The sequence below is a fragment of the Calypte anna genome, chromosome 5, assembly GCF_003957555.1.
Source record: "Calypte anna isolate BGI_N300 chromosome 5, bCalAnn1_v1.p, whole genome shotgun sequence".
NCBI lineage: Eukaryota > Metazoa > Chordata > Aves > Apodiformes > Trochilidae > Calypte > Calypte anna.
Genome location: NC_044250.1, coordinates 7631414 through 7902763, shown reverse-complemented (window position 1 = coordinate 7902763; position 271350 = coordinate 7631414). Strand labels below are relative to the sequence as shown.

The 271350-nt window shown below is 38.5% G+C and overlaps 5 protein-coding genes across 15 annotated transcripts; 3 read left to right on the top strand and 2 right to left on the bottom strand.

Moving 5' to 3' along the window:
• The first annotated feature begins 32783 nt into the window (after positions 1-32783).
• On the top strand, positions 32784-34133 carry RASSF10 (Ras association domain family member 10). The gene has a single exon (XM_030451386.1). It carries the CDS (start codon positions 32784-32786, stop codon positions 34131-34133), a length of 1350 nt encoding a protein of 449 aa, XP_030307246.1.
• Positions 34134-124159: 90026 nt separating this feature from the next.
• On the top strand, positions 124160-163289 carry ARNTL (aryl hydrocarbon receptor nuclear translocator like). Of its 3 annotated transcripts, XM_030451281.1 has the most exons (20): positions 124178-124231; positions 137409-137507; positions 140958-141079; positions 141794-141941; positions 144521-144541; positions 145545-145583; positions 145880-145921; positions 146746-146903; positions 148182-148261; positions 149181-149273; positions 150183-150300; positions 152459-152608; positions 152864-153110; positions 156432-156538; positions 156884-157034; positions 157579-157667; positions 158485-158593; positions 160297-160390; positions 161911-162013; positions 162584-163287. In XM_030451281.1, the coding sequence occupies exons 4-20, from the start codon at positions 141802-141804 to the stop codon at positions 162742-162744; spliced, it is 1902 nt and encodes a 633-aa protein (XP_030307141.1). In that variant the 5' UTR covers positions 124178-124231; positions 137409-137507; positions 140958-141079; positions 141794-141801; the 3' UTR covers positions 162745-163287. The 3 variants fall into 3 exon arrangements, with proteins under 3 accessions (XP_030307140.1, XP_030307142.1, XP_030307141.1); XM_030451280.1 differs by lacking the exon at positions 137409-137507 and having other exon boundaries at positions 124160-124231; positions 162584-163289; XM_030451282.1 differs by lacking the exons at positions 137409-137507; positions 144521-144541 and having other exon boundaries at positions 124160-124231; positions 162584-163289.
• A 296-nt stretch (positions 163290-163585) lies between these two features.
• Positions 163586-191552, bottom strand: BTBD10 (BTB domain containing 10). Of its 7 annotated transcripts, XM_030451356.1 has the most exons (10): positions 186270-186413; positions 184972-185017; positions 184132-184290; positions 172425-172618; positions 171507-171792; positions 169364-169466; positions 168520-168640; positions 167178-167375; positions 166132-166242; positions 163586-164698 (listed from the first exon to the last, which is right to left on the bottom strand). In XM_030451356.1, exons 3-10 carry the CDS (start codon positions 184230-184232, stop codon positions 164388-164390), a joined length of 1425 nt encoding a protein of 474 aa, XP_030307216.1. In that variant the 5' UTR covers positions 184233-184290; positions 184972-185017; positions 186270-186413; the 3' UTR covers positions 163586-164387. The 7 variants fall into 7 exon arrangements, with proteins under 7 accessions (XP_030307216.1, XP_030307215.1, XP_030307217.1 ...); XM_030451355.1 differs by lacking the exons at positions 184972-185017; positions 186270-186413 and adding an exon at positions 191431-191531; XM_030451357.1 differs by lacking the exons at positions 184132-184290; positions 184972-185017; positions 186270-186413 and adding an exon at positions 191431-191552.
• A 3656-nt stretch (positions 191553-195208) lies between these two features.
• On the bottom strand, positions 195209-196041 carry PTH (parathyroid hormone). The gene is made up of 2 exons (XM_008503926.1): positions 195956-196041; positions 195209-195476 (listed from the first exon to the last, which is right to left on the bottom strand). The coding sequence occupies exons 1-2, from the start codon at positions 196039-196041 to the stop codon at positions 195209-195211; spliced, it is 354 nt and encodes a 117-aa protein (XP_008502148.1).
• Positions 196042-225299: 29258 nt separating this feature from the next.
• On the top strand, positions 225300-259841 carry FAR1 (fatty acyl-CoA reductase 1). Of its 3 annotated transcripts, none has more exons than XM_030451364.1 (12): positions 225300-225373; positions 236011-236205; positions 240146-240321; positions 242518-242697; positions 244339-244516; positions 245570-245614; positions 245745-245863; positions 246343-246410; positions 247957-248128; positions 253347-253476; positions 255709-255836; positions 257831-259841. In XM_030451364.1, exons 2-12 carry the CDS (start codon positions 236017-236019, stop codon positions 257991-257993), a joined length of 1548 nt encoding a protein of 515 aa, XP_030307224.1. In that variant the 5' UTR covers positions 225300-225373; positions 236011-236016; the 3' UTR covers positions 257994-259841. The 3 variants fall into 3 exon arrangements, with proteins under 3 accessions (XP_030307224.1, XP_030307221.1, XP_030307222.1); XM_030451361.1 differs by having other exon boundaries at positions 245745-245872; XM_030451362.1 differs by lacking the exon at positions 225300-225373 and adding an exon at positions 225749-225777 and having other exon boundaries at positions 245745-245872.
• The last annotated feature ends 11509 nt before the right edge of the window (positions 259842-271350 follow it).

Below are 271350 nucleotides of genomic sequence, written 5' to 3'. Positions count from 1 at the left end.
GTTTTTCTAAACCATGTGTCCCCATCTAGCACTTGTACCTGACATGAAGAGAGGATGAAACAGGATCAACTTGCCTGCCACATTCCTGAAATAAAACCACTTAGCTAGGGGAAAAAAAAAAAAAAAAAAAAAAAAAAAAAAAAAAAAAGATAAGAGGCATATTCTAGTTGAACCAAAATCAATGGGAACATGACCAGGACTTCAGGACTTTGCAGAGGAAAAAAAAAACAAAACAAAAAACAAACTAAACATCTGGCTCATCTTCTGCTTCAAAAGGAGAACAGTGACTTTTGAATAAACCACAGGCCCATTCCACACACTCCAAGTCTCCTTTTGGGTGGCAGATGTTTCATTGCCATTTTTTAAATGCCAGAAGAGCACCCCCCCCATGCACAAGATAAATGGGTTGAGAGCAATACAAAGCCATCATCTGTTTTGACCCTGTTTTCTTTGCTCACCATTAAATATACATCTCCAGCCCTTTGAAGTGGGTGAGCTGTTTCAGAAGCAACCTGCTTCTTAATTAAGGTCTGCTTCTTAATTAATTTAGGTTAAAAAAAAAATAAATCTTCCACCTTTGGGAAAAATGTCTTGCAGCATTTGAGGCTGGGAGTCCCTGTGTAACGTCACACCATCAGTTCATTAACGAGCTGCCTTCAGCAGGAGAAACAGCCCCTCCTGACTAAGCAAAATCTGGTTTGTGTGAACACAGCAGCACGGTGAGGGAATGAAGAATCCAGACTGTGCCATTTTCTGATATGGATAATGCTGAACTTTAAGTGCACTACAGACTTTTCTGTGTTTGTGGTTTGGTTTTTTTAAGATACAAAGACAGAACACAATGCTCACAAACCCAAGAGTAAAAGGAGGGTCTGGTGCTATGCCGTGCCTTAGCAGACATGTACAGTTAGTTCCTGCACACAGCCTAGCTGGTCATCCCAACCCTCACCTTTCACATCTTTACTATTGTCTGGGGCCCTTTGAGCAGAAACAGCTGAACAATCTGTTCCACCAAACTGCAGTAGCTTAGCTCATAAATAATCATCTACCTTGTAGAGATGTATGACACTTAATTGGTTACTGGTTGTAAATTGTTATGCGATTGCTGGTTTGTGAGAGCTAGAGCTGTGTTGGCAATACTAGAAACTTGGTGAAGGTGGAAAGGGCAGGAGTGAGTAGAAAGGCTGCAGTAGGAGTGGAGGGATAAGGAAAATTGTAGAAACACAGAGTGCAAGTGACTGAAAAAATTAGTAGCAGGTTATTGATTTTCAAAGAAAATGAAAAGCTGAGGACAGGAGCAAATAGGAAGAAAGAAGGAAAAGGGTCAATTTGAAGACCAACAACAAAGTCCATCAGTAGAAGGAGAGAGAGCTAAAATTAAGAAAAAAGGCTACAACAAAACAAACATTCACTTTCTAGACCGCTGAAAAGAATTACTTCTGTTTTTTTCCCCCCTCTTCTTTCTTATTAGCCCTTTCCAGTTTTGAGACATATCTTCCTTAAGCTTAGGGGAAAGGACTGCTATAGTCCTACATTCTTGTGTGCCTTGCGTTTTGTTTGTTTTTTTCAAGATACTTTTTGTATCTTATCCTTTCACCTGTGATGAACTTTGTAGTGAGCATTATACTTGGCAAAATGTACAAGAACAGCATTCAGGATGTAACTATTCTCTTCAGTACATTATTAGAGCATCTCCTTTTTTTGAAGCAGTTCTACATTAATTGAAGGGAAGAGAGATGGGCAATACCTGTGCCTTTGCAACATCTGGCCTTTCTATTAGATCTCAGCAGAACACATAGCAAATTTGGGCAATGATGTACTAGCCCCATTGCACACATATTACATCATCCCATCACACAGAGAATTTGATGGCTTCATTATGGATTGGGTTTTAAAAAGGTTTTAATCAAAGCTTTACCATCAGAACACCGTGATGAGTGGAAGCTTGACAGTGTAGTTCACCTCCAGGATTTACAGTAACATGGAGACAGAACACTAGTCTCAGCAGGGTTTGCACTCCCCTATCTCCCCAAATAATCTCCTTTTTTGAGGGAGGTGGTGGTGAGTAATGCTTGGGAGGTGCCCCAAAACACTTCAGCAATAGGCTCTGAATAAGCGCAAAGGAACAGGTTGATGTGGTGCAGTAACAAGCAAACTCAAAGTTTTGGCTTTGCTGCCTGCTTTCACCCATCTCCCAGCCAAGAAAAGGATGTAACACCACATAGGCAGTGAACTATCACATGAACAGAGAGGGTCTCAAAAGCTGAGATCCCACATTTTTGCAAAATTTTTCTCCAGCTGCTCCCTTCTTTGAAAGGCTGTGACCTGAGGCTACCATCAACAGGCTCCCAATTGCTCTTCTATCTGGGTGAAACAGCACTATTTGGCATGCAGAGCACTCAAACACAACTATAGAACAAGAACATAGGTGCTGGAAGTGTCACAAAGCTCATGGCCACTCTGGCAGAGCAAGTCTAAGGGCTCAGGACACAGACCAACCAAACAGGACAGCCATGGGTGGTCAGACAGGCTCTCATGTGTCTTGCTTCAGGCCTGTGATTTCTCATCTTGACAGGAGGTGGGAAGAGAACTGACTACTCCTGCAAATTGTAGCACCAAGGGAAAAGGTACAAGCACAGTGGAGAAAGCCAGCTTGCAGGTATGTGAATACTAAGGGAAAGGAAGCATCAGCCCTAGGGATTAGCCATGACTTGAAGATGAAATTGTGCCTGGCCAGAGGTAGTGGAAAAGCCTTGTCTGCTGCATTTCTCTGAAACAGCCTTTACCCCAACTCCTGCTTCATCAAAAATCATCAACAAAACTCAATGATAACCAACTGGAGGAAGCTGGAAAAATGTTAAGAGAGAAATGAATACAGGACCAGATTGAGGAAAGCAGGGTATTCATTACCAGGCATTAATATGAATATGACCAGTAGCGTGGTAAGGAACCACTGAGTGGCAGAAAGAAGAACATAAGACAATCTCTGAAAGAATGAAAGACTGGGTACAGAGCTCTGTGTGTTCAAGTGGCTGAATAGTTGAGAGTGACCACTGCCAACATCAGAAGTTACTGCACTAATTAGGCTTTCTCAGGTGTGCCTGTGAGATGCATGGGAAAGTTGTGGATGCAGCAGTAGACAGATTTACAGATAAAAAGGATCTGGGAGGGGGTGTAGGGTTCAAGATCAGGGCTGCCTCACTAAACCTGTGTGGAAGGCAGATGGGAGGCTGAGGAGAGCAAGAAGATAACAGCCATGGAAATAGAGCTGTACAGTATGGACCTATGGAGCAGTTGTCAACTGCAGCAACTAGCTCTTCCTCACTGGAAGAGTGTGTGGTGATAGGAGGTGGTGTGGTGTGCTTGTGTCTGCAGAACAGGGGGAACAGGGAAGTGGTGAAACTAAAAGCTCTCCCTAAACACACACTCATGGCTGAAACAAACAACACGTCATCTGAATCTCATTTTTGGCTGCCTGTTGACAAGACAGACAAGTATTTATACGTAAGAGATGGTCATGATTACAAAGATCACTGATACCTCCACAATATAATCTAGAAATGTGTGGTGTGGATGGTTTGTTACTCTCATAGTCCCCCAAAAACTGAAACGTAACCATGAAATGGGGGGTTGTTCACTTTCTTTGACAAACAGAAAAGAGAAATTCTGTATAATATTTAAGCTGCTGTTCAAAGGTTAAGCACAAAGATGCTGTTCAGCCATTAGAAAGATACCTGATGAGAAGCTGAGATGACTCTGGGCTCAGAGAACATGCTGGAACACTCACCAGCCGCTTGCCTGGAAAACAGCCTCAGTACTGAGGAAATGCCACACTTACACAGCAAGACAAAGGTAAAAGGCAAAAGTAGAAACATCTTTGCCTGCAAGTAAATGAAAAAGCTTGGAAGTCTGACCAAGATACAACCCAAAAATGTCTTCTAAGGACACATTCATTCTTAGCTCCTTTCAACATTGTATCAATGCCTACAATACCTGGATTTAAGCTACCTCTATATGATAATAAAGTTTGGTTTTGTGTTTATACAAACTACCACTTTGTGATCTAAACATCTGAAAAAGTCCCTCAGCCAGGAGGTGGGGAGGCTCATGCACGTTGCAAATTTTCTCCTACACCCTGCAACTGAAGTAGCCCAGATCTTTGGGGATGTCCATGAGAAGCATATGGCCCTAAGACAACAGCCATGTCTTGAAGGATTCTCATGCTTGCAGCTGCAAGGCAGTCTAATGTAGAGCATGGGGCAGCAGGGAGTCTCATCAGGCTTTGCTGCAGCATGTCTCAATCTGTTTACCTGCAAGTACTAGGTATAATCAGGTTAGATAAGACCATTACCATGGTACATAACCTTTGGACTTTGGCTTGAGGCTTCTACTTTCCCTTCTGGGGAGAGCACGTCGTATTTCACTGTCTATTTTATTTCTTTCTCCTTTATTACAGTTGTGCTCAGTATCCTGCACAGATTGATTTTCCTGGAGGCACAAACAAGCAGATAGAATCTAGAGGATGTTTAAATAAAGGGAATCATTGTAAATGGTCTTTGAATTAATAAATATATATAAAGATAAATAAGAGACATAGAGATATATAGGACATATAGGTAGTACAAACAAATCATGAGTCATCTATCTGTCCAGTGTGCTCCGCTTACATGTGCACTCAGTGCTAGGATGGAAAAGCCTCTGTTCTTCAAGACAGGCCTGTGAGCCCAGCTGGGACATGAGAAATTTTCCAAAATCTCATGAGCGTTAAGGACGGGTCCATAGATAATATACTGTGCCTAATAGGAAGAGTTTACCCTAAAAGAATACCTAAAATGCACAGTCTACCTTCCTGTCTAACTGAATTTGAGCTGATAGAACATGTACTTCCACTGTAGCCCTTACTAATTAGCACAAGATAAAAGAACTACCAATTTAAACATGCTGGTGAACTGCAGGCAGAGAGGGTCACTGTTAGAAACAGAAACTTCTCCCTTTTCTTCCTCCTCCTATATTCCTGCCAGCCACTGACCTTCCTTTGATCTGCTGTAAATCTTGAAGATCATCTCCCTTCTACTTTCTGGATCTGTGTTCAGAAACAACAGCTGCAGCATTCATCATGAACTATGAACAGCTATTCCCTCTGAGTGTCCTTTAGAGATGGGCTGATCCCTTCCTGCCTAATTAAAAGAATTTGAAGTGGGACCTTCAGCACAAGGTGAGTAGGGCTTGGTAAGATACTTGGTTTTCTCAGTCTTCTCTAGTGCACATTCTGAATACACAATGTAGAAATGTATACATCAACATATATTAGGCACCAAGTTTGGAAAGATTAGATCCACCTGAACAATTAATGCAAAAAAAACCTGTTCATCCTCCTCCCCTTTCTCACTATGGTCTGGGTCAGCAACATAGTTTGGTACTTGTTTTTACTACCTTACCTATACATATTTTTAGGAAACTACTGACATATAAGCAAACATAATACATCGTAATTTCTGCTCATTCCTGAGACAGCAAAACTAACATTTAAAAAAACCCAAATGAAAAACCTCTCTCCTCTAAAAAGCCCCCGAAAGCCCCTCAACACCTCCCCCCCAAAATCAAACCCTCTCTAATTTTTAAGCATAGTTCAGGCTGTTTACTTATTTCTCTGTATTTCTTCACATCACTACCAATACAGCCATACAGTCTATTAGCTTGGTTCTGAATTCTCTATTGCCTGGCCTATGTGCTACATGGCACACAAAATAACAGAGGCCCAGTGTCTCCTGGAGACCTCTATGTACCTTTGGAGCAGCACAAATAGAAGTTTAAAGCACCAATTTACTTCCAGCCTTGCTTCCAGCTACTGCTGAAAGTAGGTCACTGAAGGAGACAGACTTGGTGTCTAGTTAGTCAGACTAGCCTTGAATCCCTCTACAGAAGATCAAGACCAAATGATACTGGCCTTGAAAGAGAAGCTCAGTGGCTTTGCCAGTGCATGAATACAGCTGTGCTACGATACATTGGCATGAGATGGTTTAAAAAACTGAGAGGCACCTCAATTGAGTTACACAGCTCAAGAGAAACTAAGATTATTAAGCATATAGAAACCATCTGACTCTCCATATAAAAGTTATTACTCAAAAAGCTTTTGTGCTTACCAAATAATCTAATCTCAGGTTACTGCAAAATGGTTTTCCTTCTCTCTTTGAACTAAATTTCAATGTGTCCTTGCATGAAGAACATAATCAAGTACATGCCTACGGCAAGTGCTGTTTAAAGCACTGTCATTTATTCCTAGAGACATTTCCAGGAAACACAAAGCTGCTGTATAAAGCACCCCCAGTTTTATCACAGACTCCCTCTTTCGCATCACGTTTTTGCTCAGGGGATGACACTTGGCTAGACTGGATTTAGCACAAACACAACCCAGCTGATCTGCCCCTCTCCAGCCAGGCATGTAGGAGTTCCACACTGCATGCTGCAGTGGAAGACAGACATGATGGGACCTGTAACCTGAAGGCAACACACAGCATTTTAGGAGAAAGGAGAACTGTAAGTTACAAATTCAGAGAACAACTCCTTCACCTGCCAAAGGTGTGCCTTTAAACGGGCAAAGAGAAACACCAAATAGACAGATCCCACTGCTGGTGACAATGCTGTAGAAATGTAACTGTCCAAGTTATAGAACAAAAGCTGATGAGGTTTTGTAACTTAAAAACTCTCACCTTCAGGGAAACGGGGCATTTCAAAGTGACTATCAGGCACACAGCTCATTCTCTGGGTGGCTGGGGACTCACCCTGGGTGTTTCTTGTGCAGCCTGAACAAAGCTTTACAGGAGAAATAAAGTAGCATTTTTGTATTTTTCTGAAGTGCTGTCCTGGAAATGTCTCATGTTACACGAATTCCAAATTGCTGTCCCCTTAGACACAAAAAGCTTTCCAGGCCCGGTGGTACCAGGCCACTCAAGACAAGGTGGCAACAGCGTGGGGCAGCTTGCCTGAGGGGGACAGACTCTTACTAACATCTCTCCCTCATGAGATCTCTGCCGCTCCTCCCTTGAGGCCCAGGGAGGCAGGACGATTTTTCCAGCTCTGCCTTTACTGAATAACCCAGTTTATAGCATCAGATGAAGCAGTGCTTTTCTGATGTTTGGCCAAGCTGTTAACATTGTGATTCTAGCACATTTTAACAAGTATAGACACGTCTGAGCATTAGTCATTTTTATACAGGCAGGTTTTTTTCTTGCCTCTTTTTTTCCCTTTTCTATCTTATCCACTTTACTGGACTTCAAAGACCTCAGTGGAAACAGATGTGTGAATGTTATAAAAAACATTGCTAAATCAAAGCTTTTTTCTTTTCTTTGACATACAACTTTATACAAATGATGCTACATTCAGGAGGGCCAACTGATCTGCTTTGAGGAAAGCTCCATGTTTGCACACCTTATTCTGCAGAGTACAATGTCCAAATGGATAGTGCTAGTGGCTTCAGTGATACTACTGAAAGCACAAATTTTCAATATCACATCTTCTTTTTAAATCACATCTTCATTGGTTAACAGGTGGCTCTAGTATCATTAACTGTATCCTGGATGATCTTTATGGTATGTGAATACTTCAGAGGCATGTATTTATTTTCCTGGAGCTTCTTTCAGAAGAAACTCAGCCTGCAATCCTCAGCAAGACTGTGAACACTCAAAAGGTTTCAGAGAAGTTCACAGCTTGAAAGACTTATATGTCTCCTAGATTTGAATTTAAGGGTGGTATATAGAGTTTCTGAAGAAGCTCTGGCAGCAACCTCTGTTTCTAAGCAAAGTATTGGACTGCTACTCTACCTTAACCTGCATGAGCTGTTCCTGTAAGAAGTACCTCAATTAACATAAGGAAGTATCCCATTTGTTTCCTTTGTGCAATTCAGACTGACTTGCAGTCTGAGATAAGTTTCTTAAGCATGATGCAAATACAATTTTAAACAATTAAGGAATAGGTATGGTTATGGACAAAAGAGCTGTGAAACTTGTCACCAGCACCAATCACTCCTGCTATGTGACTGATTCCTGCAAAGCAGCCCAGCTACCATACAGAGGTGTAGGGCTCTTAGAAGGCAGCAGAGCAAAGCACATCCCCGCAGCCTGCCTGCTCCTTTGTGGCCCGACAGGCTGCAACACATGTGACAGCAGGGCTTGCACTCGGCAGAGCAACAGATTGCAAAGCATCCGGCAATACCGGGACCACACTTACGTGGCAAAATGTGCTACAATATGAAGAGGAGCTGCCTGCTAAGGACAGCAAAGCAGATTGCATAGCATTAGCACTGGTGACAACAGGGCACTCATTGTGTGGGACAACAAGTCACACAGAGAATGTGCAAAGTGATTGGTTGGGCCCACTTAACATATGTACAGCAGAGTGACATATGGCAATTGGTGACTTTCCTGCCACAGATGCTGAAAGGCTTTGTTTCAGTACAGTGCATGGTGCAGACCCAGTGCAGGGTTTTCCCTTTGGCGGGGAGCAGTCTGAGTGCCAGCAGGGCTCACCCCCACCTCCAGGCATCACAGATTCCTGGTGCCACGAGTGCTTCTGGATATGCTGAGCAGACTTTCTGTTACTGAAACCCTTACCCATCAGCCAAAGCCTGGGCCATGCTGAGAAATGTTTAATGTAAGACCATGACAGAGATGGACTCCTGTTTCAGCTCCTTGTGCCCTTTTCATTTGGGTTTCTATTTGCATATATATATGATATTGCAGCCTGTAACAAAACATTTCCAGAAGCATTTATTTTTTTTCATGAGACCATTTGTTTTCAATAGTCTCTATTAACGACATGAACATATAATTAGATTATGATAGTGACTAACAGATTATTTTTCCAACTTTGTTAATAAAAAATTTAAATGGAGGTTTAAAAGGACAGAGCAAAATTAAATTTTCCTAGCCATGCCATGGGACTTAAAAAAATGGAAAATAGGGTGTATCAGCTTGTCCACACAGGAAAAAACACAGAATTGTATTGGAAGGGACCTTAAAGATTGTCTGGTTCCAACCCCCCAGCATGGGCAGAGGAAGATTCTGAAAGACGGAGGAAGATTTTGAAGTCCTGGCACAGGCTGTAACTCTGCTCACAGTCTGATAACAACAGCACCAGACTAGAGCTAAGGTACAGAGAGCAACTCTCATCTCTGCCACCAGCCACTTGTGTGACTACTGGAAAATCACTTCAGCTCATGCCTCAGAAATAAAGACATGATACTTATCCCAGTGCTCTGCTTTGCAATTGCCTGCTGGCTGCAGAGTGGAAGGCAAGGTAGGATCTAACCTTACAACACTGAACAATTTCACATGGGCCACAGAATACTCATCAGACAGTAATACCATCTACTAGGTTGACAACATGGAGTTCAAAACCTTTACATCTTATTCACTATTGCTGCCATTATCAGACTTTACTCATTTGTCATTTTATGTTTCCACGGTGAAGAGGAAACCGAATTACATAGATTTAAAATGCTTTGTATACAGACACACAGCCAGGGGCCAAGCAACCAAAGCCAGTTGATAACTAAACACATCTTGCAATGTGATGAGAGTTGATACAGACTCCGTCCTCCCCAGATTCCTGCTCAATGAGCCCATGAGATACAGAACGAGACTGGGGCATGGAGCTGGTAGCCACTGCCACCTCCCACAAATTTGAAAGCTGTCAGGTTGAGAGCAGTTTTCTTTGCTTTATGCTCCTTTTGTTTTTTAACATCTAGTGAAGGAAACATTGCTTTTCAGCTACAAATTTCCACTGGACTCAGAGCTCACAAGAGGGCTGAGGTATGCCAGTTCTACAATCCTCAAAGTAATTTGCCACTGTGGTCCTCAGTGGATCCCTGAGTTGCTGGATTTCCATGTGGAAATACAAGCATGAGTGTCAAGTCTGACTACTTCTGACTGTGTCATATTTACTGTGCAAGCACCAACCACCTGTGCAGCAACTGTACAATACATTCAAGGCTGCATCAGACCTTCTGGACCTGCACTAACTGCTGTTAGTGCACACATTTGAAGCACGTGGCTGCAACCTCTGGCTGACTGGCTCATCACTCAAAACTACTGTTTCACACAATTTTGTAACAAAGCCCCAAACAGTTCTCAAAGGGACTGGACTACAGTCATGTTGAGAAACAACCCAAGTTGTATTCAAGAAAAAAGGGATTTTCAGTAGTCCTATCTCTGAATACCTGAACAACCTGAAGGGATCTTATTGACTGACATGGAAAAGGAATACAAAAGTTTTACCTTGAGACCATCTCCCTCTGCAGCCTGATTTTCAGCACTCAGAACATGACATGTCTTTTTAGACAAACATTTTAAGTGCTACTAACAGCTAGAAGAACCTTCTGGAAATTACTGGAGTCAGCCTAGGAAATCAGTGCTCCCTCTCCTCATCAAGTTATTAGCTTGTCTTACACTTTCCAATGTCAAAGGGATGCTGGATAACTACCCCAGTGCTCCAGACTGAAAAGCAGTTTTCAATTCAAAATTATGTCCCTGAAAGAAATGTCACACCAAAAGCTCCTAAGGAGGTTGGAAACGAGGTATAATTTCTGAATTTCCTGGGATAATGGAGAGCAGAATATGGCCTCAAGAAACGGGCCACGCGAACACTTTTCAGCGCTTCATCCTTGTTCCCTGTTGCCGGTAAAAACCACTCCCGGTGAGCACTTTCGCAGAGCGGTGATGGGAACGTTACGCGCGGCTGCCCCGCAGTGCGGGCGCGGAGCGCAGCGCAGCCGCGGCCCCCGCGCGGCTCTCGCCCCTCCGCGGCCCCGCAGCGACACCCAGTGGCGGCTGCCGGGGGCTCCCGCCGGGCTCCCCGCACTGCTTCTGGGACGGGGAGTGCACCGAGCCCCGGCTCATAGCACGGGATCCCGCGGCGGGACGGCTCGGGGAAGGAGCCGGTCATCCTCTGCGCCTCCCCTCAGCGCTGCCTACCCCGCGCCTGCTCCTCGCCACACAGCCATTTGTCAAGACCTAAAAGGGAGCTGCCATCACTGGCAATGTTTAAATTGCAGTCGGACACTTCTCTAATAAACGATCTCATTGACGTACAGAGTGAGCACGAAGCAGGAATTAAGCCAGAGAAATTCCACAGTTTATATTATACAAAAAATTAGATTAGATTATCACTGTGGATCCTTCAGGGCTTAAACCTGTGAATCTGCTGGCAGGTTAACAGCTTCTCTATCTCCCCTTTTGAGAGTAAAAAGCTCCCTGTGTGGCTGAAAGACCTGCTTTTAAGCGCTCACTATCTTTATTACACAAGACACCATACCCGCTGGCCACCTTCCTCGGTTCTCATCTGCCTGGCACCTGGTACAAATCACACCGCTAGGAGAGGCAGCTAACAGATTCCCTGGCAGTGAGGTTGTGCTTCACCAGCCAGGTCAACAGGTGGGAGGCAGCTCCCCGTGTTAGTGTTTTTCTGCCTCAAAAGTCATCATGCCCAGTAGCATCACTTGTGTTGGGCATAAGCTGCAAGCCCATTGTGACTAGGCTAGTGCAACCCATTTGCCAAGACAATGATCAGAAAGCACCATGAAGTAACCTTGTGCTGCTAAATCAGTGATGCATCAGTGTGTAATGGAGCTGAGAGCTGCAGACATTGCCAAGGCAAACTCTGACATTACCACAGTATCACTGAAAACAGATGAATGCAGTACTGTCCTCTTCAGCCAGCCAGAAATCATCTAACACACACAAAAATCATGGAATAGAATTTTTACAAAGAATTATTTCAAGGAATTCTGCTTTTACCTTTTGGTGTTCCCAATCCTTTGTATTCAAGAGAGTGGAAAATATCCCTGTCCATAATTGTAAGACCTCTACATATCTCACACAATGCCCAGATGCTCTTAAACCAGCACTAAATATTGAGCCATATCATAAAACTGTGGGGATTGTCAGCACTGAACAGAATGCACATTTGCAGAGATAACCCCAATCAGACAGACACAAATCACCCCTCCTTCTTTGCTTGGACAGCTGCCAGTTTATCAGCAAGGGCCTCTTCCAAGCTCCAGACACAGTGCTGTGAGTAAGCATCAGCCCAGAGCAACAGTTGAAGTATAATGTGTCAATGCAACCAATACAAGAAATCACATTTAGTTGACTGTGTGAAGAGTTCAAAATACTTGCAAAGTTCAGAGCTCATATACGTATGCAATATCAAGAGCTCGTTTTTCTCTGTTTATGCTCTTCATTATTTGTGCCTGGCTATTGCAACAGCCACTCCTGAAGACTGAAAGAATGGTATGTTATGTACAGAAACCTCTAAGCTTGCTAAGAGTCAGAAAATAAACGGAGTAATCATTCTGAATGTTCAAAACACAGTCCACCAAGTAAAAGGGCTGCATCATGTCTCCCATAGAAGGAAAAACTATCTAGTAGCTTAAATTGCTTGTTTGCTGTAGAAAAATAGAAGTCAAACGGGTATAATACAAAAGCTAGTCCTGAACATGTAATCTCTATCTGCTGCCAATTATCAGTATTGGCTTTAGCAACCACACCTCATTCTCTCACACATCTCATCTGTTTCATCTGTAGATGCACTTATTAAAGCTAGGTGAAAACACACCTTTTCAGTGCCTCCCGTTAAGCGTAAAAGCTCATTAACAACATTGGGATACATTTTGCACACACTACCTTTTCCAGGCACAGAGGAAAGCTGACAAAAGGGTAAGACAAACAGTTACCTTGGGGTAACCACTGGCTACCGACTAAGCTGAACTTGATCACCAAACTACAAATTGGTACAAGCAAACTCAAAGCAGTCTGTCCAAGTTTGGCAGTCAAAAACTGCAAACAGACAGATAGGAAATTCCTTCTGTATAGGCTTCCTGTGCTGCAACTACTTGCCAGAAGATCCCATTCTCCTATAGTCCACCCTCAAAGGACAGCTGGAAAGAGTCCTGACCATCTGGAGAAATTTTTTTTAATGTTATTTGACATCGAAAAGCAAAACAGACTGGCAAAATATTAGCCTGTTTTTATGCCAATTCCCATTTGCTTTTCGTTATGTCTCTTGTGGAGCTACACATGAGCCTCCAAAAATCTAGGAATAAATCTTCAAGTTTGGCTCCTCCAGACAGGCCACCCCCAGTTACAGGTGGCCAGCTGGAGATTCTCAGCCAATTGGCTTCACTGCTTGATTTACTTCAAGGACAAGCCCATCTGCTGGCCTCAGTGGCCAGCCTTCTCCTGCCATGACTGCCTCATCTCTAGCACACAGAAAACATGCACCTGGGCTGGCAGCACATTTGTACATCTTCAGGCAGAGTGCTGCCATACAGCAGGAAGCTTGTAACAGACATTTTTAGACATGATGCAAAGCAGGAAGTAAACTTCTTGGACTTCCAAATACTGTGTATGAAGTCAAGACACTGGGCAGTCCAAGAAGCTTAATTGCATATCTTTGACACGAATAACTGTCCACAGCCATTAAAAACCACCTTGGCCTCTCCAGCAGACTGATAAACTCCACATGGAAAACACCTGCAATACCCCTACCATCATTTCCAGCTTCCTGTTCCTACTTCTGCTACTATTTTTCTTTTCTCTCAGCTATCGTTTTACAAACACAACATAGACCAATACATCACAAGCTTAAGTGTGTTGTGGTCTGGACTGAAAAGTGTTGCTAGATGCTTAAACAGAATGTTTGTAAGTAATTTAAATTTGGAAAACCAACCTAACTATGAAAAAATAATTCACCACTTCAATTGATAATTTCCCTGAAATTATGCTATCATTTCAGGTAAAGGTCTTACCATGTAGATGGCAAAATTCAAGAGAGCATATGCCAAAAGATGGTTTTTCAAAGAAAGCATTCTGTTCAGGATGTGCTACAAGTGAATTGCAGACTTAGGTCTCTCTCTATTGACAACAGAGCGTAAGATCACCTTTCTGTTACAAGCAGCAGAACCTGTTTGGAGGCTATCCATGAAACAGAAAAGAATTGTACCCAGTGACCAAAGTTTTCAAGTCCCTTGTTATTTTCCTTGTTTCAATCTTCTTCATTATCCCAGCCTCATTTTTTGAACTTTACATATCCACTACTGCTTGTGAAACTTCTGGAGGGATCCTTCTGTTCTGCAAACAGTTTATCTTCATGTAGACAGAGCAACAGACCACATTCAATAGAGTATGTACGCTTATCCTTCTAAACATGTCAGTAATTGTTTTGCCATTTTAATACAGATAGGTTGAAACAAAATCATTAGGTTCTGACTTCAAGTAAGCTAAATCCAGACAGAGATACAAACATCCAAATAATCTTACCTTTGGGTCTGAAGTTTGCTATTTCAGTTTCAAAAGTTTGTGGAGTTTTGATGCACTTTAGAATAAAACTGAACTGCCAGCTGAAAAATACCCTAAAACAAAAACAGAAGACTAAACAATCCCCCCAGTAAACTTCAAGAATGAATCCTGTGTATTTTCAAGAACTGCTTTGCTGTTTACAGCCATGCCCTCCAGCCAAGTGTGATCACAAGGATTTCCCCTCATAATCTCACATAAGAATGCTACAAAACAGGAAAAGGATTCAGCAAGTATGACTTCAGACTGTTACCTGAGATGTAAATTTATATTTCAAAATCAGTTATGTTTTCTGCCAAGCTCTACCAAGTGAAAATAGAACTGACAGAGTAGAGCAGTGATAATTAGAAAAGACACGCAACACTTGAACGAGAAATGCAAAATAGCTTCAAAAGAAAAAGGAAGGAACAGTAAGACATCAATCTCTGGCCCTTCTCCAGGACTTCTTTGCATCTTCTTTTATTGAAGAATAAAAGAAGAAATACCATCTCTTTCTGCATTCTTACAGCTCAACTGTGATGCAAGGCAGTTTCAGCAGTAATGTCAATCCAGGGAACTAAATTAAGCAATTCTAGCAGGATTGGCCCGGGGCCACTGCTTTCAATGGGAGCTGCTAGATGCCCAGCATGACTGACAGTTAGGTTCTTTGCGGATCAAAAATCACAATAATTTTGTTCCATCTGGCATTTTTCATGATCCCCACAGTGCCAAATATTGCAGTAACAACACCTTGTTTTTAAAAATCACCTCTCAGATAAAGGCATACAAAAATTAACAAGCAATTGGACAAGTAAAACAGTAGCAACAACCAAATTCTTATTACAATTATTTGGCACTTGGATACACAGTACTTAAACCTACATTTTGAGAAGTGAATACTTCAAATGTTCTTTGAAATAATTTATTCTTAGACTCCCCATATCACTGGTACCTAGAAAATGTAGATGAGTATTAAGCTGCTAAACTCTTTTCTAGGTCTCAATGTAAAAGATGTGCTAGATATCAACTGAGTTAGTATCTGAAGATGACCTAAAGGAAGTAGAAGTTAGCTGAGGCAGTAAAGAAGGCAAAAAATATGCCTTGACAGATAAAAACCCAAAGAGTGATAGAAACTGCAGGAAACAATGAGATAAGCTAAACTGAAGGAAATTAACTTTTAGACTAGAAAGATAAGAATTGCTGGACCTCAAAGCAGGATGCAGCCTAGTACCCTGTCTCCATGATTCTGAATGGCAGATGGAAGAGTAAGAGAGTGGAAGAAGAATGTAGCGATTTTCTCCTGATGAAGTCTCTCAGCTTTCAGAGATAAGTTGGTAATTTTTTTTGGCACGAGATATTGTAAAATTTGTGTTTAATAGCTTGTGGTGTTCACTTCCATAAACGAGTCTGGTCTGAATCTAGGTAAATTTTTGCATCAACAATACTCTCTGGCACCAAGGCTAACAGCATGCATGCATTGTGTTTGAAGAAGTATCGCAGTTTCTTTCAGATCTGCCATTTATTTCTTGAACTATGAGAAATGGTAAATGATGCTTTCCTAGTCACCATCTCTACTCCATGCATGATTTCTATACTTTTCTATCTCATCCCCACTCAGTCTAAGCTAAAACCTCATGTAATACTCAACAAAACCTCTAGTCATGCTCAACACAGAAGGTGGTTTGTATTTTTCACTACTCTATCTGCTTTTCTCTTTATTTTTTCTAGCTCTACTATTTTTCTTTGAAGGTGTGTCACAGTTTTAGAAAGTGGCTGGACAGTGACAGATGCTTTTTTTATTCCCAACTACCCCGCCATGGGAAAGAGCGGAATAAGGAAGACTTTAAATTTGAAAAAAACTTGAGTAGGTAGGAGGAGACCTGTCTTTGTAAATGATGTCCTTCTCCAGTGAGGAAACGAGAGCAATGGCAGGAGCAGTGACAGAAAGGCCTTAACCCAGCTAGCACATCAGCCAGAGAAGCCCCCAGAGAGCCATTTTCTACTGAGCACCATGAGAAGGAACACTGTGATTGGTTCATTGGGGTGACCTGACCCATCCTCTCCTCCCATAGGCTCAGCTGCTCTCCATTATAACTGCCACATCAACAGCCTGGGAGTTGCTGGTGGTGTCTCAGGCAGTTTTGGTTTTTTTCTGTCCTGGTCCTCTCAAACCAGGACAAGGTGAAATCTCATCAGTGATACAGTGGTAGAGGTAAAAGAATCTGAATTTATTTCAGCAATTTCCTTTGACTGCTCCTGAAAGCAACTCCTTGAAAGCAAATAGTAAGCATCAGAAGCACGATGACCTCCTCCCCATACCTCACACAAACTAAGAGTAGTATAAGCATCAGGTTCCAAGAAAGTATAAACAAAAGCATGGATGTTAACATAGAAATTATCTTCTTGCAGGCTCTCTGTCTTATTGCAGATGAGTCCTGTACAATGCAGTGAGCTCTGTGGAGTGCTCACTGTATAACCACTGTACTGTGTGCATGCATGCATGCAGTTAGCCTTTTGATTAGCTCTGAATTATTTGTGGCAAACAACAAGCCCTGCAAAGGTGTGTGGATGAAAAAAAAAAAAAAAAAAAAAAAAAGGGTAAAGATAATTGCAAGCTACAAGGAAAATACTGAAAATTCAGAAACACATAAAACAGGAAGACTCTGGAAAAAGAAAATTACCTCCAGATGGAGGATAGAAGAATGCCAAAAGTCTTGAAGATATTTTATTTTAATCCCAATTCCCTAAACATTGGCTGTTGTTTATAACACAAAGTTGCTTGTATTGTTTGTATGTTACTGCCTGATTTCTAAAGTGATGAAACAAGCTGTGGAAGCCACAGCAGGGTTCCCTTTCAAACATTAAATCAATGCACTACATCTGTTGAAATCCTGGAGAGCCTAAGGCAGCAATGCCAAATTCCAGAGTCTGTACTCAGCAGGAGCCGTGTGGTAAATGTCTGCATCTAGGTTCAAAGTTTGGCTTATTAGCTGTCATCCTCTGAAAACTCTTTGGAGGCTCTTCAGTCAAAATGTTGGAACTGAGAGTTGTCCCCTCCCATCTCCAGCAACATTTCTGATACAGTAGAGGCCATGGAAAGCCTTGAACTATATAACAGGGACAGTCAGTGAAGGAACTCAACTGAGCCCCATGGTTACTTCAGGACTTGATGATGGCACCATCACAAGACAGTGTGTTAATGTTTTTTCAGAGGCAAGTTTCTCATCTTTTTCTTCGTACTTAAAGACAGAAGTTCTCCTAGCTGACCAAACTGTACTGACATGAAACTTAAAGGAGTTAAAAGTCATGAAAAGCCACCAACATGCACATACAGATACACCTCGTGTTCAGAACTAAAGAAAGAGTTAAGAATTTTACTAAAGTCTTGATATGCCTTCAGTCTGTTTGTCCTCCCACTGTTTATGCACAAAGGAATGAATCAAGCTCGGAACAGAAAACCTACTAAAATACCATCAAAGGACTGTGCAACACTATGTTCAGTCCCATGTGACTTGGGGGCTCCTTCTGCTACTGCCCATTCAGACCTTTCCAGGAACACACATAAACATTTTCTATGTCTGCTTAGGTGCTATTAAATCCTCAGGTTTGTGCCTCATGGTAAAATACCCTGTCCCTTCCACAGACTGCCTGGGGGAGCACACAAAAAGAAGGGTTAAAAGGACATTCCTAGTTTCTAACCCTGAGATGTTGTAGGTTTTCAGTGGGTGACATCCTTTGCCATATTGCAGCCTGACTTCCTCAGTCTTGATTTCTAAAAGGGAAATGATATTCTTTTGTCCAGTGGGGGCGCTGAAAGAATGTATTAGTGAGTCATTCCTCCGTTCCTGGAATGAATTGTAAAAAACATGTCAGAAGTTCTTGCTTGATGACTGTGATGGAATACTATATTTTTTCTGAAGTAGTTATGATGAGAGTCAATAGCACCACACAGTGAGCATGACATAAATACTCCTCCATGCTGGACTTCCAAATGACTGTTTAAAACTAATGTACGGGCCACTCTCAGTTTGCCAGACATCTCATATGGTAGTGCATTTTCCCACTCTAGTGTGGAATACCAAATCTGACCTGAAATGTCAACCAGGCTACATTCTTCTCTTGTTTTCATAGCAATTGTCTGCTTTTCTGGATACTCAGTTTCCTGGCTTGCCAAGCATATGGCAAAGTGGCCACTGCAAACACACATGTGCAGGGATAAAGTGCAGAGGCAGACTGGTCAGATGATGTCTGTCTTGGGCTTTTGACTCATCTGAACAGATCTGCACAGGGGACTGTGCACCCATCCCTGAGTGATTTGTCTGCCTGGGACTGTAGAGGAATCCCCAGCTCTGGCTCTGATAAGGTACAATGTCAGAAAAAAAAGCAGAGAAAATATATTTCCTTTAGGATAGTTAGCAATTTTGTGTTATAATAAAACTGATTTTTCTGAATGAAGGAGACGTTATTGTCATGTGAGATAATTTTCACCAATGTAAAATTTCTACATTGATTTGCAGTGAGCTACAGACTTGTATGGAATGATTGCTTACATGAAGGAACATATAGTTCTCAGGATAACATTTCACTGCACTTTGTTTTTTAATGTAAAACAAAGTTTAATCTATTTCTACTTTCCATACTATATTTTACTCAGTGTGATCAGATACACCTTTCATAATAAAAATACACACAGATACACTGCCAAGCACTTTTCAGTTCTTAGTATCAACTGTGTTGCATCTGCTGGTATTCTTACCTGGTGTGATGTCCATGTAATGGGAGCCTGTGAACAAGTACTGCACTGAGACCAAGGCAACCCAGCAGGTATCTGCACCCTCAGAGAAGGCATCACCCTCAGTCAGGCATCCTCCTCCTGCTGGTTATAATGCAAATAACTTACCCGAATTGAAACCAAAAATGTGACCACTCTGAAAGGTAGCACTCTCTCGGTGCCACCTAATGCAAGGAAGTGAAGGGATGATGCACATGCTTACTGTATACAGGTGCATTTGCTACAGAGAAAGATGTTCAAAGTCTTGCCTAAACAAATAAACTTATTGACCAATCAAACAGAGGAGGACCTGGCTTTTGTGAGATGCCTCCATGTATGATCTTGACTGATATATTTTTCAATAGTTCAAATATGTACATTCTTAATGGCAGCTGTAGCTTCCAAAACTCATGCAGAAATTTCTTGCTGCTTAGTTGTTAAAGAGAGAGGGAGCAACCCTCAAGGCCTTTGCTTACTAGACCTCTTAGTAACACGAAGTTAGTTACATAGAAGCCAATGTAATTTAGACTGAGCCTTGTAACCTTTATGCCTCGAAGACCAAGAAGAGGGTGGGTGACTTTTTTGGCAGAGCAGATTGGTAAACCTGTAATGCAGATATTTTGGCTGCTTAGTCAGCTCCAATTCTATGTGCAGGTCTAGAGATTGAGCTGTGTGTGCAAATGTCTTAGTGGGTGGAGAGAAGGGGTTGGGAATAGAAAAAAATTAAATTGCTTACCAGAAATAGGAATAAATTAGTCAATGTTTATACAGCACTTTGAGATGAAAAGCAGAACATGAACCTAAATACTATTAAATAAATGAAGCTCTCTAAATGGCAGAATCATGAAATAACAGCAGGGATTTTTGTTGTCTATGTGTCTGACTATTAACTTGTTTTGCTTATATCTGGCCATTTGTGAAGTATTATGAAAAAAACACCCAGCAGAGTATCCAACAAAACCTGTGATTCAGAGCTGCTGATAAGACCATAGGCACACAAGCACGAGAGTTCTGTTTCAAATGCAAAGCTCTTTCAGGTTAAATATACTGTACAATACACATGAAATAAACACTTGTGCATCAGTGGATGAAATTCTGACCTCACATTCTCATTTAAGAATCTCTGTTCTGAAAAACTCCACCAGCCCTAAATTACATTGCTGTGAATCTCAGTGGAATATTCACTAAAGAAATTACTGGCACTGTCATATGTATCACAGAGGAAAAAAAGTAAAGCAAGTACAGCTCCAGTAGTCCTCACAATTACTGCAAACTCTTTAAAATACCAATAGTACCTTAAGCCAAAATTTCAAATGAACTAGCAAACATCTGCTGCTCTCAGTAATAAAAATGTGCACTTGTGAAGAAATCTTATAGCACGAAGTTAATTTCCTGAATTGCAAAATTAGTGAAAATCAATTATTTCAATAGCCTACTTTGAGTTAAAGGTGACACCTTGCTAAATGAGAATCAGTTCACCATCAAAGCAGTCTGCAACTGAACTTATAATCCACAGCAAAACTCAAGGTAAATTACTGTAAAAGATAAATGAATTTGCCTCACTTCTCAGTACTTTCATGAATGAATTCTCTCTTGCAATCATATTTACCACACTTAATTAGTTTTCCTCGGTTTACAATCCATTTAATTTAATTTTATTACCAGTAAAATTTATGCAAATCTGTCCACTTCCAGTGTGCAAGATGTGCTTCATGGAGCTGTGGGAACTTGCAGCTGATTTACTGAATGTGGGTGGACCCTGGTGCTAAGACCTGGCAGAGCTGGGCTCCAGTGCTGTAATGGTTGTCTTGACCTTTCCTTGTTACACACAGTGCTGCAGCCAGTTACCCATTCATACAAGGTCTCAAAATCAACTTCTTTGGTAAAGAGGTACGAGTTCAGATTAACATGTGCAGACCATGCTTTTTCAGTTAACTCTTGTGCCAACTAACCAAACAATTATCTGATGACAGCAGATAATGTGGTTCACGTTAAAGGTTTCTTTCAGTAATGTGAAGGTAAGACACATTAGACAAAAGATAGCTTTCAATTACCTTAAGTTTCTTCAGGCTGTCTTACAGAGGAAAACTGCTACAACAAAGAGCCTCCAAGCTGGTACGATTCCTGTTGGGGCCCTGTGATGAGAATCTAGCTCTGGAACTCCTCATCAGCCTCAGAGCACAAGCAAGAACCATTCTTGTCAAGTCATCTTTCTCTGTGTATCAGTTGATCCTCTGCCTTTCTCAGCCCCTGAATATGAAACGAAGAATTCATTGTCCTGTCAAGATCTGTGGAATCTGAGTGCAAAGCATATTCAAGAGCAAGGAAGGATAAGGAGTAAGGAAATTTCACGTCAGGAAATAATTCTTTCCTGTTTTGTTTTTTGGGTTTTTTTTTTAAGTAATCGGTAATTGCTGCAAAAATTCATATTAACACTGGTTCAGCTGGATGCAAAGCAGGCAACCTGTGCTCTGACCACACAAAAATAGGCTGTACTCCCATTGAGGGAAACCATAATGCCAGAAGCAGGGTTTTAGGTACGCAGGAAGTTATCCTGCAGGACATCCTGATACGAGCTCCAGTTTTTTGAGGAGACTGACAGCTTTTTACCTGAGTGAAAGCGCGAGCTGCGCAGAAACGCTGGTGAAGACCAAGACGCCCATGCACTTGGGCCGTCAAGGGTTTCCCGGCTGGAGCCCATAACCCCATAACGACTCAAAACCGCTCTCGCATCAGCGAGGCCACGGTCCCTCCAGAAGAGCCCCGGGCAAGTCGGAACGGCACTTCCGACGGCTGCCGTCCCGCTGTCCGCCCGGCAGGCAGCACCCCGGGGCACCGAGCCCTGAGATGACCGCGGCCTCAGCCCGGCTCGCGCTCCCCCCCCTCTCCCAACGGCTCCCAACGGCCGCCGCCGCGCGCCGGCAGGGGGCGCCACAGACCGGAGAGCAGCGGGGCGCAGGGCGGGCCGCACCTCCGGGGCTTGCGGAGCCCGGCACCAGCGGCGGGGCTGCCCCACACACCGCCCCTGCTCCGGGGACAGAAGCTAGAACGGGAAGACGTCGGGACCGTCCCGCACAGTGACCGGGAAGTGCACTTTAAGCCGCTCAGTCTCGTGAGAGACTCCGGTCATGTGTGAAAACGGGAGGGTCCCTGACGGTGGGAGAGTACGGACCGACACAGCCGTACAGCCGGTGTGACTCCGGTGTGACTACCGGCAGGCAGCAGCACAGCCCGCCCGTCACAGCTGCCAGGCTGCGGTAGCAAGCAGGGGGTCAGAAAGCATCTGACAGGGACCCTACAAGAGACTGGGCAAGGAGCTGCAGGCCGGAGACACAACTTGAGCAGAGGTCTGGAATTAGAGAGGTGGCGCTGTGCGCATCCAGAGACCTATCGCAGGCAATGCTGAGGAAATCAACAGGATCACAAGGACAGCAACTGAGTTACAGCTTTGTGCGTGAACTCATTTTGACACCTAAAATGGAACTATTTTTACCCATAGCAAGCCAATAATAAGAAAAAATTTAATAAAACAACCATGCAGTACATTTTTATGTTGCAGAAGGAGCTGAACAATGCAGAGCAGAGTAAGGTGGGACAAAGGCTCCAGGTCAGAGTGGAAGAGAGGAATGGGGAAATCCTTCCCCCCAGTACCAGAGTTAGGAAGGAGATTCTGTTACTTCACTGTGGGCCTAAATCTTAGTCCAAATCGTGCAAGCAGTTCAAATTAGAGGGAACTCTAATGATGTAAGAGACTCACAAAAAATTACTTCTACACAAAAAAGGACAGTAGGAGAGGTACTAGTGGAACGTGAAATAAGAAAATTAACAGCGTGCCTTCCTTTCCAGGAGGGAGGACTCATAAGTTACATTGCCACATTTTATAGCTAGAGCAAATCCAACTGGAAATGCCAAATAAGTGAGCAAATTAGTTAAACAGTGCATACGCACCCCTCAGCAAAAGATCACAGTTGAATTCCCAAGGAGGAATGTTCCCAGCAATACCTCATTCTTTGCCATTCTTTGGTTTTCTTTGATTTGTTTGTTTGTTTGTTTGTTTGGGTGGTTGTTTTTGTTTTGTGTACCCTTCACTTCTCGATTTACCAAAATCACAGCCACAGCATCACATTGTACTGAGCAGACAGCAAACTGTTCATTCCCCAAAGAGCCATCTCTTTTACACAGAACGCTGTCTCACTCCTCTTGATACAGCCAAATCTCTGACCTCAGCTGCCCCTGCTGTGACATGAAAGGAGCCCAGAACAGAGCCTGACAGTGAAAGCAAGCAGGAGTTTCTCAGAACAGAAGGCTAAGGCAGAAAAGCAAACGCACTCTGCCCCACTTGATCACTGTTGCTCCCTGCTACTGTGTGTTCTGAGAGGTTTTCACAAACTTAAAGAAATTAAAGAGGATTCAAACTTGACAGTGCTTTAACATTTGCCACAGCCCTGCAAATTTAGACTACAGAGAACAAATGAGATCCTGCCTAAGTACCAAGTATCAGTAAAGTCTTAGCTAAAAGCTACAACTGCCTGACAGGTTCTTGGGCGTTTGATCCCCAAAAATGTACCAAATGAACACAGAAGACCAGTGTTCTGTGTATCAGGCTGGAGTTCCTACATCTACAGCAGATGTCAGCTCAAGATACTGACTCTTGAGACTTTGCATAGCAGAGTAGCAGAGTCACCACAAAAAAAGGTGTTTTCAGTTTTTACACAAGTAAGTTACTCAAATTACTTTGAAAACATTTCCTTTAACTTAGGAGCATAGGAGATACATTAAATGCATGCAGCTCTCCTGCTGAATGACAGAGGCTCTGGAACGCTGAACTCATCATCACTTTGTAAAATTATATTCCTTTAAAAGAATTTTCTTTCTGTACTGATTGTACCTGTGTTGGTAGCAACATCGCCAAAACCAATGACTGATGCTGGTACAAGAGGGATAGAAATGAAACAGAAATTAAATACTGAAAAGAATTAAGGACCTGTGGGATAACAACACAGGATTTTAAATCTGTAGTTAACATTTTTTCAGTTCAAATAGTATCAGTTTATACAGGGCCTTCTACTTAAAAACAAGTACCTGACAAAGTTTTAGAGTTAAAAGTGCACTTAATCATGTAAAATGAAATCAAGTAAAATTTCCTTGCTAAAACAAAGTACACAGGATTCAAAGCTTGCTATGAATTTCCATCAAGAAGAAACTCCAGGTAATACAACTTCAGAAAGTGTCTGGACCATAACTTAAACTGACATAAGTAACCATAGCTTTAAAAAGTTAATTGACTTTAAGCTACTAAAAATACATTTATGATGAATATTCCTAGTAGAAGTAACAGATGAATTTGTGTTCTGCATATTAAAAAACACCTAAATTAACTTTATTATTATATGTGCTAATTAATGATACAGAAGTCTCAAGCTCTCACTAGATGTAAAATATATATCCTCCATTACAACAGAAGTCTTTCAAGTTGCTAAATATTAAATCATTAAAAATTTATGACTCTTCAGTCATTGATAGCCAGTCACCAGGAAGCACTGTTGTGGCTGTAAATGTGGCCTGCTGGTGTTATTTTTCCCACTTAATAGTCAGCTTTTGACAACTCACTTTACAAGTACACAGTAGAAATGTATGCAAGGCATCCAGAGTGCTGAACTACCAGCAGAATCTACACCCACCTCAGAAAGCCCATGAGACTCCCTGGGAATTGTTTATAAAGTAAAGGATAAGACTGAGGGCTTTTTACAATGACAAGAGAACTACAATGCAGTGGCCCACTGCAGCACAAGGAGCTGATGATGGATGGAGTATCCTTCTTCCCTGAGTGACAACTAAATGAGGAAGATACAATCTCACTTTTAATACAGCTGTCAATTTGTAAGTTATCCTGAAAAATCTCTTGTGCAAAAGCACAGCATTATACAGAATGGCAGGCACAACAGTGATGAGTCCTTTCACTTCTTGCATGTAATACCTACATGTTTTTGCAAGGATTCAGACCTTCTAAAAACTTGGTTGCCACTACACATCATGCAGGCTCTAGATACAGTCCTCATTTCTGCCAGGACACAGTGCTGTGTCAATTTTTTTTTTTTTTAACCCTGCTGCTGTCACTCCCTTTAAAACAAAATTCTAGAAACTGCTAGAAACTGACTTATTTTCTTTATATCCCTCAGTTTTTCTTTTTTTATTTCCCTTGCACAGCACCTGCTGCGCACTGTTTTCATTATGGTTTAATACTTACAGGTTAGCTAGGGATCATGCTATCTCATTAAAGCTGAAGAAAAGGATAAAGAAAAACAGTTTTTTATAGCAATGTAACAAGTGCTAAACAATTCAGGTGTCTCCTACAATGTAATTGTTCACATCTGTGATGGGCCATCCTGAGAGAAACTAAGCATTTCCTTAGATCACACCATCTTTCTGGGACTCTCAGGAAAGTGCTTCAAAGAATAACACACCCTATTTTCCTGCTGCACTCACCAAACTTTTTCCACATGACTAACTTAGGATCCTGTCTCACATTGTATATTACCACTCAAATTTTTCCATCACCTTAAGTTGCACCTAATGTTATTTTCTGTCCATGGAACCCATTCAGGACACATCTGCTCAAGGGAAAGAACTGAATTATTGAAACAATTTTCCTTTCTAAAGAGATTTTTGGCCTCAGGACCTAATCCAGTTGCCACTGTTAATGTCAGAGTAGGACTGGGGGCCACATGAATATACACAGTCTATATCTAGGTTTTAAGTACTTTTGTGTTATCTTTTGTTGAAATAATTTGTAAAGCATGAAGGATTTATTCATCTATGAATTTAATTTACTCACTTGAACTACTCATGAAGGGTTGGTTTTTGTTAGGCTGGTATCATGATGATCTACCTAGAATACAAAAGAAAAATGTTTAGAAAAGGGTAAAAGATACAACTACCTTAGGGTAATGATACAAAAGGCAAGAAGTAAGGCTTTGAGAATGTTTTCTCTAAAGAGTTAAAAAGATCACAATTAGACATAATGAGGCTTAAAAATCAAACAATTTCATGGTAATACTGAAAATACTGAAAGTTCTGTTCATTCCAACACTGAGAATTAATTTGTCCTCATTCTAAGGTTGTACTGTTGTCCCATTAAAGGCTGGACTTGATGATCTTGAAGGTCTCTTCCAACCAAAGACATTCTGTAATCTGTCTAAACATCTTACTGCAATAATACATCTTGATTTTATCAACTGTCACTTCAGGGTGGTTTCTGACACTTTTAGAAAGCTCATTGCAATATATTTCATTGGAGAAAAGGATATTTCTAAATCTAAGCACAAAAGAGATTCACACACAATATACAGACAACCACTACATTTGCACCCAAAACTTTTGATGTTTACAAGTTTCTGAATGGATGCGTTTGTAGGATGGTAGAATGAGAATATACACTTCATAGTCACAGACAGGAACGTATGTCACTAGCTGATCTCCAGCTCAAATAATCTATTAAATTCAAACCCTCTATTTGTATCTGCAAAAACTGCTTAACAGAAATGTAGTATATACAGTATTCCTGTGAGCACGTGAGATGGACACGCTTGCCAAAATGCAATGCCAAGGTTGATCTGGGGCCTCCTTCACAGCAGTTGTGTTGAGGAACCATATTACTCACAGCCAGCATGAAAACAGATGCTTGCTTCATGCCTGACTACAGTTTCCAACTATCAGCCCTCCAAGGTAAGCTCTCAGCAAAACTTTTGTCACTGGTCTCAGCAGACAGAGTGCAGCTCCTCTACAGAAAGCTCCTCTCCCCTGTACAGAAAAAAACAAGGGAACTTTTCACTAATCATCACCTCCATTAAGGCCAGAAAGCTCAAGGCCCTTCCATGCACATGAAACTGAACTGAGCACCTATACAAGAAATGTATCACCACTGTCACTGAGGTCGCCATTCTTACTTAGAAAGAAGAGGAAGGGTATTCTTATGAATGTTCTTAACTTAGTAGGGAAAAAAATCTGCAAGAATATTTTGGCACTAAAGTACTTAAAAAGCATTTCTGACAAATCGCAGTAAGATTATGAAAAGTCTAGTATGGGTGTTTTGAGCTTAGTGATCAAAAGTGAGGAAACAATGAGAGCCTCAGACACGTCTCAAGGGATAAGAAAACAGTTTAATGTAAAAGCAAGAAGCTACAAGTGCTAAATAATCAAAATTGCCATATTTGCCAAGGAAAGGAATGTCACTATACGTAATTCTTGATTCCTTTTTTGATCAATGAAGACAGAGTATTTAAGCAAAGGTTAAGCTATTAGAGTAGCACTAAGCCATTTTCAAATACATTTAACATTTTTTGGTTATAGGAAGGCTATAGCCTTTATCTGAGTCTGACCTTTCCCATATTTCCCCCCAAAGCACAGTAGTCAATGTCCACTGACTTACTTCAAACCAAAGCTTTGTGTATCTATCATGTGCATTGTAAAGAAAAAGTTTTCAGTTCTGTTCAATAATTTTTGTCCTTCTTCATTTATGCTAGATAGCATTCGGTATGAAATATAATCTGAAACATAAGATGTAAAATGAGAGGGTTTCTTTTCCAGCCTAAGAATCATAGGCACATAACAAACAAATAAACACAAGTTGTTAAAGACTCAGCTGAGCATGGAGAATCTGGAAATCAGTTTTCTTAGTACTGAACTTTGCAGTGTCACTAACCTGCTGCATGGCATTGGCTAAACCTCCCGGGCAGGGATAGTCCCTTCCCATGCACCCACATTGCTTCTAGCACATTAAGACTTCCAGTCTGTACTGTAACATAAATACACATCATCATAACTTTCTTTAATGGTAGCCTATAGATATATCAGCATTTTCAAAGCACTGCAGAGGGATTTACCCATGCAGCCCCACTGACTTTACTGGAAGAAAGTTTCCTCCTGACATATCTGTTTGTAGTTTGGGTGTGTGCATTTTAAAAAAGAAGAAGTTGGATAAAGTAGTCAAAGTAGTATAATTTATTATTCAAACAGACCACACCAGTCTTCCCAAATGGATCACACCAGCAGGTGAATGTTATCACCAGCACTGTGAAGCAAAGAATTAGTCCAGATTGTGTATGTCTACTATACTGGTCTCATAGGGGGCATTCAGAACCAAGACAGTAAGTCTCAGGTGCAAGAAACTGAAAGAAGCAGACCAAGAGTTCATAGAGTTTACAGCATACAGAAAGAAATCAAAAGTTCATTACTTGTGTTACAAGTCATCTCTATCAAAGGTGCCAGTTCTTCCAGTGGCTTCAACAGAAAACCTGCAAGTAAGAAGCTTTCTCTCCAACTGATACAAACCGAACAACTTTCTTTCAAATTAAAGTCTCAGTCTGCAAACTGATTTGACTAAAGTCTGAATATTCCTGATAATGGAGAGGTAGTTTTTCAAGTGCTTCATTCTATGCATGCTAACTAGGGATGATTTGGTTATTCACAACATGATTTGGTTATTCAGCTTTATACTTTCAGGAAAAAACAGGTTCAAAAGAAAAAAAGAAACCAACCATGAGAAAGTGACCGGCAAGCTCAAGTAGCCCCTTACCCTATTCATGTATCTGTAAAGGTAAGCAAGGACTGCAGAGGTTTGTAATCCTAACAGCCATATTATGTCCTAGACTTCATCAGTGTTTGTTGAAGTGAAACGTTAGAATGGAACAAGTATAAGGGACCACAAGCTAAACCTCACAAAATAAGATTAATAGGAACATAGAAAGAAGATAAAGGAAAGCAGCATTGGTGTTCAGCATCACAACAAAGAATAAATTTTCCAGACACTGATGGCTCAATAGATTACCAGTTGCAGCCTGCCTTTAGTCATCTCACTTAGGCTGTACTCTTTTGAACTGTAACCTCAGGAAAAATAGGTAAATTGTCCTGAGCGTGATCTAAGATGTAAAAGCAACTTCACTGTGGAAAAAAATTAAAAGTACCCTGAATCAGAATCCCTCTATTTTTTTCAATGTAAATATTTCCATTTAAACATTTTTTATGTATTTGTTTTAGAGCCAAAGTATTCAAGATAATGTCTTGTATCACTTTATTTATTAAAAATACCAGGGCTGCATGTCAGCTGAGCTGAAAAAAAAAAAAAATAGAAACAGACATCTCATATCCAACCCTATACTACAAAATACTGTTCTCCTAACAAAAGACTTGGTAATTTACTTGCATACCTTAACAAAAACGAAGGAAGAGAAAACTTCATGTGAAATGCCAGAATACACCTGATTTCCCAACACTCAGACTTGTAATTCTTCTGCAGCAGGTAAAAATAAACTATTTGCTACCTGGGACAACTTGAACTTTTCAATACAGCCTAATACGTTAAACTCATAAATCTCCTTTGAGAGGTTATGTAGCTGTTAAGAGTATGATTAACTTTGAATTTTTGCAATTAATGAAACAAATCCAAGAAATACATGGCATGCAGTGATGTTCTGGATGAAGTTCAGAAGCAGAGGCTGCTGACAGCTCTGCATTGACAGAGCAGTATATAAACAGCCTCTGTATTACAGAGCTTTAATCTGTGCATTTTTCCTTCAGAAATTACAGAAGACCTCATATATCACTGCACTATGGGGAAGAGAATGAAGAGAAGAACAGCTGTCCTTCCCTCCACTTTGATATTGTAGAGACATAGCTTCTTTATGTCACTGTTGAGGCTTGCAAGTTTGCAGACATAGTCAGCTGAAAGAGATTTGATGCCTGAAGTAGTCTGTATGCCACTGCCTCCCATGCCTCACCAGAGATGTACTGTCTGCTGAGTCTGCACTTTCATTTTATTATCATCTGTAGTTGAACTAATGCATATTTCCTCATCTCCCTTTCTAATGGAATAATTAAAAGAAGGAAAGAGAGGAAGGAGGCAGAGCACTAGACAGTCAAGTTCAGTGACTAGTGGCACTAGATTGAAGGAACCTGATTTGCTTTGTGACATTACTGCTGCTTTGCTATATAACCCAAGGCACTTGACTCCTTTATGTCATAACATTCTTATCTACAAAAATGAGATCATAACACTTTCTTCCTTTGTAGGATGCTTTGAGATCCTTGGAGGAAAGGTAAAGAGTTTCCTGTGTTCGGTTGCCTCTTGTCATTCAGCATGGTAGGGCCCAAAATTTGCTTCAGATAGGTGCTAATGTGCACTCAAACATCTGAGGCTTTGGTGGTGCTTTGCTGAGTCTGCAGACAGCTCCAAACAAAATTCCTGAGGGCTAAATTTGAGATCTAACAATGCACATTTCTAACGCTAGGTTTTTTGCCACAAATTATATACATACTCATCTGATACACTTAGCCTACCAAAGTCAAATGGCTGTCTCCTTCATCTTAATCTTACTGCTTACTTACTACTCCTTAATCTTAATCTTACTCCAACCAAACTGCTACCATCTTCCTTCTCTCTCTGGCAATGCTGCCTTTGGGGCTCTACTGTGGAGGCAAAGCCACTTCTTCATACACAGAGATGTGGTCAAGGTAAGGTGGAACAGTTGCCTTCCAATTTCATTGCACAAAGCCAGTCCTGAATGCTGGACAGATACAGGCAGTCAGACAAGTTGGAGCAGCTTGACCAGTGGGAAGCATTAAGATGTCTCTTCACATCACACCCTGCTCTTCCTGTATTGTTCTTTGCCAGAACAAAGTAGGTACAGACATTCCCATAGGAAAAACGTGTAAAATGAGATCAAAACTAAATGGCAAAGGCGAGGAACTGGTAAAGGAGTCAGACAATTTCTCACCATCTTGTTAACCCTTTTGCTGCACCTAATTCTGCAGAAGACAAGGAATGGTCTAAGATCCTGACAGCCAGATGAGAGCAGCAAAGTTTTTCTTCTCCTACTCTCCTGGAGTTTTTTTATCTTGGGCCTTTCAGAAGCAAAGCTTGTACAGCCCATTTTACTTGGGAATTGTACATCCCACTCCTCTTCAACATCCTATCATCCTGGGGGAGCATGAGCGGTCAAGTTTGTTCTAAAGTCTTTACGATCTCCTGTGTTAAGGTTATTTTGTTCTCTTACAGGACTGCCATTGCTGGGTCCACCTTCCTCTGCCCTGAGGTGACTGATGACTTTATGTGTAATAGCCACACTGAACAAAAAGACTGCACACCTTGGGAATAACCTTCCATCAGTAAATGCTTCTCTCTGTACACAGAAAGCATAGTGATCTAGCACCACTAACACATCACGAGAGGAAAATTAGCAGTGACAGGCTTTACCGTTGAACAGGAATACACAACTTTAATGTAAGGTGTCTGGGGTCAGGAAACAAATTCAGCCTGTTAACCAGCACCTGTCTTGCATGCCCCTAGTGCAACATGTAGTGACCACCTTGGTTTGGAATCATTTAACAGGAAAGGGATGTTAGAAGCAGGCACATGATCCATGTGATCTTCAGCTCCAGGAATGCTGGCATTTGGTGGTCTCTCAGCCCACTTCCTCAAGGGGCAGGAGGCTGCAAGAAAGAAACCACCACTGTTAATTAGCTGCCTTAGGCAGCCAAGAGTGGAAGGTTCCTGACGTCTCTAGCACTACTTCAGGTAAATACAGGACAGCCAGCATAGCAGCTGCCTACACTGAGCTTCTGTATTTCAGGGGACAGGAGGACATCAGGCTTCAGAACTGTTAACTCGGTATTTTGTGTGCCCCAACTTTGCTACTTCAAACAGCAGAATTACAGTAGTTAGTGTACAGTACTATAACTCTGTCCTGTTCCAGTGACTGGAAGATGAACCTTATTCATACAAAAATCCTCTCCACACAGCATACCAAATTTATTGGCTATAAAAATCCCCCAGAAGGGTGAGATCATCCCTCAGGTTCTGGAGAGTTCGCTCCATCTACGCAATTTAATACTTTCTAACCACACAGAAAATCATAGATTTGTGAACCCCCACAGTGCAAATGCACCATGAAAACCAGTGCCACAACCTGCGCTGTTACCATTTTTACATCTCCTTATTTTAATGTGTACTCAGAGACAAATCCTGTTCTCAAAGTACACAGCTAGCACCCATTAAAATCTGGCTCTGCTGGTATTTTAATAACACTTAGACATTCACGTCCTTTGCATATTTCATCTGCAAAGTGCTTTACAAACATGAATTTCCTAATTACAGGCGGATGATTTACTAAAACTGGAAATTCCTCACTAGTTCTGGCTTTCACTTTGAAGCTCCAGGACTCGCTCTTGTCCCTCGGCACTTTGGAAGATCCCTCGACTCCGCTCCTCCGCGGCAGAGGCAGGGCAGAGAGCAAGACGCGGAGACGACGGTGACCTGACTTAAAGTTTCCGCGCTGACGGATTTCTGCGCGCAGAGAGCCGCGGGGGGCGCCCACGTGGTGGGAGAGGAAAACCCAGCAGAGCGCGGGCGACGGAGCCCAGCAGAGCGCGGGCGACGGGAGCAGCGGTGGACTCCGCACCGAGCCGGCCCCTCCAGGCGGACCGCCGCGCCTCACCGGGCAGGAAGGGGTGGAGCGGGCGGCGGAGCGCACAGGCGGGGTGCGGCGAGTGGGTAGGCATCCCGGCCGTGCAGATGAAGCCGGACGGGCCGGCGGCGGCGCCGCGCCTCTCCTGAGCGCTCCCCATGGAGCGGCTGCCTGGCCAGCCCTGAGCCGGTGGCACCGTCCGCCCGTCCGCAGCCGCCCCCGATGGAGCCCGAGGAGCGGAAGATCTCAGTGTGGATCTGCCAGGAGGAGAAGCTGATCTCCGGGCTCTCCCGGCGAACCACCTGCTCGGACGTGGTGAGGGTGCTGCTGGAGGACAGCCACCACCGGCGGCAGCGGCCGGCGCTGCCCGAGCCCGGCGGCGGGATGCTGTCGGGGCCGCCTCACTCCTACTGCATCGTGGAGAAGTGGCGCGGCTTCGAGCGGATCCTGCCAAACAAGACGAAGATCCTGCGGCTCTGGGTGGCGTGGGGGGACGAGCAGGAGAACGTGCGCTTCGTGCTAGTGCGCAGCGAGGCTTCGCTGCCCAGCGCGGGGCCGCGCAGCGCCGAAGCGCGGGTGGTGCTCAGCAAGGAGCGCCCCGGCCACGGCCTGGGGGCGGCCCGCGCCAGCCTGGCGCTCACGCAGGAGCGGCAGCGGCGGGTGGTGAGGAAAGCGTTCCGCAAGCTGGCCAAGATCAACAAGAAGCGACAGCAGCCGCTGGCTCGGGAGGCCTCGGCGGCGGAGAGGATGGAGACGCTGGTGCACCTGGTGCTCTCGCAGGACCACACCATCCGGCAGCAGATCCAGCGGCTGCGCGAGCTGGACCGGGAGATCGACAGGTACGAGGCCAAGATCCACCTGGACCGCATGAAGCGGCATGGCGTCAACTACGTGCAAGACACCTACTTGGTGGGAGCCGGCGGCGGGGAGCCGGAGCCGGGCGGAACGGCCCAGCCCACCGCCGGCCGTCCCGAGGAGGACTACGCCAGGAAGTGCGAGGAGGTGCTGCAGTTGCAGGAGCAGCGGGCGCAGCAGGAGGAGCTGCTGGAGCACCTGGCCGCCGAGATCCAGGAGGAGCTCAACGAGCGCTGGATGAAGCGGCGACGGGAGGAGCTGGAGCTGGCGGCGGTGCCCGGGCTGTCCGACACGGACTGCGACACCACGGAGCTGAGCGGCGGCGGCGGAGAGGGTGAGCTGCAGCTGGAGCATGAACGGGTGAAGACCCAGCTGAGCACCAGCCTCTACATCGGCCTCAAGCTGAGCACGGACCTGGAGGCCATCAAAACCGACCTGGACTTCACGCAGCGGGCATGGGAGGACAAGGAGCGGGAGCTGCAGCGGCTGCTGGAGACGCTGGGCACCCTGGACGTGGCGGAGGCGCCGGCGGAGCCGCGCGGAGCAGGGGGCGGGGAGCGGCCGCCGGCGGCGCGGGGCACCGCAGCTGGCTGGGTGGAGCAGGCGCGGGCGCTGCGCAAGGACCGCGCCGACGACGACGAGGACTCGGACACGGGGCTGAGCTCTATGCACAGCCAGGACTCGGACTCGGTTCCCGTCTGCGAATCCCTCGTCTAGTGCCCGCCCGCTCCCGCAGCGGCAGGGGTAGAGGGCGGGCTCTGGCCGGGCTCGCAACGGCCAGGGTACGGGCTCTGCTCAGTGCCCCCCGGGGCGACTCGGCACGGGGTGGCCGGCGGTGCGGAGCTCGGTGGGAGCGGGGAGGGCGGAGCGAGGCTGCCGGGGCAGAAGGGGGTGCGGGACTGTGCGGGCAGGTGGGAAGGCTCCCGGTGCAGAAGGCAGTCACACCAAGGGAACATTTTAAATTTAGCTCTTGAGTTTGAACTTGTTCTAACTAGTCATCCGCGGGCCGCCCTTCTGCCGGCTCACCGGTGCTTTTATCTAAGGAAGAGAAACCCACAGCGTGTTTGTGTTTCATTCGCGTCTGGGTTTGCTCGTTCCTTAAATCCTGACGCCCGCTTCCCTCCGAAGGTTTTCTTGATGGGCCTTTAATCCTAGGGTTCCCCACTATATCCCCACTTTAGCATAGGCCACTCTGGCTAATCTTTGCGAGTAAAACGCTAGGACGCGCTCCGTAGGGTAAATCAGTTATCTCACTAACAGTTTCTCAGCATTGCAAAGTTAAATGGGGGGGTTATGCTGGCTGTCATTTACAAATACAGCCGGCTCCTTTACAGGCAAAAAGTCACTGAGACTAAAGCTGCTCATCATTTAAACACCGCAGAGGAGAGGTGGTGACAATACTACTGAAAGTGACACTGGGAGCTATCAGGGCACCAACTTTTGGAAGGCACTGCAGTTCTTTCTGGCAACAAAAAGGGGTAATAAATAATTAAAAAAACCACCAAAACTAAACAACCCCAAAACAAAACCAACCAAAACTGAAGTAAATAAAAATACAGATTAACAATAACTGCTCGTGGTAATGATTTTTCTTATGCATAGATAATGCTTAGTTTAAAGGCATACTAAGAAATCTCAGTGTTCTTCTGACAGTCATTGAAAGTAATCAGCAGTGCCTGTATGTACACAGCTTTCAACTTCATTTTTTTTCATAATGTTAGCTGGTATTTGGCTGAGCTTGGCTGTAGTTAAAGTATAGAATCAGCTTGAGCTACCATTTTTAATATAGTTCATGTCAGGCCAAGAGATAGAACGATGACTCAGGCCCTACCTGCACTACAGCTTAATCTTTTCAGTTATTCCAATTAAGGAAAAAACAAAAAAACCCAAAAAGCCACAAACCACACACACACAAAAAAACCCCCAGCAACAGCTGTAACATGCATTTCAATTAACTGCTAAATCTTCAGCTTAACTCTTACCAAAAATATATGATCTGCTCTTTCAATAAGAGACACTAATGATTCCTGTATTCCAGAATAATTGCAGGAACATCTTAAGCAGTGAGAGACCAGAGAATGTTTTGTCAGGTCCAACTGACAGTGTGAACTTTTTAAAGCTTCTGAGATTATTATTTATATAAGCCTATTTATGAAAGTTTTCATTTAACAATAAGAAAGTATAAAAAGTAGTATACCAATAGACCAATTCTTTATTTCTAATAAAATCCTTGCAGCTTTCTCTCCTAAAGACTAGATTCTGCTCTTTGACAGTGTTCTTGCTGGTAGGAATTCTGTTGAACAACAGAATAATAGACTGCAACTGGTGAGTTTGAAAGGAATCAGAGAAATACTGTCTGTGGATTTGTTGAGGCTGTACAATTCCCTTTATGCTATTATTCATGATAAGTGTTATTCCACTGAATGGGTCTCAATTATAACAAACTGGTTTATTTGAAACACTGGTTATATAATTGTTTTTCATATTTTAGTTAACCTTGAAAAATATTTAAGAACCTATTTTTAGAGCTAATAAAACTTTTAAGATGAAAAGAATGTTCTAAATCGAGTGTGATTTTTAAAATGCATATATCAGGTTTGAGATTTTGTTGTGTTATTTTGTGGGGTCATTTACCCTCTGGCAAAGCAGGTAGAAAGATGTATCATCTCAGACCTCTCCAGTTCATCTCGTAACAGCAGTGCCCCCTCACTTTCTGAAGGCATGAGAGGCTCCCTCAGGTAGAAGTAACATAGTGTGAATTCCTCAGATCAGTCACTGCAGGGATAAGGTAGTGGCATTTAGAAACAGTGGCACATGCCCAGAGTGAGGAATTTCACCCCACTTTGCAATTAAAATAGGGAAGTAGAGTTTAAGGGGGGTAAGGAGGGGACAAGCGGTTGGGGAGTCACATTGTTGCACTGTATTATACTAATCAGTGCAGATGTGATGGGAGGGTGAGGCAAGTATCTGTTGATAGCTTCTCCAGTGACTGATGTAAGCAATAAACCCAAAATTGCTTTACGTAAGTTCTCCCATTAGCCACACCAAGCAAATAAAAAGCAAGCACGTTACAGAAATAAGCTGCAACAAGCCATACATCATGCTACTGATACAGGTGTTGGGTATTTTATGAAGTGCCAAGTGTAAGAAGCCAGGAATTTAACATTGTAAAGCAAAGTTTGCCTACTCATCCTCAGCTAGGAAAAGCTTTAAAACCAAGACAGAAGCCCTTTTGCTGTAGGCTGCTGAGGGACCTCCTGGCAGGGCACTGTGCAGTGCTTGCTGAAGGCCTGTCAGTACCCTGTCAGATATGATGTACTATCTCATATTGAGCTGCAGGCCCCCGTCCCACAAGGCTGGGGTGAGAATGCTGCAGGTGGCACCGTAATCTCAAGGGTTTTGTGGGTCCCTTGTCACAAAACCCACAAACGTCACTGCAGTGACTTCCTATGAACACACGTTTTCCTACATTGTGGAGATGTAATTTGGTGTATTTGTTTGACATTTAAACAGTTACAAACACAATTGCAACAGGCTCAGGTTTTGCTCCTGCACATCGAGTTCAAACATTCCACAAATCTCCATCAAACCATTATTAAAACATTAGTGTACAAGAGGAAATCACTGTTTGCATTGGATCAGATGCTTCTCCCTTCCCATCCTCTTCTGAACTTGTATATCCTCACTTAGGTAAGTGAGCCATAGAATGCTTGGCTTTGACAGGAAATTTCACTCTGGGGTTTTGTTGGGCACAAAGCCAAGGGTTAGGAGAGCTGATTCAGAATCACAGGTAGAAGGGCAGAAATTTTATCTCCTTTCCAGTTACAAGAGAATGGTAGAGAGAGATAGCAGCAGAAAAAAACCACAACCCAATCAACGTCAACATAATGAGAAAATTCTTCCTTCTAACACCACCAGGACAGAGGTGAAAGTTTAAACCATCACCTCACATTTTCTGTTTTGTTTTTTTTTTACATCATTGTCTTCTATCTTCAAAAGTCAAGCCAAATCTAATCTTTCTCTCATCCTAAGATGAGGCAGATATAGATAGCCATTATTTAATAAAAAACCTAACAGCATTATTAACTATGTAAGATAAGTCTATGTATAGGAAGCCCTACATCGCTCTATTTATTCAACACCCTATATGCTTCCCAAAGCAACTATCAAGGACCAATACTGCCAGGCCTCTCTCAGACACAAGAAATACAGAAAGCAAAGGGAGTTTTGTCCAGGAGACATAATCAGAGTAGAATCAGGCCCTAGTTTCGGGTACCCTTTAAACAAGCATAATTGAGCACTACTATTACTACTTCCTGCCTGGTTGCTGCCTTTGTCCACATTTTTCTGACCCTGTATGAAACTTCTTTTTGTGCCTATGCAAGAGTTTGTGGAACCAAAGCATGAACCAGATCAGAAAAAAAACTGATGAGCTTTAATTTAGGTGAGTCCCTGATGTGGCTCAATGTACAGTCACACAAATAGTTCCACCACTGACAAGGTATGGTGGTAATAATGAGAAATGGAAGGCACTTGGAAAGGTGAACTCATTCTTTCAGCAGTGGGCACTGCCTTATACTGACTTGCATATTGGCAAAAGCTCCTCACAGTTTGAAGGGAAGGTTTCTGGTAGTAGACTAAGGCTGGAGCTGAAGCTTCATTGACATTACACTCACCTGTACTAAACCAAAGGTGAGTCAAGTAGTCCTGATTTTAGTCTTGACCTTGTTTCTGAAACCCAATACCAACAATGAAGGCTGTATCACATGTAAGAGATCTGCCAGTTTGAGTAAGCACTTTGTAGGGATATCATTTGATGCCTGAAATGGAGAGGGAAGGCAAGTACATTTACTGTAATGAACACCACTAACACGCAAAATGAATGACCTATTAATTAATGCTGTTTATTTTAAAGCAGCCAAATCAGAGTCTGCTTGATTTGCAGACAGATCCTTTTCCAAAGAAACTGCAGTCTTGGTTTCAGACAAGATATAGCAGAAGGAGGGAAGCAAGTAAGTGGGTGTGAGAGAAGCAAACCATGCCCTCAAACCTTATTATTGACTGCTTACAGGAAACGTATTTTCTAGGTTTACTTTAAAAATGGTCTCTATGTCCATGTAGAATCATAGAATGGTCTGGACTTGAAAAGGACTCTTAAAGATCAGCTAGTCCAACCTCATCTGCAATGGGCAGGGACACCTTCAATTAGATCAGGTTGCTCAGAGGTCCAACCTTACTTGGAATGTTTCCAGGGATGGGGTGTTTATCACCTCTTTGAGCAAGAGGTTCCTATGTTTCATCACCCCCACTGTAAAAAACTTCCTCCCTAGTCTAAATCAATCTTCCTTTAGTTTAAAACCATTAGTTCTTAACCAAAAGTCTGTCCACAGATGTGTTTGGAAAGATGAGCATACAGACCTCCCAGCTTCCAAATTTTTCTCTGCTTTGGGCTTCTGCCCCCCTTCTTCATTTGCACTGAGCTGAGACTGTAGCTCAATACATGAAAAGAGGAGCACAGACCTTGAAATAAAATAACAGGTCTGGTGAGCTATGCTGATTACTGAGTTGAAATACAAGCCATTGCAGATTGTTGGGAGCAGTTGTACTTTGAAGTCATTTGATATTATTGCTTCTGAGCACATGAAGTTTAGAGAAATGAGCATTGCAAAGTACGGAGAGTTTACATCAATGTTACTACTTTTATACATACTCACTGCTAAACGAACTTGGAAGCCTAACAGAAGTGGAAAATTTAATAAACTCAAAGCCAAATTTGGCTTCATATGCAAATTAACCAAATATATTCAAGCAGAACTGCCAAACAGTATTTTAAAAAATACTGCTCACACAATTTAATACACTACTTGTATAAATGCATCAGAGCCTTCCATGCAGGGTTGTCGCATCCTTTTCACACACTAAGTAACACTGAGTTGGCCATTGTTTTCTTACAGTGCACAGTACCAACTCTCACAGGTAATTTCTGCAGACTGCCTACATGTCAGTTAGTTTATACTTCTGTTTTGGTTTTTTTGTTTGTTTTTTTTTGTGGGAGGGGGATGTTTTTAATAAATCTGTTTACTTTTAAAAATGTTCCATAAACCCACTGATCTTCCACAAAAAAATAGTTTCCCCTCACAATAACTTCCCCCCCCCCCCAACCTAATCCTCTTCTGTTCATCAGTATCTGCTCTGAATTTCATGAACAGTCTCATTCAAATTGTGGGAATCCATGGATTCAGTATTAGGATCACATTTGGTAAGATACCCAAAGAAAGTAAGTTTCTTCCTACATCTTGGCAAATACTCACATGTGAAGTATGTGGCAACCTCAGTGGTATTTTTATAGTTCTTTAAGTAATAGCATATTATACAGATTAAGGACACACTTGGACCAGATGTTTTATGCCCTTCCTCTTCTTTACTACTTTAACAGCTCCAAGTTATCTTTCAAATGTTGCTCTTTTCTTAATTTGAAAGGCCAGTACCTCTCACCCAAGGAGGATGCATGTCTCAGATCATATTCTGGGGGCAACATTACTGTGGAGCACTGGGGTAGGGAGATACAGTTTCTGTTCCCGGGTGGAAGAATAAATTGAGTAATGAGTAATCCCTTAGAGCATAAGCTTTTGATGGAGATACTCACTGTGTGATTGTACACCATCTGGCAGGAGACCTAATCTACTGGAGGCCTTCTAGGTACTGTTATAATGAAAACATTAAACAGTTTCACTCTGTGTCTCAGTTCCCCTAATGCTGAAGTGCATGCATTTCCCTTTTCTCAATGGTTTCAAAGAATCTTTCCCATTTGATAGCTCAGTGAAACCACTGCAGGTTGATTGCAGAACATAATACTGCAAAGCCAATCTTGGGATTTTATAGAGTTTACCAGGGAAAAAAATTCCCCCCCTTCCGAACAATAATAATAATAATATTAAAAAAATCTGTGACTCAGAAACAGCTCTTATGTATGTGAAACATACTATCATCAGCTTACAAGCACTGCACTTCACATGACTTAATTATGTGGTTATTTTGTCTATTATCTCTAAAAGAAATACTTTTCAGCAGTCACTTGTGCTCATAAGCAGGTCTTTGAAAAATGTGTTAAAAGCCTTTAGGAATAATATTTAATCCCCATTGCAATTTAATGTAATCCACTTGTTTTAATCTCTTACAGTGTGGTTTTTTTACATGTAATCAGGCTATTAGTTTATGCATTTAATTACCAGTGTAGCCTAATATTTTTCCCCTGCCTTCCACAGGATCTCAACTTGATAGACTTATGTGAAGAACAGATGAAAAGTGAGACTTTGGAAATGAAGAGGGAAATGAAGAGAGATAAGGATCACCTTTTGAAAGTCTTGGTGCTTGCTTTTCCTACCCTTATCATAGAAGTAAATTATTTGCTTTCAGCTGCAAAATTCTAGTTTCTTTCTGTTCCCTTTTCTTTCACAGTTACACTTCATTTTCTCACAGCAAGGTCTCTCAGCTTAAAGTCAGGATTGTAATCTTTTTTTATAATCCTGTCCCTGCATGGTTTGTTTTTTTTGTGTCTATACTTTCCCTGCTTGATCTCAAAAAAAAATTACCCTGAGCAGGCAATAGAGGGTCAGGTACTCAAATTTGCCATCCTTCAAAGAAAGATTCAGCACACAGCTCCAGGTATCCTGTGCTGGTAACACACAGAAGGGTCACATGGCTGTGTGTAACCTACAGAAGGGAGCTGATGAGAAATGTCACTCATAATAAACAGAGAGCAGATTTAAAGCCAGGATATTCCAAATTACTTACTCTAAGTCCTGAAAGGGCCAACTAATGATCTTCAGCAGGTGATTCCAGTATGAAATAGAATAGCTTGAGTACATGGTTATTTCTAATTATTTTTTTACACATTTATTAACTTCAGGGTGTGGTTTTTTAAAAATAGTATCCCCCACTTAGTACCTGTCAGGGCTAGTTAGGCAAGAAAACACCATTATGACTGGTGAGATTTATAAACCAGTCAGGGAAGTAACAAGCATGGAACTTGCTTCTTTCTTTTCTGGCCTTTCCTGCCTCTGCACTGCCTGAATGACCTGGGGTTGAACCAGAATGAGAGACCAGAGAATGACAGTGTCAGAAGAGAATGGAACTGAGCCCAAGAAACAGGAAGCAGGGAGAAGACACCTGAAGGGAACACAAACTGAGCTGAAAGGACACAAACCAGCAAGAAGCTTTGACAATAGAAAAGCATAGCACAGCATGAATCAACTTCTGCATTGCAGCAAGGGAGAACACCAAGTCTCTGATAACCACTATGCATCTTGCAGCTTCAAGCTGTTTCATTACAACCACCCAACAGCACCTTGGGAGGGACAGGAGTCCAGGCCATGGTATCTTTGCAGCATCTCAACGCTGTAGCCAGGTGAACAGGAAGAAGAAGCAATCACTGAAAATCCTGCGATTTTCCTGAGGTTTTAAGTCAGCTACAAAGGCCAGTGACTGAAGAATTTGCAATAGGCCAGTATGCTAAGAATGTAAGGATGAAATGTCACTCAAGTTGCTTTTTACTTTCAGTTTTAACTCACACTTGGTAAATTCAGAGGACTGTTTCTCTAGAGGAAACGTTGTTCATCACAGTTTCACCTTACACTCCTGTCGTAATACACTAAGCCTTAGCTGCTGTTTTATGGTCCAGGATGCTGTCATGTTGCTTTAGGTGTTTCCCTTCGTGATTTGCCAAAAAAAACGGTGGCACAAAGTAAGCAGGGTATTTAGCTAAATTTAATAGGCAAGCTTAAGGTAAAAGCAAATCCAAAACTATTACTCCAGTTTACACAAACCAGCTTGCAAAGCATGTGCAATAGTATTTCTAAATATGTTTTGCAAACTAGTTTGTGTAAAACAAGCCAACTGAGCCACATTTAAATTTCAGTTGTGAAGTTTCTGGTCATGTGTCACTGAAGTGATTCACATGTAGATCACTTAATCTAGTTAATAAACACAATTACCATGTTTTGACAATATTAATTGGACCTGTACTAACACTCTGTTCTGCATTTCACCTTCATAACCACCTCCACAATTATCAACTCTCCAATAGCTCAAGTATGCCTAAAGGAATAGTTTACCTTTACAGAACATGGTTTCATTATTAAAGTCTCTGCTGTTGCCCCCTCCCTCTAACATATTTCCCTACAGAATTTCCAAGCCCTATTTCCAATAGGGCCACACAAAATAAAAAGTTATTACATATTTTTAAAAGACACAGGACAAGGCAGCCCTTGTTCTGATGAGATCATAGTACAGACAGGCAGGCCAGACATCAGTTTAGATGATGGGTATAGGAGCTGCAGTGACTTGAATTGGGTGCACAGCAGGTTTGTAACAAAGACAGAAGCCAAGTCTCCTGATTCCTAATGCATGTTCCTCCCTCCTGGACCCACACTTAAAGCCTGTGATGTGGTACAGACAAGAGACAAGGTATAAATTCATCTCCACCCCTTACTGCCAAAGGAGCTGTATAGCAGGTAACTTGTGGAGACTAATTCAAACTATTGAAAAAATATAGGAGGTCAAAGAGTATTAGGAGAACACTGGATTAGACAACTACATCTCATAACCACATTTCTTAATAGTCTCAAGCCTATGATTTTCTACTGAGAATTTATGGTTTGAGGAAAATTTTTCATTAATTTACATGTTTTTAACAGCTGCTATTTCTATAAATGTGTTTAATTGCTCATCTCCTGAATATCTGTATTTTTTCCACAAGAAGGAGAACCACACCTATTTCAGATATCTGAGTAAATTTTCCAACAAACTTTTTTTCAATACCATTGGCAATATATGCTTAGCAAATCTATAGTTTTTAACTGTGTAAATAGCCCGTCCAGCTTCCTCTCAGGTGAGCTCTTTAGCTACTGCTGTTCTCCTGGGGGGTGGCTGCCAACATGGAAGTTTCTTCTTTTCCATCCCCCATGCCACCAATTGCAGGTGAAGAGGAGTATCAGAATCAGTATCAGTGACTACAGCATCTAAGAGAATTATTTGCGTCATACAGACTACTGACAGTATAGCCAGTTGAACTGAGCTCAACTTCAATTAAAAAAACACAAAGTACTTTTGAGTTATGGAAGAGTGCTGCTATGGGCCTCTGTATTGCCACAAGTAGCTTTATTAGACAAAAATCCAGTACTCAGAAAGACTGCATCTTTTGCTGGGGTTCAAAAGGAACAACTCCAAGAACTCTATCATGTATCTTTTGATCTGTCTAGATGAAAGCCCTCATTATTATGTAATACAAATTAACATTATGTCTGGTTCTGTTGTCTAGGAACCCACTGTAATTAGTACTCTACAAGTTCCAAACAGTCTGGTCTCTCACCAAAAGTTTGTATGTGGGAAGGTAGCCATGATACACAGCATATGACTAACCTGAGAAATTTCCATTTTTATTCAGATCTCTAATGAACAAAATAATATCAAACACAAGAATGGAAAGTACCAAACCTAGTGTCTTATGTCTGCAAGTATTTCAGGTATTGAATTATGATCTTTACTATTATCTTTAATTATGATCTTTAATTCAGGACCTGATTAGTTGCTGACTAGATAGAAAAAACACAAATAAAGGAAGCAATGAGAAAATGACGCAACTGGAACTTGCTTTCAACATTTCATATGACTCTATGTGTATTTTGTATATGAAACACCTATGCACTTGACCTGCTGGTTTATGTTTTGGGTTGGTGTCTCCTCTTATGGCAGCCAGAGACACAAGCTAAAACAGATCATAGCCTTGCAAAAATCTTCTTTAAAATTAACTGCAAATGCTATTAATGTATTTAAACGTTAACATGATCATTAATATAAGTAAGCATATTATTAATGATGTACTCAATTACTGAACAAAATAACTAAAATCCTGCTCGGTTTTGAGAAGATGAAATCACAGAATGAAAAAGGACTTATTTCTATCATTTACTTTAAATTTGACAGGTAGTCAAGACTTTGAGAAGTGCAGAAATTCTTTGCATGTAAATGTACACTTTAAATGGAAGAAAGAAGCTTCAAAGGTATTTCAATTCCCAATAAATTCTTCCAATAGCATAACGACTGCAGAAATTCAGAATCCATGGTCATAAACTTCTAAGTTAAACATAAGATGACTAAAGTTGATTTAATTTTTCTCTATGATCTGTTATTTAAAATATGAATCTCATTTAGACATCATAAGATGAAAAGTATGTCAATGAAGGACAAGTACAAATTCAAATTACTAAGGAGAAAAATTAGTTAATTTAAATGTGGAATGTTTGTAAGCAGTGTGTAATCACTCTTCAGTTTAAATGACTCTTAATTAAATAATCTATTATTATGTTCACTGGCAAATCGAGCCTAAACATGTAAAGGTGGCTAAAGCTAAAATATCCAACTACATTCATCTTGCAAATATAAAGAAATTAAAGTACATTAACATTGGCCAAAAATATACTTTTGTCTGTAAAGGTTCTGGATGGTTTTATTGTGTGTTGGGTTGGGGTTTTTTTCTCTTTTTAAACCCTTAAGGGTATGAAATACAGCTGAACAATCCATTGCATATTGCACTAGGAGTAATAAAGGTCAGATTCCTACTCAAGGTACAAACATTAAAATTTCCATGGCATTCATGAGTGTTGTACATTCACATCTGAATGCAATCTATCCATAAATAAATACAAGCTTACTAGGAGACATTCTCCAATGCTGTTTGAGAAGTCTGTTTCTCACTTGTCACTTGGGCACACCCATGCCTACTTTTCTTTTCAGCAAACAGCATTATCCTCTGTACCCCCCACTCTGAAGCAATTACTCATTTCAAAGAATAATGGAACAGTAGTCCCCAAGAGACTGCATTCAAACATCTTTCTTGATGCTATGCAAACACCACGTCATTTGGAGTATCATGCCTAAGCCTGGCCCTGTTTCTGAAAAAGGATTAGCACAAGCCAACCAGCCCAGCAGGACTGACAGTCATTGACTTCAAATCAAACATTATCTCCACCCCAGAGTGTGCCTGCAGGGGCTTCCTTTGGAAGATTTGCTGAGGGGAGAGAGGGTGTGGATAAGACACCATAAGCTCTCTCTTGACTTAGGAACCCAAGTCCTGCTTTCCAAAGAGGTACAGGTTTAAGTGTCTGACTGCCAATGAGATCTGTCCTCCTAAAGGTTGTAGCTTCTAAAACAAAATCACATGAGAAAACAGTCCCAAACCACTTAGACTGTCTTTTTGTTTTGGTTTGGTTTTTAATTGTAGCCATGTGACATAATTCAAACAATGTGCCTTTGATAATTAAAAATAAGCCAAAAAGGTTGTAAAATAGTAATAAGGGAATCACGTTGGTTTAGACCAGGAGAAAACTTGCATAGAGACCTTTTGCAATTTCATGCACTGAAACTTGTCTGGAGTTACTACTGGTGCCTTTCTCACAATTCTGAAGAACAGTGCACAGTTCTTATCAAAATACAGACTTCTACTAAACTGTTTCTTAAAAGCTCATGTTAATAACACTTTAGTATTCTACTTGCTGAGTGTATACAGCTCAGTGCCAGATGGGACCAGGTCCACAGAGTAACTGAGCAAGATAATCACCACATTTTTTGGTGAAAGCCTAGGTTCCTACAGATCCAGCTGCTTGACTTAAAGGATGCCCAGGTGATGCCAAATTTACAGAAGACAGAAAAACACCACCAATTGTCTCAGCTCCTGACATCTTTCTACAAAGTGCTCCCACATGCAATTCACTTTCATAGAATGAAACCCAAGTCAAGAATTTCCTTCCACTACTACATATAGAAGCTTTGCTCTACTTTGCTACAAGTATGCTAAGAATAGAAGACGTAGTCAAAGGCAGCTGGAAGAAACAACACTGCATGTGGAAGCTTAATCTTGGTTCAGTAGATTTGGAAACCTATCAATGCCTTTGACCAAGGAAAAAAACCTCAGCACTACAATCTTGCAAGGGTTTTAACCCACTGTAATTAATAATACAGATTACTGTGATGATAACAGAATTACTTCGGCATCTTGAACTAGAAGTATGAGTAAGAGATCCCCATGACAGCCCTGCTTTGCTGACAGACAGAGGGGCTACCACCTGAGTTCAAATGCTGCTGACACTAACAGAGCCACTGCTCATGGACCCAAGAATACTGATTCAACAGACCCATACAGGTCATTGCTCTGCCATCCAGCCCAGTCTTTTCCTACTGGCATAAAATATTCAGGTATGGTTTTACTGAATAAAAAAAGTACATTAATAACTGTCATATGAGCCAGACTAAACTCCTATCTAAGGTTCATAATTCAGTTACTCGTCACGGGAGTGACTACATACTGTGTATTTATTATTTTCTTCTATAAGCCTGCCCAGCAAAAGAGCAATAAACTTAGAACTCCATCAACTTAAAGGGGTTTCATATTCACAACTGTGAGAAAAGGTGTATCCACACAGAGTGAACTTGAACAGTAATCAGACTTTGGATAATTGTACCACATAGTGTGCCATTTTCTCCTCCACCATCACTCCTGTTCTGGCTTTACTACACTGCAATAAAGTGGGAAGGAGATATGCACATGCAGCTCCCTAAGCTGTGTTACATTGATAGTTTTTGAGATGTTTATAGATCAAAATTGCATGAAAATAAATGTTTACAGAAAGCCTTAATCTTATTCTGGTAAAGCAATCTAGAGGGAAGAAATCCACTTACACATAAATACAAGAAATCTCCCTTTTTTGTTTTCTTTTTTCCCCCCCTATCATTTGGCAAAGAGGAGAGGGGTATCTTAGTTATTACTGTTGGGTGGACTTCTAGCCAAAACTGACTGGTAGAATACTTTAAAAAACCCTCTTAGCCCAGGAAATAATTCATGAAAGAAAAAACTGCCAGAAATTTAGGTCATCTAGTTGAAAGAGACACCACCATATCGTCACATTCACATACAAAGATCTAATCGATTTTGTGTACACAGAAAATTAATATATCCTCATCTTCAGCACAAGCTGCAACTGTTTATTGCCTGAAAACAAAAATTCAGAGTGTCCAGACTAGCCTTTCTAAACAGCAAACAATTAACTCAAGGCAAAACTACAGAGCAGACATGCCCAAAGCCAGATGGTGTTTCATTCCCTTTGGCTGAGAGAACTGAGGCTGAGTGGACAAACTTCTTTTTCTCTGGGAAGCAAGCAGAAGCCCTATTGCTCTGAAGAAAAGACAGGAGGAAAGGAATTGATTAGAGAAGCCAAAAAGGAAGAAGTTACCAGCAGGTGACTGTGGCACTTAACTGCTGTTTTCCAATGCAACTGCATTACAGGATTCAAGGGAAGAAATGTGGCAAAGGAGCACGACAGTGGGATTTACACCAGCAGTTTTAGTGTGTTTCAAAGTATTCCTTCCTCATTAGGCACCTTGTCTGCTAATTGTTCCAGTGCTTGAAAAATGTCCTGACTTTTCTGACACATGAGAGCTGCTATCATCCAATACAGCTTGACCAAGGACTTCTTGTAACCCCCAGCATGGATCAACTGAACAGGCCAACTCTTTCATCACAAGAACGTTACAGTGACTGTTACCATCATCTTCATCTTGTTTCAGTAGGGAAGAAAAAGCAAGACACAGAGAAGCTGCAGTGGCTTGGCAAGGGCCCTTATTAGGCAATCAGAATATATTAATCTTTTATATAAATCATCCACTGTTTTGCAGGCAATTTTGACATATTTTAGAAGTCTTGAGAATTGCTACAAGATATAATCTATATTTAACAACTCTATCTGTTCACCAAGTATCCATGCCAGCAGTGATAGTATCTGCTGTCTTCACGTGGCTACATCTCTACACAGTTGTGTTTGCCTGCATTCTCTCTTCCTGCTACTTGTACTTGCTCTCTACCTTTTCCTGCTCCTTTTTCAGACCTTAGTACAGGACAGCAGTACCCTCAGTATTTCTCCACTGAATGCCATGACCTTGGGGGACTGGCAGCAGAGGGAAAGGAGGCAAGTAGCCAATTCCTGGGGAAGGTGAGCAGCAGGAAGGGGAACTGTTTTGACAAACGCACCACATTTCTGCAGGAATTTAAGGCCTTCAAACAGCACAGTGCATGCTCCATGGTAATAATGGGACTCAATATTTCTTCTTCTAAATTGATATTGGGAGATTCCACCTTTATAAGAACATGTCAACTATTCATTGAAAGGCCTTTTAGCTCCACTTTGTTGTTGTTGAGTCAGGAACAGAGCCACATAACTGAGCAATTCACCAGGCACTATATGAGCTACCGACCTGGAGTAATACAGTCTGCAAATTAGTCTCACAACTTGATTCCTGCAAGGGTTGAGGAAACCACAGGAAACTATAAGGATTGTGTATTACATCTTGGTAAGCGTATCTCAAATGCAACACTTTCAGAAAAGCAAGGCTTAGGAATATTACTGAATCTTCTAATGATTCCAGATGTTCCAATTTTGGTATTAGCAAAAAAAAAAAAAAAAAAAAAAAAAAAAAAAAAATTTTTTCTTCCTGTAGTATGAAATTATGAATCTTTCTTTCATAAGATGAAGAATGGTGGTGGTTTACTTTAACACATAATACCATGGTGACAGCTCTTAAAACAATAAAGATCCACCTGAACAAAAAAAGAACTCAGCAGCAAAGTGCTGTTCTGGTGTTACTCTCAGTCAACCTCTACAATATATCCTTCACCTAACACAGCACAAATTGGTATCTTTGAGGAGGTGAGCTATTTTGCAACCCACGAAAAGCAGAGAGTTGAAAAATCTTCAAGACAGCTGGGTGGGTTATAGTCTTTCCACAGAACTCTACCCTAAAATATTTTGATATGTTTAGCAATTTATTTCAATTTTATATCCCTTTTTCACACTTGAGTGTATTAATAAACCCAGATCTAAGGAAAAAGAAAGAAGCCACTGCCTCTGTTTTCTATAAAAACAACCCTGCCTTTTCCCTCCCTGATCATAGAAAGGGAATCAGGCTTTGGCCACTAGGCGAGAGGTATGTGACAGTAAGTTTGCATACCAGTTACTTTAGTAATCAGACACACTTTGATCTTATGATCAAAACTTATTTTAATTTTGAACATTTGCATCCATGCTATACATGTATGAGCTGTAGTTCAATGAAAACAAGTTGCACTCCTAGGACAACACAAAACACCACTGACTTCTATACAGTAGGTCCTAGGGGTCCAGAGAAGTAATAGCAAGAAAAGCCCAAGAAGGAATAACAACTCCTTTTATTGTGTGATTTTTTGTGTTAGTCTGCACCTACACAACCTTGGGGGAAAGGGATCCATGTTCATAGGCTCAGCAGTGAATTAGATGCAGCTTGTATGAAAACCATGTGGCTGTTCCCTATACAAATCAGACAGAGCATTCCACAATGAACTGCTACCTTGGGATATTAAGAGGATGGCTGTGAAGGAAGAAAAAAACCCTTTCCCTAACTATGTATTTCTTTCATGTATTTAATTCTTTTAATACAAACAAAAATAGGACTTTGCTAGGGTGTCATTAAGGTTACAAGTCTGAACTACTTGCTAGAGAAGATAAACTTTATTGCTTTTATTTCTTTCAAAGCTTCTATTTAAAACTTCTCAGGATGTAGGAAAGCTCAAATAAATTACCATTTGTATAACACTCAGATCTACAGATGAAAAGCTTAAGAAGCATATAGTTCAGACAGATGTAACATTATGTATAAATGCCTTGGTTTAGCAAATTGTAATGTCATCAGTTTTCATCCAGTGTCCCATCCAAAGCATTCAATGTTGAGACTTACATTAACTTTTTGATTAGAATGAAGTCCCAGATGCTTTTTTTGTCTCATAGTGTCATTATTTAATCCCAGAATTTAGGGTTCCATTTGAAAAACAAGGACCACACAATAATCTAAACATGTTAATCTTTTGAGAAACTTTGGGGGGCGGGAGGGGGTGCAGGAGGGGGAGTGGTAGTCCATTTGTTTCACATCCTTTTCAATGAAAATGGTGCTTGAAGGACCTCCTCCAATATCATGTTGCTAGTAAACAGGTTATTTTCCAAAGTGTTTGTGACAAGCTGCCATGACACAGCTCCTCATGGAGGCCTTTAAACGCAAGCTGGCATCCTACTTGCTCAGGCCAACTTTTAACCACCACCTCCATTTCAGTGGTGTATGGGCAGCCTGCAACAAGGGAGAGTGCACAAGGCAGCTTCTGGGACTTGCTTAAGGTATGGGATAAGGGTGGGCACAGCTTCAGTGGTAACTGCCACCCAAGAGCAGACTATAGCACAAAGATTAAGGAGCTCCAAAGGATGTGGAAGCAGTGGGTTTGGATCCCCTTAGGCAAAGGAGGGACCTAAACCTGGATAACCTGCTTTCTGGATGAGACTTCAAAGCTGGGACTACTGCTCCTTTCCCACTCACACGCCCTGAGGTGTGGTTTTACATACACCCATGGCACAGTGCTTCCTAATGGCTTTCTGGGGGGCTGCACACAACAACCCATCAGTGGGGTGGCTTCAGTCACCAAGCTCCAGGTCCTCTCATCTACTCCACTTTGCACAAAGAGCTGCCCTTAGGATTCTGCAGCTCACCTGATCAGCTCTTTGTGCCCCAGTTCCCCTCTATTAAAAGGAAACAGCTCTTCACTACCTCACTGATGATTTCTGAAGATAATACACAATAAAAACTAATCTGTCAGGGCATGAAAACAGACAATATTGGTTAAACTGATAAACTGACATACACATGAACCCCAAGTGCCTCATATGCTGCCTCTGAGCCACACTCTTGCTATGAGCAGAGACTCCAGAAGAGGTTTGCCCACATGCTAAAGAAGCCTTGGAGTTCTGCTCCTCCAAGGGGCCCAGACCCATGGAGTTAATCACATTAAGTCTAGTATGGGCCCTGTAGGGAGAAAAGAAAAGCACCTCTTGGGTTACTTAGAGGTTGCTGGAAACACTTCTGAGGGCACTGAATTGTATGGGCTGTTTATTCTCTGTGACAATAAGCTTAACTAAATGTAAAATTAAGACAGCTAATTAGTGTAAATTCAGTGTTATATTAACCATAACCTATTTAAGTGATATGACTGTAATGAGGAAGTCCACAAACTGTTCAGGAGAAGCAAGTGTTCTGCTTAAAACAGGAGACCTTCCACTTGGAAATAGTACATATCTTTTCTCCAATTTGTTTTGTTCTGAAAAATTCCAGTGAAGGATTCAGTACTACTAATGAATTTAGTGCTCATCCTTTAGCCTTGCTTGCCAACTGAAGCGGGAAGGAGCCCTTCTTGCTCCTAGGGCTGATCCTGAGGCCTCGGGGCTTAGCCCATTCCTGGACGATGTCCTAGGGCTGTTCCTGTGGCCTCGGGATCTACCCCTTCTTGCCTGCTCCTGGGGCTCCTCGAGCTGTGGGCTTCTCCATGCTCCCTGAAGAGTGAGAGCTGTCTCTGTGGGTGTCAGCTGCTCTCTTATTGGCCCCGTGCTCCTGCACATGCTCAGGAGGGAGGCCAGACACAGGTGAACCCACACCCACTCATCAATAACTCAGGGCACCTGGTCCTATCTCACTACATTTCCCCCCCCCCTTTTTTTTTTTTTTTTTTTTTACACAGACATTTACATAGTACACAGACATTTACATAGACATTTACATATTTACATAGCACGATTTTTTATACACAAGAATACACTTACAGGATTTTTCTTCGGGCCCCACGGGACACTCAACTAAGAGCATCAAGGGGGCGCCGAGAGGTTAGAGGATTTTTACACAAAAATATAACTTACAAGATTTAAACATATAACTTACATATAACATATAACTTATTTTACATATATTTTTAGGGAGAATTCTCAACCCTTACACGTATTTTGGGGAGAATTCTCAACCTTCTTTCTTTCAACCTTCTTTAAGGGGAATTAAGCATACCCATATATTCGCTCGATGTCAGCCCCTTTCTGGCAAAGTCTCCGCAAGCTGTCTGAGCACTCTTCACAAAGTCTCTGCAAATTGTCCCAGGCACTTGCCCTCTATTCCGGGGTTTCTTTCCTCATGGGCCTCGGGATTTAACCCTTCCTCATGGGATTTCCCTCTGCTCAAGGGCTTAGCCTAGGCATATTTCACAAAGTCTCTGCAAGTTGCACCAGGCACTTTTCACAGAGTCTCTGCAAGTTGTTCTTCTAGTTATTATTCTCCCTCCTGTATCTGCTCTTCTGGCTTGGTTTCCCTCTGTTCCAGGGTTTCTTTCCTCATGGGCCTCGGGATTTAACCCTTCCTCATGGGATTTTCCCCTCTGCTCTGGGGTTTCCTGTCCAGAGAGCTTGTTGATCATACCTTACAGGGAGAATGTTCTTGCAGTTTCTGTGCCAGCTAGGTTTTCTGCAGGCTGCCCGCATTCTCCACCAGATGAAGCGGGAAGGAGCCCTTCTTGCTCCTAGGGCTGATCCTGAGGCCTCGGGGCTTAGCCCATTCCTGGACGATGTCCTAGGGCTGTTCCTGTGGCCTCGGGATCTACCCCTTCTTGCCTGCTCCTGGGGCTCCTCGAGCTGTGGGCTTCTCCATGCTCCCTGAAGAGTGAGAGCTGTCTCTGTGGGTGTCAGCTGCTCTCTTATTGGCCCCGTGCTCCTGCACATGCTCAGGAGGGAGGCCAGACACAGGTGAACCCACACCCACTCATCAATAACTCAGGGCACCTGGTCCTATCTCACTACAGCCAACCATAATAAAATATATGTATTTTGAGATTTTTTTTTAAGCTTTTGAAAACTTCAGAAATATATTGCAGTCACCAAACTACTTCTAGTTTACTACCACCATAAAATCTACACAACTGCTCTAATAGTTACTGGTACAAAATCTGTTCCCACTAAGGTCAGTGGCAAAAGTACCATTGTTTTTACTGAGTACAGGTCCAGGACCCTAAGAATAAAAAAAGACTAAAAAACAAAGAAATAATATTTCGAATAAGATAAATCTCATTTTCACTACAACCCACTTTCTTACAGTAGCTTCAGTATCTTTCTTTTCAAGCATTTGTAGGTTTCATTAGTTTATTAGTGCTTTTTTTAAATGCTCATAATCAAATACATTAACAGCTCAAAAGATTTATTAGTCAGCCTTAGAATGACATGGTCAGTAGACTAACTCTAGCAAGCTTCTTTCTTGCTATACTTAAAAGATTAGTAACAAAGGAGAAAACAGAGAATCTGAATTGTGAGAGCTTAGTGTGTTCCACCAGCTGACAAAAGAAAGAGGATGGATCCCTTTCCTCCCACCCAGGGAACAGATATTTCATTGTTCCTCTGTTTGGTGACGGTTCACAACTTGTCTGAATACCTTTCAGTTGGTAACGGCCAAGACCTGTAATCTCACCATCTGACATGGCAGAAGGACAAGATGATTCTGAATAGAGGACCAGTGGAAAGGATTTTAAACAGACAACCCTCCTTTCAACTACTACAATAAAACAGGCACAGAGACACAGAGATGTCTTGCACAGGACACTAAGCTGACATTCAGTTCCTAGAACAATCTCTATAATGAAGGAGCAGTATAATAAAGATCAACTTCCAGTAGTTAGCATTCAAAAGCAGAGTGGTACAGGTCTGCTTGAAAAAATTACTTCCAGAAAAGATCTGAACTGGTTACAATTTATTTCCCACCCTCAGCTGCAATATAAAAGCTTATGAAACTAGGAGTATGAAGTAAGTCTCTCTCATCTAGAAATCAACAAAGCTGTACTTGATTTTATCTTGCTTTCAAACTGCTTTGATTAATTATATCATTGAGCATTACTTACCAAGCATTCTAGATATTACACATCCAGATTTAACATACCTACTTTTGCAAAATACAGCAAGTTGTAGGCAAAGGTTTCTAAAATATAAAGCAAGTCTTTCAAAATACTCAAGGCACTGAGCTCCCTTTCAGAAAAGACTACTTTACATCCACATGCATGCACACACGCAATTATCTGTGCTCTATGTTGCACCACTTGTTTTTTTTAAGCTTTGACATATAAACACCAGGTATCCAAAATATTATCAGAAAAAATACAGTGTATCCTAAAGGGACATGACTAGCAGGTATGTGGAATCAATGTTCTCCCAATTACAGCACTCTTAATAAACCAAAAAAAAAAAAAGTCCTTGTAAATAGCTTCAGTGGTATAATTTATACCTTCTTCCAGAAAAGGGCTGCAAGTAGGCTAATAGTCTGGTACAATTGCAGTGTTCAAACTGTGTGACTGAAGGGAAAGGGTCAAACAAGTTCTCAACAATTTAAGCGATGAGAGGGGAGAGAAAGTTTCATAATTTAAGGAAAAATGGACACATGGTGCACACACAGGGTGCACACACAGACAAAGAAAAAATAACCAAACAAAATAAAGCAACTCTCAAGGTTTGTTACGTGTCAGCCAAGAAAATACAAAAAAGGTGACCAGAAACCAGGAAAACACTCAAAAAGCACCCCCAAATTTCAGCACAAGACTCGTGAAATCTCCCAAAATTAGGTGATTCAACACTGTATAGCCTCTCCCCAGCACATGTACAGAGCACCAGGAGAATATTCAACCCTATGCTCTTCATCTAAAGCTTTTTAATGTTACAAGATCCAGTGGACACCAAAATACTTTTCACCTTGATTGTGAGAAAAAAGCATATATAGGAATAAATCCTTATCCAACATGTTATCTACAACTTACATTTGTAGCACACATTTTAGCCTAGAATTTCTGCAGATTCTGGAAATAAAAAGGTGATAAATGGCTGGAACTGTAATGAAAGAAACTGGGAAAAACAAAAGGAATGAATAAGAGAGAGAACACCAAGTTACGTGCAAAAGAAACAAAAAGCCCATTATATGCAAAGCATGAATGCAAAATCAGAAACATTCATTCTGATAATTCTGCCAAGTCTGATGAAAATACTCTGTTTGAAAGACAAAACAGAAAACAGCTCGACAAAATTGATATCCAAATTTATGACCTTTATCTAAAAATTTATCTAAAATTTATCTATAAAATTTATCTACAACAAATTTCCTGTTAAAAATTATTTATTATTGGGGCAGAAACTATTTTTAGCCCTTTGGGAAGACTGAAATGTACAATAATACAGTGCAATGAAAAGTGTCTTTATAAGACCACAGAATGGGCATTGTTCTTCTGCTGTCCTAATTATTATAAAAGATCCACTTTACAACAAGTGCCTTTAAGGCATGCAAGGAAAGTGACACTAGTGGACTTGATGGTGGTAAGAATCACATAAATAAAGTGTCCTTTAGCTATTCTGTTACCACAAATGCCCCAAATTCTTAGCTGAGCTTAAATGGAAACAGTGATGGAGATGTCACAGTCAGAAATTTCATGAGTGTCGTGATTATGTGAAATGAAGTATAAAATAATTCAATGAGGTCATGACTAATTTTAACTGCTATCAGATGTTTTCACAGACTGGTCTCAAGCATTTTGCTTATTTACTCGAAGAACGGATAATTTCTATAGAGAATTTCAACATCAGTAAAGAAGATTGATAAAGCTTTCATTTGTTTACTGATCAACTCCTGAGAAATAGTAATAAAACCAGAAATAATGCCTGATTTTGATATTTTAATCTTAGCGGTTCTGTATTAAATAAGCCCTATGAGTCTGAATGAGCATGGAAAAAGGCAACAAGCAAGAGCACTAAGAAATATACACAAACACCTCAAGAACTGAAAAATAAATAAGGCAGACTGTTTTCATTATTATTGTGCTTTTATTCCACATTTGCTAAGTATGGTGTTATCTTAGGTATCACTTGAATAATAGTGACAATGGGTGTAATCTAGCAGTCAAAACCACATTCAAATGATAACAAAAACAAGCCAGGAAATGCCAGGTTTCAGTGAACTTTGAATAAAAGGCTCTGCATGCTATTGCTGAATGATTCGTATTACTGCATGATGCTGGTATTTTAATATTGCTTAACAGAGCATTAAATGGCAGATGTGAATGCAGAGATGCATCAAAAGGTCAGTGTGAAACAGGAAACTTTGAATTTTAGACACTAATAACATTAACTACAGTTTATCCATCCTTAGAAATAACTAGTTATTTTCACACCTTTCTAGCTTCTTTTTACCTAAGGGAAGCTAGAAGGTAAGTCTGGTGTTTGCAACAACTTCACTAAACTGAATATATTTGTCAGTGGCTCTGATAGTCTGAATTGATCAGATCATAGTTGGTGCCCCATTGATTAGCACTGGTATACAAGGGCTGGCTATACAAACAGGAGTGAAAGCCCTCCACTGTCAGGCTAGCCATGAGTAACTGAAGAGAAAGACAAGTGCATTTGTTGTAGACCAGTGAGGATTTGATAAACAGCAGTATGAAGTACTTGTTGACTTTATCTAAGGAAGGTCACAATGTGTCACAACTGATCATCTGCAATCAAACATTAGTTTAAAAAGCATGCTTCAGGCTCTAATCAGCATTTCTGTACCTGAATAATACATTTGTTTCACTTCTGCAGGTAACTCAGCATTTAGGTTCCCATTATATAATTTTGGGAATCAAGCACTGAAGAGAAGTTGTTTCAAATCTGTTTACATGCAGATAAATAATGACTTGGCACGAGGATTCTTTCAGTTATAACAAAGGGTTACTGGATGTAGCCTTCATAACTTAGCTGTGGGAATCAGAAGATTGGAATAAGAAAATCTCTACTTCAGTCAGACACAGGAAAAAATATATACTAATAGCAAGATAAGCCAATAGGTGCTACTGCACTTATCTTTTCCCCACGTAGTTGAAAGGATGAGATTATTTGAAGTTCAATATACCAGTGTAAAAAGCAGGCATTAGGAATGACATCAGAATAAAGATAAACTGATAAAACTTCATGCAGGTCTTTTAAGACTTTTGTATTTTAGAGAGTTTTCGTGGTAACACTACAAAGAGCAGCTATTCAAGTGAGTATATTCCTATCTATGCTCTACAATAGCAAAGGGATCACAGCCCCCTTGCAGAAGGAGGAGCTAAGGGACTAAACAGAGCTCCAGAGGAGTGTCATGTTATAGCAGAAAGAACAGAATTGCACTTCAACATACACATCATATCCCCCCACCCCACAGTGTTATCAACTTGCAGCCTGCATTCTGCCCAACACTACACAAGCTCTGCAGGCAAATTCCTGCCACCCACCTATGCTTGCTTGTGGAGGGAGAACAGCATCAGATACAGCATCACCTGCTCCTGCTCCCTAACTTCATGGAAGAAGAAGCTGACATCAATCACAGTCTGCCTGAAAAAAGCGGGTTAATTTCTGATTTATTCCTCTGCAGTCACCAACCTAGAGGATTTCTATTTCAGAATATATATAGTCCTTTAGCATTCATAATACCACGTGGCTATACTGCTGCAAGACAACTGTCAGTACATCCTGCCCAAAGGCCATTAAAATAATGACTTATGATTCTTCTCAGTTCCTCTCAGCACAACAGTGCAGTAGATTCTGCCAGTGTCAGATACCTCCTTCCCTTTGTGTTACTGGAAGCAGTGGGGCAGGGAGGTACCTAGCATTATTCTGGAGAGCCCTTTGCCCAGCATCTCAGGCTGCAATGGCTGCAGATGCTCCTGAAGGAACATTTCCCATTTACCTCCTTAGGAGACAGTGACTGCCAAAAACCCAGCTGAAGAATTTAAAGAGGCCAAAAATGGGTTTCCTTTGGCGACCTCTCCCCCTCACATGCATATACTTAATATAGCTTCTAAGAAGTTCCAAGACAAAATGCTCTAGAGGCAGTACATGTAGGAGTGAGGATGGGCTTGCTTTTATCATTCTAACAGTACATGAATACCATGGTGGTGATGAACTAACAACCTACTAGAGGAGATTGCTTTTAAGATATACACAATCTCTATCTGACACTCCTAGTACAATGAACACCACCCAGTTAACAAGCACAGAACTGTTCCAGTAAAGGAGAAACAAGAAGTGCAGGCATATTTATTTGCCAGGTCCTGCCTGGGTTGACATAACTATGTCAATTTCTGCTGATAATAAAGTTGTCTTGATGCTACCTTGCATACGTCCTGCCAGGCAAGATTTACAGTGAGATAGTGACCCCAGTTTTAAAAGGATCAAATCTGAAATTACAGTAATAGCCAAAGTTAAAAAAAAAAAGTATTTTTAAATTTATTTGTACCTCAGAATATGAAAGATACATTAATTTATTTCATCTGACTTAGAGAAGAATTGTCAAAATTTACAGTTTTTCAGGTCATGCTGTATTTTTGCTATGTAATTTTTAAAAAGTCCAAAGTGGTGACAGATCTTCACACATCAGGTCTCTAATCAAATACAACTCATAGCATAAGGATTTCTGTTTGCTTAATTCAAACAGGTAAAGAATGGGAATGCTTTGAACAGAGAGGACTTCACCACCCAGTTAAAGAGATGGAGTTTTCATAGACACAGTCTATAATTACTGCTCATGTAACCTATACCCATTAAGTGTGGTTATGAATATGTTTTCTTCCTCTTTAGAGCTAAAGGCCAGAGTCTGGTCTTCCATGCTTCGTTTAAAAACACACAAAAAACGTTTATTATATCTTCACTAGAATTAACTCCAAGTACTTAAATCAAAAAGCTGACACCTTTCTAATAGTAATTTCTATTTTTTTCATGAAAGAGTTATATAAATCAGTTATTTGTATTTGGAAAAGCATAATTAATAACATACTTAATATCAAAGACTGAGCTCAGTTTGTAGAAAGATACTTAAACAGAATAGCTGCTTGGAGAATAGAGAAGTCAAGGCTTATAAGCTTTGTATGAAAGTAGCATTAGTCTTTTTCTTTTTATATGTATATATGTATATATGTATATGTGTGTGTGTATATATGCATATATATATATCTGTGCTTTATGCACCAATCAATGAGACAAGCATTTTTGTTTTCCTGCTCTCATCTGCTAGACAAGAGCTACAAAGTGCCAGCCTCTGCAAGATACTTTACAAAATACCAGAACCTTCATCATTAGAAATTTATGAAAAATACTCTCAACGTTGACATCAGTAGGGGGGGAAATAGCACATGCACACAAAGAATTACACAAATTAATTATAATTCTAAGGGCCAGAATATGCTTTTAAAAACATGTAGCTAATATTTATGGTTTGGTTTGGTTTTAAAATAGTTTAAATGGTGCCAAATCTAGCACCCAACACACATAATGTGTGCATACCACTCCACAGAGAGGATGGGAATCAGTTTTTCCAGACTGACATTTCTGGCATTTTACCTCTCCGTCCTCTCAACTGCTCAGAGGCTCAGTTCTCTCTGGGAGGATGGCAACTCTGGCAGTGCTTCTCAGCTGCTGCTTGCACAAGGGCAGGAGAGAATGCCTTTGTGTACCTGTCCTTGAAAAGATGTGAAGCTACAAAAGATCATTAGGGATGCACTAAGGAGGCTTTCACACATTCTTTTGCCTTCTGTTCCTGCAAAAGTCATGTAACAAGATAACAAAGCCTGCACTCTCATGAGGGCACAAGTGACATTATTTTGTAAGTGGGCAGCTAATGCTTAAATGGGGGGCAGAGAACATCCCAAACGCTTCCTGTTCTTCTGAATCAGGCTTTTAAGTGTCACACACTCCTGGCTATTAGCATGTTTTCAGACAACAACAGTCACTACTTCATTATAACTTTTCAGTTTACTTCTTTTGATATATATTCAACAAAAAGTAAACTTTGAGCAGACATCATTTATTGTCCCACCTTTCCTACTTGCAGCTCCATAGGAATTAAGGCACTGATAGAATTCCTATTCATAATATGCCATGATTACTAGGTAAGTTAAAGTTCTGTGCAAGCGTGCATCCTTTAACCTTACTCTCAAATAATTAAGATAGCTCAGCTGTAATACATGAGCCATAAAATTGCCCACAGCCATTCGGGAGAAAAATACAGGCTTTACTTAGTCTCCAACTGCTCAGACCTACAATCTTCAAAAGTAATGGAGGAAAGAACCTGCATTTTTAACTAGATCTGTTGAAGTAATTAATCCTTAGAGGTCAACCACAGTAGACTTTTGCTTATTTTCCTTTTAACAACCATCTTCACAGCCTTCCAAGTCAACCCAGTCAGATTTTTCTTCAAGGCCTCTAACAGAGCAAACTCAGTCTGTCAGATTTAAGGGCATCTGAATCAGCTCTTGCAACATCTCCAAATATTTCTGAGAGACTTAAACCATACCAAATACCACGTAATAATCTGGACTTTCAAGCAGCTATTTAAAAGAAAAGTTGTTTTGGTTCAGCTTGGTCCTGCAAGCCTAGCTTTTACAGCAGAAACCAGAATCATGGCAACAATAATTCATTCCCTTTTTATAAAATCAAAATTACACTGTAAAAGTATGTGTAAAAGCCTAGGTTTAGTTGGATGGAAAACACCAACTGCTTAATTCCTTCTGAAACAGAAGAATGGAAAGAGACTAAGACTTAGTCCAAATTTTCTCCACAGTCCTCTAGCAGCTTATTTGTTCACAACAATAAAGCTCAACATAACCAATTTGATACATAATTGAATTAAGGAAAGAATGCTACAGAAACCAGCTGAAACTTTATTTTAACATTTAGATGTTTGGTTTCTGATAATAAGGAAGGGCCAGCAAACCAGACCCATTTTGTCTCTTGGAGGCAAAGCACCCTCATGAAGCTCAGGAAACATCTTCCACAGCTTCTAGTGGAAGCATATTCAAGTCATTTAAACCATACCATCTTGTAAGAGAGAGCTCTGTGTTTAATGGAAATATAAAAGATAAAAGCAGTATGATTTCAGCTAACATCAGAGCACTTGATATTCCTGGCTATTTTACTGATATATTGATATTTCAATATTCCTGGTTTGGTCCTGATAGCTCTGTTGCTGAAATTCATGCTGCCTTCCTAGGAGCTCCCTAGAAAGTATTAACTCAGAAGCCTTAGGAAAGTGTAAAGCCTCCCCACTTGTGTCTAGAGACATTTTACCCCTTTCAAATGGGAATGTTGCATCAATCTTGGCTTTTTACTTGCTGCAGTACTAAGTATGTTTTATATCAGATGTGAGGAAATGCCCTGTATCTTTCATATTCTGTTTTCATTCTTAGCTATACAAGTCAGATGACTTGAGGTCTCCTAAATGCCTTTTTACAAGCTTTGAAGGAGCCATAGTAGCAAGGTATGTGTTTTCCTGTAGTACTTCACCTTGTACTACTAGCACCCAAACACAGGAAGAGGCACAGATGGACTGCTGGCCACACAGACAGACAGACAGACAATAGGGTGCCCACAGTCTTACCCTGCTGTGACACCAACCACATGACCCCACCATGAGCTGTACCTGATGGACTTAGTGCTATTGACAGCCAAGAAGGTTGTGTGAAGCTTAGCTTTTTATTCAGCAATTGAGAACTTGTAGGCAGATTTCTCAATTTCCTGCCTCTTTCCTACCCACAAGTCTTATGAACTACCAGCTCTCATACTCAAAGCTTGCTTAGAATCTATACTACCTAACAGCCTAAGCACTCTATTGGAAAAGATTCATACTTCTCGGAGCAAACACACATGAAATTTGCTGTATAAAAATCACGTATTCCAAATATGTTTTCTATCGGTTCCTCAGCAATCAAGACCTTCCACCAGTTCAGCAATCTGCCTACAAAGCCTGGAAATATTTAATTTTCTTTCAGATAGCTTTTTTCAAAGTGCTACACTTTTCTAGATGTACTTTACCTCCATCAGTGTTGAAGCAAAACATCCTATCAAGGGTAATGCTTGAAATTTAGAGATGTCAGCACTGGAGCATATCAAATAAAACAGCCTAAGGCTCCAAGAAAAATTCCAATTCTTTCCTTAGGAGAAAACAAGTTTTGTTTTTTTTCTCCCTTACACCAACTCTCTTAATTACGAAACTGTAAAAATTCTTTACATGTAAACAACTGCAGCAAGAACAGCTTCAGGCAACATGGGAAGATTAAACTGGCAGCACGGGTCAAGTTGAAGAAAGGGAAGGGTGGAACACCACTGCCCCTTCACATGGGGCAGAGCTGGCTGGCCATGCTGCCCTGCAAAGGCTGCTCCCTAAAGTGCCATCAGCACATAACCTATTACAGCAAGCAGAGGAATATACATGTTCAAGAATACTCAGAGATCAAATCTTTGAAGAAGACTGTAATTAACTGGTGACACACTAGTGAGAAGTGGCTACTCTATCAAGAGAACTAAAGTTATCTCAGTAAAGGAAGGGACACAGCCTATAGATAGTTGCAGTGTCTAACTTACCTATGCATTATAGAAGAGCAGATTAGGATAATGTGTTATATTATCAGAGATGCACGAGGTTAAAAATTAAGAAAGCTTGCTTTAAGGAAATAATGAACCATTGTTTTTCTGCTCTTCAAAATGAACAACTATCACAGTTAAATACAATTTGAGCAAGAATACCACCACAATCTTTGCTTAGTCAAAAAGTAAAATAAACTTCAACCCTCATATTAATTCACTTGCCCTCTTACAGATTATTTTCTAGACAGCATTCACTATGTCTTAAACATAAAATAATTGGATGTGTAATAACTTGTGATGTACCGAAATACCTGTTCCCAGCACATACTGCAGACGGTCAGACAGTCCAACTAAAGAGCAGAAATTAAACCAAGCAAAACACGAGCTAACAGATGAAAGAACCTGATTCCTATATGCTTTTAATAAAGCTTGAAATGAAATGACAGCTTTGAAAGACTCCTTCCCCTGCTCCAGAAATCAGCAATATTATTCAGGAGTATTAATGACAAAATCAGCCTTCATTTATGGGTTAAATTAGGCTTTTAAATTCAGCCTCAGCAAACAGTACATTTCTTTGTTCTTGCCGACCAAGTAAGTCATGTACAGAAGGCAATACCAAGACTGTTGGCTGAGCTGTATGTAAGAGTCACAGCTTTGCTCCTTGACCCCAGTTTGCTCAGGGACTGGGGGAAGAACATACCAACAGGTCTGATGCAGTTATGCAAGAGCTGAAGAAGCACTTTCTTCATCCTTTTTTTTACCCTGTGCTTCTCAGCCACATGCAGAAAGACAGCAACCTGCTTGTACAAGTTCAGTCCTGCCACTTTTTACAATGAGCTGAAACTCTAATAGGGGTAGTAGGGGAAGTCAGCTTTAGAATGTTTTTTCTCAGCTATTTTATACCACCAGTTCTGCAGATCATTCATCTAAATTGGAGGCCAGTTCTGGGGTGGGTGCTTTTATCTAGCCACTGGGATTTTGAAAATCTTCAAATTAAGTGGACACATCACTACACAGAAATGTTCCTGACAGAAAAAATTCTGCTTTTTCAGCATAAGAAACAGTTGTAAAATACATTTACATGAGAGCAGTGGCAAAACCACGACTAATAAAAACTTGGTTTGAAAAACAAGTTTCTTGTTTTAATTTTTATCAGATATCAAAACCTTTCCCAAAATATATTTTTATTTGAATGGCATAATTTTCAGACATTGCTTGTGTAGCCAGTACAGTCAAACCAAAGATTTTTGTGAAACAAGATGAAACATTTATTTATTTACTCGAAACGGGTATCAAGTAAGATCTAGTGGTTTTAATACCAGAATAAAAGCCCTGGGAACCTCATCTCCAATTTTGGTTATAGAGTAATGATGATGTACATGGCCTCTGTTTCCCTGTATTTAAAAGAGAAGTAATTATAATATTTCTGAACAACACTACAAGCATCACTTAATGAAGCTTAATTTAGCTGATTAATTAAATCAGGAATCACTTTAAGAAGCATAATTTATATTTATAAGTAGCTTGTTAATATCTGAAAATGTCTTTTCTAGCAAAGACATTGTGACTTTAATTGTTAATTATTATTTCTTTGGGGCAGTTCGGTAAAAAAGATTTATTCAGATATTACCTGTTGAAAAAGCAGTATTTCTGCTGTGTAGACTTTCTGGTGTTACTTCAGCAGTTATTTAAACTGTACACTCTGGAACAGATATTATAGTGTGGTTTAATATTGTATTTGAATTACACCTGCTTGGAATCTCAAGTTAGCTTTTAGCATGGAAAAATACTTATTATGGTAATAAGACTTCAGCTTGGTGGTACTTTTCAAGCTGTCATGCCATCTTTCCCCTGTATGGTAAGAATGCATGTCAGTCACCATCTAGCATTGTGTTTAACTTAAAATACTATACAGAGAAATGGAGCTTGCTTTGTGTTATAGAAAAGTATTTCAGAAGATTCACCACTACCACCAGGGCCCACTTTTGTAGGGGAGAAACCTGTTGTTCTAATGTTCCAACCATCAACAGCATAGAGATGGGACATATCACATCCAAATCAAACTATCAATGTAAAGGTTTTAAGAAAACTAAAGAAAGCCCACCAGAGATGCAGTGCAAATGGAGTAACAGTGATACCAAGTTCAGAGATTTTGCTTCAGAGCTCTGCCAAGCCCCACCTCTCATAAAGGATGTTCCTTTTCCAGCAGTAATTAGCAACACAATTCTCTCTCAGTATAAGGTAATATCCTCAGGGGGGGTAAACTATTACTTCACCAGCATAGCTATGACTTTTGTGGCTTCAGACTTGCTTAGTCTCAAAACTGTTTCTTCTATGCAGCTCCTCACTGCTGCTCTCCATGCACATGTTCACAAAAATGTGCATATTAAAAGTTTTGCTTGGATATACCACTTCTAAAGACAGTGACAAGAACCATAACATTTTGTGTGTGTGTGTGTGTGTGTGTATTTATATATAAACATGTATTTTAAAAATCAGTAAAATACTTGCTTTTAAAATTGTCTTCTTTGACCTATAAGTTTTTGCTGGCCAAATAAAAAAAGAACAAGAATAACCCTGCATATCATGTCTGTCAACTTTCATTGGGGTTTTTTTTTCGTGCGAAATTACCCCCACAGGAAATGATGTAACCCTCTTGTGTTTTGCACCATTTAATAGGCCTCAATAAACTATGAGAAGTTTCTTCATTGATTTTCCTGTGCTTGGCTTTGCTTTAGTTTTCCATACTGGAAACTGAGGCTACCACTGCACTGTACTGATCATAACCTCAGGATCCCATGGCCCCACACACCTCGACAGTGTCCTGTAATCGAGTGGAGGAACACACTAACCTCAGTTGCAATCAAGAATACTCTCAGGCCTAGATGCCTAGATATCTGGGCCCACATAAGTATCCCTTTCTATTATGAGGCCACAGACTGCAGATTGGCAGCAGAGGGACAGGACAGCTGCAGGACTCCCTCCTACCACCGCCATTCAGACATGCCAGAGAACCCAGGAACCACTACAGGCTGTAACATGCAAGCACCCATCCAACAGACTGCCAGACTCATGCTAGACACAGGACTAAAGGAGGGGAAAGTAAGTTTGGAGGTGCTTTTATCTACTAATTTTTGGGTTACAATAGGAAAGTCTTTGAATTCTGAACTGTGAAGGAATTTTTATCCTATCTGCAAATTTACCTTATGTTAAATATTAGGCTTTATTTTCTCTTGCCTAAGAGCTGTGTATCAGATATCCACTTTTGGTATAAAAGTGAGAATATCTGTCCCTAAACAGTAATTCATTACAGTTTCAGTTAGCAGAACTAAAGCTGACCTGTACTGGTACAAGTATTTAATTTTATATCTCAACCTAAGCTTTTAATTAATAATTCAAACCCTAAGGAAATGGTGTCATCCTAAGCTTCCTAACAATTGACAGAAAAAAAAAAAATTACCTTATGTAACCTGAACAAAAGTGGTTCAAAAGTGTGCTTTCTTCAGGTCATGTCTATGCACCTTTTATTTTCTTTTTTTTATAACTCAATATGTATCAGCATGCTGACAGATAATTATTAGGGGATAAGCAGTTCTTTGAAACAATGACTATAAAGTAATCTATAATGGGTAGCCTGGATTACAGAGAAGGTTGGGAGAATAGAGGAGGGATCCAATAACAAACTGGTTTATGTAACTCCACCTAAAAACTTGACATACAACTAAAGAATAATTTTTGGCTTCTTGTTAAACACAATATCTTAGTAATCACCTTTCATTGACACAAGACAAGAGCTCTAGAATACAGTTCAGCTATCATGCTACTAGTTTTTCATATTTTGGGCTTCCTTGTATTCGTTCTCTACAAAGATCTTTGCTCAAGTTTCTTGGTTAGAAATATTGTATAAAAATATTTCAAAAGCTTCCCATTTTAAGTAGCTCTTTGAAATTCATTCCTTTTTTAGAATTATCTAAATGATCCAGGAGGCATGGAATTACAATTTAAAGCTACTACTTATTACTTGCAATTCCAATCTCTCTGAATACAAAGCCTCAAACAAACACTTCCTGCATGTTCCCACCCACTGATTGGTTCTTCATCTGTCCGTTCATGCTGCTTCTGTCAGTATGTCCCAATTTGCTTGTTAGGGCTCCCAAGACAATGAGCAAAAAACCAGAAAATTATTACACACAATTAAGTAACAAATATTTTGCCCAAGGGGGGAAATTAAGTAAAACTTGCATTCATACCACACCTTAAAAAGCTTGTGACAGCAATGAATTAGATTTAGACTTACTTTATGATAAACCAGCTGTGAGCTGATAAAAAATACTCAATGTTATCCAAAATATAGTTTATAATACTACACTGTACAGATATGTGACCTAGTATTTAATTTTTTCAAATCTGTAAATTAAATACTACTCTGGCATTTGAAAGCCAAAACCACCTCCACAGCAAGAGAATGCAGTGTTTCACTGCATAGCTCTGCTGCGATAATAGCAAAGCTTTGTAGTCTGAGTAATCGTGTATTTTTTAAGCTTCCATAACATCTCTTTTCCAAGAATCTTAAGCAAATCCAGAGTCTGCTAATTAAGCTTTTTTGCCCATTCTGAAACTGGCATTTTATGCACTCTAAATGGGGAGAATGAACAACAGAGGTTTTGTGGTTCGCCCAGGACTGCACAGAGCGTTACCAGCAGAGCTGGTGTGCAGTCAGGGTTCTTGCTGTACTTGTAGTCTCCTGTTCTAACCACAGGACCACACACCCACACCACCCCAAACTGCTGCACCCAGAGCAAAGAAATGACTTTAATGAAAACACGGTTTCAGGAGAAACTTACATCTCGTTTAAACAACACCCCAACCCAGAACAACTCAAGAACACTCAATTTTTGCTCTCTGATTTACAGTCTCATCACTAGGATTTTTAACCTCTTTGCATGTTAAAAATATAATAACTGAAAACTGGTATTTCCACCTAGATTGTTCATGAATATCCAATATGACAGAGGCATCAAAGTGAGCTGGGACAGCGGGATTTCTGTTTATTTTTTACACAAGTTGCTTCACAATGCCTTGATTTCAACATTTCTCCTACAGTGTTTTAACTTTATCTTTTGCTTGCATAGACATTTCACAAACAGCAATAGAAAAAAAATATCTTCAATTAGACACATTTTAAAACCAAAAAATTGCACAGAGAGCCATAGGGAATAGTCACAGAACACAGATAGCTGGAAAATGTATTAAGACTCTAGGCTAGCTTATTTAACCACTGAAGTCCCTTTTTTTTTTTTTTTTTTTTTTTTTTCAAATCAAGTGGAAGCAATATTTACAGTTAGGATTCATGAAAGATTAGTACATCAGTGGACCTGAAATCCTGTTGTATATGGCTTGATGAAATTGCAAAATATTAGATTACTAGTAATTCTTAGGATCAAATTTTCTTCTGTCTACAAAGGGCCTATAGTATACATCATTTAAAACCTACTTAGGACATTAAAACACAGTTTAAGTGTGATTTTAAAGATGAATGAACCTCATGTAGGCCTTTTAAACCAGGATTAAATTAATCTGTATATAGTTTCTAGCAGCACATCAGGACAAGCCCACTACAATTTTTTTTTAAACTTGCCTTAGGATTACAGAATGCAAAATGCAACTGTGCAATTTGGTTACTTCCAGTCTGCATCAATTGATTACTCAAAGAGAAAAACAAGCCAAGAAGCAAACCAGCCTCAAACTACAGTGCCCTAACAGAACAAGCTAGAATACCAACAACTACTTTAAGGTAAATACATTCAACCCCTAATATAATTTATAGCTATTAAAATACATTCTTGTGTTGCAAAAGGGTGGAAGCACTCACAGTGTTACAGCTTTTATGCTTGTTTGCCCAAGCCCTATGCTTCTGGTATCTATTAATTATTTTCTGCAACTTAAAGGTTACCAGGGACCAACACAAATCCTACTGGGTGAGACTTGTACAGAACAAGTAGTAAGGATGTTCAGCTATAATAGTGTTTTAATTAACTGAACAATGAAACATGGTCATTAAGTGAATTTCTATCTTAAGGTAATACTTATAGGAAAAGTACACAGCTGCTCTTCCTTCTTGTTTTGCTGTTCATCCATTAGAGAGCTGAGCACACAGGCCGACAGAAATGACCGCCAGTTCTATCTCCTATTGACTCAGGAAACATGGAGACCAATTCTTACATAATGAATTGAGAATAAATTTAACTCATCTATGCAAAGTAATCTGTTCTTAGGTATTCTTGCACTGGCTGAGGGTCAGTTTTCTTTTTAATTTAACAATCCACCCTGGCTATATAATAAATGTTACATAAACAAACCCAGACAGCAGGATTAAAGGATAAACATAACTAATGCTCAGATTCAGAGTCCGATGAATGAGGGGAAAAAAAACCAAACAAAAGATCCAAAGGATGCACCATGCATACACATTGACTTTCATTTTATAATTTTCTTTCAAAAAATGGTCTGTCTCTAAATTTTGTTCAAACACAATGAAATAACCTAAATAAGAGTCCTCTGTATTTTTATTAAGTTGTTCATAAAACTGAATAGAGGTTATTGGTTTAAGTTTATCCTTTATGATCAATTGCATTTGCAGTTCATTGCACTGATTATCTGATTACTGGAAATTTGTGTTTGGTTATGCTGATAGGAGGTGCTTTGGTTGCTTACGTCCCATTTGAATCTTCTTTCAAGTCCCTACTTAATCTTTCTTCTCAGTGTAGTATAAGTGACTTGGGGACAGCACTGACAAGTTTCACAAGGGAGATAAAGTCCTTTATTCTCCACTTTCCAAAAAACAGAAGATGGGATACAGTTTTCTCAGTCATCATTTTACTGTTCCTCTATTTTACCAAACACTGAGAAACATCAGAAAGCATTATCTGAATTTATTTTAGAATAACTAATACTTTTTTGTAAGAAACTACCTAGACTATTTGTGAGCTCCAGAGAAAACGATGATGATAAACAAACTTCATCTTTAAAATATATAAAGAGATTAGATTAAAATATTTCCATACATATGGAAATATAGAGACCGAGAAACACATTTCTGGAAACAAGCCAAAGCCCCAGCATGAGAAAAACCATGAGCTCCTTCCAACCAGGACAGCACCAGCTTCCAGCAGATTACCTGCCAACATTTCACAAAAGAAAATCTGCAAATTCAACTGAAATTTTTTATTCCCTGAACTCCCAGAGTAATTTTTGAATCGTTCAGTGACTTTTTTCTGACTGAAAATATAATGCCTATTCCAGATTTTATCTAATGTATTAACTCTGAAAAAGCATTTTCCCAGGGGGTTAGTAAATAGAAGAGCAGCAGCAACAGGACAGGGACTTTAGATAGGGAATCACAGATGCAATCAGGAAGCACTGCACCTGCAGGCTCACATTAACTTTCTCTTCACTTTCCTTTAAATACAAACAAATGGGATTAGCATGGGTATATCTTTGAATACAATAAAAAGGAATAAAATAAAAATATCACTCTAATGAAAAAAAAAAAGTTGTAGTAGTTATTCCCACTGTAAAATGCCATTTCAGAATTATAAAAACTGTCTTCTCTCTCTCTGCTCAAATAGCAGTGTCCAAGTTTGTTAGTACAAGGCTACAATAGAATTATCAGAGCATCCTTTACTTGCCATTAACTTCTTTTCTCCTCTCCAAATGCAAGGTGTTGGAAGTGTTTGATAAACAACAGGTGTTTTCATTCAAATTCACTTTGCTTCTATATATCAAACTACATTATTCTTTTCAACATCAACAGATAGGTACTTTTGTCCACAGGACACAAACAACAAGATAGCACAAGCAATGCTTCATCTTATATTTATTTTTTAATAGTAAATGTAGCCAGTGATTTAATCTTTCTAAACCTTGTATACATCCTTACACTGAAAGAAAACACTTTTATTTTTCTCTAATGTAGGCTTTGACTTAAATACCCGACTCCTGTAGCATGAAGCTGTTGACATTTGTCTCCAGTGACTGGGTACAATCACGCTTCTGTGTATTACTATCTTTTCCTCCTGTACCTTTTAAGACTTTTTTTTGCCCCCTGGCCTTCAAGGTAACACTGAACCACAGGGAGCACTTTTGTGACTATATTCTTTGAAGAGCCAATTTCTTTTTTCAGTGGTTCTTGTTACATATAGTTCAAGCGACAACAAAAAAAGAACCCTCCCAAGAGATTGCCTTCAATGGTTTCTTATACATTATATTGCTTAAAAGGGCAACAACCCATATTGATTTCAGCTTACTGAGGACTAATGAAATAGCATGCATTGAAAATCTTATATACTGTACAGAGGCAAGGTTATTGACCTGAAACTAGACTTCTCAGGGAACATTATACCTAGAGTTCAGCACAATTGCAGCTATGCATTGCACAGCTCAAACCAATTGAACTCTAAGCAGGGTAACATGCTCTAATTGTACTCATCTAAATGATACGGGTAAGGTTTTTTAATTCAAAAGATACAGAGTGCACTTTAAGCTGTTCCTCTTTTTCCAGCCACCCGCCCCCTATGCAAGATAAACAGGAACAAAAAAGCGAGACAAGATCTGTGAAAGGAAGGTACTGTTTTAGCTCAAATAAGAGAATTGTAACATGGCAATAACAGTCCGTGTCTGTCTAAAGATAACTCCACAAGACAAAGCTGCTTTGCTACTAAATGACATGGACTGATAGACTGAACCCTGTTTTCAGAATGTATCCTTCTGAAAAAAGGAAAAGGTAAACTTCCAGGTGTCTTCTCAGTATTACTTAACTATATAAAACCCAAAGCAGATAAATCAGCTTGTTAGTATCTTCAAATATATTTAAAAATCTATTATAAAAATTATTTCTTGTATTTTTAAAATTTACTTAGGAAGTTGTGTTCTCTAAAAATCAAATAAATACAAGTTTCAGGTTTTGGAGGGAATAAAGACTCTACATATCCAAATTCTCCATGCAGGGACCAAGATAATTGTCAACAACACAGATGTGGGGGAAATTCTGAAATTATTTCAGCATTGTGAATGGGGCAGAAGGAGCATCATCCTCTGATTCTGAAATTCTAGAAAGGAAATCCAGATATTCTGCCTTAAGACTGGTATGAGTATTTGTGTATGATATGAGCACAGAGACACTTCCTTATGTAGGTCAAGGTATCAATCCATATTTTCCAAATACCACACAAGTGGAAGACAGTCTTACTGGGGAATAAAATTAAATAGGTCTTTAAAAAAAGCTGCAACAAAGATTTTATAATAGAATGTTGATACATATCAACAAATCCTAAAAAGATGTAGTAATAGGAAAACTTTCTTCAAAACATCTATGATCAAAATGAAATGGAAAACAACTGTAGCTCAGATAGTTACAAGTTGAAGCCATTTCCTCATTAGGGTCCACTTATATGTTCTAAGTGATTTGGAGAACATCTAAAACCTGGCATTTTCATAAATTCTAGTTTGTTTTTTTCTCCCAGTACTCAGAGGAATAAAACATATGTTTTCTTTTTTACTCTCCTGACCCTTTAGCAGCCATATAAAGATACTGAGTAAGAGTTTGTGGGAGCAGGGAGAAAGAGTAATAACTAACTTTAATTAAATTCATTTAGTCACAAGTATGAAATTATCTCAGTTTTCAATGTCTCATACATAGCTCTCATGTATGTATAAACAGCCCTAGAACTGAGGACAAGCCAAAACATTTACTTTCCCTCTTCTAATTTTCTCTCTCTTTAACAACCTTTCAGAGAAGGTCTCCCCAGTTTTACACAATAGCCACCTGGATCTGCTTCCCTTCCAACAAGTTTCTACTGGTAAAGCTCTCACAGGTGCGCAGTGTTGTCAAGGCCTAAAAAGAGCTGGAAGCTTTTCTAAAGAAACTCCACAAAGGTCTTGTCCCGTTGCATTTGTGTAGCCTTCACTGGGCACACCAATAGGTCTGAAGTTGCACTGGGGGATGTTTAGACTGGATATTAGGGAGAATTTCTTTACTGAGAGTAGTCAGGTACTGGAACAGGATGCTCAGGGAGGTGATGGAGTCACCATCCCTGGAGGTATTTAAAAACTGTATAGGTGAGGTATTTCAGGACACGGACTAGGACACGACAGGATCTATATACATGGCGTGGTTTTTCTGGTTTTTGTTTTTTTATTATGTTTTTTTTGTTTTGTTTTTTAAGATCAGTGTTGGACTCTGATCTTGTCCAACAATGACAATTCTGTGATTCTGTGGTATCTCTCTATGCATAAACACCACCATAAAAATCACCATTCCCTGCAAAAAGACAACAGTGAGGTCTCATGTAACCGCTTGTTAGCATTTGCCTTGTGAACCAAATTCAAATGCAAAACTAACACTGGTACATTTCTGGAACCAGCAAGCTCTCAGCAGGCTGTGAGAAATGCAGAGTAAATTAAGTAGAAGATCAAACCCAATAATACTTCCAAAGAGAAATGAGTCATTGAAAAACATCATAGTAGGAAGAAAAATAAAGCAACACTTTTTCATAAGAGCAAGTAACTGAGGGAAGTTTTAATAGTGTTACCAACTTCTGTAGCAAGAAATATTATCTCCTACTGGAAGAGGCCACTAAGTCAACGTATGCTGAAGCAGCAAAAATATTTGTCTAAAGACAAAAGATGATCTGAAGAAGAAACGTGAACATGATTGCCAAAAAAATTGAGATCTGCTACTGAAAAATAACCAGATTTGGCTTTTGTCTGCTCCCCTCCAGCATCCTTTCATAATATTTAGTAACAAATGGCAACAACAGTGTTTTGTGCCACACAAAATGCTGGGTTATTGATTTTTTTTTTTATTGTAATAGCATGGAGGATTTTTTGGTTTTCAGTGCCTCTTAGATATGACTTGTTCTTTTCCTTGAGTGCAGATAAATTCATATAAACATATGTTTCCCAAAAATTCTTCACAAAGCAGGCTAATTGAAAAGAGCTTGGGTAAGTCCAAAGGCAACTACAGGCAATGACAGGAAATTGTAGCTGGGGATTCACACCATAACAAAAAAGGATATTAAAACAGTCAGCCCAAAATAATTATCATCCCTCTTATCAAAGCATCCTGCAAAGAAGTCTATGAAATTCTACCACACGGAGATATCCTTCCTGGTGTCAGTACTGTACAGTGCTATCTGTAGACCTTAGAGGTCATATGCTGTATTTCATCATACTAGCACTGACTGTATCCTCTGGAGAACAAGCTATGAGGCTGCTCACCCCAACAGCAGAACTCCTCTGCTTAGTATTGAAAAGAAGAAAAGGCAAAAATCTGTTTTCCCACACTGGCTGTATCACCCTGGGCTGAACTGAAAGCTCACTGAGTTTTCCTGCTCACTCATCCAGCTCTCAGCTATGTTATTTACAACATGTAATGTCATCTGTGAGGTAATTGCAGCCTCTAAGAAAGCAGAAAGGTCAGCAACTCATTTCACATAAGTCACTGAGCAACCAACACAAAAGGAATCATTTCAGGGCTTCTCTGCAGCAGAAGCAAGCCTGCATGACAATGTGGCACCAGGGCCAGGCTGATGTTCTGGCAGAAATGGGAAGAGGAAAGGGAACTGAGAGCAACAATGAGCCAGTGAAGAGGAACCTGGCTGGGAAAGGCTGAGCACTAAGCCTGTTTTTTGGCATGGCTCTGCCTCTGTAGCAGCATCTACCCCTGCCTATATACTGATCCTTCACAGCCACAACTAGTTTTCTAGAGCCCTGGCACAGACTAAGCAGCAGGACCACAACACTTTTGCTATGGCAAAGTGGTTTCCTTCTATGCACAACTGTTTTCTTAAGTCACATCATAAACACATCATGATATCACAAAAGAAAATTAGACCACAGATGTTCCTTATCTCAACTCATCTTCTGGTCCTTGTGACTTGAATGGTATACTCTGTATACCTAAAGCAAATTTCAGAAATTTTAAGATCATTATTTTACAGACTGATAGAAATTGGCCCATATTTTACTGGAATTGAGTGTTACTCTGCTAGTATGTGAAATTAGAACAATAGAGGGAAAAGGCAACAAATACAAGGAGAAAATGAAAGTAGTAAAAGCTATTAAAGTAAAACTTCACTGTTCTACAACTTTTGACCAGTTTGCAGCACTCTTTGATAGATTTCTGCAACAGCATCTTTACATCCTTTTTATAATTAGATAAATTTGTTTGTGGAGTTTAGTATGTAAATAAGCTATGCTCATTTGCTAGCATGCTACTGAAATGGTGTTTTTTGCTTACAATGACAATGTATTTACTGGTTTTAAATGTAGTTATCTTGAGTTGTTCAGGACTGTAAGACATGAATCAGGCCAGACTGACAAGTACCTCTGCTTAAAAAATGTTTTAAGAGATGGGTAGATTAGTTTTCTGTTAATTATTCCTGGGATTCTTACAAAAGCTGGAGCGTTTCACATCAAGTAGAGAATCTAACTGTATGCTGGGGGTCTTTTAAAGAAAGGTATTGAATGGGTTAAAAAGCAAGTATTATCACCATCTCCATACAGAACTAGCCCTTGAAACCAAAGACACTTATCTTTTCCTCAGAAGGCACATGATCCAGTACCTTGTGTCAGCAAACAAAACCATGGGAGCAATCGCATACAGTAGTGTCAGCATTCAAACTGGTACACAAAATAAAATTCATCAAACAGCAACAGAATAGTTGAAGAGTTTACACAGGACTTGTCAAGACATTTCTAATCATTTGCCTACCAGCTACTAAAAGTTTACCTGGAAAACCTTTTCCTTCACTGTATCTAAACCCAAAACCAAAACACCATGAAATCAAAGCAACAAACAAAAACCCAGAGCAAAATAAACACCACAAACCCTACTCTAAGCAGTAGTAACATAATTTACTGTATTAGAGTGACCTTGCCCAGTGGTCAATGGGTAATAACTACAAAATAATGTAATGGAAGTAAATAAAAGCTATGCACAAATTAAGACTTCAGTACAGTGACTTAAACCCGTGAGCTGTGTAATTAAAATGCTGACAGAAATCTGAATCCCACTAGCACTTTCTTCTTTTCCCATAACACGGTTCCTAAAGAGAAAACATTTGTTCTAATCATCAAAGAGCTTTCAGCGTTAAGACTTCAGCTGTCATTTTAAAAGTTAAGCCTTTTCAACTTATTTCATAATGTCAGTGGTATTCCAACAAACATGAAATGCATTAAATGGTAAGTGTAATCTCTTCACAAAACACAGACTAATCCTTGTTCCTACAATTGTTTTGCTGCCAAATAAAAAACATTTACTAAAAGTACAAGTGAATTAAATTATCTGAAAGGCCCTTATTGAAGTTAATACTGACATTCCAGTTATCAAATATTCAGTTATTTAAGAAAACTGAATTTTCAGCATAAAACCTTTCTTTTATAAATGTGAGACTACTCCTTCTTAGTCAGTCATCTTAAAAACTAGCATTTTACGACAAATGTTTATATTTAAAAAACAAAACAAAATAACCTACTGTTATGTATGACAAATATACTTCATTTTCACACATTACTTTCAGGCTTAGCTTCTTTTACACAGATTCCACTGCAAAGGCAGTTAGAGAAAAAACCCTAGGAAACTTATTACTGCTACCTCTAAGCTAGCTTACTGAGGGGCTATTAAGTATTTAATAAAAGAAGTCTCTAAATGATCTTGTTTATCTGATTTTCAATGCCTGGTTCTAAAATCCAAACCACAGTAACTGCTTCCCACTCTCCCCACTGACAGCATGTGTGGTGGATTGCCAGCCTTGCCTGAAAACCCTCAGAAGTGGGAAGGACTCAAAAGAAGAAACCTGATTCAGCATCCTCTGTGCTTCAGATACGTTTGCAGATCTCAAGACTGGTGCAGCCATGCATTCCTTCAAATATTTTTGTCAGATGTACATTAGCATCATAAGCTCAGGTTTTCTAAAGCCTCTGTACCACCTGACATGCTGCATTTATTGCAGCAGTGGGTCACCAAAAATTTTCAGTAGCTTTGGATTGGAACAAGAGTTCTGCTGCACAGAGCCCTGGGGGATAAACGAGCAGTCTGGGAAAGAAGCATCCACCACCAAACTCCAAAACAGTATTGATGTAGTAAAAAATATACAAGGTAAAGGGCAGAAGAACAGGTTTAAAATGGAATCTGTTAGCTAGCAGAACACACTAGTTCCTGTAACAGGTACCATTTTCTCCTGTCAGCAAATGCTTGTTCTAGTCAACAAATAACCTCTTCTGATTCAGTGAATATTATTACAGCAATGTGTTAGAACACTACTGGACGTATTGCTTAAACCAGCAGTTACTCAGTTTGCAGTGCAGTAGCAATTGTGTATACACAGTAGTTCCTGAACATTAAGGAATGTGGTGAAACACTCCAGTCCTTAGCTTATACACTGGACTTGCCATGCAGCCAGAGCCCAGTTTTGCAGACACCATCCATAAAGAAAATTTCACCATGGTACCTGAACTGCTTAAGGAGAAAGTGCTACTTAGCACCTCATTTGCAGATTCACACTTTGGAGTACTGGTAGCCCAAGCATGCATATATGCAGACTTTCCTCCTGCTAAGAGGAGTAGTATTTTACAGATGTTGAAGGACTGTTTATGGTTTCAGCTTTCTGTCTTGCAACCTTGGCACAGATTAGCAAAAATGTTAATTGCCTCTGATTAGGGATACAGAAACTCTGACATTCCCAAAATTACAGAAAACTGCTGTTGATGTTCACGTATCTTTTGGGGTCAAATTGTGTCATTAATTTTATTATTCCCAAAAGGTATCATACTTGGCACACGACCATACTAGAGTGGAAATTTCCCGACATACTCGATTGTATCACCACAACTTGTCATTGAGCAATAATTCTCTGCATGCAAATACCTGGATAAGCTCCAATAAAAACTGTAAAATGCTAAACTACAAATATCTTAATCTGCGGACTGATGAGGAATGTTTGACTCCTGGCCTAGGCTTCTCTCTTCAGCATGCACATTGAAACCAGTTTTCCAGTTAGTGTTTCACATTTATCACTAATATTGTAAAGCAAAAAAACCAACCAAAACCCAAAAGCTTTTCTTTCTTCTTTTTTCTTGCTTATCTACAAGGACTAAAATAAATAAATAAATAAAATGTGGCATATTAAGGCATCGCCCCAGATTCCAAAATACCAAAAAGAATACACACAAATAAATAAATAAAAATCTGGACCAGTATGTCCAAGTTTTCACGGTCACAGACGCAAAAATAAGGCAAATCCACAGCTTCATCCAGATGAGGGTGTTTCCAATCCAAATTTTAAATATTTCTTTTTCCTGTACAACTGTAAAGCAACATTTTCTAATCTGAAGAAGGCAGTAAATAAGATATTACAGTTTTAAGCCTACAGACACCCTGGGAAAGTAAATTGGCTCAACTATCTAATACTTAAAAGTCCATAAATACAGAATATAAATACAAATATTTTCAGATAGTACAGAATTACTGAATTGACTGCTTTATTTACCACTGCTTCTTCTCGTTAAAATCCTTCATATAAAACTGTTGCTTAGTTGGCTTCATCTGAAGCCCTGAAAATGTGTAATTCAAAATAAGGACAGATAAGACTGAAGAGCCCAGTATGTATGTGGATGGGGAGGGCATCTGTGTGAAAGCGGGAGAAAGCTCCTATCAGAAAAGAATTAAAGAGCTGGGAAGTTAGTGTAAACAGCATCAGACAGGGAAGGAAGAAAAACTCTCTTCCTGTATCCTAGTGTTTCTTGGGATACTCTCATCGTTAAATATGTTTTTTTATAGTTTTCTCTCCATTTCTGTTTATATATATTTCCATTATAGTATGAAGAGAAAAAAAATGACAAAGGACTGAAAAAGGACTGAATGAAACTATTAAATGCCTTCCCAAGATACTTTCTTACACCACTTAAACATGGATATTAGCCAGCCAGCAGTTACACATCCAGTTCTTTAATGTTTGGACTAATTGACTGTTACAGGATGCACTACAGAGAGGATGAACATTTATTACCACTAGCTTTTAAAAATACCTGAAGTGTATTTTTTAATTGTGGGGTTTGTTTCCTATCATCTTTATCACATCACCTCATGTGGAAGCTCTAAGCCTTCTTCAGAAGAAAAAAAAATGCCACAAAGTCTGTTCTCTTCAGTTGAGTACTTCCTAAGATTAAACACAATTACTTTTTCATCTAACACATACGTCCAAATTCCATTTTCTCCTCACAGAAAAAGCAAGTTGAAGTAAGCATTACTCCATGCTAGCACTCATTCACCCCTTACTGTACCCTCTTTGAGCTATGCAAACATTCCTGGCAGTGCCAAACACTGAAATGACTGCGTGACAGATGGCATGTCTGGCAGTTTATGTGTCCCCAAGTCTGGCAGGCAAAAATATCTGACAGAGAACAGCATCTTGTGTTTTGGAGAGTTTTTTTGTTACGGAATTCCAGGAGCTGGTGAATTTCTGGAGGGTTGTGTTTTGGTTTTGTTTGGTTTTGTGGTTGTAGGTTTATTTAGTTGGTTGGTTGGTCTTTGGAGAGGGGGCTTTTCCTCCCTCCCCCTCTTTTTTTTTTGTTTTTTTATTCCCCTTTTAAAACCTATCTGTATTTATTTAAGTATAAGCTCTAAATTGCTTACTTCACCCCCATCTCCTCTCCATTGTCTCTAGAGGCAACAAGCCAAAAAAAAGAATGATCGTTAACTGTGCAAGTGTCATGCCTTAACATGCTTCTCAGTATTTAAGAGTTTAACTAGCAGTCTCCTAGCCTGTATTTTAAAATAAGCCTTTCCTGTGCCAAACTAAAAAGAAATATGGTAATATTAGCTATATATTTTTTAAAAATTTAACATTTGAACCCACATTTTTAACATCTGCTCAGGGATTAATAGATTTTGTTTTTGTATCAAAGAAAAAAATTACATTAACCTAGGTACTTGAAAGTACTTAATTTACTTATATAGGGCAAAAATTAAAATACTTTGCTCCTACTTTCAAGTGAACACTCACAGGGGCAATAAATAAAAATAAGTACTAACTTCAGCTATTCTGAACACAACTCAACGCATATCTAAGCAGCAATACACAGTATGCTGCTCCTGCCAGATTCAGAATAAATATTCCAGAATTCACCCACAATAATCTTCTCCATTAATTTGTATTTCTTGCATTAAAATAAGCATAATTTCCCTGTAAGGAATCTAACCTCTTTCATGGGGAAACTTCAATTTTTTGTTTGAGGATGGATAATGTAAGAGCAGGTGATCTCCTATGGTATCATGTCTCATAGTTTTACCTCCTTAACTTAAATTAATTACCTAGACTATCTACAGTGCTTCTTCACAGAACATTAAGAGAGCTGACAAGCAGAGAATGTTAAGCAAAAGTCAGTTTTCCTGCACTGCAGCCTTGCAGGTCTCCAAGACTGGAAAGCTCCCAAAGCTGGCAGAAGACACTGCTTACATGCTGACAAAACATGCCTTGATAATTGGATGAAGGGACTTGCCAGCCCTTGGCAAGTGAAACTGTACTGCATGGAACTACAAGGAAAGCTTGGTGACAGTATGAGTTGGCTAGAGAAGGTTATGCATTATAGTAGAAAGAACAAAAAAAAAAACCACCAAAAAACCAGAAAAGCATTACTTTTTTGCAGAATACTTCAAACAAAAAAAACCAAGAAAAAGCACAAATAAACAAACAAACAAAAGTGCCATGGTTTAGCTATCTACACTTCTCATGGAAAACTGTCAGCTCTGTATAGTCACAATAAACCACCCTAAATGGCTCTCTTTTTAAGCTCTTGGATGACAACAAAAGTATATCTACACACAAAACTAAGAAAGATCAAATAATGTTTTAAATAGTCTTACACAGAAAAGGAAGCTTCTAGTATGGCAATGTACAAATTCCTCATCAGAAAACAGTTATTTGAACTGTATGTGCTCTCCTCGATACATCTGAAACCAATACAAGGAAGCAAACTTAACTATGCAAAGCGAGAATAAAACTGCTTGAAACTTATTTCTCAAAAAAATGATTTTGCTTGAAGCCTTGCATACACGGCTTCTTCTGAGTTTACAGGCATCATGTCATGATTTTACCAACACAGTCTGGTTTTGGTGATGTCAACGTCTTTATAAGTGCTTATTAAGCAGGTTTTATCAATGGATTAAGAAACAGCTCAGCTGCCAAGAAGAGCAAAATAAATTTGACATCAAAGCATACAATCAACAGACATAACAGGTGACTAAGAACCTTCCGTCAGCATCTTGCTCTATGACACAGAAGGGGTAGGTATAAAACAGCAGTGGTGCAGAGATTATACATTTTTTCTCCCACTTTTTTTGAGCAATATGATCAGCTAGTGTCAGAACTGAGCATGTGCCAGAAAAATAAAACCAGCCAGGGGCTAATACACAATATAGGCCAAGTTTTGCAGAATTTTCTTTTACAAGACTTGCATTTTTGAATTGGCAGAGTTTCTCATTACATGGACTTTTAAAAAAAATCTTCTGAAATTGGCTTCTGCTGAATGAATTGCTCTTCCACTTTCAGTCAGTTTTATTATTATAAATACCAAGTTGTTCTCTTTTATTTAAACAACTGAGAAAAAAATACTGAGTTTTCAAAAATAAATATGAAAAAGAAATGCAAAATGTCAAGCTTAAGTGTTAAAGATATATCACTCAACACATTAAAAGTTGACATTAAAAAAAAAATTCCTAGAGTTGCATAAAATCCTCAATTGATTTTAGCTTGCAGATTTTAAAAGAAAGTATCTTTAAAATGAGAAACAATAATAACAGCCTAAGTGTGAATATGGATCTTGCCAGAAGAATGAACTAGTTTTGCTCATTCTGTTACAGCAGGGCATTCAAGTACAGGAAGATTTTTCCTGTGACATGGTTTTCAGCAACATCAGCCCATAAACTCTACACTGCACCATCAGCTCTCTGGACTGGGCAGAACTCCAAGACTCCAATGCAGTTCCATCTCTGAAAGCCAGTAACTTTATCCCAAAGCAAAGCACAGTGCCTGTCTAGCTCCAAAGAAAATGAAAGCAAGAAAAATCAATTTTAGATTTTACATTAATTTTTTTCTTCTCTACAGAATCTTGGTTAGACTAAGCTCTTGGCTATCATGGCTCCAACCATGAGTATTTTTCTGAATCAATTACCCTCTCAGTCCTTTCATGCAAGATGAGGCTCTTCTCCCCCTCCCTCTCCAGCTTGACATTCAAAGCTAGTGCCCTGTGTTGTTGTTTATTTACTTGTTTGGAACATAGCACAGAGATCTTCATTGGAAGAGGCTGTGATGATCACGCCTCCATCTCCATTCCCATCTCCCACACCCTCCCACATTATTTGAAGTTACGTGGCTTCCCCATTCCCCTTCCAACATCCCAAAGTTTTCAGTGCCTAATGTAATGACACATGTATGTATGGTGAAGAGATGTTTAAAACATTTTTAACTTTTAACATTATGTTAAACATAAATGTTTAACATTTTTAATTTGTTGCAGTACTTTGTCATACAGGTTGTGAAGTATTCATACTAGAAACATGCTACCATGGCCCTGAATCTGAGATCACACAGTAAGTATTAAGAAAACAGGGTACGCACACGTTTGCTCAAATGTTTTCTCCAAACTAATTTTCCTCAATCTTCTGTTGTCATTAGAGGCTCCTGGCATTAGACACAAGCGTGGGCAAAATTTCAGTAAGGTCCATGAAGAAGACTTTTACAAAAGGATACGTTCATGTCAAGACACTGGAAGTTTGTGTGGGAAGCCAAAGACTGAGAGGCTTCCAGCCTGCAAGGGAAAGCTGTCAGAGGAGTTTGTTCCTACTGTTTACAAGATGGCTGTCTGCTGATAGCTTCACTTTCTGCTTTTGTGGAGAGGAGGGAGAAAACAAAGAAGAGGAGCAGTGGGAGTTTCATTGTATCAAGACAGAAAATAGTTACGGAAAAGCCCAAGAGCATCTTACAAACACTAGCAAGGACTGAGAACAGAACATTCACACCCAAATGCAGAGCCAAAAAGACTGGGAGAACCTTCCTGCTCAAAATATGAAAAGTTCATGATAATTTTTGAAGCTCAGACCAGTCAATAAAAATCATTTCCATGTGACCAATCGCTTACTTTGGCAAATGTGAAAATACATACGATTATATCAATGATTTTTTTTTAATTTAAACAAAACAAAGAAAAACCTGTTAATTTCAGAAAAAAAATCCCCAACCTTTAGGAACTGGCATAATGATTACCATACACTTCCAGGTTAGTTTCCAAGATTTACTCTATAATGCACAGGATATTCCTTTTCCTATAGATATTAACCCTATTGCCAAAAGTTCCCAAGTTGCCCTTCCCACCCCCCAAAAAAAAAAAAAAAATTAAAAAAAAAATCAACCTAGTTTACAACATTACTCTATTTTAGGTTGAAAAGGAATACAAAAAAAAAAAGTTAAGTTCTTTCTAATTTACTGTTCGTCTACTTAGAAATCTTCATTCTTAAAAGCTGGAAAACTTGAACTCCTGGCTCTGGCAGTAAATATGGCAAGTCAAGAAATTTTTTGTTCTTACTGTCTATACTAATGTAAGATGTTCTATGGTATTTTTCACTCCATGTTCACCCAGGCTACTGATATACTAGAGATGATTAATATCTAAATGTCCAGACTGCAAAGTCAAAAAGTAGATTTCATATTCATAAATTAACAAATCAGCTATTCAAACCCATTCACAAGCACTTTAAACTTGTCCCTCCCCAGGCACAGGGGGTATTTTGAACTTCAAAGTTAATACTCTCTTGATCTGGATTAATTGCTGTAGGATCTTGCTAGTCTTCCTGAGTACTCCTGGCCAGCTGTTGAGACTCAGCTTTCTTTATTTAGTCCTTAAAATTAAATACAAATTTCTGTCATGAATTAACCCTTTGCCTACTAGAAAAGTTTCAGCTCAACAGTGTGCTGAGACATCTCATAAGTGATCATAGTAGAAGGATTGGACTAGATGATCCTTGGGGTCACTTCCAACCTGATTTTCTATGAAACTAAAACACGTATCAGCTTAGAGTTTGCACTACCACGTTATAGCCTATGTTCTGCTTGCATGCTTCTTACAGGTATTGCCAAGAGGACAGGTAGATGTTGGTATACAGTTACGATGGGGGACAAACTATATCAAATTGGCTGTAAATGGGGGTTTGTGTGTATGCAAATTAGGAATTTTAGAGGGGAAGATGCCTTAGTTGCTCATAAAATAAGTGTCAAATCTAAGAAATAGTCAAATTGAAACTAAACAGGGAATAAAGTCAGGTTCTCTAACCTTACGTATCTTCCTTTGAATCTACATTACACCACAGAAGAACTTCAGTTTCTGAAGTAGTTTTAAAAATTATTTTGGATTACTACCCAAGAAACGGTGACAAAATCTGAAAGAACTTTACTCTTGTTTCCTCTATTTTTTTATTTTTAATTATTTTTTAATGTCTTAAGCAGATGTTTTATCCTTATGGGCATCTAATCTTACACAAAGGACTACGTTTTCATTCACTGAAGAATTAATATCGCAGTTAAAGACCAACTTAAAGTGGGCAGCAAAATGCCCAAATACTTAAAAGAGTAGTAGAAGTTTCTGCAAAGAATTATCACTGCCATCACTGTGCAATTGAGAAATCACTCTCTTAAAACTTCCAAAGTTTCATAAATTATAGTTTTATACCCTGTTAGCTTGTTTTTTTTTCCCCTAGTTTGCCAGGAACAATTAAGAAGTTTCACTGTCAATTACTTTTTCTTTTGGTTTGTTGGAGAAGAGTATTTCACCTGCCTACCTAAGCAGACATAGGTAGGCACCTCCTGCAGTATGCTGGCTCTTAGCCACCATGCATATGAATATGCAACTACAAAACTGATCAGCGTTTGATATTCCAGCAATTTAATTTTAAGAGTTCACAGTGATGCAAACATTTGCAAAGCAAACCAAGAACAGCTACAACCAAAATTTAGAAAAAGCTGGAATTGTTCCATTTTAATCAAATAGAAGTCAGCTACAAAAAACTTCTTCACACAAACCGAGTACTAGTGAGAACCAGACAGCCTTGCTATAACTTGAGTTATATTCCAGAGGCATTGTGGGCAACCCTTTACTCTCAGGAAGAAACCAATTTGTACCAAGTGCCAACCAGAAGAGAATCTGCAGTTTTTGAGCTTGTTAGGATGAAAACAAACAAGTCTTGTGACTGCTTTCCCCAGATGTTAATTTCTTGGGAACATGCCTATTTTATAATATGGAGTGATCAACAATAGAGTTAGCAATAAAGATCGGTGACTGATTTTGTACAAAAAACATTTTCTTCAGACACTTTATTATGCTATTAGGTAGAAGGTTTGCCTGGACAAAATCTGTAAAAGAATGGGGAAGGTTTCGGTATTTTTTGTTAAAAATTAAATCCACAATCTACTAGGCTTCAAATTCTCAAGAAGTAACACCTTAGCTGTAAATAACAAAAGGAAGACTGTAATCTTAAAGATCCATCTGTGTGGTTTCTCAGAAGAAACCTTCTCGCACTTAAGAGTTGCCAAAATTAGATTTTAAAAAATCCATTATCAAACAAGGTTAAATTACCTTATTTGCATACCGAGATATGGCCTAATTTTTTACACTTTTCTGTTTTGATGATAATACACAATTCATTTGTCTACTGCCCACATCTTCCATCCAGAACTCAAAAGCACATTAGCTAAAGACTAAACTTAAAGTTTTAAGATTATGCTACTCTGGGCTGCCTTAGATCTTTGATTTTTTGAATTTTTTTTTTTTAAATAAAAACACTAACAGAAGCCAACCATGCTTTCCTCAGCTTATTGCCTGAAAAACAAAATACTTAGGCAGGGGTCCCCCAATTTCCAGGGCTTCTACCTGCATGTAAAAAATTCTCTCACCATTTTTTTGTTTTGGGGGATTTTTGTTTGTTTTTGGTGTGTCAGTATGTCCTTTTTGTTTTGGTTTTTTTTTTGTTGTTGTTGTTGGTTGGTTGGGGTTTTTTACATTTACAGTTACAAATGAAATTTATTTTTTATTCATAGATAGGCCAAGTTAAACACTGCTCAGTGTCTGCAAGTATTAGGACTTAAGACAGCAGGCCAGCATCCTTTCTCATAGTTTATCATGTGATTTCACAAATAAATCGCCTAGAACCTATTATTATTTTGATTAAATGAACATGAACAGAATGCAAACGTGAACTTTCCCTCCCTTCTATGATAAAAGTAACAGTGGGTATGTATTCTTTAAATGGGAATCATTTAAATTGTCAGAGCCCTTCTAGCTTCCAATTAAGAAAATAGAAAGCAAATTTTGTACAAGAAAAATTGGAAATAAACCTATATGAAAAAAATATACTAGAAAGGAACATTTAAAACCAAAACCACTTAGCTGCAATAATATTGCAAAGCAAGCCATATGATTTTTTTAGGAACATCCCAGACACCTTAGCATAGAGAATAATTGCAAGGAACTTACAGGGCTTTCTGTGATGTAAATAAAGCACACTTGCAAAAAAATAATATTAGTAATTATAGAAACAAAAACTCCAAATGCCAACACTTTAAACAAATGCTCATCTCAGCTGGACAGAGCTTTTTACAGCTTGTTTTGCAGACTGTTAATTGCCTGTAATCCAGATAGTTTCTTTGTCAGATGGCACAGTGCCTACAGTTACTGCACCACGGAACTGTCTCTTTAAAGAAGAAATATGCGAGATCTCACGTAGCCTTTTTGATCTTGTGAGTGTCAGACTTCAAGGCTGTTTTTTGTATCATCCTACAATTATAATTTATTTGAGGTTTTCACATTACTTATCAGTTACACAACAGAAAACCAATCATAATTATGTTCTCAGCAATACTATTTAGACATTGTGCTGCTCTAACTACTGCTTTCATTGTCTGTATAACCGCAATTCTTCCACAACTCTGTAACAGCATTTGCCAGCTTCCTTAATTGGAAAACAGCAAACATGGCTCCAAGTACTTTCAATTCCTATTTCCATTAAAGCCAGAGAGCATTCTAAGTACAACTGTATGGTCTTAATTTAGACAAGAAATGGACACTGCTGCAATAATTATAAAAATATAAAGTTTTTAAATTACATTTTAAGCAGGCAACTTCATTCTGAGAGGCCAAAAAGGTTTTTTTTTAAACAAAGTCACTACTCTGTGTTACATAGCCTGTAAGTTGAGTCTCACTTCCATTGCAGAGTATTTTAACATTTCATTCCAATTTAGCCTGTACTGCTAGTACATAAATCAAAAGATACTGTCCAAAAATAAGCACAAAAGAGAACAGCATATCCTGTGTTCTTGGCAGTGTTGACCCCCTGAGGATACGCTTTCACTGCAGTTACCCTAGGCTCCCATTTGACTGCTGCCCTTTCTCACCCACAAATAAAAAAAATTCTTCCTTTCATATTTAAAAGGACTGTAAGCCTAAGGCTAAACATTGTTGTTACTTGACCTCCCACATAAATTCCCCAATAAACTTACAAGGAGACAAATTTTCCCCACAACTTATTGTGGGGGGGAAAAAAAAAAGGTAGCTCCGATTTGTTTTTTCCTATGCAAAAAGAACTCCATTTCCAGAAGCACAAGTGATACACAGAGGATCATCACTAAGGGCACAATAATTCAAATAAATCTCTGCAATGTGATGATTAAGATACAGGAACTGGCTGTCCCTGCAAGGTACAGCTCCACACACCTCCCTGCAGGTGGAGGAGGCAGCTTGGAGCACCCTCTCTGGTACCTCCTCACCACAACCTCCAGCTGAAGTCCTCCACTCACTCCCTCACAGGGCACCACAGCTTGCACTTGTCAGACAATGATTATCACCCTGGTTCAGTTAACAAGGCAGCTTCAGAAAACAGGTGGAAAACTGATGGAGAAGTAAAAACCTTGCTGGAATACACAGCAAACTTTTAACTTGCTCTCCCCACAAAAAGAAAACCTGACCCTACACTTTGGGCAGGCAGTGCCCAAATACTGACAGGGGCAGGAACATTCCTGGTTTTGCAAGCCTTTTACTATTTTTCTGTTGAAATTTTGGACAAAGCACTAATGACAAGTAAGAATCAATAGGTTTATAAAAATTAATAACATGATGGATGAGAGGAAAATCTTTATATGGCAAAGCTTCCTTCAGCCTTAAGAGTTGACTGAGGCATAGTGCTCCCCACTGGCAGCAGTACAGGGAAAGTTGATAGATTCAAGCAGGGATTCCTGACTCAAAGACAGTCCAGACAATAGCTTTGGTAATTATTAATTGTATCTTTCATGTGGAAGCAAACTCTGAAAACTAAACAGCGATTTAAACGTAAAAATTAAGTATTCCACTATAGATAAGATCTTACTAGTGGGGTCTTGGTTGACTTCTCACTATAATTTTTTGTCTGTTTAAGCCAGTCAAAACCCTCTTAGTGTGTCCCACTGTTGCATTTTATAAAAGTCAGTCTGCTATCAACATAGCAATGCTCCCAAAACAAATCACACCACTAATCATCTTACTTGGGCCAGAAAAACTTCCTGCTGGAGACATACAAATAATCAAGCCAGAAGTTCTACCCAATCTGCAATGAAAGATTATTTCATGTGTGGTTATCCTGTGCAGCACAGCACTAGCACATATCCACAGGGTAATGTCTAGTTTTATCACCAGGTATTGCTGAAACCAGAAGCATCTGCCTCAACAGGGTGCACTGCTCCAGATAATTAGCCTTGCTGAAACCTTCCTCTACAGGATGTTGACTAGGAAATACTTCTTGGAAAGGAGCATGAACAAGTGAACTAACAGGGTTTAAAATCTCTGCTATGAAATGTATCTTACACACACAGCAGAGCCAGAGGAAAATATGAAAATAAAATTAAATTAAAAAAAATCATTCTTCTTTAAATCTTATTGAGGATTACTTCCTTCCAAAGTAAGGTAAGATTCAATTAACAACACAGAATATTTTCTGACAATGCAAGTAACTGAGGTTTCATGTTTGTTTCTTTTTTTCCTTAACAACTTTCATCTTGAAGTAACATTCAGCACTACACCTTTTGAAAATTCATAGATTTCTAAAAAGCATCGAAGGAAATTTCACTTTGTTCATAGAGTGATCCCAAACAGTAAAAACCATCCTGTTTCTCCAAAGTAAATCTGCTCTCCAGCATTGAAAAAGAAGTAATTGTGCAGGATTTTCAGTTCCAGTCAAGGAACAAATCAAAGAACATTGAAAGTCCAAAACAAACACACATTTTCAGAGTTAAGTACACACACTAACTTCTCAACATACCTTGCAAACACCCTAACAATTCTTATTTTATGCTGCTGGCAGAATACATAGTGATCTTTCTGTGAGACTGTTATAACTTGCGCTGTAATTTTGAGCCAAAACCAGAAACATGGTAATGACATTGAATAGGTAATTAGTAACTATTAAAACAGTATACAAACCAGGGCGTAGTCAAGGTGCTAGCATCTGTCTAAACCACCTGAAGGGATTTGGCTTCCTAACAAAGCATCCAAGATGGTGGTGCCTCTGTAAAAGTTTTCATAAATCACTCAGATGGGCTATCAAAGCATAAAAGACCAGCATTTCATGTTGAATCCTATCACATGAAAAATTTGAAGTAGGAGAGAAATTGTATAGCTTTATGACCCCTTAAAAAAACCCCACCAAAGCCACACATAACAATTCATTATGGACAGAGTTTCAAGGTAAATGGGCCTGGGGTCTTGTTCATTTTTAATGTCAACCATTTGAGATACTTAAGTAGACTTCTTGAGTTTCAAGTGACATGGGAAGGCTGGATAAATGTATCATTTGTGTGTGTCCCATGGAATACACAAACAAAGCTTTGCCAATCCAGGCCCAACCTTTGTTTTGGTTTGGTTTGGTTTTTTTCACTCTCTGCAACCAGCAGCTGCTGCAAGATCAAGAGCAGGAATTTCACTTTATTCCTCCTCCTCAGTAGCTAATGGCAATTTTCTTTGCTCCTCCCCTACTCAAACAGGGAGGAGGAGGGAGAGATGACAAACCCTTGTGAACATGCTCAATATTTATGTGAAGTTATAATTGTCATGTTCCAAGAGACATGGAGTCTCTTGGAGTATTTCTGTGCTTGAAAGAAGTCTGAGGACATAATATTGAGCATATAAAGGAATAATAATGAATCAAATACATTAATTGTTTCAGTCAGATGAAGAAAAACCCAAACAATTCTCAGAGTTTTAACCTTTCCCCATCCACAAAACCAGAGGCAAGTTGTAGATCACACTATCTAGATTGAACTACAGGTATACCACTGCAGTTTTTCCACCAGCATAACTCCTGAACTACATTAGAACAAGTCAAATGGCAAGTCATGCCTTTCCAGTTGTGAGTCTCTAAATCCAAAGGACACAAAAAACTGCATAGAGAGCCTCATGTGCATGTGGTAGAAGTGGAAGTCAGCCCTCCAGACAACATTGCTGTTTTCAAAACTTAGCATTAAGGCTACTGGCTATGAGGCAGAGCTATAAATCACAAGTAGGTTCTCAGATTCATATATACATATATAAAGGTATAACATACATAGAGGTATAACAATCTAAGCAGGTAAAGTCTTCAGAGTATACTTCAATGGCATATGAAAAAAAATGCAGAAATCTCTGAAACAAAGTAGGACTCATTACCCCATATAAACTTTTTAACACTTCCATTCCCTGCACAGCAGCTTTTAGAGTTTCTTTTGAACTCATTAGAACCCAGAGGTTGTTCTAAAATTTACCTGAACAGCCAAAGCTCTGCTACAGATCATTTACCAGTCTCTCAAAAACAGCTTCATATTCTGGTCCATTCCTTATCTTAACGTAGTGCAAATAATTTTTCCAAAGAGTATTTATTACAGATAGATCTGAAGAGACCAATCTATCCCTTAACACTTAGCACAGTGACCTGTCTGTGCTTGTACTTAAGCTACCACAGTCTATAGCAATAAGAAAGCCATTTCAGTAGAGCAAAGTGAGGTACACCAACACAGATATTAAGGACTAGCTCTAAAATGCCTCAGCACTTCTCAGACATATTGAATACTTTCAGGTCTTCTCAAGGCCAGACAGAACTGAGAACTTCAAACAATCCTGGAGAATGTAATACATGTACTTAAGATATCAAGAATATCTGCTCAGAAAAGATAAAATCCTACCACTTTTAGATATTTCCATCTGCATTCTCTGCCTGCTTACTAAAGGAAAGGGCAAGAGCACAATAAATTTGTTCTTACCTAAAGAACTCTGCTCCGATGTTCTCTCTGTAAAGACACATAACACCCATGTTTCTAGTGCAGCTAACACTGCACGTCAGCTACTACACAGAAAATCCCCAGCCCAAATTTCCACCCCAGCTGAAGCAGAAGCTTTCCCTGGATGCCCACCTGCTTTGCATTTGGTATAATTTTTAATTATAAGCCCCAGCTGGGAGAGCATGAGAGGGGCTTTCCCTGACCTCTGCCAGGGAGTCATAAGGGCTGGGAGAGAAGATTGGGAAGAACAGTGGAAATGGTGCTACTAAGTTGTCTGGTTACTGGATTTCCTGAACTGAAGATAAGAAGGCTTTGGTGATAGTAATGTTTTAATGCCTGTACAGTGTGAGGTTCCAGTTCTAAGTAGTAATTTCACTTCTTGTTCATCCTCCTTGCTCCAGGTGGTTTTACTCCTCTCTATCATGTAACATTCTATGCCAGCTATGAAAGGCAGCTATAAAGGATTTAATGTATGATATAAACCATGAAAATTTATTGATATCACTGCCAAAACTACAGATGCTGTAAATCTGCTGTGGTAATTAAATGGTTAGTGACTATCTCTTACAGTAGGTTTTCTGGTAAAAGTGGAGCATTAGTGACAGAAAAGTTACTGGCTGTGAAAACGCCAAGAAGGTAGGTCTTAGATACTTGGAGGACTACACACTGAAGAGAAGCAGCTTTTGCTGTATCAGAACTTAAAACCCAGGTGAAAAATAGATGCAAAATGTTCTCTTATAAGTTTGAAATATAAATCAAATTCAATTTTTCAAATAATATATTCTATTTTTCAAGTAACAGTACCCTCTTGTACAGATTATATGCTTATTAAACATGATGAATGGAAAAAAGGCAGACCACTATCAGTTTGACAAAACCCCAGCAATTCTGAGGCTGAAACTAGTAGCTGTATACAGCCTGCATCCTACTCATCAGAGGTATGTGTAATTCTATTAGAACACAGTGCTTCTGAAGATTAGTTTGTATGAGATACTGTGATGCTGGATAACCACTTAAGTTGCTTGTGACACCAATTACAAAGTCTTAGTTATCTGTAATGGGCGGAGAGACTTTTATAGAAATATCTTAAATCAGAATTTCAGGAAAAAAGGACACTCAATGATAGTAGCAATCTCCAGTTCACTCTTCTTTATGCAATTTTCTTCTTCAGTCCAGCTGAGAGAAAAACAAGCAACAGGAACGGGGTTTGGGTGTGCAGTAAGGGATAGTCTGACTTGAGAAGCTAGCATAGTGCTTTTATTCTGTGCCAAATCCTTAAGGGCTTCTTTAAAATTCATCAACAGACAATAAGCTACAAAAAGAAGGGTGACATGAGTTCACACAAAAAACCCCTCTCTCCACTATCTGCCACTGAGATATTTTCTTCTCACTGCCAAATACGCTATCACTCTAGATAACCTGATATCACTCCAGATAGCAGGTGGTAAGTGCACCATAACACCACAGCATAAAGCCAGCGTGCATCTACTTCACAGACAACTTCTTTGGCGTCTGTCATTTGGGTTACAGAGCTTAATGAGCTACAAAGAGATATCATCAGTGCCAGATGAAACATCTCATAGCCTTGAACTGCAGTCTAAATACTAACTAGTATAAAGCCATTGTCTGCTCTCTGCAAATTTCTGTGGGAAAGCACTGCTGTTTGAAGGAAGGACTGTTAAAACAGTTATTGGAGAGTCTGTTTGGAAGGCAGAGACCAAAGTTTTCTTTTGGTCTCTGCTAGCTCACAGAGCTCAGCAACACTGACTGACCCTAAGGGTGCTGAGGATCACAGTGAGCTTTGTTGCTACCTATGACAGGAACTAAAGGATAAGCAGGAATATTATCAAGATCCCCTTCTTCTCTGGGCACAAGAGAAGCTCATTTTATTTTAAAGATTCCCAGATGCAGTTGCATTTTTCTGTAAGAACTTTTAATTATTTTCGTTCATAGGTAGCTTTTCATCACAGCACATTTTAAATAATGACACATAGCTTTTTTTTCCAGAAACTGAGAGAACAGTACAAAATGGTTCTAATTACACAGTGTAAGAAGCCAGTAGGCCAAAATGGTGTAAGCCATTTTCTCAGGGTTGCATAAAACACCACCATAGACTGGATCAGACCATGAGTCCTACTGCTGTTTCCTGCCCTATCTGCAAAGTTTGCTGCCTACAACATAAAAAAGAATACCAGTTACAAAACATATTACCCTGTTTGGTAGATGGCAGCTGTAGAGGGATCCTTCTCTAGCCAGCTGTAATGTAAACTGCAATGTTTCTCTTTGAAACATGTTCAATGTTGTTGCAAATGGGCATTACACTTCTTCAGCAATCCAGAAACATTTGGGGAAATCATATACTTGATTTCTAAGAATACTGAGAGGTATAAAATGAGATGTGTCCATGGTCTCTTAATACATAAGACTTTTGGGTATTTCCAAAAGTCTAGTTTAGGTGTGATCCCACATGGTACATTCTACGTAAGATGCAAAAGCTTCTGCCAAGATACACTGATCTAACAAAATGATGCAGCAGCTATAAAAACATGCCTTAGGGTAATACAAAGCATACAAATGCTCCTATCCACATTTAGCAGATGGTTTATTGTTGACTGAAAGGAAACATAATGCAGGTCATATTGATGTTCCATGAACAATGTGCTACTCAAAAATAATGCTTCATATTGGTTTCAAATTTCTCACCTCTCAACTCAATAATTTATGGGATCAACAGAAGAAGGAAAGAAAAAGGGCAGCTGGATATGGCATATTGGCTAGAAATTATTTAGAGGGGAAAGAAAAAAAGGAGATTGGTTGTGAATGGACAAGGAGCTAGTAGCAAGAATATGTTTCTTGATCGGAAGACAGATAAACAGACAGGTGAGATGTTAAAACAGAAAGAAGGAAGCAAGAGAGAGATCAGTGAAGCATGGAAGCAGAAAAGTAAGTGAAAATCAATGCAGCCTTGTGGCTGAAGCCAAGGGTGGAAGCGTGGCAAATAGATGGTAAAGGAACATAGAAGCAGGCACACCAGAAGTCCATTAATGTGAACCAGGACTGGGACTTGAAGTCAAGTAGAAACCTAGAGCTGAAGGCCTAGGAGGGCAGTTGGTCAAAGTCACAGTCAGTAGAGTTAAGACTGAGAGCATTGAACTAGTCAGCAGAAAAGGCTGAGCAACAGAAAAAAAATCAGAGAGTGACAATGTGGAGATAATAAAGGATTTAGAGAAGAGGTAGTATATATGTAATGCTGACTCTAGAGAAGCAAGAGGAAAAATAGTATTTTGTTTAGAGACATATAAGATACAGCTTTTTGCTGCTGAACACGGGAATTCTCTTTTCTGAAGACTGACAAATACCAATGTAACAGAAAAACTATACCCTGTCGTACATCTTTTGTGTCTTCTGAGTAATGCTACCACATTATTCCATTTCAGGGTAAGCAGACCAAAATGAAACATCTAATAAATAAAAGGATCTTTACTATTGGTCACCTAATTATTGCAGGTTCCAGTGCGTAATGCGAAACATGACCAGAAGAACTAAGTATTTAAGGCAAGAACCACAGTAATATCACAGAATATATTTCACAGAAATACTTCACAATGAAGCTGAAATGAATACAGGCATTTTCTCAAAGCATGTTCATAAACATGCATATGTCTACACTGTTACTCTGCTGCTTTAACACCTATAAACAACAGCATAGTTCAAAAATTCACATTTCTGGAATGCAAACAAAAGCTCATGTTTCAACATGAAGAATTCCAACTTTCAGAAAACAAATTTATGATTAATCTGAAAATACCTGCTCAAGATATATATCTATATTAAATCAGATATGATTATATTAGAAAGATTTACCTTAACAATTTAATTAAAATGCTGATTTATATGGAATTTCCCCCAAATCCATCAATAGGAATGAAAAACATGCAAAGTATAACAGAAGGGGAATAGCTACTGTCTATATCTATCTCTGATAGACACTCAAAAAATAAAACCAAAATACAGTCACTACCCCAGACTACATTTACCCCAGGCCACAATTACCAGACCATTGCACTGGTATCTCTTAAATCCTCTGCTCCATAACAGAATCAAGAATAATGCCCCATCTCTGTACATAAAGAGCAGTTTGTACCATGCGTGCCCCTGACAGAGGCATTTCCTCCCTCAGGCATGTCTTACTCCTCTTTTTTTGTTCATGGATTAGCTTTCAAAGGCAATGAATAGCAATACTTTGTACTTAATTTTCAAAGCTTCTAAAAATCTTCAACTCAAAAAAATACATAAAATTGAGGATGAAATTATATTATCTTCTCTCTTAAAATATCTAATCTTGGCAGAAGTACTCAGAACAGATATTGAACTGAAAATAAAGTATTTCCAGTTCTTGATAGTTTTATCATTGTGTTGGTTCCACCTGTTGTGTGTCAAAAAATATTTCTGGTTATTCCTAGACTAATTAAAAGTGCTCAAAAAGAAAGCACAGCAAACAATATTATTAGTAAATATTTTAATAGTACAAGTATGTCAAGTATGGTGTTTGGCGGACATGTGAAACTAGTTTGGAGCCCAATGAAAGGACAAGCTATCAGGGTCTGAAAAACACAGAAACACTGCAGTTTCACAATTTCTTTAAACTTCTTCTTAGGCATGAAAATGTAGCCTATAATCCTATCTTCTATTCCTTTTTCTAAAATCCTTTATATTTTCTTCATATAAAGTTCTACAGCACTGTCTCTTCCAATAGACAAAACTTTCTCCTAGCTTCTGCTTAGCTGTTCTGTTTCATCCAGTACCTACTCTGCATCTTAATATCCATTGCATAAAGTGCATTGGTATTATTAAATGTATTGATCATAATAGCTTTACAAATACTAAAAACTTACTGAGCTTTATAGCAGTCTTTTTTTTAAGCTACTGCAACAGCTATTTTACAGAAAGCCTCTCATCACAGAACCCAAAAGAGGCCTTCTGGTGTTTCCACACCCAGTCAATTAAGGGATTACTACTATTAAAAAACAAGTCTTTCTTTGGGACTATAGATTTAAGCGCATTATCTGAAATCAGTAGGGATCATCTTTGCTTGTAAAACGCCAGTGGGCTTACTGACATCAAATTTTGTGCTAGATATCTTTGAGACCGGTACAAAAAATCTGATAGGATTCTGTAATAAGACAGAGTAGATCCCAAACCACTTTCTGTTAGTGCAGAAATGTATTTCCTATATTTTGAGTTCTCTTTTGATAGAACCAGTTATCAGCCAGCCCCTTTCATTTTTCCTCCACTTACTAAGAACTTGTTCAAACTGAAAATATATCTCATTTGCTGTGCCTAAAACAAATGTCACTAAAGAGAAGGACTCGCCAGGCTATCAAAACTATGTACATACAGCACAAAACAGTTTGGTTTTGCTTTTTTAGTTTTACAGAGATCTGGTACTGACATTAAATACCGACAAAGTGCCCACTGTTTTTACATTATGGAATTACAGAAGAGCTTTACTAGATAGAGGCCAATAGACATAAAATAAATCAGGCATATTAAGAATAGAACAATACTGAGTGCACTACACAGTGTGTGTTAAGGCCTGCAGAGTTTTTCTCTTCAACAAGGACTAGGGAAAGGTAGAAAATAAGTAAATATATTAGTGCAAACTTTTATATAGAAAAAAAAAAAAGGACAAAGAAGAGAGGCAAGTGCATGTACCTACATCAGGTCCAGCCTCTGACCTTAGCAATGTTACTTCATCTACAATAACTCTTTGGGATTCAGTTTGACTTCTGGGGCCAACTATACATATCCCAAGCACAAACCAAAATTCCTGTGAGAGATGGTGCAATTTCTGCATACAGCCACCTCTGCATTAAGTGCTGTTTCAGAGCTCTCACAAAAGGTAACAAATATGGTTGACATTTGGCCTTTTATCTGTCTTCCACTCATCTCCTCACAGAGGTCAGAACTGAAGCTTTATTCAGGGGGAGGAAGTTTCAGAGACAAGTTCTGCAAGCTTTATGTGAATGACCAAATCACCTGCACTACCTCTTGACTTCAGTAACTCAAGTAAGACACTGCAATAGGTTGTCCTAAAGTTAATACCAAGGCATCAAGAAATGAAGAGAATCTCAAAATAAAACAAACCAAAATAAAATAATGAGATACACTTTGGACAATGAAATCAAGCTTCAAGTGTTATTCATGCAACACACCTCTCTCTGTTAAATATGAACAATAGCTAACGGGATCAAAAGTAGCCATAATCTGGATGTGCTTGTAGTATGAAAGGGGAAAAAAAAAAAAAAAAAAAAAAAAAAGCACAGATGGATACAACAAAGTACTTAAGCAGCTTACTTTACAGTAATACTAAATTTTTTCACTTGACCAGCAAATACTGGATTAATTATGAGTCCTGCCATGGCAGGTGGCACCTGTAGTTTTGACTGTCACAGGAAACATATTTAACTATACCTAAAGAGCTTAGATAAATAAAGAAGATAATTAGAAAGACTGGGACATACTTAGAGCCACCCTTGAAATAGCATCAAAACAGCATTACCACTAAAGTAGTACCAAAAAATTATATATGTAGGATTAACATTATTAAAAAGTAGAATTCTGTCATCAGAAGGGTGCTGATTTTATATACAGAGATTAAACATATATCTCAATATTTATTATTGTACTTAAGTTCCTTGTAGAATATATTTTATCTTGCTTTATCCCAAGACAGGGTCTTTCCACTTGTTCTTTTAAAAGTCTTTATATCTTATTTTCAGAATATCTAACTGCACAGCAAGCTCTTTGCTACAGAAATACACAATGTAACCTAAGCATCTCCAGTAACCTAAGTAACCTTATTAACCTAAGATCTTTAGTAAAGCATAATGAAGAGGAGGGAATATTAGGCAAGTAAGAGGTGGGTTTTAAAATTCTTCTATCACATACATAGTCCTAATACCGTTCATTTTCCTGTTCACCTCAGACAAGATCTAACTAACATTTCAGCTGAGTACTGGTCCTGATCATGCTGCACATAGCTGCTCATGCAAAATACACAGAATCAAAAGATGTCAGAGTAGACTATGCTCCACTGCTTAGGGGTTTGAACAGCATTCAAACAATGTTTTGACTTTGAAGCATATTTCTTAGGTACTAAATAGCTGGCTGTTGAATAAATCAGGTCTACATTGCAAAAGATGTAGACAATTTTGTAAACAAAATAAGATGTAGACAAAATCAAAACAATTCTTTGGTAAGTACTGTAATGAGAAAACCTCCCTCCTTTATTGACAGGACAATTTTGGAAGTATGTCATCTACAAATCAAACTATAATTTACCTAATTTAGCAATCTAAACAGGCAAAATTCAGCAGTTGAGAAAGCACCTACAATCCCATACTATTACTGTCATCTAATCTAGGCTAAAATCTAGGCAAATGTCTCTGTTTTTCTCAACAACCTCATTTGTGTAGCCAGAGCAACAAAGCAGGTCATGATGATTCATTGTTAGACTAATCTTGACCAGGCCATGTGAAGCACTCTAACCACCACTTGCCTTGCCTCCTGTGAAGTTATACATACACGTCTTTTTTTTTTTCTTGATAGAGTTTTTTTACAAGAACTTGAAAACTTACCTGCAAAAAAAATTTAACAAAACAGACTATCTTCCTCCATTAGTATGGAATAAACCAAGAATCAGTAGAAAACAAGTCTGCAGTTAAGCAGTACAAAAGCCACTTCTGCCTCACCACATGAAACTCCTTTTCCCAGGCACACTTATATAATCTCTAGGAAAAATAAGTGAAGTTCAGTGCATGTGGTCACAGCTGGCTTTTGGAAATCATGTAAATTGTCTCAGGGTAAGAAACACATTTCCTACAACATTGCTTCAAGCATTTTCAGCAACAGGGTGGAATAAAATGTCACCATCTAGAAAGAATGAGTGTGTTTATAACCCTGTGTTTAACTGATCTACAAGCATTTTTTTCCACCGCTTTTATCCATTTTTTTAATAGCGCTGGAAAAAATTCAATCTAAAATGGTTTCTAGCTTCTCTGTTTCTACCCCTCCAAAGTACAGTACCCACTTTATCTGAAAAATTAGCTTTCCATTAGATCTGTGGCAAATTCCCTCACAGATGGTCTTTCTTTATCTTTTCAATGACTTAATTGGATTATTATTTTGCAGTGATCAAGCTTAATAAAGGTCCATTTCACAAGACATCCCTCTTGCATTTATCCCCTTGTCTACACATGCAGTTTTCATTCCTAAATATTTTTAAGGAATGTTTCTATAAATATGCTAAATTTATACCTAAACACTTTGTAATGCAGCTTTGCATAGTCTCAGAATACTATAAAATCTTCACAGAGTATTCACAGGCTGTGTTTGATAGTAACTATAGACATGGAAATGTTTACAGACAGATTTTATCCAACCATGTTTTATTGCTACATTTTCATTACTTTTACTTTTCATACAATCCAACATGAATTCTTAGTCCAATATTTACCTCCATATTTAATAATAATATTTTCTTTAAAATTTCTTTAATGATTTTGTGGATTGTAATTTCACTGAGTGGAAAAGAGAAATAAGTATTTATGAGGTTGCCATGGCTCTATTTGGGAAATTTACATACAGTACACAAATTACTATTTTCTAGTAGCTTATAGTACATTTGCTTCTAACACAAATAATGGTGGTTTCTGTAATAATGTAATCTCCTTCATGATTGCTAAGAGCCTTCATCCAAGGCTTCCTTCTCCCAGCTTTGAACAAAGATAACAAGAAATCTTCATAGTAATCTAAGGTCACAAACTACTTCCTTCCAGAAGCCTCCCTTATTATCACTTCCAAAGCTGTGTAACATATTTAAGACTAATAGGATTAACTTGATATCAGCTGTAACATGAACTAATGAACATGTAATGGAAGGATTTCAAAGCTGCTGTGACACATAAGTAGATAATGGCAGATAAGTTTCCCTCTCCTTGGTCATCACCCAAACATTTCACCTCTTAAAAAGTTGTGGGATTTCACTGGCAGGTAGAAACTGGGAAGAATGACCTAGAAAACTGTGAAATTATCAAGTTATGTAAAACAATCTAAGATGCTTGTGCTTCTTTGAAAATACTGTTAATTGGCTCTCATTAGATGCCTCTATGTCCGTGTACATATGATCCTAATTCTCATTCTCAGGAGAGATTTATGCCAAAATCCGCAAAGGGACTTTGGTATTGTTCCATTCAACACCACAATTCCTAACTAAGTGTCCTTCAGTGTGTCAGAAATCAGCATTCTGAGACAGCCAGCCAGACCTGTACAAAATGCCTAGGCAAAGCAAATCACCTTTAAAAGAGATCATCAAGGACAGAAAGCAAAGTGAAGAACTCTTCCAGTCTAATGACCCTGCCAGTCGTTAGGAAAAAATAGAGAAGAAAATAGCTTGACATTTTACAGCCAGCTCAATGCCTAGTTTACCTGTGTCTGAAATTAAAATCCTCTCTTGGCACCAGGAACCTAAGCCAAGTCATCCTTCTTCTCACAGTTACAAAACTTAAAGCAAAACTCAACCAGAGTAAGTACAGCACGCAGCTTGTTGGCCTCAAAAGTCACCGTCCATTGTGCCAGCAGAGAGAACGCTACCTGGAGGGAGACGGACAGGTGAGCCCTGTGTTAAATCCCACAAGGGACTCAAGTGCCAAGCTGCAGGATGAGGCATAGGAGCTGACTGGCATGGCAAGCTTTTTAGCTAACTTGGTATCCAAAAGAATACATGATATTCAGGGAATCTGGGTGTCTGCTGCTTTTAAGCTGTTGGTAGGCAGCAGTTCTGAGGAGATAGGAGGATGCTAATGTTAGCCTGAGGTCTTTAAACAGCAATGAGATGTTTATGCTATACTGGCATGCCAGTAACCACTGGAAACTGACCATGGCCATAGCTGAAAAACTTTACTTATTATTCTTAAAACATGCAAAAAAACCCCCCAAATATATTCTTAATATCAACTTACTGTCAAGAAAAGTACATTAGATGGACTGATATGGATGAGACATTCAGTTACAACACTCTTCTTGTAAGATTTAATACAACTAATATTGTAATGATAAGTTGTACTTGAAGCATGACTACCTTCTACTTAATAATAATCACGTTGACTTTAATATTGGTTGAATTTAGTCTGAGAACTTCATTTGGTAGTAGCCAAGAATTTCCACATGCTTTTTAAATTATTATGATAGGTTAGTACTATTATTATATAGTCAAACTGCAGTAGAATTTAGAGGTCCCAATTAGGAAGGAATGAAAGGACAATGAAATAGCACTGAGGATTTTTAGTTAACACCATTCATTAAACAGCATAGGAGGAAATTTAACCATACTTGTTGGAAACACCTAGAAGAGCAATAAAAGCTGGCACTGCAGACGCTACACAGTCAGCAGTTAAGAGTGTAAGTGATGGTAAGGTGCGGTCTGAAAAGCTAAAGCAAATATTCTCAGTGCAGGAGAGGGAACAATAGAACATCAAAATAAAAAGAAGAAAAACGTTAAAAAAGATACACATGTTGCAAGCCAGTATTTGTTGAGACTAGAACAAAGATGACTGGAGCTGTCAAGACATGAACTGATAAGGGTGAGAGTGAGAGTTCAAATCACGTGAATGGAGAACAAAGGCTGAATCAGACTGAGACTGTGTTGGAAGTAAATCTACCATGCTAGCAGAAAAGCAAAAAAAAGTAAAAAAAAAAAAAAAAAAGTAAAAAAAAAAAAAAACCAAACAAGGTAAAAAAAAAAAAAGCAACAAAGTGAGCAAATTCTTGCTTGGAATAACACATATGATTATAAACATACTGTTGAGATAGCATGGCAATTAAAGTAACAACATTTTAGATAGGGTTCTTATTTTGCTGCAACTTCCAGCTTCCTACTTAGATATCTCTGGCAAAGCCAGGCTGAGAATACAAGTGATGTGCTAGAAGGAGGCTGTGCAGCTGCAGACACAAGACATACATCCTCAGGTGTTTCCTAAGAAAGTGTTTTGATGTCCGTCCTGGTAAAAGAGCAGTCTTCATATTTTCCTTTTCTTTCCTGAAGTTTTTCTTGAGTTGCTGGCATAAATACATTTCCCAGTATGCTGGCTGAGACTTCTAGTGCTGTATTAGAACCTTTCTCTCTAAATTCTGTCAAAGCCATTACTTGGAAGTGTGTTCATACTCAAGCGATACATCTTGGCATTTTGTTCAGGAAAGGATACATCAATATTCATTCACTTTAGAACCATTATGTAAAAACTTGTCATGATTTCAGAATTAAAGTCCTTCTGCCAAAATAAGTAAGTGCAGTAGCCCTCGGAGAGATCTCATGTTTCCACCTACTCACTACTAATTTCCAGAAGTATTAGCTAAAACAAAGGCAAGGGAGGTGATCAGAAGATGATTGCCCAGCATTAAAAATCCACTTCATTTTCGGTAAGTCTTTTTTTCTAATGCTAGCATGAGACTCTTGGTGTGATGTGCATGAATATTTTCAGTCTATCTTAGGAGAAAAAAATTTGTTCATTTTTATCCTTTAGCAAGTAGAGTTTCAAATTCTATGCAGCTAAAAAGCTTCATCCATTTATTTAAAAAAAAAGCAGAAAACAACCTGCATTTCATTTTCAAAAGTCTATTTTATCTCCTTTTCTGACTAGAGAGCAGTGTGCAATTAAAAAGGTACCTTAATTCTTGACCTACTCTTAAAGTGACTCAGTGTTGTCCCATCGATTAACTGTTTTAGAAGAACATGTTAAAACTTGGAGGAATTAAAACCTTAATGTTTAAAACCAACTGACTCCAAAGGCTGTCTGGTCATTAAAGACTACACTTCTGTGAGGAGTGATCTTTGGCATTTTTCATAAATAGAACCATCACAGTTCAGAGGCATTTGTAAAATCTGACTGAGGCTGAATGAATTAGGGTCAGCTTTTCACCTGACTCCTCTGCATTAAGAAGTGTTAAGGTAAGTCCATATTCTCTTTGTAACTTTACCAAATACAGCCCAGAACTCAAGTTTTGAGATGTCTTTCACATATAATATCATTACAGAAACTATGTAAAGAGTATATTGAGTAATGTGATAATGTGCTGGTACTAGAAAGATTGGTGGGATACATTTGGCAACCATGAAGCATCCTGTTGAGAAATCAGAAGTTGTGTAATTTTGAAAGGATGATGAGCCCCAGACTCTTATTCATCTGTTATACTTGCTGGACTGTCAGTGGTGAGATAAGGTTTTGAAGTAAAAAGCTCCAGTACATTCTGAGTCAAGACTGGAATGCCTGCACAATTCAGCTATACTGTAAACAATCATAAGAAAATAAAAATAGAAGAAATACACACATAAACCCACTAGTTAGAAACTTACCAGCTTTTAAATTTTGTTATGTTTAAATGTTTTCTTACTGAAATTAACATTATATGCTTCACATGTGAAAATGTAATGCACAAAAGTGAAAGGGAAAAGGCACAAGTTAGTTACACTAGTAAAGACCATTCTACACCAGTTCATCTAACTTTTAAAAAATCTGAATTTTACTTATTCCTTAAATTTTTGAATAAAGTGGGAATTTAGAAGTCGCAGCATAAAACAGAGCTCGTGGCAGGAGCTATTGTTAATAACCTACTTTGGTGTTAAACTAGTGGACTAAGCTATTTTTTTTTATTATGAAACACAATAGAATTAACATCATGCTGAACACACAAAATCCTCAGCACTTTCATCAAATCACTGAGAGACAGACTCCCAAAGACTGCAACATTTTTCAGTAGCTGCCTCTTACTGACAGAACAAGTGTGCAAACTGGGAAGTGGGTCTTACACAATTCAGATACACTCTATGAGAACAAGCATTTAACTTAATCTGTGGACAATTACTGGTAAAACTGCTTTGTGTGTTGGGTTTATTTCCTGGGCTGTGAAGTCATGAAATGGTGCTCAGCAGAGCAGAAAGGTGAATGGCATCCCATTAAGTGAAAGCAAAGAGGACATTTTACATATGGCCCCATAAGCTGACTAAAGCAGGGGCTGTCTCTCAAACAAAGAACACTGCTTCACAGCCACATTCCCATCAAATAACCGAATCACAAGCTATAAAGTTACTTGATACAAACAATGGTTAAGCCCCTGACTTGTGGCTTGAAGCAATTTTTTTGTCAGACTCTATCTGTGGGCATAGCTGTTTGCCAGAGAATTTCTTTGCACAGCTGACGGCCTAACACTTTTAAAAACACCATGTATTTCTTCCTGTTGGGAAAGGAGTACAAAAATAGTTTCTTGTCAGAAGCCATTTAAATAAGAATATATTTAACTGAAGAGAAAGTGTTGCTTGAAGGTATCAGGAACCCACTGGATACCTGCCATTTCTGGGATGCTCACAAGTGAGTTACCTCTTTCAAAGAAAAAGAGGAAGTAGAACTGTTAACTATTCACAAGTACATAACATACCCTTTATCAACATTGCTTTAAGCCCTTAATTTGCCTAATGGTCTGCTGGCACTGAGCCATGCCTGATACCTGGAAAACCCTAGTGACTCTTCCCAGCTTATAGGAACAGGAAAAGGGGCCCCTTGAATGCATCAAGTATGTTTGGAACTGGAGTACAAGTCAAGCTGCACTGCTTAATTTCAGGTTTGTGCGTCTGTATTGCCTGAGACTGTGGCAAATTTTATTGCAAAAATTTAAGGACATCTGTGATTAAAGCTCTGGGCAGCACATGGGCAGGACAGGGCAGTTTTGGCTTGTTTGATACTGCACTGGGTGCTGTGCCATTCACAAGGGCAGAGTGACAGAGCTGGGCTACTCTTGTTTTGGTGACTGTTAGCCTGCTGATTCAAACTTCCTATAGATGTCACATAGAAAATTAAGAGTTCTTGTGAAATATAAGCACACCACAAACTCCAGACTAGCAGCAGAGAATCATGCACTTAATCAAACATGTAAATTATGGTGAAACTGATTCTGCTTGCTAAATAGGACACCAAGTTGTGATGTCATCTATACATGTAATACAATGTACCTGTGAGACAGTCAAATTTAGTAACCATATCCGTACCTGATACATACATTCAAACGAGAAGTGGGAAGAAGATTGGAAATACCAAAGGCAGTAAACTGAGGGGCAAAATATAATATGAAAAGATTTAATGCATAATATTTGTAAATAATTATTATGGAAAAAGTTAAATGATTTTGTTATGAGTTTTATTTTAAAGTTTCTTTTAAAAATATCTGGCATAATACCTTTCTAGTGAAATGTTTTGAAATAATTTCAAATAAGTATATTTCAGTAAATATTACTAATTAGGAATATTCAAGATCTGACTAATTCTTTTTCCCTGACACTAAAGCAATTTATTTCATTGTAGTGGTACTATTAAGTTTTAGACTTAGCAAATTTGCTGCCTTTAAAAGGACTGTATCTGACAGTAAAGTCAGATGGAAAGGCCAACTATTAATCCAACAAAGAAACTGCTAAGTCACATTTCTTGAGATAAAATCAAATATTAGAAAATTGTACATGCCAACATAGACTCCTCAGCAAAACAGTTCCATATAAAATGCTTACATTCCACAGCAATTAAGAGCAATTGAAGATTTCCTTCCAATGATCAGACAAGAAAGACTTGAACATTCCCAGAATTAAAAACAATTGCATTATTTTGATAATCATAGACTACAATCTCAAAAGGTCAAATATAAAAATATCAAAAGGAAATTAACAGGAAAATATTATTCAGCACTTAAGAAATTATTACATGATGCTATACTGCCAATTACAGATAGATTTCAGCATTGATACACAGTGTTTGTAAACAAAAGTAACTAGCCAGTATTCAGGTGGAGTTAGGCCAAAATAAGACATAATGCTAGAAAACAGCTAGCATAAATAGCAATCACAGAAACAACTAGATTTAAAAAAAACAAAACTTAGCATCTGTCTGTTGCTTATAAAAAGAATAACAGTTCATGTGTTTTAAAGAACTGAACCCAATATTTCATTTACAACTATTTAGATACTGTTCCACACTGTGCATATTATCCAGATTGTAGTTATAAGTTACTTCTTCAGTGAACAAACAACATGGTTAATAAAGCTGCCAGTCCCTTTCCCTAAAGAAGGCATAACGCATGCAGGACAAAAATCTCCAGCTGAAAAACCCTGAATGTTTGGGAAGTAGAATATCTGACCAGAAATGAAGAGGAAGTGTAGCTGAATAGAAATTGTGTGAGATGTTACTTCAGTAGGCAGATAGTCATGAACAAAGGATCAGAGAAGGTGTCTTTTAACTGTTAGCGAGTATGAAGCTGAACATGGGAACCTTACCTTTTAAAAAGCAAGGCTAGGCAGTGTCCACAAAGTCAAGATAAAAAGCATTTCTCACTTCATGTCAAAAACATAAGACCTGAAGAAGCAAAAGTATGGCTACATAGATGCTGCAGTTTCAGAAATTCAACTCAAATGAAAGCTAGCCAGGCACAAAAAATCCCAAACCAAACCAAAAAAAAAACAAAAAACCCCACCCTCTAGAGAAAACTTTACTAGCTAGAGCAGATACACATTCTTTATTTGCCTATAGACATAACAGACTAAAATAAATACATTTCATAACCCCAAGGGAAGAAACTATTGTTTTTAAAAGTAGCAGAAATACATAGGTATAATTGTGATCTTTTTTAAACATGCTGCAAGTTCTAAAACAGGGAGATACAATCATATCAATCTCTAGGAGTAGGAGATTCTGTTTCGAAGACGCAAGAATGAAACACTCCTATTTCAGAAAAACTCATCCTCCGAAAGAAGAAAATAATTAACATTCTCATATGATAAAGGAGTAATCCAGCTATTGACTACTGTTCATGTCTTTAAATCAACTCTTGAGAAGTCACCAATGGCAATTAAAGAAGAAAAGTCTACTCTAAGTATGGTTTGATGTGGTATACACTAAAATCACTGCATTTGCAAATAGAACCTTCAAGCTTCACTTATGCAAGAAGAATTTCCAGCATAAGTTAATTTGAAGCAGTGACAGAAATCTGGCTAGGACATTGGTAGTGGCTAGTAATAAAGTCTTTACTCTGGTGGAGAGACCAATGGAGTGTGTAATTATTCACTGTAGCACAAATCTTAGGAACTGTGAAAGAAATGGGGCCTCAACAAGCTAATTTCTCTTAAGTTCATTAGCTTATGTGGCAATTTATCTAACAAAGGAGAAGAACACAAGAGGAAATGCTTGAGGCAGTTCGTAAGGTTTTAAAATTCCAAACAGGTAATACAAAATAAGCCAGATTACAGGTGAAAGTAAGTTGAATAAATCAGTCATAATTATTCATGGCTTCCAACATTATTCATCCATTAACAATTTACATTTGAAGAACATTCTGAATTAAAGGTCGTGATAAAAAAAAAAATTACATGGGGATATCTTTACATAATTATGTTATTAAAATCATAGCCAGACTGAAGAAAGAAAACTGAAAAGCAAACAGAAACTCCTGTTTTACGATTTTCCACTAAGGCAAGAAACCCTGCTTCTGCTGAGGCTCAGAATTTTTGAAACTGAGAAATAAGGTAAAAAAACCTCGTTATGTAAAAAGTACTCTCATTATTCTGAGGCTACCAGAAGAGCTGCTTCCCTGAAGAAGCCAAAGCTCCTAGGAAGCTACCAACTTCTCCAGGATTACTCAGCTTTTGCTGAGTTTTGCTCAGCTCTCCTCACTATCTTACTGTCATTCTGATAATATTGACCATGTCTATCATGAGATAAGATTATTAACTATATCATAATTTAAGAAGTTTGTGGCTCCTAACGTGCAAGGATTTCCAGATTCTGGAAGGAGATAAATCTGAGCAGAAATCATTACTCAGTAATTTTTCTATCATAGGATCCAAGAATCAGACAGGGTGGAAAGGACTTCTGAGATCAAATCCAACCCTTGATCCACTACCACTACTAGACCAGGGCACTGAGTGCCACATCCAGCCTCAGGGATATAATAAGTCCCTCTATATAATACCTGATATGAAAACAGTATTTATGTAAATCTATGTACTGCTTTAATATATAGATGAATTGCAAAATAAGCCATGATCTTAACTGAGGGGGAAAATGCAAGCCTTCATAATTGCCACTTACAGAATGTTTCACTTTCATTCATGCAAACACACAGCAGAAAACCAGGAACCATATTACTCTAATATTAAGTGCATGCAGTGAATGGGACTGAAACATAAGCATTGACTTTCAGGCTTTGATAATATTAATTTTAGAAAAATGTATATACTTTAAAAAGTTTAATGAAAAAGTTGGTATCTAAACCTGTTAAGAGCTTTCCAATGAATACACAATAAGTAGTGTCCTACTTTAGGCTTTAAAAGGCTTTAAAAAATGTACTGGATTCGATTCTCAAAATACTGTTTTTAGAGAATTACAGCCTTGGCTTCATCTCTTCATCTGAATCATCCGGCATGTTTACTCTGACAAGTAAAGCTTCTGTTTATTTGCATTTTAAACAACTAAAAATTAGCTCAAGATACTATATTTATTTGGGTCCCTATGTAGGGATTTTAGTACAGTGCTATTTTGGCCTTCAGAATACAACTCCCCATCGAAAATGTTAAACAGGAAGCTGGAAGTTTCAACAGGTAGATTTGCCAAAGAACAGAGTTACTATTAGAAGCATTTTTTAAATTTAGCTGGATGCTTTTTCTAGTTATTTGAAGTTAAAATCAATGTGGACATAGGAAGAGTCAGGTTTGGGTTGCCAAATTCATGTGCTAAGAACTGAAGGGGGATGCTCTTTCAAAATGTTTGACTCGCAAATTCATATAAATTGCATCAGTTTAAATTCAGTTCAGATTTTCAATATTTGTCCTCCCACATAATAACATCATTACAATTACCAGCTGGATCCTGATTTTTCACAGGAAAATTTGCATTCTGTACCTGCAACATACTAAGTATCTCATCAGATAGGTGATGGTTTTGGATCTTACATGTACAGATGTACTGTAAGAATGAGCATCAATATACTACAAAACTTTATGAGTTTATCATATAAATTTCAAGAACAGAGGTCATACAACACATAAAAATCAATTTGGTATTAGAAGGATGTAAGTCACATTGCAAGCAACATTTTTATTGCTCACTAAGAGAGTAGCTTAAAGGAATTATGGAAGTCATGTATGTCAAAAAAATTTAGCAAAACACAACTGTAGTCAAAATTGCTCATACAGATGACATAATACTGGACCAATAAGCCCATATCTGAAGGATCTGAACTGGAAACAAATATCCTGGTAGACCATACTATCTTCCAGACTGCAGAAAAGATGGCTGTTAAGTTTATACCATCCTCCTGTGATTTGCAATGAATATTTCACATCAAAGATTGCGTTTCTGATCCTCAATTTGAAATAAAAAAACAATCATTCTCTCTTAGTTTATACAGAGTTCAATACTACTTGTAATTCCTGAAATAGCATGTCCCCAAGATAGCACAATATTGGTATTTATTTTCCTCCAAAAGATTGTTTTGTTTAACTGCCTACTCTACCTCTAGACCATGAAGATCATGACACCATGTTAGCCATTTTATTTTTAAAATAAATTAGAGCAACTCTGTTACTCTAGATCTCAAGAATTTGCTTAAGCACACTCATGTAGTTTTTTTAAAAAGTCATCTAGGTGCTTAAATCCAATACTTGCAGCTTTCTTATAAAATCAGGCTTACTACAGCAGAAGCTACTTTCCATGAGCGTGAATAATTTCTATTGGAGTGTAAATATTAGCATTCTTTGATTATATGTTTCAACCTAATTCCGAGGAAGAGAAACAGTAGTCCCTGCTTCTAGAGAGAGCTTACAATAATAAAAAAAAATTTTAAATGCACTAATGCATTTAATCTTGAGTGAAGCTCACTGTCTCCCTGATTGCCCTTCACCCGCTTATTCCCCTCTGCCCCAAGACCTGTGCTGTGATAGTTGTCTCTTTACTCAAGCTACAACCTGTTTGGGAAGAAGCTCAGCTTTTGTTCTGAAAAAAAACCAGCCCAGTTTACCTAAAGTACACCAACTGATCTAAATCACTCTGAGTGAATGGCCTTATTTAAATCAGGTTCTTTACAGAAAATTGTAACTGCTGCGTTCCATTCCAGTAAAGTTTTCAAGAGTAATACTGATTTTAACCTGTTTTATAGCTAATGTGGCTACTAGTTTACTATGTATTAATAATAAGCCCTTTGCTTTAAAAGTTTTTATTCTAAACCTGAAAAGGCAAAGAAATAAATACCAAATTAATTGCTTTGGAAACTGTAAGAGAATACAGAAGAAAAAAAAAAAAAGGCAAAAATAGATTCACAGTAACGTTCAAGAGTGAAGATGACAATTCTTTTTCAAGTGTTCACTGAAAAATCCAGTTAAATGCTTCAGTTCCTCCAGCTGTGCTATTAAAACCCAGAAAGCATTTCCTTCATAAATGTTTGTTGATAGCAGAGCAGCCATGAAAGACCTATCTAGAATAAACATATAATTAATTTCTGAATATATGACTAAGTGTATTTAGGTGAACATTAAACTACAATTATCACCAAACCTCCTTCATAGATTAAGTTTTCCGCACAATACACAAGGCCCATGCCAGCGCCTACGCTGATGCAGTTCTGCCCCCTCCTGGTCTACCCCACATCTGCAAGAGACTGGCAAACACAGGTAAGAAACCAACTCCCAGCACAGCATCCACAAAGCAATCAGACCATCGGCTAATTTGCTGGAGGTTACAGGGCACTGACTGAACTGTCCCGCAATCACTCTGCGTTCCGATCTATCACGCATTAAGAGTCCGTGGATAGAAAGAATCTTTCTAAACACAAATAAACACAGTCATGTATTTATGCAACAAAACTGCAGTTCAGATTTTGCCATTGCTTTATTTGCAGAAAGAGCTTCAATAATGCTTTAGCTTATATTTTTATATATATTTATATTTTTTTCCTCTTGATCTGAATTTTTCTGTGTAACCTCAATAAGCACTTAATGGCAGAGAGTTTGGAGGGATGACCCCTTGCTTAAGACATCTCAGGAGCATCTCCTGCTAAGGTAAGTTAAAAATCTGAGTTTTACTTCTGATATTTTGTTTTATCCCATCACTATGATTTCACATTCACACGTCTCTTCCTTTAAGATGACTCTTGCATATAACACATAAACTCCAAGCTTGTCACATACCTCCCCCCCCCCCCAAAAAAAAAACCCAAAACACCAGCTTACAAATAAAAATGTTCCTTGTGAGGCAGAAATATTGATAACATTTCTTAAAATCCTCCTTCCTGGCTTCCATGTAAGCCTCTTCACCTTTGCCACCAGAACCAGGCTACACAAACAAGGCAATACTGCAGACTGGTTTGCACAATTTCATCCTAGCAAGCTAGGAAATTGCTCCAGCAAACATGAAAGCCACAGTAAAACTCCAGGATAAACACTGTTGAATGAGCAACATGTAAAGGTGAATGAGCAACATGGAAAGTCATCTGCTTTAAATGTTTTCAAGATGTTTGTGCAGAATGAAAAACAACAATGGAAACTTGTAAAAATATTGCAGAATAACAAGCAAGCTCTCACTTTTTACATTTTTCTGTAACAAAAACTATTTCCTTAATTTTTGTTCCTGCTTCTCTGAAAATAACCCAGAAAAGGGATCGTCTTTGGGTCTTGACCTCCACCAAGAATAGCTGGACAGGTGGCATGGATCACAGCAGATTAGAACAAAGACATGTTCTTGTGGGCACCATAGAACAAAATTCTTCCAATTTGATACGTAAATACTCTAATGAAAGGTTTATAAAAAACTAAAGAGCTCTTCATGCAGTCCTAATGATGTACCTAATTGTTATTGTTCCACATGTAAAAAAAAAAGCCATTGTCAGCAAGAACATCAATGACATGCACACATCATCTGACAGTCTAACATCTGTAAGCAAAGAAGTTACCCTCTTGACCAATAGGAAGTGCTCAGCTACAGCTATCATGCTAGAGTCTTATTGTTCCATTTTCCAGTAATTGTTCATATGTGTATTTGCACTACATTTCTGCTCAGAAGTGTTTAAATGCATTGTATAACAATACATTCATCATCTCTTATACATTATATTTGGATAAAAACAGTCTGCCCATGCACTCACTGGGACTCTGAATATTCATCAACATCCATAATACACTTTGAGGAAAAAGAATAATGTATCATTACTACTTTTAAATTAATGGACAGCATATAATACATGCTTTCTGGTCCATTTCCCTTATTAATATACTTCTTTCTCCTATGGCTGCACTATTTAAACAGCTAGTTATTTTACAGCATTTCTAGTTTTTTGCTGAAGAAGCAGCTTATGCGTCTACTGATCTGGTGATACAGCAATTTTAGTATCTCTGTCTAAAAAGAAAATTACCAAAAGAAAGGAAAAGGGAAAGTTTTCTCCTCTTCCAAGTGTCCAGCTAGGACAATTGTAGTGCTTTTGCTGTATGCATCGATGCAATAACTCTAAATAGGTGATGATGGAGAGTCTCATTCTCTTTCCCGGGCAGAGGATTCTTTTGTTCCATTCTTTATCAGGGCCACTTTCTGCAATTCCAGTCAATGCTTTTATCACTGTAAAAAACCTTGTCAGTTCACAGGATTTTTTCTTTCTATTAGAGCCTTTCCTCTGCCTTTCTTTTATTCCTCCCTCTCACCTTTCTGCCCTCAGCGACTCACTACCTGTTTCATCGAGGGAAGATCCAGAAACCTCTCCTTGATTCAGAGCTCTTCAGTGCAAGAGACTGTAACAGCTCACAGCTAGGTAAGTCTATTCTTTATAAAAATACTCAAACCTGCTACTGCTTTAATCTTATCTAAAGAAAGCCCATCAGAAAAACACTGCTTCTTCCAGCTGCCTTCTCCTGCTAAGGGTCTGTAAGATCTCTTATCCACTCACAGAAGGTGTAACCCTCTGCACCTAATTTATTGGGAAGAATCTGGACTTTGACCAGAGATGAGATCTCTAAGTCAGAAAAAGCTGTCAGTCTTTTGTTAAAAAGGAACACAGCATTTTAAGATCTGGAATTCTTAGTCTGATCTCTATGTGTCTGCAACTGTATTCTTGTGCAACTTCGTGGGCTTCTTACCTTCATTCTTTCTATCTTTAAAAGCAAACAATAATATACATACTATAATCAATGCTCATTGGTGGCTATTTAATTATAGGACAGGTCTGAACCAGCATTGATCACTCTAAATCTACTGCCTTCAAAATCTATTTCAAATTTCAATCAATATTAAAAGGGTTTTTTGATAGAAATGAATCTTTAGAAAAAATGTGACATGGTGATAATAGTAGCAAAAGACTTGAGTGTTTTTTGAGTGAAGTTTTTATTGTAATGTTAAAACCAATCTTTTAATATACATATTGTCTAATTTGGCAATTTCATGCTTCTTATAACAAATACAGAAATAATCCCTCTGCCTTTGGGGTTAAAAGAACCTGTAACCATGGAAATAAAGGGGTCATAGCCCAACATCCAACTAACAGACGTGCTGTGACAGAAAAAAGATACATGATGAATTTGCTAGATAAATCTGAACCAACTGCATTAACAACAGAGAAAGTCCACAAAGCCTTTTGAATGCTCAAAAGCATACAGTATTTACTATGGCTTCTCACTGAAAATAAAGGGAAATGCCTTTCAAGGTTTGGTTTTAAAGCACTGAGTGCATCTGAATAAGTTTAAAAGCAGAGACAAAATGAAGTAAAAATGACTGCTATGTGAATAGGGACAATAACAATATGCATGAAAGGACCGAAAAAGGCCCAGTTCAAGAAAAAGGTTTTTCTTAGAGTAAGACTGTAGTTATGGAGATTATGCAACCAACAGACAGTGACATCTGAGTTAGCCTGTACTGCATCATTAGGAAGCTTCTCTCATCCATCTGGAGAAAGTCTTAGATTTGTCAGACACAGAAATACTCAAGACAAGTAATCACATATCTGAAGATTTATTGACCAAACTATCTGTCTTATAATAATAAGGCATATTTATATTTAACTGCCTTCTCTGTGACAGGCCAAACACACAAAACATTATTTAACCTATCAGAATTACAACTCTTAAACAGTATCAAAACAACACACCTTTGAAAAAAAAGGAAAACACGTATTCTTTGCTGTAGTGAGCAAGATACGACCAACAGCAGAAGAAAATCTTTGAGTAATAACTATCAATAAATTACATCTACTTGGAAAATAAAATTCCACATATGCATAGCAAAAAAAAAATAATCCCAATATATGTGCACATTACTTTCATTACTCAACTGTGCAATGACTCAAGAGCCAAAACATGTCAGTATGATGAAACAGATACTCTTTCACTCTTTTAACATTGTCATAATTAGACCAGCTAATCAGGCCTCCCTCTCAGTTTTTCATCTTTTATTTAGCCAAGTGATAACTACACAAGAACAACTCTCTTGCAGTTCCCCTCCTGGCTTCAGAAAGTCCAATCTCAGCCCCAAGACAGCAGTATTTCTGAGGCACAGTAATTTATATGTCCAGATGATCCAAATGACAATACTATGCTGCCTAAAATGAGCTCAGCACAGACTTAGATCTAATCTTTAAAAAAGGTCAATGAAGGCATATGGATCCGCAAGGTTTAACATGCTTAAGGAAACCCTGGTTTGCTCTTTCTTCTCTGTATATCCATAGGATTTTATACAGCATGTAAGATGTGTCAGCTTTCTTTCCCAAGCACAAGACTGACAGATTAATTCTGCAGCCTTTTATGATAAACATAATTTTCTAATCTGTGTCTGTTTGTCTATTTGTTTTCTACAGAAGCAAAGCACAAATCCTTTGGTCATAAATGTATTGCAGATTTCTGTCAACATGACTGTACTGACCAGGGCTGTAGATACAAAATCCTCAAAGAAACACTCAAGAACATTTCCTTCTTTCACCAGAGACCTGATACAAAGATCACTTAAGGGAGTTATTCATTTGACTTAATGAGATGTAGATCAGAGCTCTAAAAAGCAGATGTTCAATGCATTATTTCAGCAAAGTGTATGCTGTAATGAATATATTTATCTACCTTTGCTAATTCTTTCATGCTTGACATTTATGCATGCCGTATACCTTCTATATTTTTTCATATATTTTGTAGTCATGTAACCAATAGCTGATATAAAATCATAATCAATACAATAAAGAACAGTTGTTAAAACCTGCAGTAAAAGGAGCCTGATGAAACTGTGCTTTTAATGCTTAAATTAATATTTAAGTAAAATTATACTAGGGATGGTGTAGTTCTTATTTATGACAGGCTTAGTGTTTTCCAAGACAAAATTAAAAGAATTATGTAGGGAAAACTGTACACTACTTTATGCCATCAACATAATTAAGTATGACACAACATAAGGATTATGGCAGCAAACCCACGGAAATTCAAAGTAATTGGCTACCCCAAGCTGCTACTTCCAGTTTGGAATTTGAATTAATTAAAAGATCAAGTCTAAAATAACAGTAGAAAACCACATACCTAAAAGGATGATTACTCTCCTAAAAAGTGAGAGAAGACTTTTAGCACAAAATTCAGTCTCACAGAAGGAAGAGAGTACAAGGTATCACAGAACTTGGTCACAGAGGCAGGCTCAGCTTGGTTCAGCTCACTGAAGGAGGAGCCTGAAGGAGGAGCACATGAAGGACCACTGCATAGGACTCAGACTGTACCCCTGGCACTGCCCAGTGCCCATGAAGCAGCCTCCCAGACCTTTGTGGATCTGGCAACAATGAACTCACACTCCCTCCACTCCACCTGACTGACTCCATGTTCAAGTTGCATTACTGCACTTTCAAGAAACTCCAACAGGACTGACTTGAGAACAGTGTGACAGTTATCCAGACTACTCCTCATATTCTCTTCTTCACTTGTTTCCCAACATGTGTTTGTGAATGAATGTATAGATCTATGTGATGGCCAAGATGAAGAGTATAACAAGTTACTTTCATGTTCTTTCTGATGCCCTGGTGTTGAAGAATATGTTTTTGCTAGTGGTTTTTTCAGAAATTAAAATAAAAAAATTGTTCTCAAAGAGTAGAATAATAATTTATATAATAGAACTCATTCTATAGAGGTCCTAGTTCTCAGGTATGTGGCCATATATGGAAATATAAACATCAGATGGATATCAAATAAGAGCAATATGCAACAGTTAAAATTTATGTCACTCCCAGTGACATACATATAATTAATAATCAGATTTCGGAAGTAACTAAAGTGGGTGTGGAGTGGGTGGGACCTGTATCAGATGTGCTAGCTTTGCTTCACGTACAAATTTACTGCAACAGAGTAAGGTTGAGACTGACAGCAAACCTCATTTCAAGTGATCTGCAGGCTCAGAAACACACACTACACACAGCAAAAAGGAGACTACAATTCTGGGCTCTGTCTTCAGGATCAGCAGGTTCAGATTGTTCTGGAGATAGAGCTGTATGGATAGCTGCAAGAGAAGCAAGCAGCAAACCCAAGTGCAGTGTCAAAGAGAAGCTGAAGAACCATGTGAATGCATTATGAGTCATACGATACAGAACCTCCTGGCTACCACAAACAGTGAAGAAGTGGAGATTACAGTCTTCTTGTTCTCCTTAAATCCCTTTCACTAAAGTTCAAGAGACTGTAGCAACAGCAGTGGTGCGAATCCATTTAGTATGACATTGATGCTTAAGATTTCAACAGCCAAGGTCAGCTAAACACATAAACCACAATGGATGCCAGTTCACTCACATGTGAAATAAATCAGCAAAGTAGCTTCATTCAATTCCTAGCCAAGAAAGGTTGCTGAGAAAAGGGTCAAGTTACCCTTATAGCACCTGCACTCATCAGTGTGACATCCTGGTCCCCCCACACCTCAGTTCACTCATTTCACTACTCTAGTGCATGGCCCCTTAGCACACAAGTCAGTTGACTACATCAGGGCTCAAGAGCTGGTGGGGCCCAGGGATGGTCTGTGAAGATGGAGGAGAAAAGGGAAAAGCACTGCAAGATGGCTGGACAGGTTGTTCCACTTCCCATTGTATACAAGGGTCAAATAACTCAACAATGCCCATATTTTGTTTGTTCTTTGCACCAATCTTTTTCCCAAGCACCTTAATGAACAGGTGTCTTAACTTCTTTCATGATTATTTTGTCATTTATTTAGGGCTGACTGGAATTTAAAATCCAAAAAGATGGAAAAGACTTCTTCTGCATGAATAGATAGATGGCAGTAGGCAAACCACTTGATAATTGCTAGATTTTGGTAATAGGTTGCAAATTGTCATTCATTTAATATTTATGCAACGTAAATATTTCCTGGTGAATTTAAATCATGTATGTAGCTTGCCTTTGTATATAACTAATTAACACATGCTCTCTTTTCTGCTATTTGTGCTAGTCACTGGAATTCAGCCCCAACATCCGTTACTATGGATTCCTTTTTATTGCCTTTTTTCAGTCACTGAAATGGCACATCCATTTTATGGCATATGCTGCATATATATTTTTCGATCACATCACAGAAAAACACTACTGTGGACTACCTTTAGTTCTGTCAATATGCTGACCTTTTCTTCTTTAACATGAAATGGGCAAGACAACAGTAAGGTGGAATATGAGTGACTGAGCACAACTATGAGAATAGATTTTACAGAATTATGTTAAATATCCTTTCTGATTGTAAAGATGTCAGCTAATGTAAAATTCTAATGTACCAGCTGCTGTCCAAATAGATCACAAAATGAAAGTCCCCATGCTGAGCAAAGCTTAAAATAGAGCAGCTGATGAGTAAGATGGTGTCTCTTATATAAACTTCACATTTCATGCACTAAGACTTTTTATTGTCAAATTCTCCTGGGGTTGCTATTTTCCACGAAAAATCTCCAACAGAACAAAAGCACCAAATCTGTTTGACTTTTCAGGCTTTTAAATGCAGCTGTTATTTTCATATCACACAGAAACTCCCTTCTAGACTGCTTTGTGATTCATGTGTTTGGCTGAATAACTTTCCTGGAACTCAGAACAGAGGGAAACCTTCCCTGAGCACTTCCTGTCTTTCTACATGTACTAATAACAAGATGGAGTCCTCCCACCTTTGCCATTTACAACACACCAGACACACCTACTGATTGATATACCCATAAACCTCAGAAATAGTCTGCTTTTGATCTAATTTTAGAATAGTATGCATTTTCTCTGGCAACAAAAATGTTGTCTCTAACATTAATATATATCAAAGCAATAGTAATAGACTACTAAAATAATTGTTTGTAAGCAACAGACTTCTCTTTAAATGATGGCTCATGTCTACAGCTACACAATGTTGAAAGCAAGTTACATTAAAACACTGCCAGGAGTATACAAACATGTAATGTGCAGGGTAAGTACGATCTATGTCACAGGCTTAACCTTGCATGCCTTTGTCCAAATGCCCAATGGAACCAGTATGAAATACTGTAAATAGAATAAATCCCAAGGTTTTAAATATTTCATAGTTTCTTTTCATAACATGAGTCCTAAGCATCATGTTTCCCTGTATTTGGAAAACAGCAAAAATATTTTGTCTGACATGAAAAAATAACCAGAGGTGCTGAGTGGCTCACCAAACTCTTTAGAAGGCTGCCAGCAAGGTTCTAGTTCTAGTTGGGGATTTGCATCTGGATGAGTATATGGGTGTAACCCTGGCCAATTCATTTAATCCCCAAGCTTGTTTTTCCAAACTGTAAAAGGAGTGATATTATATTTGCTTAATTAATATAGTCTGTGGCTGTTAATTAGTTTAAAAAATTAGCCCTCAAATATTTAAATAACATTTACAATTCTGGCTATCCCCTTCTGTTCAGCTGATTTTGCTTGTTATTTACCACTTGTTGCTTATTTACCACATTTACAACCAAATCCAAGCTGGCCAAAAAGCTTTCTCTGTTAATTTAATTACCAAAAGGGAAATCTTCTTGCTGTTTCTTCCTCTTCCTTGTTCTTATGCTCATATTTCAAGTCAAAGCTGCATATGTACTGCCTTGCTCTGGCTATTTTGTGGAATGTAGCTTACTGATACCCTTAAATGAAGCTTTATTCCAATAACAAATTAAGCTTTACCCTACCACAGGAGTGTTGTTGCTCTCCAGAAATGCAGCAGTGACTACCAGATTTTTTTCAGTGTTCTAAGATGGAGATTATCTTTCTCATACCACTGTTAAGTGAAGCTGCCAACACTCTTATAAGGATGCAAGACACATAAGGAAAAAAAAAGAGCTATAAAAGCTATAGCTTTCCTTGCAAGTATGAAACAGATTAGTCAGAGAAAGTAATATGGTGTTGAATAAAAATTACCCCAGGAATGGATACAGATTTTTTCATCAGCAAAAGTGGTAAATAAAACTTAAATATTTTTATAAAATTTTAGATACATGCAAAAAAAAGTAGGAAGACAAACAAGCCTGTGGTGGAAAAAATCTTGTTATTTCAAAAGGCTGCAGCTTTCAAGATGTAAAATTTAAAATCTTTTATTCACTAGAACGTTATTAGCATATTTAAAATTTACCACCTCTCCTTCAAGTTCAAACTTCCAGTCTCTGAAAACTCAATTGAATTCCATACATTTTAATAAGTAAAAATTCTAAAAGTGTTTCAGCCTCCATTAATTTTGAACCCAAATTAAGATAGATATTCTTCCTCTTGAGCCCTCCATAAAGACTGAAAAAATATTACAAAGAAGTATTTAGAATTTCTTTACTTCCTGGCCTTAGCCTCATTCCTCCTCATTAGATTCTTCTTCCTGTTCTTGTTATGCTGCCAGATATTGGATTGTCAACTTGAGTTCCTATTGAGTCTCAGAATATTAATTGGTGTTCTAAGAGACCACAGGGCTGAAATCAATTGATTGTATAAGAATGTTCTTTTTCTGAAACAAGCTTCTAGCCCTTAAAATTATGAGAAAGGTTATGAGGATGAAGAATGGATTTTACAAAGCTCAGAAGGAGGAAGGCATGTGAAAAAGTCAACATGCATTGCTTTACATTTATGATTTTTCATACTCAAATTTGGAAGTATTGTGGCAGGAGTAAGTGTACACTCGTTAGAGTAATAAGTGTTTATACAAACAAACGCAGAAAAGCCTAATATTCCTCTGTCCTTGGTGTTGTAATATTTCAACAATTTGAAGAACTCTGAAAAGAATTAGCAAGCAATAGCTCATTAAAACAAAATTTTTGTTATGAAGAGGTCTGAGACAATCACACATGAGCTGTGACCAACTATAGTAAACAGACCACCAGCCTGTAAACCATAGTAAACCAGTGGGTTTTTTTGCATCAGTCTGCTGACAGCACCAAGCCCTGGTTTCCTTTTTCTTTTGCCTTTGTAATGGTTGCAGCATGGCACCAGCTTTGTGTAACAGTGAAAAATATGGTTCAGTCTGTCTCTAGGCTTTTGGAATTGTAAGCAGAACACAACACAAAGGCCAAGTATTCAAGTTATTAGGTCTTGTTAATTTTCTGTAAGCCATAATTTCTCCTGCTGCAGGTAAGATGACAGAGGAGACTGGATGAAAGGGTAAGACAGGCAAATTAATATTGCATGTCTGAAAACCTATAAACAAAACCCAGCTGTTTAAAATATTGTAAAGCAGCTGAATCCACAGTTAACTGCTCAAAAAATAGCACATCTTGGAAAGATTTTGGAAGGCATTAAAAAATAAACACATAAAAAATTATTTTCAAGCTATTTTACAAAACCTCACAGATCTGTGTCCCTCTGTATCTCTAATTGGGGTTATGATTTGTGTTTCAGAGAAAACACAGCTAAAATATCAAAGAACTACCTTGGCAGCTGACTTCTGAAAATCTGACGTTGATGCAGAGATGTAACAGGGACTTTTTGAAGGCAACACTCTCTCCCCCTATAAAAAAATATTTAAAAAAAACATCAGTTTTTGGGTTATCACTTGAGAAACCAGCCTCCTCTTTGTGAATGTAACTATACACCTAGATTTTAAAAATTAATTAAAAATTTCAGATTTTAAAATTATACAACTGACATTATACCTTAAATAGGCTACATTTAATGATCATATGTACTATTCTTCTTCACACAGTCAAAACTCTGAGACCAGGAAAACAGTTCCTATATCATTCCAATGCTAATACAGTACAGAAACTCAGACAGTTGAAATATAGGCTAGCTGGTCCAATATTCTTTTAATAAAACAAAATTCTCAATAAAATCACCACACAGAACACTCTTTTCCTGGTTTTAAATCAGAATTTTAAGCCAGAAAAGAATCTAAATCCTGGTGTTTAAACACAATGTAACCAGTAACACATCAACACACTAAGGGAGCAGCTAAATTTCTACTTAAGACCTAATTTACCACCTTTTTTAAAAAAAGCATAAAATCTGAAAATTAATAGGTCAGAGTCAATTAAATGAGGAATGCTTTCACTATTGTATGAGACACACCTGTGCATAGTGCCTTGAGCAGAGCACACAACTGAGCCAGTCCTTCTAGCAGGTTCCACAGTTTGTGCTGTGATCTCATGTTCAAGTGCTCCTTCAAAGAGAAAGAATCCCACCTTTGCTCAAGCCATACCTCCTCTATTTGCTTTTTGTGTTTAGAAATGTGTGGTAGAAGGATGATGCAAACTCTGCCTTGGCAACATTAGCAGAACTCATGTCTTGGTAAACTTCAAACTAATTTCTTAGCTCTTCAGTGATAAACTTTGTACTCTAAAAATTTTAAGGTGTATCAGTCACTCATGCCTTACTGGCCTGCAGAGAGAAATTGCCTCCACTGAACTTAAAAGACAAAATGGAGCTTGAAGAAAGTTGCAGACTATGAATAATATATATCATCACATGCTGAAAATCAGAATTTGATGAACCAGCTGCCATTATTTTCTTTAACATCTCATGAATAGAAACTACAGTATAAAAACAATTCAAAACAATAATTTACAGGGAAATAGGACATATGGCCTGCTAAGCTGCTTTCCTACAGAAATAGCTAAAGATCATTACTCTTGGCATCATTCCCTACAACAGTCACTGGGCTCATTAAACCAGACAGTGTGTGACTGAGTCCGTAAGGAACATTATTTCTACAGGTGGGTAGAAACGATGAAAACTACAAAGAATTGTGAGAAAGAAGTAGTCAAGGAGACTTCTCCACCTCCAGAACTTCTGTGCGCTAAAATAAATCAAAGCAGTACTACTAAAACCGTTAGTGGGGAAAAAAAAAAAAAAAAAAGGCATTTTCTCCTTTTCCTTCATGGTATACATTTCTGTTTTGCTAATGTATGGTATTTCATTTAACGTGTTCTGCAGGAAGATTTTTTCTTGAGTAGGAATATCCTGATGTGAACAGGAAGCTTGCATCCAGCAGGGGCCACTTGTTGCCTGCCTTTAGTCCCAATTCGATTAGGTGGAAAGCAAATCTTAATGTCATAGGATGAGTTCACGTTCTGTGATAAAAGATTGGAACAACCACAACCACACTGTGATCTGATAATACTGCAATCCAAGCTTCTCTGGTGATGTCATACTTCTAAATGTAAACCAAACATTTGTGATGTGGCATCACAGAACAGGAAATGTTAAGACAATTACAATGTGGCAATGGTTATCTGATTTAGCAATAATACAATCACATTCAGAAAATATCTGCATTTGAAAGCACCCATGCTGTGATTATCTTCTTGGAACACATCCCCTTTCGATGTCAGTACTGTTGCATGGATTATTTAAATTTAGACTTTAGCATGGAGCTGTTGATGGCTTTACTATGTCCCATTACTGGCCTTTTTCAAATGCTGAATAAATGTACTGCTGCTTAGCAGCATCAGCATTACACAATCACACCGGGAGACGACCTAGTATTCTGTGGCAGTGAAGCTGATGGCAGCAGCACACACTAGCTTCTGAGAAATTCTGGACAGTTCTGCAAGGCCATTGTGCGAGGACTCACAAACCAAACTGCGTGATGCAACACCAAGTCGTACCCAGGCACATGCAACATGCGTGTCAGACACTAGGCCAGGATCTGCCGAGGCAGGCGGCCAATATCGAGAGCAACGCTGCGGCCCGCTGGTCCAGCTGGGGCGGTGATAAGCTAGAAGATACGAGGCAAAGATAAGTGACCCCACTGTGAAGAAAAACAGCGCACAGCCAGGCAGCAGGGTCCCCGCCTGGTCAAGAGCAGCTCCGGCTCACTGAGGCGAGCAGGAGGCGTCGGGGCATCGGTCCAGAGTCGGAACAGGCACTGGCGTCGTGTCTGTGCCACTGAGGCAGGGGAGGCGAGGCCTAAGAACAGGCAGCCGCCTTGCTGCCGAGGGTAGTGACGCCACGGCCTGTCGCGTTCACCTTAATGCCTAAAGAGGCGACATCACGGCTGATGCCGATGTCACACGAATGACACAGAAACACGGACGAGCTCCAGCAGCGGCACCAAGGCAGGGAAGGGAGCTGCTAAGTGCGCTCCGCCAACCCCGCCGCCGGGCAAGCCAGGAACAACCCTGTGCTGCTCTCCGCAACCGCCACATCCGGGTCCCCCGAGGCGCCTCACGGCCAGGGCGCACGCGCTCGTGCCTCTGCCCATCAACTCCGCCTCATCCGAGGGGGCGGGCTCAAAACCGCCACCCGCCCTTCTGATTGGTTCCCACCCCAGGGGCGCCCGGGGATTTGCCGCCGTTCGGTAGGGCGGGCGTTGTCCGGCTTCTGGGTGGCCATTGGGCAGAGCCGCCGGGGAGCCGCTCGCCCGTTGGCGGGCGGGCGCGTCCGGTCTGGGGCCGGAGGAGGGTGCCATTGGCTGGAAAGTAGGTTAGTGGTGCGCCGTTGGGTGGCAAGCCAGGCGGAAAGTAGGTCAGGGACGGGGGCTGCCTGCGCCGGGCGCCGCTCCGGGCGTGCAGCGCGTTGCCGAGGGACAGCGACCCCCTCCCCCCCTCCCAGCCCGGGCGCGGCGCGGCGAGGGGGCGCGCGGAGCTTGCGGTGAGCCGAGGACGGGCAGTGGGCGACCGGGGGGGTGAGGGGGCGCTAACGGGTGGTGGGCTGCTAGGGGAGGGCGGTCGCGTCCCCGGCTGAGGAGACGGCGCCTCTCTGGAGAGTGGGGAGAGGCCGGGGGGGGGCCGCCTCAAGCTCCCACCTCGCCGGAGCTGCCTCCTACGGCAGGCCCTGGGGAGCTGCCTGTCCCGGCAGGGATTGGGGGCTGCAGCTTCCCCGAGGGGAGGGGGCCGGAACGGGGCGGGAAGGCGGCGGTGGCGGGACCCCCCGGCGTTGACGACGTCAATGCCTGGCTGTGTCCCTTGACGCTGGGACCGGTGGCCGCGAACGGAGCGGCCCCGGTACGGGCTCCCTCAGTTGTGTGACAGGACCCGGAGGTGACGGGGCGGACGCAAGTAGCCGGCCCCGGGCCCGCTGCCGGCGCGGCAGCTCGTCCGGAGCCCGAGCGCAGAGCTGGGGCCGGGGTCTCGGCATCGGTGCGTCCTCCGCTCGGTTCCCGGGGGCCGTCAGCTCAGCGGAGGCAATGGCAGGCTTGTTCCTCCTCCCGGGTTTTGAGTTATCCGCCTCGGGGATATGGAGGCTGAGGTAAGTCACTGGGAGAGATGTTGCTGCCCTTCCTCTGCAAGAGGGACGGGTCCCTTCCACCTCCGTCCCGTAGCTGATCCCTTGGATCTTTTTCAGTAAATCAGGTGCCTTGTGCTAAAGTCTGCTCTAGGTGAGGCCCGAGGAGAGCGTGTATTAAACCCCAAAGTGAAGGTAGTAGTTGGAAATTCCTTTGGGTTATGGCCTCTGTTGCACGGAGGCCGGTCCCGCCTGCGGACCCGGAGAGCCATCCCGTAGCTGCGGGGCTCTTCGCTTCCTACCGGGGCAGCTCGGTGTTCGATGTTCGATGTGTTCGATGTTGAGCGCGGGGGTCCTGACGCAGCCTCTCGGCCGCTTTTATTTCTCGGACTGTTTCTGACAGCTGTGTGTCTGAGCTGTCAACAGGAGAATGAACGCTTTGCTTTGACAGTGCATGTGGAACACTAGGAACGTGAAGGTGGCTTCCCAAGATCAGGATTTTGCGCTTCCCTGTTGGGAAGGCAGGGGAATCGGTTTGCATTTTTAATTGCAGAGGTTTCTGTTACTCCGGTGCCTCAATTATAACATCTTTGGAAAGATTTTAATACTAAATAACGGTAAAGAAACGAGTGAATGTGTTTTCATGCTTTTGAAGCAAGTATGCCTTTAACATTTTTAAGTGTTTTCTTCACATCTGAGGTAGAAAGGGTCAGCTGCAGAGAGAAATTGCCTTTTTATACAATTTAGAATCTAATCGCTTTACAGAATTTATTCAGTCTTTAAGCAGAATTTTCCTCAAAATGTTGTTCCTTGAGCATTGAAAATGTAGTTTTATTTTAAATAGCTTAGTATTGAAGTACCTGTTCTGCTTGTTTCATATATTTTCTTTTACCAAAAAGACTTTATAAATTGAAACAACTGATGATACAGAGGCTATTGCTATGTTTGTGGGGGGGAAAAAAGAAAAGTTGTTTGTTTTCATTAAGTATTAATACTAGGTCACTGCCTCTCTACATGGTCTTGCAGAAGGCTGAGGTTAAACTCTGCCCTCAAAAGAATGTGTGTTTTGTATGCTCAGGGAATACATGGGTGTAAATAGCTATTTCAAGTGTCAGAAACTACAGACCTCTCATCTGAATATTATAAACCACAGTAGCCTATTAAAGGGAAAGTCTTTACTACTACAGAGTTTTGTGGGTTTGTATTTCTTATGATCGTTCATGTTTATTTATGCCTACTTGTAGAAATGGAGTGTGTAAAATAACCCAATAAAATATTGTGGTTAGAGATTAATATGCTGGTTTATCCTGTATTTTCTTCCACACTGCACATTTCCACTGTCTCTGTCTGTATGCCAGCTGTGGCATATGGTGCTGTGTAGACTCAAGGTCTCTAAAAGAAGTATATTGGGAGGCTTACCTAGCCAAGAAAGAAGTACCACAGAGAACCCAAGATAGCTGGTTTGTTTTCTTCTTCCCTACAAGGCCCTCTGGGGCGACATGGGAGTGTCAATAAACCCACTTAGTTGTTGGGATTCCACAAAGCCAGAGCTGAAGTTAGGGCCATTGCTAAGGATGTAAGGAAGGTGATGTTTGTAGGGGGTGTGTGCGTGTTTCTGGAGGCTTCTTTTTCATTCAAATACCTGTTCTCAAAAAGGTTCTTTTGGGAAACGAGTAATAGGAACAAGTGAAAATTCATTGGATTTACTTGGCAGAGCTTAAAGTTACATTAAGTTCCTTAGCACTATGCAAGACTATGGTGACAAAGCTGAGACCTGATGTGATAGTGGCAGCCTGCATGCTGCAGGTGAGTAAGAGTGGTTTTCAAAGTGAACTGATACTGAGCATGCTGGAAATACCAAGAGATATGTAGGTTTATCTATATGCCAATATAGTATCTATTTCCCAAACTATTAAAAAGTTTAAATTTCTCTAAAGTTAGGTTTCTTCAAGGAAAGATGTGCAGAGGCATATAATATACAAAAGATAGCAAAGAGAAGCCCAGAAAAACACATATTTTTCAGCTTGGATGCATTGTTGTTCTCAGTAAGTATACAGAATGTAAAGCATACTGAAGATTTCTCTATTTTTTTACTGTGTTAAACATGGTTTGAAATGTTGATTTTTACCTGTCACCATATTTAGAAAACTTTAGACTAAAAAAAGTCAGTTTTGATAAGTAGCTGAGCAGTAACTGACTACAGCTCAGCACCGACTTCTACACTTGGTTGTTGAAAGCTGTGCTTGATCAGCCTATAGAAATTAGGGTCTGTGTTTTAGAGGTGCTTGAAAATGAAATTAAGAAGTTTCGTGGCTATTTCAGAGGTGGTGAAAGAGATGTTAGTCTGAGTCTTTGCGTCTTTTTAAGGTTTACTCTAGGTTTTAGATGATGGACTGAAAAAGTAAAGCAGAGGTTTAATCTGCCTGTTGTGTATGTATGCATATATATGCATATATGTATGTGGCAGTCTTGCATTGTAGTAGGAAATATGTTCCAGATTTAGTTAGATCAAATGCATACTAGTGACTTTTGCATACTCCTGAGGCGTTGTGTAGATGAAACTGAAACAGAACACAGAATGATGCACTTGTAAAATGAGAATATTTTTCGTTTTAAGAATTAGTGTATTAAATTCTTTAGAAAATCTGTTTAAGTTTTGTTTGCAATCTTTTTGTGTGTAAGAGATCCTAGTTGTAGTTATCAAGTTGATTTTTATTTGTTTAATCACTTTGAACACTGTCAAATGACCTGCAATGTAAATTTAATTGAACTTTACATTGAAGGAGGTGGATATCAAGGTGAATAGCTCTCTGGCGTGAACTATATATTGCACCTGCCTTTTTTACCTCAGTTTGTTGGGAAAAAGCTGTAAGGCTACTTATTCAAGGCCCAGAATTCATCTCCTTGGAAACCTGATCTTTCACCAGATGTTGAGAAATGTAATTTCTTTTTTAATCCATTCTGCAGAAGAACACAGATCAAAACAGCATCTTTGGGCTTTAGTAGTCTGGAATATTCATTAACTAAAAAAATAGTCTGACATTTCGGCCTTTGTCCCAAGGCAGAGTGATAGTTTCTGTTGTATTTGATATTAATTAAGATTTGATTTAGCTGTTGCTAAAATTCCTGTAGTGGTTCTATAGTTTAATTCAATTCAAGATCTGTCTGATAATGTCTTCTTGATGTGTACAGTGGAGGACTGCCTGTGTTCCCTTTCCTGGTTTATGAGGATTCATCTTCTCTGTGTTCAGGTCATCTTTTCTCCCTTGAAGCTGCAAAAAGATATTTATTAGCCAAGGCATACAGAATTTGTAACCTTTTCAGTCTCCAGCCATTTGAGAAGCTGTTATTCAATGTCTCTGATGTCAGACTCCCTTCTAGGTCAGCTGGTGGTGTCAGAACAACTTGTGACCCTGAGCTGAAGCCATGCCGTAGTTCAGTAGGTTGGTCTTCAGTAGGAATGGTGCCAGTAGGCTACTTATAGAGCAAGAAATATCATTGGCAGGATTTAAAAAAGGTAAAATAACAAACCACATTTCTTGTGGTCTAAGATGTTGATGTTCTCTACTAACCTTAAGGAAATCCATTCATATGAATATAAGCAGCTGGGAAAGATGGTTGTAGTTTTCATGCTTGTTTTTTTGACAGTATTTTCCTTGCAAGTGTTAGTAGGCTCTATTTTCCACAGTACAAGGCAATTTAGTGGTACCTTATGTAAAGGAAACAGCAAACATAAATCCTAAATGGGCTGTACTTGGTGTGGAAATACATCTTCAAATGAGCAGTTGTCATAATGCTGGGAAGAAAGATATATTTGACAATTTCTAAGCAGCGTGTATTGGCATTGTGTCTTTCAAATCACTAATAGGGAAGGCATTTTATAGTAAATCCTGCATGCTCATTCAATTGCAACCATTTGCCTTAATTCCTTTCTGTGGCAGCTAAAAATTAGTTAATGGAATCCATGTATTTTAAAGAATGGATGTGGTCTTAATACATGACTACTCTGAAAAACCCTGAAGTTTGTCTTGCCTGTTTGGAATCATTGTAGGTTTTGGAGGGAGAATAAAACAGGACTATCAGAGAGAACACCGAAATCATATTGATTTTATTCTTTTTATATTGGAAACTTCTGTAGAGTAGCTTTGACTTACCTAGTTTGCCTGTCAAAAAAGAGAAGATCAGAAAGACCAGTAGAAATTGCTAAATCATGCTGTACTGCATATCAATAGAGTGAAGTGATGAAGGAAAGTTACTTCCTAGAAAATACAGGAGAAAATAAGACTGATATACATTTATTTTAACTTTTTTTGAAGAACTTTTTTTCGGTCTTTAAAACCTTAATAGTTTCCTTTAACTGGTTTGGTTGGTTTTAGTCTTGAATTGTTATGAATGGATTTATCTTTATTATCTATGGGTTTCTCTTGGAGCATTACAAAATTCAGGACTTCTGTTCCAATTTGAAGCAAATAGTAAATAGTAATATAACTTCTAATGCTTACATTGTGTGTATGCATTGTAGTTGTGTTGAGAATAACAGCAAAATGGCTTTGGTTTGAGTTCTGTATTTTTATATACTCTTCACTCAAGGACCTCTGGTAATTCTATTTTAAATCCTTGTGAGATTTGGGCTCTATGCTGCAATTTGACTACTGGTGTAATAGTTATAGTACCACCTTTTACAAGAGTATTTATTTTGCCCATAGACTTGAATGGCCTAGTTATTTTTCAGGAATAACTTTGGGGTCCAGAATACACTGCAAAAACATCAGCTCTTAGTCTCGTAGGTTTGTATTAGAATGGGTTTTCTGACCTTGTCTTGACAGTGCTGGGTTTTCCAGATTGCAGTTCTAGAATTGTTGACTGAGAAACAAGACACCCATTTATTCCTGTGTTCCCTTTCTCAATATGTTTTGTTGCTAAGCCATTTCGGGTAATCTTTGAATTTGCATTTAAAAATTGGTTTGTTATAGATCAAATTAATTCACCAAGTCAAGGAAAAAAGACAGTCTTAACACTGTGCTGTCAACATACTAAAGAATGTTTTTGTGAAAAACAAAGTATGAACAGAAATTCTGCATTAGCTTGGAAGTTTTTTATTACAGATAGTGTAGTTTCTCACTGTTTATTTAGAATTTGTCCTGTTTCAAAATATTATTTTGCTGCAATGACAAAACTAGCCACTTAATATTACAGTTTATTTTAGAAACCTGTCCAGTCAGTTCAGTGATTTCTTAGAGAGGCTTTGTCACATGAAAACATTAGAATTGCTGGAAGTGCTTTCTCTAATTGCTGAAGAGTAATCCTTTCAAAGTACCAAATGCTTGGGTCCAAATTTTTGAAGTTCTAGAAGTTATTTATACTTTAGAAACATTATCACTTTACCAGCTCATAGCAAATTTTAACAATTTGTATACAGCTGATGCCCTTGTGCAAGTTTTCTGACAGTGTCCTTTAAATAGATGTTCCTCCCAGGAATCTTAGGCTCACTGACCAAATTTTGGAGACTTTTAAGGACCTGTGGAAATGCCAGTGGTCAGGGAAATGTTACCAGGGCTATGTTCAGGTACTTGGACAAAAAGAAAAAAGCTATGGCCGAAAAGAATTCTCTGCTTTTGGTGCCAAGCAGCCTATAGTGACACATGAATCATTTGCAACATCCACTGGCAGTTGGATGTACTTGGAAAGTAGTTTCAATGATTGTTGGAACTGGATTGTTATGAACAATGTTATCTTCCATCAAAACTCCCAGCTCCTTCCTGGCTAACCATTTCCACCCATGTATCCCATCCCTCTGCTCTGTGATGGGTATGTGTTTGGGCAAAGGCAGTGGACTGGGGAATCTGCTATGACTGTGCTGTTTTATATATGTTACATTGCAGCCTTGACATGGAAGAAGAGAATTTATGGCAAAATAATCTTGGAATAAGCTGTGTTGGGTCATTTCTTTGATAAAGCTACATAAAAATAATAATAACAAAACCCTCACAAAATTTATTTTGATGCTGATACTCAGAAGCTAGAAAAATAACCAGCTTTTTACTTTTATCTCTGGAGCTACATAGTGAAACTTTTCACTGTTTTTAATACCCTTTTAAAATCACTTTTCATAACAAGAAAGAGTAGCTTAGCTAGACCTCTGACTCTTTTCCCTTTCCCCAGACTGACCCATGTGCTTCTGGGTTTCCAGATGAACAAATATAGAAGTGTTTCAGATACGCAGGTCTCTCAGGAGCCCATTCAGCACGATGACTTCACTGGAGCTGAACATTCACATGTCCAAGTTGTGGTCAAACTGATAATATATCCAAAAAATGGCAGAGACCCAGCAATGTCCTGTCAGGCTTGCCAGGAAATTTGGAGGAAATGGAATATAGGAAGGAGACTAACAGGAAGTATATTTTCTCTTCCATCAAGACAACAACACATGGTGTAGATTCTAGTCTGCTAATTGGGTGCTCTTCTGCTCCCTTTCAGGGAAGGAAGCTGTCTGTTTGAAAACAAAACAAAAAAAACCCCAAAATTCTTGAACTGCTGCTTGAGAATGATTCTCTATCTTGGCACAGATCTCATCTTGTGCTTTTTAGGCAAAATTACTGTGCCTTTTAGAATGGGAATTGCTCAGACAGTTAGTTAGCCTCCATGGATTCATTCATGGTGTGCTGTAAAACTTGTGTAATCAGTTCCTTTGGCAAGGCTTTCACATGCATACTTTGTATTTTTAAAAACAAATATTTTGTCAGTGATCTGACTTCTTCTAGATTTAGGATATCTCTATGGCTTTCTAATTCCCTGTAGCCCTAAGGACACTGAAATGATGGTATCCCCAGACACACTGGGAAGAGTACTGGTTTCTGAATTTGTCAGTGAAACCTTCTTTTCCATTTTTCTGCTAAATTTTGCTCGGTGACTTTGGAAAACTGGTCTTTGTCTGACTTCATTTACCAACAAAAAACAAAACAAAATTTCCATCCTAACTTCCCTGTGTGTGGCTTTTGGTTTGTCTCAGGTCTGTTGAACACTGTTTGCTTTTGTGTGTGTGTGTGTTATAGCAATGCTGATGTTTTGAAACAATACCCCTTGGCAACCAGGTCAGAGAACAGTACTTATATAGGTTATCAGGTTTGCCTGTAGACAGGACTGGCAAATGGATTTTGAAGGATTTCAGGAAGCAGGAAAAGGAAATTTCCTGGCCTTCCAACACCTGGAAGAACCTTGATGAACTGCCAGGTTTCTACTTAAAGAAGAAATATTAGGAATAAGCACAGTTAACTTCAGCTTCCCTTTCTCGCAAACCTAATCTCATGTTATACTGAAGTACCATAGTTTTCCACCTTCAAATACAACACAAATAACATAGGCCTTTTAACTCCTCCTTGTGATGTAATTTGGCTCTGTTTTGTTTGGCAAGAGCGTGTAAGTTTCTCTTCAGTCATTCCTTATGGTGTAGTTCTGTATTTTCCATGCAACCTTCCAAAAGTGCACTCATTATAATCATTTCCACATGTGAGCAAATCACTGTCTTCCACTCTTAAAAGGGGTGGTCAGTCAGCTCCTGCTGCCTTCCTCTATGGTTGTGTTCTGTTTATATTCATATTTTTCACATCACTGCTTTTCAGTCTGTAAACATCAGTCATCTCAGTACAATTATATTTTGATGGGTTTTATGTACCATTCTAATACAGAACAATGTTTCTTAAACCTAACTTACTTGGGTGTTGAATAGCATTCATACAGGTTGTTTGTTGACTCTGCTCCTGTGTATTTGAGATAAATTGGTTTTAACTCAGGTTATTTATGTATGATGTTAATTATGGCATAATTTTAATTTAACTTCCCTGCACTTCTTGAAGTGTTTCTGGAAAACTGATAAGAGTTCAAGGGATGAACCGTGTTGTGAAAACAAAACCTTGTAGTGGGATATGAAACAAATGCAGCTGAACTTCAGTAGAGGAAAAAGCAAGTCACTGAATTCATCCTTCAGTTAATGACCCCATAAGGATGCCTGGCAGGAGAAAATTACATGAGATTTAGTAGTAGTAGTAGTTGAGGTGACCTACTCAATTCAGACCAGAAAAGTGGGTTTTGAACAAGAGGAACTAAGCTTTGGAACAGAGAAAACTGAAGGAGGGTGACAATTCTTACCAAATATCAGTTCATACAGAATATCTTTCCAAAATAAACTTTGTCCTGAACTACAGCACATCAGTTTGTTGTATAAAATAGTACATGAGGTTGCCTTCTATTGTAGAGGAGATCAGAATATACAGTCATACAAGAGAACAAAACTGAATGAATCTGGTATCGATATTAAGATAAAACTTAGGTACTTTACACTGCAATGTGCTTGAGTAGAAGGAAGCTGAGGACACAGCTCTGATCAGGGTGTGAAGTAGAGGGAGGGTCAGAAAAACTTGGAGAGAGAGGGTACATCATCTTGCAACATTTCTTTGAAACAACTTACAGGTTAAAATGCCTCTTCTCAGTGCTGTTGTTTCCAGGTTCCGCATAGGAATTCAGTTGTTTTCAAACAGGTTTGAAATTCCACTCATGAAAGCAGATACCTAACATATAAATCTTGTTTCCTGTATTAGACATTTTTTTCTGAAAAGCTATGCTTTTACATTTGCCTTGCTAAACCCAGTAATATGGATTGACTGAATTTAAATCTTCCACGTGGTATTCAGTAATGTTATGGGGATGACTGCAGGTTAGTTGACTTAAACCTGAGGTAACCTAGAAATGTTTTTTGAGGATGTTGCATACTTTCACTATGGGTATTCTGTATATGTAATTCTTGTAGTAAAAATTTTCTCTGAATACTTAGAAATTCAGATAATATTATTTTGCTCAGACTGAGAGAAGGTAAGAGTGACTGTTGCATGCCATAATGAGGACCCAGTAACTGTAGAGTCCTGTCTCAAGCAGTGGCTGTGAGTGGCTGCCTGGCAAAGAATAAGATTGGAGCAAGAATATGTCCTCTCACACTGGCCCAAAGTTATTTTCAGTTCAGGGAGTTAATGAGCCAGATGTGGTGGTAACCCTCAGCAGAATTTCTTTCCATGAACTGGTCCTACCTCTCTTCAGAAACTGCATTACCTTTCAACCTTGCTGGTTTTTGGCAGAGAGTTTCCTCAGCCCACCCTCTCATGTGTGAAGAGTTGTGTTGATTTCAACCAAGCTTTGTTTTATGTGATATTTCATGGTTTTGTTGACCTAGGTCCTGTCAATTTTCTAAGCTGAAGAGTACTGGCTTATGTTGTTCAGAACTCAGTGCCTGCCTTGTTCCACAGAGTGAAACTGGAAAGTTTTCCAATTTTCTAATAAATTTAATTGCTGTGGTTTACTTGGATGATATCCAAGTTGTAGAGCTCAGGAGCTGTAAAGAAGTATGGGCATTTGTAAGTGGTAACTAAGGGACTACATTATTAATATTTGGCATAAGCCTGCTACTTGCGGAAATAAAATCATCTAAACCTACTTCAAGTTTCTGGGGAGGAATGTGAACTGTCTACTGATCCTTCCTAGGTCCTTTGGGATAAGACTGCGTAGGTTGTGGAATGTTCTCTTTTGGATTAAAACAATGGGTTGGAAAAATTGGTTGTAACTGTTAGTCAGATGTCCCTGTGCTCTGTATTTTATCCCCTCTTCATTTGAAAGAAAGGGGGTGTTCCATGGGTGGATCTTTGATTATAAAATTAAAAAATGCAGCCCTCAGTTATACCAAGGGTCTTTTTGTGGTGTATGTGGCTGTTCTGTGTTTATTTGTTTTTTGTTTTCTAATTTTTTATTTTGTTGTTGGTTGGGTTTTGTTGGGTTTTTGTTGGGGTTTTTTTGTTTTCTGAGCAAGTTTTCTTTCTGTTTTGCCCATGTTTGGTGTTGGCAGGATTTTTTATCTGGGTTGTGCTTTTTTTGGATTGTGTTGTGTTTGTTTTGGATTTTTTCCCCCTGTGGATGACACACAGTTCCTCTCCCCACCCCCTTTTTTTTAAAGTCAAGATATCTGCATAGCACAAAGACCCTATTAAGTGAATTGCTGGTGTTCCCTGATCATAACTCTGCCCTTATTAAGGGCATTTATATCATAATGTGAATTTTTGTTAAAAATACAATGTGAATTTTAAAACTTTTTCACTTTCAGTTGTAATGTAAAAGTATGCATTCAAACTTGACTGCTGATTTAAATTAGAAATCCTGGGTTTAAAACCTGGAAAAATGCCAATCTGAGCCTTGCATACAGATATACCTCTAGTAGCTAAATGTAGCACGTTTAGAAATTTGGTTGTTCACTGTCAGCATTAATGTACAGATGCATAAAAATATGGTTCATCAGCAATTTCAGTGAAGGGCTTTCCTGCTGCTGTAGGCCTTTCTCAAGAAAATAAAGCTTATACTCCCACTGAAGCAATAAGTACAGAGAGAACAGGAACACTCTCTACTGTGTCTATATATTCGTAATTTGTCATTCACAAGACTGCTAAGCAGAGAAAATGTCACAGTGCAGGTGTGGATCAGTAGAAAGATTTCAGCACACCTTGCCTTGCTCAAACCATGCAGGGATTTGCATGTTGAAAACAAATCCTGCTGGAGGGCTGTGAATAAGCTAAAAGTGCAGTTAAGGGATAATAAAGGGATATCTTTAACAGTGCTGTTGACAGGGAGAGTTCTGCTCCTTCCCATCTTCTGGCATGTCTTATCCTCTTGCTTTGCACTGGTTCTGGGTATCTGACCTTCTAGTAACACAGCTGAGTTTGCTAAACCCCTAGAAGACTGCTTTCTGTCAGGTTATTATTCACCCTGATGAGCAGATTGATAATACCCACTGTACAGGCTCTGGGGACTGTATAAAGTCTGCTGGACTACTAGAACGGAAAGCTGGGGGGAGATGAGAAGAAAAAAGGGAGCAAAGCCACCCCTGTGATAGCACTAAGGTGTTGTGTGAGCTTGTGAGCTATTCTGTGGAGATTTGCTTTGAGGATTTCCACAGTATCTCATGCTTATTCTGAGCTAGACAACTCGGACTTTTCCCAAGCTGTATAGCTGTTAGTGAGGTACTTAACACTCTAGACATGAATGTAAAAGACAGGACATGTTCTACATGGTTTCTCCCTCAATCACTGGGTTTGCTTCAAGTCTAACTTTGAATACTGTGATTTACAAATCCCAAGAAGCAAAAATTTCCTATCTGCTGGCTTCAGTGAAGTGCACGTTGTAGGGTGTTCAGGACTCACCTTGGAGATGTCTCACATTGCACAGAAATTTCAGTTTATCCAAGGGAGAGAAGGCAATAGAAAAAGTAGCTATGCTGTGCCAGAAGCCAAGAGTATTTCACTCAAGCATTCAGTATATTGTATGATGACACATCATCTTTACTTTACATGATACATTAACTTTACTTTTAATGTCCTGTTAAAGGACTTCTTTTAATTGTCATTTTGGTTTGAGAGTTGTTTCAAACTGGTGAAAGTATGATGTGAGACTGGAAGAAGCTGTCCTGCAGTTGTGCTTGCCTTATCCTGAGGCAGTACTAAGCATGACTGTTGGTTGGGCAGTGGCATGGGTAGCTTCCAGCTGTGCCAGCAATGCAGCAATTCTGCTCCTAATGTGCTGTACTAATATGAGTCCTGGCCACAGGGGGGGTGTTGGGAGTTTGCCCTACTTCTCAGTGATGACTGTCACTGCAGTTCCTAACTGCTTTATGTGAATCTCTCTGAAAAGCAGAGAACTGAATAATGACACAGTATGAGCTGTCATAACTCTGAAATGCTGCCTTTATCAGGGGTAGCAGCAGATCGCTCTTTTAACAAACAGGATTTCAGAAATGGAGGAAGTTATTATTTCTGAAACATTGAACAAGACTGAAAAAGGCATGTGTTTTGCTTTTTTTTTTTTTTTTTGACATTTGTGTCAAGTGCTAAATTGTCACAGTGTCTCAGTTTTCACTAGTTTGATTTGGATTTAACTGGTAAATTGTGTGACTTCAGGAAACCAAACTGCTGAGCTTATTTATGTTTTTGTTTATTGTTACTTCACATACAGCAAAGGGACTCCAGGTGCAGGGACAAGTAGCTAAGGCTGTTTGCTTGGGTGTTTCTTAAAACTGGAAGTTTGTAAATAATTCTAAATTGTTAAATTCTCCATTTCCACACAAGCTTTGTTACCACATACAGTAGTTATGCTGGCACTGTATGTTCTTCTGCAGATGCTTTTTTTTTGTTTTTTTTTTTTTTAGCAGACTCTCATGTACTAAAAAAGCTGTGGTGCTTTCCTATCCAAAAAACAGTGTGTAGTTGGAGAACAAAAATGAAGTTGATCCTCTAGCATAGTACCAAGATAGTCTGAAGGCAGAAATATTGATGTTCATACAGATGTGATGCATGTGTTTGACAGCTGATTTTGTGAAAAGTTAAGTCAAAAAGAGCTTTTAAGAAGTCAGATGGGGAAAATGAACCTGTTGAGGATTTGTGTGCTAAAGGAATCAGCAGAGGCAGCTGAGTGGGGAATACTCCAGTTTAGTTCCAGGCAGGCTGAGAATATCTTTCTTTTCCCAAGGTTTACTTTAGTATCAAAGGGTACTGACAGCCTGTCAACTTTTCTTTGTCAGGCTGGCAGAGTGCTGAGAACAGGGATGGCTTCTTCCAGCCAGAGATGGAATTTAGCAGGACCAGAGGGAGAGTGCAAAAACTGGAAATGGAAGTAAAAGGTATAAATGTAACCACCTGTGTCTACACTCCTTTTTGTGAAATTTTTGCCCTTTTGTTTCTGTGCTTTGTTCCCTGAAATTACAAACTGTTCAGTTGTGGTTTGTTTGGCAGTAGATCTCTGAATGAAAGGTCTCACATGCCAAATGCATTTGGGTTTGTTGTAGTACTAATGTGAATGGAAAACAGAATCAGCTGCATACAGTATGTATAACAGTATTTGGAGCAGGGGATTCAACCCAAAGGAATATGCAGGAAACTGCATATTTGTCACCTTAATAAATGCACTTTGGAGGCTAAAAGAATTATATAGTGTTTCAACCTATTGAACTGAAAAATGACTAACATCTCTGAATGCCTAAGCTTTAAAAGTCAAGTGAGGAAAATTACTTAGGTAGTCATGCCTTGAAATGTATTGTCTCGTTTTAATGCCCACAATTATCTAGGATGAGGAAGGGAGAAGAAAATGAAAACCTGACAAATGCACAGAAAGATCTGGTGACTGGAAGCTGGAGTAACTAATGGGGTACTAAAAGACTGCTTTGCCAGTGAGAAGAATGGATTGACTTAAAGCTTGTTCTCAATTGCAATTTTTGAATCACAGCATCGTACTGCAAGTTAAATTAAAGCACAAGTAGAAGTTACAATGGGTTCCATGATTGGAGTAAATATTAGGATGGTGTCCTGACACAGAGCTTCCACCTCTAGTAGAAGTCAATGAGAAAGTGTCTTGCTGGACTGGTATTTCATTTGGATACCTTTTAGAAGAAACATTTCTTAGAACTTCTTGTGAGTCCTTCTTGCCATTAAAAGACAACTTTGGAGATTATGAACTACATGAGAGTATTTGCCAAGCTATGAGGATACAGGTGCTTCAAGAAGCCACAGTAAGGAGAACTTAAACATGCCCAGAGCATAGCATGGTCATAATAATGCTTACAATGAATATTTTTAGGCTTTGAGACATTTATTCATAAGCAGTAAATTCAGGATGTAAATTTAACTACATGAAACTCATCTTGTCCAGTTTGAGTAATTGAAGGGTGAAGACATCCTTAAATCTTGTATCTAAAGCATCCATCTGCAATAAGCCAGTGCTCATATTTAAGAGCCAGATGAAATCTTGAAACAGAAATCTGCATATTTTGGACTGCAAGTACAAAAGGTAGGCATTTCCAGTTATGAGTTAAAGATGCCCTGATTTGTAAATTCCTGCTGTTTGTGCAAATATGAGGAGTGAGTTAAGTATCTTACTTGCTCATCATCTTCTGTGCTCCTGCTCTGGAAGTGTCAGTCCAGGTTGTGGCCTGTTAAGGAGAAATGTTTTTCTAAAAATTTTTGCTTTCAAGTTAACTCAGCAGTGCAGCATAAGATAAGATACTTTGTTGACAGATCAGAAGCAATGTAAGCATCTTGGGAGACTTCAGAGAACCAATGACTCCTCAATTGGGAGGATGTTTTTTGTGTGTGTGTTTGCTGTGTTGTTGGTTTTTTTTTTTAAGATGTTCAATCAAAGTAAACTTGGAAGCATATAAGCTACTAAAGAAGCCCAAAATAGCTTTGATTAGGTTTTTACTTAGTTATCCAGCATACTTTGATATATTAATATATTGCCCTCATAGTAGGTGGATTTCCCTCTGTCTTTCAGCTCCTTTCTTCTGAACTCCCTTGGGTGACTTAGGGTTGATCATCAGGGTTGTGAAAAAAAACCACAAAACACAGATGTTCTATTGAAACAAAATAGTTATCAATATATCAGGCAAATATGAAGTATTCTGATAGCTGCTCCTCAAGTAATGAAGGGAAAGGAAAATACCACTGCTTTACGTCAAAGATCTTCCTTTGATTCATACAGAGTATTTCATAATAAAGATTCTGATGTAGGAAGTGCTTGTTACTTGCAGCAGCTATGCCCATGTGTGCCTGTATGCATCTAGAAATTATTATAAGGACTCTTGCAGTCCCTGTGCTGCAGAGCAGAAATCTCCCACTGCTGCTGAGTGCCTGCAGATCTGGAATGTATATACATCCACAAAACTTCCTGGAGAAATACAGACAGTGAAGGTAAATAATTGTACTCTTCTGTTTCTTACTAGTTTGTACTGTGACAGTTAACTTTGGAGATGGAATACTGCTGTGAAGGGAAGCTGATGATTTCCTTTTTGTAGCTGTTTTTGGTTCAGTCATTACGCATAGGGACAATGAATATCTTTTCAATGAGTTCTTCAGGAAACCACACAACACTTTTCCTCTGTCATTGCAAAACAGTGCTGCTAAGGTATGAGGCACTACTGATTCATCAAGTAATGAATTATGTTTCTTTTACAATAAGTATGCATGTATGTTGGAGAGAGCTGACTCTTGCCTAGGGGTAGCTGAAACTGATGGTGCTTGTGTAAAGAGGTCTTGACTCCCAGATGGGTGCTTGGCAGATGTAGTTGACCTATTTTAGCTCTGACCTTGATTTGCTCAGAGGTGTTTATGTACTCATGATCAGCTTTGCTGCATGATTAAGCTAGTCACGTGTCATCTAACTTTTTTTTTAAGGGATGAACAGTAAGATTTGTTTTTATTGTCTTATTAACCTGCTACAGGGGGTTGGAGAAAGATTGCATGCAAGGAAGGGGAATCCTGAAGGAAGTAGTCCCAAACAGGTTGTGGAGAGACACTGTCATGTGAGACAGTGACAAAATGTCATTTGGTTGTCATCTATAGGAGAATTTAATCAGGAAGTGGACTGCATAGCATTTTTTCAAGTAGTCCTTGGAGTACTTTGGCAACAGGCTGGGCATTGTAATTGGAAGATTTGAACTTTGCTTATCTATATAGGTGACTTTTGTGTTCCTTCTCATAGAGGATTTTTTGAGCTATTGAACAGCTAGCAGCCAGAGGTTGAAAATATATGAAAATACTGTCTTTCAGACTCATAAGAAAGCCTTGTGACAACATACTTGTGAATGAAGCGTTTACTGTTTAATATATTGGGGCATTTCAGGAGACGTGTGATTCTTAACTCTTATAATGCTAAAAGGTAGGACTGTGGTTGTTAGAACTGGGATGAGCATTTGGGACATGGTAGAGAAAGGGCTGACTTGAGAAAACTATCAGCAGTTTAACTCATTCTGCTATCATCTGACAACGTGTGTTCAGACCCGATCATTGTAAGTGGAGGGAGCTTATGCAAAGACCAAGCAATGATAAACAAGACCCAAAAGGAAGTAATGCTGAAGAGATTTCTTCTGTTCTAAAGCTTCATCCATTGGAAATGCACATCCCAACATCTAACCCTTTTGATGATGGATAAAACTTTTACAGTTTATAAGGAAATTAAAACACAGTCCTTGAGTAGAAAAAAAAAAGTATTTGCTCTTGTAAATTGTGTCTAAAATGATTGTTCTAAATGCACTTGTTTTGAAAGTATTTTTTAAAGTTGTTGGTTTCTTCCTGTTCAGGTTTTTGAAAGTACATGACTAACAGAATAGGAGGCATGGAAGAGTTTTAAGGTGATTAACTGCTTCAGGCTGAGCATTATCATTTCACCAGGTTGATCTACACTTCCAAGACAGGCTCTCAGGTAAAGACTATGCTATGTGACTGCTGATGCCATTGAATAATAAATAAGATTTTCACAGTTTTTTCCAACAGTGTAGTTATTTGCAGTTTAGAGGGTTAACATGCATGTGTTGGAGGAAAAAGCTAATTAGATTAATTTGTACTTTTCAATTGTCTTCTGGACCATTATTGGTCTACTAGTGTTTTATTTGTGAGGTCTACTGTGGTGGAGGTGTTTTTTTAACCTGATTTTTATTAAAATCTTCTGAATTATGTTCTCTGAAATTCAGTAGAATTAGAACTCAAAGCATATGAACTTCAAACAGAGAAACACTAAAAACAGTGTTCCCTGTCAGTGAAAGACAGGATTTATCCTTTACTTATTTTAGGTAGAAGCAGCTAGCTGGCCATTTAACATGGGTAAACCTGGTTTAGTTAAAAACCATGCTGACAATTCTTTAAAAAACAATAGTGTGAAGTATTTTATTTTGAGAACAGAACATGGTTTGTATACAATATTCAATACACCAGTAGCTGGAAAAGGAGAAATTACCTACTATCTGTTTTATGGCGGGAGGAAATAACAGAATTGTACTTTTGTAGTTTTTAAGAATACTAACTTTGAGATTTGTTTTGTTAGTTAAAAATATGCAAGTTTCTGCCTCTATTAATGCAATGATTTGTTGTTGTTGTTGTTGTTGTGTTTTGTTTTTGTATGTGTTGGGATCAATATTAGATAATCCAATGGCAGACCAAAGGATGGACATATCTTCTACAATTAGTGACTTTATGTCACCAGATCCTGCTGACTTGATCTCCAGTTCCCTTAGTACTTCAGGAATGGATTCTAATAGGAAAAGAAAGGGAAGCTCTACTGATTATCAGTAAGTTGGGTTTCTCTTGACTTAATGCTGCTAAACAGAGGCTGTGACATAGCAGTACATTGGGGGAGACAATGGATATATTTATAGCAATTTTAAAATTACCTTTTCCTGACAACTTTGTGTAAAGGTTTCACTAAAGAGAAAAGGTACTATGCACTAAGAGGAAAGTTCATTATTTAATAATAAAAATAAAGTCTTTATCTCAGTGCATCAAGAATTGAGGGCTACTGGCTACAGAAAGAAATCTTCGGGCAGAAAATAATGCTGATGAATACACAATATAAAGGTTGATTATATTGGCCATTTACATAGGAAATAGAGTAACTTACTTGTGGGAGAGGAGATGATAAATTTATTTAAAAGCAGAAGCAAAACTAGGAATAGTTCCTTTTCTTCATCTGTTTTTTGCCTTTTTAGCCACTTCCTATCAGTGTTCTACCAGTCTTCGCCTGATGAAGCTATTTTGGTCTCCCAGATGAATATGAATCTAAGTAGTCTCTGGTTTGCACCAGTAGATCTGCCTTTCATTTAATCAGCTGATTTACTCTTGTGTTGGTTGTTGCTTGTAGGCTATTATTCCTAACAAAATGAAAACCTAAGTTTGTTCTGAATCAGTGGTGCAATGTGGTTTTGTTTGAAGAAAGCTACTTCTCTTCAGGAGAAGCTTCTTCATAATTGTGTTCAGAAGTACTGTCAAAGTCATAGCTTCTCTCAAAGTGTTTGAAATAAAAATCACACCAACTGTGCTTTAGAATATGAAGGTTGTGTAGCTTTTGAGATTTCCAAATGTCTAATGTCTTCTGCACTGAATACACTCAGACCAACTTACTTTAAGTCATTGGGCAAACATCATGTATTGTAACTTTACACAGTCTAGCTGCAGTGTAAGTTGTGAATAGGTCCATGGGACCATTATTAATAGAGCTATGTAGTCCATTTTTACAGGGAGGGGTGGGATTTTTAATCCATGCCAAGCATGACAATTAAGAGTCAGGCTCCCTATGCATAGGACTTCTTTTTAGAACAGACACAAAACGTTAAGTACTGTTTAAAGACCACAAACAGACAGCGTATGTGCCTTCTCTAATATGCATTTAGCCTTCCTGAAAAGTACATGACTCCTAGGTGAATTGACTACCACAAAATTTAGTGAAAAGCCTTGGTCTTAACAACTTCCTCTTCTCTAGAAAGACTTGCTCCATCTATATTCCTCTGGGTAGGAAGCATTGCTCGTCCTCTTTTCCAAAAGACAGCTTCCTCTTGTAAGTTATAATTCTGCCCTTTAGGTTGTGTGTGCATTTTATTAAATATGTGAGAACACTGTTTTCTTGAATCCTAAGTCAAACAAGTTTACTACAGCTGTCATGGTATCACAGTTCATGTTGTGTTGCAAATGAACCAGTGTCTGTTAAATATTCCTATTTTAGAAGAGAACTTACGGTAGACTTTCTTGGTCTCTCCTTCTATATGTATATATTCATGCACAGGTCTATAAAAGCTTAATTTCTTTTTTTTTTTGGTGTAGAGTTTCAGTTGAAATAATACATGATAAGAAAGCAAAATACATTATACATTTGTATTCTTTTAGAACTTGCTTTCTGGATTTCTCTAAGGCTAAATTGAATATTGTTGCAAGAAGTGTCCTGTAACTAAAGGTGGCATCACAAGTGGAAGATTGATGCCTCCTTTTGGTTTCCAAACCTGTATGCTGTTTCTTTGTGAGCATAAGAAGTGCTTTGAGCCATTGACTAAGAAAGACAGTAACTCACATGGACAAATTGAGAGATGAAGGAAACCTTTAGCATTATTCAAACGTCTTTTAAAAGCCAATCACAAAGATAATCGATTTTAAAGTGCACTGAATAATATATGTTTCTTTAAGAAGGCTAATGTCCAGTGTGGAACAGGAATAACTGGTGTGTAATGGCTAATATGAGAAGAAGTCATAAGGGTCTCATAAAACAAAGCCTCTTTAACCATGTTAAAGCTCAGTGGTATTTCAGGTCACTTAACAGTCTTGAAGTGATGCCAGTTGTCATCTTACATGTAGAAATTCTGTTTAATTTCCTTACGATATGATAAAGTCTGTATAAAGATCAGAATTAGGACTTAAGTACTGACTGAATGAAAACGTTCTTTTGTTGTGCTGATGGGAATAAAAAACTTAGAAATTAGGATCTTTTCCAACCACTCCTCCCCCCACTCCAACTTTGGAGTTTTCTGAAATTCTGTCTATCTAACTACAAGGGCAGCAGACATAAAGCACAGATCTTTCATTTCTGAAGATGAGACAATATCTGAATGATTTGCATAATATTATTTAGGTTAGTTGCTTTATTAATTTTTCACATTAATGTAATGAACTATGCTACCTTTTCTTAGAAATCAGAATTATTCTTTGAGAAAGTAGATTAATTTGATTGAGCTTGTCTCCTTAGAATGTTCACTACTATTGTCTTGTTTTCATTGTGCTTTTTATTTCGAATAGAATATAAATTAGCTTGAGAATTTAGACAGAAAATGTAAGACATTATTCTTATTTCCTATATATGGTGTACTTTATTTTTCTTTCTTTCCAGACTTGATGGCTTTCCTTTTGAGTAAGTATAAATATTTTAATAATTGGTTTCACTTGAAAAAGTTGATGGGTGTTTTTCATTGCCTTTCCCTCCCCTTAACTAAAATTTGCAGATAAAAATTAAACCAATATAAACCAGGCTTAGGAGTGTCCATTTAAGCAGAGTTGCAGTTCCTAATTCTTTTGTCTAATGGTGCCATAGTCCTGGGCATTCAACTTTTTTTACCGTATATAGCTACAAAAACTTAGGCTTTCCTCTCCTTCTGTACATATGGTTGCAATAGTAAAATGTTACACAGAGTTTCCTTTTTATTCTTCATGCCCCCTTCCTTACTTTTCTTTTTTCTACATGTAGAGGCAGAAGTAAGCTGTGTATCTACTCTGGAAGTTGCACTAATTTAAAAACATGCTGGGTTAGTTTCATGGTCTCTTATCCTGTCCATTTATTCAGCCAATTTCAATGGTTCATTTGTCTAGATTATTACCACAGTGCTCCCCCAAAACAACCACCATAACACAGAGTAACGTGTAGAACACACGGGTGTTTGCACAGAGTTGTTGAGAGCAATTTGTGAATTTTACTGCACAATCTGGTTGAATTTTTTAGGTATAGTAAATGCAAGTTAGTATTATTTCTGATGAAGGCCTGAAAAATATCTGGTTTGATGTGTCCTTTTTTCTTCTAGTTAACTGAAAAACATTCCTGTAACAGATGATATCTTTGAACTGCAGCATGTTTTACTGTCAAACACATCAAACTGTGCCATTTTGTTAGCTCTGGAGACACAGCTAATTTAAGAAAATGTTTGAATATAACAAAAAACACTTATCTTCTTTATGTCCTTCTAGGTTCTTACATATATATTCTTATTTTTTGTATTTAGGGTTTAAAGATGACAGGAATACTTTATTCTGTTTGTGATATTTTGATAACAATTCTGCTAATCCTGCTTAATTTGTAGGGGGGGATGCATATAGTTATATAATATATATTGATATTATATTGCTTTATTCTGTTTCTGCAGGGAAGGTATGGATACAGATAAAGATGACCAACATGGAAGGTATTATTGATACAGTCACTAATATGTTAGTTCCACAGTACTGACATAGGATCCTGTGTGTAAATAGCTTTTTTCAGTGTCATTGTTTCTTTGCTTGTATAAAGGCTTAATATTGTTGCACACTTTGAGCCACAGTATATATAATATATAAATAATGTTTTTTTTCTGAAGAAAGGCTAAATAAATACTCAGATTTTAAAAAACATATTTTAATGAGGATCTGTGGACAAGATGCATTAAAAGAATTGATGTTAGTGTTTTCAGCAGTCTAACTTTGTGGTATCATTTCTCAACAGACTGGAGTATACAGACCAACAAGGCAGAATAAAAAATGCGAGGTAATACTCTGAACAAGTATGTTGAAGATAATTTTTTTTTTTGGCTTTTGCCATATACAAAACATTTGTATGTGTTTCTTATTCTGAAAATATTTTTTCTAGCTTTGACCTCTTATTTTTCTGCTTGTATGTTTCTGATAATACTACATTCTTCACCTTGTTTCTTTCAACCTTGACAGTGGGCTGTAAAAGTCTTAACATCTACTCTTTAGTATTTCAAAATATAAACAAAAAAATAGATTAATGTTTATCATTATTTCTCCTTATTAGGAAGAGTTTAATTCAGAAGTATCTCAAATACTTCAAGCAGAAAGCTATAGGATAAGTAGAAGATTTATATCGCCACAGTGCAGTTTAATTTAAATACTCATATAGTTCACTGATTAAAATTCTTAATATCATGCTTTCTTCAATATTTAATACACTGGAATTTGATAATTTTATTATGATTCCAGTTATGTTTCAGTGTACGTGCTAACCACAAAGTGTTCAGCAGTAGAAATCTCTTGATAATTTTGTTTTGTTTATTGGATTGGTTTAGAACGAAGGATTCAGTGTCCCATATAAAAACATTATATTTCTTTTTTGGTAAATTAGGGCCATGTGCTGCAGCCTATTGCTTATAACTGTTACTCATCCAAATAATGAATATAAAATGTCTGAAAAATTCTGTATGTGGCTGTCCTTTCACAAGGATTAGAGGATAGCTTAAGTATCAGGAGGAGGTGGGTTTTGTGTTTTTATAATGCTGGATTTGGAGATGTTTTAATCTGGTTTATTTTCTCATGCGTTCCTGTTTTTCCTCACCACCTTAACTTGTTTAGGGAGGCTCATAGTCAAATTGAAAAAAGACGTAGAGATAAAATGAACAGTTTTATAGATGAACTGGCATCTTTGGTACCAACGTGCAACGCGATGTCTCGGAAGCTGGATAAACTCACCGTGCTGAGGATGGCTGTCCAGCATATGAAAACTTTACGTGGTAAGTTGATTGGGGCTGGAGAGGTGGGGCTGAAACAGGACTGGAGGACGATGGTGAAATGGTATTTCCCCAAAGCAGTCCCTTTTCTCTCCTTTTCTTGCCCTTTTGCCAAGAAGGAGTAAGTTAATATATTTTGGGAGGACTTATCCCCTTCTCCTTAGCATTTGATGCTGCATGTTAATTTGTAGCTTACTGATTCATGGCCCAGGATCCTGATCCAACTGTGAAATGTGTGTATGAGAAAAGAATAATTTTCTATTATTTGACCTGATCGATCACCACCATTTTATTCAATAAAGCAAGGCAGCTGAAGCAGGGAGGGAATGTGTGAACCAAAGGCCTTAAGTGGTAGTGCACAACTGTCTCCTGTGTAGCACTCAGTGGTGCTTTAATGAGCATGCAGAACTTGTTGTATAGAGAGGATAGATTTTAGGTGTAAGTAATATTCCTACAGGACTTTGGAGGTTTTATATTCAGACCTTTAGCTCTGTGTGAAGGAATGGACAGTACTGTGAAAATTTGATTTTAGTCTTTTTAACAGTTTCTGTTGCAAGCACCTGAAGGGAAACACAGAAGTTTGGAAGAGTTGTGTTTGCTGCAGATTTCTGTATGTCCTCCCTGACAGGAGTGAAACAGTGGTTGAGTACAATCCGTGACAATGGTGAAAGCCTTCAAGAAGTGCACCCCTGCAAAAAGATAGTGATGCAGATAATCTGAAGAGTCACTGTTCTAGTTTTTAGGAGACCCCGTGTCTTCCAATCATATTTATCCTAGAGTTTTTGAAAGGTTTAACTTTTTCTTCCACTGCCATTTGATTAGGTTAATACTTTAGGGCTTACTAATTTGACACTCTTGTTTTTATGAAGGTAACAGAAAGAGAAGGATTACTCCTTAATAAACAGCTGCCTCATTTGTTGTTAATGTTGGGCTTTAGTGTGAAAGGCAAAAAACATTAAAACATCTTTTACATAGGCTGTAAGTCAAGGACAGCATTTAGTTTAAGAAGTATGCTAAGGAATGCTTTTATATTTCAGAAGGCATTTAATTTGCATTGCTACATAATACAATATTTGTGTTTCAGCCAAAAAAGCTTCATCCTTTTTAAAGTTAATTCCAACAGAGTTCATGTTGATAAAAAAACAAAACAAAGAAGCAAGTTTCATTAGAAAGAACATCTGCAATGAATAACAGTATAAGAAGGGGACAAAGGGAAATTGCTCATTTAAGTTTCTATTGTTAAGTTTGTGATATGAGAATTGTTTGTTTGTTTATTTTTAGGTGCTACAAATCCATATACAGAAGCAAACTATAAGCCTGCTTTTCTATCAGATGATGAATTAAAACATCTTATTCTCAGGGTAGGTATCAACTTTTAATTAAGGTATATTAATGGCAGTGAATTTTACCTCTCCCAAAGCAAAGCACAGGTATATTTCTGCTTTGTATCTCAGCTTAAGAATGTTCTGATTATGGAGGATATTGAAGAATTCTGCAAGACCACTGCATAATGTCAATGTTTGATGACAACTAGTATCTCTTTAATTTAAGCAGATAGATTTAAAAGAGAGATCTGAGGGAGATCTGATACTCTGATGATAACCATCAGAATCTTATTCCATAAAATGAAACAAAATTACATGAACTGTTTTCTTGTTGACATTCTGACATGGGCTAACATGTCATGATTTTCAGCATGTAGTGATATAATGAACACGTTTTTTTGAGGTAATCTATGTAACATGACTTCATTTGGCTGCTTGCTATACACTTCTTTTATAGTGTGCAGAGTATATATAATTTCTCAACAGTTAAGCTCTTCTAGTAGTTTGGGTACTTTGTGATGCAGCATATGAAGAATGTAATCTATACAGTATTGTGACTCTAAAGCTATAAAATTAGAGCCTAATCCTGTGTGTTTGTATGTAACTGAAAAAGAGTGCTATTGAAATGGGAATTACTTGCCTCCAGGCACATAAATAAATATCCAGGTTATGTTTGGTTGCTAAACCAAGAACTGTGGAATAAATACAGTTAAAATAATATTTCCACTAAAAGGTACTATTAAACATAGTGTTATCCAACAAGACATGGGTTCTTTTTTCCCTCAAAAGTGATCTTTACATTTGGGTAATGATGCCCAAAATTATGCCAAAACTGTTTTCAGATGCAAAAAACCTCTATTGTAATTTTCTATCTTGCCTGTTGACTCAGTTATCTCTTTAAATGCTAAGAAATTCTACTGTATAAAAAGTTATTTTTTTTCTTTTTCCTAATTAGGCAGCAGATGGATTTCTTTTTGTTGTGGGCTGTGACAGAGGGAAGATACTATTTGTTTCAGAATCTGTCTTCAAAATCCTCAACTACAGTCAGGTATTCTTTTCCATTTTAAGTAATATTAGGCTGTAAAAGATTTTAAAGCTATTTCATGATTATGAGGTTATGTGGAGGGGTATTTATGTGACTAGCCTGTCTTAGAAGATGACATTGTTACAGAGGAAGACCTTCTCTCTGCCATATCCTTGTGAGACAATTGTTTCTGTTTTCCATTCAAAGGAGATGAAAAGGAAATAAATATACTTCACTGACTGATGAATTCTGATCAGGGATTTACCCTCAGGCTGGTAATAACATGATCTAATTGGGAGTGTAAGCAAATACTAAAAATCAGTCTGAGGTTCTTCCAATAGCTTTGTGTGAATTCTTTTAACTTGCTTTGCTTCCTGTCTATTCTGGTTTTGCTAGCATGGTTACTGATGTAAACTGGGAAGCAGTTATACCAAAGCCAGGTTTTTAATGTATGCTTAATGTGAGGCTTTCCTTGCACTGTATATCATGTAAATAATATTCTTCATTCTTTCTTTCATCAGGCATTCTCACCAAATTTCAAAAAAATATGAGCTTCAAAAGTTTTCCTCAGCCAGTCTGTAGTTAGGTGTATACTAAATACCCACTTGTTATGGAAATACTGAAAGAAAACATGGGCAGTTATGATTTTTTTTCCTTCAGATGTGTAGCAGGTGAAGTGAGACTGAAGAGAAACCAGAATATTTGTGGTGAATTGAGCATGCTATTTCTGTAAAACTAGTTCTAAAAATAATGAAGGAACTTACTATGGAATATAGTCATAACTAAAATATTTGGAGAAAACATGCCTTCCCTTAAATCCTGGATCTCGGAGGTTTGGCCTGCGTTAGATGTATACGTAAAAGAGTTGTTTCTGATAGATGCTAGAACTGGGAAAATATACTGAACAATTATTTTAATATTCAATCTCTACAGAATGATCTGATTGGACAGAGTTTATTTGATTATCTTCATCCTAAAGACATTGCCAAAGTGAAGGAGCAGCTCTCTTCTTCTGATACTGCACCACGAGAAAGGCTTATAGATGCAAAAAGTGAGTATTATCACCTTTTAACAAGCAGCTGTGCACCCAGATTCAGTGCTTCTAAATATTTGAATATTTGTGTAATGTCAAAAGCGTGTGTCCTGTTTGGATTGTGCCTAACGCCAAGGGAGTTGATGATGGGGTGAAAGGAGGGGAAGGAAAGTATGAAACAGATACTTGAGTGTAAAAGCTGCAATACAGATCCATTAGGCTTAACTGGCTTCAGCTGTGAGGTATTCTCTCTTTTTCTATATATCAAAGGTTTAATTTTTTCCAAGAAAACATATGAAATAGTTGTCCTAAGATGTAATTTTTAAGAATCAGAATACACTCAGTATTATTTTGATAATTCTTAGCTGCCAGGTATTATATAACTAGTTTGTTTTTACTTATTGCCACTTCCATCAACGACCTAGCTTTTCTCTTAAAAGGTTTTTAACATAGTCCTTGGAATAATTTCCCCTTCTATGTCTCTTAGCTCTCTTCCACTCTGGTATTTTAAAGCAGCTCTGTATCTCTGCTGCTTTTGAGGTGAGTGGGTGTTTAATTCAGTCTCTTAACAGGAGTCTGCATCGCTTAAGTAGAAGGTGGTATCTTACAACTGCAGATTTCCAGGTCATTAAGTCTCATGCTTGTCAGGAGCAGAAATCTCTAGCATCTCATCTCAGAGAAGCCACCAGCTCAACATCAGAAACTAAAGCTAAGAGGTCATTCCAGGGCAGTGAGCCTTGAGGCTCCAGCTATATCAGCTGAAGTTTTCTGGCTCCTGGATTTGTCTGGTTGTCAAGTATTGTGTATCCAGTGCTAGCTCAATTTTTGTACACCTCTGACAAATTTATGGCTGAAATAAACGCTATGAATTAAAATCTTGCCATCTGCTATGATAGACTGATTGGTAGAATTTCAGGGACTCATGTTCTTAAGCATACTAGTGTGTATGTATGTATGTATTTATTTTTGTTTGCATGAGTGACTCAAGCACAGCTTCTACTCTCACCACTGAACAGCGGTTCAGAGTGCACGTGGTGCAGGACAGTCTGACCTCCCTGAGGTGACCTCAACTCAATTCAAATTGTAAGGGAGGCACGCTTTACACTAAAACATTGGCATAATTTTCCTCCTCATGTTAAAAAGCCTAGAGGGCCCTAGAAGCTTTTCTATCTGTTTATAGCTGTTTGTGTATTCATATCCCCATACAGAAATGGTTGAAGTGGATAGCAAACTGTGCAGAAGTTTCTATGTGATTTAAATCCTCCCATCAGCTCTTGGAGCGCTGTCCTCTGGAGCTCCAGCTGCACCACTGGCTGATACCTGCACTCCTGATGCATGCCAGGCATCTCTCTGGAGCTCTGTTAGTACCAGCACCCTGCTGTTGTCTCCTAGAGTTGATGTGTGGTTTGGTACTGTGTTTCCTGGTTACTTTCCACAGAAAAGAATCTAAGAATCTCCTGTAAGAACATGGTAAAAGTCAGGATTTATTGTTAGGGAATGTTGGTATGCACTTATTCCCATAAGACTAGAGAGACTTCTTGTGCATAACTGGAGCCTGGGGGATTTGCAGTCCCTGTGTAGGCCACTGCTACCTTTTTTCATCTTTCTATCAGACCAATAAAAAATCTGATGTCTAGAAACACACCAGTTAAGATGGACCTGGAATGGCCCTGGGCCTCATCTGCTCTATAGATGCATATGTGCTCTCATATGATTTCTGATAGAAAAGTCTTCCAGTCTTAATGGTCATAGCCTGCTGGGTGACTATGTATGAGTACTGCTCTGGTTACGGGTAAATAGTCTCTATTTTTAATCAGTTGATTAATGTTCAAAGACATTGCAATGTTTATTGCAAAACTTGGGTGGATTTCTTAAAATCTTTTGCTAATCTGTGCACTGAGATCCGTGTGTTCTCAATCTTATCTCAATGTTTTCATGCTAGAAAGTGTAATTAGAAATTCTAATGTTGATATGGTCAGGTGAGTCCTGCACATATTCACTTACATGGAAAACTCCAAGTAGGACTTCTGCTTGGTATAAAGAAGGGTATTAAAGGAATTGTGCAATTCCAAGCAAAATTGAAACATCATATGGGTGGGTTGTGTGGTGTAATAATTTGTATAGTTAACTTTTTACCTGAAAAGGGCAGCTTCCTCACTTTCTCTGTTTGCTGCAGCTGGACTCCCAGTTAAAACTGATATAACACCTGGGCCATCACGACTGTGTTCTGGAGCAAGACGGTCCTTCTTTTGTAGGATGAAGTGCAATAGACCTTCAGTGAAAGTAGAAGACAAGGATTTTCCTTCAACCTGTTCAAAGAAGAAAGGTAAAAATTACGTATTATCAAATGCAAAGGCTGTCAGGCTCATTTGCAGTGGCTACATTTTTTGCACTTATTGAAGACTGTGATTTGAAGCAGGAGTGCTGAAAAATCCCTTAGTGAACAGTATCCCAGATTTCCTGGATAGGAGAGGAGATGCATTATTAACAAAACTGAGATGAAGTTCCCGAAGCAACATCCGTGACCTAACTGCTCTTTTGGTTCTCCTGTTTTTTGTTTTCTTTTCTTTTCTTTTTACAGCAGACCGCAAAAGCTTTTGCACTATTCATAGTACAGGATATTTAAAAAGCTGGCCTCCAACAAAAATGGGACTAGATGAAGATAATGAACCAGATAACGAGGGTTGTAATTTAAGCTGTCTTGTTGCGATTGGACGGCTGCATCCTCATGTAGTACCACAGCCAATCAACGGGGAGATCAGGGTGAAACCTACAGAATATGTTTCTCGACATGCAATAGATGGGAAATTTGTTTTTGTAGATCAGAGGTAAGAGCACTTGTAATAACTTCCACGATAAGTCATTGTCCAACACTGCTTTACTGACAGTGTTACTTCAAGCAGTGTGAATACTACTGGAAAAAGAAATGACTGTCTTTTTCAGCTTTTTTACTAAATCCTGCCTGTGGCGTAGGCTCAGTTGCTTACAGTGTGGAAAAGCCCAGGCTCCAAACTCTGCCAGAATTTGCCTGCTGGAATTTGTTGCAGGGGTGTGTCCAGTGTGTCAGCTGATTTTTAGTGACCTTTGCGTGGAAATAGAGCTGACAGTCTTGAGAGGAAGCGCAGCAAGGAAAATCTTTTTTTGGTGTGTGAGTGGTTGGGTTTTTTGATTTTGTGGTTTTGTTTCTGATTTCGGATGTGGTTGGGTTTTTTTGCTTGACTGTTTGTTTGGTGTGTTTTTGTTTTTAATTTGCCAGAAAGCTTTTTGAAATAGCAGCTCTCCTGTAGTACTTGGAGCTGGTGATCACGCTGGGCATGGTGAGAGCACTCGCAGCTCGGTGTTGCTGAGGAGGTGCTGCTCTGGCATAACAGAGTGGTGCAGCTTAAGAACAAGTTTTATTTTCAAAAGATCAGGCATATTCCCCTGATGGATAATTTGGAAGTCTTTCTAAAATAGTAAGACACAGAAAATGTTGACCCTTTGGATTTGAATTTGAATGCTGTTAGTTGTTTTTTAGCTGTTGTTTACAGTCCTTGGAATGTGGATACTACTTCAGATCTTTGAAAGGGATTTTGAATTTTTTTTTAGAAGAAAGCCTGACCTGTAGGCTAAAACTTGGCATCCTATGATCTGTGCTCCCACTGGAGAATATTTAGGTCCCTGTTAAAAGTGAAAAACTATTAATTTATTTCTGTGCTGGGGTTTTTGTTCAGGTAGACTTGCACTGTTTCTTTGTCTTTTGTCCAAGGGAATGTAGGAAAGAAACACTTCTTAAACTCTGTGACCCTAAGTTTTTGTCTTCATAGATTGCATGGTCCCTGGAAAAGAACTGTAGTAGATTATGTACTAATTAGCTGGGCTATCATGGTCACAGAACTACTGAACACTTCACTGTCAAAATGTCAGTCTTCACTGAACAGTTTACAAAGAGAACCACCCCACCATCTTATTTTTTCAGTACTTTTAATGACTTTGGATGGTGAATTTGAGACTAAAATTAAGTTTCCCACCACTGCAATGTCAAAATGCTATGGTTGCTGAAGTTCTTGGAAAAATACTGGAATAAGATTGATGTGGTTCCTAGCTCTTCCTTTTTAAACATAGGCTATGAATTTTGCCTGCTTCATGGTTCTCTGCAGGCTCTCAGGGATAATTCATCAAAACAGTCTTCGAGCTGTCAACAGTTTAAAAGCATCCTGGGATAAAGTTCACCAGACAAAAGCCAGTTTGAAAATTTCTCTCATGTACATTTCCTTCTCTGAAGCTGATGTCTTAGAGCTCCCTATCAGTGAGGACTTGAGATGTAAGCCACCTGCTCAGTGCTGGATGTTTTTAGTATGTCTGGGGAAAATACAAAAATTCCCTGCATGTGACATTATGGGCTTTGACCTTCAATGCTTTCCCTGCTGTTCTTACACATAGTTATTAATATGTACAAATTTCTACATTTTGTAATATTTCACTTGGGCTTTTTTGAAACTGCAGAAGGGATTATGATTGACTGAGGTTTGTTCCTTATCAATCTTGCTGTTTAAATTGCATTGGAGTAGCTTGGAATGGTGACTCTTTTACTGATTTCTTCAAGGAAGTATAATTTCTCCTTTGGTGAACTTCTTCTAATAAGTGTACAAAATGAAAGTTCACTGTAGTTAAGTAGGTCTTTTTTGCTTTCTGTATTTCTAGGGAGGATCCTAAACACCTACCCTGGATTTATTCAGCCATGTTACTTTCTATTCTGAATTTCTTGAGCAGTTTCCCTAGGACTCCTGCAGATTTGATTCTGACTGTGTGTTCAGTCTTCTAAATTAGATGGTCGGCATTTCAGAGGCTTCCTGGGTGTCCCATCCAATTTTGTTCCTTTCTCAACTGCTTATTCCTTTATCAGGAAGTTTTTGGAGGATTTCCTTGGGCGGTGGCTGTGTTCTGTGCACCATGGTAGTAATACTGTGCTGTCCTTTCCCAGATACCCTCAGAAGTCTGTCTTATGCTGTCTTCTAGGGGACAGAGGAAAGTGTGTATTGTCCTAACATAAAGCAATTATCTTCTGCTCTCCCCCCATCACTTATTATTCATGTTGGTCTTCTGAGTTAGATGAGGCATCCTAATGAAGTTGTTACAGCTTCTAAATCATTAACAATTCAAGAAATAATTCTTTGGTTTCTAACATACAGATTTCTAGGGTATTCAGCAAACTCAGCCCACTGTAGCTCATTCCTTGTCAAGAATTACCCTTTCACCTTAAGTTTGCTTGTTTTATAGTTCATTGTCACTCACCTGCAGTCTTGCTTTGCCTTTTTCCTCTTCAACTTGGTGCATTAGATTGGTAACACAAGCTTTAATCTGAGTCTTTTTTCCCTAGTTTCTTGATGTTTTCCATCCTTGCCAACAACTCCTTGAACACTTCCTGAGAGATCCAGTCTTTCCCATGGTGCCCATCACAGGTGTATTTGCTTCTAGTCTTATAAGAAAGAAAATGAGTTGACTTTGTGGCTGGTTCTGATGAAACGAAGTTGTTTTATTTGCTTCATGTTTAAACCAAACAGATGCTGTAGCATTTGTTTATTCAGGAAGGACTATTTCCTGAATAACCTTCCTTTTTTATGGCTGTGGGGTTTGGTGGGTTGTTTTGTTTTGGGTTTTTTGTCCCACTTTTAAGGCTTGTGACTTAAGGAAAGAAAATCCTCTTGTAAGACTTGTTAAAGGACAGTTTGGCCTCTGTGTAGCAGCAGCATCATCATGAATACACAAAGGAACAGAGCAGTTATTTAACCTTTGATGTCTATTTTCCAGTGGCATCTTATGCAGAAAGCTTGTATTATCTTGTGGCTGCTACAAGTCAGCTTTCTTCAGGTTTAAATTCTCAAAACTACAATATACTGCAAAACTATTTAAAAAGTCTTATATCCCCTCTGGTGGCAATAGGTTAAATACAATACCCAAGGGCTGCTGTTGGTGTTACATGCTTTTTAAAATTACCCAAGAATTATAAGGAGTATTCTTAATACATTTTTTTACTTTCTAAACTGAAAATACCTTTCCGCATTACTTGAGCCTTGCCCAAGTTCTGTGTGAGTTTTAGTTACCTGTCACCAATACTTCAACTTGAAATAATTTTTTTTTATTTTTTACTTTTACCTCCCTTCCTTAAGGGCAACAGCCATCCTGGCATACTTACCCCAGGAACTTCTAGGTACTTCATGTTACGAATATTTTCATCAAGATGATATAGGACATCTTGCAGAATGTCATAGACAAGGTATGATTATTAATAATTCAGAAAAGATATTTTGTAAAAATATTGGGAACAATTGTGTATTAGGAAAAAACAAACATGAAGAGATTTGGGTATCTCTCTGTTTACAAATGCTTTAGACAAGAACATTGTGCTGCATGAACTGAAAAATACCATTATCTTTGACTGGTATAGATTTTCAGTGAATATTTAAGGTTCAGGTTGGGTGAAGGGGAATGACAGCAAAAATAGCAAGTTTTTTGGGGGGTGAAGGGAGGAAATAACTTGAGTTTTTCCTGATAAGGGCTCTGCTTGTGTAGTCATGGTGCTTGTTGGACACAAGGTTACTCGTTTTCTGCCTGTCTTTAGTTTTGCAGACAAGAGAAAAAATTACAACTAACTGCTACAAGTTTAAAATAAAAGATGGTTCTTTTATTACGTTGCGAAGTCGCTGGTTCAGTTTCATGAACCCTTGGACCAAAGAAGTAGAATATATTGTCTCAACAAATACAGTCGTTTCGTAAGTATTTTTCCCTTAGCAGATGTGTGTAAATGCTGATTGCTTTGTTTTCAGATAAGATTTGTCCTTAATATGTGGACATCTACATGACAACAAGTGTCTTCTCCAGATAACACCCAGAACTGGGGAGAGGGGAATTAGTTCAGTAATTGCAGTAGTTTATCAAATGTTTAAAGCCTGCATAAATATAAATATTTTCTTTCTTTAGGAAAAGCAGGGGTTCCAGCCTTTTTAGGGACTCATAGATGAGATACATTTCTTTGCTTTTGTAGGGACTTCCCCTTCTCTTCTGTTTTTCTTAGAGGGTTCTGTACAGGTGCAGTGACTTCACAGTAGAATTCTCTTACAAGAGAATTTGGGTTCTTCATGGCTCACTTTGGTGGTTTATTTCTGTTTAGTCTTTGTCAGTTACAGAGCTGCTTTCACAGAGGTGATAGTAACTCATAAAGTATTTAAACTCTGAAGCATTTCATTCTGACCCACTGACAGTGACTGTTGCATGGGGTTTTCCATTACTGATTCTTCTAATTCTTGAAATCCACAGAACCAACGTCCTTGACAGTGGAGATGCAGCCTTTCCACAGCTTGCAGCTTCTCCACATAGCATGGACAGTGTGCTTCAGCCTGGAGAAGGTAACTACTGTACTGTGAGGAAAGTATTGGCAGTAATGCTTTGTTAGCAGCTAATCCTTCATGCACAAATTTGCTGCAATTTTGCATCGAGAATTTGCCAGTATCCTAAGAAAAATATATTTTGGTACAAAGAGGAGCTAAGGCAATTAATGCTTTGTTGAACTTAAATACCAGCTTGTGATATAAGCTGGTCACAGAGCAATAAGCAATGCTAAGGGCTTTTGTGCCCTTTCAGTACATATTTTCTTCTTAATGCCTTGGAGTGTCAGACTCCTTCCTGAGTACTTCAAGTGTTGAGCAAGTGTCAATTTGCATTAAAATAACAGTGAGCTAATAACTATTCAGTCTTCACTATTTTGTCCATTTTTATATATGTGCAGTTACCTAGAGGGAGTTTGTATATGTTCATCAGATAGCTTGGGCTTATCCCATATTGAATGAAATATGTATTTGCAAGTTTTTCACAGAACAAATAACAAACATGTTTGAAGATGAGCCTGTTCAGGCATGGAACAAAAAAGTTTGACAAGCTATTGTTTATCAAGTCTGTGTGTGAGGCACTACCAGATCCTGGAAAGAGCCAGATGTATCAATAAGTCAATGTGTTGAGTACCTGCCAGCACAGAGGGATGTCCAGGAGATACAGAGCATAGCTGTATGCTCTTTCCATACATTTGAAGGTACTCACCAGTAGCTGGAGTTGTAAATAAATACAATTCAGAAGGTCCTGCAGCTTGTAAAAAATGCCTAAATACAAATGCTTTCTGGAAAAGATTTTCAAGCTTTTGTCTGACATGAAGATATCTACTCATTTCAGGTGGCCCCAAAAGGGCCCATCCTACCGTGCCTGGAATTCCAGGTGGAACAAGAGCTGGGGCAGGTAAAATAGGGAGGATGATTGCTGAAGAAATCATGGAGATTCACAGGTGAGAGAAAATTAAACAGTTTAAAGTTAGAGGAAAATCAGTATTATTCTTTAAAAGGAAATTAAGGCAGTCATCTTCAAGCTAGAGTGACATAATTGTATTTCATAAGTAGACAGCTCAGATGCCTGTTCAGAATACCCAGGGGTAGTCAAAGCTCACAGTGAAAGGATAAGAAAGTTACAGCCTTCCAGCTTGTTAGATTGATACTATCTGTTTGCCAGTAACAGTAGTTAAAAAGAATTGCTAGCTGGAAACAAATTCATTTCCAGCCTATTCTTTTTCCAATGACTTCAGGGTATATGTGGTACAGCCTCCAAATGCCAAAGCTATTGACTACATGCCAAAAAAGCAATGTTTGTTTTCACGTGATCCAGTTTGTTCAGATGCTTTTAGAGTTGTGAGATATGCAAGTTCAGCTTGTTCTCCACAGCTCCTTCAGCAAGGACACAATGATTAAGCCAGCTCTGCCTTCCCAGACTGTCTGAAAGTCAAGGTTTAGGTCTCTGGTTTAAACAAGAAGTCTTGTAGAGCACTTCAGCACAGGACTGTAGTAATGTGTAGAACAGTCTCATCTCTCTCAACTGTATGAGCAGCTACTACTAGCTACATTCCCTGCTTTCCATGAATTTTCTCTTTGAGATTGTGCCCTTTTTTTTACAACAATGCTCTCATCTAGCAGATCTTTAGTGGCATCAATTTAACCATACTGACCTGCAATGCTGGAAAACATTCAGTCTGTTTCCCTGTTTTGTTTCTGCTGAAGGCCACAGACTACTTATGTCATTAAGGGAACAGATCTATCATGTAAGGCTTCATTCCTGTCTGTAAGAATAGGAAGGAGAAAAAAACAAAACAAAACCAACAAAGAACAAAGCAGCCACGCCAAGGCTGAACCAATACTTTGAAACTTAACCATCCCTTTTAGTAGCTTAAAAAAATATAAATATCCCCACTTAATTAGCTTCCGTGACAGTAGTAGTATAGCTTGCCACCCATGATTTCATCTCATTTTAAGACTGGGTTAGTTCCAGTCCTTTTTCAGCAGCTGTTACTATTTTCCAAAGCTGCCTTCTGTTCAGTTTTCCCAGGGGAACTCTGCCAAGGATAAGATTCCCATTTAATTTGCTTTTTGCTCTAAAACTACCCCTCCTTCCTTTAGAAGAGAGATTTATTGGTTCTACAGTCAATACATTATTCATTAATAAATGATATTTGATCAAGCTATGGAAAATTGAAGTGAAAAATGCTGCTTTGGACAGTTTAGAAAAACCTCTCTCAAATGTCCTCTCTGCTTTGTGCAGTTGCTCACTTACGGAGTCTAAGTCACTGTGACTGAGGCAGCTTGAATTCTTAGCTGATCTAAATTGCTGTGACTACAAAAAATGAGGCTTTCCTCAGTATCCAGGATCTTTTACTTCTGACTCTGTAAACACTCTACAGGAACAAAAGACTATGTACAGCTTGCAGACTGGAGCAAGCTGGACAGTTACCATGCAATAAATAGATAAAATTAATCTATGTGCAAAAAAACCCACTGCCACTGATTTGAGTAACAATGAAAAAGTTAGGAAATTACAAAATGTCATGCTTCTACCACCTTATGCCACCTGATATTACAGTCAGCATTTGAAATGCAAGTCTTTGGCACCTGAGTCTCAAAATTGCTGGAAGACTATTAATTCCCTATTTTTTCCATGTTTTAGGATAAGAGGATCATCACCTTCTAGCTGTGGTTCAAGTCCATTGAATATTACCAGCACACCACCACCTGACACATCCTCCCCAGGAGGCAAGAAGGTAAGAACAAACTTTACAAAGTCTTGTAGCAGTAGTGGCAAGCAGCATGAGATCATGCTTACAAATTACATATGTTGAACTTTTGGCTGCTTGGCTGAAAAAGCCTGACAGAAAGTGAAGGTGGCCCAAATCCCCTTACATTAGTCCTAAAATGCAGAGACTTGTAGTTCTTAAACACTGGCAGCTTTTAAAACCCACCTGCTTTTTCGATTTTATTTTTTTAACAGAGCTGCAAAAACCAGCTCTCCTCATACCTTATCCTCCAAAAACTCTTTACCACCACATACTGGAGAATACTGGAAGTGCTACCGTTTGAGCACTGACTGTGCTCAGGTGAATCACAAGTTTAACTGTACTCCTTTAGCACAAAACACAATTCGATGTTTCACTGTGCACTGACAGTTTATTTTTAAATCCATACCATGTACCATGCCTTGTTCTAAGATTGCTGGGGTAGCACTAAGAGACCATTATAAACACTTAACCACCTCAACACTTAGTATGTTCTGGCTGCATTAAAGTAATCTACTAAATTGCTGCTGTTATTAGTTGTATTTGAGGCAGGAAGAGCACTTATCCAAATCTTTATTCTGTGCATTCAAACACTGCCACAGACTTACTTTTTTCCCCCAGAAATAATGATGACTATACATAAAAATTGCTTGTACTGGAGCATATACCTGACAGTAAATATTAGTCTATTCCTGGTTCTTTTCATTCTTGAAATGAGACCTTGAAGTTGGAACAAACAGCATTTTAATTCTAGGAATAGTTATTCTTGCTCCTTCTGCCTTACAATACTTCAACATCTCCATGTAGCAGGGGCTATTGTAGCAAAAAACCACATGGAGAATTGGCTATTTCTAGTAGGGTCCCTCTTTAGTATTTCTCCTCAGACTACATCTGCTAGAAACAACTCATGTTCCAGCTGATGATGCCCTCAGAAGGGAGCTCATAAGTTCTTACCTTCATAAGTTCTTCTACCTCCAGCGTACACACATTTGAGCAGGTCAGAAATATGGTTCAAGTTCACAGCTATTCCCTTGTGATTTAAGAGTCCCAGGAAAGCTTCTTCCATGTCTGGTGAGCTGTGCTGTACATAGTGCTGCTCTCTGCCAAGAAATGGTATGATCCAGAAGCAATGCTCTACTCCTAAAATTAAGGATCTTAGTTGATATTACTAAACATATACTGTGTTTGTAAGCTAAGTGGCATTCTGTAATTACTATCACTTGCAGATAAAATGCTTAGAAAGATGACCCATGGAAATCCCCTTGGGACTTTTTCTAGCAGCTTGCCAGAGTTTGAGCATGTAGAACTAAAATGATCTCTTTTGGTGTTGATGTAAGGTCTCATCTGATGTCTGCCTAATGGGCAGAGAAAGTTTACCACTAGCCCTTAAATGCGAGTAGTTTTCAGGAAGCCCATCTTCCCTATATTTAAAATCCCACAGTAAACCAACTTAAGACTTAATACAAAACCTTCATGCTGTCTATGGCTTTTGGTTTTTTTCTTTCAAGATCTTGAATGGTGGCACTCCAGACATTTCTTCAGCTGGATTACTGTCTGGGCAAATCCAAGATAACTCTGGTTACCCATATTCTGACAACTCCTCTATTCTTGGTAAGTGAAGTTGCACACTAACATGCCTCACTACCAGCTAAACACATACAGACAGCTGTACCAAGATGGTTGTTTTTAGCAGTAACTGGCTTTCACCACCTGTGGGCTGTAGCTGAAGCTTGAAGCCCACCATCTACCACTCTGTCTGCCTGGTGGTCAATTTTGCTATCTTTATATTGCAAGTTATTTTAGCTAGTACTTGGAAACATCTCTTCTCATGCTAATCAGTAAGTTAGCTGAACTCCTCACCTGTTTTTTTCTGAATGGTTTTGAACTGAAACCAAGAAGAAAGGCTTGGCTGGACTCCCTGATGTTGATCTAGATTTATTTCTGAAGCATAGCACATGAAGTCGTTCTTATTAGGCATACTGGTAATTTCTGAGTGACCCAACCTTTGTTCTGACACTCAGGTATATGTGGGAGCCCTGGAACTGTGGCAGCCTGGATATCAAATAGATTAATACTCCCAAAATAGTTCAGCCTGTTGAGATGCTCCACCTCACGTCCTACAGAAAGTTCCCATAGCAAGAAAAATGAACTTCTGACAACTTACTGTTTTTATACTTACAGGGGAGAACTCTCATATAGGCATTGATATGATTGACAATGATCAAGGATCAAGCAGCCCTAGCAATGATGAAGCAGCAATGGCAGTAATAATGAGCCTTCTTGAAGCAGATGCAGGTCTTGGTGGCCCTGTAGACTTCAGTGATTTGCCATGGCCCTTGTAAATGATGCACCTAGCTTCAATATCCAAATATCGAAGTGCATTTACTGGTGGAGTTCTACAGTCTGTGAAATTTGTTGGACTGAGAAGCTTTTATGTACAAATTTCATAAAAGCTGTATCAGAATGCAACTCATCCTACCATGTGTAACTTCAGACAAAGTGGAATAACCTGCTACAGTGTTTTGTGTTGATTTGGTTAGCTGTGTATAGCTTGCAATACTTGTATATTTTGGATTCTGTTGTTTGAAATTTTTTTTAAATCACTGTGCAACTCACTGGCATCAGTGGTAGCTTTTATATGCAAATGACCATTTCAGATGTATGGTGTGTTTTTACACTGCAAAACAGTCCCCATGTGGATATTTCTTATACTAATTGTACCATAAAGCTGTTTATTCTTTCTTGTAAGAATCCTTTACTATAAATATTGTTAAAGTGTAATGTATTAGTTAAATATTTTTAAAATAAATGTTTCCCTTGTTCTAAGATGGAGCATTTACTTTGATAAATAAATTTGATAAAACCCTGGAGAATGTGCATGCTAGAAGCAGTTGCCTATTTATCATTTCTTTTTAGCTTTGGAGGGAAAAGAGAAAAATCAGTGCCTTACATACACTTACAAAATTTTGTTGCTACAATAATCTTCTAGAGAAGCTACTTGTGCTTACTCCTAGATGCAAGTTTATACCAGAAACAGTATCAGTTAAGAGACTCTGACATTACCAGGTTTCTTTTTAAGAAACACTTGCTTTTCACTTATTAGCCATCCTTCCCTAAGGAAAGGAAAGCAACTACTTTCAAAATTCTTCTATCTGCTTACTCTCATGCACAGATAATTCAAACCAATTAAAATAATGGAAACTTTATTTGCATGAAAAACTTGTTTACAATCATTAATGAAGAATGAACCATTTGCATTTTCCTATTTCTTGACACTTATGAAAAATGTATTAAATAAATATTTGTGAACAGATTAAGGTAAGGCAAAATTTAAGATAAAGCCCCTATCCATTGTTCACAATTTTAAACATGGCTCACGCTGCAAACAAGTGAAAAAATTCACTAAAGAACTTTAACAAGATGTTACGTGGGCAATTGAATCATGTCCTTAATCCAAAAACCCAGTAATAAGTAGTTTTGTGCTCAAACATGTACAATAACTTTAAAAGGGTCAATCTATCCAGAGCAAAACTATTTACAGTTAATACTTTTGATAGAAGCACTTTGTTAGTATTGTGCAATACATTTATAAAAAATGGCTTCAAATTCCATTTATCAACCATTTATAAAGTGCTACTATCAATTCCAATTCTGCATTCTAACCCCTGTGTAACAACACTGATGTATACTAACCACCAGCATCCCATTGTTTTGATGGGCTTAAAGAGCAAGGACAGTCCAGCATACAAATCACCAATGTCACAAACCTACTGGTAAACACATACACATATGTAACTGTAACCCCAGGACGTTTGATCTGTACTCTTTCAAAAACAATCCCGTTCTCCCTGTGGTCTTTTCGAAGGTCCATACTGCAATATCCTAAACACTGTTACACAATGGAAAAACTGGACTTGCAGTGTAGTATGAGCTGAGTACAGAGTCACTTTAAAGTAGCATGCTTTTATTTTAGTAAGAGTCTAGATCAGAGTGGTGGGTTCTGTCCCTCAGTATCCATCTCACTGTTACTAGGTGGAGGATGAATAGGGAGAATATCCAGCTCATCTACTTGGGGGGTAGGGTGCATTACCACGAGCTGGTCCTGGGGTATATCTGCTGCTGCTGCTGCTAAATTCGTAATAGATTTGCTTTTCACACACTGAAAGTCAACGTGCCGACTCTTTCCTTCCTCCTTCTCCCATGACATCCGAATAAATGGTCTTTGGACATAGTTGTAAATCACCTCTGGCCTTCCTCCCAGTCGCTTTTTCACCTTCTCTTTGTACGTAGGGTAACCTAAGACACAGGGAACAGCACAAGTTAACATTTCCTGTACTGTTTAGTTCAGGGTCTTCTTTTACAAAGAGGCAGCGTGTGGAAGTGCAGGAAAGATAAGCAGTTACCACCATCAAAATCCTGAGTGGAAACAGATGCTTTTGTGTTCTTAATGTTATCTATGCAAGAACATAGTCAGCAGATTAACAATCAACCAAACAGTAAGGGAAGAGGCTCCAGTGCTATCATAATGACTGCACTGCCACCAGACAGCTCTTCCAAACTGTACAGGCAAAGCCAGTTGCCCCTTCCTTGAGCCAACAGCAGACTGCTGCTCCTAAACACTATGACTGGAAAGCAGAGAAGCAGAAAACATTGTTGGTGGTTTATGCTCCCAAGCTGAATCCTAGTGCATTTCCCCCATCTCTCCCAAATGATTATTGAACTACATAATTTTAAACCAGTTATCAATTCTAGTTATGCTGTATTCAAGTAATTTCTCCCCTCTGCCCAAACAATAATTTTCATTACTATGAAGTCACAAACTATGGGGCACTAGCATTCCAGTTTAGTCAAACAGTTGTTCTTTGTCTAAAACAAGAAATGCCAGAAGAAAGAAGCTGGTATCAGGAGCATTACATGCAAAACCTGTTCTTGCTTAGTTGAATGGTGTGTCAGGCTCAAGGTTCACACCTTGTTCAGCTGAACTTACTTGTTATAGATTACAAGCAGTTAAAAACACTTGCTTTTGGTTGTCGTATTTGTAATTTGCTATCTTGGTCAGTGAATGACAGAAATCCTTCAAATTATAAAGGCTGATTTTCGGGTCAACAACGAGAAGAAAAATGAAAGGCAAAGAAACCCAGTTGTTACAGTCACAATAAAAATCTAAGAATACTTAATGTAGTTGTCTTCTGCAAAGCCAGAGCTGAGATTTTACAGATCAGTCTCTTAACTTACATGATGTTTATATCAGATTAGTATTTCTTTGCACTTCAGTGACCCATTTGATAGTTCTGCATTTTCTGAAGGAAAACATTTACCTGCAACTTAGCACAAAATTTTTCATTTCAAGCCCTGAAAAGGACATCAGACCAAAAATGGAATATACAAAGCTGTATAAGTACATTACTTCACATAAGGCACAGGTAAGATTTTGCTTGAAAACTAAAGGGCAAATTGGCAAAGAACCCAAGTTGTAAATCAGCAGACACCACCTCAGTTACTCTGCTAACTGTTCAGCAGCTAGATACAATTTGTAGACCAGCAAGAGCCTGTAATCAGGTTTTCTAGATGCACCAGTTGTTTACTGGTTACCAGTCCCCCTTTGGCCATTTTCTCATCTAATCTCAGTATGAAAACCAATACCAAGCCTTACTTTTTATAACTGCAGAGACAAGTGTAAAGCAGAGCAGTGCAGCAGACCTTCCTCTGCAAAGCAATGCCTCTCTTACCTTCAATGCCCAGTCGGATCTTCTTGAGCCCCCTTTCCTTCAGAACTGATTTGGCCACATCTCGATTTTCAATGTATTTGAAGAATCTGTACAACTTTGTGCTGTAAATAACTAAAAATACATTTTAATGAGGAAAAACTGTATTCAACTTCTAGTCTCAAAGACTAGAGTGGTGAAGTTGAACAAGAGGGACACATTTGAAATTTAGATTATAGCACTTCTTCAAAAGAAGGGACTGTGACCATAAATCCTGTCTACTATTCATGAAAACTATGGATATAAAAGGCAAGTGTGCGCTTAACTAATTACATAGGGTAGATGGTATTTTTAATTGACATCTTCGATACATAAAGATCCTAGAAACCTGAGCCAATTGCATTTCTACATTAAAACAGCCACATTTGATCTATATTCACATTGAGCCCTTCTTTAGAAGGTCTGCAGGCTTGCATCCTCCAAAAACATGAGGGGTCTTTTTTTGGTGGTGGCGATGTTTCTTTTTATTTTTATTAAAAAAAACCAACAACAAATAAAACTATTACCTTGATGAGCTGGTAAGATTTTATACTTCTGAAGTACAGAGTATCTTAAGCTCCTACATGCCCCAGAAGACCCCCAAGTTTCAAGTATTCACACTGAAGGAACATTTTCAGCTTACAAGGACAGCACTGATGCAAAGAAGGGCACTTCATTCAAAAGTCCTTTAACTCATCTCTACACCAAGCTGTTAGATTTCCAAAGCAGACTTTTTTTGTGCCCCCTGACCTCACAACCTCCTATCTGTTTTTCTCGGTGAGCTCTTTCTGAAACAAAGTATTTCCTTCCCCCTCACTGACTGACAATACCTAAAAATATTAGCTTGTTTTTTATTAGGTTCTAACATAACATGCAACACATGCTTCTGTGATACAGAATATTAAGCAAAACTACCAAAACTCTTTTTTTCTTGTGAGGCATCAGGGATGTTTATAAAGACTTTGCTAGCAGCGCTTAATGTGCAAAAAAATAATAAGCACATTTAATGGAAACAATGAACATAAACTTACTTTGTGAATATTCCTCTCCCATTTGTGGAGGATACTCTTCATCCCAGTCCACAACATCATCATCTGTCAGCACAACAATGTGGCACTCCCTCTCACCGCTTTGGGCACTGGCTACCATTAATGGGAGAATCATTTCTTCTAAATAAAACTCAAATTGTTTGCGAGCACCATCATTTGACAGTTCATGCATGAGAGCACCTGAAAAAAAATTCAAAGCGTAAGCACATTTGAAAGCTTGGTTAAAAAATGAGGGCAGGAATAAGAAACACAGCAGGATTGTTTATTAAGTAGTATCTACTGCAGAGAGCTGTATAGACATTTAGTCTATTAGTTTGTATAAGATCATAAATTTTTCAAATGTTTACTAGAAGCTGCACCAGAAGTTCAAACCAATAAAGCTGTCCTGCAGCTATTAATATAATGTTAGGCAGACAGAATGACTTTTAGGAGACCTCCTCAATGTTTTACTACTGATAAACATTTGGTAATTGTGTGTAATACTCCCTTCAGTTCTCCCCAGAAGAAACATTATTCAAACCAGGTGCTGAAAGTGTGTCGAACGCAACCCACTTTTCATAAGCAGTAGCTTAATAACAAAGCCTCTCAAAACCCTCACAGTATGAGCTGCTAAATCCTCCTGCTAAGGACAAAGTGCACCAAGAGTGTGACTCAGCAGGGAACAGCCATGAGGCTGCTGCACTGCCGAAGAAGGCACAGGTGCCCCAGGCTGACCTCCCAACTGGAATGCCTCAGCTTGGCCCTGCACTGCACCAACACCATGAGACTGCAGGAATGAAAGACACAGACCAGGTCATTTAAACACTGGCCAAAAGTGACTGTGCTCAGGGAAGGAACAAGCTAAAGAGACATTATACACTGGGAGCCATGATGGAACAACCCACACCACCAGCAAAGCTGTGAGACTTTTTCTAGTGACACACTTTTTTTCTAGTTTTCCTAACAATTCCATGTCCTCTGCAAAAAAATATACCACTTAATATTACCGTATCTGTACTGCAAACCTGTAACAGAGTTTAAGTATTCCACACAGCTGACCACAGCAGAAAAACATCTGAATATCAGATACTTATGTATCAGAAGTATTATTTTTCAAAAACCACACATCCATTGTCTTTGGAACTTTTATTACATAAAAGGATGGATTTTGCTCATGTAGCGTCAGCCATGTCCTTTACCTCAATAAAAGATACAATTTGAAATTAATTTCCCATATCATAGAATCACAGAAAGTTAGGAGTTGGAAACATACGTTTAAATTAGTCTGTATAACTCAAATTACTTTAATAAATTCTGTACTTATTTTAATAAATTCTGTACTTACTTAGATCTCTGCATTTAATAGTACTATACTCAAAAGAGATACAGAGATAGTCACATGCTTCTCTCAACTCAGGAATAGATATCCCATCAGGACAACGTATCACTCCAGTCTTGTAGTAATCCTGCAGTAATGCAGCAAACAAAAAACACAGTGCACTTCAAAATTCACTGACAGAAACATTTAATCATTTTACTTATAATGCTTTCTCCACAAGCAACCCCCCTAAAACATAAAAGAGCAACACGTGTTAAATTTTGTGAATTTTTTTGTCCTCAAATTTATCAATTTTCTGATGTGCTTTGCAATGAGCACTGATTAAGATTGTTACTTAAGTGATGATTAATAATGATCATTGTAGTGCATGTATCCTATTATTTACCTATATTTCACTCATCTTTTACTGTATTGAATCTGCTAACAAAGCAGTATGGCAGCTCTACACCTTTGTGTATATAGGAATGCATGAGGGGCCACTGTCTTCTCAGACTGCAACCTCCAATAAGTGAAATTTCAGTATTTCATCTCATTTCAGCTGAAGAAGGGCTGAATATATCTGAACTAGGTGAACTAGATATATAGAAGGTGATCAAATTTCTGTCAGGCTTTTGGTTCATTTAATCAGTTTTTTGGTTAATTTAATGCCTGCTTTCTCTAGCTGGCTATCACATGCACATGTCTAGAAACCTGGGAGTATTTTCATATAAAGCCTTTTTCCCCTCTAGAGGGCAACACCAAAGAACAGTATTTATTCAAGTCACAAAGGCCAGATAACACAGGTAAGGCTAAGTGAACAAGTTATGCCTCTTAATGCTTCTCCTAACAGGACTTGCCCCTGAAAACTCACCAGAATAGCACGAAACACAGTGGAACCAATTCCTTCAGCAACTTCATATTCTCCTTTTTCATTAGGACGTGTAAAGTTATGTTCTCTGCCTGATCCAAACATCCTGCTCAAGAACAAAAGCAATTTGGTTAAAATTCCTTACTACAATTTTATTTGTATCTCTGAAAAGCAAAATGTCAACTACTGCACTGAAATGTCAAGGAAAATAGAGTCTATCTCATATGTACATACACTGTTCAGTTTAGTTTATGTTTAGCAAGACTTCTGGAGAAAAGAAGGCAGGGTAGTAGTGTAACTCAGGAAGGTCTGGTTTTAACTTGCCAATATCCTTTGATCAAAATAAAAATTAAACCAGGATATTTCCTGACAGTGACAAAGGGGAGGAGAACCCAAAACAAGTCTTCTTTGGCATTTCTGGGGTAATGTGGCAGAAGAACAGGCTTCGTTGTGGAATTTTCATTATTTAAAGACATTTGTGATAGTTTAAGAAACAGTGTTCAAGTACATGCAACTCACCTCGGCTTAATTTAAAAAATCTAATTAATTCAGAAGTTAAAATAACATTCTGATAGAAGATAACCTTACTTAAGGGTAAGATGTACAGCATCCTCCCTACATCTCTAGGATGCAAGGGAAGTTACACCAATTTAAAACACATCTCCAATACAGAATTACACCCTATGCTTACAAAAAGTATTGCCATCTACCCTTCATTTACAAACATACCTAGATGGCAAAGCTTTGCTTTCATATACACAACCCAAAGAAACAGGGCAAGTGTGCTGTGTGCCTTTATAATGGAGAAAAAAGTAACTTTTTTCACTTAATAATTTAATATGTGTTACCTAACCACTCTTTAAGACAAGAAATAATACTTAGGAAAAAAGCAATCTAACAGGGTACAGGCTTAAGGCAAATAATACGTTCTTGTTATAGTTACTTTTACCTCCTAGAACATGCTAGCTAAGCTGTTCCTGTTAAGCATCGTGTGAACTGACATTTGGAGAAAGTGGGTTTATAAATAACTTGCTTTTTAGAGCAGTATTTCTGAATCTTTATTAACCTACTTTTGAATTAGCAGGACATAAATTACGTTTGTGCCTTGAACCAGTCCCAAAGGGAGGATAACTGCAATGCACAGAGAAACTAGTGCACTAGCCAGCCCCACTTACTCTGGGGCTAAGCATGGAAAAGGAAACTACTTGACTGTCATTTCACACTGATACATTCCCAGTTTGCTAGTCTGCATATTTATGTGTAGATGTGTGGAATAGAAATCCCTTACATCAATATTTTAATTCTATTATTCTATTTTCCTTTACAGTTTGCATAAGGAAGCAATTTTTTGTTTTATCTGTAACTCTTCCCCAACTTTCACAAAATAGGGAACCAAAGTACTGTTTATCCCACAGTGGTAACTTAAAGCAAATTGTTTAATCACATTTATTACCCTTACCTCCACAAATAGCTTTATAGGCAAGTATTTTAGATATGATTATCCTCATGGGCCTAGAAACAGCCACAGACACTCATTTCCTTCTTGACCTGAGTATGTAAGCAGTGCTCTCTATTTTTGGACAATGCAAAAGTAGCCAGAGTTTGAGGAAGTAAAGTACAGAATCTTTTCCTACCAAGTAAACATTTCAAATATATTGATCATTGTATTTAATAGAAAATATAATACTCACATTGTGGACTTTCATTCAACTACTGACTATTTGACATTCTACTTACCAAAAACGATGTCAGGAGATAAAATTTGCTCATTAAGCAAAACAAACTCCTTAAACATTTTCCCCCTTGCTTTTCTTGTTTTAAAAACAAGAGATGGAACAAGGCAGACTGAATACAGAAGCATGCCAAGCAAGACAGAAGAAAATCAGTACATCATGAAATGTTAATTGACTTACAAATTCTTTAGTCTCTAGGTAGTTGGCATCTCTGCCAAATACAGAGAACTTGCATCTAATTTTTACTTTAAAGACCCTTGCAAACTGATAATATTAAACATTAGCAGATCAGCTGTAGCAGTATGAGTTTAAAAACTATTTTAACAGTTTTAATGTCACAGAACCACAATATCCACAAAGCATTTATGGCTTTCTTCCACAGTTCAAGATTTAGGCAAAATAAGGATACAGACCTGCCCAACATTGTATTAGGTTGTGCAGTAAAGATAGAAGGATCCACAACAAATCTTGTGTTATCCACTATGAGTGTTACTCGTTCAGAAGTTCTTACATTCCGAGCTCCCTCTTTTCCATTTTCATATACAAATACCATTTCTCCACCAGCCTTGCAGCTCCCATCTGAACTTGACTGGCTACTGTTTCTGCTGCTGTTGCCCATGCTGACAATGGAACCGTTAGGAGAAGACTTCTGAGGACGTGGGCTGCTTGGTCGAGACGAACTGTGATCCTTTTCTCGATCTTAAGTGGGGACAAGGTGAAAGGAGAAAAAACAGGAAATTAAGTTATGGATGTACATGAGCTCTATGCAGCTTGTCTTTCCAGGCACAAAACATGGCAACTTGGGAAGTTAAGTACAAATTATTATAATTAAATCTATTCTAGTTAAAATACTTTCAAAAATAATTGTTCATATATCAGATGCTGAAGTTTCTACCATATAGACATCAAAGCCACCTCACCTCCCCAGAGCCTTCACAAAAAAAATTTGGCATTCCAGTACTGAAAAAGCAACATAATACATAAGCTATGCATCACAGATGCTGTTTAGTGTTACAGTTCAAAGGAACAAACCAAGTTTTGTCTTCAAAAAAGAGAACTGTTTCCTGTATTTCTAAACACATAAATCCAACCATCTTTTAAGAAAATTAGATTGCTCCTGTGATTTGAAATAAGTAAGAGCATCACACAGGAATACACACTGCAGAAGAAAAAGTTATGACCCATCAAAAAAAAAGCACTCAAGTGAGAATACATGTAAGAAATCTGTATATTGTGGCATGAACAAATAATGATTTTTATTGTACTTTTTAAACAAAACAGTAATTAAGTTAAAGAATTCTAATCCTGAAATGCTATAGATCTTAACACACCAGAATGATACTGTCTTGTTGGTGAAGTAACATTCCTGATGCATGGAGTCAGCTGAGATTCTGCTCTTTCATGGGATGAGTCACGGGATCTGTCACTTGATCTGCGTCTGTCTCTGGATCTCTCATGTCCACCACTTGCACCATGGAGGCTCATTTTTGTGTAGTCTACCCCTTTAGCAATACGGGATGAGGTGCTGGAAACAATCAAAAGAAATGTTCAGCATTTCAAAATTTCAGAAACATTACACATTTAACTCTTTCTTTTTTTTTTTTTTTTTTTTTTGGGTACTCATTTATATTTACAAATGTAAGCAATGATTTTTGAACATGAAGTAGACAATGAGAATTACCTGTTCATTGCTGTGTACAGAGACAGTGCCTGATAGATTGAGCCTGCCTGTGAACCTCTATTCACAGAAATCCCTTCCAGAACAGGCAAGTCAAATAGAACTGAGCATTTTATTTTATTTCTTACTGTCAAGTTAAATGTTCTTATCAAAGCATAAAATTAAGAGTTAGGAGTAATTTTTTCCAATGAAACCTGTTTTGGAAAACCCTTTTAGGATCACATTCATGCCTTTAGTACTGACTTAACAAGGTGGTCAGCCTTAAGCCAGTTGATGCATCAAGATACAATAGCCAATGGTGTCATTCTTTTCATTCTTTTTTAAATTTTCAGTTACTGTTAGAAGGAACAAGAGTAAGCCACCACATCCCAGACAGCAAATACATGAAATGTATTATTATAATCAAGAACTACAGTACTGTCAGAAACAAAGAGGACACATATTCTAAACTAGCAAATTTTAATATATCAGTTTAGAATTTTTTTAGACTGTGATTAAAATACATTACATTCCTTAAATTAAGATACTGATTACTTATTGCAATTAACTACTAAACCTACCATGAAACCCAGTCAGTTTCCAGATCCACTATTTTCAGAAATGATCTAAAGATTAAGTACCAACTTGCGACAGCTATCACTGATTTTTACCAAAAATACTTACTCACTTCCTTTATATCCTTTAAAACATAAGGTTTTCTATCAGAACAGCACAGATATATTTGTGTCCTTGTACCCTACTGGAATTCCTGAATCAGTTCCTTTGCTATTTGCCTTTTAAGTGTGAGCATGACCACACTCCTTATTTATGGGTTTAACTTAAGAACTTTCCAAAAGTGTCAGGTACTGGATAACTGAGACATCTGCACAGCCACATGGACTGACAGATACAGGAGGGTCATAATTTCCTACAGGAACCTCAATGCCCCACTTGCTCACAGCCTGCAAATCCCACAACTTTTACCAAGGGACCCTAAATACGACTGCTAGGAATGCTGTAGGATTCAAGAGCAGAAAGAGGCAAGAATAATGACCTAGCTAAGAAAAGCACAGATTTTTAAAAGCTTGGTCTGTACAAGCAAGTTGAGCAGAATGTCCTCTTTTTAAGTTGCTTAGAAGTAATGGAGGGGAAAATAAATAATTAAGACTATTCAAAAAGTCTTAGTATGATATATTTTGGCTTTAGGTTTCAGAGACTGATAAGAATAGGAGCTGAAATCAGAACAAAAAGGGTATGATAGATCTTATGCAGCTTACACTGGCACAAACTGAGTATTCAGCACAATGCAAAGAACAAGACACACATCTGAGAGCTCAGGGACACAACCTTCTCCTACCCCTTTTGAATGTAGGAAGGATTTCATACCCAATAAAGCAGAAGATTGGTGCAGAGAGAATCTACTGCAATACTCGTTCCTGCCAGGCTTAAAATATTCTGCAAGAAGACACGCATCTTCAGGATGTGAAGTCAGCCAAAGGTCTATTGAATAAGGTAGAAGAACTGTAAGCCTTGCTTATGGCTTGGAAATGCTCAGATATATAGTCCAAGAATAAAGATGATCCAACCACTTTCATTAAAAGGAAATTGAGTTTTCCCAAGGACTTCCAATGCAATTCTGAATGTATTAAGATACACAGTATTTCAGTACAGATAATGTCTCCTCACTTGTTTTACTTCTCCACCATGGATAAGTAAATTCTGTTTTATGAAAGTGAATGTGCAAGTTTGTAAGAGTGAGATCTGCAAACCTCTTTTTCAAGATCAGCAATTCAGGAAAACTTTTGCACCTTTTCTTCCATATGCTTATGTGTGCATTGAAAACATAACTACTTAGGTTACAGGTATAAAATATGAACCCAAATTATCAGAAATGTGGATTGCAACCTATAACTAAACTTGAAACCAAAGTCTGACCCCTGTTTACACATGATATTCATTTCTACCACAGCTAAACTTCCCAAAACACGGTCAAACTTTAAAAAACACAACATGAAAAAACCCCACCTCTATATCTCATTTGCTTAACATGGTATAACCAACTAAGCCATGAAGAGGGGCAGAGGGTGTATGTGCTCTGCATGTGAAGTACTCAAAAACATATACAGCAGTCCTGTGACAAAATATCTCAGCGAATCCTAATAAAGCTGCATCTGACCAGGCCTTTGTTAGAGCAGCACTTTGATCCTAGCCCTAATAACATTTCTAGCCATGCTGTGAGAAACCATAATTTTGCAGGTGCCACATTTTACAGTATCAAAATGTATGACTCACTATTTCTCAACAGCTATAGGACTATAGTTGCTTTAAATAAGGGAAACATGCCAGAAAATGCAACTGAACCATTGTGAGTATACACAGGCTTACCATGTGTTTCGGCAGAGCAGACAAGAAATACCCTCTTAACAGAGAAGGCAATTAAAATGCGGTTCTTAATCCAGAAAACCATCTAAAGCCACATTACCCTCCAAGCAGTGATTCAGAGTTCACAATGAAGTAAGAAGAGCCCTAGTTAATAATTACTTTACAGGAGCTGAGAAAACAGGTGCCACAGGAAGTAACACTGACTCAGCTGGCATCACACTTCCTCCTTAGTCATGTCTGAATAAAGCACTAAACACGCTGGGCTTGCCTGTTTCAGCTGTACCCTCCCAGTATGGGAACTGGGGCTACTTCTGCCTTCGTACACGCAACCAGCAAGCCTGGGAGGAGTGGGGCAGTGTGTGCACAGAAACACTCCTGCTGCTGCAGCCACATCCATCCCTTTGGAGCACGGACACACGAGCCGGTAATTCTGCACGCTGAGCTACAAAAGAGGCAGAGACTGCCAGATGGAGGAGGGCAGGATCCTTAAATATTAAATCAATTGTTTCTAAACAGACAGATTATTAAAGAGCTTCAAAGAGCTGTTCAAGTTGCAGCTGGCCACACCGTTCATTTGCTCGCCTCTATGCTGTCCTCTCCTCCCTTTAATGTACAGGTGAATGCTAGCAGTGAAACTGACACATGATCTGTTAACCAGAAGATGCACACCAAAATTTAAAGATGCCTGATAATTCAAGCAGGTTGCCTTAGGACAGCACCATCAAATCATGAATCTTCACTCACCTTAATAACAGCCATCTGAAACGTCAATCTTAAATCTCATCACCATTGGGTCACAGTTTATTTCTTTGATCTGTTGATACATACCTGACAAAATTTAAGCGCCCATTGTTTGAAAGTATGCATACTCTGGTAAATACTACCACTGAAATACAACTTTGCTCTACAATAAAACTAAAATTTAACTTATTCTGGACAAAGAGAAAATAATAGAGGTAGAATCTAGCATATCGGAAGATATATGAACAGCTTTACCCTGCAATACTTGAACAGAAAAACTGTGTTACTGAGGTACTCTCAGGCTGTCTGGAAAAGAAGCTACATCTCTGGTCAGTGCATATGAAAGAAGATCTGTGGCTTGTATTTTCCTGTAAAGATGCTTTACAAGAAATTACAAGTATTCAAAAAAACGAAGGCATCAGAACTAAAAAATAATTTTGATTTTTTTTTTTTTTTTTTAAAGTAAGACTTATTAATACTATCGTTTTTCCCTTCCAACAAAGCCACTGGGGGCAGGAGGCTATAACTGCAGGAAAATGCAAAACCCCTTTGCTCCATACCAGCAATGTCTGCAGCTACAAACCTGTCCCCAGCGACACTGGTGGGCAAAGCTGGCACTCACCAGCAAGTTCTACAGTTATGTCAATACCTACCTACCCACCTATCTCGATGGAAAAGTGCCTGACAGAAGCAGAGCTGCCTCGTTTGCAAGAACAGGCAAACTGTTAGGGAGTATTATGGTTCATACAAGTATTAGTCAAACCAGATAAAACAGCAATACTTCTCAAAGAACCACTGGTAATTAAAAGTGCCAGGAAGCTGTTGGTCTCATGTGGCACCTGGATGCCATACTCTGTTAATCTGTAATTTCAGCCCACAACAGTCAATGGTGCCCTGCAAAGTGCATTACTTAAGCCTCCAAGAAAGTCATTATAGTTTCAGATCTCTATCTCACTCTGAAAAGTAATCATTGCAATATCAACTTTCAATTAATTTCCCAGCTGATGATCACCAGCTGCACACTGTTCTGTGGAAGCCATGGGCAATGACTGAGGCACAACACCAGCCTGCAAAAAAAAATTTCTTCTGCATGCTTAGTATACTGCACACTTAAAACTGCAAGAGGGAAAAAAAACTCCAATTGTTTAAACCCACAGTCTCATTTCCTCATTCACTAAAGCTGGAAAAAGCCCATATGTAGACCATCTAGTACCCAAAAGTTTATAAAAGAGCTGTAAGAGGAGTCTTGCTTTATCCATTACTTTCCTAAAAGGAAAAAAACAAAACAGAACAAAACCCAACCCTATGAATACTGCTGTATTTAGACAGTCTTCACAAATTCAATATATATTTTTCCTGGCTCTAAATAATATTGGGACACTACCACTGCACCTCCCTCAGCCAGGGATCAAGGAAGCTCTTCCTTTGTAAAGGGAAGAAGCTTTTTCTTCAAAAGCAGCTGCCTCACAAAGGAAACCGAATAAGCTCAAGGCTTTAAGCAAACCTATTTAATACAATGTAAAGAAGAAAAAGAGTACTATCAAAACAGCACACACATCATACTGATAATGCTTCCTATTTCTGCAGTAAGGGAAGATCTGGGGTTTTTTAAACGTAGATGCTCTTCAATTTAATGATGCTTTGGAGTCATCTGTGGAAGGAGAGCTTCAGTTTGTCTTTAGACATCACAACATATTGCTCTGAATATATTACTAAAGAAGTCATTAAACTGAATTCATTCTAGTGCCAAAACAATAACCACATATTCCAACACAAAAATTTCATGTGCATCCTGCTCAACACTGCCAATAACCATGCTTGTTTTATAAAACCTGCACTTGTCTACACAAAATTATGGTGCTAACCCAATACACTTATTAACTCAAAATCTACCCTAAAATCTTAGCTAAATTGAAAGAATTAAGCCCTGGAATATTAGCGAAGGTTTTTACCCTTTCCCCCCCCCCCCCCTTTATCTTCTATTAACTAACTCTTCTTAAAATACAAACTTAGCTCCAAACCTTTGCTAGGATGATGTACATAATCAGCACTTGTAGAATAGGGATATAGAGCTTTATCTATAAATGGAGTTAGTTATAATACTATAAGGCTTTAGAAGAAATCTGTTCTGCTCGTATTGCTAGGACTTACACAATAACAATGCTTATGCCCCTCTTCCTCCCCCTGAAGTCTGTTCTTTGTCAGCAGACATTTCAAATGACCAGTGCACACAAAGGACAATACTTTTCCTCATTTCTCTTCTGAATAATGCCCACAGATTATTCCTGTTAACAGATACGCACCTTCCTCTTGTATCTATCGGGGAGGAAACACAAAAGCATGGGAATAATTTTGAAATCAGAGCACAAAGGAATTCTGTTCCTTCCAAAAAGGCAGCTTTGAAAGCCAGATCAGCATCCTTTGGCATTACTTGTTAAGTTCAGCATATTTGGTATTTCCATCATTTCTTCAGTAGTTCACTGCACCATCAGCAAGCCTTACTTTTTCCTCCATCATCCTCCCCTCAAGGATAAGAGATCGTAGCTATGCAGTCCATTAAGTGTTCAAAGATGCAAACCCCTCCAGATATTAATTCAATTCAGTTTCTCACAGTCACTGACTCAGCCATGCGTAGTGCAACACTGACGTCTGACCTCGCAGCCTCCTGTGAGCTGAATTCATTCTTGCTGTTCCCCCATCCCTGAGCAGCCATTGGGCACAGGGATTGACAGGCAGGGTGGGGAGCGTGCGAGAGGAGAGCTGCTGGGTACCGTGCCAAGCACCATCTGTGAAGCTATTTCTGGTCCTGCCAGCTTGTCGGGTTTCAGCACACAAACACCACATCTGAAAAGGTTACTGCTAACTTTCTCTTGTCACATCTCTCATTTGTGCTCGTGATCATTCAAGACAGACAAATACATGCAAGTTTCAGGGGATACTTAATTTGCCCCTGTAAAGTCTGCCTGGGCTAATATTGAAAAATCATTCCGCTTTCAATGAGTTCATAAGCAGGTACAGCAATAGCCTTTTGTGAACATGGCTTTTTTTAGCTACAAACATCTGTTTCACAGCAAGTCTAAGTCAGGAGAATGTGCCATACTTTATGACAATAAAAATATGAGTACATAATTATACTGATCATTATGTTTACTGATGCAAAATCAGTTCACCAAGTCCTGATACAGTGCATCTTAACAGCAATAGGTCAAACACTTGACAAATCCAGCCTAATGTGCACAAAAAGCAAAATGGAAATTAATACATCTAGGAGGATAAGACTTTCTAAAGGTTTTGTCTTTGGGGGAGGATAAGTAAGCATTACGCTACAGCTTTTTTTAAATTATTCTTTTTAGAAATTCTGTAGGCTGTCTTGAGAAACCGCAATACACCAGAGGAATAGTTTAAATGCAAGACTTACAATAAATAAAGATCTAGATGTCATAAGCAGCAGAGTAGAAATTAAAATACAATTAAAACATAAAGAATAAAGGTATTGTTCAGCACAAGACTGCTGTTATAAAAAGGAAGTCTGTAAGAAAAACAAGAGACTGTGGTTAGAAAGGCATGGGAATCCTAGACTGAAAAGTCAGCTCTTAAGACATGGAAAGAAAAATTCTGCTCACATAATTTCAGTTACCTGAGTCAGTGAATTTTCTACTGTTTTAGACTTTTGAGGGTTCACACAACCACCCTCCCCATTCCCCAGGGGTAAAATAACCAAAGTTTTGTAAGCCTTTCCTTCCCTTCAAAATAAGATACAGAAGACGTGGCTGTACTAAACTACAGAGAAAGAATATTGAAGAAACCTTCCTCAGGCATTTTTTTCCTTCAACAGAACTGTACCCCATCAGCAAGAAAAGGTGCAAGTGCATCAAGGTTCTTTCAGTACTGGTCCCTGCAGAATCTGCATGTTTTGCTCTCTTACTCCTATTTTACGTAGAAAGAACATGTCATGGATGGATTACCTCCTCGTTCACACAAAACCTTCTAGAAGCATAATCCAACAGTCACACTTCACTTGGGGCTCCACCTCCACCAAAGAAGCGCTTGGAAATAATTCTCTGCTTAATCAGGGGAGCCCTCCAGGATTTTCCCTCAGCCCCACACAACAACTCCAAGAACACCTCCTCCAAAATTCTGAAAAATTCACATAATTTTGGGTCTCCATGGGCTCTCTCAACCATGAGTAATACATTTCTTAGTAACTCCATTCAATTCCACAAAGGAAACAACAAAAAAATCCCCCAAGTGTTGACTAGCCAAAGGAATTTTTCAAGCAGGAAGGACTTTGACTTTAGGTACTTATACATTCCCACCCCATGACTTCAGGCAACCAGTATTCTTTCATGGAGGGCATGTAGTGGGAAACAGATTAGATTCTGTTATTATTCCAGAAATGAGAGAAAAAGACCCTTCTAAGGATGCTTCGTGTACTTACAAAACACCGACGCAACCGGCACTTCCATTCACAACCCACAAATGCACGCTCCCCGTGGGCAAAAACAATGCCAGGGGGAAAAAATTCTCTGCATTCAGCAGCTGCACAATAGTTTGTCATCTTTGGAAAAATTTTTTTCAAAGAAGTTGAAAATTTTCAACAAATCAAGAGCCATGACAATAGAATCACAGCAAAACCAGATTTTGCTCATAAATGCACTAGGGTGAACAAGACTTTGAATCTAATATTCTCTAAACACAATGACGAAACAAGGAACTATCAAACATGAGTAAAACAAAAGCAGGTTTAGAAAATTAAGCCAGGACAAATACTAAGGAAGTTTAAGCCACAGATTTTTCACCACAACTCCAGAGAAAGCACTTAGTACAAGAGAATTAGAATTACAGTCTCACAAAAACAACAAAAACTACAGTGCTATAAAAAATTACTAGTGGGAAGCTAATAATTATGAAAAAAATTGAATAGAAATTACAGAACAACTCCTAGTAACAAAAATATGAATTCAGAGTTAATTTGCTTGAACCTTAGCAACGGTTTAGTCAACATGGTTCCTGAAAGTCTTCTTCCATTTTATTTGGGTACTTGAATAAAAATCTTCTCAAAAGATTTTTAAAATAGTTTAGACAAACAGACTAACTGTATCATCAGTAAGACAGCTTTAATGTCATATAATTTCACCCTGTCAGGCTCTTTAGATTTACACCAGGGATTACTTGCAGTATATTTTTGGTCCTTCTTTTCTGAATCTCTCCCTTCTGAGTTTTATGTTAAAATGTGCATCTTAGAACAAGTAAGGAAAATTTGGAAAAAATGGTGCAACTTGCCTGAGGTTTCAAAAACTGGACACTTGACAAACTAAACAGAAAGAGATATAATGCTAAACTGTGTAATTGTTTAACACATACACCCCCTCACACAGCTTTGCCACACATCCTTTGCCTTGAACAGACAACACAGTGAAGGGAGCCAAGTCCAGTGGCTGTTCTTGCTGCCACAGAAGCCTTACACACAGCAGGACAGCTTGCAGTCCCAGATTATGTTTTCTACGAGTCCAGAAAATTACCTAAGCTATTTTAAGAATGTTAAGGCTGGAGGATTAAACACTCCAAAGCACCAGGAAGTGACAAGCTAAGCATCTATCTTAAATATTACTCCCTTGCTGAGATTATTATATGAAGTTCTTATTTCACCACTATTAAAAAAAAAAAAAAAAGGTGTTTTTCTTTATGGTAACGAGGTATATTTTGAAAGTGCTAGGCAAATAAGACTGCAGTACTCAAATCTTCTAACAAAGTAGTTCCATTTAGGATATATCATTGTAACTTAGGTCTTCAAGAGTATTTTACTCCTCACTGCATTTTTTAAACTTTCACTTGACTGGAAAAAAGTGTCATTGAATCGGAAATTATGGCAATATATCTATGCTGAGCCACCCAAAATCCAATTATTTTGTTTAGGCTTTTGAATAAAGTACACTATTTTACAATAATTGGATTATCTGGAGCAATTGAGTAGCTCAAAGAACAAGGCAAACTACTTGTCTGTAATTTATTACTTATTCTATTACAACCTCAAACTATTAATTGGATTCTCATCCTCAAAGATTTCCAAAATGTCTCCATATTACCTGGGGGAAAAAAAAATAAATCAGATGTTAGCTTGAATACTATATCCTGTACTATCCACATTAAGAGCTTCCATAAAACACTGTCTGTTCAGCATTTTATTGGAAACATAAACTGGTTTGCCTGGCAACACGCCCAACCCACATACAATGCTTCTAGAGACAGATGTCATACGTCCTGACATGTGAGCCTTGAATCCAGATCATATGAAGTAATCAACAGCAGTCTTTCTGCAAGGCATAGGCCATATATTTCCTTGACTTAACTCCTATCTGCATATAATGATGTTTTGAGAAAGCTGCAAGGCTTTTGATTTAAGTTATTATTTTATTTGCCCAAAAGACACAATCCAAAACAGACCAAACGTGTTATGACGTGTTCTATTTCTTTGAATTTACCTAGCTTCAGCTTCCAGACACTGCACTTACGTACAAATTGTGACTAAAACCCATCATCATCATAATGCTGTTTCTGCAAGGATGTTTAGAGGCTGGTCAAGATGTCATTATTTAACCTTTAAGTTTTTCCTGGCTCAAAAGATATTCACTAAATTCTATGTATTAGGAATCCCCTCTAATCCAAATCTTCCTTGAACTGCTGATACCAGACTTCAAATAACCTCTACACATCCAACAGCTGCATTAGCCCTTTTGACCATATGATGTTACTGGAGACATGTTCAGTAAGCTATCTATTGAGAAAGTGTTCTCTATAGTGCTTCACTGTAAAGAAACTTTACAGCATCAATACTAACAATGACTGTGAGTTGACCTAATCTACAAAAATGGCTTACATTCTTTGTTCCTCAATCTTTAACTTTGTATTCTGTCATATGAAGAATTCATGGCTATTTGCATACAGTTTATCAAACCACTGCAATCACAAGTCCTTTTCATTATTTAACACTCCACATCATGGATCATATGCATCCCTATCAGTTTCAGGTTTTATTCTAGTCCACCAGTTATGGGACACAGCACAGGATCACTCGGCAATGAATCTGACAGTGAGCAGTCCTCAAGTCACAGGCAATGCCCTATGTAGCTATACTGTTCATTTGCTGATACTGAGGTATGATTTGATCCTAAATAAGCAGCACAGATCAGCCACTTACCAGACACCAACATTTTAATAAAAATACCAGCTGTATAAAGCTTTATTAGATAAGCCTATATTGACTAGCAGCACCAGCCACCCTCTTTGGTTGTCTTAACAGTTCCATTATTCACATCACAGACAAGCCTATAATTATGTGGGTCTCCCCAGGAGCCTTTTAACTATTGGTGCATTCTTTTTTCCTGCCCTCTTGGATGTCTCAAAATTATCCAAGATTTAATGACAGGAAAATAACCAACAATATTAATTGCCCACAGAATACTTTGGGCAACGCCTTAGTTCAGTTTATCTGACTTGATGCAATAAAAATGTGAATTACGTTGCTGCTATTGAACATGCTCCTTAACTCTTTTCACATCATCTTGCAAGTGGGAAAGCTTAAATCCCTAACATTTTTAGCTAGCTAACAGAGATGTTTGAGTTATATTTAGCACTTCTAAAAGGGCAAGTACTTGGAACATAGACGTATTTGGAAGTTTGTATATATGCTTCTTCACATACATTTGCTAGGTGACTAACTGCTTTGCTTAGTTAATTTTTGACACTATATACTGTAAAAACACTAATTAGCTTCATGTCTTTACATCAAGAAGCACTAAAAAACATTCCTCCAGTGACTGATGCAGGCAAAAGCAAGATCAGAGATGGTTTTACAAAGTGCTATACAGTGCAATAGCAGCATGCAAGAAATCATTAGTTATCACTGTAAACTAATCACAAAGAATAGCAATAACTAAAAAGTCATGAAAAGAACTCCTAATATGCACCCCAAAAAATATAATACATTTAGCCATTCAGCTGATGTCTTGATACACATGCAAAGCATTTAGTTTTCTTAAAAGAGACTAAATCCCACCCATAGCAAAACAAACCTAAGCACAGATTAGGGAAGCTGACAAATCAGTTAGATAAGAAAATATATTTTAAAAGGATCAAGAAGCATTCCTTTCAAAAACAACAAAATTTATGACAGGACTTGCCACAACCAGATACAGTAGCCTTTAGAATGGATTTCTACTGTAGTTGTTGAGATGCAATAAATGGTACACAGCACCTACCTTGAATGTTTACAAAGTTTACGAGGTCTATTATGCAATTTCCGATCCCAATTCTCTGGATCACTGGAGTTACTGTCATAAGGATGAGGCCGTCCTGCCATTCCACTGACAGCTTCCTCACACTACTGCTCTGTAAAGCACACATGCAGCACTCAAAACCTACATTAAGAGAGCAGTATTTACCTTTAAGCAATGCCACACAGAAAAAATTTTAGACATGCATAATTTAGTGTTGTTAGGTTTTGGTTTTTTAAATAAAGATTACAGAAGATAGGATATACTGAAGCACAGCTTTTAATTGCATGACAGTAATCTTCCATACATTTTGCTGATACCTGCACTAAAAAGATTTTGTTACAAGAAATATATTTTTATGACTGTTGGCAGAGAACTTCAATTTTGCCACAATTTTCTGCATCCAAACAGAAAAGTCGCTGGTTATAAAACACAAGGCAAACAACATGTCATAATTTTCTTGCAAGAAAGATCACCACTGTATAAGAGAAATCACAGTTTTACAGTCTGAATGGCTGCCCAAGAAGAAAACAGGATCAAGATTAACAAATAGTTATATCTGAGTCCTTACTCCAAAATGGAATTAACAGCAGTCCTTAGAAACACTTTAATGTAGTCAAGCTTTAATGTAGTCAAGCTTCACTGATTATTACAGAAAGGGGAAAAAAATATCTCAAAAATTTAATAGAAAAATAGACATTGTAAGCCTGCCCTTCCCTGACTAAGATCCAATATTATGTTCAACTCCTCTTAAAATTTACTCATAGATAAAACAACCTTGTCTGTCAGTAAAGACAGTTTAAATGGCTGATGCTCACGCTGTACCTGTAAGTGAGACTTTGGTCAAGAAAGTTGTACAGTTCAGAATGACCTGGTTGGGAGAACAAAAGGTAGCCACAAGTCAACAGTTGATGATTGTACAGCATCTGGAAAAAAACTGAATTACAGCTAGATCAGCCTATTAACTAACAGAAAGATAAGCCATTTCTCTTTAAGCTAAGCATTTTAGAAACATCATATCTCACCCCCAGTCAATAAAACTCATGCTTTTTGAAAGCAAGTCCTAAAGGAATTGAGAATTCTTTACAACAACATAGTTTCTCAAATAAAATCCTCTCCTAGTCATGGAAAATAGGAAAACTCTTGTGATAAATTTAGATTCTCTCAGCTATATTTAGACCCAAAAATTTTTATTACAGGGAAGTGGTAGAGAACAAGCTTCTTAAAAATGTTAGTTGCACATGAGCTTTCCCTTCATGTTTACTTCTAACAACAACAAAAAAATGTATACCAAGTATACAATCTCCACCACAGTGTTGGGTTTTTTCCTGTTGCGGTTTCTACAATTAAACACACTTGATTGGAAGACTCCTATGATCAATAGTCCACGTAGTTATAGTTAGTAAAGGAAAACAAAACAAAACAAGCCATTTTATTAAAATTACAGGAAATACTCAGCTTTCTCGTGCAAATTAAAATAAAAGACAAAAAGCCCCAGTATATTTCATCAGGTATTACCTGTAAATTCAGGTTATCAAAGCATGGTCCAACGTGTGACGATACTACACAAACATAGAAGGTCATAGGATTTACAGGCATTTATCAAGGGTGTTTTATGTTTAACAAAGAGAAACCTACAACCTGTTTCAGAACATAAAAATACTATTAAGGAGTCAAGGGGAAGGAAGGCTGGGTTATAAATCCAGTCCCGAGTTACTTCAGTAGTAGTCATTCAGAACTTTGGTGCAATATAACATACTATTTTCATACAAAAGTAATACAAAAATAAAGACACCTTTTATCCTGAACTGAAACAAGCTGTGTTCATTAAACTGAGTACCTTCAGCAAGACACCCAGCAGGTCTTACTACCTGTGGCAACAACACAGCTTAGAAGAAAAAGGCAAAGACCAGGAATTTCCCCGTTTAACACCATATCTGCCACTCTGCACTGGTTCACGAGCTACTGACTACTCCAGGGTCCTGTTTCAACCTCCATTTGCTGAAGCATCACAGTGAGAGGCTCCTTCAGGACCACGGATTCTTTCAAAGCTTTGGCTAGTTTCCACAAATTCTCTCTTCCCGTTAAAAAAAGTAAAATCACATAAAAGAAAAACACCCCACCTTCTCAGGTATGGACCAAAGCAGGTGTCTTATCAAAAACCAGCAGCAGTTGTTACGCATTTCATTGAAAGAAGACGTCAGTATTTGACTTGAACTTTCACATTGGAAAAACACACAGGAGTGGCAGCTTTACGAGAAATGCATCTGAAAGGACAATTTAAAGACACCTGCTAAAACTTTCTGACAGATTCAACTGGAAGGTATAGGTTCACATACATTTCAAAGAAAAACACTGTTTTAAGTAGGATAAATTCCTCAATCTGCTTTGCTGAGCAGCTACATACTTAAGCCATTACAAACAACAGATGACACAGGACAGAACAAACAAATGGGACTGCTCCTCATGAACAACAATATTCTCCTTCCCCAGCCTAAACCATAAGGCACCTCAGCAGCATCACCAACAAAGTACCAGAGAGGCACACAACTCAAAACCAGACCAGAAAATATGATAAACAATCTTAAAGTATCCAAAGCCATATCTTCTGAAACCCCTAACAGAGTTCCGAGCATATCACACTAAGAACCTGAGAACAAGAAACAATCCTCCCTCCATCCCCCACCCAATAAGATCCTAACAACAAATACATCTCTAAGAAACATTTTACTGTAACACATTTTCTGACTTTTCTTCTTGACCATTTTTGACGGTGCTTCTGTGCAATTATAAACATTTTTTATAACTTTTATTTCAGCTTTTAACAAACCTCTAAGCCCATAAATAAGGAATACTTTTTAATGCTCTTCTCTAGTGAAAATAGAGCAAAGCAAATGTTGTATAAATGCTGTAAAGTAACTAGTCTTCTGTTAAATTTTTAAATACTTCTGCAAATCCACTTTTATCTGCAATAGAAAAGAATGGTTTGAATATTTTATTATTTTTTTTTGCACGGATTCACATTGTGGGCAATAAAGAAAAGCATTTTTTGCAGAACATTCTGGCCTCGCGTGTAGAACAAAAGTTGCAAGAGTACATGGCCTCAAATGCTACCAAATGCCTCCCATGACACCAAGGAACTGGATCTGAAATGTTGGTAAATGCAAAAATGCACTGGGAGCACATGAAGAAAAAAAATACTAATTTAAATATTCCTTATAGTTCACAAAAAGAACTATCATACTGTCCAAATTGACTGCTCTTCTAATTAGCTAGTAAGCCATTATCCCGGTATAAAGAATTATTTCTTGCCCCTCTGCAGAAAGCTAATACTTCAGATAATTATCACAAGGAATAATTGTGTAAATTTCAAGCACACTTGAATTTCCAAAGCGTTCAACATGGACAGCTAGAACACTTCAGATTTGCTAACGTCAACTTGAAGCCAGAATTATCATTAATTTTTGAAAGTTGTAGACTACTGGAATACAAGGGAATTGTAAAAGATACACTCAGTGAGGCTGGGAAGCTAATAGTGTGGTAGAGCCACCCCAGGCATTGCAAAATACAGTAATTAATGTGTTTACACCACTACTTGAAGAGCACATGAAAGGATGTCTCATTAGCTCTAAACAGATTATGTTAAATAATACTTAAAGCATATTCAGTTCTGTGCCATAACAAAATAGGATGCACAAAAGATGCACAGCTTGTTAAGCAAGATTTAGACATCAGATGCTGGACAGAAGTGGACATACACTTTTGTGAGATGGCAGACTTGCCTTCTTCAAGGTACTGCAGGTGGGGAAGAAAAACGTTCTTTGGAAGGCTTTCAGGAAAGATCCAAAGCTAATCCCAACCAACATCAATATGTTTCAAGCCAGCCAGCTGTACTATATTTATTGAGAATACTAATAAGGCTGCAAAGCTCTGGCTTCCTACTAAAAAAGATGATTAAAATAGCCTCAAGTTTTGAGGCTCCCAAGATGTGATCTTCTGGACACAGCTCATCAGGTGGAATGAAGAACTGATTGCTCCAATTCAGGTAACTAAATAGTAATATTCCAGGCAGCTACTCAACTTTAAGCCTTGGTCAGAAGCATTTCCTGAGTAGGACAGATTTCAGAAGCTCATCTGCTCTAACTTGCTTCATCAGTAAAATACACTGTAAAGGTGAACCAGGATAATCAGAAGATCCAATAGACAAGTAACTAGCTAGGGCAAAACCTGGCACTAGTTGTTACAGAGAAACTCCAAAATTCAAATTATTTAGACATCCTGTAAGGGGTGATAGTCTGCTGTTCACTGCCTCCAGTCATCAAAGCACAAAAGTAGCAACAACAAAAACTAACTTACAAGTAAGATTTACTGGGAATGCAAGCATGGTGACATTACACCCTAATTAAGAAATAGAGTTCAAAGTATACATGCTTATAATGCAAACACCATATATATATATCATGGAAATCCATACCAGCCAAGTGAGTTTCTTGCAAACAACTGCAGACATCTGCCACAATTTAGCCACATAAAGTAGCTTTATAAATTATCACCACTGAAATATTATCAGACTGACACTGATCAAATCTTAGCTATACACAAAATTTGCAATATGGACACAACACATAGTAGGTCAGGACTGAAGCTTCTCTGAATATTAAAAACTTGAGTAACCAAAGGAAGTTGATGATATCCCTATGAGCACCATGAGCAACAGATACCCAGTAACTATCTTGCAAGCTTTAACTTTATAATTCCTAAAAAGAACATGATGATAAAGCACCCATCTGATACTGGAAGCCTAAAAAGCAAGAGGCAGATGACTCCAAACTCCCCCACAGTATTAGTATTCATGGTGTAAAATCAGCCTATGGTCTCCCTGTAGAACCTGCAGTGGATTGAGCAACTTCTCCCACACAATAGCAGAACTGTGGTTATCACTGCAGGAAAAAAGGAGCAGCATCTAACTTTTTGCTGCTGCTACCAGCCCCATCTTCTGTGGCCTATCAATGTAAAGAAGAAAGACAGACATGAGGCTTCATAACACTGGGCAGCAGAGACAAGATGCACAGCATGAAACAGAGTATCAGGTAAATATCTCGAACAAAGAAGCAAGATCTATGCACATGGCTATACCCAGCAGTAACAGTACATTTCAGTCAAATAATCTCAATTTTTCACATTTTAAATTAATTCTAAATTAGATTTTGCTTGTAAACAGATATAAATTTGTATCGATAACAAATAGTAGTAAGCCAAGATTTAAGCAACACTGCGAAATGAAAGGTGTGCTGAAAGAAATAGGCTCATGCTACAATTTTTGCCTGTGCATACAGCAAAAAACAGCTCTAGCTTTGCATATACAATCTACAAAAGTACTAAGTTTATAACAGCGTCAGAAGAACCAATGGTGATGACTTCCTTAATAAGCAGCATTATCTACTCCTCAACTGCTGACCATTTTCAAAGGCACTGGGGCCTAAAAGGAAAAAACTGGGTTTCAAGAAGGAATTTAGTGTGTGATACAAGAGCTGCTTTCATTTGTCTTTAACTCCTGGCATTAACACACTGGGCAAAAAGCACAAATACAAATGTGCTGGAAAAAAAATCATAAGAACAGTCTCAAAGAGCATCATAAGTAGATGGCAATGATCACCAACCAGAGGCAGGGTGTAACAGACTACAATGAGTTTCTGAGACAGAAATGGGACAAAGTGAGAAGTAATATGCAAAGGCTTTTGGCAGGAGATGTGTCTTAATAGAAAAAAAGAATCTCTATGATGTTCAGCAAGAAAGAGACCTAGTCAAAGACAAATCCACACTGATATACCTGCAAAACAAATACAGTGGAACATTTTTGTGAACTACAGAGAAATGGTTGAAAAAAAAATCAGCCAGTTCCTTTTGCCTTTACTTGTGTTCAAGCTATATGAAATGACAGGTAATCACAAGATGATGCAGAGACAGATTTTTAGTTCAGATAGAAGAAAATAAGTGTGAACAACCAAGTTATGAACTGTAAACAGTGTGAAATTGACAACTGGACTTGTATTTCTGGATCACCTAATTCAATAACAAACTGAAGAGAGAAAGAGGTCCTCCAGGGAAAGGATCACCTAAGATGAAGAAACAACGGAGATAGGTACTTTTACAATTAATTACTGAAGATGATTCACAAAAAAAAAAAAAAAAAAAAGGCAAACAAAAATAAGGACATAACAGTCAAAAAGCTACTGAGAACCCAGGTTTTAGGCATGTACTTTCATTTGTAACAGCCAGCAGTAGAGAATGAAAAGACACAATGCTCAACCATCACTTTGGGCAAAGAAGCCAAAAAAATGAAAGGAACAAATCTGGAGCATGTCTATGACGGACTTGGATGTAAATTCTGAAAGAAAAGAGTTCTTCAGTAATAAGTTTGATGGGATCAGAGAGAAAAAGGAAAAAGTCTCAGAAGCAACAGCTAGAAACAAAAGTTAATTTGAAGAGAAAAAAAAAGGGGTAGGCAACTGCAACAAACATAATCGCACTGTAACATTCATTATACAAGAAATTTATATTTTCTGCAAATATAATACGGTTATATGGGAAAAAGCTTTATAAAGACATTGAACTAATTATGAAATCTTTTGAATAGGTAAGTCAGTGGTCAAGGATTAAGTAAAATAAGCGTGCTCAAGAATTATATTATCGCTGTCAGGGAGTGCTCAGCAATAATGCTGTTTCTGTACAGAACTAAAGCAATTGCAGGTTTTACCGACAGACATTATACGATTAAACTGGTAATTTAAGTAGTGTTGAGCCTACTCATGACACCCCACGAAACAGAGTGGTCAAGGCACGGTGACAGGACCAAGGCAGTCCTTCTACCATGCTTTAGGAGCGTAAAAACTTCAGCGCACCACCTGCCTCCGGTGACAGGGAATCCAGAAGCGAGGCCCGGCTCAAGTACTCGAAACGCCTGTGGGCGACTGCAGCACGGCTCCGGCCCCTCACAGGGACAGGGGCGGCCGCCACCGCTCCCCCGGGCCGGCGGCACAGCAGAGCCACCGTCGGGCAGGCCTCCCGGGAGCCCTGAGGGGGGACAACCCAGGAGACACGCCCGGGAGCCTGGTCGGGGGGCACAACGCTGCCGCCGGCAGCCCCCACCGGCTCTGCCGCAGTGGCAACGGCCCTGGCCGCGGGAGAGCGGCCCGGCAGCTCGGGCACACAACTTCTGCGGAGAGTCGTTCCGCACAGCCCGACAGGGCCGGCCCCTCCGCCGCCCCTCCGCCCGCCACTCACCCGCGCGGCGCCGCGGCCGAGGCTCCGTCTCCCGCTTCCACCGGCCTCACGCAGGCCCGGCAACCGCCGCCTCTGCCGCCACCTCTCGCGAGAGCCGCCCGGCGAGCAGAGGAGGAAAAAGCGGCGGAGCCGAGATCTCTCGAGACTTGCGGCGCAGGGGGCGGGCGAGGCGGGGCCCCAGGCGACGCCGTTGCTAAGGGCGGGCCGGGCCGGCGCGGCGGGTGGGGGTTTGCCAGGGTGCCGGCGGTTGGCGGAGAGCCCAGTCTGGGGCTGCCTGAGGCCGCTACTGCGCTGCGGGCCGGGGACAGGTGGCGATCAGTCCGGTCGCCTCTTCAGGGCGTGCGGGCAAGCAGGGGGAGCCCCGCCCGAAGGTGGAGGCTGTCTGTGTGGGAGGCTGAGGGGCGGTGCTGGGGAGCGAGCGCCGCCCGCCGGCGGGAAGAGCGGCCCCGCGCCTGCCGCCCGCCGCTGAGGAGAGAGCAATGGCAGAGGTGAGCCCGGGGAGCCAGCCCGGCCTTCCCCTGAGGAGCTGAGGGGATGGTAATTGTGCTGCTCCCTTCCCGCTATGGAGCTCTGTCGGTGCTCACACACAAATATCCTGAGGAACCGGCGTTGCCGGGTTTACACGGCAGCAGGTACCCAGCACTTAGGCCCCCAGTCCAGACCCTTTGGTACTCTGGCTGTATCATCTGTCCAGCCCTGCCTGTCACAGAAGAAAAAGCCAAAGGATATAGTACAGCTTAGCTAGACTGTTATCTCAACCTGCATCTCAAAGCAGATTCCTGATTTAAATGACAACTACAATTTTTAGGTTTGTATATCCATGTAGGTTATACAGGCTCCTGTAGGCCATTTAGGAGTATAGTTAATGGATGTGCCTTTTGTTCCCCAAATCCTCACAAAACTGTTACATTCTACACTGTAGACAACTTGGGTGTATTGATGTGGCACAGTTTTTAGGCTCATACTTATCTCTTTGCATGTGGGAATACTAAAATGATACCAAGCCCCAGCTGTATTCAGGTCTATGGACAACATTTGACTCTTTTAAGATATTCTCAATGGCATCGTTATTCAATACATTCAGAGCTTGACTTCTACATCAGGTGAAAAGACCGTAGAATGCTACACAATATGTATATTAAAGCATATTTGAATTAGAGAATTAGGAAGGATGAAGAGAGCAATTCTCCATTCAAACTTTTGAGTGCTTATCTGTTCTCCTTTGTGCACTCTGGGAAGACAGCCTGGTTGCACAGAGAATATTTTGAGGCAAGCCCTGCTGTGAAGATCAGCCACCATGTATGGAAACTTCTCAGAGTCTCATAAAATGCTATTCTAAGACACAGTTGGACCAGACCTCCCAGAGAAAACATGCAGATAAGAGGGAACAAGATTCTATATCCTACTGATGAGTGGGATATAGATTCATCTTGAGGAGGGGTTCTTATTTAACCTCCAGTGGAGGAAGTGGAAAAATTTGCTGTCGGATTCCAGAGACTAGAACTGTACAGCCAATGCCTCTTGTGTGCTTCTTCTATGTCTTGCAGGGACACCTAAGTAGTAATCTAATTCACTGAGTATACATCTCTGGACTTGCCTAGTACATCAGCAGATCTGGCTGCTTCAGGTGGGGGATATTGGGTAGACAAGTTGAACACCTTATTGTGTACACTGGGGAGAGGATGGAAGGAGGGGGCAAGAGAACAAAATGTCCCACTAAAGAGAGAAGCTTTGCTACAGAATACAGCAAAACATGAATCTGAAATGAATTATTTTTTCTATCCTTTAACAATAGCTACAGAGATGAACTACACAGTTCTAGAAATCCACCAGTAGAACAATGATGGCCAAGCACCCCACACAAAAGCTGTCAGAATGTGCTAACTAGGCAAGGAGTCAGATGTTACATGCTGCTTGCCAGTGAGCTGAGCAAAACTAAACAGCAATATTTACAATAAAGTTAGAAGTAGCTAAGAAAGCCAAACAACTAGCAGTTAAATTACCAGCAGTAGGTGATTAGTTAGAATTACAAAATGGCTTAATAATCTTACCCCAAAGGCTAAACTGTATCAGAATAGTCCAGATCAGTGAGTTGTTATGCTTTAAATAATGTCCAAGAGCTTTTGGTCCACTTTATTTGATAATACATAAGTGAGACATAGGTACAAAAACGCAATTTTATTTCTTTAAGTTAGCACAGGTGTCTGATAAAAGAATAAATAGAAAGTGCACTTGAAGGCCCTGATTGTACAAGTAGACAAGTGGTATAGAACCCTTGCCTGTGTGTGGGGCACACTGATGTGCACAGGCATTCTACCTGCTTGCAGCATCAGGACCTTTACATTAATAGAAGTATAGGCCAGATTATGAGCTACAGTTCACTAGTTACAAGTACCTTTCTAGCCTCCAGCAGACTGCGTTTACATTTGTAGTGATTTGTGAGTTTTCTACTAGGTTCCCCAAGGCATGCTAGACATCAAACAAACTGTGGGAACAGACATACAGATATTTTGGGTTAGAGCAGCAATTCATCCAGGTTTAAGATCTGCCAACGTTATTCCTAATGAGAAAATTTTAGTCAGAAGTGATTGAGGATCTTAAGCATATACTTGCATATACCATTCAGAAGAATTTTCTGTTTGCTGCTTTTATAATTTACTGCTTTCATGATTTATTTTTTCCCATCCATATTTATGTCTGATTCCTTCTGAGTCCAGCTTTGAGTTTGAATGCATTTTAGCTAATTGTTCCTCTCACAGGTTGAGTTCTCCATGTTGATGGTTCTCATTCTGGGAATTAGGCAAAATGAGATCTCAGTTCTACAAAATATTGCATATGGAAATGAGTAATTTTGTGTATGAGAGCCACTGGTCCTGCATACAAAAATACTTATACATGAGGCCTAACATATTATACATAAATTCAGAGATAGTTTGCGGAGAAAATGCAAGGCAAAAAACATATACTGCAAGATTTTTGTTTCAATGTAATTGTCTGGTATAGAATAATTTCCCAGTTCTGTAGTTAGGGCCATATTTAGATACATACTACTATCTCTGCTTTCACTGTTTCTGCAGTAAATTATAGGTTATCATCTTTTGGAGGAGGGGGAAGTAATCAAACCTTCCCTTCATATCAGTATTTTGCAAAATTTTTCTTTTTCACACAGCATTTGTTTTAATTTTATCCCATTGTACTTTCATCTTAAGCATGGCGTTCCTGCTCATTTTTTTGTGTTTGCACTCTTTAATCCTAAATTAATATAATCCAGGTTTTGCTATGTAATTAGTGTTCATCTCATCTTAGGCCTTCTTTTAAAAACAAAGTGGATTTAAGTTTACATAGTTGCATTAGTACAAAGTTAAACAAAATTTAATACTAGGCAGAACGGTGCTATTCTGGAGACAGGTTTTACTGCTTTTATTAATTGCTGGTTAAGAGCACAAGCAGGCCTAGTGATTGTATACAAATGCTGTGCATGAACAAATTGAAGAACTGGTCTAAAATGATTTTTCAACTTTCTTACTGTTTTGGCTTTCTTTTTCTTTTTTTTGATGGAAATTTCTAAAAAAAACCAGATATTAGCAGTTCATGAGTGAACTGTAAATACATTTTATTATTTGGTTGTGAAATGTCTAACTTCATGGGGGAATTCAGTCTTGAATGGAGCCTTTAATCCTTATTGCATTTTGGATAAATAATAATAAATGCCCTACTTGATCAAGGATATACAGACACATGCTTACTTTGGCAGACATAATGCTCTGGCCTTTTTTCATTATGGCTTTGTTTTAAAGAGTACATCCATGTAAGCGTTGTCCAGGTTGATGGATTTCTTCTGCATTGCTGCCCGCAAGTGCTCGGGGAGCAGCCTCCGACTTCTTATCTCACCCAGGACAATCTCATCCTTGTTTCGAGGCCTCTGGGCATCCTCCAGGGCACTGTGCACGTCCTGCAGTTTCATCTGAAGCCAGTCCTGTCTCTCCACAGCATGTCGATGCTCTCCAAGATTATGCATTAGTTGCATCTCACTCACTGATCTTTTCCTGTGCAAAAAGCAAAGAAAGTGATTGATAGTGGTCCTTCTTGAATTCTAGATCTTAAGTGAAAAACACAGGTTTGGGAGCCTTTATGAGTTATCACGTTGCAGAGCTGTAGAACCTACCTTTTCATAATGACAACTGGAGAAAAAGAAGATGGGTGGTGATTTGTTATTGGTAATGGATATATTAGTGAGAAGGCATCAAAAAGTTGGAAGTTGTCCATTTTTATGACCATACTGTTTGACTATGCATTTATCATTTATTTTAGATGTTGTAGATGACCTTAAGGTTTATCTGATAAAAAGTAACTGATGAATTAAACTATGATGTTCATTCAGTCATAGTTTTCTGTGAACAATAGAGCTAAGCAGGGACAGAAGGACTGGCACGTACATAAACTTACATATAGACAAACCAGTCGTGTTCTCAGGAACAGATAAAATCATCCTCAAAACTTTGGAAGTGTATAATAATGTACTTACATCATTGGTCTTCCATCAGAGTTGGTGAAAAAGCATATGGCATACAAAATGATGGCAGTCCTGGCCAGACTTTTAATAGAAGTCATTTTGTCTACAAAGATAGAAAATAATACATGTGTGAGTCAGTATTTCAATTTCTGTTAACACCAAAGAGATTTAGTTTAGAAAAAAAGTTGAAGAAAGATTTCAGAGAAGTGATTTTGAAAACTACTTTTTTTTTTTTTTTATGTTTTAGAGCAAGGAATGCAAATGAGCAATGTAGTTCTAAGACTAATTTCATGAGCAAATTCCTGTTCATTCATAGTCAAGTCTAAGAATTTTGCTCAGCCTTAGTTACCCTGCATCATTATCATACACGTACCCACTTTGTGGATAATTGGGTGAAAAGCACCATGTTCTTCCAATAATGCTATTATTATTAAAAAATCATTTATATTTTATATGCTTCAAGTATGTTGAAATATTTTTATATAGCTATGCTGGTGAAAAGTGTTCTTTTTTTTAAATGTCTTTTGCATTTTCTTCAGAATGAAGAGGCTAACACTTTTCCTCCAATTTTTTAGAGGCATAACTCTGCTGAGTTATGTTATTCTCCATTCAAATACATGAGAAATCAGAATTGCACCCCTCATTTTTTTCAGTAATAATCCTGCATCACCACAATGAATTGCACTCTATTTTGTACATCATCAGCAAAACTGCCACTTGGGATATATTTGAAAAATATTTATTACTGATGATGATACAACAGACAGAAATGACAGTCCAAATATCAGTTTCCAGTCTGTATTTTCAGTATTGACAGCTAGAAAAGGCATCTTTTTGTTATAGCTTCAGAAACTTGATACAGAGTAACTGAAACTTAAGAAATAGAAAACTCCACAGTGATATTTTTGCAGTACTTTCTGCAGCTTTACCTTAGGTCAGAAAAAGCATTTATTACATGATATCTTAGTGTGAATGTGGTCCCAGCAGTGCATCTAACCCAATGGTACAAATTCAGCATATGGATTCACAAGCATTTCTAACTATCTTAGATTTTATAATTTCAGAAATTTGGTTCAGATAATGAAACAGTTGGATCTTGCTAATATTCACTCTATTTTTAAGATAGTCTGGAAAGAAGCAATGTAAAAATTAATAAGGAATCAGAAATAACATTTTCTAAATATGTCTTCTGCAGAACTTGGAAATCAAATAGAGTGTACTTACCAGATAGTATCTGAAACAGATTTCTGGCTTGGGTATGTCGGCAGATGACTGTCTCTTGATGTCAAGTATATTTAAAGACTACTGAATTGGTTTAGTGGACCCCCTAAATGTACCTTTTAAATAGAGCTTCTAAGTAACTTAGAAGCCCTTTTATTGTCTCAGTTGATGTCACTCTCAACACACACCCTCTTGACCCTCACGTACCCACCCTCGGATGCTTTTGTTAATTTGGCATTTACAAGGAAAAGAAAGGTCTCAGCAAAAAGAAAGTGTCCTGGGTAGCTGTGAAGAAGTTTGACTTTTAAATTCAGATTCCATATTACTCACAGATTTGTGCTCATGATAACATCCTCTCTGAAGCTGTTGGAAATATTTGCAAAGAAAACATTGTGTTGTTAAATGAAGGCAGGTAAAACTTATCAGTGAAGCTAGTGATTTACAAATGCAGGATTAAAACAAAATATTGAAAAGCTAACATCTGTAATATAAGAGTAACTTCAGGTTAGATACTATGGTTCCTTTGAAAGAATATACTGGAGAGGATAAGAAGCCCCAAGATGAGGGAGGATTATATTTTTATTGAAAAGTTTTTAAAATACAGTATTAGACTCACTATTCTGTTATACCTATATACCTATGAATATATCTGAATTTCTCACATGCATTAAATAAAATGGAGGCATTTGAAGAGGCTGCAATATAAGTTATTGCTTTATAAATTTTGGAAAAGCATCTGCCCACATTCTAAGAAGTGAAATGTCTAAATCAATCACTACAAAGATTATTTTGGGGCAAGATATTTTTCCTCTATTAGATACTCCTTCTGACCTCCAGCATGTTTGTCCAGGAAAAAACCCAGAAGTTTACATGCACACATTGTAAGACACTGTTTGGAAGCTGTAATTGCTTTTACCATGACTGTTTTTTCAGTTATGATATATATACTGGTAGGATTTCACAAAGAGGTAAAAAAGATATTTTATATATTGATTTACATAGGTGGTATTCTCTAGGGGAAAGGAAGGGAAGAACCAGAAACTCCAAAAAACTCTGAAGAGATCTTTTGGTTCCATTGGTAAATAAACTGAGAAGTAAAGAAATAATGCACTTAAAGAAGCTCAAAAAAACAGGGTAGAGAGGGCTTCCAACTGTCTGTTGTCAATATCATTTCACTTATACAAAAAGAAAGTATGCAGAGGCTTATGTGGATGATAATTTGTGTTAGATTTGTATCTGATGTGGCCACTAGGGATACTAACCTGAAGCCTTTAGGGATACTAACCTGAAGGCTAAAAATGTGCAATGGGCATGGCATACCAGGAAAGGATATGAAAAATCCTTTCACAGTTGATAATGAATTTCTCAATTTTTTTAGATTTTACCATAACAAACATATGCAATGCCTCAAAGCAGTATTTTTACAGAGGCCTGACATTCATATGGAACCTCAAGTGTATGACAGTAAAGCCTTAACTAAAGGACAATCATTAGACAATCTATTGTCTGTGTACAAAAAAATCTTACTGCCATACAAACTGGCAGCAACTGATAGCAAAAATTGGTAATGAGCTCCTAGTAACAATTGCAAAATGAGTGTTAGCAGACTTGAATTGCCAACTTTATTCTTTTAGTTGCAGCTGTATCCCTTACAGCTCACATGTAAATCTAGAAGAGACCCCAAGGCTGCATCTTTAAATAAAACTGAGACACAGAAAACATCAGAGTATGATATTATAATTTAAATACCTAATTCACTTCAGGCAACTTATAGTATGTCAGTACAGATGCCCTTAAACAAGATGTAATTTTAACTGGTTTATTTGCTGCATACCTAATCTTTAAAACAACTCTGAAATAGGATTCCTTACTCATTACCATTTTAAATATAAGTTACTAAATAGGTTGTACAGAAAATCTCAAAGAAAGATGGCTACACTTGATGCTTTAAGAATATTCACATGTAAGAAAATACATAAGAAAAATTAGAATTGCACTTTTGCCTCAGATGAGTGAAGATGCCAATACAATAAATATTGTACAGCTTATAGTATATTTTTTCTGTACAGAAAATATAGTATTTTATTATCATTATCCCTGATATTGAGAAATCATGTGATTTCAAAAATACAGCTCCTATTAACTTACTCTATATAATCTATGTCTGCTAAATTTGGCATATAAAATGTGGGAATGACAGATGATGGACCAAATGTAGTTCTTTTATAAAATACTCTAAATTTGTACATTTTTGGTTGGACACAGCATATCCATTGTGTATCGATGAGCTGAAAGTAGTATTGTGCTCTTTTAATGTTTCAGAAAAATACAGATTCATCTTCAGATTCAATTTTTTCTCTTTCTTTAGCATCCCTTAAAAAATTCAGATGCCTTTGAGCACTACTTAATCCAAGAGTCAAACCCAGGAAACCAGAGCTGACACTTCCTGAAATGCTGTTCAGTAGAAGGCTTAGGACTACCCAAATTTAGAGACACTACAGCAAAAATGAGTTATATAAATTGTATAATGGAAAGAAACAACAACAACAACAAAATCTCTTGATGATTTTATGACCCTTTGTAGGTGTAAGACTGTGTATATAAATGCAATGGCAACAGCTCGGTGAAAAAAATCCAACAGGTTTCTTAGAAAATTACCTTCTACTAGTGAGGGTACATTTCTAGTGCCTATAAAAGAGGATTAATCTACAGGGGACAATTTTGTCTCCTCTTGGAATAATAGGGGGGAAAATACTATGGATTCTGAGTTTTCTTATTCTAAAACCAGCATGCTATGAATGAGTCAATGCATAAAACTAGCTACAGCTGAATAGGTCAGTCAGGAAACTATAAACCACTAAATGTTTCAGGTATCTGCAAGAAAAAGGCAACATATTGAGAAACTGATTGCAAACTACTTTGTTTATGTTGTGTTATCAATACTGAAATTTCTTTGGGAGAGAAAGAAATGAGAGTGTGTAACTTTTTATGAGACACTGAAATGCAATAATGCTTGGAAGACTTGTTCAAATTTGTGGTTATTTCATCATGTACACAAACTGTCTCAGGCGAGGTCAAAGCTCATACTGAATGTTCTCTTTTGTCATCATATAAAACCCCAGAGCATTATACTGGAGATGAGATAATAAAGCTATATACTCCAGAGTTTATTGCAGTAATGGCTTTTCTATGCCATGAGGCATTATAGATACCAAACAAGGGCAAGGCACTTCTCAACATGAGGAAGAAGGCTGAAGAAGACTGAATTACAATGTGAGAGGGAAGAGCTGACCATAGCCTTTTCCTCTGACAAGATTTTTTCTTTATCAGGCATAGAACTACCCTTCCATGACCTTCCCTTATAGATTGTACAGATACTTGAATCAGCTGAGCATGAAAAAAATTTGTGTTACTTTGTTTGCAGGTGACAAGCTGCCTACATTGAATTTGCACCATTGAGTGTAATCAGATTCCAGGGTTGAAAACAGGTGAAAAGCAATTAGACAGATTTTACACCCAGCTAGGTGAGTGACAGCCATCTTCTAAAAATTCTGAATTCTCTGTAATTTACTTCATATATTCTATTCATTTCATTAGAGCAAAATATTATACTGCATCTTTAAATTAAACGCATCCTGAGGTGCACTACTGGAATATGAAAAGAGTTTTCTAGAGTCATACTCTTAAGAGACAAAAATGATTATGTAATCTGATGTATTAATGTTCCTACAGAAATTTTCATCCTCTAGATTTAATGCTTAAGTATGGCAGTCAAAATTTGCTCTGTGTTATTTACAAAATCAGGATTTTTCCACTTTCTTCCAGTGGGTAGATCCAGATTAAATGCATTCTAACTGCAGCTTTGTGTAAGAGAATATTAGCAGAGTATTGAGCAAGGGAAAAAAGTAATTGGTGACATGCAGGATGACTGGTGAGGCAACCTTTCTAAATGTGTCCAAGGAATGTTTCTGCCTTGACACAGTGAAGATCCAAAGTGACAGTCAGTAAACTCTCAAGAACTTCATTTGATTGACAAGATTTGTGGCTTTTCAAATACCATAGCAGCATGTTTGACAATTTATGTAAGCAATGTTGGGTATCTTCAGGTGCTTTTTGAGTTCTTCCAGCTAGATGAAGCTTTGACCACATACCAGTTTCCAATTAGAGAAAAAAGAAGTACAGAACTTATGTGAAAATCAAAAGGTGGCCTCTCATATTTTTAGTTGGTGTCCATTCTGCTTCATAATGTGTTTTTAGCAGCTACTGGCAAATGTGAATTTGGAAATAGTTGCTTGCCACATTTCTTCAGTTATGTAATATCTTTAATCTGAGAATCACAGTGTTGCTGAATCTCCCTGATTTCTTTCTGAGGAAAGTAAGTACTGATGATGTTTGTTTCTAGACTATGAACATTTAAGCAAAGACAGATTTAAATGCAAATATCACTGAGAAAATTATAAGAGAGAGAGCCCAAGCTGGTAGATTCCAGACTCAGTCACCTGGCTTTAAGTAGACTTGCTCATCTAGGGAGATAAACTGGACTGAGTAATAATTGTGTAGTGAAATGAGGCAACCAGGTGCCACTAATTGCCAGGGAGTGAGCATGAGCTTGTGTCAAGCCCACCTGTGCCTGATTAGGGTGGGCCACCACTGCGCATGAGCAGGACCAGGGAGCCAATAAAAGGTGAGGCCTAAGACACAGCCGGAGCTCAGTCCTGAGTTAGCCAGCAGAGGTCAGTCGCTCTTGGAGCAACAGCACCTATCTGGGCTAGTCAGCTCTGAGAGCCATAGGCTTAGAGCATTGCTTGTGAGTCTCTGCTGGAACACCTGGTTGGACCTTGAAGCGCCGTTCCCTAAGAGAGCTTCGTCTTGCTACATAATTGTGATCCAGATCATTTCTAGAGTATTCACTGATGAAATGAAGTGTAGACAATGTCTGAATGGACACCTCCTTTTGCTCTCAGTGTAACTTATCCATGTGATCTAGCATAGCTATTTGGTTTATTAGGGATAGCACTGGGTATCCATTTAGGATGGATATCATTATTGACTTGTCACAGACATGCCAGACTTTGTTGATATGATCATGAATGTATGACTCTTTGCTCTCTGCATGCCATGCTATACCATGGCTGCATAGAATTTCATACAGCATTACATGGCTGTTTTCAAACCTAAATGTAGACCCCAGCTTACCTCATCTCTCTCTTATGAGAAGAATCTGCAGCTTGATGAAACAGCCCAGAGCAGCCTGAAGGAATGTTAAAATGGCTGTTAAGGAAAGTCATGAAGATGAGGTATCTCTTTGTCTCTCCAGAGACATATTTCAGTGGTCAGTGAAAAAAAAGTGCCATTGTAAATCATAAACAATAATAAAAGCTGTGTTTAGCTCCAACACATACATATTGGCACGTTTCTAAAGCACTGTTGGTGAATTTTAAGCTAAATATGTAAATATTTGTAGAATTTTGTGTGAGAGTATAGATTTTCATTCAGATTTAAAAGTTCTGATAAATTATTTTACAGTAAATAATTACTCAGTGGGATATTAGTCCTCAGGAAACTGAAGCATCATGTTTTGCTGAATTCATTACTATATTGAACAATTCAGTACTTTTGTCATTTTCAGTAGATAGGAAGCTGGTACAGAGCTCAGAAGTGCTTGTGGGTCATCAGATTTTTTAGATGAATGCAAAATTGAATTATGTATATGTGCAAATGAATATAGACATATATGCACATACATATATAATACTTATTGGCCTATTACATATATAGTGTTTATTGGCCTATTCTTGGGTCAAAATACTTTGTGCAGGCTTGAATTCCCTTTTAATGGCATGTGATATAATTGGAGCTTGAATGAGGGCTCGTGTTCTTTTTTGTCACCCTTGAAACCAAGATGGCACCCCTGAATAGCCACACAGACCACTTTTGAGAGCACAGATAATCTCAGAGGGAAATACATCTAACACTGAAATATGGTTTCATCTAAAACCCATGCCCCTTCCCTTTCCAATCTGAAGGACCTCACTCAAGACTTCAGGATTCAGGAAAGTCTCTTCAGCATACACCTACACACTCAGACACATATATCCACATCCTGTAAAATCATTATTTTAAAAGCAGCAAAGGCATCTACTAAAAAAGGTTTGAGCAATAAAGTATTAGTGTCCCCTTGATCCTGAAAGTAGGAGGTAGGAAGCAGCAGATACCTACAAGTATCAGGTTTGACCTAACAAAACCACCGTAAGAATGAATGTGCTAGCTCTGCATAAAATAATCATGAAGGCTCAGGATGATACTGGAGGGAACAATGAAGGTCTGCATGTTTTATGCAGGTAGCCACGTATTTTTCTATCCTTTCTACTGAAAAGACATTTCAAGTTCATATTCCCATATTTTTTGCAGTCACTGCAGATAAGCAGATAGCATCCAAGTAAGCAATTTTGAGCTTGATTAAATCTCATGGGAATGATGAGTACAATTTACAAATTAATTATGACATTTCAGACCTTTCCTTCAATCCAGTGAATGTTCTGAAAAAATCCTAATCCATAGTCAGCTGAAGAACTTGAAACACTAAGAACTGGAAAAAGAATTGTTTTGAGTTTTGAAAGAAAATACTGTGCTAGGTTTGATGCAAGCAAGCAAGAAGGTGCCAACCCTCTAACAATGGTGTTCCTAAGGACAAAAAAGTGTTGAATTTTATACTTAAAATATATGAATTTTATTTGCATCATTTGTATATTTTTAATCTATCTGTATTGACCAGTAATTTTCTAGACTTTTTGTAAAAATTTTCCTTCTCTTGTCTCCTTTGCCAAAAAAATGACCAAAAAACCAACAGCTTTTCACTATTTAATAAAAGATACATATAGACAAATGTACATATATATATAAATTTTTATACACATATATACATATAAGCAGAACCTATCCTAAGCAGCCTAAACCTACACTATCCTGCTACAAACTGCTCCTTCCCTTCTGTAAGTTGTCTTATTCTGCATGACCTCAAAATGTGAAGTATTTGGGTAAGGACTGACTATTTTTAGTAATTGTTCTGTGCATTTGTCATCTTGTAGCCGTAACAACAGGATTCATAGTTCTACAGTCATCCTACAAATGCATCGTAGAAAACAGGTTGTAAAGGAAGTATTATGAGCCATCATCCCTTAGTGGCTTTGTGAAATTAGAAAAATAATTTAGGAGATTACTGCATTAGTTTTCCCAAAATTAATTTTCCCAAGTCCCCTTCTTCTCTCTCATACAGTGAGAAACTCCTTTAAAAGAGACTCTGCATATCTCTGTAAAACAAATGACCTGAAAAACAAAGACATAGTCAAAAGCTAATAGGAAATAGGGCATACTAATGTGCAAACAGATGCTGAGGCAATAGTAGCATCCTAGACCCCTAAATCCCTGTATGTGAGAGATCTATAAATATTTGTGAGAATATGAAATTATTAAGGTTCACAGAGGAGATGACTTGAGCTGTTTTTGTTCCATTCTAGCATCTGTGCTGTAACTATAGGAACAGACTCTATAAATATCCCAACCCAGTTACCTTTTTCAGAATTTCAGGGATGGCTAATCCCCAAAAAAGATGAATTACATAACTGTCTTCTCTAAGCATATTCGTTCACTCTGCTAATTGGGTTCTTTCTGCATCACTGTAAAATTAGTGCACCCCTCTAGCTTACATTTAATATCATGGGAGCAGTTGTTCAGTTTATATGGTTTATATGGTTGTACTAACTCAAAGGAGCTACGCAAATTTTCAGCATCTGAGGATTTGGACTTTGGCTGCAGACTTTTGTTGAAGTTCATTTAAAAAGAAAAGCAGATCTGAAATATCAGGCAATAACACAGGTCCTAGAGTAAAGTTAGATAGGGTCAAAAAGGCCTATAGACTAGATGCACATAGCTGAGTTATATGAAGGGGAACAAATATTCTAAGTGAATCATGCACATTTGCAAGACTGTCCTTGAACTTAAGGTTACAACAGAATCTAAAGAAGTGTTTCTTCCTCTGGAAAACAACAGTATTTAAGAAACACCTTATACTTAAGGAAATCCACACAAATCTGGACCCAGTTTATTGTAAGTGGAAAAGTCATTCTTGGATCAAATGCTAGATCTCCAAGGGCATTTTACAGTGAAGTTATATATTGGAAATATTTGCAAACAGAATACCACAGGACTCAGAGCATGAATTTTATGTCCAATTACTGCCCTTCTTAACCTGAACAATCACATACATCACTGCTACAGTGGCCTAGCAGCCTAATAATGTAAAGAGAGGAGACTGCACTGGAATGGGCAGATCTGAAGACACACATGCTCAAATGGCCTCATTACATTGAAGATATACTTAGATGAGTAAGTGTCCTTACAGGAAAGAATTCTTAATAGCTGTGTTATCACTAATGACTGAATAGGTCTCTTGCTCATGGTAATTCTCATACCATGAGGGAGGGAAGTTACTCATGTTGTAGATGAACAAACAGCAATAGGACAAACTGTGACCACAAATCTCAGCTGAAATCAGCATAGAATGATAGGAAATATCAGCAAAAGGCCTCTGCATTAATGTGTGCAAGTGGGGATAAAAGTGGTCCGTGCTGTGTAACATGGTTGCAGAGACCAAAAGATGAACTGGTTTGGTATGGGAATTCTTGAATTCAAGGCAGCAGTGCAAACTACGGGGCTGTAAGTCTATTACTGCTTTATTATATAATATTTTCAAGCTCTCTTTGCCACAAGTGATCTCATACCTGTGAGAGGGATATATTTCCTACTCTACTAGGGTTGCAGTTTCACCTTTTCTTCTCTGCATTGATCTTTGCAGAGGAATAACACAAAATCTGCAGACTTCTTTTTGGAGCTTCTTGGGTGTCACATATTTTGTGCTCTCCAGACATATTTTCTTTTCATCAGCCTTCACTATTTTATCCATCTCTGTTGTGATTCTCTCTTGGGTTTTTATTTCTAATTTATAATCAGTCATATGGCATGCTGCCTACCTTATTTCTGAAAAAAAAATCCAAATAAAAGCTGTTCTCCTTAATTTATTGCTCTACTCTTTTGAAGCATGAGGTAAAAGCTCTTTGCAAGAATATGAATACTGAGTGGAATGATTGTCATTTTTTGGATTTCTGGGGTGCCTCACACTGACAGCTGTTATTTCTGGTGCCAATCCCACCTCTGTGTAACAAAACCCTTCTCTGTATTATCTCACTGCACAAGTATGATAAATACTTTGTGACAGGCATTTACTTACATCCTAGTCCTGTGATGGTGAAACACAGGTGTTATTAAGTCACTCAGCTTCTGTGGCTGCATTGTCAATAGCATTGGACTGACCAGGTGATGATACCGCATCAATATTTTGCATTTCCAAAGAAATATCTTGCATTTTAATTTTTCTTAGTACAGACTAAGAAACAAAGGGCTTTCCAATTTTCTCAGTGTTCAGAAGAGACTACTGTCTAAGTAACCTTTTTAAAAGAAGGGACTTTCAACTACCTCCTGTTCACAGATTTTCAGAGGTCCTTGTAGTCCAACTGCCTTCCCAAACCAGGGGCAACAAGTCATTCTGACCAGGTTGCTCAGGGCTTAACCCTGTTGGATCATGAAAACCTGCAAAGACAAAGATCCCAGAAGCTCTCTGGGCCTGTTTCAGTTACACTTTTTTATATATATATATACTTTTTTTTTTCCTTAGAATCTCACGTTTCAATTTATGTCCACTGTCTCTTAGTCTCTCACAGTGCACCTTGATAAAAAAAAGTCTGGTTCAGTCTTCCTGATAACCTCCTTTTAGGTACAGAATGGCTGTTACTAGGCCCTCCTAAGCCTTTTCCAGGCTGAATAAGTTTTTTTCAGTTTCTTTCCACAAGGCGACTGCTTCAAGCACCATAGTGGTGGTCCTCTGCTGCATTTGCTCCACTTCATCTCCTTTTCCGTACTGAGGGCTCCAAACCTAGGGGCTTTTCTAATAACTAGAAACAATTTATGTAAGGTAGTTAAATGATCTTCAATATTTAGTTACTAAGTAAAACATCCAGTAGAAACAGTCTGTTCTGGAAGACAGTGAAGAAACTGTGTCAGTCTTTGAGAAAGACTGCTGAGGTGATTGGGTGTATTATACAAAAGTAAGATTTATTTATGTTCATTAGTTGCCTTAGTAATTAAAATGGAATAACAAAGAAGTGCAAGATTAAACAAAACTAACAAAGTTAGTTATCTCTCAGAATTAACTGGGTATGAAGTAGTAGGTAAAGAAGAGAAAATAGACCTTGAGTATGACCTGATGTAGTAATTTCTGTATTCCCCCAAATATTGCATGTCAAGAGTTATCATCCACTGGAACATAAGTTTTCCATAAGTATTTTGTCTTCTTCACTTTCTCTTCATCACAAGAATCCAGGTACTGAAAAATATGTATATGAAAGGGATAAATATTTGTGCTTTTAACTTTTTTAATCAATGTGTTTTACCTTATTTAAGATTTCTATCATGCAATATCTTGACAAGTTAGCTTTGGCAAATTTACTAGAAAATTATTGTCTCTCAAAGGGTTTCAGCAAGCACTGGCAAAGAATTCAAATACAAAAGCTTTTGAAAATGTGATGCATTTGCAGCATCTCAACAATAAGTGCTCCATTATAATTAAAACTGTACCATTAGTCATGAATATTTGTAATCAAGGACAGATCTGCTGAGGTGGATATATCACAAAGGTCATTCTTTGCCTAATATGCATTTTCCTTGGCTCATGTTACCATTACATCTGTACAGATAACTGATTTCTTCAGCTATTTTTCAGAAAGACAGAAAAACAAATCAAAGTTACAAGATATTATGTAAGAGGAGGTATCATTTAAATTTATTGTATGGTCTAAATCACACATGCAATAAGGAGGAGCAGCACTTTATAATGCTTTTTTGTTCATTTATACACAGTGTATAATCATAGAATCACAGAATGGTTTGGATTGGACAGGACCTTAAAGATCATCTAGTTCCAACCCCCCTGTCTTGGGCAAGTACACCTTTCACTAGACCCGGTTGCTCAAAGCTCAGTCTAGCCTGGACTTGAACACTGCCAGGGATGGAACATCTACAATAATAATACATTCGAGACTGTGACTCAAAAGAGTTCTGACAACATTCTCTAGAGTTCAGAGGCAGTGGTTTCCTTTAGTCCTTTAGATGGACAAGATTTTCTTAAGTGAGCCTTGAAACCAGACTGCCAGGATGTTTCTCTTTTGTATTGGTACAGTTTCAAAAGCACCAAATCCCATAGAAGCTTCCACAGAGATGACAACTCTTACAAGCCTAACTTTCTCACTGGAGAATTAAACTGGAATTCACTTGTGCCAGTAATCCAAAAAAGAGAATTTGGCCTAGAATTCAAATTCCCTAGCTCCCAGCTTGCTGTTTTGAGAGGCAACCAAGCATTCATTAACTAAGATCCTTTTACGATTGTAAAGGTAGGGATACACAGCAGTCAGCCTACTTTTTTTTGGTATTAATTTCTGGGATATGTTCTCAGTTTATTGTTGTAATCAGTGGACTTACTTTTTATTCAAAAATATGCAAGTGTAAACTAAACAAAGAAATGGTCTATAAATTTTGCTCTTGCATAGCTGATGAAATTTTAGGGAGACAATGGGTATCTAAGAGACTCCCTCCAACTCCTGTCACAAGGGTAATGTCTAGAACTTAGAGTTTAACTGGTGTTTGACCAGAGAACCTTTTTTTCTGTGTCTGTTTCCATTGATGACATCCACAATAAAAGATTCAAGTGTCCCATGCACTATCAGCAAGGATAGCAGCTTACTTGCTGGACAAAAGAGAAAATAAATTGTAAGAAGCTCAGGGGAAAAGTGCTTTCATCTTTACATGGATATACTTCAATGCTTGCCTATATTAGAAAGTTGAAAAAGGCCACTTCTTTATATATCAGGTATGCTACCAAACATGTTTTTTCCAGATTTTAGTGCTAAAGGGGACACGACAGATTATAAAATACCTATAAAGAGGCAACATTTTCCTTTTATTTTAAAGACGTTTCTCTATGTCATCCGCAAAAGTTGCAGAAGTAGTTACCTACCGAGTGACATCTTAAAAAGCATCTGAGCGTGGGCTGATTCTGAGTATGCCATTAGCAAGGCTGCCCTCTCCTGGAGAGAAGGGAAAGGGTTTATTTGGTTTATTAACTGAACCGTGTGGCCAGCCAGTGATCAGCAAGAACACAGAGAATGGGCTTGCTTTTGATACGGGAACCAAAATTAGGGGATGCCTTATTCATATTATTGAGAAACAACAGTACAATAATAAACAAGCTTCTCACCTGTGTGATAAAACATGTAGAATAAAGCCCTACTCCTAAGAAAAAATACTTGAACTCTTTCCTATGCAGATAATAACAGGATATGACAGAACTTTTACATGGTCACTCCTGTATTAACAAAGAGAAACTGGACCAACTTAACTATGAAGTAATTCTGATGAAATCAATGAACTGTGGCTGTGCAAAGGCTGAATCTGGACTGTGATGTAGCTAATTTCTGTGTTCCACAAGTGCTGATAGATGAACTCTGTAAGAGTTAGAAACAATGCCTTAGGGTGTTGACCCCTTCTCCCAACCAGATGTCACTGCCAATATTGTGATGCATGGATGAGCAAAGGCTGTCAGATTTCTAGCCAGAATAAACCTACAGAAACTTTTTGGGAGTGTGTGTTAATCTCGGAATATTTATTAAAAGTGTATTGACTATGACTCTGGAAGCACCCAGAAGAGAATTCTGAAAGAAAAAATAATTACCAAAGGACTTGGTATGTAGTTCTACTTAAGCAAAATAGGTATTATTAACTAACAGATATTTCATGAGAATTTTTAAAGGTGTTTTAATGAGCTTTATGCATTTTCTTCACACCTAATGAGTACCTTTATGAAAATATAGCTCAAGCAAGTCTAGGATGCAGAAGTGAATTCAAACATGATTTTTCCATGATGAATTATACTTTGCAATAGATACTACACAGTCCATAGTAACTTAGAAATCCAGTCATTCTTTTGACATCCATTCAGAAGCTATATAGTTAGTATTATTGCCCCTGTCTTATTTGTTGGTTGAAGAAATATTTGTGTTAACATCTGTTTCCGACTAGGGCACACAAATATCTTTTCAGCAGAGCAGAGCAACTGTGATAATTTTTCGAGACCTGGAAAACAGTTTACATTATTGCCTCTAGATGGTGCTCTCATGCTGAGATTAAAGATTTCTATTAGCTTCTTCATTACAATTTCGTAACTCAAGAACAAGATAGACTTTCTCAAAAGAGCAAGGAGAGAAACTTGCTAAAATACATATGAGTGTACCATATGTTAGTTTCAGATAAGTGGTATCCCCCAGATTGTATCAGGAAGTTATTTTAATTCTGGGAAATCCACACTGAAGTAATGAAATACTCTAATATAAAGGTGCAATTTCTGTAAAACTTTAAACCACCTAATGAGCATTAAATAATACCTTCATGATCAGATAATATCCATTCTGTACAGGTAATATTCCATTATTACAAACTTTAAATCACAACAAAGGGAATACTTCAGCTCAAAGCCTTGGGAAAAAATGTGCTCAGAGAGTGTGTAGCTGATTTAACACTTACTGTTAAATAGAGACCACAGCTACCCTGCTGCTAAATTGTCCTTCCTTGATGTCTTACTAGGGAGGAAGTATGAGTAGGCCTTGCTTAGTAGTGTAAGAGCTCAACCAAGGGACCTCTAGTTGAGAAGCTGTATTTTTTTTCTGGGGAAGTAGGAAAGCTACAAATTGCCCCAGCAATGCCAGCTTGTGCAGCTGTGCAACACATCCACATTTTCTGTCTAGGCCTGCTCCCTCACAATTACCACCACTACTGGCTGCACAAGTGTGATCTTTGATATCTCAAACTGGTACAGGACTCAGGTCATAACTTTTGCATTTTAACAATGAAGGTCAGAATTTTCTTCTAAGAATGATTTCCACTCTTGACTGTGTGGTTTGAATGGATCTGTACTTGCTATATCCACCCAGCATTCTTCTTCATGCTGGTGCAAATATTATGACAGCAGGTAGATGTGATTCATGTATCTCAGACACTTCTGACAATGTCCATTGTCTTGAGCAGATGACATGTTTTTACATCATTAATAAATGTGTTGTTCTGTGTTGTCTTTTTTTTCAGCATGCAATTCATCTTACTCTTGCATGTTCCTTTCCTGAGAGAGCTCTAACTGAGGTGGCATTCATCAGTGAGGAGCTCTCTTGGTCCCACCATTCACCTCCTATTTCTTCTGCTACATGCAGCTAGGACATACTGAAACATTTTGGTTAAAAAGGAAACAAAGGAAGAGACTGGATACCAGGACCATCTTGCTGATAAGTTTACTCTTAGGGAACGAGTAGCTTTGCCTGTTTTTTGTAGTAACTTAAAACCCACCCTAAATTTTCTTTTGTCCTCTCTCCCATGTAGTGATGACTATGCAGGGTCCATCTTGTTTCTTCCATTCCAGGCTCACATTAGAGTAAGTCCTGTTGTGACATAACCATTCTTTATCTCTTATTTCCTTTCCATGGGCTTAAGCCTGTTCAGGCAAGCTGTTCCAGTTGTAGGTAAACTGGAGCACCCAATTGTTCATGAGGAAGACACAAATATCAGATTTCTTTTTGGCAGTCAGTGTTCCCACATGTAAAGGGGTTTTTTATTCTTTCAGAGCACAAGATCAGAACAGTGAGTTATCTGAAGCTGGCATTTACAGAGCCCTTTACCTTTAACATCCAAATGGAATGAACAAAAAGCAACTGAGACTCTAGTTTGTGCAAAATCCAGCTGACAAAGAAAAGAAAGCTGAAACTTGGAGATTGCAACATGAGAGATTCTGGAAAATACTGTACAAAGCATTGTTTCATGACAGGAATGACTCAACAGCTGCTTTTCTAACCTTAATGTGACACTCTTAGTGAATAAAACTATAGGGAGAGAATGATCAAGAATATTAATTCACTGTTGTTCTTTTATTGGATTTTTTTTCCTGTAAGACCTGATATTAGGAGTAATTTAGCTTCCATTCACTAGGATCTGCTCTGTTAGCCACTTTTAAAACAGATCACTTTTGCTTTCAATTTTTCTGCCTGCAATTATTTAAAGTACTAAATAATTTAAAGATAGTAAAATTGTAAAAGCATTCCCAAAGAAGTCCCAAATGAAGTTACTGGTGCATTGAAAATTTTATCCTTCTCACAAGTATGGGAGGCATCTCCTTGTATCAACACGCATAAATCTATTTCATCTTCCAGACTGAAGCACATCAGGAAATCATTGTACAAAGAATTGTGAGAGTCCATGCTTCAATATTTCTGCAGTAGTGTCTTTGATGTCAGAGTAATTATTACTCTGAATTCTTTGAAAAGAAAAATCAAGTGGAAGATACAAATCACTTGAAGTATTTTCACCTCTCATAGTTCTATCCATAGAATTACAGATTTAATTAACAAAAAAGTATTTTTTTTAGAAAACTTCGCTAAGAGGTACAGAATAGATTATTTTCAACGGTAATGTCTTTAGCATTACATCAATCTATTGCAGTATCCTCCATAACAGTAATTTTTCCAGTCATCTTTTGTAAATACTTCCACTTTTTTCTCTACATGAAAAATTAAGATGGCAGATACCACTTATATGACTGAAATGCTGATGCCACGTCTTCACCATGCTGCTTCCCAGTTTTGCCTCTAAACTGCTCCCCAGAATATTGTCCCAGGGTATCCACTGGCATAGTTGTTCTTGGGTTCCAGGCTGGAGTTTGTCCAAAATTATGGCTTTTCTAATGGTGGTTTCTGTTTTATTAACCCTACTGTTGCTCTCTATCCTCATGTCCTCTCTGTTCTCCCAGCTGCAGCACAGAGTCACACAGACATCAAGGGATAAATGTCAATAACATATTTCTAATCTAGTGAGTAGATTACATGCAGAAGTAGTAAGTAGGAAGAAACATAGTAGAGGTGAGAATGAAATGAACAACTACAACACTGGCTGTACAGCTGCACTTGCACTGCGCTGTCAGAGCCCATCATACAGCAGCTGTAACCCATTTTGCTAGTTGGGAAAGAGCACAGATCTGAGGCAAGTATAAAGCTCGTACATATAAGCCAGATGGACAGAGGTGAAACAATGACTTAAAGGTTTAAATTACAGTAAACACAGGCTCCTTGCTTCTCTCTGCCCACGTATGGACATAACACATTAATGTGTAATCTTCGTGCTAGAGTTGCTCCCCTAGCTTCTTGCCTTGAGGTATTGTGCAAAATATATGCACTTCTCTCTGCAAGGGCACTGTGGTTCATGTTGTCAGCAGCAGTTTCTTGCAGCTAACTGATGTTATGCTAACAAGTTGGTTTAAAGTCAGTGAGAAAGAAGGACCTGAGGTAAATAAACTATATCAAGACCTTTTATAAACATGCACTGTGATGTGCATAGCCATTTGCTGAATCATCTTTGTGAATGGAAAGACATTTCTTTTTTTCCTTCTAAGAACGAAGTTCATAGTTTCCTTGAGAAATACAACATTTGCTAACTGCAAATATGGAAGAATTAAGATAAATGTAAAGCAAACTATTTCCTCACAAACACAGTTCTGAACCAGAAGATATATAACTGAAAATATAGACCGATATTTCAATAGCAGGTCCACTCTAACCTCTGTAGGGCACAACAGAACATACAATACCCAGGGTCAGTCCATCTGGGAGGATTTGTAAGTATGCTTACATATTTCTTTCCTCTACATGCACCTTTCTCCAAGGCTGTAGGACAATCAGCAGCAGCCTTTCCATGTACTCAGTTTTCAGTAGGCATGGCTATGTTTGCTGAAGCCATTAGATAAACATAATGCCATAATATTTTTATACTTAAGTACAGTAAAGCTGGGTGCAGTTAGGTGCAGCAGCAACTGTGGACTGAATCTTTTTTCTTAACCTTGGAAGGCTGTTCAGCCTTCAGCAAGTCAGTTAAGCTTTCTGTGCCTTAGTTTCACTATGACTAAAACTGAAGTGGTAACTTAATTTCTTTATAACTGTTGTTGAGTCCCAGAAACCAAACATACTATAGCATGGATAAATATTTACAAGCAGATGTGCCCAGGTCACTAGAATGCACTCGCCTCAACATGTGTTCTTGTCTCAGGCTTGTGGAGTGCAGCCCATTAGCCACAGCAATTGGATCAGCTCTGCTTTTCTACCTACGGAGCAGAAATACTAGAGAGAGAAACATAAAAACACTACAGGAGCCTTTGGTTTTACAAGCCAAAATAATTATCACATCTAGGGTATGAAGTCTCACTGAAACTACAGTCACTGCATGCTATTTACTTTCATGCAGATTGGATGAGTTAACAGAATACAATTTATAGCCCTGCTTATATATCATGCTTCTTGTAGCACCAGTTTCTCCAATCTTTTTTCATAATGTCTGGAAGAAATATTTCATCCTTGTGTAAACATCTGCAATGAAATTGGTTTGGATATCCACCATGAAAGCAATGTTTGCAATATGTGCAATCCAACACACTCTAAAAAGGAATCTCATGCCTTTCCCCATTTGTACCATTTGATGACTAGAGATGGCAAGTGTGATTCTACACTTACATTTCTATAAACAAATACTGGTTTCACCCAAGATTATGTCTTTAATATTTACCAAGGTGTGGCACGTAATAGCTTTCTGAGAAATCTATAGCACTCAGAGAACAATACATATTCTTTATTCAAGGAAGGAGTGCTTTATCATGAACAGCCATCTGTAATATTTCAACAATACTCATATATTTTCCAATCAAATTATGATTTTCACAATCATTCTGAAAACATACCGTTTTCTAATGTCATGCTCATTTCACACAGGTGACCCATCACTGTGCAAGATTTAAAAGATGTCAGATTAAATATGATCCAGATGTGAGTTTTCTAAACACAAATAGGAAAACCAGTATAAATGCTTCTAATGTGTTTTAAAATGTCAGTGGGAACAAATCAATATTTTATTACTTGGAAGATGAACGCTTCAGCATTCAGCTGGGATTATATAACTTTACACTGCATCTGAGCACAAGTCTAGGTAGTAGAAATAGCCTAATTTGGGAATAAAAAGATAGACCCTGAATCTCAGCAGTTCCATATTGCCTCTCACATGAAAACCACAATTAAAAGGGTTCAGGAGCTGCAAAAGAAGTGGCTTTATGAACAATAAAGTATTCTGGAGAAAGCCACAGGGTATGGTAAATGTGTTTGAAAGACTGGAGGAGTATTTCTGGAATAATCAGCCAGCATCCTTTATTGAATATAAGTACGTAGAAAACTATGAGATTGAGACAGAAAGACACAACTCCTAAATAATGTGCTGGAGACACTGAAGGTAGTAGCTCAGGAAAGGACAGAGGATGCTAATGTGTATAGCAGGACTCCCCCAGAAACTGGGGTAAATTAAATGGTAAGGGTTGGTAATTTGGGTAATATGGTAAATTTTGCAAAGTTAGATTGACCCTCTGCTAAAGGATAAAGCTTAACAAATAAAATATGGTAGCCTTGACTACACTGAGAACTGCAATATAAAAAGCTGGCCACTAATATAGCAGGGACTAACAAAAAATGCTATTAAAGGTAGAATGAGTAAATCAGTCCTTGCAAAGTGAATGCTGTGCTATAGGATAAATCTTCCAGAACCCCAAACCAAAATAAATAATCAAGAATTAGGATATGACCCCAGCATAAATTATAAGCAAAATTAGTGTGTCAAAAACTAACATATAAAACAACCATCTGTGGCAACTTTGGTTGAAGGGAAACAAAGAACACCCATGAAGAAATACTGTGATGGCTGCGGCAAAGAGTAACTGCAAGTTGCCCTAGAAGAAGATTAAAGACGTTGATGAAAGAGAAGATGGGTGAAACCATATGTTGCATATGACATGCGAAGGGCAAAATGGAGAAAAGCAAATAATAATTTTAAAAATCCAACTGGTTTTCAGCCTGGAAAAGCTGAAACCTTGTAACAGAAACTCAGTCCTTTGTGTTAGAGTAGGACTAAAAATAACTTCTTTCATATTGAAGAGATGGACCCACATGTATAAACAAGGGAAGAAGAATAAAATCAGATTTTGTCTTTACATCTTTGGGCAACTTTGAGGTGACTGGAGACTAGAAAGAGGCTTTCGTATCTTCTGGGAAATGGAATTCAGTAAAAAATTCTAGAAATGAGCTTCTCTGTAGGAAGAAAACAGAAAAAATGTGATGAAAAAGCCATTGAGACTGTTTCAGAAGATGTGCACTCTGGTGGCCTCAGTGTCCCTGTCCCCTGACTGCATAGATAGAGAAGTTAATGAGTACTGCAGCCTCTTTCTAAGGCATAGCCCCTGATTTTATTCCCATGTAAACCATGGCATGAGAGAAAAGGACAAAAGTAGTGATGTATTGTCAAGTCACCTCCTGATGTGCAGCCAGCATAAAGCTAGAGCACACATTTGTATTTGTGAGCATGTGAATTTCTACACAGAAAGACTGAGAATCAGCCAAACCTTCTGTGTATCCAGAAGACTGCAAGTTTGATCAGTTGGCAAAGCCTAGCACTGTTTCTTAGTTCCAGTTTGACAACGCAGGTATCTCTGGGTTTTTTCTAAATTCTGTCATATCAAAGAGAGTATGTCACTTTGTCCAGACCATATGCTTCTAGCATTATTTCTTGATTATTTCTGCTGCAGCACTTACAAATAAAAGTTAGCCAAAAGTGAGGTTTTTTAAGACTTTTGGATAAAAGGTACTCCTATCACTAAAAAAAAAAAAAATTGTGAAGGGAGATAAATAGGCCAGTGTCTATTATAAGGTAACTATATTTGACTCTGTTCCAGACTACTGGATATCAGAGATATCAGATAGCCCAGCTGGTGTGCTAACCCCAGAACTGGAATCAGTATCACTGCATCAGTAGCACTGCACTCAAACTAATTACCTGGGTGATGAGAGAAAGGCCTTTTTCAGATTGTGGCCTAGAATATATTATAGCTGAAGCTGAATGTCTCTCTCTGCTTCCTTCCAGGACATGTGTCTCTGTTAGCCTGCTAGGAGTTTGCTTAGGGATCTTTCATGCTACCTGCTGTGGGATGCAGTCAGGCCCTGAGCAGACAACCCTAGATGACTGGGTAGGGCCTTAGAATGGAAAAAGGCTCTAAGAGGTAGTGCAAGAAGAGCACCAGTTTGCCTGTGCCTTCAACTGGAGACACAGCTCCATTTAATGATATTTTTAAGTGGAAGAAGTAGATATTGATCTGCCTGTAGCTCTCAGCATAGCTGGCTACTAGTCTCCTAACTCCTGACAAGCATCTGCTCCTGGTAAAAAAGCTACCAGGTCAGTGCCCTTTGAGAACTGTCTGCATTCATATTTTCTCCCATCAGTGATATAACAGACAAGCAGAAGCATTTCTTGTCACTACATGACATTTTATCAGAGATCACAAACCTAAAGTGTCTTACTGCCATTCCCATGATTTCTGCCTGATATTGCTCAGTGGCAGATCTCCTCTATTCTGACGTAGTTTGTTTTACTTTTCAAGGTAACCTATGTTCTGAACTTTCTTATTTTGTAAAAATAAGATACTTGGTTTACGTACTAATTTCAAGATCTCTGTAATGTATGATGTCCTAAATTACTGCTGGGTGCACCTACCTGCATTGTAACTTAGGGTCTGGAAATTATAGCACCATACAGTGATGTGATTGTACATAATCCTTTGTTCATGGACGCATGGCAGAACTCACCACCTACATGCTACAGGGAAGAACAAAATGAAGCACCCAAGCGTTGTGCTTACTGTGTGTCTATGTTAATGATACACTATTAGGGAAACCAGGACTTGACAGAACAAACTCACAGTACAAAATACTGCTTTATGCCATAATAGTTGTCACAAAAACCTGTCCTGCATTATACAGGAAAAAACAAGAAGAGAAGGCCTAAATTGCAGCTGTGTCTTGAGTATCAGATTGTGTGTATGTCAAAAGACTGGAAATCCTGCCCCATTGTTGAACAGGGGCAGCTAATAAAATGTCTCACAGAAGAAAAATTTGCAGTTTGATTTCTCCTACTCTTGAGTCTCCAAGTTCATCAATGTTAAGGTTTGCAAAGGTATTTAACATATAGGCAGCTGACTGCTTTGCTCCTATATGGAAACCCTGTCTCTATAAGTAATGCATTCAAGTCTAATCTCAGTAGTCTGTCATGCCAAGAAATGTAATTTACATCCCCAATGACAGAAAGCTGCTTCTGTCCATAGGAGACTTGAGACAGTTTTCCCTCATAGAAGATTCCTAGTTAGGAGGAGGGATGTATTTTCTAATCCACATTCTGTCTCTCATCCACATCTCTGTTCTGAAGAATTTATTATACAAAGCAAGTAAGAGATTACAGAAGACTGGCACCAAGGGTGTATGGCAGCCTGCTATCAAGGTCATTCTCCTGGACCATGGGAGAAAGAATTAACACTGTTACTAATCCAGCAAAGTGAGGACTGAAATCAGGTCTGTCAACACCATTGTGAGGGCCTTAATCCAATATTATTGGATCTTTAGACTTCAAAATGAGATCATAGCTCATAATTACTTCTGAGTCCTTATGCTGGAGTACTGAATCATAGAATCACCTTCAACTACTACAAGTTGCTCAGACCCTCGTCTAATCTGACCTTGAATGTTTCCATATCCCCACCAGGGATAGGGCTTCTACCACCACTCTGGACAATCTCTTGCACTGTTTCATCAGCCTCGTAACACATTTCTTCCCTATACCTAGTCTAAATCTACCCCTTTTTAAGCTAAAACCACTACCCCTTCTTCTATTGCAAAAGGCCCTGCTAAAAATAAATATCTGTCCCCATCTTTCCTATAAGGCCACTTTAACCACTGAAAGTCTCTCAGTTTTCAGACCACTGAAAGTCTTCTCCAGGCTGAACAACTCTCTTTCTGTCCTCACAGCAGAGGTGTTCCGTCCCTCTGGAACCCACTGGACCCACTCCAACATCTCCAGGTCTTTTCTGTGGTAAGAACTCTGGAGCTGGATGCAGTTCTGCAGGGGGTGTCTCACTGGAGCAGGGCAGAGGCACCTCCCTCTACCTGCTGGCCATGCTTCTTTTGATGCAGCCCAGGATCCAGTTGGCCTTCTGGGCTGTGAGCACACATTGCCAGCTCATGTTAAGCTTTTCATCCACCAGTGCTACCACTGTTATTCTAATTTTTCTTTTCTAACCACATTCCAGGTCATATCACTCAATGACTCACATGAGATTCTAGAGCCAGTCCTAGGCAGGTGGAAACAAAAAAAATCTCAGAATGGGTATTGGGACCATGCCTGACAGCCAGAAGGTGAACATGGATCAGACTTAGCCTTCTTTTGTTGCACTGCTACATCTACTGCAGTATTATTTAGGGACAATTTCCAGGCTCTGATGTTGGCAGAGGGATCATTTCACAATAGCAATAGGAGTCACCTCAACATAACATTTGCTTCATGCTGTAGTTTCCTAAGGTAAGATTTGCATTTGTCAATACTTAACTGTATGTTACAACCTTGTCTCTTTAGCAGGGATCTTGTTCTCATTGCACAAGTCTTATGAGGAGTGGCTAAGAAAATGGGTTGGAGAAAAGGAGACTAAAGGAAGACTTTTTCACTCTTTACAAGTCTCTGAAAGAAGGTTGTATGGAGGTGAGAGTTGGTCTCTTCTTCCAAGTAATAAGCAATAGAACAAGAAGAAATGGCCTCAAGTTGTGCCAGGGGAGGTTGTGTATATTAGGAAAAAATTCTTTACTGAAGGGTTGTCAGGCAATGGAACAGGCTTCCCAGGGAAGTGATCAAGTCACCATCACATCAGGTATTTAAAAGCTTTGTAGGTGTGGTGCTTAGGGATGTTATTTTGTGAAGGACTTGGCAGTGTGCTATGTTAATGTTTGGGCTTGATGATTTTGAATGTCTTTTCCAGTCAGAATTACTCCATGGTTCTATGATCTAGTTGTGTTATGCCAGATTGAATACCTTGATGAAGAATAATAGAACTTTGCTCAGAAGCATAACATCTAACATTAATGTTTGAAATCTTTTTTCCTGCCCTACTAACTGCAGCCATCCCCCCCTTCCTTTTATTTTTGGGTTTTTTTTTGTTCTGTATCTACTTGATTCTGCCATGTCAACAGCTATCTTTTCCAGAGAAGTGCAACCAGAAGCCTTAAGAAAAAGACACTCCTTGTGAATCTGCCTCAAGAGAAGGCCACATGTTTCCTGGGCAGTGGGATTTACCCATGGCAGTATCAGAGGGCTGCTAACCTCACGACTGCTGGCTTTGAGATGACTGTTGCCTTAATAAATTTGAATGAACAAAGGTGGTGTTCTTGCAGAACAAGACTGATAACTACACTTTAGGCCTCACTTCAGCATAGAAGGCTGCTATAAGGTCTCTCAGACCCTTCTCTTCTCCAGGATTAATAAGCCCAACTCTCTCAGCCTGTTCTCATAGGAGAGGTGCTCCAGCCCTCTAATCATCTTTGTGGCCCTCCTCTGGACTCACTCCAACAGCTCCATGTCCTTCCTGTGTTGGTGGCTCCACAACTGGTTAAATAATTAAAAACACTGATATAGAGAAGAAATATTAATACAAATAATTTATTATTGCCAGTTAAAATTTATACTAAAAGAACCAATAGCCTAGGCTAATACAAATGAGGAGAAATTTCATTTATATAGAAATGTATAGTTTTTTACTTGGGGAAAAAACCAAAACACTATGTGCTCAAACCTTGATAGTTTGACATGACAGAGAGGAAACTAAGATACATTCATCAAATTCACACTTTTTATGAACTGCTGACATGAAGTAGTTATAAGAAAAACAAACATAGGCCTAAGCAGCCATAAAGAGATCTGTTTTCCATAGAGGTATGAAAATAGCTTTGCTGTGTAAGATCTCACTGAAACTTTTTATGGAACATTGTATAAAATTCTTACTTGAATCTTGAAAAGATGCAAATATCACTAATATTGAGCTGGCAGGAGTCACTAGTGTAGCCAGTACACTTAGGATGCTTTTTTATTCAGTCCTTGAAAATAAGGAGTATGACATTGTTTTATACTTTGTATCTCATAACAGGTATTTCTGCTGATTTTAAGTGGTGCAGCAAGAATGCAAAAGGAGAAATGATGTTTGTGGGTAGTCAAGCAGCCAAAGATATATAAAAGTTCAACAAAGGGAAATGCAAAGCCCTGCACCAATGCACCAGAACAGACTGGGGAGCAACCAGGTGGAAAGCAGCTTTGCAGAAAAGGCTTTGGGGATCTGGGTGGACAGCACATTGACCATGAGCCATCAAGGTACCCTCGTGATAAAGAAAGCCAACAACCTCCTGGACTGCATCCAGAGCTCTGACACAGGTCAAGGAATCTGATCCTTCCCCTCTATTCAGCACTGGTGAGATTTCTGGGATCCCAGTACAAAGGAGTCTGGGACAACACTGGAGTGAGTCCAGCAAAGGGTCATGAAGGTGATCAGGCCACTGGAGTATCTGTCATTAGAAGGACAGGCTGAGAGACGTGGGAGTGTTCAGCCTGAAGAAGAGAAGGCTCAGGGGGATTTTACCAGCATGTCTGTAAGTATCTGGTCAGGGGAGAGGCTACATGCAAAAGTACAGTTTAACTGGTTTTGATCAGATCCTTATCTTTCAACCCTAGTTGAAACCTCAAATTAGCAAACACAGTTTTAACTGTATTGCTTAACTGTCCATTCAAAGCCCTGGTTTTGAACTGCTCTATTGTACCATGGACAAAAGTAAGTTTGCAAATTCCAGACTATATTACTGTGACTGGAATGCATTGTAGCTCAAGGCTAGGAGCTTTGAATGCCCATAAAATTATAAATACACCCTTTACAATCACCTTTTATAGGCATGGCTGTAATCTATCTCAAATGAAATATTATGAGAACATAAGCTTGCTGAACAGAAACTGTGTGTGTGCTTCTGGCAGTACAAAAAGTGATATTTTTTTTGTGTTTACTGATCCTCTAATTAAATGGGTTGCATTTACCAAGAAAGAGAAGTGAGCATTGATATATACCCCTCACAAGTAACTATCTTCTGGTAAATATACACCGTAGTTTAGGCAAAAACTCTCATTCTTCTTAATGTATTCACAGCCTACTGAAATAAGATACATGACTATTGTTTGCATATAACCAGTTCTGTTTCTGAGGTATATAGCGATGAAGTTATACAACCAGAACACTGTGTTCCTGTAGCATGGCTGTCATCTCTAGTGATATTTCATGGTTTTGGTCTGGCACCTGTCCTCTCTCATGTCTGCCAGTCACAGCCTTTTCAATTTCCAAAGCAGGGAAACTGGGGAATCTGGGAGTGGATGCAAAATTAAAAGATTTCTATTGGAAAGTTAATAAAAGGCACAAAGTTTTTACAGCTATTGGCCTTGCTTAAAACCAGAGAGATGCAATGAAGCAACCTCTGGAAGATACTGGTATTGCTTAGAAACGTGGACCAATTTCAAGACACGAACTGAATGTTGTGACAACAAAGAAGGTGGAGCTATAGATGCCACCAGCGATTGAGAATGAGGCTTTGTGGTATTCTATCACTTGGATTGCTGTGAAATATAGGAGAACTGTTAGGGTCAATGCTTGGATTGCTTGTTTTTGATTGCTTTCTGTAATGCTGTGGTGGGCTCATGTTACGGTGACACCAGAAGCTAGGAGGATGGTTGTGTTTAGTAGTGGGACTTCTATCAGGTTTAGAGGTTGAATTCCTGTGGGGGGTCATTGTCCTCCTTGCTCTGGGATGGGTGCTAGACTTGAGTGAAAGAATGCTCAGAAGAAGCCAAGAAAAAAGAAAGCCTCATATACAATGAATAGGATTATTCCGTATCGGAGACCTTTTTGGATGGTTGGAGTGTGATGCCCGTGGAATGTCCCCTCTCGGACAATGTCTTGTCATCATTGTAGTATGACTAGGAATGTGGAGATTCTATCTAGGTATAGAAGGTTTAGGGAGCTGTGATAGAACCATATGATAAGTCCTGATGTAGTGAGTAGAGCGGTGGCTGCTCCAAAGACTGGCCATGGGCTTGGGCCTACTATGTGATAAGAGTGTGCTTGGTGAACCATTGGATGTTTTCTTGTAAGTACAGGCTTAATAGCAGTATGAAGACATAAGCTTGAGTTATGGCTACTGTTACTTCTAAAATGGTTAGTAGGAGCAGTATGCTTGCAGTAAGGATGGATACAGCTGGCATGATGGAGAATAGGGCTGCAGTGGCTGTTGAAAATTAGTTGGATGAGCAGGTGTCCTGCTGTAAGGTTGGCTGTAGGGTGCATTCCTAGGGCTAGTGGCCAAATTAGGAGGCTTGTGGTTTCAATTATGATTAGGGCTGGGATTAGTGGGGTGGGCGTTCCTTCAGGCAGGAGGGGTTCTAGTGAGGCAGAGGGTTCCAGCACTGCTGACTATAGGGAATTTTACTAGAACAAGAAAGGAAATTCTGGTGCCATAATAGCACAGAACAAATTAGTAAAACCTTTCATCGGGAATATGATGAGACTCCAATCTTTGCACTGACTGAGTTGCAAATAAAGCATCAGCTCCAACGAGCAGTTATTTTTGGAGAAATAGTCTTTGAAAAACTGTCTACCAACAGTTATGATAGTGTTTAGTTAGGTGATTCTGAGTACTCTGACAAGAAGCAATTAGTAGGTTTAACTAGTATGGAGTAGATAAATCATGAAAGTACACATCTAACAATAAGGAAGAAACAAGGAAGTTGAACTGCTGCAGATTCTGTCAGCACAGCTTCCATTCTCACAGCCCGATCAGGCAGAAGCCATTCTGAAAAGGTAACCTGCAGATAGTGTTTTCAAGTCCTCATATAATATTTTATATGCATGTTAATTTGAACAGTGGTTGTGAAAGCTTATATATGGTGTTTCCTAATTTTTTAATTTTTTTTTTTTTTAAATCTGATGCATGTCCACCTGTGAAATATTTAGTTGTGAAATAACTAAAAAGTTGTGAAAAAAATGGTGGCAAGGCATGGCTTAATGGCACGTTGCTTTGTGGGCTGGCAGTCTTTGTTGACAAATGGTGGGGTAAGCACAGCATGAGGATCTCTGCAGCACAGGTACAGTGTGTACCAACATTATGCTGATCATACTGACATTGCACATGCAGTGCTGCATGGGGTCCTCAGGCTTTTAGCTTGTAGGGACAAGTTGCTAAAAATTTCTCCAGCGTTGCTGCTGTGGAAACGGCAGCTTAGTGGCAATGGTCCACCTCTGCCCACAGGGTTCTCCAACTCCCTTAATAACCAGGTTCAATTTCATGAAGGCCGTGGCTGCTTTCAACAGCCTCCACAGCTGGGTTGGGCCCTTCTGGCTTATTTCAACCAGAACTGACTTAGCCCAATATTCCGACTTTTAGAAATTAAACAGAAACTGGTGAAATCACTGTGGCAAGGAAGTAGTTGTTGGGTATCAGGTGTCAGATGTGCAAGCAGCCACCGCACACCGCCCGGCAGTGTGACGGGCCCGCCTTTCGCTCCTATGCGGAGCGAACCGCGGCAGAGCCCCGAGCAGGGCGGGCTCCGCCGGTGGGGCCTACGAGGGGCCAGCGATGAGCCACCGCGCGGCCAGGGTGCAGCTCCTCCGGGTGGGCCGGAAGGAGCGCGGCACAGTCCCGGGGACAGTGGGGTCCGTTCCCGCTGCCGCATTGCCGGTTCGGCGCCTCCTCAGCGCTGGTGTCGGTGCCGGGGAGCGGGAAGCGGGGGCGGGGAGGGGGCGCGCGGACCCGAGGCGGCAAATCACAGCCTCCCTCCCCACCTCGAGCCACCCGCGCGCCCCGCCGCCCCACCCGCCGAGCACTGGGTGGGGCTCCTGGAAGCCGCCAACCCCCGGCGTCCTCGTCCTTCGGAGCGGCGGAGCCAGGAGCCAATAGGCGGGCGCGTACCGGCTGCGCAACGGCCAACGGGAGCGGCTCTTTTAGGACCGCTGCCCGAGCCCCTCAGAGCGGCGGGGACGGTGCGGGGAGCGGGGCAGCGAGGCTTGGCGGGCGGCGCCGCCCGAAGCAGGTAGCGGTTGCCCGAGCTGCGGCGGGAAGTTGGGCAAAGGCGGCGTGGCTTCGGGCCGCGAGCTGAGGCGCTCCATCCTCTCCTGTCGTCCGTGAGGGGGGCGCGGAGGGAGCCGGCCGCCCTGGCCCGTTTCCGGGAGGCTGCTGAGGAGGGAGGCAGGGCGGGAGGGGGGGGGGAAGGAGGAAGGGGGAAGGCAGGCGTCGGGGAGCTGTGAGGTGTGTCGTGGTGGCGCGGTACAGGCGGAGGAGCTCGGTTGTCACAATCGATGCTTAGAAGGGAGAACTCCAAGGGCTGCTCCGGGCGGTTGTCTCGGTACCGCTGCGGTCTTGCATGGGCGAGGCCGAAACTCTGGAGCCCATGGCGGCCCGGCCCATTCCACCTGCCGCTGGGCCCGGAGCAGACGGGTATCACTCATCCCACCGTGCCCTTCCTCGCCCACCCACCTCTCCATCTGCTCTGCCTTCCTCTCGCCGGACAGGCCTCTTGCCAGCAGCATTGCGCCGACTCTGCCAAGCGGCTCCGCCGTGCTGCCGTCCTAGTTCCACTTTCTCAGGCCCGTGTGGTTGCAGCTAGTGCAAAGACATAGTCTTACAGGAAGAGCCTCGCAAGTTTCCCTCCCATTTCGAAGAATGTATGAGGAAGAGGTCTGAAATGATCCGTTTCTTCAAACTGGAGTCCCAGATCAGTGGGCTTACGCATGTGGGAATAGATTGAGTGCAGTGATGGCTCATAGTATGTGCAGCACACGTTAAGGGAATGCTTGGAGTCCTTTGTGGAGCAGGAACCGGGTGGGTCTGCAAAAAGACTTCCTTGAGTGAAGTGGAAAGTGTTGCTAATTGCAGTGATAGAGTGATTGGTAGCAAAATTGTAATTAAAACCAGCTGGAGTCCCATGGAAATAGAAACCTTTAATTTCATGTAACCTACTTTACAGCTCTAGCAGCTGAAAATTACTGATATTTTAATAATAATTTCAATAATAACTAAACTAGAAGGAGTTCTAAGTCTCTGGCATCTATCTGTACAGTAGTAGGCTATGATTTCTTGACCCCCTCCTTCCCTAATTTGTATATCATATCTGTGCTTCATAGTTGTGGCACCATTATTCAGCAATTTGGAAATTGTGTAGTAGGTGTATATTTCTAGGATCTCTACTTTTCAGCTTTTCTATGCTGCTTTTGTACCCTCCCCTCAAAGATGGTTTAAAAATCATCCCTTTTTCCACCCAAAAACTTACCACAACTGGATATGAAAGGTTGACTTTGCAAGGTTGATTTGTTTGGTTTTTGTTTTGAGCATTTATTGTTTGTTTTTCTTCCTCCTGTGTCGTGGTATTAAAAAACCTAGATCTGTAACTTTTTATACAAGTACTGAATATGTATTTACCTTGAACTGAACTGAAAGCCTGATGAAGTTTTAATAGAGACAGTAGTTCTACTTAAAAGCACAGTGGAGCAGTTGTTTTCCATTAAGTCTGACTGTGTAATGTAGAGGTATGTTTAGGATGTGATAAATGTATTTCCACTCCCTATGGTTACAAAACCCCCAGCCTTTGACATCTCTATTATTGTAAGCAATCGGTAGTTGTCAGTAAAAACTTAGCATTGAAGCAAAACTAACTTCTGTAGTACCGAAAGATTTCTTCTCATTCAGTGTTTAGTATTCCTCAAAATTTGAAAAATGTACAGGATAACTACTAGCTAGATGTGAGTGGAGTGGACCACTAAATGTCAATCTTATAGTGCTACTCTTGACAATATAGCTGTGATTTTGCATCAAAACTTGTACTGGTTACTTTGGTACTTCAGCAGTAGGTGAAGAATTCTCCTCACGTAATCCACATGAGGTAATGGCTGGACATGGTTAGTGTGTTAAACATCTGTGGTGTTTTCTCACAGTTGCTAATTCTGAGCCTTGCAGCAGTCAGAGAGCAGTGCAGTCCTCCAGGTATGCTTTATTTAGCCTCATCACTTTTGAAGTAGCAAACTGTCCTCGCAAATACAGTCTTTCTGAGTAGACTAGGTATTCTATTTGCTTTCTTCTTCTGTTTCCACCCTGGGATTTCTAGAGAGGAGGCCCTTTTTATAAAACTACTCTTCTTTGCCTCTGTGTTAAACTTTCTCCAGACTATCTAAAAGAATGTGTGACTTACTGAAGTTCCTTATTACTTTCTTCCTTTGGGTGTGGTTAGAAAGATTACACTTGATAGATCTTGCTGAGCTCCTGCTTGGTTTGGGTGGCTATGTATTCACTACATCATGCCAGCCTTTCCATGTCATAGTTCAGGTTGATGCTTGTAAATTTGTAGTGTAAACATGATTGGAGCTTTGAGCATTTACAGGGTCAGTCTAAGCTACAGGACTGACTACCTCTGTCCTTCTGAGAAAGGAGAGAGATGCCTCATAAATTCTGTTTAACTGGTGTTCACTTTTATTTGTCCTGTTTATAGGACAGGTCGGCAATATCTTAATACAACTTGCTTTATGTATGTATGTGCTTAATGTATTTTTAAAGATACAAAAGTTGTGGAAATGGGCTTTTCATTTTTTTACAGGGCTTTGTCCTTTGTTGGCAAAAAAAAGGAAAGGTAAACTTGTGTGCTGTATTTGAAGCCTAAAAAGCTTTTTTAAAAAATAAACTTGATAGAGCAGTTGTCATGTAAGTAGAGTTATCTTTAGGTTTCAGAAGAATTATTGGGAATGGCTGCAGGAATATATTGGGAAAGGGAATGCCTTTATTAATTTTCATTGGAAAGCCATTGAATTACACTGTGTTAAGATGTTGTGTTGTTTGACCACAGTTTTGCATGCTGAATTTTGAAATGTCTCACCTAAACATTAAGGAATTAAGTTCCTGGTGACAGTTATGGAGAACATGAGTGTAATAATTTTACAGTTGTTCAACAATTACCTCATCAACTGCAAGTATGCTTACCATAGGTGACCTTTACTAGAAGGGCTCTAGAAGCTGGCATTTGGTTAAACATGACCAAGGATTTTCAAACAGAAATATAGTTAGTGATTTAGTACTATATAGTCATATCTGTCTCTCAAATAATGCAGAATGTTTTTTTTCCTCTTATAAATCTTAAACTATCTGAAAATCTTAGCTGAAAGGATCAGCAAGGTTGATCACTGGATTTTATTGTGAAAGGTATGGAAAAGCATGAAAGGATATTGGAAGTGTTGATTCAAAATTGAATTAAAAATACATTGTGTAATGTCTGCTCTAAAATATGAGTCAAGCCTTCTAATTCTGTAGTAACATGTATAATTTAAAATGAAGGAGGAATAAGTGGTGGGTTTTTTTGTTCTCGATGAAGTATTCTGGTTGTAAATGTTTTTTTAATAAATCTAAAAGCAGTTCTAGCTTAGATTCTGTTGGCCTGATGTTTTGAGCAGAAAGTAGTCGCAGGTATAGTTTTTAGGTATTTATCTTTGTCCTTTCAGAACAGTTGGAGGAAAGCGAGTCTGCATTTTCATTACCTAGATTTGTATCTTGCCTGTGAAGCCAGACAAACCGAGTCACTTGAGTGTTATTTCTCCCCTTGCCTGCTTCCCCGGTTTGTTTTTTGTCTTTTCAAAATACTCCCCTCACATCCCCTCCCAACAAAATGATACTGTCAGCAGTAACAACTGGAGCAACAATCCTGCTGCCACTGTCAAGGCTTTTCCTAGTGACAACTTGAACCTGGATATCTGTGTGCTCATATGAAGGCTAAATTTGGCTAGTTTTCTTAATGCAATGAGTAAGAATTGAGTGATCGTGCAGCTCCAGTAGTTCATGTGGTAGTCAGCTGTGAATGATACTCCGTTCGTTATGTTGTAGGTAGGTTCTTCAGACAGGTTTTATCATCTTTTCAGAGTTAACTCAAGAATTGTGATTTCTGTGTAATTAAGAGCCATGATTGATGAAACTACCTTGATAAACAGTGAGGCTTTATCGTGTAATCCTTTGATATCCAGAAGCACAAGTGAGGTTTCTAATGCGGATTTCCAATTAAGTTAGGATAATTAGAACTAGGATCCAGCTCAGTGAATCTTGAATCTGCCTGCCTCTTGTTTTCCTAAAACTCATTTGAAAGCTCTCTAAAAATGTGTTAAACATGTTCCCACATGAGCTGAAGATTAGGTATAGTAAATATTCTTACGTGGTATGTGCTTTACTGTAATAAAATAATTTCTGAACTTATCTATGTCTTTGCAACATGGAAAAATGAAGTTATACAAGAGACTTTTTTTCCTTTGACATACACTTGCTGACTAAGCTCAAACAGTAAACAATTGAAAACCGGTCAACTTTTAAATATAAAGGGATAGTAAAGCTGTTTTACTCAGTTGCATCAAACCATCTCTTAAAAGAACTTTTGTCTTAATTTGGTTTTGAGGAGGGATTTGCTAGAGAAGAAATGTAATTACAGCAAAGCAAGGGACCGCTCAAGTGCTTTTTGAACAAAGTACCTGCTACTCAGGAATAATTTCAAAGCTGCTATAGAATCCCTCAGAATAGAAGTGTAAGTGATGGAATATTATAGTAAAATTAGAATTTTGAAAGAATGTGTGTGATGAACACATAGTATATAAGTATCTGTGTAAACACATGCATCAAATGTGTTCTAATGACAAAAGTTCTGCTGAGGTTGACACAACAGTGGCCCACATTGAAGTTGGTTTCCCCTCAGTATGGCTTTAAGGGCTGGAGAATGTTAAAGATCACATGATTTCAGGCTCAGCTTGGACTTCAAAGTATCTTACTTTCACAAGGATGTCTTCAAATGGCAAATGAAATAGTTTGTGGGCTGGGATAAATTATTGGATGGTCATGGGTTAGTTGGTCCACATTCACTGGTTTTCTAAAACAAATGAGGGAATGATGTACTTGTTTTTTGTCATTGTTGTCATAAAGGCAGTTACAGAACTATTTCAGTGTCTGATACTGATCTAGATTTTTGTATCAAAATGCTCTAGTTCTGTTAAATAATATGTAGTATTAGTTAAGTCTCACCTACATTGATTTAATAATTCTCCTTATCTTGAATGAACGCACTGCCAGAGGTAGTATTACATCCATAAGGAAATGAACTTGAGTGTGGAGTCCAGGAGAAAACTGAGTATCTAACATATTTCTGTGGTTAGGAATAATGAGGAGAGGAATTGCCTCTTTTACAACAAGTCTACTTTGTGGACATAAGGCTGTTATGTCCAGCCTTAGTACACTTAGTTATGTAAACTTTGAGCTAACTATATTAGTTACCCTAATTGGCACAGATAATCAATAGATAATAATTTAAAGTAGAAAAATCTCTTAATCAGTAGTAGGCTAGTCTCTTTGAACATATTCAAGATTGAAGTATATAGCTAGTTTGAAATGTGTGGTTGTTTTCAGGAATTTTCAAGTATAGTGAGTGTCAGCCACTGGTTTGCTATATCCCATATAAAGCTTTGAGTCTTTTGATGATGTTTATATTGTGTTTGTGATGACTTGGTTATAAATGTTTGGATTGATGTGGTTTTGTTGTGTTTCACCTGTTTGTAGGGATCACTGGTAAAGGCATGTTGGTATGCATGAGAGAACTTGCTATTACTCTGAATCAATTCCATTTACTTGTCTAGAAAGTGTCTGGTGAGACATTCACTATCTGGCATACTACCAGGCATAAGGCAAAGATTGGCTTGCTAAATGAAATTAGTGGACTCATTTTGATAGTTCTTAAAAACTTAGTTTCAAACTTCAGTAGTTGCAGTCAGCTTCCAAATCTGGCAGTGTGTGTTTCAGCTATTGGAGATGTGTTCAAGTCCCTTAATACAGAAAATGACCTTGCAGAGGGTAGATAAGAGTGTTGATGAAATCTAAAACATGGATAAGCTTTTTTTGTCTGCTAGCTCTCGGAAGACTCCAAAATGTTTCACATGGTTGTGAAGTTTGAAATAGGTATGCTTTAAGGTTAACTTATACCAAAAATAGTTAACAATAGAAAATACTCTGTTCCATCATTTTGATCCCCACTCATCTCCAAAAGTAGTATCTTTCACAGATAAGGTTTCTCAATGGATATAACCTTGGACCGTGAAGACAAACAATCTATCATCCTTTGGTGATATGCTGGATAGGTGTTGTCCAGATAGGGGGAGGTCATTGACCCTTGTGGTTGTTGAAGATGTAGACATTCTGCTGATAGTGTTCATTGATGTACTTTTGTGGAAAAAAGGCACGAACTGAAATGAGACATGATATCATGGTATGACCTGGGCTTGTCTTTCTGACACTAACCCTTTTTAGATGAGTTAAATATTACTTCCTTTGCCTGAATTTCTCCAGTACTTTGATTTTTTTTTTATTTTTTTTTTTTTTTTAGGAGGAGCAGGGGCTTGCTATAGTGTCTTCACAATGTGGCAACTGAAGCTCTATATAAGGGATTCTGGTAATGATTTTTTTTTGGTCCGGTTGCACGCAAGTGTGGCTTAGAAAAATATTTAGTGTGTTCAGATTTGATGGACTTCATCTCCTGAGCATACATAAATGTTTCTTCTAGTTTACTTTTAGACCTTTTTTCTGTTGTATTGCTGCTAGTATGAGGTTCAAGCTGTTGGAGGGAAGGTGGGAAATTAGTTGGTCAAGCCGTGTGTTTTGCGGAACTTTGTGGCTAGTTGCTGATGCTGGAGACATTGGGAAGTGCGTGGTTTCTATTTCCTGTGCGTGCTAATCTCAATACGATTAAATTTTGAGGGAGCATGTTGTTGACCTAATATCTGTCAGTGATAAACTAGGAAAACAAACTATTTAATCTCTAGCAAGGACGTACTTGCACACTCTTTCTGGTTGCTGAATTTAGTATTTAAACATTTGATTGAACTGCAGCAGGCTTTCCTGGCACTTGAAAAGCAAATCTTCGAGCATCTTGATCTGTGTTTGGACACATCTGAGAATTGATTTTTTTTTTCCTGTTAAAAACAGAATTGTCCTTGTTTTGAGAGTCAGACCTCTGTTTGAAGCAATGAGTTGCAGTAGCTCTGAAGGCAAACAGAGCTGCTGTTGTTTGCTCCATAATAGCACTTACTCAGCCTTGGACACTAGAATTTTTTACAAGATGGGGAATTTTGGCTAGGGTCCTGTAGTGAAGAGTTGTCTTTTTTTAAAAAAAAACCTGAAATGTTTAAGAGCTCTTGATTTATCAGAGGACAGCCCCCTCAAAAAAGCAGTAACTTCAAAGTGTCACCATTGGTTTAGTTCTGAAACTGAATTGGAAGATTAATAGCTTCAACTTCTCTCTAGCAGCTAATCAGAAGCTTCCTCTACTGAAGGCTGTTCATGCCTACATGTCATCTGGTAACTTTGATTGTCTCTCTTCCGGGGCAAGAATGCTGTACAGAACTTGACTCTCAAATTTCTTTTTCTTGACTGTTGGCTACTTTTTGAGCTAATAAGTACTACAGAACAAGGATTCATGCACTCCAGAGTGTGTATTGGACAAAATTGTATTTGATAGGAATTACTGCCTGCATGAAGAGGTAGCTTTTAAGAAGTCATTGGACAACCTGTGAAAATACACATTGCTGGTTAATAGCTACAATTCAGCTATTGCAAACATGCAAGAAACTGCACTTCAAAACTAGTTAAAATGATTGCTGAAATGCCGAATTTGATTTTGCTTTGTTGTCTTGCAAGAAAGGCATCTTTTTTGGACCTATGTCAGATGTCACTTATTGTCTAGATGTCAAACTAAATTTCCACTGGGAACTACATCTGTTTTGTAACTGTTTTGTTGCATTTTTTAAACACAATTTTGATGTACTTCATTGATTAGTTTAAAAGTTAGTGTATTACAGCTGTGACAAATCTCTCCTGAGGTAGAAATTTAGAATTGCCAGTAATGCTATGGTTGCTGGCATGTGGAGATGCATTCTCAGAGAAGGCAGGGAAAGGTAGGTGGAGGATGAGAACATTCTTCATTCTTTCTCATTCCATCTGTTGACTTTTTTTTTTTTTTGGTAGAGCAAAACATAGTGGGTTTTTTCAGGCTTTCTTCATTCATGTGTAGATTCCATACACATTTTCCCCCCCCTAATTCAAATTTGATGCTTCTAGATAGTTCCCTCAGTCCTGATATTTATTGCTGTAACTTTTGCAGCAATTTATACTCCTGTTCTGTTTTCTAGCTGAAATCTTCTAGAGCATATAAAGTAGAGGACAAACTTAGTGTGAAAGATTGCTATGAATAAAGTCTACCAGAGGCTAGTTGTTGAAGAGCAGAGTAAAAGGAAATGGTGTTGAGAGTTTCTCAAAGGAAACAGTCCAGTCAGTCTTAAAAACCCCACAGATTCCTAGCCTGTAAATAGAAATGTTGCTGCTTCTTAAGTGTTAATGTATTTATGTATATGTTGGACTTTTTTAAGAAAGCACATTTCATAGATAAGATTAATCATAGATTTGTATCTAGATGGTTTGTAGTCTAGGTATTCAGTAGGAGTTTCAGTGTAGTGTATTTATTTTTGGTCTGATATCAACCTTGTACTCAAAGGAGTATGGTTGGAAAGAACTGAGGCAGGACAATTTCTAATCTATTGTGGCTCCTGATTTCCAGCTCCTAATCTCTTTATATCATGACCCTAAAAATTATCAATTGTTTTCAGTTAGCTAAAAAGCTGGACTGTAGCAATGGAGATATTCCCACTGGCAGCATAACCCTTTTTGTTGCTTGCACCTTTAGAAATGGATGTTGGACTGTAGTCCACATACTGGGTCTTGTAGCAAAGTTCCTGTATGTACATTGCAAAGACTGTCTCTGCCCATGTGGACAGGTTTGCAGACTGAGGGTATTGGCACTGTGTGAAGTAGGAGTAGTATTAAGCTTTCATTTGAAGGACAGCAACTGAACTGATGGTGTTAAAGTACTGTCATAGTCCTAAGGGGTAACATACGTGGATTATAGCTAGGCAGGTGAATTAGTAAAATTAGTAACACGATTACACAGGAACCATAACAAAATTGAATCTTGGTGGCAAAATCAGTATGGTAATAGTTGTATGAGTTTTCCTTTTGCTCTTTGTGGGAACAGGAGTCCTATTCTATATGTGGAAGCAAACATCCAGGTTCTTTGGAAGACATGGGGCTGAATGGTGTAATGCAATGACCAGGAAAGTGGAAATTACAGGGAGGACATACTTGAATATTAGAGACAGGTACCTGAGATGTGGACAAGTGTTCCAAAAGTATTTACATGCTTCTTGGCCAAAAAGTGCAAAGTAAGTCTGTAGTTGTTCACTCCTAGTTGTCAGTATCTTGTGCGAATTCCTTGTTCCTGCTTGTAGTAGCCTGCTGTTTCAGAAGAACTGAATATTTTAAAAAGTTGCATTTCTTTATTCTTGGTGGTAGGTAAAGAAAGGTGTTCATACTGCTTAGGTATTCAGTATTGTAATTCTTCATAGCTTAAATGCTCTCTATCTGTGTCTAATGACTCTTTTGGGTTTTAGTACTGTGATTTTATAGCATGTGCATTTTGGTGGTGTTTTGGTTGTAGTAATTAGTGTGTGGATCTGTTACAGAAAACTGTAACTAGACTTTCACTACAGCAGCTTATTATTTTTATAAGTCTCTAATTAGAAACATTAGTACAACATACTGGAAGTGTATCCATATGCTACAGTCTTCTTCAGTAAAAGTAAGCTGTTGGAGGGTTACGGTAAAGATGTTGGTGTATCTGACTTAATAAGATGCCTTGAAGTTAGCCTGAGGTACAGGAGAAGTTCTAAAGGTCACAAAGGTCCAGGTCTAAATACCACATGAATGTAAAAATAGGCAGTATATTTTCCTTTAGAAGGTCTTTCAGTTTCCAGTCTCTAGAATTAGACATGATCTTCACGTGGTTGATTAAGGGAGGGGAAAGAAATAATAATCCTTATCGTTAACCTAAGAACTGAAGCTTTGTGCTGGATTTGAGTACTAATCCTTTGCCCTTCATTTTGTTAGGAGGTATAGTTGTGGCTAACCACTGAATCGAGGATGGGAGGAACTTAATTGATGAAAAGGTTGGAAACCTGTATTGTAAGCCTGTATTGTCTGAGAAGCTGTACTGGGGGCTTGTAGTCAATGTAAAACCAGTTCTCATAACAAGAAACTATACCCTTTTCTCTGGCCTTGCAGTGCTGGTAGGAAGGCTCAGGTCCATGCTTACGGGATTTTGCCAACACAGATGAAATACAATGGCCAGCAACTGGCAGGTGCCTGGGCCTCTGTTTTCTGCCAGCATATTTGAAGTATCTGCTTGTGATTCCATTTTAATGGTATGACCTTTAATTTACATGGAACATCCAGTTAAGAGTGGGAAGGAGCATGCACATAGAGATGGAAATAAACTAGTTTCTTTTCCTAGCTATTTTCCTAGACTGTGTCTAATTGCTTAAGATACTGTTATGGGGGCAGTTTACAAGAAGGTCTGGGTTGACTGTAGTGACCCTTTGAGATTCTTCTGGCATGAGGGAAAAAAGACATCTTTTAAGTATTGGTTACAAGTTGAAAACAAAGGCTGTTAAGGTTTCTTTGAGGTAGGAGGTTGAATGCATCTGTTCTGGTAGTTATATATTCTGCAGATCTGAATTCACACAAGTTTGTTAATATACTTGTGTCTTTAACTTTCTTTAGGTCATAATGGTTTCCATCCCTGAATACTATGAAGGAAAGAATGTACTCCTGACAGGAGTTACAGGCTTCATGGGAAAAGTGCTTTTGGAAAAGCTGCTCAGATCTTGTCCCAAAGTGAATGCAGTCTATGCATTGGTAAGACACAAAGCAGGTCTGACACCTGAAGCACGAATAGAAGAAATTACCAACTGTAAGGTATGTGCCATATGCTCTCAAAGTACCTTTTTTCCTCTTTCATAATGTTCCTGTTGCCTTTTGAGAACAACCTTTTTTCTAAACCAAAATATTAAATGTATTTTGTTCTAACAAATATAAAAACCAAGACCTGGCAGTGCTTTCATGGCTGTTTTTCAAGCTGTTAATCTTTAGCAAAGCCAGTAGTAGAAAATTACCCTGTATTTAATTCAGGGGGAGGATATTCAGCTGTAATGTGGAACTGAGAAATAAAACACTTTGAGCTAAATTTGTTAAGATACCATATAATCAAGGTGAAGAGGTGCTGTGGGCTGGGAACTATAGGATGGGATTGAGTCCCTTCTTTAAATCACAAGCAAGTCACTTTCTTGTGCCTTTTTTTGTGTTCTGTAAGATGAGACTGAGTACTTCTTGTTACTTGTGTGTTGTTTGCTCTACCAGTAAGCAAGAATGTGATTTAACAGGTTGTTTAAATAGCTTCTGTCTGTAAACAGAACAGAAATGTATGTCTTAATAGGTTCTGTTACTGATTTTCGTTAGTCATACGGGTTATTACAAACTTGAGACATCAAAGGAAAAACACTAAAATTCTGTGCTGTGGAAGTGTTAAAGTGGTTATCTGAAAGACTTTCTGTGCATGCTGGATAAGATACTTTCCTCCTGAAGAGGCTTATTACCTTATTTTGATGTGCTAGGCTGGTAATTCTTATTACTTGGGTAACTGATAGATTATACTGCATTGCTGTAGTGCAGATTATTCATTCCATTTATGATGAGAAGGATGCACAGGAAGGGGAGAGATTTCTAACATGAACATTGCTAAAGCAGTGTTTATTTTTGTCTTTCTCTTACAGGACATGGCAGCTGGCAGCTTAATTTTTTTAGGCTTAGGAAATACATTGATATGCATTGATTTCTATAAAGTGGGTGCTTAGGAGGTGCTTAAGGGGAATCAATAAAGAAGTATGGTTGCATTTAGGCTAGAGGTGTAAGTGGTTTAAAGTGAGACAATTAATTTCTACCACTCTGACTAGTTAAGATTACAGCAGATGTGAGGATGTTGGTGTTCGTAACCATGTCAGAAGTCTAGCTTATTGCTCAAAAGCATCTGCTTGCAGTCCTGTGCAGTTCTGTAGAGTGCAGCAGAATGAGTTATGGTGAGGTTCTAGGTTAAAGTTGAGCTGCAGGTTGTTTTCACGTAAAGCTCTCCCATTTGTCACTCCCTGAAAAAAGGGAAGATCTTCAGACTAAGATCTGAGATGAGAAAGGAAAAGTTCTCAGTCCCCTTCTTATACCCAAATGAAAACTGGAGGACACTTGGGCAGGGGGAAACCATAGCAGAAGTGGTGGCTGAGTTAAGCTTCAATAAGGCTTAAGCCTCAGTATAGGTATAGCTTTTGGAAAACCCCTGGGTTCTTAAAGACTTTTAAATTTGAGTCCACATCTTCTGCTTGTAGTCTGATACCTCAGCAGGAGTTGGTGTTTTGAGTCTCAGTAAATACTATTGCTGGAGCAGGTTCAAAACAAAAGTCTTGGCAAGTAGGACTACTGCTTGAGGTAGTCCTACATCTTGGGTAGTTCCTAGAGCAAGAGCATAAAAGGATGGTGCTGTGCATCTGTGTAGAGATGTAGATAGGGTCAGATATTTTTGTCTTCATCACATAATGAAGCCAAGTTAGATTGAGAGCATATTGCTTAACTGGAGTTAAACAAAAGATTCCTCCAAAAGAATATGACAGGTTTTAATAAGAATGTTATTTTAAGTTGTCCAGTTGTAAGGGCCCTGACTGATTTTTCACAATTTCGTTGGGCTCATTAACTGTTCTGTAGATTCTTGGACATTCAGTTCCTTGAAGAGACTAAAATCCAAATGGGTAAATATGATTAAATGTATTGAGCTGCAAATATCAGAAAACTCAATATTTTTTGCTTCCTTTGGACTGCAGATATCTAATTCCTTTAATTTGTTCTATGTATTACATGTGCTCTAGATGTTTATTCTTATTCCTCTTTGTACTGGTGTCAATGCTGGTATGAGGTATAATAATGTTTGGATATGGTAAAATGTACAGACTAGAAGTACAAAATCAGTTTCTTGTTTCTTATCCCTGGTACTACTTTATTATAATGCATACCACATGTTAATACAGTTAAAAGGTAGTTGCTTCAGTTCCTGGAGGCAGGCAGTGTCATTCTAATTGAAAGCATAGTGTGTTTATTTCCAAAATGACAAAACTTCCTGCCCTTAGGTAACCACTGTTTGCTGTACACTGTGAACTAAGAATTGCTCTCTTGACAACTTTGTCCTTTAAGATGAAGCCTCATGTTTGGGAAATTGGTGTAGACCTCTGTCACTGGAGATGTCATGTGTTCTCACTATGGTATTACCACTACTACTTTAGGTGGCCACATAGTGAGCTGCATCAGGTCACAGCTGAGTTAAAAAATCTCTATGAAACCCTCTATTTTTTTAGCTCTACTAGCAAACTCATGCTTGCACAGCCACCAGGCTACTTCTTATTGCCAGTGCAGGAGAAGCAGCACAGAAATGGAGAAGTTAATAGAGAGAGAGATCAGGCTGTTTGGCAGCACTACAAACTTATAAGAGTCATAGAATCATAGAATCATTAAGGTTGGAAAAGACCTCTAACATCAAATCCAACTGTCAACTCAACATCACTAGCCAACTAAACCATATCCTCAAGAGTTATGTCCACACATTTTTTTTAATACCTACAGGGATGTGACTCTACCACTTCCCTGGCCAGCCTGTTCCAATGCCTGACTACTCTTTCCGTAAAAAAATTTTTCCTCATAACTAATCTGAATCTCCCCTGATGCAACTTGAGTCATGAAGTTGCACCCTTAGGTGACTTAATAGATGAAAATGAATTTACTTTGTTCTGTAATCAAATATCTTTTTTAATTATTTGCATTCAGTATAATTGCATTCTTAGAGTGGAAAAAAAAAGACTACTGCTGTGATTTTTATGCATTTTAATTAACTTCTGAGATGCTGTGCCCTGTACAATTAAGAGGAGTCTGCTCGAGTGAAACTGTCAAGCTGAGAAGTTGAAAAGTTCTACAATACTATTTTGCTAAGTAAGCTTGCATACTAGTGAGTGGAAATAGGATGAGGCAAGATTTTTTCATGTATGTGCAATAAGCCACATGTCTAGAACCAGTTTAATTATGAGGAGAATGTGTGATGGAATATAATATAGATGAGACTTCTTCAGTGTGAGTAGCTGAACATCAGTTTAAGATTTGATCATATGTTCCACCACTGTACACAACCTTTAGCACTGCATTTTTCATTTAATTAGGCAGAGAAACAGTTTTTTTTAAACTGGAAGTTCTCTAAAGTTAGTATAGTTCTGGGATAGCATTTCTTGAGTCACTGGAAGTTTCTAAAGCTTGATGAAAGCTTTCTAAACCTAAAAACCAGCATGATTTGTGGAAGTCTAAAAAAATTTAAGTAGTTACTGTCAAACTTGGGAAGTGGGCAGACTTTTCCTGCTGTTGAAAGAAAGGAGGTAACAATGCCACTTAAAATTTCACTTGAGTCCTGGTGTCTATTAGAGCCCGTTCCTTCTTGATTCTGATAGTGGTCTGGTTTTAAGGAGAGATTTTTAAAAATCAAGTACAAACTGAAGTCTTACTACCTTTTATACAACACAGCCTTCTATACAACAGAGCAATACTGCTTTCACTGGTGTAAGATAAAAGTGTGCACAACTGTGTTGCTCAGTATGTTCATGCAAAGTCAGTAACATGCTACTGTAATATTCCTAACAGACTTACTGAACTTAGTGATGATCTTGATTTATGGAGGTATAACTTTGTATAGGCAAAAGTTGTGGAATTTTTTTTCTTAATTTTAATGAAGATGTATCTTACCTTCCCTGGCTATAAGCTTGAAAACTTGTTTTCTTGAAAGCTTTTTGACAGGTTGAGAGATGAGCAGCCAGACTTCAGAGCAAAAATAATAGTAATTACGAGTGACCTTACACAGCCTGAACTGGACCTTAGTGAACCTATCAAGGAAAAACTTAGAGAATGCATTAATATTATATTTCATTGTGCTGCCACAGTCAGATTCAATGAGACACTAAGGTAAGTCTAAAATTCTTATACTCTGCTAAGCCAATAGTTTACCAAAGGTACTAAAATTTTAACCTGAATACCTGTGCCTTAGTTTCAAAGACTTTTTGAAGGGAAGCTGTTGAAAAGACTAGGGGGCATGTTGTTACTCTGAGTCTTCTGACATTATTTGCTGTTCTAGTCTCTGAGATGGGTAGAAAGGATGCAAATAAACTGTAGCTGTATGTGCTGTGTTCACTGGTGATGTTAGAGCTCTTTTTCCTACTGTGTAAAAGGGAACAAAAACTATTAGTTTTCCTTGTAAGAAGGGGAACAGGTTTTTTCAGAGGATAACTTTTTGGCAAAATTGTACATGGGGAAGTGTTGTCACTTGTTCTCTACCTGATAAACAAACAGGAGATAAATACCACCCAGCTTTCTCTATGTCTTTAAAAAGTCCTTCATTAAGAATGAAGAACACAGGCTTGTGTTGGAGGGGATAGGGAGAAATAGATGCACAGGGAGAAAGGTGTAAAGTAAAAGTTGAAAACTTCCATGTTGTACAGCTAATCTGTTAAGCCAGTACTAGAGAAAGATATGTACCAGAAGATATGTACCTTTTGGCAAAAACAAATTACTGGATTTCGTGTTAAACCACTTGAATAAATATCTGATTTGAGTAAATAACTTCGTTTGGAATAGCTTTAGTTTTCAGGGGGCCAGGGAGGAGAGGACTAAAGCAACACTTCTCAACCCTTATTTTCTTTGAGTTGTTACAGAGGTTGGCATGACCTGTCTAAGAATACTGTAATGTATACAGAAACCTCATAAAGTAGCTCATGTTTATCACTGTTTCCTGGTCCTGAAATGTTAAGAAACTGCCAGCATGGCAAGAGTCTGGAGAGACTTTAAAACAATTTGAAAGACTGGTGTAATGGGATCTTGCCACCCAAAAAAACCCAAACCAAGCCTCTGGCAGTTTCGACTTTCTTGGTGGAGCCAAATTGTTAGCAAAATAGAAAATAAGAGCATTTCTTCAGTGCTGAAATGGTGGAGGAACTTTGCAAATCTGAAGACTGCCTAGAGCAGCCTTCATCAAGTTATTTAACAGGAGTACTAAAGTAAAGTTCAAAATGCTTGGCTTGGGACCAGTGATAGGAATAAAGTCAATAAAGTAAAATACTTGGGCTTATTTTGGAACTTTTCCTAATTTGTATTTGCTGTACACTTGTGTATCTTAAGATGGTATGCACAGCTCTGATTATTAACTCCTTCCTTGGACTCTTTAAAGAGGCAGTGAAGACAACACTTTTTAAAAAAGGAGTAGTATTTTACAGAGAAATAACTTTCTCCATTAATGTTAATTGCTTTGGTATAGTGTTCCCTCCTGTCCTCTTAATGCTTCAGTGGTGATGTGTGATAAAGCACTCCTAAACGGAGTGCTTGTTTGGGAGGGACCTTGATTTGGTTTTAGTCAGTCTATTGCAATGAAGTTTTATTCAGCTGTATTGTTCAAACTTAATCGATTACTACACGAAAACAAGTAACCATAGTAAGTTTTATAGGCTGGAGAGAGTATCAGTATAAAATAATACCAGTAGGTGGTCAGTAACCTGTGTTCTGGTAGAAATTTCCCGTTTCCCTTTCCCGTTTCCCTTTCCCGTTTCCCTTTCCCGTTTCCCTTTCCCGTTTCCCTTTCCCGTTTCCCTTTCCCGTTTCCCTTTCCCGTTTCCCTTTCCCGTTTCCCTTTCCCGTTTCCCTTTCCCGTTTCCCTTTCCCGTTTCCCTTTCCCGTTTCCCTTTCTAAGCCTCTGAGCCTTCCTTCTCAGTTGTTTACCAAACTCAGTTTGAACTAAAGATGTTCAGAGATTCTGACAGCAGATGCCTCATGTGGCAGCTTCTAAAAAATGTAAGACTGAGTTAGCTTGAAGAGATCCAAGGTGTGCTGGCTGTCCCACTTCAGTAATGGAGCATGAGAATGACAATAAGGACAGGGTAAAATTTAACAAGATTATCCTGAATACTGGGAGATTTTCTATAGTAAAACTGCAGGATATTGTTCTAAGGAGACAGTTAGGACACTGTCTGTGATGCTTTTTGTGGAGGGTGTTTTGTTTAGGAGTACTTTACATACCTGTCAGTGATGCACTTAGGAGTGATATGGGTAGTTACTGCTTTCTGCATGTTTTTGTCTTGCTTTCTGCTAATCAAAGTTGTGTTTAATCAATAGAGATGCTGTTAAATTAAATGTGACTGCTACACAAGAGCTCCTCTTCCTGGCACAGCAAATGAAGAATCTGGAAGTGTTCATGCACGTTTCAACTGCCTATGCATATTGCAATCGAAAACAGATTGAGGAAGTAGTTTATCCACCTCCTGTTGATCCCAAGAAACTTATAGATTGTCTTGAGTATGTATTACTTCAGTAATCTGTAACCACTTGCTTCCTAGTAACAAAGTACCAAAAGATGGTGGGAAACCTGAAAGATGAAGTAATTAGCTTTTGATGTCCTGCAAGGGTGACAGTGTCACTGACATGTCCCTTTTCTGTACAGGAGATGGACAAAGGTTTTATTGTGACTTACAGCTGAGCTAGGTGTGGAGTATTTCTTACTGAAGGTGTGGGGGATACTCATGACAGTGGAGGGGGATATTCATGAGGCCTCCTATATGCTGAGAGTGGCAATTTTTCAGCTGTACCGTGACCTAAATCTGGTGTTATTAAAAACAAAAAAGCTGTGCTGTTACCAGTATGCCAGCACCAGCATTGTGAAGAAAAGGGATAAAAGCAAGACAGTCCATTTTAACTGCAGCCTCCACTACATTAACCTAGATGCAATAGTAGTATCAGTCTGAGATTCTGAAATAGTGATTACTTAACTACTCAGAAGCACATCTGTATTTGTGTTAGGTATTCAGAGAATGCAAATATTAAATATATTTCTGTAGCCTGTTAGTCTTGAATTGGGCATTGGGTATAGAGGCAGAATTACTCATTCTGTATTTTATTTTCTGTGCGTATTAGTTGATCTGAGGTGTTATTCAGTGGCCATCAAACCCTAACTGAAATAGGTGGCAAATATGGTATAAGTCAAATGTAATAACTATGTCCTCTCTGAATCAGTCTCTTCTTCTCGTTCATATAAAATACCACCTTTTGTAAGACAAATATGAAACTAGAATCAAGTAACTGAAAAGCACCTTGAAAGAATCATAGGATGTCAGGTCATCAGAAAGAATGGGTGCTTTTTAGTTACTTTACTCTTCAAGGTGCTTTTTAGTTACTTGATTTTAATTTCATACTTGTCTTACAAAGGGTTATATATTATATGCCATAGGAACTCAAATATAACATTCTTAAGTTACCTATTCAAGAAGGTTCTGCATATGTACTTGCCACCTTAATTTAAATAGTAGTATATAATCAAAATAAGTAACAGATGAGCTGTTAGTATTAAATTTGATAATTTTCTTTTAATAAGCAAAATCATTAAACAAAACCCCTTAACTCTTATATTTTAAAGAATACTATTTTAGGAGGCTATGTGGTTTTTAAAGGCAAGTGCAGTACAAGCTGTCAACAGACATTGTTTGATATGCAAGTGCTTATGGAAATGTTTTACAACTTCCAGCTGTTTAAAGTAGGAAGACATGTGACATGCTAACTTCAGTGGGAGTAGGTGTTAAATTCTGAAAATCAAGTTGAGCTTTAAAGTGTACTGTTTAGTGTTAGATACCGAGGTTGTTGCAGAAAGGTGAAATAATAAACTGAAGTTTTAATTATTGCCTACAATTCCATCACAATTTCTTGTCTTGTGCTTATGAAGCTTCTAGGGTAATGCTAATACTTCTGTGGTTTTGGTGTGTGGTGTTTGAGTGGGTTTTTTGCCTTGGGTGGTGTTTTGATGAAGAAATTGGATTTTAATTTTACTTTCCAAAATACTTTTTATTTATCTGGTAATTGTTTTTATATATTGCTTTTGTCCCCACCCCCCTGCCCAGCGAAGCAATGTGCAGTAGTTTACACTTGCCTCTTACTGTGTTTCTCTAGGTGGATGGATGATGGCCTAGTGAATGATATTACTCCTAAACTGATAGGTGACAGACCTAATACTTACACATTTACGAAAGCCTTAGCCGAATATGTCGTGCAACAAGAAGGTGCAAAGTTAAACACAGCCATTATAAGGCCATCTATTGTTGGTGCTAGCTGGAAGGAGCCTTTTCCTGTAAGTCTTTGTTTTCACCTGACCATCTTGCCTATAAACTCTAGTATATAGTGGCAGCCTGTTCACCTGGTGACCTATGTAGAGGGGAATCTTTTAGTCTATGAAGTTATGTCTTGGTGGCTTCTGGATAAAAGTTCTGATAACGAGGGCTGCCAAATGCAGTATTCTTATGTGGGAAATCTAGGGTAGTTTACTCTTAATTATAGGAAAATAAACTTATATCACAGATACTATTTCAAATATCAAATAACAGTCAAGTTTTTACTTCACGATTCTCTGTATCTTCATCTAGTTTTCCCTCTTTGAGGTGCTTTGGTATGTCAGTAGCTGCAAAGGATGACTAAGAAAAATGGAGACTGCAGGACATAAAGTTGTATTGACTTTGCTTCTTTTAGTCAAACCCTGCAAGCTTTTCAGGGTATGGCATAAGTTCTATGTACTGTATGCTATACTGATACATAGCATATGTGCTGTATGCTTACTCCTACATGGAAGGTTGGTGTGGAGTAACTTTCCCCATTCAAGACTATATGTCTCAAGCCCTTAAAATCCATGAAATTGTCTTAGTATACATTTCTGGGCATGTACAATGTACATGACAGACCAATAGGTATGGAGTGTCTAAATACTGTCATTCAAGATAAGCAAGAATGACTTCTGTTTGCAAATGGAAAAACTGATAATTAGTAGTAAAACTACTTCTGTTTTCTCCGAGCTGCCAGAAGCAGGTCTAAAGGTCTAAAAATACTTGTGAACTTAAATATTTGCAACATAAAAATATTTGTACAGACAATGCCTTGGAATTTATTTACTAATAAGCTAATGTCTCGCTTTGGAAGAGCAGTGAACTTACAAGTAGTCTGAATTGTAACAACTTTTTATATCATCAGGTTTTGCTATGGAAGAACTTCATTTAGACACATGGATGTTATCTTTCTCCTCTTTATTATTTGTTCCCCCCACCCTTTACACTTGTGGAAGCTTTTCAGATTTTCACTTGAAACTTCTGATTTCAGTGTACTCTAACCAAACCCTTTCTCTCCCCCCTGGCAGGGATGGATTGATAACTTCAATGGACCTAGTGGTCTCTTCATTGCTGTAAGTAATGAATATGCTTTTTTTTTTTTTTCTCCTGTCTTCTTTTTTTAAATGAAGTGAAGTTTCATGTGTTTTATTGGTGGGTATTCTGTTTCATTTTTTTTTTTGCTGTTTTGTTTTGTTCTTTAAGGCAGGAAAAGGAATTCTTCGAACAATGAGAGCTTCCAATGATGCATTAGCAGATCTTGTTCCAGTAGATGTTGTTGTCAATGCAACACTGGCTGCAGCCTGGTATTCTGGAGTTAATAGGTATAACAGGTGACAATACAGAGTACTAAGTATTTTAAAAGTATATATTGTATTTTAAATAGTCTTTTATTGAACATCTAATTAGTTGTCCTGCTGTTCCCTCATGACAAAGGTATCTAAAGTTCTAACATCATTAGTTCCTCAAAGTGTAACTTCCTTACATCAAAGAGGAAGAAACCACCTACTGATACTGTTGTACAAGCTATGCCTGAAAATTTGTTTCTAAGCCTTGTTGTAACTCTAACAATCTACAGTAATATATGTGACACCTCGTCTGGAAGAAAAGTCATAATTAAAGAAGGAATAGAATACTGAAAGGTGATACAGGAAGCCAAAAATAACACACAACAGATGCCTTCTGCTCTATGTAAATGATGCTGTTGAGAGCAGGGATAACCTAGGGGTGTATCTCTTGTCTGTGTTTCTTTTTAAAAAGGTAGTTTGTCTTCTAACTTGCTCTTCTGTCTCTTTTCCCCCAGACCAAGAAATGTCATGGTATATAACTGTACAACAGGTGGCACCAATCCTTTCCACTGGGGTGAAGTTGGTATGCCATGTTTCTTTTTTCATAAGCTTTAATAGAAACACAAGGTCGGATACTAAAAGCATAAGCTATAACCAATAGATCATATATTTATTATTGAAAGTAGTATACTAGCCATACCTCTCAATTTTGCAGTGTATCACGCTTTTTCATTATCTCCCATTGTTAATTTTCTCCCTTTGTAGCGTTATCACAGTTTCATTTTGTTCTTTTTTTATTCCATTATAACTTAAATTATGGGAGAACTGATTTTTCTGTTTGATGCTGCCATGCCCTAATCTTAAGAGTGTGGGTAGTGTGCAGAGAAAAGCATTGCTCAGAGGGGCGGTTGTGATGTTTGGTTAAATGCCAACTGTACTAAATACATATGGATAAACAGCCCACAATTAGATGCTTTGTACATCTGCATAATTGAAGGATATGGTAATAGCTTTGCACTTCCGTAGCTCTTCACTGTGTTTGGCTTCAGTTAATTGTTGATTTAGTTTCTTTTTTAAACTTCACATAGCTACATGAGAATTCAGCTATTCCAACAAGAAAAACTAATCACTAAGAAAGTATGATTACGTACTTTCAACTCTCAGATATGCTGAGTGGAATGTAACCATTGTGCCAAAAGCTTTGTAATAGTTTTTGTTACAAATAGCAGTACAAGCTGACTTGCATGGTAAAGATGTTTATTAGTTCTCAGTTCTTTAGGAATAAAGTTCTTAAACTTGGATTATTTTTTCTTTTAGTTAACTTAAATACCTACATCTGCTTTTCTGGACTACTTTCATCATGCTTTTTACTTGCATTTGCCTATTTTACATGCATCTGTATTTATAAACTTTATTGCTTCAGCCAAACTTGGAAAATTGCTGACTTCACATATATATATACACATATATATATCCCAACTTGAACTGGGGTATTTAACACTGTCTAACAACAGCATAAAATTACAAGAAATTATTGCAAAGAGGAGGCAAATTTCAACATAACTTCATAAGAAACTGATCCTGGATGTCTGTCACATACAGAATTTTCAGGTGTTAGCAGAAGTTTCTTATGGAGTCCCTCATAATTGCTTTTTTCTTAATGCTTAAATATGTATAAGTTGTTTAAAAATGCCAGTTGAAATGCATTTCAGATGCTTGCAAATTCCTCCATAAGTTTTGAAATTGCACTCCACGGAAGGATTAGAATAGCCTTCATGAAATGTAGATGATTAGCTTTACATGCTGTATGAACCTAAATTGCTGTGAATTCTTGTAATCAACCACTTCTAAGGTAGGGAAGAGGAACATGAAGAGGGAAGCATACAATAGAGTATGCTACTGAAGATGTGAAGGTATAAAAGACCTCTTCATCACAATAAGAACCAGTTTAACAGTATTTTGGGTTAAACCTTGATTTTGTTTTCACTTAGTTTCTTTGGCTTGTAGAAGAGCTTGGGTGGCTATTAAGTAACATGCTGAAGTAAATATTGTACACTGTTATGTACTTTGAAAAACATAAAATTTTACATGGTTATTATCAAAGCTGTTACACAACTTTTCTTTCTCAGAATACCATGTAATTTCTACTTTCAAGAGGAATCCTCTCGAACAGGCCTTCAGACGGCCCAATGTAAATCTAACTTCCAATCACCTTTTATATCATTATTGGATTGCTGTAAGCCATAAGGCACCAGCATTCCTGTATGATATCTACCTCAGGATTACTGGAAGAAGCCCAAGGTAATGGTGACTAGCCCTGTCTTGTCTGTTCTTCTGATTTATAAGCAAAGCTATGCTTATGCTATGATGTGTATTGATAACTTTTTTTTCCTCCCCTGAATCATTTGTGACTAAAACTCAGCCTTTTATTCCTGAGAACAGGTCTTTGAATTCAAAGTGACTTTGGACTTTATAGCTAGAATACATATGTTTTTGTTGGATAGTTTAGGGTTATGAGTAGTCAAGGTAAACAGAATTACAAGATCTAGAAAGCAATGTTTGTTCTTGATTAATAAATATCAACAATATGTTGATCCTTATTTTTTCCTACAGGAGACCTCATTAATTTGAATTTCACGCTAATACCATTAGAGAATTCACTAATGCACCCTAATCTTAGTTTACAATCCAACCCCTTCTTGTGTCGATGTTGGACTACGGTCAACCATACAGTGCCTGCATTTTTCCTTGATCTTTTGCTCAGATTGACAGGTCATAAACCATGGTAAGAAAGATAGGGCTAAAAATACCTTGTTGGTAAGGTGGTGAAGACTTGTGAAGAAGACATGGCATGGGCAATAATTAGATTTACTAACTATAAGCAATAACAATCCACTGGTGGCTTTTCTAAGAGATTAATGACTGGCTTAACAATGTAGTCCAAGATGTCTCAGATGAGAATCCCAGTCAGTCATTAAACTCTAGGAAGTGGCTTGCATTAAGATTGTTGTTGCTATTATAAACTGAAAATGGAACAGGAAACAGACTTAATTATGGTTTATTCCTGTAGCTGATACAACTTGTTCTCATATGTTGGTTTGTATCACCTCAATGTTTCATTCAGTTTATATCCTCACTAGTATCTGGCTAACTTTTTAAGTGGTGAAAATGGCATAGCTGTGCTCAATAGGCTAAACTAAATTAAGTAGAAGGAATATGTCACTTCAATTTGGTTTAGATTGGCCAAGCCATATGATTTTAACTGATTGCATATGGTATCTTTTCAGAAGTATTTGTCTTCAGACCCTATAAAATCTCCACTGTGGTGACAATGTATTATAACAAGTGAGCATTCATTCATTGTCCTGTAGTATAGGTCTGCCTAGCATAAAAGTTACATAGCAGACTTGGCACTGGATCAGTAGAAGGAAGGCATGCAAGTGGTTTGTGGGAGAAAACTTACAAACCGCTTTGGTTCTTTTATTCCAAGCCTACTCAATATTGTACTATGCACAGCAACAGTAGTGGCAGGAGGCTGTGACTGTAATCTTCCCATGTTAAAAAGACGTAAACTTTTTGGATCAAAAGAAGGAACTGAATGTACAAGTTCCTACCTTTTAGGTTCTTTTGCAATTTTAAGTTATTTTTAATAAAAAATGGATAGAAATTCCCTGGCAGATGAGACAACTTCATCACTCACTAAGAACAGGTAAATACCAAACTTCTGTCTTTCAAATGGTTAGGGAGTAGTACTGCCAGAATCTTGTCAGTCTTTAAAAGATGTCTGAGCTGAGATGTCCCACAGCTTTTTCCTGTGGGAGGAAAACGGGTCTGAATAATCATGTTATTTAGAACACTCTTAGCTGTTTTATCTCGAATATTTAGATGCAAGCAAGATATACAGGCTTCATGTGTTTAATGATAGAAGAAATTTGAGACAGATCTGTACTCTTCTACTTTTTTCTAGTCTTCAAAGTACTTTGAGATGTGCTTTAACTGATAGGCTGGAGCCAGTCATGGTGTTGGGATGGATGTTCTCCTGTTGTTGTGGTCATTCTGTCCAGCTAACAGAATAACAGAATGGTTTTAATTACTTGGTAGAGTGTACTAGGAAAATTCTAAAGCCTTGAAAACATTATTGGAAGTTACTAGACTGATTATAATGATTCTGTGAGTGAGGAAAGTGGTGGCTTATTCCAAAATGTCACCCTTTTCACCCCATTCTAGCAGAAAAAGTTGAGCAGCGTATTAGAAATGTAGTAAAATGAACACAAGAAGATTCAAACACCGTGGTTCTTGAATTATAAAGTTCTCTAATATTGTCAGTTAAGGAAGGGGAAGAAATAATGTGCGTAATGTTTCTTCCAAATTAACAGAAAGCACATACACAATAAGGATTGGCATAATGAAGATTTAATATTTTATACTAAATACTTGGCTGTTACAGCATTGTGTGATTACATAAATAGTGGTGATAATCCTTGGCATCTGAATTTAAGACTAATGTTACTTGCCATTTATACTTAGTTGTGTACCAAAGCTTATTAATTGTCTAATTAACTTTAGTATAAGGCATAGCTCTCTTCAAGAATTTAATTTTAAGAATTTAAGAATTCTTCAAGATGTAGTCATAACCCTAAGCCAGGTTGTTTTTGATTGTCTGGTATAGAAACACATGCCCATCTAACTTAGAATAATTTCATTATTGCTTAAAACTTCTAATTCCTGTGATGTGCTTCTTAAACTGTTGTGATGTATTTTGTGTTAATGGCAGTAAGGACTGCTTAGCAGAGGCAAAATTCTACCTAGTGTAGGTGAAAGTTTTGCATGCTGTCACACTGACTTGCTGTCTGCAGATGATGTTGAGTTCTTTATGACAATTAGCAGATTTTAAAAAAAATGTTTACCTTCATATTATTAAGACAGTATGATGCATTGCTTGATTGTGTATTGTCTGGTTATATATGGCTCTGATATTTGTAGCTTTGTTAATTGGCTATCTCAGAACAAGCTGTGAAGTGTATATTTCAAAACTTCAAGCTGACAAAGTTCCTTTATGTGTATTAATGCTCTTTTTGAAGGGAGTGTGTGTGTATTCCCATTTGCAGGAAGAATATGGTGCCATTGAAGTTATAAAGCCTAGTCTGCCAGAGCTATACAAGTGTCAACTAAATGACACTCATGCTAACATCTCTCAATATATGACTGTCACTATAGTTCTTTTTTTTAATAAAGTGTATTTCATATTTCATGTTGATTTAGTACAAACTAACAAGCTTTCACCAAGAAGGTTAGTCCACTTTGTCAACCTTTTAGTTGTACTAGAAATTGAGAGAATATGGAGACATTTGATTGTTTTGGCTAATGTATCAAGAAACTAACACTACAAAGGAAAAAAAACCAAACAACAATTTTCCACAGATTAATTGAATCAGCTGGTTCTGTGGCCAGTCACTCCAGTTTGAGTTGAAGAGAGTTAAAAAGTCTGCAGTTGAAGTAAAACTTTTTTTAATGGCTTGATTTTAATTTTTTAAATCACATTATCTATGCTCTGAAACCATATCCATAAGCAGAAACAGCAAGATTCTCCATAAAGGCTTGGCTTTACACTAGTTTAAATATAGTTTGGTTTTCATTTACTGGAAAGAGTGAAAACTTGTATCGGTGGCAAATAACAAGCTGAAATCTGCACTTGTGTAATTGGTTGTTCATTGCACCATTCAGTATTTGCAGGGGCATAAATTATCTTAACCCATCAACTTCTATAGTAGCTTAGCACAAATTGAGGAGGCACAAAAGCACAAGTCAGCTAAGTTAAATAAGACTGTTAGTGGACAGACCTCTGCAGAAAGTCTAAGCACTTGGCCACTGCCATGTTTGGTGTTATTTTTAACCAGGCCACTTTGCTACGAGGTCTTTCTGGTTTATCTGACAACTGAGATTTTTGCTTTCCAAGTTTTGAGTTCTTTTCTGATTTTTTTTTAGAGTATTATTCTGTTTTAATGTTCAGTTCAGTCTGGTAACACACGCTATGTTCTGAATGCACAGTCTATATTCTTAATTATTTTTGAATCGGAGGAACTCTGGCTCAAGTCAACTCCCACTGTTGCCATGTTACTCAGATCATGAAGCTATAAATACATGTTTGAAAGCATCTAGAAATGTCTACTAAAGCATAGTGTTAGCTTGTGGTCTGAAAGTTGAATAAAATTGAATTTTACTTTGTAGATAGGTTCCTATGTGGTTTAAGGAAAAATATTTGTGGGTTTTGTGCTACTTTTTCAATGGTCTCTGCAATTTGTATTACTCTGTTTCATGAGAAGGAAAAAAGCCAGTTTTAATATTCCCTTTATTGAGATGCCAGCCATTAGTGACAGAGGGGCAATGAAAAATACTTTGTGGAATCATTGTCTATATGCCTTAAAGTATGAATGCATCAAGGCAGCTTTCAGAGAAAAATCAGTGTTTTTTTCTTGCTTGTATGAACTTCATTGAACAAAACCTATCTTCAGGAAGCCATTTACTCTTAATGCTGGGTTGTTCTGCTTTTTTTGCCTTCCCCTCCCCCTTCTTCCTCATGCTTAAAATGATAAATGTGTCCCGCTGTAAGGATCAAATTGGAAGCGGTTCTGTGAGATGATGCCCTTGAGTGCTCAAAACAGGAATTAATAGCATTAGATTGTGTGGCATTAGTTAATACTTGTTGAAATTGAGTGACCATCTCTAGCACTGTCTGATTTCTTGTCATAAATGTTGGAATTTTGCAGAGAGACTGGTTGTCTCATTTTTGGGCCCACTTCAGGGAATCTGATTAAAGAAGTCTGCCCAAATTGATCCTTGTAGCATAATTTCTCTGTACTCCCAAGTGATGGTTTTATATAATTGCTTCCTCTTTGTAATAGGGGGATGATGGAAGGTATTTCTGCATATTTTGAAGTAGCATAGAACTGATCACCTAACTAGCAGGATGTGCTATGGTCTATCTTTGCACTTAAGTATTTTTATGCCTTTTGCTTCTCAAGCAGTAGGTTTAAGGGGCTAAACTGTCTTTCTGGTGTCTTTAAGCCTTGACCTCTTAGTGACCATTTGTGTTTAGTTAGAGCTACAGGAAACTTATTCCCTTGGCTAATGTTGTCATGTGCATATGTTTTTAGCACTGTGCAAGTATACTGCAGTGAAAATTGTTTTGTGTCCTAAAATATGAGTAACCAACAGAAGACAACATTTTACCATCTCTTACTAGGGAATAAATTTACTATTACACTGGGAAGTAGGATTAAGAAAAAAGGACGGTCTTAAAATTTCTGATTCTATATGAAGACTGAACAGCTAAGTCCACTTTCATAATATGCAGAAATACCCTTCTGATCTAGTAGAAGAGGCTCTGCATACTGAGCAAGATGGGATATATTAACATAGGGGTGTGGGGCTGGAGGGTAAAAAACACAATTTTACTGTTTTTCTTGTATGAGCTAATCTTTACCACTGTAACCTGTACATTCCTTGCCTTCGACTGCAGGATGATGAAAACAATAACACGTCTTCATAGGGCCATGATGTTATTAGAATACTTTACAAGCAAAACTTGGATCTGGAATACTGAAAATGTGACTATGCTGATGAACCAGTTGAACCCCCAAGACAAAAAGGCAAGTAGCACTGTGATGTGGGCATTGGGAATTGAAAGTGAAAAACAAGCTTATTGATTGTAAGGCTGAGTAAGGACATGAACTGGTAAAGCTGCTTACTGTAATGTAGAACTGACCTGGTGCTCAGGCTGGAGATCACTGTCAAAATCCTTTCAGTTGCTGCTGGGATGTGCTATGAGCTGGGTAAGTGGTGTGATAAGAGATGAGGAAGGGCAGGACTCCCTTGAAAGAGGCCTGCAAACAAAATTGGTTGTCTTTGGAGTGGCCTGATCGTGTGATTTGGTGTTGCCAACCAAGTGGCCAAGCTGTTACATTTTTACCTACATCATTAATAAAATAAGCTTCTACTTCATGACCACTCTCTTCTGAGAAACTGGAGATAACTTTTGAGGAAGCTTTTTGTTTGTTTTTAAATTATTAACAACTTCTATATACTGTCTTCATGCTTTAGTCAGAAAGCTCTGTATTCAAAGAAATACAAATGGAAATTCTCTTCCTTCTGAAGTATACTCCTACTGTGTGACTGAAACTGCCCCAAGTAGGGGGACAAGTGTTCAAAAGCAGGATGACAGAAAAATCCTGAAGCTTGTTGGAGAACACGAAAAGCTATTGTTGAGTTCAGGGTCTGAATAAGTGAATGAAAAAGCTCAAAGGAAAAGTCTTCCCTACTATGTGTGGTTATTGACCATCTATGAGTATTTTTGTGCTAAGTTTACCAGTCTCAGACTACCAGAAATGCCTGGGTGTGGCTTACTGGTTTACTCTGGTGATTAGTGTTGGCTAAAGTTACCAAACTTTTCCATGTGTATGCCTATGCTGTCGAAGTTCTACCTCCCTGCCCCTCATATGGCTGGGAAAAGTTATGCAAATTTTACTAGATTTATTCAAAAGTATTCAAAATACATTTGTGCAACAGCAAAGCTGTATTGCAATAAATTGTTAATCCTTCCCCCAATGTCTTGCAGGAAGATACATTTAATAGCTAAAATAAAGAATTAGTGCAGCTGAGATCAATTTCTGCTTCTGATCCCCCATTTAACTGAGTTTATACTTCTGCTCTAATTATGTTAATATTGAGCAAGAAAAATCAAGAGTTACATTTTTAAATGTGTAAGAGAATTTGAGTTTTTGAAAAAGGTCTGTCATCTTTAAGAGGTCTCACCTATTTAACTGTTTTCCAGAATGTAGTTCTATTATTACAAGTTGGTCATCTTTTCTTCAACTTAAATAAACTGCCTAAAAGTAGGAAATAGAATAGCTTGGTGATTCTTATGAAGATAGGATTTTCACCCTTCTGCACCTCCTGCCTCCCCCCAGCAACCCAAGTTTAGGACAAGTTTAAAAAACCAAACCAAAATTTGGACTGCTGATGTTGTCAGTTAGCTGAATTTTCAATAAGATGTGCATACAGCAGCAGACATTAATTGAATTAATGGTTGAAATTTTGCTTTCACGTTCTTGCTATGGTGATTTATTATGGAAAATAAAGTTTACCTGAGAGGTTTTGATAACTTATCATTATGAAAAGGCTGTCTAGTAGTGGTATAATACATGCGTGCTAGAACTACATGCTGACATTTAACTTGCAAACAGTGCTAAATCACAAAGAATCACTGTGCAGGATTGTCTTCAGACTGTAATGGGTTTAATTTCATTTATGGCACACCTGCCATGCTGTTAAGCAGCTTATTTGAAAGCATGGGCTTGGGGATTTACTGCATGTGTAACAGCTTTTAAAGCTGAATACAGTTTCACTGCACAAAACCTTTTATTTGTCTCTTGTTCTTTATAATGATCTTGCTTATTCTAGTGCCTGGAGCAAAAGCAGCAGAGCTAAAAACCTGCTAGGAAAATCTTGGTATTTACTGGGACATGAACAGATGTTACTGTGGACTCTTGAGATGAGGAAATCAATGCATCAGTGAAAATTTTGCATCGTGATTTTACAGTAGTAACTTCCTCTGCTGGGCAAGATACTCTCGTGGTACTTTTAAAGGATAACTGCAAATAAGCACAGCTAGAATAGCTCTGCATTACCAAACAGTGAAGTTGGCACAGAGCAGAGGTTGAGTCAGAAATGGGATCTAAATCTGGGTTGTTCTTAAGGACAAGGACTTTTTTTTTTGCATCAGACACATAGGAATTATCTGGTATAAAGGCATTTATCCTTTTCCTTACACATAGCAGATGCATTCTCAGGCAATTAACAGTGAAAGCTTTTATTTTATGCAGACATTTAATTTTGATGTTCGACAACTACATTGGGCAGAATATATGGAAAATTACTGCATGGGAACAAAGAAATATGTTCTGAATGAAGAAATGTCTGGCCTCCCTGCAGCTAGGAAACACTTGAATAAGTAAGTATAAAGTTTTGATTTTTCAAGTTTTGCTTTTCTGTGTTATGACTTAACTGTTCCTGGTCTAGTGTGAGGTATCTCTGCCCATGCAGGAGGGTTGGATCTTGATGACGTTTCAGGTCCTTTCCATCTCTAAGCCATTCTGTGAATCTACAAAATGTTCTTTATCACAGCATCTGTTTTGGTCCTTCAGAATTCATCCGTTCCAGTCCAGTGGTCTGAAGCATTTTCTAAAGAAGTCTGATGTCATCTTTTTTGTTGTATTTGTTCTTCTTCAACAACTTCTGAATTGTTCTCAGTATTAATAGTATTAGTCTAGGATTATGGTTGTATCTCATGTTGCTTAGTGTCTACAGTAATCCAGGTTTCTGATGTAACCCAAATATCTTTTGGAAGGTAAAAGTATGCAGGGTTACAAGTTCTGAATGGCTTGTTCAGGTAAGGAGGTTTAATAAAACAATGGTTGTTTCTTCTGGAAATCTAATCTTTTTGAAGCACACAAGTAACAGACATGGGCTCTCCACCTCAGAACAGGAAACTTTGATGTTGTAAAATGACTTCTCTTAGCATTCTGTCTGTCACGTAACTCCTTCAATGTTAATGCAGTATTACTTTCCAAAATTTTATTGAAACAGTTTAGTTCTTAGCTAAGCCATAATGACAGTTGCAGACATAGAATATGGATTAGTTTTGGCTGGAAGGAACCTTAAAGATCATCTAGTTCCCATCTCTTTAAAGAATGAAATAAAAGTGATTAGTCTGGCCCTGCAGTATTACTTCACATCTGATAGCTTGATAGCACAGAACAAGGTGGTCTAGGCCATTACTTTTGTCGGTATTCCACAGACAAGGATTTGCAGTTATGGAGTGGATTGATATGATAGGTTACAATCTCAAATACACTTTCAAATTATATTATTTGAAAATGGTTGGGATAGCATAAAAGGTGTCCCCTCTTGGTTTTTAATTTTTTTTAATTTAGATGCTATTAAAAATTCAGAGGAATTATCATAGAGTAGCAACTCTTTGTACAAAAGATTGTACTGAAAATAGCATGAGAAATAGTCTTGTATAAGAAGAGCATCTGGTTGCCCCCAGCTCTTTCTGTAAGTGGATTATTTTGCAAGAGGTTTATATATACTCTGAGGTATTAAGTTAGTCTCTTCTGTTGCCATCTAGCTTTTAACTCTAATCTGAATTTGAGGAGACCATTTTTTCCAGTATTAACCAGAAGTGGCAGCCTGGCTAGGAAACTACTGAGCAGAATTTTTCCTCAAATAGAAGTTGGCTTTACTTTTGTAACACAATTTTAGACTGTTTTTTCTACAATTAAGGCATTTAAAGGAATGTGCAACTAAAGTAACACCCAGCCAATCAGTTAAAATAAGGGCAGTGAGAATTTCCTGAAAAAGAGCTGCCATTAGAATAAAAATTTATTCTGATCTACTGAACCAAAGATTTCTCCGTTTCTAAGAAATCTGAGCAAATTCTGATTACTGTTTTTCTTGAAGCTTCCATGTTTACATATGAGAAGATTGCTAAAAGTCAAAGTTGCCCTCAAATGATGCTTCGTTTCTCCTAATCTTTAAATACCATTTCCTGAAAGGGAATGACCTGAAAATTGCAGTGAATTGCTCTCTTGCTATAAAATCCCATAATGTGTTGTATTTGGGTTTTATTTTCAGGAGCCTTTGGACTTACTGCTACATGTATATGAAGTTTTAAACATGTGAAGGGGAGGCAGGGTATTCAGTGTGTTAAGTAATTACTTGGTTTGGAGGTGGATAGTTGAGTTACTGTGTGTGACCTTGCCTTTAGGGATCTTTATCTGCTATAGAGCAGAATAATATTCATTACTATCACCCACAGTGTATCTGAAGGTGAACAGATGAAGAAATTAAATTCTAGAGTAGAAATTAATTTCATAGTGGGTTTTTTTCCCCAGTAAGTCTAGGTACCTTGGCTTTTAATTATTTCTTCTTTTTTATTCTTAGGTTGAGGAACATACGCTATGGCTTCAATACAGTTCTTGTGATCCTGATCTGGCGTATCTTTATTGCGAGATCACAAATGGCAAGAAATATCTGGTACTTTGTGGTTAGTCTGTGTTACAAGTTCCTCTCCTATTTCAGAGCCTCCAGTACTATGAGATATTGAAGAAGAGAATTTAGCATTAGGACATCTATGCATATGGTGGTCTAACTGCACAAAGCCTGTAACATGTAGTCATCTCACATTTTGTAAAAGCATAATTTCATCATAAATTGGAGTGCTAAATTTGCAATATGGTATATGTGATGTTGGTTGTGTATATTCCTGAAAACGGAGAGAATTAAATAGTCAAGTGCCAGGTTGAATTGGCATTAGAAAAGCATTTAAATAACTAGCTCTTTCACCTGGGGAAAATGTTTTAGACCACTGACCAACATAACTGTGCAATTTGGACAGTGTTTGATTGAAATCTGCCTTAACATGTTTTTTCTTAAGTTTTAGTCCACATTGAGCAAGATAAATATTGATTTAGTAGTTGCTAGTTACCGTAGACCTATTTATTTGATATTCTAAATTACAAAGGGTTTTACAAGTTGCAAAAGTGTATAAATGATGGTGGGTCTCCTGAAAAAAAATACTTGAGGACTTGTGTAATTTGTCTTTACTTTTTGCCACTTCTTCCCTCCTCAAAGTAGGGATGCAACAATGGTGCCTACTTTGCTTTAAAAGAAAAAAAAGAAAAAAACCCAAAAAAGCCCCACAACCTTCCTTCCTGAATTACTGGAAGGCCTTTTGTCCAATCTGGTCTTCAGAATGCACTTAGTGATTCAGTTCTGTGCTAAAAACTGGCTGCATCCAACTTGTAATATGTAGGCATGAACAATTTGCTTCTCTGAAAGCATAATTGATCCTATCCTTGAGTAGATAAAAAGAAATGTAACCCTGAGGGGGGCAGAAATGAAGTCACTGACCATCCTCTTGTTTTACTGATTTTTTATTACGAACACAGAGCCAGCACTTGATTATTACACTTCTGACTTTAAAAGGTAACTGTATATGATAGGAATTCATTTGAATATGAAAGTTGCTACTTGTATTACTGATAATAGCAGTTGGACAAACTATAGGCTTTCATAGAGATACACCTGGTTTTAAATTCTAAGCCATGCTAGTGATTACTTCATTAATTAATAATTTTTAAATTTTTGCGCTATGGAATTTAATGCATGGACAACACCAATGTGTAAGCACACTTTCTTTTTCCTGCACCAATAAAACCTCTCATTTTACTGGGCAAGCAGAGCAGGATGTACTTTGCTTCAGATCAAAAGTATTTTAACAATTCTTTCATATAACTTAAATTATTAGGTATAAATCTGAAGAAGCCCGTTTTTGCTACCTGTTAGTTTGAGTAGGGAAAACGTTTAGGAAAAAAAGTTGTAAGAAAAGATTGAATCCTTGTTTAAGGCAATACATGAAGATAATTTTACATTTTGGTTGCACAGAATTCTGAGAACACTGTAATGTTCCTCTAATTGATGCACTGACCAGCACCCTTGCCCAGTGTTTGTTCATTGAAATCAGTTCCTACTGATGAAGCTATTCTTGAATCTGCTTAGGAAGGCAAATAATGACCTAATTACACAATTACTACATATACTTGCCCTTGGTAGTTTTTTGTCCTGTTTGAATTAAGTATGTAAAGAACTTATTTTGCTACTTTTGTGAAAACTCTTACTTTAAAGAGAACACCTTTCATGCAGGTGTATATCATTTTGAAAAGATAATGGCTTCCTTGCTGAAGCTAAATATTCTGTAATATTAGTTAAGCTGTAATTCCTTTTTTAAATTACTTGTGTATATATAAACCTAGCAAGGAAAAGGCTGCATGGTCTAGGACCACACCTAGTGTGAGAGACCTCTAACTGTGGCTGAAAATAAATTATGGCTTCTGTGATTGAAGATAACAAATACATTAGATTTTAGTTGCCTCCCCAAATATCTTATTAGACCTGAAAGTACACTTAAGCATTCCTGTATTGTAGACTTTTTTTTTTCAGAGGTGCCTACTGTCTAATGACGTCCCTTGTCCCATGTTGGCATGTGGCTGAAGTTTGCAGAAGACAAATACATCATATTCTGAAAGTGATTCTCTAAAGCAACTCACTTAGGAATCTTGGTTGTTTATAACTTACAAATTACACTTTTAATGTTGATTTGTTAATACTGAGAACTATGAAGCCAATTAACTGATTATTTCTGGTCCAAAACTGTTTAGAAATCTATTCTCTTTAATAAATAAGAAAAAAATTGCTTTCAACACAAGGTTATTTAACCTCTGCTCTTTAAATATTTGCCAATTTAGAAGAACATTTTTCCCCCTTTTTGGAGACCTTGGTTCTGGGCACTCATTTATTGGTATCTTACACAAATTCATCAGTCATCCTATTCAACTGACAATAGATTGTGTCACATTTACTCAATTAGTTTTGTCACTTTCTGTGGTCAGTCTGCAAAATTCTCTCTGACTACTGGGATTTTTTCCATATCAGAACCCCGTTCTCTTGCAGTTCTTCATACCAATGTTTGCACATAACAGATTTTGATCAAAAATATACTAGAATTATATTTTGGTACAGTAAGATAGACTTACTGTACTGACTAGCAAATTAGTGGCAGTATTCCAGCTGGTTAAATAGGAAGAGGAGGTGTCTGAAGCAACATTGTCACTTAGTTACTGATAATTAGATTGGGGACCAGGAAAAAAAAAAATGTTTTCCTGTAATGTTTTACTCTGCTGTAGGAACAGATGTTTGAAAACAAATGCTAAATTCATGAGCTTTTATAAACAGAAATACTGGGTGCCTTTGTTTGTAAACCAAAAATAAACAAATCCCTTGAAAGTGTTGTTATGGTGTTTATTGTATTTTTGCATGTTTTTAATTTAGTCTGTGGGAAATACCAAGATGGCATTTTCACTATCCAGTTATACATGTATGTGCTCTTTCCTTTGTGAGAAACTTTGAAGATCAGGTTAATGACTAATACTGCATTTTAAAAAAGAACAGAAATCCTGTCATAATTGCAAAGCACAAAAATAAACAAAAAAACCCCAACTAACAAATTATAGGCTGGGTCATGGTGAGGTTGCAGCTCAAATCTTGTTTCATTTTGGTCCTGTCAAGGACACTGAGTTCCTGGAATGTGTCCCAGTGAAGGGAAATGAAGCTGGTGAAGGGTGTGGAGAAGTCTTTATAGGAGTGGCTGAGGGAACTGGGGTTGTTGAGTTTGGAGAAAATGAGGCTGAAGGGATACCTTATCACTCACTACAACTAAAGCATGCTGGAGAGAGATGGGCATCTGTCTGTTCTCCCTAGTAACAAGTGATAGAACAAGAGGAAATGGCCTCAAGTTGTGCCAAAGGTGGTTTAGATTGGATACTAGGAAAAATTATGTTTTCAAAAGGGATGGCAAGCACTGTAACAGGCTGCCCAAGGAAGTGGTTGAGTTGCTATCCCTGGAGGTATCAAAGATGTAGATAAGGTTTTGTGGTGTACTGGGTGTGCAGTGCTACATTTACATTTACAGATGGGCTCGTTTTTCAACCAAAAGGTTTCTGTGGTGACTTTCTCGTGTATCCACTAGTTCTCTTCTTGCTGTCATTGCCTGTTCAATTGTACTATTAGTTTCAGTTTTAGTTAAATAAATGTTTGCTTTTGATCTGCTTCAAAAGGGTACTGTGGTTTTGCAGTAGTTTTTTAGTTAACATTTCAAGGATTTGTGACCAATTACAGCTATTTGTGGCATTGATGTTTTATAGTGAGGGAGTTGGCTTTAAGTCAGTGCATCACCAGAATGTATTGGTTTTTTGTTTTTTAACCTTAAATTCTGGGAATCCTCAGTTTTTATGGATTCCTCCTTTTGTCAGCAGTACAGTTCTAGAGCTTGTGTGATCAGTAAGCTGTGGCTTGGAGTCTACCAGCTTTAAAGCACAGCCTTTCCTTTACTAGAACTTTAGACTTTACTACATACAAATGGGTTTTGTTGGTGCAGAATGGGAAGCAAGGAACAAAAAATGTTATTCCTTACATGTCTTGTGCTGCTAAATATTTTGCCCTTTCTTCATAGTACAGCATTATATCATAATGTTCAAAAACCAAGAGCAGGTTTCTAAAAGCAACTTGGATCTGAGAGGTATCCTGTAGAGAGCTAGGAAGTATGACTTTTCATTGTTTTATAAGTGTGTAAACATACTAACTTAAATCTGCTGAGCAGACTTCAAAACTGAAATGAAGAAATGTCACAGAAGAAGGGATTGTCTGGAGAAAAGTAAGTGAATTGCTTAAAAGTTCTTGCTGTTTGTGCTGAATTCTGTGCAATTTATTTTGTCTAGCATGGTGACACTCACTATGTGTTTGAGTAAATCTGTAGAAACTGTAAAATAGTTCTAGTGGAGATGATACAAATTCTCTGCTCTTATTTTTAATATACGCTGTACCATCATAAATTAAGAAGCAGAGATTGACAAGCCTCACTTATCACTTTAAATTCTGTTTTCTTCTAGAGTGTTCAGAGCTTCTTCAGACAACTCTCTCCTCCTTTCTTTCTGCAGATGACTGCAACTTAAAGGACACTTGACCCAACTGTGAGCTTCTTCTCTGCCACTTTCAAGATATTTACAAATGCTTTCCTTCTTTGTGTTATCTTTGTACTTTTTTCAGCACAGGGTTGTCATTCACTGTTGCTTTCTCTGCTCCACAACAAATATGACTCAATGATAATTAGTAATTATGCAACTGTATTTTCTGGAATATGGAACAATGAGAGCTTTGAGCAGCTTTTATTCTTATTATGAGAAGCAGGAGTAACCATGTCTAATTAGTGAAAGCAAAAGTTCCAACACATTAATGCACTGGATAAAACTGGAATGCTTAAGAACTATGGGCTGTAGTTAGGGTGAAGGGAGTTATTTTTACTCTTGATTCAGTTAAATCCATTAACTGCAACTGTAGTGGTTATTACTAGCAGCCCGTAATTTTATTCTAATTGAACTGTTATACCTTTCAGGATGACAACTCTGTAGCCACTGGCACTTTTTAAAAATTTATATACAGAACCAAGGTCTGTTTTTCTTCTTTATGATTTATGATGAAAAAAAAAGTATGAATTTATAGCAAGATTTTTTGAAATTAAAAAATTAAAACTATCACTGGCTAAAATTTTGGAGGATGTAGGATATATACTAAATCATAAATTTAATGGCCTCATGGTGGAAGTTTCTGCTGCACCCTCTGTGTATGCTCTGGCTTTACTGTAGAAACAGATTCAGTCTACCACCAGGAGTGTTAGAAGGTAGTTGCACTATTCTTATTTTAATGAAAGAACATCTGATTTACCACTTAAGTGAAAATTATTCAGTGGTTAGCCACTGCTAACTTCTATGTATTATGTCAGCCTTAATCTAGATTCAGAACAGCATCATACAGTTGAATATTTTTATCCTTACGAAAGTCAGTGTCTTATCACGTCCATTCCTGATGAAAATATACCAGAACTGGATGTCTAGGGACACAAATAGTTGCACTTACTGTTTTAGGCACCGAACGTGGATGAGACTTCAAGAATCTAAAGTTAGGAGTGTCAGTTTCCTGTATTTTACACAGTTTGCTCAGTATGAGTCAGAATCATAAGGCAAATGTTTAAAATAAGCAGGTACTTCTCAAAAGCAGTCACATTGTAGGGTGGGGAGAGAAAGACCATGGAAAGGAAAGAAAAATATTAAATGAAAAAGCTCTCTTCTAAATACAAGTGGGGAAACCCATAAACTGATTTCCCTCAGCATTCTGTGTGTTCACTGTCAGAGCACTTGCCTCTAATACACTGCTTAATGTGATCTAATGTAGGACTCATCATAATCACCTTTTTCCTCTGTATCATGTTGCAGGAGTGACAAGCCAGTGGACTGCTTCTGTGTTTGAGTCTTAGGTTTAATCTCCCCCGTCCCAAGGCACTTTTTCAAAAGCAAGACCTGGATTTAACTGTGCTTCATGAGGATCTGGTATTTTTGGAATATTTTGTTGCTCCTTAGTTGGCACTGAGCAAACAAACTCTTAAAACTGTTGGCTCCTTTGTTTTCCTCCCCCCCAAGATGCTGCCATTGGTTCCCCTGCTCTTGCTACTCACTCAGCTCACTCTAGTTGTAGTGCCAGGCCTCTCAAGATTAAAAGATTGTATTCTTTTGGTTGTAAACACTTTATTAATACCAGGCATAGTAATACTCTTAAAAATCCCCAACCCTTAAGTGTCCATTTTCCTGATACCTAAATTGTCTTTTGTGGAAATAGAAGAAAGGCTTCTAATTCTCTGTGATAAAAAATATCAGTCTGAACTATGCACTTGTAAAGTTAGTAAGTGAACAGAGCATGTCTTGCTGCTTTTCAATCCCCGTGTGTGGTTTTAAGCCACAACTAGTCTTTCCTTGTCAGTGACACCTGTGGTTTTCCTCTTAAATATTTGATTTGGAAAGAAAAACATGTAACTTCCACTCTTTGTGACTCTAATTTAAAACCAAGTCTATCCATTTTTAATAGGAGTGTGATGCACTTAGCTTAGTAAATCACCTTCTGGATGAAGTAGCTACTTCTCTGCTAATTTCTGCATTCCATGTGATCTTTGCATTTCAGAGCCAATAAGTGCTTAGCACCTGTATGTAAGTTCAGGAGCATGAAATACGACTTGAAATTCTACAGAACATTATTAGGTGTCTGAAGATATTTAAGGGACTTACGCTACACTAGCATTCTTTGAAGGCTTTTGTTGTAGCAATCCTCTCTGGTTAGTGAGAGGGGAACAGTTCCATTTTTAAATGTTAACTGATCTCACTGTTTTATATCAGTCTCCACAGCTACTGTGCTTATATGAGTTAAACCAATGGTAGTAAATGAATGAATGTCTGAATTAATGAGCTAAAATATTTTTAAACAGATGATAGGAGAGTACTGGAATTGTGCTAATACATATTAAATAACGTTGCTTCTCATCAGAACTTGACAGTAACTTTGGTAAGCCAAAAAATGGTAAGACCAGAAAGCAAGTGCAAAAAAAATCAGCCAGTTCTTGGCACTTTTCTAATTCTTCGTTTAATAATTAAAAGCAATCTTATCACTTGAGTCATTTGGTTGGAAACATGAATTTTGTGCTTCTTGTTTGTCTTTTGTTGAAATGTCAGGAGTTATTACCCTGGGTGCCAGTGGTGATCAGAATAACTGGCATAGAAGCTGAAGGTGAAAACTGGAAACAGCTGCTCCCTTCACTCATGGTAGCTTTGCAGGTGCTTGACATCCAGGTTTAGTAATTAACCTTTTTATGTCTGGTATCTTTTAGGGTAAGATGGATATCTGGTGGCATGGTAAGATAGGTGGCCTGAAAGGCAGTGTCTGCTGTCTTCAGACACATATATTAAAAACCAAAACCACACAACCAACCAACAACAACAAAAAAACAAACAAAAAAATGCAACCAAGCACCAAAAAAAGCCAACAGGAAAAATGTGCAAAGTGCAGATCTAATGTCATCTGCATTCTTAAAGTAATACCCTTTCTAAATCCTGAGGCATTGTCACAACATCCTTTTTTTTTTTTTTGCATTTTTTTATTAAAAGCCTTTAAAACATGACAAGCGAAGGTGATTACTTGTGTCTTGATGAATGCTTCTCATCTTTGAAGCGTGAAATGTACTTACAGGCCATCTTTCTCTTAATTTCTCTTCCCACCTATGAAAGATTGGGTGGCTCCTATCTTAGGACATACAGTTGTTAGCTTGTAGTACTGATACACTCCAACAAGTAAGATAAAAAAGAAAAAAGTGGGTTTTTTTAATGTTAAATGTATGAAGTTAAAAACTACTGGTGTTTTTACTTTGTTTCCTTCTAGCTACCTGTGCTGTCTTCTGACTGCTGGATTTTATAGGACTTCTGAAACTTTGTGTATAGTGCTCATGGTTTCTGTTATGCACAATGGAATTTAAGTCCTCATGTTTCTTTAATCTGTTAGTTCCATTGATCACATTATGAACATACATAGTAATTTGCAAACATTGTATAGTAATTTGAAACATTTCCAAAGTATTTAATCTGTCTCAATTAAGATAAAAATTTGTGTATAGCTAAAGAGCAATATATATTGCCAGCTTTTGCTTTCCTTTTCTGTTTTTCTTCACGACTTCTCATTTGTTCTGTCTGTGTCTCTTTTTGAAACTGAGAGAGGAAACACTGAACCATTACTATTTTGAAAACATAGGCTAAATACAGAATGCCTGTGCTAACTTGTGCCATCTTCAGCGTGCTTGGTTTGCATCAAAACTGCACTGCTGCCATAAGCCCTTTTTCTGCATTGATGCCATGGTCTTCATGCTGGCTGTATGGAAGAGCACAGCTTGGTCTGAGAAGGAGACATAAGGCTAGTCTGGATACAGCATTATTTGAAATCCTTCAGGGCTGCTTACTGATTCTGTGTTATAAAATTAAATACACTCAACCTTGTGTCTACTGGTGACCTAAAGGAGGCTTTTGAAGTATACACCAATGATAATGTCAATAGATTTGACAAAATTATGATTTATCAGAGGGAACTAGAAGTGTGGGAGCACAGGTTGTCACCAATGTCTTGACATGGATGTGAAAGATATGAAGAAATATTTCATCCTTATTGCAGGAATTTCTTAAGTCTCTAAAGCCTTCTGCCTTGCCACCTTTGGAAAGCAAGAAGTATGTGTGCATAAATGAAATGTAAAGTGGTTTAAAACGTGCCATTTTGTACAAGATTAAATCTTGCATATCTTGTATCAGTGTTTGCTCATCTGAAAGAGATGTGGAAAGTGAGAGTTAAGATGGAAGGTGGATGATGAATCACTGCTCTTAAAATATTTCTACTGTTGGCCTTTTCTTGGATGGTGGAAAATCTTAACTGCTTTAGAGATTTTTGTGTTGAAAGTAAACACTGACTAGGTTATTGCAAACAGTGATTTTTACTCATGCAGGAACTGGTTATAATTTACTCAGAGAACTGCTGTAGGGTGATGTCTCTTAGGCTGTTTAAATCTTTCATGCCAAAAAAAAGTATCTGAGGAAAGATAAAAGGTGCAAAGGCTGTTACTGAAATGTTGATTGTATTGCATGTTTTGAACAACAGACTCTGAGGCACTGGCTAGGATGTCTTGGAGCTAAAATAATTTGAATCTGTGTGGTGTTAATTGGTAAACTCTGCTTAGATTTAACTACACTATCATTTTGAACTGTGTGTGTTAGTGAGCTTACTAGAAAAGCGATATGAGGTGTTCTGAAGAAGTGGCACACAATTACTCTGTGTACTCAGACTATAATATTATCATAGCAGACATAACTCTTGTTAGGTCACTTTTTTCTTTATAAAAGAATGACTGCAGATTCTTTGTTGGAAACTAAAACACAGAGCCCAGATTTCTCTTGCCTGGCAGTTGACCTCTAGGAAAGAGGCTTGTCTCAATAGACTGCAAGTGGTGCATGTCTACCAGTACAGCATTTTAAAAAGTATTAAGTAAATAATCTATACCAGCAATACTTTTCAAATAAATTGACATTTAAGACAGTACAGATAATACCAGCTATATTGTGATATTTAGGCAGGCAGTTCTAATTGTAATGGAATTAAACATTTTCCATGTCATTACTTAACGGAAGATTAAATATTTAATAAACAAATAGCGTAAACATTTCCAAATAAAAATAAACCTCTTTAAATTACATTATTTGCATCTTTTTTTTTACTTCAACTTGACCAAGAATATGCATGTGTGTATATGCACGCATACGTACACGAATGAATGAATGGCTTTTCAACGTCAGTGTGTGAAACCAAAGCTTAAGTGCTTGAAGTCCAAGAATTTTCACTGCTTTACAGAATTTAAAGGCTTATCTTCTCCATTTCATCATTATAGGTATATTAAATGCATTATGTACTTTCAAGCCATACAGTTCTATTTATGTTAGATAATAGAAAAAGTTACATGTATTGTTGGTAGGTTCCGCTCCAGAACAAGGGTTTCGAATAGAATGGATTCATAAAGAGATTTAAAATTAGAAGATGTCATATGAACTGTTACTGCAATAAGATATGAAGGCTCTAGTTTGTTTACTGATGGGTTTTAAAGCTTGGTCACTGGTAAACAAACTTGCAAATAGATGGTGTCAAGAGTCTTAAAAACACTCTGTACATGCTTGAGCAGGTAGCAATAAATGGAAGGGTGAGAGAAGAGGAGCAAATTTAGTTGCCTTCCATGAAAGGTGCTTTCTTCCTGCCAGTTCATGAAAAGAGCCTGGGAGGTTGTAACTGCACACTAAGGGAAAAAAAATAATTTTAGTTTTTCTACAGCTCTCTAGGAGCTTTATTCTACAATTAATTTTATAGAAAACTTGAATGCCCAGCTAAGCCTAAGACTGAAAGTGCTGATATGCCATTAATAACTATTGCAGATTCTGCTGCTTCAGAGAGCTCATGGAATGACAATTCATTTGAATAGAGCAAGCCAGAAGAAGAGGTTGTAACAGGGGTCATACAATGGAGTGTTATTGCATGCAGACTATTAGGCAATCTGTGATAAAGAAAAAAGGTATGTTGATGGCAATTACTGTCTGTTGTTTTGAAAACTTAAGTGTTCCTCTGACAATTACAGCATTACTAGTGCTGGGGCTGCTGGTAACCTGGTGTCTGTTGTGACTTGTGTAATGTCATTGTGGTTAGATGTCTTGAGACAGATCCTTAATCTTTTATCTAGCACACCTGTTCTCTCTGCTGTACAGGTCATAGGCCACCCCACGCTGGCACTGCTCTCAGCACTTAGAGGAATAGGGTAGGAAATAAAGGAAGTTGTTCACATTCCTGCAGCGTGGCTCAGAGCCCCTGTTGTTAGGAGACTGTGGGTATTTCCAGAACTGTCAGTCTGCAGCCTGAAGGCCCTTCAGGGTGGAACTTGGGGGACCAGCCAGGCCTCATTTCCCAGCCACTGATCTCAGCTGCAGGATGGAAAAATCAGAGAAGTGAGTCTTCTGAGGAGTTTGAAATAGACACTACTTTGTGGATGCCTTGTGTGGCAAGTTCAGCTTTTCCCAAGGATTCTTGCACATACACAATCCACACCCACCTTTTGTTGGAAAAGAGGATTGTTTTCCTGAGAGGGAAAAATTACTAAATAGGTAAACAACCCAGCTCAGATGCTAGTTGAGGTTTGTCAGTTAAAGCTACACTGCAGTAGCAATTTAATGCTCAGCAAACTTCAGTTCTTAAAGGAGCAGGTTTTGACCTTAAGAATAACAATCTCTCTATTCTACAGAGTTTTACCTTAGCAGAGACTGCAATACTTGCTGGGAAGATTTGGTACCATTAGCAATTTACAAATGGCAAAATGGACTTTTCCTCTGGGCTCACTTGTTCTGCCCAGAAGTCAAGATTATTTGCCTCAGATAACCAAGGAGTTCCAGTTTTGAAGTTTCTGGGTATCCAAATGCTCAAGAACATGTAATAAATTGTGGAACAAAACATTAGCACTACAGAGGCTCTAAATGGAATTTGTTTTTTACTTCTAAGTTAATACAGCCATTTTGCTATTCCAGCTTTGCAGTGGCCACTCATGCAGTGTTAACTGAGATATGAAATTCTGGTTATGTTGATTTAATTGTATCACTTAATAGTAGACTTTTCTACAGCAAATTAGGTATTTCAGAGTGAGGAATGAATGAGGTCAACTAAAAATGAATAAAAATGTAAGTAGTTCTAAGCTGAAGTGTACCCAAATTCTACTGACAACATTTTCCCACTTTTAAGAAGTCTAGACAGTTACTTCTATGCATGTCAAATTTTTTTTAACCTAATCTAGGAAGCAGAAGAAACTTGGCAAAATACAGTTGACAAGTGATAAAAGCTGTGAAAGCACAGAAAATCAGAATGTAACCAGAAGCTCTTGTATTCTGTGTCTTGAATCCAGGTCCATAGGATATGTTTTGTAGCAGTGCAGTGTTAAACTCTTTAATTTTTCTGGCATTTGAAAATGACTCACCCTGAACACACCTATTAAGTAACCAATTCTGTCTTGTGTGAGTCTTTCCTGCCTGTAACAATGAAAATGTTGGAGACTACTTGAATTATTAACTACTTGTAAAACTGGAATCCTTCCTGCCAGCTGAGAAATGATCTGAAACTGTATAAACCTCTTGGTTTGCTTTTTTGCTTTCTGGGAACAGGTCAGGATTCCAAAGACAAAGAGGACCTCTAACATTCTAGGTGCAGAAAGAAAATGGCTCTCTTCATTTTAGCGAAGCAGAGCATGTAAAAGATGGAGAAGCTGCTAAACTGTTGGTAAGATCTTGAATGCCAGTGGCAGGGTTACCATTGGCTGGTTTGTAGTATTTATCCATAGCTTAGAACTTAGCTTAGCCATAGCTTTATCCATAGAACATGTCCTGTTCTCAACACCATACGTGGCTTCAGACTCCATGGACATTTTTGTTTTGTTTTGTTTATTTGTTAATTAGGTTTCTCTGGAGGTTAAGGTGTGCCTCACTGAAGTTTGCTGTTCTTGGGTTGCAGGTTTATCTATCCTACCCATTTCCTTTCATCCCTCTACCCATTGACACATGTACTACTCAAGCTTTGTATGTTAGGGGTTTTTTTTGCATCAAAAGATACAAAACTTTAGTTTTCTCCTGACCTCTGCTCTAGAGAATGTAGAGTTCCTAAATCATTAATTAGAGGTGCAGCCCCATGCATATTGCATGAGGGCACGGAACAGTGCAGCAAGTGATGTGTAGTAATTCAATATAAACTAGCACAGAGTGGCACAAAACTACAGTATTCTGCAGTATTTGTGAGCTGCAGTGTTCTGAGGGCTTGACATGGCACTTTCCTGTATAAAAAGGGTTGCATTGTGCACAAAGTTGTGAAAGAAACACTGCTATTCAGTGTGTTTCAGCTGTTTATCTGTAGGGAGTTAGTATCTGCTGTCTAGTTTTGGATTTTGTTTTTTTTTTTTTTTTTTTTTTTTAAACTGGCCAGAGATGTTGCATGATCAGCACAGTGCTGCTCACAAACACATGGCCCTGACTCCCATTGCAATGAAGTCTTAAGCATGTATAGAATTTGTTGGTTGTTAGTTTGACCATAGTGCATCTACACAAATGCACACAACACAGGCAGCAAACAGGAGGAGCTGGAAGCCATTGTGGAGCAGGAAAACTATGATCAGTTGCCATCCCAGAAATATGGTCGGATGACTGAAGTGACTGGAGTGCTGCAATCACTGGCTGCAAGTTCTTCAGAAGGGATAGGCAAGGAAGGAGAGGCAATTGGGGTGGCCCTGTATGTTAGGGATGTTACGAACGTATTACAAATGCCTGTAATTTAGTGATAGTGACAATGGTGTTGAGTGTTTGTGAGTAAGAATCAGGCAAGGCCAACAAGGCAAATGTCTTGGGGATATTCTGTTACAGACCATT

Coding starts and splice junctions, on each gene's coding strand:
- RASSF10 (XM_030451386.1), top strand. CDS start 32,784: ATGGAGCCCGAGGAGCGGAAGATCTCAGTGTGGATCTGCCAGGAGGAG.
- ARNTL (XM_030451280.1), top strand. CDS start 141,802: ATGGCAGACCAAAGGATGGACATATCTTCTACAATTAGTGACTTTATG. Junction 144,542..145,544: donor CTTGATGGCTTTCCTTTTGA/GTAAGTATAAAT, acceptor CTGTTTCTGCAG/GGAAGGTATGGATACAGATA. Junction 152,609..152,863: donor AACCTGTTCAAAGAAGAAAG/GTAAAAATTACG, acceptor TTCTTTTTACAG/CAGACCGCAAAAGCTTTTGC.
- BTBD10 (XM_008504756.2), bottom strand. CDS start 178,301: ATGCCAAAGGATGCTGATCTGGCTTTCAAAGCTGCCTTTTTGGAAGGA. Junction 169,467..171,506: donor CCTAATACAATGTTGGGCAG/GTCTGTATCCTT, acceptor GTTCTTGAGCAG/GATGTTTGGATCAGGCAGAG. Junction 164,699..166,131: donor GATCCGACTGGGCATTGAAG/GTAAGAGAGGCA, acceptor CCTGTGTCTTAG/GTTACCCTACGTACAAAGAG.
- PTH (XM_008503926.1), bottom strand. CDS start 196,041: ATGACTTCTATTAAAAGTCTGGCCAGGACTGCCATCATTTTGTATGCC. Junction 195,477..195,955: donor TCTGATGGAAGACCAATGAT/GTAAGTACATTA, acceptor CTTTTTGCACAG/GAAAAGATCAGTGAGTGAGA.
- FAR1 (XM_030451361.1), top strand. CDS start 236,017: ATGGTTTCCATCCCTGAATACTATGAAGGAAAGAATGTACTCCTGACA. Junction 244,517..245,569: donor GCTGGAAGGAGCCTTTTCCT/GTAAGTCTTTGT, acceptor CCCCCCTGGCAG/GGATGGATTGATAACTTCAA. Junction 245,873..246,342: donor GGAGTTAATAGGTATAACAG/GTGACAATACAG, acceptor CTTTTCCCCCAG/ACCAAGAAATGTCATGGTAT.